At 40.9% G+C, this 288,358-nt stretch overlaps 1 protein-coding gene across 1 annotated transcript; it reads right to left on the bottom strand.

The window, feature by feature from the left end:
* Nucleotides 1-48,863: 48,863 nt before the first annotated feature.
* On the bottom strand, nucleotides 48,864-287,401 carry LOC124555282 (peroxisomal targeting signal 1 receptor). The gene is made up of 16 exons (XM_047129157.1): nucleotides 287,371-287,401; nucleotides 287,026-287,223; nucleotides 235,518-235,672; nucleotides 234,890-235,192; nucleotides 228,727-228,875; nucleotides 205,000-205,105; nucleotides 183,416-183,587; nucleotides 183,179-183,297; nucleotides 159,430-159,615; nucleotides 158,021-158,149; nucleotides 152,635-152,780; nucleotides 121,609-121,774; nucleotides 115,017-115,174; nucleotides 100,835-101,005; nucleotides 62,413-62,457; nucleotides 48,864-49,499 (listed from the first exon to the last, which is right to left on the bottom strand). Exons 3-15 carry the CDS (start codon nucleotides 235,668-235,670, stop codon nucleotides 62,418-62,420), a joined length of 1,998 nt encoding a protein of 665 aa, XP_046985113.1. The 5' UTR covers nucleotides 235,671-235,672; nucleotides 287,026-287,223; nucleotides 287,371-287,401; the 3' UTR covers nucleotides 48,864-49,499; nucleotides 62,413-62,417.
* Between the last annotated feature and the right edge of the window lie 957 nt (nucleotides 287,402-288,358).

Genomic DNA, 288,358 nt, shown 5'->3' with positions numbered 1-288,358 from the left:
CTGGCACTGAGTCTAGCGGCGCTGCCGAGAAGCCAGTTTCGCCTCATCGCAGTCGTCCGCCGGAGTAACCGGAGCCGCGCCTGCAGTTGTGGGCCACACAAACACACAGCAGCCGTCGAAGTGCCGTCTGCAGTTCAACGCGCCGCGTCGCATCAGTAATCCTGGTACGCCGCGCCGGCAATGCCATACGTCGTACAGAAGGAACTAAGTTAAGTGAAAAGCTGTTAAAATTTTTACTAACCTGCACTAAAAGACTGTCGGCGATGGAACCGCCAGAAGAAACTGAGGTTAAACTTAAATCAGAACCTATGTCCGTTGAGGGAACTGTAAATCCAGACAACGGTTCAAGTGTAAATATGCATGAAAATAGTATTGTTAAAGTGAAATCCGAACTAGTGTCTCCTGACAGTAGTGTGAAAAGGGGCAATGATTCAATAATAGAGACCCCTGTAGTAAAGCAGAAATCAGAAATTGTTAATTTATTGGATGATAGTTTATCTGATGAGTTAACAACGAAACAGTCATCAGAGGCGGTAGAGTTTAAACAGGATAAGTTAGATATGACTGATCAATCAAATGTTTCGTTTCGTTTTGATGATTCTGGTATTGGAGCTAGTTTTTCGTCACCTGAGTGTGATAAGAAGCCAGCTAGGGAGCAACCCAAAGATACTGGGGCTATTGATTTAAATGTTATATTACAAGCAATAGCTACCAGTAATGCTTGAATGACAGCTGAATTAAAGTCTGAAATAACTGAGGTCAAGAGCAGTAATGCTGAATTAAAGTATGAGATTGTGGCCAGCCAAATTAATTTTAATTAAAGGTTTGAGGCAATGGACAATAAATTAGAATCCAATAAAGCTGAATTAGAAACTTACTTCAAGACTGGCTGCAATAAGTTGAAAGAGGATCTGGACAGTTTAAATTATAAAATTGATTACAACCATGAGGATATTAAGAAAAAGGTTGCTCAACAATTTTCTGAAATGTATAAAACAGTAAAATCCAAAGTTGCTGAGGTTTGCAGAGACTTCCAAATGGAAGATGCGAAGCTGGAGCACAAGTTAACAGAAAAGAACGAGGCGGAATCTGAACTGTGCTCAGATACGTTTAAAGATGTTAATATAAAAGTAAACATATGTCAAGCAGAAGTAGACGCAATCAAAACTGATACTACTCATATTGTGCAAAGAGTAGATAATGTTGAAATGAGAGTAGAAAATATTAGTATTAACATTGCTAACATTGAGAGTAAAGTAGCTGCAGTAACTTCTGGTAATGGTAGTATGCAACAAGCTGTAGCTGCAAACGCCGCTTTTATCGGGTGTCGGCAGTTCTTGCGGTTCGATCCAGATAAAAATATCTACCCGCTAGATTTCTGGAACGATTTTGAAGATGTGATTCCACCAACTTGGTCTGAACGAGAGAAAATCGCATTTATTAGAAGCCATTTAGCAGGTGACGCCATGCGTTGGTCAGCTGATGTTATGTTGTAGTGTAAAACATTAGCGGAATTTAAAACAGCTTTCATTAATGAGTATTGGTCTAGTAATAAGCAAAATGAAGTGTTGAGAGAATTTTGGAGTGGAAAACGCTTCAATGCAGGCAAGGAATCTATTAAAGAGTTTGCTAGGTCATGGCTCTCACGTTTGTCACATTTGGCCGAAAAGCTAAAACCTGAAATGATAATACTAGGTCTTGAAGCCAAACTGCCATGGTATTGGCAAACTAGAATTATATCTGCCACCAGAGACAATCTGGATCGTTTCATTGAATATTTGGAACGTGTAGAACGTGTTGCTGCCAATGAGGAGCAAGCACGTAATAACAGAAATAGTAATAACACTAGTAGTAATTTTAAGAACGAGCAGAATGGCAATGTAAACATCAGAACAGTAGGTGTTCGCCATCCTAAGAGAGGTAGGAATTGGAGAAATAATTATCAGACCCAACAATGACATCCAAATGATAGTAATTTTGTTCTGAACAAAATTATGCAGGTAAACAACAGTGCGGAAAGCAATGCTGTGCCAGTTAACTATAATGGAAATAAAGGAAACAGTAGTACGCCGAGGCAGGAAAACTAGTTCCCGTCGAGGACACTGGCGCTCACCAGGCGGTTATTTTTCCTAAGCCAGTAATTACAGTAATTGGTAAGACAGATCAGAATACTCAGACTGAACATGTGGATGAGGGGTCGGTAGCATCTAAGGATACAGCAGAAATATTAGATCACTCACAGTATTTGATAGATACCGTGCTAGAGACGCTTTCTAAGTGGGAAGAGAAAGAGAAGGCGCAGCAGTGTAACGGTAGGGAAGAGCTACAAAATACTGAATTGTCAGGTGAAGAAGCAGAAGAAATTCATGCTTATATTTACGATGAGGATGATGTGCTCTTATCTAAAGTGCCTGTGCAGGATGTTGATACTGTACTAATAGATTTAGGACAGGAGGTAAGTGAGAATGTAGAGGATAGCCTGTTGGGGATCGATGAACCCAGTAGCTGTGACCAGTTGTCACTTGAGAAGGAACCCGACGATAATAGTGAAAGTGGTTTAGCTGTAACTAGTGTTATGCCCGGTCTGGAGGCGCAGAATCGCTCAGACTACAGTAGTTTGGGTCATGTTCAGCAAACTAAATGTAATGAAGTCGTGCGGTGTTTCGATTTGAAATTAATAGACCAACTGGAAAAGGCAGCTGAAAATGTAATTCAGGAAACCCCTACACACTTTGACCTAAATGTAATGAAGACAGATATCGATCACTTTAGTTGGAGACAAATCCAAAAGGAATTATTGGATGAGTTTGAGGAACCACCTGTAGAACCTAGAATAAGCCACCCTATAATAATAGTGAATATGTTGGGTGTCAATGTACGTTGTCTCTTAGACAGTGGAAGTGAGGTGAGTGCGATAGCTCAGTCCTTCTTTGATGCATTACCTGGTAAAGACAAGCTTACAGTAATGAGGGTATCAGGACTAAGAATAATTGGTGCTACTGGCAAGGTATCAAAAACGGTAAAGCAAGAAGCTTTACTGCCCTTTAACATTAATGGTAATTTAATTGATCATCCACGCTTAATTGTAAATAATGTCAGTATTGAGGTTTTAACTGGCATAGATTTCTTGTCAAAATATCAGAGTGTTGTTGACTTTGAAAGAGTCCAGTTAAAAATGGTCTTGCCGATAACCGGAGTAATTACGGTACCTTTTATTGATAAATATGTAGTAACTAATGATGAAACTTGGGAGCTGCCTATACGAGTTCTGAAAAATAGGAGATATTGGGACGAAGGTGTTAATCTTAGTAAAAGTAAGCTAAACACAGAAGAAGCAATTGTTTTGGACAAGTTAGAAGCTAAATTGCAGGAAATCGACAAAATTTCAGCTAATCAGAAGGAAGAACTGAGACAGGTTTTAAAAAGGCATCATAAGGTGTTTTGAAATCGACCTGGCGTGGTCAAAGGTTATGAATGTCAATTAAAGGTGAAACCTGGCCAAGTGTTTTTCAGGAAGCCATACCAAATACATGTAGCTAGGAAGGAGGCGGTTCAAAAGGAGATACAGGAATGCTAGAGTGGGGTGTGATTGAAAAAGCGGTCAGTGAGTACAATAATCCTCTTGTTGTACCAAAAGGAGACGGTTGTTTCAGATTGGTCTTGGACGCTCGTTGGTTGAATGAAATAGTGGTTAGGGAAAGTGATAGACCACAGAACATGGACGAGTTATTGCAACAGTTCCGGGGAGTAAAATTCTTAACTTCTATGGACATCACGTGTGGATATTGGAATTTGCCACTGGCGGAAAGTTCAAGGAAGTACACAGCTTTCTTGTACGAAGGAGTTTGTACCAATACCGTGTGGTACCTTTCGGACTTAAATATCTGTGTTTGTGCCTTCGTACGTGTGATGTGCCATGTTTTAGGACCAGCCTTAATTAATAAAATCACAGTCTACGTAGATGATCTGTTAATAGCGACTCCTACCTGGGAAGAACACATGGTTTTATTAGAAGAAGTGTTAGAGGCTATTGAGAGAGGTGGCATGAAACTAAAGATTGAAAAGACAGAGTGCGTTAAAGAGGAAATAGGTTTCTTGGGATATATGATAAGTGGAAAAGGTATTCTGCCTGACCCGGGCAAGCTAGCAGTCATTGAAAAATTTGAGGCTCCCAGAAACAAGAAGCAGTTGAGATCGATGTTCGGTCTTTTCGGCTTCTATAGGCGTTTTGTTAGTCATCAGACTTTTAATGCGCCCTGTCTTCACCTCCTGCTGAAAAAGAATACCCCTTGGGTTTGGACAGCAGAATGCCAACAGACGTTCGAGGTGCTTACACAATCTTTAATTAATAGTCCTATTTTACATCATCCTGGTTTTGGAAAACCATTCTGTATTTCTGTTGATGCTAGTGGCTATGGTATAGCTGTGGAGATATTCCAAGTAGAAATAGAGAACGAACAAGAAGTGCACAAGACTATAGCTTTCGCAAGTCGATCTTTACAGGCAGCAGAGAGAAATTATGGCATCTCAGAACTGGAAGCATTGGCAATTGGATTTGGGGTACAGAAATTTGAGCAGTATCTATTAGGTCACAAGATAATTGTTTACAGTGACCATAAGGCGTTGACCTTTTTAAAGACCTGTAAGTTGAGGAATGCTCGTTTGGTAATATGGTCATTGTATCTCTAGGAGTTTGACCTTGAGGTTAGATATATTCAAGGGAAAGATAATTTGGTAGCTGATGGGTTATCTAGAAGTGCGGAGCTCTGTGATGACGCGGGAATAACAGCAACAGACCTAAGTAAAGTACGAATGCTTGCGTTGCACGAAGTAAAGAAAGAAAGTGCATTAAAGAGGGTGATTAAGAACTTGAGACGTGAGCAGAATGCAGATGACCAGCTGAAATTAGTAAAGAGCTATTTTGGAGATGCGAACTATCATAAGGTTTCGCAATACTACTGTCTGCATAAAGTTATTCTGTTTAGGAGGAAAAAGGTAGGTGTTTCTGAGTGCAAGCTGTACTTTCCCTCACAACATGTAGACTTACTAACCGACTATGTACACCTGAGGTATGGGCACTATGGTGCAAAGAAGTGCATTGCAAAATTAAAAGAGAAAGTTGTGTTTGTCAACATGTACCGCCGTGTTGCCAAGCGTCTAGCATCTTGTGTAGTGTGCCAGAAAGTCCGTGCTGCTAACACCAGAATACAAGGGGATATGCATTCAGTAGAGCCAACTGAAACGTTAGAATTACTGGCTTGTGATTTGTTTGGCCCTCTTCCTGTTTCGAGAGGTGGTTGCACCCATGTCTTTGTTGTTGTGGATGGATTTAGTAAATATGTTAAGCTATACCCAATTAAAAGAGCAAATGCAAAAACGTTGGTAGAAAAGTTGGAAAAAGATTTTTTTGTGAACGTTGGCGTTCCGAAGAATTTGCTGTCAGACAATGGGCCTCAATTTACTTCTGATAGATTTAAAGAATGTCTGGATAATGCCGGAGTGAAACATCTGAAAATATCTGCGTATTTCCCCCAAGGAAATATGAGTGAACGTCTTATGAGAGAGTTGAATAGGCTTTGCAGGACTTATTGTGCTCGGAAACACTCAAGTTGGGCAGAGCACATGAAGTATTTTGAGGATATAATTAACAATTTAAGGCATGATGCAACTGGTTTTGCGCCTTGCCAATTGATGTTTGGCCAAGAACCGCACAATGTGATTGCAGATATGGTAGAATTCCCTATTCTAACGCAAATATCCACAGACGAGAAGAAGTTAAAGGCTAGGGCAAATACATGAAAAAGAGCATTGGAAAAGAAGAAGCGTCATGACGCAAAAGCTGTACCCACCAGTTTTGAAATAGGTCAGTTAGTCCTTGTCAAAACCAAGGAAAAATCAAAGAAAATAAATGCAGAAACAAAGAAATTCATGTTCGTATACCAAGGACCTTTCAGGATCATAGGAAAACCACATGCCAATGCATATAGGCTAGAGTACCCTAAGAGTAAAAAGATATTAGGTCTCAGGAACGTGATCGACCTAAAGAAATTCATAGGTAGTGAATGAATTCTGTAGGGAGGAGGTTGTTCTGTAACCTCTACACAGTGTGGCAGCTGTGCAGTCCCAGCTGTGTGAGATCTTCTTTCCTTTTCAGGTCTCACTCAATCTTCATCTTTCCTATCCACCGAAGTTTCGACTCCTTCTTTGCAATACAAAAATTTTCCGTCATGGCTATCAAGCCATGAGTTCTGTAACCATTCTATCCACCGATTAGTGAATAAAATACCTAATGTGACAAACCTAACAGTGACATAAACAACAGAGAAGTATGATGTAATTAAGATACAAATGTATTTCAGTAACAATTATGTATAGAACCCTGGTAATATTGTAAGTACAAAGTTGTTGTTTTATTGGAAATGGTCCACCAACAGTAATTTAAAAAGATATACAAATTCGTGTACAAGCAGGATCTGAAGTGGCAGTGAAACCTATTGTATGCTGTAGAGCTAACTAATTAATGGTAAAAGAGATTGCTTAGTGTTATGAAAAATACGCAGATAAGTTGTAAAAATGAACTCACCTTGTGTAGCAAGGAATGGCAGTGTAATAGAATTGAACAGTGTTTGTGGTTGAGACGTGAAGGACACGTCCTTGAAATATTTATAAGGTTGGAGCTGGCCGTTATTTGGTGTAGTGTGTGACAGAACACACCTACACGTATTGAGGTTATGAGTTGGAGGCGTGAATGCGACCATAGGTACCCTTATGTTAGATGAGACAGAGCAGCTCATGGTGTACTATAGGTTTAAGGAATTTAGCATTACGCTCGTCCATAATTACTTAATGCACTTTAGTGGTAGGTCGAGAAAGACTACCTGAGGTTTCAGCGTCCGATCGAGTGGAAATGGATTGCCACGTGAGCAAACTGATCAGCTGCAATACACTATAGATATGAAATAAATGTGCTATCCTATGCGTTAAATGTTAATAGAGTGAGTGTTAAATAAGTACATACACTAGCAACATAATTGACTAACATTATGGCAGACGTGAAACATTATTTATAGTTCAGCATAAATACATTTCAATAAAGTTAGTACATAATTGCAGATGTGAATCTGACACAGCAGCAGAGGACCAATAAGTGGGTTTAGTAGTCAACTAAACGTAGTGTGTTTTGAACACTCAGAACTGTACTATTACCACAAGTTACTCACATATACAAAGAAGCTGAGAAGACAACTACTAATCAAATATACTCATACTATCTCTAAGACTAAGGTAATCGAAGATGAGTCAGTTAAGTAAATAAAATACAAATGTATCAGGAATGTACCGAGCATTGGTTCAGTGTTCTGGCCAAGAAATAATAAATTGAAATTAAATAGGATTTATGATTGTATGCCTTGAGCATAAATTTTCTCTAGTACGTGACTAATGGCGTTTTGAGCCATTTGTTTACCGATTTTATGACAGTTATGTAACCGCGAGAGTAAAATTGAAAAAGTTCTGTTAACTTCGTTCCAGTAACATATTGAAAGATAAAATGTATACATCCCCATTTCATTGTGACCCACCCTTATATATTAAGTGAACAGAGTCTGAGGCACTCTTTTTTGTTTGTTCTACAGGACAAACCAGATAATGGCAGCCTGGTAGCTGCGTGAAAGCGTGGAGTGACTTGGACGCAACTCACAGTGACCCCTCCCCTTTCCCCATGTAATTTAGAGTGAACGTGAAGGACGCACACCATAGCAACTTCCCCTCCTCTACCCTTGTGAATGGAAGTGTAGAAAGCCAGCCAAAGCGGCTACAACCACGTGTGTAAAAATGAAATTGTCATGATTTGTGAAATTTTCTTTCAGGTTTAGAAAAGACTGCTAAGATATAATTATCTGTTTATGTATCATGAATAACTGTGTTATTTTCTTTGAATTTGTGTATGTAAAAATGTATTTAATGGATTTAAGATTTTCACAATTTTACATATTTTGTGTGTTCGTCTGTCTAAGGCAATATGTATGCCAAAGTGTTTCATTGATTTTGCTTAAATTTTGAGTGATAATGTTGCTTAAGAGGCAGTGAACATGCCAGCAATTTAAATAATTGAAGTAGGTAATAAGTTTTCTTTAAATATTTCTATATGTTTACATTTAAATTTTAAGTTTTCATAGGGAGTTAAGCTGTACTCTTGCTTCCCTTTTTGTAATTAATTTTTTTCCATTTACATTAAAAAAAATTTAAGTAGAGGGTGATGTAGGGAAGCAGCCTATTCACACCGTATAAAATTCACATCAGTCTTTCCATTGTGTGCCAGCCAGTCCGCTGTAACTAGCTCTGACGTCATAAATGTTGCGCAATACTTTAAAAATCAATTAAATAACCTGAAACGTTTCTAGCATGTCAGGAGTAATACTAAAGCAATATGTGTTGAATATCAGTTCAATAACTTTAACCATTTTCGAAATTTGGACGTTTTTCTGTAAAAATCATTGGCGCAACAGAAAAGAGCTAGAAACTTAAAAATTTATATTTAGATTCCTTTTTCATAATAATTTAGTACAAACAGTATTCTGGATCTCACAAATTAAAATTTTAGTTGAAATTCGTGATTTTCTGGTTTTTGTCTTAGAAATTAAGGAAGCAAGATAGATTAAGTAGGCGAATAAATAAGGCTAGGATGTTTAAATTTAAGTAGAAGGGTGATCCGCTATAATCATAAAAATATGAGAAGTTTCAACTGAATAACGGTAAAACTATAGCGATAGCGTATCTACAAAGGGCAATTCAGAGCTCATCTACTGCGTGTAGTGTAATTAAATTAATTCTCTCGCCCAAAATATTTGACTTAGCCACATCAGACTTTTATTATGATTACTTACCTGTGTGCTGATTGCAGATTTAAATTGGGACCTTCATCGGCCATCAGCAAAGGAAGCAATGATTTATTCGATAACTTGAAGTGGTGCATTACTAGCCCAGCGGCTAGTCGGGAGAGCGGATTTGATCAGGCGTTCCCTTAGCCGTCCGCACCGCGGCTTTATATATAAGAACGCTGCGCGAGAGAAAAAGGCCCCAGTTCCCTCCAGACGCTGGTTAGCGCACCACCTGTGCCGGGAGTCGCGTCACATCGGTATCATTGCTATAAACAGCCTCGGATGCCGTAATAAGTTACTTGTGATACGCGTAACCATGAAACCGTTTTCGAGTGAAGTGTTAATTCTGGGATGACTTTAATGATCTATCTTCAGTTTGCGTATGTCGTATTTTCACGTGCCGCCATGGGACAGACATTCTACCACTACCTAGCGTGGCGTTTGATGAACATTATCATCAAATTATGGTCAGCATTCACTTAAACATTTAATTTGAACAGTTATAGTTGCATCAGCGCATTAGACTCTGAACTGCTCTGGTAGTTGGATTGTGTGGATTCCTTTTGGTCTGTGACTTTCAGAATATAGTGAACATTTTAGAGAGAATGGTTTTTTGATTATGAATTCCATTCAATCTCCTAATTCCTCAGAGCTATAAGCTGTAACTATAAATGTATTTCTCAGATGAAGTGGGCACTAGGAATTCTAATTACAGGCTTCACGTTTTGCTAATCACTTTCTGGTTGCCAATATTGTAGTTAGAAAGCCAGTGTTGAGAACGGCAAACAATTAAATAAGTAATGGGAACATTACATAAATAACAATTTAATTCCACCCTCCACCCCACAGCATGCATCTTTCAACGTGCACAAGAACAAGTCGAACACCTAATTGATGAATACCAAGCAGGATTCAGACCACACAGATATGGCACCGAACAAATTTTCAACATGAAGTCCACACTGAAAATACAAGCCATAAGAAATCTCCCAACCGTCTGCACATCCGTCGACTTCAGGAAATCTACGAATCCATTGACCAACAATCCTGTTTTAATATACTCGAAGAAAGAAATCTCGACCCTAAAACACGACGCCGCATCCAACAAACGCTAACAGACACAACTTCCAAAGTATAATTCAATGGAGAAATCTCACAACCCTTCCCCATCAAGACTGGCATCCGGCAAGGCGATGGCCTCTCCCCATTACTCTTCAACATCGTCCTAGATAAAGTCATCAAAGAATGAGAAAAAGAAATGACACACAGAAACATCTGGAGACCCATCAGGCTAGGAAGACAACAGCATAACACCAACATGCCTAGCCTTTGCTGACGATCTTGCAATCCTTTCCAGAGTTGAACATACAGCAGTTCATGAGGTCGAAGTCCTCAAAGAATGTGCCGAGAAAGTTGTATTACAAATTTCTTTCTCAAAAACCGAATTCATGGCCACAAAACACATCAAAACACAAAACTTGATTACAAAATACGGCACAATAAACAAGGCTAATACTTTAAGTACTGGGGCGAAATTATTGAACCCACAGGTACAGAAAGATTAGCACAAAAAACAGGCGAACTCAAAATGCGGAAAGCATATTGAAAAATCGCGGGCGTCTACAACAAGAAATGCAAGAACATCAAAACCAAAAATCGTCACCACACGACTGTTGTCAAACCTGAAACACTCTATGCCAGTGAAATCCTAAGAATCATTTACAAAGGAGACCTCGAGAATATCAATAAATCTGAAAGAAAAATCATCCGAAAAATCCTTGGGCCAAAACTCACAGATGAGGGATATCGTCTGAAATCACACACACTGATAGAAAAATACTTCAACATCGAAACCGATTTCTGCAAACGACGACTGAAATTCTACGGTCACATCACGAGACTAGATGGCAGCCTACTAACAAAGGAAGTGTTGATGTGGCAAGAGAAACGAAAAACTACAAGTCTGGACCAAACAAGTCCAAATGGATCTAAATATGCCAACATCACACTCACAGATATCGACGATCGAAAAGACTTCAGACAAAATCCACCGCTGGGAAACTGTACCAGAGGATAAAACCAACATATCTAGGAGAGAATGGATAGAAAACGTCGCGCTTAACACAGCGAAATAATGAAAGAATTCTGGAAGAACAAGAAAAATATCAGCAACATATCATAATTTGCTCTATGTCGTCCCTATAGGTCTAAACAACGTAAATAAATAAATAATAATAATAATAATACTTTTTTTTAATGTCATTTTGTTCGCTTACGTTCGTTGCATCTGCTCGGGGCGGACGTAGTGAGACACCAGTTTCAGTTCGTCGTTGATCGATTAACTCAGTTTTTTTATTACAGAGGGCGGCTAACCCTCTGACCGAACACGCTTTTATTTATCTCATTTTGTTAGCTTTTATTCGTTGCTTCTGCTCGGGGCGGACGTCGTAAGACATCAGTTGAAGGTCGTTGTTTATCGATTAACTCAGTTTTTTTATTACAGAAGGCAAGTATCGCTCTGACCGAACACGCTGACCTATCGTGCCGTCATGAGTTGGTTACTAAAAGTATACTCGTCCACCAAACCCATGTGGACAATCTTATGATAACAATTAGTCAAGCTTTCCTTTGTCGCAGCTCTGTAGCATACAAGTCCAATTACTGTCAGTCTCCTACTCACAATTCTTGCTGTGCAAGGTAACTGAAAAATCTCATCCACTCGACGCCAACTGAGGAATTGATTGGCGCATGTGTTGTTCAACAGACAGCAGTCGTCACTCTCTCTGGAATCAATAACTGTGTGTGTGTGTGTGTGTGTGTGTGTTCGTGTTCACATGCAATCTGAATCAATACTTTTAACACGAGAGAGACAAGCAACAATGAATACTGCATCAAATATTACTGTAAAGTATTTTAATGTGATGGAAAGCTACGAACTGAATTTTTACCCAACCCATGTCCTGCATATTACGTTACATAAGTGATATGTATTAACTCCATAATATCTTTAGCAGAGACAGCGCTCTCTTATTGTCGCGGCCCGCGACAAGTGCGCCGATTCGCAGTGCCAAATGCCGCCGCGGTTTGTTTTGTTGGTTGAGCGTGGACACCGCCATAAACAGAAAGAAATCACCTTCGCTCTGACTGCAGTGAGCGAACTTCACTGCCTGCATGTTCTTACGGTAACCATCGTGATACTACTCACAGGCGCCACGGAGCAATTGGAACGGCTATGATGTCATTAGTCATCAGAATATTAACCAATGATGAAATATCCACTCTATTTGAATCCCATGAAAATAGGAACCTTCTCTCAAAGTAATGCGAGGTGATATAAAAATTTATCCAACACACAAAAATTAACTGCAGAGCTTTCATGCACGCATTTGTAGCACACAAGGAAATAATATGTCTTGGAAGCGTATATTTGATTTCCTCCTCTCATACCAACGCCCTTGTTTTAGTATGACGTGAGAAAAATAGTTCAAATGGCTCTGAGCACTATGGGACTTAACTTCTGAGGTCATCAGTCCTCTAGAACTTAGAACTACTTAAACTTAACTAACCTAAGGACATCACACACATCCATGCCCGAGGCAGGATTCGAACCTGCGACCGTAGCGATCGCGCGGTTCCAGACTGTAGCGCCTAGAACCGCTCGGCCACTCCAGCCGGCTGACGTGAGAAAATAAACTCTATAAAACTAAAGTTTCCGAGAAGCATATTAGTCATTTCCTCTTCTCATGTCGTAGCTTTTGTTTTAGTATGAAGTGCAAAATAAACAGTTTAGGGTTCTGAAGCATAAAATGAGAACAGATTCTTATCATAGGCCGAATGGAAACGCAAAAAGCAGGGAGCTCTCCGTTATTTTCTCCAACATTCTGTTTCCTTTCATGCATTACTATCGCTCGCAGATTCTTACTTAAGGTCTTGCGGGTATCAAGTTCCTCAGCAGAATGAGCCTTATGTTATTGTGCTAATTACGGTATGGAAAAAATGCAACCAAGACGAGTTTCTCTACAGCAGTGAAGTTACTTGCACATGTCTGTATTCAGCAATGACTGCCTGCTGCCACAACACTTTACAGAATTCACTGTGAGTGCACTTCAGACTTCATTCAGTAAGTCGTCAGGAGACGGACGGAAACGTCAAATTAACGTCGCTTTCCGAGTCATATTCAATTCAAAATGAGGTGATATTAAGGTAGTTGAGTGTTCTAGCAATTACACTTTGATAATGCCCATATGGGTATTCCGATAGCCAAAGGAACCCGTTAGTGTGAAACCATCGGGAACTACTTTACTATGAAAGTGCAAGATCTCGAGACAATACGTGGCCTCTTCCCTTCGCTGAGTAACCTCTTATTGTTATTTACGATTCTCTCTGTCCAAGGGCTGATGCAAATGGAACTAATCATAAGGCAAACATCAGCAACTTGTAATCACTGCAAGTAATAACTGTGTGATAATAATGGTACAGGTTGTCAGTGGGTGATGTGGTGTTATGCTGTCCAACTGCTCACAATAACATTAATGGCAGCGCACACAATCTAGCGCTGAATACCTAAGTAAAGTTTGTGAGGTGGTGTCGTCGCTCCTCTTTATTTGGCATCAGCTTGAGTAATCTGATTTAACGAACGTAGTACTCCATTCACGAGCTGCCAATGATACAGTATGACTACAGAGATCATCGTGCGGGTACTACATTAATTCTGCAGTGAACTGCTTGAGAAGTGTTACCGTCGGCTACGCAGCTAACATGACTCACTACACAGGTACTCTACGTTGCACTTGGATAAACCATCAGCTCGCTGCAATCCTACTTCTACTGTTCGTAAATACACTCCTGGAAATGGAAAAAAGAACACATTGACACCGGTGTGTCAGACCCACCATACTTGCTCCGGGCACTGCAAGAGGGCTGTACAAGCAATGATCACACGCATGGCACAGCGGACACACCAGGAACCGCGGTGTTGGCCGTCGAATGGCGCTAGCTGCGCAGCATTTGTGCACCGCCGTCGTCAGTGTCAGCCAGTTTGCCGTGGCATACGGAGCTCCATCGCAGTCTTTAACACTGGTAGCATGCCGCGACAGCGTGGACGTGAACCGTATGTGCAGTTGACGGACTTAGAGCGAGGGCGTATAGTGGGCATGCGGGAGGCCGGGTGGACGTACCGCCGAATTGCTCAACACGTGGGGCGTGAGGTCTCCACAGTACATCGATGTTGTCGCCAGTGGTCGGCGGAAGGTGCACGTGCCCGTCGACCTGGGACCGGACCGCAGCGACGCACGGATGCACGCCAAGACCGTAGGATCCTACGCAGTGCCGTAGGGGACCGCACCGCCACTTCCCAGCAAATTAGGGACACTGTTGCTCCTGGGGTATCGGCGTGGACCATTCGCAACCGTCTCCATGAATCTGGGCTACGGTCCCGCACACCGTTAGGCCGTCTTCCGCTCACGCCCCAACATCGTGCAGCCCGCCTCCAGTGGTGTCGCGACAGGCGTGAATGGAGGGACGAATGGAGACGTGTCGTCTTCAGCGATGAGAGTCGCTTCTGCCTTGGTGCCAATGATGGTCTTATGCGTGTTTGGCGCCGTGCAGGTGAGCGCCACAATCAGGACTGCATACGACCGAGGCACACAGGGCCAACACCCGGCATCATGGTGTGGGGAGCGATCTCCTACACTGGCCGTACACCACTGGTAATCGTCGAGGGGACACTGAATAGTGCACGGTACATCCAAACCGTCATCGAACCCATCGTTCTACCATTCCTAGGCCGGCTAGGGAACTTGCTGTTCCAACAGGACAATGCACGTCCGCATGTATCCCGTGCCACCCAACGTGCTCTAGAAGGTGTAAGTCAACTACCCTGGCCAGCAAGATCTCCGGATCTGTCCCCCATTGAGCATGTTTGGGACTGGATGAAGCGTCGTCTCACGCGGTCTGCACGTCCAGCACGAACGCTGGTCCAACTGAGGCGCCAGGTGGAAATGGCATGGCAAGCCGTTCCACAGGACTACATCCAGCATCTCTACGATCGTCTCCATGGGAGAATAGCAGCCTGCATTGCTGCGAAAGGTGGATATACACTGTACTAGTGCCGACATTGTGCATGCTCTGTTGCCTGTGTCTATGTGCCTGTGGTTCTGTCAGTGTGATCATGTGATGTATCTGACCCCAGGAATGTGTCAATAAAGTTTCCCCTTCCTGGGACAATGAATTCACGGTGTTCTTATTTCAATTTCCAGGAGTGTACTTGTATACTGACCATTCGTTATTGGACCAAATATGTGCTAGAATCTGATTCGCATGTACCTGGAGATCAAAAAGTCAGTATAAATTTGAAAACTGAGTAAATCACGGAATAATGTAGATAGAGAGGTACAAATTGACACACATGCTTGGAATGACATGGGGTTTTATTAGAACCAAAAAAATAGAAAAGTTCAAAAAATGTCCGACAGATGGCGCTTCATCCGATCAGAATAGCAATAATTAGCATAACAAAGTAAGACAAAGCAAAGATGATGTTCTTTACAGGAAATGCTCAATATGTCCACCATCATTCCTCAACAATAGCTGTAGTCGAGGAATAATGTTGTGAACAGCACTGTAAAGCATGTCTGGAGTTATGGTGAGGCATTGGCGTCGGATGTTGTCTTTCAGCATCCCCAGAGATGTCGGTCGATCACGATACACTTGCGACTTCAGGTAACCCCAAAGCCAATAATCGCACGGACTGATGTCTGGGGACGTGGGAGGCCAAATTTATTTATTTATTTATTTATTTATTTACTTTGGTTCTAATAAAATCCCATGTCAATCCAAGCATGTGTGTCAATTTTTACCTCTCCATCTACATTATTCCATGGTTTATTAAGTTTTCAAATTTATACTGACTATTTGATCACCCGGTATATTCCTTTGTGAAGTTATTGCCAGCTAATATCCTCATCATGTTTTATCTCTATGAAAGCTATAAGATTATTGAATAAAACGGTATTTCAATATTGAAGATTTGACCTGGGAGGACAAGCACGACGAAAGTGCCGGCTGAGCACACGATCATCACCAAATGACGGGCGCAAGAGATTTTTCACGCGTCTAGGAGTATGGGGTGGAGCGCCGTCCTGCATAAACATCGTACGTTCCGGCAGGTGTTTATCAACCAGGCTGGGGATGATGCTATTCTGTAACATATCGGCGTACCTCTCACCCGTCACGGCAGCAGTTACAGAACCAGTATCACGCATTTCCTCGAAGAAGAAAGGCCCGATAACGGTAGATGTGGAAAATCCAACTCGTGCAATGGAGTTTCCACGACAGTTCTAGGATTTTTGGTAGCCCAAATTCTGCAGTTGTGGGCGTTGACATACCCTCGGAGCGTGAAATGAGCTTCGTCGGTCCACAACACGTTATTCAACCAATCGTCATCTTCCGCTGTCCTTTGAAACGCCCACATCGCAAATGCCCTCCGCTTCACTAAATCGCCAGGTAACAGTTCATGATGCCGATGGATTTTGTACGAATAGCATCGGAGGGTACGCCTCAGTGCCAACCAAACAGTAGTGTATGGAATCCAGAATGAGATTTTCACTCTGCAGCGGAGTGTGCGCTGATATGAAACTTCCTGGCAGATTAAAACGGTGTGCTCGACCGAGACTCGAACTCGGTACCTTTGCCTTTCGCGGGCAAGTGCTCTACCATCTGAGCTACCGAAGCACGACTCACACCCGGTCTCACAGCTTTACTTCTGCCGAAGTTTCAGTGTATGGAATGCCGGTGAGACGTGCGACTGCACGAGCGCTGACTTCCCCGTGCATAGACGAACCCGCTACAGTCTCCATTTCTTCCTGAACTGTCTCAACAGCATTACGCCTTGTGATCGGTCGGCCACTACCAGATCTATCGTCTAAACAACCCGTGGCTTCGAACTTCGAAATCACTCTCGCCACAGCTGCATTTGTCAACGGACCTTTATCCGTTCGAATCCCCTTCCTATGGCGATAGGATCGTAACGCTGAACTAGCACATTCCCCATTCTGATAATACAGCTTCACCAAAAGCGCGTTTTCAGGTAACGTCAACATGCTGCGACTGCTGGCGCATCTGATTCTCTCTCTCATTACAGCTCCTTTTATACACGATTGTCATGGGCAGTCACTGACGTTTTGCTGTCCAGCGCCATCTGTCTGACATTTTGTGAACTTTTTTTGTTCTAATAAAACCCCATGTCATTCCAAGCATGTGTGTCAATTTTTACCTCTCTATCTACATTATTCCGTGGTTTATTAAGTTTTCAAACTTATACTGACTTTTGGATCACCCGGTATATGACATGGGTTAGCGCCATTGGTTAGCGCCATCACAAAGCAATGACTAAGGAATGGATGCCGTTGAAGTACCGTTATATTGATGGCAAGATAAATGTTCGCAAATCACACGTACTGCCTCAGGAAAGAATTGCATCCTAAATATCGAAAGACAGACCTCCACGCCGTCACAGGGCGATGAAATACAGTAACGGCGGCAGAAGAAAATTTGTGCCCGACCGGGGTTCATACCTGGACCTCCTGCTTACTAGGCGGACGCGCAGACCATTGCGCGATCGGGACACAACGGCCAGCCTAACTGCAGGACCTCTCTACACACGCTCCTAGACAATCAGCCCAGTTAAGTCATTTTAAATTATAAAACATATAGTTCACTACTGATTACTTGGTGAACAGGTGTATTAGTGTGCCTTTTAAGTGTACCATTAAAGCTTTCATTTTTCTTTATGTAATATAGCAGAAAACGCGAAAAGATCGTACAGTCGTATTTTCTGTTTTCGATTTGCCGCAGTAAATCTATAGAATTTCGTTTAGTTGTTCTTTGCTCTCTCCAGCAATTTAACTGTAGCGGCCCTCATCATTATTTAACTAGCATTTCGGGAAAGTAGCGTAAAGTTTAAGTTGTTGTGTGGTCACTGCCAGACACCACACTTGCTAGGTGGTAGTCTTTAAATCGGCCGCGGTCCGTTAGTGTACGTCGGTCCCGCGTGTCGCCACTGTCGGTGATTGCAGACCGAGCGCCGCCACACGGCAGGTCTAGTCTAGAGAGACTTCCTAGCACTCGCCCCAGTTGAACAGCCGGCTTTGCTAGCGATGGTTCATTGACTACAGACGCTCTCATTTGCAGAGACGACAGTTTAGCATAGCCTTCAGCTACGTCATTTGCTACGACCTAGCAAGGCGCCATATTCAGTTACTATGTATTCTGAACAGATAATATTGTGAATCATGAACCATCAAGAGCGACGTTCATCATTAATGGATTGAAGTTAAGTACCAAACTTATTACGTCCGCTTTCTGAATTCTAATTCCTTGTCATGTTCCAGACCTCACGTCAGTATAGTTCTTCCCTCCTCACGCCAGCCTGCGTGAGCTAAAACGCGTGGATTTTGGCCTCCTCTAGTAACACGGTGTTGGCTCTTCTGCCAACACAACATTGGTGACGATTGTAAAAACGGTGTTCTTATCTATACGGCCCTGATTTAATTGTTTAATGGCTTCGCCACGTTCTACAGATGGACTGTCCGAATTTTATCGCTTATGGAATCAGCAGACGCAGGCATTACTGGATGCCCTTGGACAGCTCGTCCAGGGTCAACGTGCAATGCAAAACAGTGCGGCAGCCGCCGCTCCACCGCTGACGCAGCCACAACACGCACTTGCACCGCCCTTTAGACCTTTTCATGCTGCACTGGAAAGCTGGACGGAGTGGTCACGCCAATTTGGATTCCATCTCGCCGGCTACAGAATGCAAGGTAACGAGCGGCAGCCTTTTCTTTTGTCGTCCGTCGGTGTGCAAACCTACCGTGTGATAGTCAAATTATTTCCCCGACGCGATGAAGCAACTCTGTCATACGAAGAAATTTTGTCTGCATTAGATGCATATTTCAAACAATCAGTCAATGTAGTTGCGAAACGGTATACCTTCTTTCGTACAAAACATACGGCAGGTCAGACTAATCGGGAGTGGGTTGCAAACTTGCAAGGCCTTACTAGGGATTGTACTTTTTAGTGTCAATGTGGACTGCCATATTCAGATACTATGGTATGTGATGCAATTGCACAGAACGTTTCTGATGTTCGTATAAGGGAACAGATTTTGAAACTAGTCAATCCCTCCCTTCAACAGGTGATGGACATATTGGATCGGCAGGGCACCCTTGACTTTGCTCAGGAATCATTTTAAACTTCGCCAGCCGTGCGTCAGGTTAACCGGCCCGCCGGGCGAACTGCACGGAGCAGTAAATGGTCCTTGCGCCCGGCCACGCCGCTGCCGCCAGGCTCTCAGCCACGTGTGCCGTGCCGGCAAGCAAATGCAGTGCTCAAATCATGCCCGCGGTGTGCTACTAAACATTTGCGTGAGAACTGCCCGTCACACCAAGCTATTTGCTTTTACTGTAATAAAAAAGGACATGTTAGAGTGTTTGCCAGAAAAAGCTCAGATCAGAAACTCCAAACCATTCCAGGCCCTTTGCTTCGCACCGGAATCGGAATCGAACGAAGGATACTCAGGCTCGCAAAACTTTGCCCATGGAAATTCTTGTCGTTCATTCCACTCTGCCCAGTGCCACTCTCTCTAACAGTGACTGTGTTCGTCCCACAAATAGTGTGCGTCGACACTGCCGGAACTCCCATTCAAGTCGCAAGTGATTTTGTACCACTGTCAGTTCACGTTGCACGAGACAGTCGCTCTTGTCGTCAGCAGGACAATAAATTTTTTGTCGACTTGGACATCAATGGCACAGTGATACCATTCCAGCTCGATGCAGGAGCTGCAGTTTCACTGATCAATCAAGACACTTACAAACAGCTGGGCACACCTCTGTTGTGTGCCGCAAATGTTCAGTTAACTAGCTATTCAGGTCAAGAGATCCCTGTGTTAGGACAGTGCAGCCTTCTTGCAACATACAAAGGACAAACAAAACTTGTGTCATTTTCTGTCCTTCGTTCTTCTTCTACAGTGAACTTGTTTGGTTTCTATTTATTTCAGTTGTTTAACTTGTCTATAGTAAATAAGGTCCTATGAGTGAACCAGACTGTGCCTTCAGGCAGTGTTTCTCGTCTATGTGAAGAATTTGCAGACATTTTTGCACCAGTCCTCGGTTGCGCTAAGAACTATAAAGCACATTCGGAACTGAAAGTAAATGCACAACCGAAATTTTTCAGAGCGCGCAATGTTCCCCACGCATTGTGTGATGATGTCGCAAAAACATTACACGATTTGGAATCACAAGGTGTAATTGAACGTGTGCAGGTTTCTCTCTGGGCACCACCCTTAGTCATTTTGCCAAAACCTTTGGGAAAATTGGGACTTTGTGTGGACTTCAAGGCAACAGTGAATGCACAACTAGTGGTTGAACTTTTCCTTTACCCCGCCCGGAAGAACTTTTTGACAAACTGTGCCCGGGCAAATATTTTTCGAAGTTGGACCTAGCAGATGCGTACTTGCAAATACTGGTGGACGAAGAATCCCAGCGCGTTTTGGTAGTTAACACGCATCTTGGTTTGTATCAATTCAAATGACTGCCATTCATGTGTGCATCCGCCCCTGCATTGTTTCAGCAATATCTACAAACTGTTTGTGAATCGGTCCCTACTGCAGCAAATTATCTGGGCGATATTGTGATCTCCGGAAAGACGGAGGAAGAACATTTAGCCAATCTCAGAACATTATTTCAGGTCTTGCGACAAAATGGTCTTCGCCTACAGAAGGACAAATGTGTGTTTTTTGCTCGTGACTTGCCATACCTGGGACATGTACTCAATGCCCAAGGCATACATCCCAGTCCCACGCACCTCCGTGCCATACAAGACTAGCCTTCGCTGCAGAATTTGAAGCAGCTACAGAGTGTGCTGGGAAAAACAAACTATTACCACAGATATATGCTGCATGCCTCTTCCATTTCAGCTCCACTTCATCGCTTACGCCGTAAAGGTGTTCCGTTCGTCTGGACAACAGAATGCGAACGCGCCTTTCTCCGGTTGAAATCGGCGTTGCTTTCCAATACTTGCTTTATGCCATTCGATCCCCAGAAGCCTCTTTTGTTGATGGTGGATGCATTGGATTTCGGGATCGGTGCTGTGCTTGCACGCAAAGATGGCTCACACGATCGCCCTATTGCCTTTGCGTCCAAATTGCTCTCGCCTGTGCAAAGAAATTATTCACAGATCGAGAAAGAAGCATTGGCTGTCGTATTTGGTGTTACAAAGTTTCATGACTTCTTGTATGGTCGTCACTTTACCATAATTCACAGACCACAAACCTTTGACATCACTTTTTCATCCGAACAAACCTGTACCTCCACGTACAGCGCAGAAATTCATTCGCTGGTCTATTTTCCTCTTACAGTACTGCTACGATATCTTGTATTGGTCCACTGCTAAGCACGGAAACGCTGATGCGTTGTCCTGTTTGCCTGTTGCTGAGGATAGGGCATTCGATTCCTCCGAACTTGCTTGCATATTCATTGATTCAGAAACTGATGACGTGGTCGAATCGTTTCCGATTGATTTTCGTCGTGTAGCTACAGCCACCACTGCCGATCCTGGCCTTGCTACCGTTCTGTGTTTTGTTGCTGTGCAATGGCCCTTGTCAAAGTTACGGGTCGGGGACCCGTTGGTTTGCTGATTTTTTGCTCACAAGGAGAGACTTTTTGTTCGATGTGGTGTTTTGCTGTTGCATTCTAATAATGGTCAGTCCAGGGTCGTGGTACCACATTCGTTACAGTCCTCTGTCTTAAAGCTTCTCCACCCTGGACATTGGGGTATAGTGCGAACGAAACAACTTGCTCGTCAGCACTGTACTTGGTTCGGAATCGATGCTGCGATTACGAATATGTGCCCTTCTTGCATGCTGTGTGCTGAACAACAATCAGCACCACCGCGGAAATTCTTTGCATGGCCAAAAACCACTTTCCCTTGGCAACGCTTACACATCGATTTTGCTGGTCCATTCTGGAATGCTCGATGGTTGGTTGTGATAGATTCATTCAGTAATTTTCCTTTTGTGGTCCGGATGTCTTCCACGACGTCATCTGCCACCATCCAAGCATTATCTGCCATCTTTAGCATTGAAGGTCTTCCCCAGACAACTGTTTCCGACAATGGCCCACAATTCGCGTCCGCAGAATTTCAGTCATTCTGCAAGGCCAATGGTATTCAACATCTGACGTCCACGCCGTTTTCGCCACAGTCAAACGGTGCCGCTGAACGATTAGTCAGGACTTTCAAGTCACAGATGTTGAAGTTGAAAGAGTCGCATTCTCGGGAGGACGCGTTATTGCTCTTTTTGTTCTCATATCGCTCTCAGCTCTGAGATGGTCGCTCGCCGACTGAATTACTCCACGGTCGCCATCATCGAACCTTGATGTCTTTGCTCCATCCGCCGCATCAGGTTCCTGTGCAGCGGCAGACACCTGCTTTTGACACAGGCAACGTTGTCTACTACCGTCACTATCGAGGTTCACGGCGTTGGCTCGAAGGGCGCATTCTTCGCTGCCTCGGACGCGCTTTGTATTTGGTTTTGGGGGCCTCTGGTGAGGTGCGCCAGCATCTCAATCAGCTGCGCCTCTGTCGTTGCACGGGATCTGCCGCTCGCCATCTGCTTTGAGCGACGGTGCCGTCCGGTCAGCGCCCCGGGGACCCATCTACTGGCTCGCCTCAGCCCCAGGTGTTACCGACGCTGCCTTCCATTTTGCCCCATGGTGACGCGCCGCCGCCGCCTGTTCTTCCACCGGCGACGCCCGCAGTGGACGCGTCGCTGCAGCCGTCGGGCGCCTCCCAGGGTCACGCGCCGCCGATCGCTTCCCATGACCCGTTGTCCTCCGACATGGAACTCTTGCCCGCTCCGGACCATATGTCGTCTTCGCCTGTCGGTTGCCCCAGCCCGATGGAGATCGACCCTTCGGCCCCTCCTGTCTCTCTACGGGCGCATACACCGCATGTTGGCGTGCACCCTGGACTAGGTTTTCAGGCGTTCGCTAGCTACCCGCGGTCCGAATGGCAGGGTGCGCGTGGCACAGCCTTGCCTGTTGTTAGGCTTCCCACCTCGTCGCATACGTCAACATGGGGTCCTCCCCACGGCGGGCGGAGGCCTTATACCACAACCGTCCGCCGATTTGCGGGGGAGGAATGTGGTGTCACCGCCACACACCACACTTGCTAGGTGGTGGCCTTTAAATCGGCCGCGGTCCGTTAGTATACGTCGGTCCTGCGTGTCGCCACTATCAGTGATTGCAAACCGAGCGCCGCCACACGGCAGGTCTAGTCTAGAGAGACTTCCTAGCACTCGCCCCAGTTGTACAGCCGACTTTGCTAGCGATGGTTCACTGACTACAGACGCTCCATTTGCAGAGACGACAGTTTAGCATAGCCTTCAGCTACGTCATTTGCTACGACCTAGCAAGGTGCCATATTCAGTTACTATGTATTCTGAACAGATAACATTGTGAATCATGTACCATCAAGAGCGAAGTTCATCATTAATGGATTAAAGTTAAGTATCAAACTTATTACGTCAGCTTTCTGAATTCTAATTCCTTGTCACGTTCCAGACCTCACGCCAGTATAGCTCTTCCCTCCTCAAGCCAGCCGGCGTGAGCTAAAACGCGTGCATTTTGGCCTCCTCTAGTAACACGGTGTTGGCTCTTCTGCCAACACAACAGGGGAGATCTTGACAGGTTAAGGAGGGAGAAGGGTAAAGAGAGGTGGGAAGTGGCAACAGGCAATAGGGGGAACAGGCCTAGAACTTTGTCTGGCAGCTTCGTGGTGAATGTGGAAAATAGATTTGACCTGTAGCTTCAGTTGGAAGCTGGTGAGCCTCAAGCAGTTGCAGGTGCAGACAGGGCACAACAAACTTTCAGCAGCAAATTGAAAAGTAAGAATGTACGGAAATCAGTACAGAGAAAGAAAGTGTTGTTGTTAGGTAGTTCCCATGGAAGAGGTGTTGGCCAACTTTTGCAGGATGAACTAGGAGCAGAATACCAGGTTGGTCTGGAGCGGGTGACAGAGTATTTAGGATCACTTTGCAAAGATTTCACTAAGGAAGACACCGTGGTTGTAGTGGGTGGGGCAGGTAATAGTATTGACAGAGATCCTGGGTACAGTATAGAGTGTGACCTGGCAAAGATTGCATCAGCATCGAAGCATACTACTGTTGAGTTTGTATCTGTTCTTGGGCGCCATGACCGACCTCATTTGAACTCTTCTGTCAAGAGAGTTAATTTATAGTTGGAATGGTTGCTTATGTCGGGTGCAGGGTCACACACTTGGTGTGGTTCCTGTTGATTCTCTCAATAGGTGGGATTATACTAGGCATGGTCTTCACCTCAACAGGAAGGGGAAGGGTAAACTGACTGGGAAAATAGCAGGAAAGTTAAAGGGGTGGCACTGTCATGAGTGATAAAATACCAGTGGTTATAGGGTTCAGAAAATACCCTTTTTTAGAGTAGCGAGGACAGAAAGAAACTAAATTTTAAGAGAGGTTAGGGCTCAGACAAACCTTCCATTTAAGAAAGAAACCAAAAAACATACTTCTAGCTTATTACATCAGCATAAACAGCTATTGATTAAGAATTTACAACCGTCAGCAGATATTTTAACTCCACCCAATTTTAACTCAGTCAATGTGAAATGTCAGCTATCTTTATTTCATCAAAATATTCGAGGACTGAGAAATAAAATTAATGAATTAATTATCTGCATAGATGAATTAGTCTTCAAACCCAGCTGACATAATCTGCCTCTCTGAACATAATGTGACCACTGGTATAGAACTTTTAAGTGTTACAGGGTTTAGGTTAGCATCTCACTTTTGTAGATCAGAAATGGAGAGAAGAGGAGTTGCCACATTCATCAGGAACTGTCATAAATTTAAGAACATAGAAATTCATAAATTTTGCCTAGAAAAGCATACGGAAGCATGTGCAACAGAAGTAGAAATTCACAAAAATCCTTCGTTATATTAAGTGTATATCGAGCACCTGCAGGCAACTTTAATCTGTTCATAAACCACCTTGAAGCTGTACTGGCCCATTTAACAACCAAAAACAAAGAAATAGTGGTTGCTGGTGATTTCAATGTAGATTTCCTTAGAGACTCTCCCAATAAGAACTTATTTGAGTTAGTAACATTATCATTCAACTTAATTCTCACTGTAAAGTTCCCCACTAGGGTAGCCAATTGCTCACAAACAGCCATTGGTAATATCTTTATAGAAAAGTCCAATGAACAAAACCATATTACAAAACCAATATTCAATGGCCTCTCAGACCATGACACGCAGTTCCTTCTGTTAAATCTTAATACTGAACAGGATATAAAATCTGTTAAATCTGAGCTCAAGAGGGTAATCAATACGCCAAAAATTGTTTATTTTAGGACACTCCTCAGAGACATTCACTGGACTGATGTTTACAGTGCTCATGGCATGAATGAAAAATGTAACACTTTTGCTAATAAAGTGCTTACCTTATTCGAACACTGTTTTCCCCCAAAACTTACCAAGGTTAGAGCAAAGTCTACAAAGAAGCCATGGATTACTCTAGGAATAGGGGTATCTTGTAAAACAGAAAGAAAACTGTATCTGTCAATCTGAAACAGTTCCGATGTTGATGCTACAGCACATTACTAGAAACACTGCAAAATATTAGAGACTGTAATATGGACACCAAAGCAAATATATTACAAGGAAAAGATAGTCATATCAGATAACAAAATAAAGACTATATGGGATCTAGTGAAGGAGGAGACCAGTAGAACCAGACATGAAGAGGGACAAATAGCATTAAGAGTAAATGATACATTGGTGACAGACGTGTATGGTGTTTGCAGAACTTTTTAACAAACATTTTATAACTGCTACTGACAAGATGTCAGGTTCTGTAGATGCTGCTATGGAATACCTCAAACTAGACAAAATGGTTCAAATGGCTCTGAGCACTATGGGACTTAACATCTGAGGTCATCAGTCCCCTATAACTTAGAACTACTTAAACCTAACTAACCTAAGGACATCATACACATCCATGCCCGAGGTAGGATTCGAACCTGCGACCGTAGCGGTCGCGCAGTTCCAGACTGAAGCGCCTAGAACTGCACGGCCACACCGGCCGGCATAAGACTAGACATTTCAAGTCACTTCCATAATATGAATTTGACCCTCATTACCCCAGCAGAAATAATATCCATCATAAAATCATTAAAATCAAAAACATCTAGTGGGTATGATGAAATATCAACAAAGTTAATTAGAGAATGTGAGTCTGAGTTAAAGAACATATTAAGTTATCTGTGTAACCAGTCATTTATCAGTGGAATATTTCCTGAATGGTTGAAATATGCTATAGTTAATCCACTGTTTAAGAAGGGAGGTAAAGAAATAGCATCAAATTTCCGTCCAATTTCACTTTTGCCAGCATTCTCAAAAATTTTAGAAAAAGTAATGTACAATCGGCTTCACAACCGTCTTATCTCAAAGTAACATGCTGCCAAAGTCACAGTTCGGATCCTTAAAGGTTCTGATATTGAGAAGGCTATCTACACTAACAGTGAAAATGTGCTTAATTCAATAGACAAAAAATTGAAGGCAACAGGTATATTTTGTGATCTGTCAAAGGCATTCTACTGTGTAAATCACAATATCCTTTTAAGTAAATTAGAATATTATAGAGTAACAGGAAAAGCTGCAAAATGGTTCAAATCTTATATCTATGGCAGTAAACAAAGGGTGCTATTAGGAAAGAGACATGTATCAAGCTATCAGGCATCATCCAACTGGGAATTAATTACATGTGGGGTCCCACGAGGTTCCATTTTAAGGCCCCTTACTATTTCTTGTGTATATCAATGACCTTTCATCAGTAACATTACCAGAAGCCAAGTTCGTTTTGTTTGCTGATGATACAAACATCTCAATAAATAGAAAATCAAGTGTAGTCTTAGAAAGGTCAGCTAATAAAATATTTGTGGACATTAATCACTGGTTCCTAGCCAATTCTTTGTCACTAAACTTTGAAAAAACACACTATATGCAGTTCAGAACTTGTAATGGGTGTCCCACAAGTATATGCCTGACATAAGATGACAAGCAAATAGGAGAAGTGGACAGTGTTAAATTCTTGGGATTACAGCTTGATAATAAATTCAACTGGGAGGAGCACACCACAGAACTGCTGAAGCGTCTTAACAAATCTCTATTTGCAGTGCGAATTGTGTCAGACATAGGGGATATAAAAATGAAAAAGCTGGCTTACTATGCTTACTTTCATTCCATAATGTCATATGGGATTATTTTTTGGGGCAATTCATCAAGCCAGGCTAAAGTTTTCTGGGCACAAAACGTGCAGTAAGAGTTGTATGTGGCGTGAACTCAAGAACATCTTGCAGAAGCCTGTTTAGGGAACTAGGGATACTAACTACTGCTTCCCAATATATTTATTCCTTAATGAAATTTGTCATTAAAATATATCACTTTTTCAAACCAACAGCTCAATTCATGGAATCAATACTAGAAATAAGAATAATCTTCACAAGGATTTAAAGTCACTTAGTCTTGTACAAAAAGATGTGCATTATTAAGGAACACACATCTTCAATAACTTGCCAGTAGCCATAACAAGCTTAACAATCAATGAAATTCAGTTTAAGAGAAGCCTAAAGGATTTATTGGTGGTCAACTCCTTCTACTCCATTGATGAATTTCTCAGTAGAACCAACTGATTTGTATATATAACTTCTGCACAATTTCAGTGCAGTAATGTGTTCATTGTAAATAAGTGTGTGTGTGTGTGTGTGTGTGTGTGTGTGTGTGTGTGTGTGTGTGAGTACAATCTAACTTCTGCACCAGTTCAGTGCAGTAATGTGTTCATTGTAAACAAGTATTTAGTAGTTGTATTACACGTTCATTACCTTATATATAAATAAAAAACTTTTTTATTTAAAATTCAATGCATTAGTATCTGTTAAATGATTCTTTCATATAGCGTTCATTAAAAAATGACGACCATGCCACTTGGGACCTGCGGAATGGTACATTAGCTTATTTGTTTGCGTTGTAAATATTTGTCATGTATTGTTGTTTCTCTGACATGTTCTACATCCTGGAGGACCTCCTCACTACGGATCAATTGGAATGAAAGTAAATCTAATCCAACCTAATCTAATCAGACGCAAATTCCCATCTTCGCCGCATACCACACACGCGGTACCCCGCCGTCGTTTATTCCATTCGCTCGCAGCCACTCTGTATTACCGTGAGGGTTTGGAGGATGACGTGCGTCTGGCACTAAAAATTTTCGATGGTCCATCAAGACCTGAATAATTGTACAGGATGTTTCAAGAGGAATATTAAATGTTGTAGGAGGTGGTAGTATAGACAAATTGCAGAAAAAATGCCATATAACATGTGTCCAATTTTTGTTGAGTACAGATAGCTGGGTTCAATGCATTTTTGTTCCGTTTGTTGGTCCTTACAATGGCTCTGTTGTCTACACATCACTGAAAATGAGCTTCCAGCATTTTTGGAAGAGGTTCCTTTGCCTACAAGAAAGTATATATTCCTCCAGTATCACGGGGTTCCTGCACATTCTAGTCGTCAGGTGACACATCATCCAAACCTAACATTTCCCGGAAGATAGATCAGTAGATATGGGTACTTTTCTTGGCCACCAAGGTCTCCGGACTTTATCCATTTGGATTTTTGCCTGTGTGGATGGTTGAAAGGCGAAGTCTACAAAGAAAAAGTACAGCCAAGAGCCGATTTGATCGTTCGGGTTATGAATAGTGCATCCCTTCTAAAAGAACTGAAAGTCGACCTCGGAAGGGCTACACGTGGTGTTAACAAGGAAAGTCAGAAGGGCATTGAAGTTGGTGGGGGAATTTTTGAAAATAAACTGTGAACGTCCTCATTTGCCCTTGCTTTTTAGGGTTACGTACTAATAGCTGTATCTCTGTACTCAATAAAAAGTGGACACATTTATATGGAATTTTTTATGCAATTCGTCTATACCACCACCTGCTAAAACATCTACTATTCTTCCTGAAACACCCTGTATATGCATGAATGTGTGGTGTCTGTTCTTTCGGACATGTCCGGAAGAAAAGACACCACGAATCCGGTTTCGAACCTGGGCAGGCACAATTTTTCATATGCCGCCGTAGCTGTAATTTTAACGCCCTGTGACAGCTTGGACATCCTTCCTCCGACATTTAATTGATTAACAAGGCAGTCTGTTTCGAATCGTAGAGTCCGAAAGAACACACACACACACACACACACACACTTACACACACACGCGCGCGCGCGCGCGCGCGCATATATACTTCTGTCTTAACTGATATTCGGAAAGTGTTTGGCAACTCAGTGACGGACTGGAGCTGCATTAACCTGCCCATTTCACTAGATATAGTTGTAATTTTCTGAACAATTCATGTTTAAAAAATGACAGCGATTTGGAAAACTTACGTTTGCGTGATGGTTGCTCTATGCGAGGGTGTGTCCCACCGTTTACTTTGTGGGAAACCTGCTTCTTTCTGCCTCAGCCTATACTACAGCAATGAGTGAATTCTCACATTCTTGACACCTCACTGGATGTACGACTGCAACCGTAGCCAAAGATTCAAATCCCGCTGAAAAAGTATATTACAAGTCAAATGGTTTTGCTCCACCTCTACTGTCATTGAAAACGGTCACAACGAAATTAAGTGTAGGAATCCTACGAAACCCTGAAGTTCATACTGCGGTGCTGCGCAGATCAAAAAAGTAGTTTTTCACAATTATCAGATTTGAGATGGAGCTCGCCAGATTTCACTAATTATGACTGCTTTGTTAATTGTTGGTTCACAGGCACTTTTCTGGCGCTTATCGTAACTATCTTTTGAATGTTAGAGCTGGAAGAATAGAAACATCAGATTTTCGCCTTATGGGATATTCGAATTCAACTTAAGTCTTCACATTTCGAGCAACGGCAGAATATGCGTCAAACTGACAGCAAGAAGCCCGGTCAAGTCTGCCTTCTGATTTTCTCTTGAGATGTGATAAAAGGACATCAGTTAATGCTTTTGAGTCCACGAACGTCGTTCCACGCTGGAAATACAACTACTCTCGTCTCTTGTGTTGCTATTTATCTGTCATAGAGGCTACTGGGCCAATAAATGAGACACATATGCCGCACCTTTCCGCTAGCTCCGAGATAGTTCCGTTTCAGCCGCGCTCGCGAGTGGCCGCTGTTAACTGTTGCGCTGCACTTCAGAGTTTACATCGCTGTACTTTGCTTCGCCGAGTGCCGTCCGTCCGTTAATCTCCGTGTTTGTTCCTGTTCCTTGTGATCTGATCGCTCTTTCTGGTCTTGCAACTGCTACTTGGAATTTCGGTTGGTTAACCGAAATTGCTTCGCTGGATTAACCATGGCTACAAACCTCAGGGAGAATACTCTGGTATTTGCGTTTGACAAAGAATCCCGTCCTGTTCAGCCGACATCCCTGGAAATAGATGACTGGATTACAAAGGTAATTGGACTAAATTCTGAAACCGTTCATACCTGGCAACTGGATCAGGAAAAATACTGTGTTTTTGTCAAGTTAATCAGTGCTTCGTCTGTTGATAAAGTGTTACGAAAGTGGGGCTATGAAGTAGATTTTGTGCATAGAAATGGTTATAAAAGTAAGGTTTCCATCTATAGAGCGGACATTCATTATAAAACCGTTCGTGTCTTGAATCTTCCCATTGAAATTGAAAATGATAAGATTAAGGAAACTCTTTCAAACTACGGAGACGTTAAATCATTTGCAAATGAAAGATGGTCGCCTCGCTTTAAACTGCAGTGTTTTAACGGGGTCCGCAGTGTAGAGATGGACGTTAAGACGAATATTCCGTCTCACATAACTGTTTGTGGGTATAAGGCACAAATTGTTTATACAGGTCAGGAAGCTACATATCATATATGTAACGAAACCGGCCACTTCAGACAGGAATGTCCGCGGCGAACTGTTGTTCTTAAAAGTAATTTGATACAGCGTCAGAAGCTTACCTTAAATGATCTGTTACCAAAGAATAGCCCGGAACAACTGGTTGAGGATGTTAACGCAGCAGGCCAAGCTGATGTGTCCCTTCACGATAACAGTCCATTTCCCCCGTTAACAACAAAAGGAAACCCTGTTGCCACTACTCGTGAAACTGAAATGCAACCGAAAAACGACCTCTGGAGATAACTGATAGTTGTTCAGAGGACGAGGTGTCTTGTCCCACTCCCTCACTTCACAAGCAAAAACAGTGCGATGAGGAGGCAGAGGAACCTGAAGGCAAAATGCGAATGGCAACTAATGAACAGAAAGATAATACACATACGGTACCAGAAAATGAAGGGGTGCAAACAGCATTAATTTGCAAGAAACAACAGGTGCAGTAGCCGACTGCAAAGATCAGAATCTATCTGACAATAAACAAATTCAGGGAGAGGTTGCAAAACTGCAGTCTCCATTTGTTTCCCTCGATCAGAAAGTGAGTGAAATTAATAAAGAACGAGGAAGTGGTGGCCAAACTGAAATCACGGTCAACACCTCAGGGCAGGCGCCGGCAACCGAAATTGCGAAAGCGTCTGCTGCTGCTCCAGATAAGCTGCGAAGTAAAATACCGACGCAACCAAATGAGAATGTAGCTCGTAACCAAGGGAAGGGAAAATCCGGTAGGGGCGACGCTAGCCCAAAGAATGTTCAGTCCGAAACGGTCGTACACGAATCACTGGAGGAAAAATCAGAAAGTTTACCAGGACATCATTCTGCTTGCGTTACAAGAGAAAACATCAGAAGTAGAAAAAAACGGGACAGTAACTAATAAACAGATGGAAGTGTTATTCCATGTTCAGCCTTCCGAGAAAACTGTTACAGCTTAGCTGAACCCTGAACCTAAGGAAACTAAATTAGTTCATCAAAACAACTACATAGTGAAACCACAATGACGCAATCTTATTCTGTCACCACTATAAACATAAATAAAATCACGACCGGTTTGAAATTATCGGCCCTTAATGAATTTTTGTACGAATCCGCGGCTGATATTGCCCTGTTACAAGAAGTTCTAATTTCGGATTTGGTAATTCCCGGCTTTGTCAGTTACATAAATGTGTCTCCCGAAACAAGTGCTGGAACAACTATTTTGGTGAGGGAAGGGATTACAGTAAGCGAGGTGGAACGACTGGAATCCGGAAGGGGAATAGGACTAAATATCTATGATGTGACTATCATCAACTTGTACGCCCCTTCAGGAAGTTCTCATCGAGCTCACAGGGCACGTTTCTTCAAAGATGACCTGATATACTTGTTAAGGAAATCGCCAAGACAGTTATTACTTGGAGGTGATTTTAATTGTGTTTTAAATCGAAAAGATCAGTTACCTAATTTTAATTTCTCAAGTGAACTAAAACAACTAGTTACTGGTTTAGAATTAAAGGATATATGGGAAATCAAATACCCCTCCACTGTTGAGTTCGCTTATGTCACGGCAACATCACGTAGCAGGATTGATAGACTATGTATTTCTAAAAATCTTGAAACTTCCGTGACAAAAGTAGAAACCATTCCTACGTACTTTTCAGACCATTCAAGTGTCTTAGCTTGCATAAATCTAACAATACAGCCGGTTCGCCGATTCAAGAATCAGTGGAATTTGAACACTTCCTTGTTGGTAAATCATGATTTAGAAGATCTGATTAAAGAAACATGGGCAGTATGCCTGCGAGCCCGTAGTAGATATGCCACTGCTATTGACTGGTGGGTTAAAATGGCAAAGCCAAAGTTGAAGAAAGTTCTTATTCAATACAGTGCCCAGAGCGCAAGGGAAATGAAATGCACTATAGAGTATTACTATTCCGTTTTGAGAGATCTATATGATCAAGTCTCAGCAGGTTCCTCACTTCGGATAGCAGACATAAAAAAAAATGGTTCAAATGGCTCTGAGCACTATGGGACTCAACTTCTGAGGTCATTAGTCCCCTAGAACTTAGAACTAGTTAAACCTAACTAACCTAAGGACATCACACACATCCATGCCCGAGGCAGGATTCGAACCTGCGACCGTAGCGGTCTCGCGGTTCCAGACTGCAGCGCCAGAACTGCGCGGCCACTTCGGCAGACATAAAAAGAGTCAGAAAGCCAAGTTACTTAATATCAAGAGAAGTCAAATGGAAGGGTTGAAAATAAAATCGAAGGCAAATTCGGTATCAGAAGATGAACTACTTCCCTATATCATTTAGTGAAGCATACGAAAAACGGGAGAAGGACTTTTATTGATGAAATTCGAACAAAACACGGTACGACTCTCAGAACCCAGCAGGATATCATGGACGAGATTTATCGCTATTATTGCGAGCTATATTCTGTACATCAAAGTAGTGATGCTTTCTTGGAAGAATTCCTTGACGTCCTAGCCCCACAGCTGACAGAAGATGACAACGAAAATTTTCTCGAGGTTGTCAGTGAAGAAGACGTGTATGAGACTCTGTGCGCCTCACCACCAAAAAAATCCCCAGGACCGGATGGTCTGCCAGCAGAATTTTACATCCGTTACTGGCCAATAGTAGGTGCGAAAATCACGGACATTGTAAATGAGGTTATTCAGGGTAAAATGATTCCGGCTGAGTTTAAGGAGAGTAAAACTGTTCTGGTGCCAAAAAATAATGGAAACAAAGATTTAAATAATTTTCGTCCAATTTCGCTGCTGAATTCTGATTATAAATTAATAGCTAGAATAATAAACAAGAGAATTTCATGGCTTACAGATAAAATTATTAGTCAACATCAGAACTGTGCGCAAGGCAGAACCATTTTTCAAAATCTAGCGGAATTCAGGGATATCATTGCAAAAACTTCGGTAGCAAACATAAAGTGTGCTTTATTGTTTTTAGATTTTTATAAAGCGTTCGATGTAGTAAGTCATGAATATCTTCTACAGACATTGAAGAAAATAGGTTTCAACGATAGGGTCATACAGTTGATAAAGAACATAGCAACTGGAATAAATGCTAAACTAGCGGTGAATTGTCAACAATCCAGGCTGATGCAAATACAACGAGGTGTTCCTCAAGGAAGTCCTCTGTCCATGTCGCTCTTCGCCATTACGCTGGAACCTTTCCTCCGACATGTCCGTGCTAGATTAAAAGGCTTAACATTATCAGGAAATAAAACAGTTATAAGAGCCTATGCTGACGATATAGGGGTCATTATAAGGAACAATGACGAGGTAACCACGCTAGCAACAGTGATTGATTCGTACTGTAGAGCATCTGGAGCCAAGGCAAACGAAAAAAAAGTAAGATGTTAAATCTCAGAGGTTTTGATAATATAAACGTCGAATGGGCAAAATTAGTCCGGCAACATAAAACACTTGGGATCATCCTGACAGCATGCCCTATGAAAATGACGGCTTTAAATTGGAAAGTTGCAGCAGATAAAGTGCAAGGAGCCATTGTAGAGAATTTAACTCGATATATGAACCAAGATCAAAGAACACAGTATATCAACTCATGCATCCTCGCTAAGGCTTATTATACTGCCCAGCTGTTTCCAATACCGAGAATGATAGCGAGGAGAATAATGTTTAAAATCACCAACTTTTTGTGGAGAGGTGAAGTGTTCAGAGTATCTGCTAAAGTAGCCACTTTAGATCCTAAAAATGGTGGACTAGGATTAACTGATGTAACGGATAAAGCCTCTGCTCTTTTTATCAAAAGGCAAGTTAATTTAATAAGAGACTCGCGAGAAAGCATAACCAGCCAACTTTTCGAGATCATTAAACCTCCAAGCCTGCTTCCCCCGATTGACGTGCAGAATATCAACAGTCGCTTACACCACGTGAGAATTTTCTATGTTGAGTTTAGTTACGTCAGTGTCGAACTCAGGCACTCCCGACACTTAACATCGAGAGCCATAATGCGGGAACGAAAGAAAAGCGAAGGAAGGAACAAAATAGAACGACAATTTCCAAACATTGAGTGGACTGAGATTTGGAAAAACATTAGTTCTAATGTGCTCACGTCTAATATAAAAACGTCATGGTACAAGACAGTTAATAACATAGTTTGCACCAATGAAAGACTGCATGCAATCGGACTCTGTGAAACAAATTTATGTCGACAATGCCATCTAGTTGACACAGTAATTCATAGATATACTTGCAGTGGTCATATGAATAGTTGGAAGTGGATCCGGGAGCAAATAGCTCTGATTACAAGAACATCCCCTGAATATATATCGCTGTCATTGATACACAGGCCTGAAGCACGCTATTTCCCAGAAGCAAGAAATAACGCTGTGTACTGGTTGCTGGGAAATTTTGTTAACTACGTCCTTAACAAATTAGGATCCGATAGCATCATAGAGTTCAAGGTACACATGCTGTGTGAGTTCCACAAAATTAGAAGCTATTCGAATCACAAGAAAAAGTTCGGAAATATGTTAAAAATTGTATTTGAAAGAATGGGCATTGGTTAATATAAAAAAGAAGGCTGTGTTGACAGTGATGTATTGTAGTTACCTTAAGGATACTATTTACGATTTTACAGTATATTTATGATGTGTGCTTTTGTACAGAACTTATGTGACATTGAGGTTGTGTGTCTAATAGTGTCAAAACACAAAACATTAAAGGTGCATTATTGGCCTATACTAGAAATTTGGAAATAGACAGTTTTTATAGAAATGTCCTTATCGATTGGTTAAAACCATAAGATTCTATCTGATATATGTAATATTCAATGGCTGGCACATTGCCCTGTTCATTTTTGCACTGTGATGTGTAAGTCAGTTTCGCAATGAAAGTCTGATTATAGGCCTATAGATCTGATCACTTCAGATACTTAAGATTAAATTAATGTCCAGAAAGTGTAGTTGGAAGGCAAGTCAACTTTATTACATATCTCCTTTCCGCCATTCTCAAGTATTTCAGAAATTGCCTAATATGATTATTAAATTGTTTTATATTTAAAGTTATCCCACGAACTTGCTGATATCCATCATAAAGAAATTATGCTTCTGTAAAGATTGCAGCTCATGTAATTCAAAGTGCAGATTTTACTTCTTCAGGTTGAAGTTGGAATGCCTTTAAAAAAATTTTCTTGATGTTTAACGTAATTCTTTTAGGTAATTTAGTCAGTAACACAATCTTCTGTTGTCTTTCCTTAACGTCAGCGTAATTGAAATGATCAAACCATTTTGTTTAAATAACTTCATGTATGTATAACTTAGTATGTATTTGGAATGTGTAACATTGTTTTTTTAATAAATGTTTTTATGAAAAAAAAGAGGTAATGTGCTTGCCTACCAGGTACAAGCTGCTTTCGTTCGCCTTTGGAGATTCGCTGAAAGCAAGGATTTTAATTCTTCTATAGCAGAGCTACAAGCAGGCATGTAGAAATTCAATAAGGCAATCGTAAGACAACGCTCAAGCAAACTTCGTCTTCCGACTTTCATTACCCCTTAGTGTCAGAGAGAAAACCTTATGGTACTGCAAATATTCATAATGACACTTTTGTTTTCTGCCGACATATGTTTTGTTGTTGTGACTACGTAATTTTATCTATGATCTGCCACATTTTCATAATATTCGAGCATGATACAGGACATGAAGTAAATATATACCTTTTCGGAGTCAAAAATTGGTAATATCCTACCAATTCGTATTAAAACAGGCACAATCGTGTTACCGGCACTTAATGCTTTATTGAGGTAGACTGCCTTTGTGATGTTTCTATAGTAAGTGAATTTTAATTTATATTACTATAGTGTTTTCCATAATTTTATTGAACGCAACGGTAATCATCAAAGAGAAATTAATCAGCAACAGTATATTCTTCCGCAATATGTAAAACAATCTGACGAAGCTAAAGTAGTTTACCAATTCTACGCCTGTAGAAACTTACTGGATCTAACGATGTCATTAAACCAGTGTAGTTTGAAGAGCATTTTCGTCTAGAAGTGAATTGCCTTAACGGTTGATCGATGAAGAGTGGGAAAGATGTGTATGTGCGGATGGATATGTGTGTGTGAGCGAGTGTATACCTGTCCTTCCCCCCCCCCCCCCCCCCCCCCCCCCCTAAGGTAAGTCTTTCCGCTCCCGGGATTGGAATGACTCCTTACCCTCTCCCTTAAAACCCACATCCTTTCGTCTTTCCCTCTCCTTCCCTCTTTCCTGATGAAGCAACCGTTTGTTGCGAAAGCTTGAATTTTGTGTGTATGTTTGTGTTTGTTTGTGTGTCTATCGACCTGCCAGCGCTTTTGTTTGGTAAGTCTCATCATCTTTGTTTTTAGATACACTTATGAAATTTGTTATTAATAACTCATCCCAGTTAAAAAATAACAGCAAAGTGCATAGCTACAACACTATAAGAAAGAATGATCTTCACTATTCTGGGTTAAATCTGACTTTGGCACAAAAAGGGGTGAATTATGCTGCCACAAAAATCTTTGGTCATCTGCCAAATAGCATTAAAAGTCTGACAGATAGCCAACCAACATTTAAAAACAAATTAAAAGAATTTCTGAATGACAACTCCTTCTACTCAATAGATGAATAGTAGATATGAAGTAGTAACTGAAAAAAAAGTTAATTACAAAAGTGTACAACTCTGTTTCCGCCATTTGCCGATAGGTGGCGACAACGGTAAGTAGCGGTTGAAAGGAACAGATTACAGACATCAGGCAGTTAGCTTGTACCTCGGTCAACATAACCTCATTCAAATATTTGTCGATTTGTGTCTGCATCATAAAGTTGTTCTTCATTGAAAATGTCAGTTTACGAACCTAATTCTCGTCATTTGCGGGAGGTGTTACTGTTTTGTTTCAATTAGAAGAAAACAGCGCCTGAGTCTCATCGAATGCTCTCAAGTATGTATGGTAAGGACGCTATTAGTGAAAAACATGTCGTGAGTGGTTTCAACACTTCAAGAATGGTGATTTTAACTATGTAGACCGGAATAGTGGCGGAAGAGAGAATGTTTTCAAAGATGCAGAACTGAAGATGTTGCTGAATGAAGACTCACATCAAACTCCAGAAGAATTGGCACAATTAGTGGGAGTGACACAGCAAGCCATTTCAAAACATCTCAAGGCTATGGGCATGATTCAGAAAGTAGGAACTTGGGGTCCTGTGTGAGCTGAAACCAAGAGACGTTGAACGGCGTTTGTGTGTTTGTGAACAGTTGCTTCCGAGGCAAAAACGGGATTTCTACATTGCATTGTGACCAGGGATGAAAAATGGGTTCATTACAATAACCCTAAACGCAAAAAATCATGGGGATATCCTAGCCATGCTTCCACGTCTACAGCAAAACCGAATATTCACGGCTCCAAGATAATGCTCTGCATTTGGTGGGACCAGCTCGGCGTTGTGTACTATGAGGTGTTAAAACCAAGTGAAACACTCACAGATGCTCATTATTGAATGCAATTAATGCGTTTGAGCAGTGTATTAAAAGACAAACAGCCGCAATACAGCGAAAGGCATGGTAAAGTGATTTTGGAGCATGAGAATGCTCAACCGCACATTGCAAAAGAGGTCAAAAAGTACTTGGAAACATTAAACGGGAAGTCCTACCTCACCCGCTGTATTCTCCAGACATTGCTCCCTCTGACTATCACCTGTTTAGATCAATGGCACGTGGCCTGGCTGACCAACACTTGCGATCTCATGAAGAAGTCACAAATTGGATTGATTCGTGAATCGCTTCAAAAGATGAAAATTTTTTTCGATGCGGGATTCATACACTGCCCGAAAGATGGGAGAAAGTACTGGCCAACATTGGAAAATACTTTGAATGATACATGTGTGACCAATTTGTTTCATTAAAGTCTCAAATGTTGGGGAAAAAACGGCGGAAGGAAAGTTGTACGCCTTGTAACCACTGCACCATCCCACTTGGTAATTGCAGAGATAATCCACCCCGGGCTACTATATTTGGTGACAGAAGTGGGTATGATGGCATCAGTCTCCACAGAGATGGGCATCTGTAGCTGGACCCAGAATCACGTTGCAGCCACAGATGTTAGCATTCAGAGTTACAGTGGGGTGAGGGGACGAAAAATTTTCTCTCCCCCCTCATACTGGCTGATTTGTTACAACTTCTTGTCAATACTAGAACCATGAGGCAAACGGGGTTATCTTCCAGGAAACTGAACATAGACCTAAACGCTGTCACCAGGACAGCAACAGAGCTGGTGGAAGTAGATACAGCAACAGGGGTGCATGATAGGCAAAGCATTTTCTTTGCCGACAGTGGGTGTTATAGATGCGGATATTTGGGTCATGTCCAGGGGCAATGTCACTAACCAGAATGCGAGAAGTGTGGTGTGTATGGGCTGCAGTAGTGGGACTGCAGAAGTAAGGAATGAAATGGGTAAGGGAAAAACTGTCACACATTAAATGCCCAGAAGCGTTCCCAGTAAATTTCGTCTTTACAAAGGTATATGCAGAGGCATTGTAAGGAGTAAGAAACATAAGAGTTTTGTTAGACACAGGAGTGCTGGTATCAGTGGCAAACCTGGACCTCATAGGTAGGAAACAGTCACTCTCACCACACTGCAGGTTGAGTGGGGTGGAGTATAGTGATATGGAATCGCTAGGTTCAGCAGTACTGAGTATACAAGTTGGGCTAGAATGATTTCAGGTATGTGTGGAAGTGGCATTGTATAAAAATTAACCTTTGGCGATGTATGGCGGAACTCAGGGGGACAATGTTCCAGCTGGGGCAAGCTATCACCAGTGAAATACTATCACAAGGTTCGTCTATCACAAAGGACAAACCAGTCAAATTACAGAAAAAATCACTAAGGCTTAATTCACAGGATATTGAAATTGGATTGGGTGAGCATGGGGCCAGAACTGCCTGTTAACATGTTATGTATGAAAGAGCCACTAGAGGAGAACAATACGCTGGATGCATCATGATGTTTTATATTGATGAGTCCTGCACACATACAAGAAAGAGATGGTGAAAGAGCAGTACACATCAGCTTAAATAATAACTTTGCATCAATGAGATAAAGATAACCAACTGATTGTTGGTTGTGAATTTATACATTCAGGAAAGATGGTCAGACACATCGTGTGGACCATACTCATATGCAAACTGACACTACTTCTGCATTATGTGTGAAGATGGAACATTCGAAGGGAATGAAGAGGGTAGGAATGGAAGGAATTATCACTGGAATTTGAGGATCTGTTTCTTCCTCAGGGCCTATTATGTTCGTTACCAGTAATCACCATAATGCAGCATAGAGTTCTGAATGAGATACGTGTATACCAGATGCCATGTAAGACACCTTGACATATGAAAGTATAGATTTTGTTGCAGCTGTCGATATATAAATAATAAAATAAGAACAGATACATACCCAATACCTGACATTACGAAAACCTTTGATAACTTGGGGCAGCACCAGTACTTCTCTATGATAAATTTAAGTAATTGATACCATCAATTGGAGATGGTTCTGGAGAATTAGCCAAAGACTACATCTTTAGTCCCATGGGATCATTACCATTTGCGACAAATCTACTTTGATTTCGAAGAAGCACCGGCCATTTTTTCGGTGATTGTTGGGTGGGGTATTAAGGGGCTTGAAACCATGACAATGTAAGCTGTACTTTGAAGATATAACTGTGTTTTCAAGGGATATGAAAGAACCTACATGGTGGTTCAGAGAAGTTTTTGAGAGGTTACGTTCAGTTCATCTTACATGAAGCACGGAGATGTGAACCCAATACCCAACATTATAGAAACCCTTGATAGCTTGTGGCAGAGCCAGAACTTCTCTATGGCAGATTCACAGAGTGGGTACCATCAGCCAAAGGTGGTTCCAAAGGATAGACTAGAGACTTCGTTTTCATTCCCTTGGGGTCATTGCCAGTGTCAACAAATCCAGTTCAGTTTGAAAAACACAACGGCCACGTGTCACTGATGTTTGGATGGGGTATTAACAAATTGAAACTATGACAATGTAATTTGTACTTTAACAAGCTCAAGAGAATTTTATCTGTACATATCATCACAAAACACCACATTCAAATACAACTTGTGTTTTCAAAGGATATGAAGCAACATATCCCATGGTTAAGAGAAATTTTTAAGTAGTTACATTCAGTGCATCTTATGTTAAGTACAGAGAATTGTCATTTTGATCTAGTAAAAGCAGACTTAGAAGTTAGGCATTGAGATAATGAGTTTGACTTTGAGGTGATTCATAAACCAGGCAAGAAGCATGGGAACACACACGATCTTAGCAGGAAGGGTATGGTAGCATGAACACTGGGTCACAGTGTTGTGGAGTGGCAGAAAATGTAAGCTTCTGATGCAGAATGCAAGCTGTTTAAGAAACAGCCATGGTTAATTGTGCATGATGGTTTGTTGTGTAGGTCAACTAGGCTGGGGTCATGCGTAGCAGTACCTCCTGATCAGAAAGAAGAGGTATTGAAGTACATAATCACGTCCTATCTGGGCATGGAGGCCATATGGTGATGGGCCGAAGGGTGTCAGAGCATTACTGGCAGAGGACAAGGAAATGGCGTGCAGACCAGTAAGTAAGGAATTGTGTAACATGTGTAGAACAGGCAAATCTAAGGCATCAGCAAGGATCACTACAGAGGTTAGTGGAGGCAACCAAATCTTTCGACATGATGGGAATGGATATTTTAGGTCCTTTTAGCCAGATGCCAGCAGGAAACTGCCATATTCTGGCTCTCATTTATTGATCATTTCTCCATGAAACATTGCAATGATTGCCATTCCAAATCAAAAAGTTACTATGGTGGTGCAGAATGTGGTGAATAACTGGTTGCTAGTTTGCTGTCCTTGAAATAATAATCACAGACCAAGGTACTAACTTCATACTGGATTTGATGAACAAACCTTAAAACTTATTATCATATCTGGAAACTAAGGAGTAGACCATTGCAGCAACAAGCTAATGGTGGAACAGATAATGTATATTGTACTACCAGTAGGATGTTGAGTTACAAGGTCAATAGTAACCATAACGACTGGGATGTTTACTTCCCGTACATAACGGCAGCATACAATTGCAGTACTGGGCTTTCTCCAGTTGAGGCAGTGCCTGGGAGGAAGACACCTTTGCCATTTGATGTAGTCAAACTAAAAATCGAGAGGAATGGAGAGCCAGTTACGAACTTTGAAAGAACATTCAAGGGGGCATGGAAACATTACAAAGGGCAAACACCAAAGCCCTGGGTATCAAGTAAAGGAAGGGAAATGCAGGCTTCACAGCATCACATTCAGACTACACTCCTGGAAATGGAAAAAAGAACACATTGACACCGGTGTGTCAGACCCACCATACTTGCTCCGGACACTGCGAGAGGGCTGTACAAGCAATGATCACACGCATGGCACAGCGGACACACCAGGAACCGCGGTGTTGGCCGTCGAATGGCGCTAGCTGCGCAGCATTTGTGCACTGCCGCCGTCAGTGTCAGCCAGTTTGCCGTGGCATACGGAGCTCCATCGCAGTCTTTAACACTGGTAGCATGCCGCGACAGCGTGGACGTGAACCGTATCTGCAGTTGACGGACTTTGAGCGAGGGGGTATAGTGGGCATGCGGGAGGCCGGGTGGACGTACCGCCGAATTGCTCAACACGTGGGGCGTGAGGTCTCCACAGTACATCGATGTTGTCGCCAGTGGTCGGCGGAAGGTGCACGTGCCCGTCGACCTGGGACCGGACCGCAGCGACGCACGGATGCACGCCAAGACCGTAGGATCCTACGCAGTGCCGTAGGGGACCGCACCGCCACTTCCCAGCAAATTAGGGACACTGTTGCTCCTGGGGTATCGGCGAGGACCATTCGCAACCGTCTCCATGAAGCTGGGCTAACTACGGTCCCGCACACCGTTAGGCCATCTTCCGCTCACGCCCCAACATCGTGCAGCCCGCCTCCAGTGGTGTCGCGACAGGCGTGAATGGAGGGACGAATGGAGACGTGTCGTCTTCAGCGATGAGAGTCGCTTCTGCCTTGGTGCCAATGGTGGTCGTATGCGTGTTTGGCGCCGTGCAGGTGAGCGCCACAATCAGGACTGCATACGACCGAGGCACACAGGGCCAACACCCGGCATCATGGTGTGGGGAGCGATCTCCTACACTGGCCGTACACCACTGGTGATCGTCGAGGGGACACTGAATAGTGCACGGTACATCCAAACCGTCATCGAACCCATCGTTCTACCATTCCTAGACCGGCAAGGGAACTTGCTGTTCCAACAGGACAATGCACGTCCGCATGTATCCCGTGCCACCCAACGTGCTCTAGAAGGTGTAAGTCAACTACCCTGGCCAGCAAGATCTCCGGATCTATCCCCCATTGAGCATGTTTGGGACTGGATGAAGCATCGTCTCACGCGGTCTGCACGTCCAGCACGAACGCTGGTCCAACTGAGGCGCCAGGTGGAAATGGCATGGCAAGCCGTTCCACAGGACTACATCCAGCATCTCTACGATCGTCTCCATGGGAGAATAGCAGCCTGCATTGCTGCGAAAGGTGGATATACACTGTACTAGTGCCGACATTGTGCATGCTCTGTTGCCTGTGTCTATGTGCCTGTGGTTCTGTCAGTGTGATCATGTGATGTATCTGACCCCAGGAATGTGTCAATAAAGTTTCCCCTTCCTGGGACAATGAATTCACGGTGTTCTTATTTCAATTTCTAGGAGTGTATTTCTCTAAATCTTTCTGTTCTGATTTCTCTCATTTTATTAAGATGATCATTCCTCCCTATGTAGGCTGGCATCAATAAAATATTTTTGCATACAGAGGAGAAAGTTTCTGATGGATATTATAAAAAACAAGCTGCCCCTCTTTGGACTTTTACAATGTCCTCCGTCAATCCTATCTGATAAGGACCCCATACAACACAGCAGTATCCTAGAAGAGGATGGGCAAGCATAGTGTAGACAGTATCTTTAGTGTTGCATCTTCTAAGTGTTCTGCCAATAAACTGTAGTCTTTGGTTTGCTTTCATTATCTATGTGACTTTCCCAGTTTAAGTTGTTTGTAATAGTAATTCCTACATAACAGTATTTAACTGAAATGACTGCGTTTAGATTTGTGTGATTTATTGTGTAGCTGAAATTTAATGGATTTTTTTTAGTACTTATGTATCCTTACTCAGAGACAGTTTTCACTTTTCACACCAGTCTAAGTCATTTTGCAATGGTTTTAATCTTCTGGTGACTTACCAGACAGTAAATAACAGCATCATCTGCAAACAATCTAAGAGGGCTGCTCATATTGTCTCTTAAATCATTTGTGTAGATTACTAACAGCAGAGGGCTCGTAACACTTCCTTTGGGGAACAACACATATCACTTCTGTTTTACTCAATGATTTCCATTGCCTACTATGAACTGTGACCTTTCTGACAAGAAATCATGAATCCTGTTGCACAACTAAGATAATAATCCATAAGCATGCAATCTGATTAGAAGTCTCTTCTTAGGAGTGGTGTCTAAAACTTCCTAGAAATATGGAATCAATTTGAGATCCCCCTATCAATAGCACTCATTATTTTGTGCAAATAAACAGCTAGTAATATTTCACAAGCATGATATTTTCTGCTATGTGTTGATACACTGTTTTCTTTTAGGTGATTCATGATGGTTTAAACAAAGTATAAGTTCCAAGATTCTGCTGCAAATTAACATCAGAGGTATGTATCTTTAATTCATCAGATTCCTCCTATTTCCCTTCTTGATTATTAGCATGACTGGTGCAACTTTCCAGTCTTTAGTTATATATCTTTCATCAAGGGGGTGGTTGTATATGATTGCTAAATGTGGAGCTGTTGTATAAGCATACTCTGAAAGGAACTTAACTGCTATACTATCTGGACCAGAAGACTCGCCTTTATTAAGTGACCTAAGCTGCTAGATACACAGTGGATATCTACTTCTAAAATAAGCTGTTCTCAATTGAAACTGTGGATTATTTGCTTTGTCTTCTTTGGTGAAGGAATTTCAGAAAACTGTTTTCAGCAAATGAGGCTACATTGGATCTATTCCATTTATGGTACGATAATAGTGGCAGTGAATTGCTATGAGCAGGGGAGGCTTACAAGTGCAATGCAACACGAGCGAAATGGGAGTGAGGTGCTGACCAGCGGGACAACTTTTGACATAACAGCGCTGACATTTCGCTTCCCAAACACTGTTACTGGGGCCACCAGGGTGAACATAACACAGCTGCTGCTGTACTGGCTTGGTAAACTACTAGGGGTGCTCCTAACAAGTAACCTGACATAGCTCAATAATACAGCATTTTAGAACCCAATTCACTCTCTCCCTGAAGCAACTTCTAGGAATCTACATTTCTATAGGATGGACTTTTCAGCATTTGCAGCAATACCAGGATAACCAATGTCTTATGGTCATGACCATGAGCATCACAATATTCAGCACCATGACTGTTCTGTGCAGCCTTCATCTACCTTACACACACAGCCACCCACCCATGTGACCCTCCAGTACTTCAATTACCAGTAGAATGGACTATCTGTTGAGCATAAAATGAAACTAAATAAGATCGTCTGCTGTGGAAAATGAGTTACTACACAGTGTTCTGAAAGGCATAGGGAAGTAGTTTGACTTGCATTTGGTACTCAAAGATCTTTACCAGTCCTGATTTGTCAGAATAAATTTCACTGTTATTCCATACAACTGCTTTTTATGTTCACTCAGTAAACTTTGTATTCCATTCAATATTTCTTCAGTGATACTTTGCAAATGGTGGTTCTCAGAACCATTAACCATGCAATTATTACAGTACTCAGTTGTGATTTGCAACAACTGATACTGCAACATATATTCTTCACTCAGTTCTTCAAATGCTACCTCAAAACCATTTTTGCCTCTTCCAAATTTCATGACTTCATTTTCGCAATCATTATTCCCCTGTTGTTTTATTACCCAACTGATTCCAAGAATGACCTCAGCTCCAAGTTTTAATAATACCAGATATTTGTGCTTCCTTTTCATATAAAATCTGTAAGTACTTGTCATGCCTAACACTTTAATCCCAGAAACTGCCATTATAACTAGTCTAGATTTGCATTGATGTATTCGAAACTCTCTTGCAAAACAATATTGATCTGCGAAACAGCATCCTATAATACATTCAGCTTTTACAGCACTTATTTCAATCAGTATGATTTTCTGTTTCAGTTTTTTGATCTTTTCATTTTCCAGATATTCCAATAATAAATTTTTCTCTGTTATTAAATAATGGGACGCAAATTTGATATTGTCAGGTTTCTTTTTCACTTTCTCAATTACTGGTTTTGAGGAACCTTCATTTGGTGTTGCACTTGCATTACTTTATTTGGTGATTTCTTTTTCTTTGGTTCAGTTTCTATTTCCAGTGCTTGTGATTGCAACCCTTCACAGCTGTTTTCATCAGACTCAGTTTGTAAGATTGTCTGAAGTATTCAACTCAGCAGATGTCAACACACAATTTAATGTATTTATTAATTTAACATTAAATCTTTTTGAGGAGGTGTTTCCAAATAAAAGAGTCAGAGAAAATCAATGTAACCCTGCATTTAAACCATGGATTACCCAGAGCATCAAAATTTCGTGTAAAACAAGAAGAGAATTGTATGCCTCAGCCAGATAGTCTAACAATACTGCAGTGATGGGGCAATATAAAGTGTACTCTAAGATATTAAGGAAGGTGATCCAGAAATCTAAAAGCATGTATCTTAAAAAGGAAATTGACAAATCAAATAATAAAATGAAAACCATATGGAAATATGTTAAAAGCGACACGGGGAAAAGCCTATCTGCCAAAGAAGTGATTAGCTTAAGAACTGGGAGCCTTTCGGTGGATGCTTCCGAAATGGTGACCAATATCTTTAACAATCATTTCCTAACAGTCACCAACCATATGGGATGCCAGGGTTCTGTAAAGAAAGCTACAGAATACTTGCATAACACCTTAACTAACAAAATAGATTAGATGCATCTTCAAAAAACTACAGTGATAGAATTAGAAAAAAATAATTATGTCTTTAAAATATAAAAATTCTGCTGGAGTTGACAACATTTCCAGCAAGTTACTGAAATACTGTTGTAAAGAAATAAGTACAGTCCTCTGCCATATTAGTAATACGTCAATGGAAGATGGTGTTTTTCCCAGACAGGCTAAAATATGGGCTGATACGACCAATTTATAAAAAGGGAGAAAAGACTGAGGCTACAAACTATCGACCAATTTCATTACTCTCAGTTTTCTCCAAGGTACTAGAGAAATTTATGCATAGCAGAATGGTTGAGCATCTTAGTAAATATAACATCCTCAGCAGTAGCCAGTTTGGCTTTCGGAAAGGGGTATCAACCGTGGGTGCTATACATGCCTTTGTTGACAATGTTATGGAAGCCATAAATAATAATATGACGACGGTTGGAATATTTTGTGACCTGTCAAAAGCTTTTGACAGTGTAAGTCACCATATTCTCTTGAGTAAAGCCAGGTCCCTAGGAATGGGTGGAACCGCAGGCACATGGCTTGAATCCTATCCGTGTGGTAGAAAGCAGAAAGTAATTGTGGAAGGACTGCATGGTGACCAGGTATCCTCAGAATGGGGCTCCATTACTGCAGGAGTACCTCAAGGCTCAGTATTGCGCCCACTGCTCTTTCTAATATTTATAAATGACTTAGCACTATGTACAGAATATAGGAAAATACTCATGTTTGCTGATGACACCACTTTATCAGTTAATAATCTGTCAGGGAAATTGCCAAATGAGGCTGCAAATAAAGCTTTTGCAGATTTGACAAACTGGTTTAAAACCAATGGCCTTACAGTCAACCTAAAAAAGACAAATTACATTCATTTCTCTTCTAACACAAATGTTACTGATGAAATGAACCTAAAAATGGGTGAGCACGAGATTTTGAAGGTTGAGTCCTCCAAATTCTTGGGTCTGCATATAGATAGCAAAATGAAGTGGCACCACCATATTCAAGATCTGTGCAAAAGGCTAAGCTCAGCAACGTTTGCCTCAAGAATAATTTCAGACACTAGGGAAATGAGCACAATAAAAACTGCATATTTTGGCTATTTTCACCAACTTATGGCCTATGGTATAATATTTTGGGGAAATCAACCAATAGCAAAAAGTGTTCCATGCACAGAAGCGAGCAATAGGAATTGTGTGTGGAGTACATCCTAGGCACTCGTGCAGGGATCTGTTCAGAGCTCTACAAATCCTTACAACACCTGCCCAATATATTTTTTCCCTGATGTGCTTTGTTTCAAAAAATAGGAACTTATTCAAAATCAATAGCTCATACCACAGTAATAACACCCGAAGGAAACTGGATATCCATTATGAGCTAAAAACGAAAAGCATGGTCCAGAAGGGGGTTTTATACAGTGGCACCAAGATTTTTAATGCCCTCCCACCGCACATTAAAGAACTGGTTGGAAACATGCCAAAGTTTAAAGAAAATCTGAAGCAGTTCCATTTAGATGAATCTTGTTATGGTATTGATGAATTTCTTAGCAAAAATGCATAGAATCTCTTGTTTGTGCTTAAACCTTACTGTGTGAACTCTACAATTGATTAATCATATTCTGTAAGTACAGTGTAACTTAATACAATACCCAAATTTATGTATGTCTGTATATGACACCTGTATAACTTAAGAACAATACCCAAATTTATGTATGACTGTATATTCTTTCAGATGTCCTGTATCTTAACTAATATGTAAGAGTACCTGCTAAACTTCACAGTGTTTTTAATCTAATGATAAGATCAATGTATCTGTGCACAAAACAATAATCTGTAAAAACCTTGACTCATTCTATATCCAGGGATATGTTCCCATATGGATCTATGGAACACAAAATAAATAAATAAAAGCTTTAATGTTAAAACCTTTATTAACTCATATTATGTGCTCACAAGCAGTTTCGACAAATATCTCATGGGTTTCCACCTTTGTTTCTTTAACATTTTCATTATTAACCAGACATATTTCACTTGCAATGCTATGAGCATCATCATCTGCTTGCATTCTTTTTGCAGCATTTACAACTCCACTACACATAGTTCCTCTTAGAATGAATGATATTCCTTTCTCATTGCTTTAACCTACAATGTACATTACTGAGTTGCTTTGTCCAGTTCTACATTTCAATATACTGTAATATGAATGATGACACAAATTTGTAACCTGAACTACAATGTTCAACTTCTCACTTGTATGTGTATGTAGTGACTGAATACTGCAATGTCTTTTTCTGGACAGCATTAACTGTATCACATAATGAACAAGCGATATACCAGTGACAAATGAACTAAATTATTAAGCATTTATTCAATCAACTTATACATCATATTTATTTACATAGCAATTATTCCCAATTATACAACTCTAGCTGTATTACACTTATTAAGACAGTAGTTTAAGGTCAAATTCATGAACATTAAGAAGCAATTGAAAACCATTATGCTGGCTGTGCAACCACTCAGCTCTCCAGCATCCACTTTACTGTACCTGAAAAACAAAAAAAATCTGTGAAGATGAAATACAAAACAAAAATGGAAGTAACAAGATTAAATCATTTGTTACCTACCAGATATAGCTTGTTTTTACTTGAAAACATTTCAATAGTTACAGTACAGTAACTACTCATTTACAACAGTGTGCATTTTGTCTACCCATACTACGAAGGGTTGAAGGTTAAAAGAACCAAAATAATATTAAGTTGAGATTTACCTGAATGTGAGCTATTTAGACTGTCCTGAGATGTGAAAACTGTGTGCCTTGATGGGCTTCAAATATTTGTATTTTGTAGGCAACACTATTTCCTGCACCATCAGAGCACACATCATTAAACAACTCAAATCTTCAATATTGAAATACCGTTTTATTCAATAATCTTATAGCTTTCATAGAGATAAAATATGATGAGGATATTAGCTGGCAATAACTTCACAAAGGAATATACCGGGTGATCAAATAGTCAGTATAAATTTAAAAAATTCAATAAACCATGGAATAACGTAGATGGAGAGGTAAAAATTGACACACATTCTTGGATTGACATGGGATTTTATTAGAACAAAAAAAAAAAAAAAAAAAAACATTTGGCCTCCCACGTCCCCAGACTTCAGTCCATGCGATTATTGGCTTTGGGGTTACCTGAAGTCGCAAGTGTATCGTGATCGACCGACATCTCTAGGGATGCTGAAAGACAACATCCGACGCCAATGCCTCACCATAACTCCAGACATGCTTTACAGTGCTGTTCACAACATTATTCCTCGACTACAGCTATTGTTGAGGAATGATGGTGGAAATATTGAGCATTTCCTGTAAAGAACATCATCTTTGCTTTGTCTTACTTTGTTATGCTGGTTATTGCTATTCTGATCAGATGAAGCACCATCTGTCGGACATTTTTTGAACTTTTGTATTTTTTTGGTTCTAATAAAACCCCACGTCATTCCAAGGATGTGTGTCAATTTGTAGCTCTCTATCTACATTATTCCAGGATTTATTCAGTTTTCAAATTTATACTGACTTTTTGATCACCCTGAACATACTTTATATGCTCCTAGTTTTATTTCTTTATCCATCCAGTTGAAATGACATTCATTTCAAAGCTCCATCTTCAGACATTACTGTGCATGAATCAATGTACATCCACAACAAATATCTTCGAAACATGACGAAATAGCCCACATGTCCTTTATCAACCAGTACAAAACATCTTTACTTACTGACCCAACCTTAAAAAAACTGAGCCGATGTGGAAATAGAAAGAAAGGAATCTAAAGTATGTATCTTCCTTCATAAAGTTATTAGCAGCACATAAGAGGTTCAGGATCAACTCCTAAAATGGCATAAAGTTTTAGTTTGCCAGGAAGGTTAATTTCAGCATATTCTACACATTTGTGTTTGATAATATTTCTCCAGTCAATAGAAGTCTCCTTCTGTGTTAGCCTCTGTGTGCAATGGACATACTCTCAAAATGGCTAGAAATCACAATTTGGTGTTGTTGAGAAGGTACCTGTATCTCTTAACACTACAACTTGTGGTACTCTTCTGAAAGTTAACCTACGGACCTGTTTAACTCATATTACCCAAACCCCATGACTAAGTCTTGTAGTGTCTGATTACTTTCAAAGCTAGTAAAGATTGTCTGTATGCAATATTGCTAATTTTTGTCCATCACTACTGTTCCTGTTATCGGTTCTCCTCTATGTAATTGAGAAGTTCCTTATCTAACCATGTTTCTAATCATTACATGGTTTGATTTCAAAGAACAGCATCATGGAAACCACCAAAAGCTGCCATAATGTGTATTTACATAACTATGTATTTGACACTACAGAAGCTTCCTTTAACCTGGTGTAATGTTCATCTGTGAGTATCTCCTATATACAAAGGTTCAACATAATTATTATTTCATGCAGGTGACTTGAAGATGACAACTTGAGCAAAACTGGTTATCTGTGAATAAATACACATTATGGCCACTTTTGTTGGTTTCCATCTACATCTACATCTACATCTATACTCCGCGAGCCACCTTACGGTGTGTGGCGGAGGGTACTTATTGTACCACTATATGATCCCCCCTTCCCTGTTCCATTCACGAATTGTGCGTGGGAAGAACGACTGCTTGTAAGTCTCCGTATTTGCTCTAATTTCTCGGATCTTTTCGTTGTGATCATTACGCGAGATATATGTGGGCGGTAGTAATATGTTGCCCATCTCTTCCCGGAATGTGCTCTCTCGTAATTTCGATAATAAACCTCTCCGTATTGCGTAACGCCTTTCTTGAAGTGTCCGCCACTGGAGCTTGTTCAGCATCTCCGTAACGCTCTCGCGCTGACTAAATGTCCCCATGACGAATCGCGCTGCTTTTCGCTGGATCATGTCTATCTCTTCTATTAATCCAACCTGGTAAGGGTCCCATACTGATGAGCAATACTCAAGAATCGGACGAACAAGCGTTTTGTAAGCTACTTCTTTCGTCGATGAGTCACATTTTCTTAGAATTCTTCCTATGAATCTCAACCTGGCGCCTGCTTTTCCCACTATTTGTTTTATGTGATCATTCCACTTCAGATCGCTCCGGATAGTAACTCCTAAGTATTTTACGGTCGTTACCGCTTCCAATGATTTACCACCTATGACATAATCGTACTGGAATGGATTTCTGCCCCTATGTATGCGCATTATATTACATTTATCTACGTTTAGGGAAAGCTGCCAGCTGTCGCACCATGCATTAATCATCTGCATTCCTTAGCTACGTTGTAGCAGTGGAGCACTATTTACAGAAAATAGTGTGTTTTACTTTCATTTGAAGATTTCTCAAAAGTTTACCTTTCATGAACACACACACAGTATTTGCAGAGTTTGAGACAGTTTTAACACTTTGACATGATTTGTGTACTTCCAAAGCACAAGAACACATCAATCAGCTATAATAACATTGTCACTGTTTATTGCTGACTCTTTAGTTGCAGATGAAGTGTTAACATGTGTCACTGCTCATGTGCCCAGATTCTGTAAACATGTTTAAACATGCCGGTGTGCCTTTCCTCAGATTATTTAGATGTGTTTACTTGTGCTGTCTGGGGGTACATAGGGGACAACTGATGTCCACATTTTTGTAGTGAGTGACAGATTTGGAGATGTGCTGGCCAGGGCAACAGCCAAACCATGTGTACTGCAGAAAGGCAAGCCAGCATGGGCAATATGCAGTTTTGCATTATCTCATTGAGAGACCTTGAAGATACAGCAGCACAGCCACCGGCCTTAACGTTTCAAAAATATATCATCAATAATACGAGGCATGTCCAGGAAGCAAGTGCATTAGATTTTTTTAGAAAAAGTATATTTGAAAAAAAATTACAGGCTATTTTAATACACCTGTTGAATATTTTTCCTCATAATTGCCATCCTGTTCAGCGCTTGTGGTGAGCCATGACAAAAGTTTCTTTGTACCCTCCTTCAAGAGCTCTCCCATCAGCTCCTTTCCCCACTTTAGAACCTCATTCCGTCCCAGTTGAAAATTTATTTCCATTCATGTGTGTCTTTTGGGAAGTGAAAAGATGATAATCTGAAGGCACCAAGTCAGGGGACTACAGAGGTTGGTTCAGAACATCCCAAATTAAATGAGTCCAAGAGTGCCTTGGTTTCTAAGGCTGTGTGAGGACAGGTTTTGTCATGCAACACACGCTAGCCTCTCATCAGAATTCCCCTACTTTCATTTTGAATGCTCCTTAAGAGTTTTTTTTTTTTTTTTAACTCACAATATCTTTGTGCATCAATGCCCTCCTGCTGAGGCAGAAATTCGACCAAAATTATGCCTTTCTGGTCCCAAAACACAGGCCATTTTTGCCCAAAATTGTCCTGAATTCTTCGGCAGGTGGAAAATAGGTGTGATGCCACTGTGATGACTGTTTCTTTGTTTCTCGCATGTAATGAGTGACACACTTTCATCTCATGTCACAATAGAGCTCAGAAACTGTCCAATTAAAGTCCCTCAAGAAACTCACTTGTGCCACTGGCCCAATTTTTCTTGTGCTGCCCTGTCAGCTGTTTTGAGATCAATCTTGTACACAGTCTCCAGTATTCAAGTGTTCCTCTAAGTGCATCATATAAGAGAATTCAAGAAAGTTGTGGAAACATTGCAAAAATTTCATCCACTGTCAAATGGCAGGTTTCACAAACAGTTTCCTCAATTTTTTGCACCAACTCATCAGTCAAAATAAATGGTCTTCCACTCCCCTGTCATGAACATTTGCTTTGCCTCCACTAAGCTCCCTACACCACTTAAATGCACTCGTTCCCTTCATAACACCTTCACCATAAACCATTTTGATTCACGAAAAAATTTTGGTAAACGTTATTCTTTCGGTGAGATGGACGCGGATCTCAGCATGTGCCTAGCACCTGGTGGGATTTCTTACTGACATCTTTCATGCAACTGGATACTACAATGTGAGTTTACATACTACCGTCTTCCCGAAATGCTTGCTCTGTCCCCCCCCCCCCCCCCCCCCCGCCATTTATTTGTTACGGTCACAGTACACTTACTTTCTGAACATGCCTTATGAGAGCTGAATGCCTGACTGAGATGCTTCTGTAGCCACTACCTGATCAGTCTACATATAGCTATACTGCCAACAATAGTGCATTCAAGTGGTTGTTTATTTCCACTGCCTGTGTATTTTCTTGCTATGTTCTTGTGACTACTTACAGAGTTGGTGTTTCTACCATTTCAGAATGGGTGTAGTTTGATTCTAATTTTAAATTTCTAGAGCAAGCTTTGAAAAATCCTCATAGGGAAATATTCAACCATGAGAAAGTAGGCAAAGATCTTTGCTATCTTCATTTCACTCAATGTGAAAAAGGCATGCCTTTGACTGGCCTGATACTGCAATAAGAAGCAAAAATGTAGGAAAAGACCTTTTTCAAGCTCTTAGATGGGTTTAAAAACAATCACGGCATTTCTCAATCGCATGTATAAGGAGAAAAGTTATCTGCAGATCCAGATATGGTTGATGTTTTCAAAACAGAGTTTGAAATCACACTCAAGACTACACTAAGGGGCAAATTTGCAATTATAAACACATGAGTGTTAATTTTAAGATCTACATCTACATCTATGTGATTACACTGCTATTCACAATTAAGTGTCTGGTACAGGGTTCAAAGGACCACCTTCAAGCTGTCTCTATTGTTCCACTCTCGAATGGCGTGTGGGAAAAATGAGCTCTTAAATTTTTCTATGCGAGCCCTGATTCCTCTCATTTTATTGTGGTGATCATTTCTACCTACTTAGGTAGGTGCCAACAGAATGTTTTTGCAATCGGAGGAGAAACTGGTGATTGAAATTGTATGAGAAGATCCCATCACAACGAAAGACGTCTTTGTTTTAATGATTGCCACTCCCATTCATGTATCATGTCTGTGGCACTATCTCCACTATTTCACAATAATAAAAAACGAGCCACCGTTCTTTGAACTTTTTTGGTGTCATCCGTTGGTCCCATCTGACACAGATCCCACACCACACCGCAATACTCCATAATAGGGCAGACAAGTGTGTTGTAAGCAGTCTCTTTAGTAGACCTGCTACACCTTCAAAGTGTTCTTCCAAAGAATCACAGTCCTTGGTTTGCTCTACCCACAACAGTATCTATGTGATTGTTCCAATTTAGGTTACTTGTAATTGTAATCCCTAAGTATTTAGTTGAATTTACAGCCTTCAGATTTGTGTGACTTATTGCGTCATCAAAATTTAAGGGATTTTTTTTTAGAACTCATGTGAATAACTTCACACTTTTCTTTATTCAGGGTCAATTTCCACTTTTTTCACCACTCAGATATCTTGTCTAAATCATTTTCCAATTTGTTTTGGTCATCTGATGACTTTATAAGATACAGCCTCATCTGCAAATATATAAGAGGGCTGCTCAAATTGTCTCCTAGGTCATTAATATAAATCAGGAACAATAGAGGGCTTACAACAATTCCTTGGGGAATGTCTGATATTACTTCTGTTTTACTCGATGACTTTCCATCTATTACTAAGAACTGTCACCTTTCTGACAGGAAATCACGAATCCACTCGCGATATCCCATAGACACGCAGTTTGGTTAGAAGATGCTTTTGAGGAACGGTGTCGAAAGCCTTCTAGAACTCTAAAAATATGGAATCAATTTGACATTCCCTGTCGATAGCACTTATTACTTCATGAGTATAAAGAGCTGTGTGTCAATAAATCATTTTCTTCGAGGTAATTCATAATGTTCGAATACAGTATACATTCCAAAACCCTACTGCAAATCAACATTAGTGATATGGGCCTGTAATTTAGTGAATTACTCCTATTTCCCTTTTTCAGTACTGGTGTGACTTCAGCAATTTTCCAGTCTTTAGGTACTGAACTTTCTGTGAGCGAGCAGTTGTATATAATTGCTAAATATGGAGCTATCGGATCATCACACTCTGTAAGGAACCTGACTGGTATACAATCTGGACCAGAGGCCTTGCCTTTATTAAGTGATTTAAGCTGCTTTGCTATACCAAGGATATCGACTTCTATGTTTCTAATCTTGGCAATTGTTCTTGATTGGAATTCAGGAATATTTACTTCATCTTCTTTGGTAAAGGAGTTTTGGAAAACCGTGTTTAGTAACTCTGCTTTAGTGGCACAGTCATCAGTGACTTCACCGTTGCTGCCTACATAAACCTTAGCTTAATCAAAAGAAACATCTGCCACAAGACACAAAATGAAGAAGTAGTAATAACTGTTCTTTTGTCATAAAACACTTCTGAAACGCATAGATTGCCTCCGATGTGTAGAGGGAAGCTGAAAAAAACCTCGAGCCTTGAAAGGTGTTGCCCAAAATGCTCTACCAGTCGTTTTTAGAGCTCAAAAAAGTTCTTGGGTGTCTTGTGAACTCTTTGTTGATTAGTTTAGCGACCAGTTTCTACGTACATTTTAAATGTTTTTAACTGAAAAAGGACTGCCTAAACACACACACACACACACACACACACACACACACACACACACACACACACACACACACACACACAAAATCTTATTAATCAACAATGCACCTACACACCCTTTTGAGTTGAAAAGTGGTGATGTCGTCGTGCGTTTCCTTCCCCCAAACATTACCAGTCTAATTCATCCGCTGGATCAGCAACATTTAAAGCACTACCATGAACTATTTTTGAGATCGACCCTGCAAGATAATGACATAAAAACCAATAACGTGAATGAAGCACTGATGGCAGTAAATATGAAACACACAATTTATTGATGTGTGCAAGTCTGGAATAATGTGGATGGTGAAACTCTTCAAAGTCAGGATAATGAGCTTGAAGGACAGAATTCAGAAATTTTTTTTTAGCTTGACAGATGTGGTAAAAAGAATTTCCAGATGCAAAGACATGAATATGTGCAAGGTGGGTAAATGGATTGTCACAGACAACTCACTAGAGATCATGAACCAAGAAACTGTAGAAACAATGTTGCAATGAAATGCTGACACGATCAAAGAACCCAAAGTAGATGATATGGGTGACAGAATGACAGCTGACAGTGGCTTCCAAGCACTTGAGGTAAGTCTAAATTGAGAATTTGTTACCATTTAAAAACCCACTGGGCTAACACAAATTACAGTACATGTGTGCTGTTTGTGTTGCCCTAAGATGTGTTGAATAACGCAACGAATCATCATTGGTCAACATCCTTCTACTGACAAGATGACAGGCCATTATTTCTCAAAAACATTTGGAGGGAGACAAAAAAAACAAACACAAATTAGTGAGATTTTTCAATGAGTAATTCATACGCTATCAACTTTTAAGCATGATATACTGTATATCGATATACTGTAATTCTAAACCTGTAATTTTAACTTTAATAAAGAAAGTAGGTGTAGCCTACAAAGAGATTTTTTGAATTTGTTTGACTTTCAAAACTACATACCATAATTGTAAAACAAAATGCTGTACTACATATCAGTTGTTCATGGCTTAAATGAGGAAACTGCTATCTGAAATGGCTTTCCCCCTTTTGGTCGGTTAACCAGGGTTATACTGTAATGGCAAACTACTGTTCACTAAATACAAATGGGTGGTTGCAATTAAACTGATGGTGTGCAGCAGTGTGAGCTGTATACATCATGGGGTACTGAAACATCATAGTTACAGTGAAACCCCACTTTTACACTTTTCAAGGGACTCCCAAAAAATGGTGTAAAATGTGGGAAATAACATTTTAAGCTGTAAAAGTTACATATAGGATACCCCCTTGCACTTTATGTATGATATACAGGGTGTTACAAAAAGCCGGCCGAAGTGGCCGTGCGGTTAAAGGCGCTGCAGTTTGGAACCGCGAGACCGCTACGGTCGCAGGTTCGAATCCTGCCTCGGGCATGGATGTTTGTGATGTCCTTAGGTTAGTTAGGTTTAACTAGTTCTAAGTTCTAGGGGACTAATGACAGCAGTTGAGTCCCATAGTGCTCAGAGCCATTTGAACCATTTTTTACAAAAAGGTACGGCCAAACTTTCAGGAAACATTCCTCACACACAAATAAAGAAAAGATGTTATGTGGACATGTGGCCGGAAACGCTTAATTTCCATGTTAGAGCTCATTTTAGTTTCGTCAGTATGTACTCCTCAATGGAGCACGTTATCATGATTTCATACGGGATATTCCACCTGTGCTGGTAGAACGTGTGCCTTTACAAGTACGACACAACATGTGGTTCATGCACGATGAAGCTCCTGCACATTTCAGTCGAATTGTTCGTACCCTTCTCAACAACAGATTAGGTGACGGATGGATTGGTAGAGGCGGACCAATTCCACGGCCTCCACGCTCTCCTGACCTCAACCCTCTTGACTTTCATTTATGGGGGCATTTGAAAGCTCTTGTCTACGCAACCCAGGTACCAAATGTAGAGACTCTTCGTGCTTGTATTGTGGACGGCTGTGATACAATACGCCATTCTCCAGGGCTGCATCAGCGCATCAGGGATTCCATGCGACGGAGGGTGGATGCATGTATCCTCGCTAACGGAGGACATTTTGAACATTTCCTGTAACAAAGTGTTTGAAGTCACGCTGGTACGTTCTGTTGCTGTGTGTTTCCATTCCATGGTTAATGTGATTTGAAGAGAAGTCATAAAATGAGCTCTAACATGGAAAGTAAGCATTTCCGTACACATGTCCACATAACATATTTTCTTTCTTTGTGTGTGAGGAATGTTTCCTGAAAGTTTGGCCGTACCTTTTTGTAACACCCTGTATGTACATAACAGGCATCAAAAAGCTTGTCAGGTACTTGTTTATTATCTAATGAAGGTTTATTATCGAATAAAAACCACTGATGTAACTGGAACTAATAACTGCCAATGAAGTAGGAACATTTGACTCAATTTCATACGTCATAATCGATGTTTCTGAAAGCCTGCAGTTGTCATTCAGGATTTAAATAATGAAAGACTGCACTAGTTACATATTTTCTCATGCTTAATATAACGCATTTCGAGACTTTTTCTCATTGTCAAGTGCAAATACGTATATAAGTATTCTGTTTGGTGTTTAAATATGCATTATTCTGCATCTTTTGTACTGTAGTCATCTTTTTGAGGTTATCAGGTAATGTGGCTCCTCGGTTATGTAGAAAACCACACACACGCAAACTATCACCCACATTGTTTGTTTGTGTAACATCACATAAAATACATACGTAAATACTGCACTTACTACGAAAATAAATTCTTGAAACACATTTTGCTGAGCATGAATAAAATACGTAACCGGCACTGTGTTTAAACTAAAAACATTTGAGCAAGTGAATGGCGTTGTCACTAGTGCTCCAAGTGGCCATATGCCGAAACAAGCTAAAAATGGTTCGACGAAGGCATCACAATGATCACAACAATCACGAAACTATGTTTGCGCAGTAGAGACAGTTTGGAAATGGTTGTGACTGGTCATGATACCTTCATTCGAACGAACCTAGTTACTCACATCAGCCACGACGCCAAGTAGAGCTTGGCAGTGGCGGAAGATACGGTACGAATTGTTCCAACTTTTACACATTTACCTATTCAGATCCACTGAGTAGAGTGCCCTGGTGTCAAGAAACTTAACCATTTAAAATTTGTAGACACTACTGGATGGCCAACATCATGCCAGTGTCATTTTTTCTCCACAAACATTTTTTCATAATGCCTAAATCACAGGAAAATTATAGATATGTTGATGCAAAATCAGGTGCAAATTAACATTTTGGGCGTACGAAATTTGACAGGACTGATAAGAAATGTCAAACGATGGGAAAAAGTAAATTGCTGGAATGTTAAAGTGGGGTTATACTGTATGTTCATTGATCAGTGAGGTCGTGGAGTATGTGAAGGAGATGGGTGGAGGTTCCATTTTCTGTGAGTCTGGACACATACCTAAAGACACAATCTCTCAGGTACCGTCCTCCCCCCCCCCCCCCCCCAACCCAACCAGAAGTCACATGGATTTAGGTCAGGGTGGTCTTAAAGGCTCCACATCTTGAAGTTGTCTAGGGATGAAGACAATGTTTTCAAAGGTTTCTTGAAGCAAATCTTTTACCTGGCAAGTAACATGATGAGTCACCCCATCTTGCAAGAGAACAGTAGTGTGGACACAGTCACACTCTTACAAAACTAGAATCATGTGTTGCAAAAGGAGGTCCTTATAATATGCAGATGTTACAGTACACCTAACAGGCCTGTGAAGTCTCATCACATTGAAGAGAAAGTGTACGTTGCTGCACAACATAAGGAGGAGTAAGGCCTCATATGCGGCAGTCCTATGCATTCATGGCAACATGCAGAGCAAAATGTGCCTCGGCATCCCAAGATAGCCACATGTCATTTATTTCTACACATGTCAGAAAATGAGGGGCAAAGTCTTGGCATTGTAGTCTATCTTGGAGCTTAATTTGGTTCACATTCTGAATCTTATAGGGATACCAGTGTAAAATACACCACAAAATCTTTTGAACCATTGACCAGTGGAGCAGGGGACAGACAATTTGTGTGACACAGCTCAACCACTGGCTGCAGAATTTGAGGCATTTGCTGCATCGTCAGATACAGCTACACCAACTTCTTCAACGACTGCTATGGGAATGGGCTGCCTCCCTCTCCCTGCTGCACGACATAATTCACCTGTTTCTTCAAATTTCTTGATCATATTCTTCGGAGCATTTGCTGACATGAGGTATCTTCACAACTCTTTCTGTCAGTAATATTCCTACAATGCAGCACTGATATTGCTGCTGATTTCATAAACAACTTTGCCATCAGTGTAAGGTCTTCCTCCTCAATAGCCATTTTACACCAACAGTCGCTTCAAAAATGAAATCAACATGCATCACCAAGCAACAAACAGCATACTGACATCAAAACAGGAAACATTTGACATTCTGAATGCTAGCAGCGCCATATTTTCAACTGGTGGCAGAAAGTGGAACTATTATTTTTTCAGTATACTCCACAAGTGCACCAATTAATGAGCATACCTACAATGTTTTTATGCCCTGCAATGTGTGCAGCGCACGCTGCAGCACTCAGAACACCATCAGTTTAACTGCAGCCATCCAGTGTCAGAGAAATATGAGTAGTATTAAGACTCATTAAAATGCTATTTTTGTACTAACCATAACATGGTGCAGTACTGTGCTAATGATATTAAATCAGTTGTTAAACCATCAATACAAAGATAAAAAGAAACTTTATGTGGGAATTTCTACTTAACTTCTTGTATCTACATCTATGTGAGTACTGATCACTACTCAACAAATGGAGGCAAAACTGAGCAGTGAACATAAAAATACAAGGACAAGGTGAATGGTTCTTGTTCTGGCAGTGAAATACTATGTATTCTGGTTTAAAACTGTAACTATATTTGTGTTCACTCTCCTGTTAGGTCAATTTTACTAGGTAACATTTAGTTAGCATAAATACACAAAGCAGTTTTGTGGTAGTTTCTTGTTAATATTGAGTATAGAGCAAGTTTCTCCGTGATTCTTTTCATATGTTTTTTATGATAACCTTGACTCATTCCACATCCCGAAAGGGTCTCCTCCTACATGGGCGCTACAGCAGCTGAATGATGGAATGAATGAATAAAGTAAATTAATAATTTTAATACAACGAAAATGTAAGTGAAGCATGGAAATTGAAATGCAAAACATTTGATTGATTCGTCATATATGTAACTAGTGTCACTTCATGTCTGTAATTAATTCAGGCTGCAGAAGTTCTTAACAAGAAATATTTTGAAACACTGTTCAATTTCTCTGATTCACTGCACATCCCAGAAGACTCTTTCCAATGGCAGAATCTTTCTGATTGTTCATATGCATGCAAAATGATGTTAAGATTGTGTTTTCTACTTGGATATGTGGTTGCCCTTTATACAGATAAAAACCTGGTCACATAGCATTAAAGTATTGATTCTGGTATACAATGCCAAAGGAAGCTTAGTAGATTTAAAATACACCATGTTTAGAAACGAATAGCTAGTGACTACCAAAATGTTAAAGAAAACCACAAAACATGACAAATGAAAGTGGAGTTAACAATACCAGAGAAGGAAAGCTGCTACTCACCATATAGCGGAGATGCTGAGTCACGATAGGCACAATAAAAAGATTCACACAATCAAAGCTTTTGGCCATTAAGGCCTTTGTCAGCAGTAGACACACATACACACACGCACTCACACAAACACAACTTGCACACACGTCTGCAGTCTGAGAGAGCTGAAACTACAAGTGGAGTTAACTGAGATAAATCTTCTCTATTCATTGCACCAGGAAGTTTGTCAGTTTTATATTTAAAAAACAGAAATGAATACTATAGAATATTTACCTGTGTTACTCGACCTCAAATGCTTTTGACAGTTTCTCAAGGTCCCTGAAAGAAAATAGTTGCAAGAGTTTTATAAAAAATATTAAATAACTTTATGAACCTTATCAAACTATTCTCAAAAGTCATCCGTCATTTACTCACTATGTAATTCTGAAAAAAATATTTTTTGTAGTATGAATGACCTGGAACCATAAATCTAAAAGGTAAAAGTTGTAAATCAATACAGAAACACTATAATACGAGTATCAGTAATTTAGTTGTGCAAGGATTTAACTAAAATGGTAATTTATTCGCACAAAGTATTAAGCAGTATACGATTCTGATATACACTTACTGTTACACCTTACTGACTACAAATACTGTGAAACAAATTTAAGCACTAAAAATTACTGTGACATAGACAGAGAAAATGTTAAGGTATAACAAGATGCACAACACTGACCCAGAAAATGTTTTGAGAAAGTTATGCAGCAATGCAAATGCCAAGAGTGATTGCAGTATATTTCGAAGTCTAAGTTCAAGCCATAAATTGGTAGTCTATGGCCTGGCAATGTGCCAGTTGTTGCCATCTTTCCTTCCAATTATGAGGAACATGCTGAAAAGTAATGCCTCTGATTTCTTTTTTTTTTCCTTTTTTACATGAAACTCTTAAAGCTTTTCAAGTAAAACATTATTAACATTCCACATCTTTATTCCTCATGCCCACATATTTGCAACCCTCTGCTACCAGAGGGATCCCAACTGTATTGTGTAACATGTTGGTGTGCAACTTAACTATGTCAGTGTGTGAGAAGCAGCATGCTGCAATAGTGTTTCAAATTCAAATAGTTCATCCACATAATGGGAAACCTTCTCCTTCAGCATGGCAGTGTCAGACCACACATGAATGCACCAATGTCTGTAACAATCCAATGCTTTGGATTCACTGTCATCTATCATTGTGCGTCCAGTCCTGACTTGGCCCCATCTGATTTTCAACTGATTCCAAAACTTAAAGAACAGCTTCAAGTATTTCACTTTAAAAATCATGAAGTGGTGTAAGCAGAGGTGAGGTAATGGCTCTGTCAACAAAGCCAAACGTTCTAGACTGACAGTATCAACAAATTGGTATCTCACTGCGAGAAATCAGTTTATTTATTTATTTATTTATTTACATGTCAAGTTCTGTAGGACCAAATTGAGGAGCAAATTTCCAAGGTCATGGAACGTGTCAGTACATGAACTTACAACATAAAAGTAATAACAGATAAAAATAAATATTCATGAACCTGAAAGAAAACCAGTCCATAAGTTTACTTAAACACTATCAGCAATACAATGAGAATCAGCTTAATTTTTCAAGGAACTCCTCGACAGAATAGAAGGAGTGACCCATGAGGAAACTCTTCAGTTTCAATTTGAAAGTGCGTGGATTACTGCTAAGATTTTTGAAGTCGAATGGGAGCTTATTGAAAATGGATGCAGCAGTATACTGCACACCTTTTTGCACAAGAGTTAAGGAAGTCCGATCCAAATGGAGGTTTAATTTCTGCCGAGTATTAACCGAGTGAAAGCTGCTTACTGTTGGAAATAAACTAATATTGGCAACAAGAAACGACAATAAGGAATATACATATTAAGAGGCCAATGTCAAAATACCCAGACTCGTGAACAGAGGTCGACAAGAGGTTCGTGAACTCACACCACTTATTGCCCGAACCGCCCGTTTCTGAACCAAAAATATCCTTCTAGAATGGGAAGAGTTACCCCAAAACATAAATTCAAACGACATAAGTGAATGAAAATAAGCAAAGTAGACTAATTTACGTGTCAAAGTATCACTCACTTTCGATACCGTTCGAATAGTGAAAATGGCAGTATTAAGTCTTTGAACAAGATCCTGAACGTCGGCTTTCCATGACAGCTTACTATCTATCTGAACACCTAGGAATTTGAACTGTTCAGTTTCACTAATCATATGCCCGTTCTGTGAGATTAAAACATCAGGTTTTGTTGAATTGTGTGTTAGGAACTGTAAAAACTGAGTCTAACATTAAATCACAGTAAGTTTATTTTCTACAAGCCATGAACTGAGGTCATGTACTGCACTACTTGAAACCAAGTCAATGTTGCACACAACATCCTTTACTACCAAGCTAGTGTTATCAGCAAACAGAAATATTTTAGAGTTACCCATAATACTAGAGGGCATGTCATTTATATAAATAAGGAACAGGAGCGGCCCCAACACTGATCCCTGGGGCACCCCCCACTTGACAGTACCCCACTCAGATCCCACATCACAGCCATTATCAACGTTGTGAATAATGACCTTTTTGCTGCCTGTTGCTAAAGTAAGAGGTGAACCAATTGTGAGCTACTCCCCTTATTCTGTAATGGTCCAACTTCTGGAGCAATATTGTGAGATCAACACAGTCAAATGCCTTTGTTAAATCAAGAAACGCGCCAAGCGTTTGAAACTTTTTGTTTAGCACATCCAGTACCTCACAGAGAAAAGAGAATATAGCATTTTCAGTTGTCAAACGACTTCTAAAGCCGAACTGTACATTTGATAGCAAATCGTGTGATATAAACTGATCAATAAACCTTACACACACAGCCTTTTCGATAACTTTTGCAAACACTGATGGCATAGAAATAGGTCTAAAATTATCTACATTATCCCTTTCTCCCTTTTTATAAAACGGCTTTACTACTGAGTACTTTAATCGCTCGGGAAACTGACCATTCCTAAAGGAAAAATTACAAATATGGCTAAATACAGGGCTAACATGTGCAGCACAGTACTTTAATATTCTACTAGACACTCAATCATAACCACGATAGTCCTTAGTCTTCAGTGATTTAATTATTGACTCAATCTCCCTCTTGTCTGTATCACAGAGGAGTATTTCAGGCGTCAATCTCGGAAAGGCATTTGCTAAGAAATTTATATGATTTCCTGTAGAAACTAAATTTTTATTTAATTCACCAGCAATGCTCAGAGAATGGTTGTTAAATACTGTACATATATCTGATTTATCAGTAACAGAAATGTTATTACTGCAAACTGACTTTATATCATCAACCTTGTGCTGCTGACCAGACACTTCCTTCACAACTGACCATATGGCTTTAATTTTATCCTGTGAATTAGCTATTCTCTTTGCATACCACATACTTTTTGCTTTGCTAATAACATTTTTAAGCACCTTACAATACTGTTTGTAATGGGCTGCTGTAGCTTGATTGTGACTACTTCTAACATTTTGATACAATTCCCGCTTTGTTCTACATAATATCCTTATCCCCAGCCAACTGGGCTGCCCATTACTGCTAGTACCCCATTTAGAACGTTCTAATGGAAAGCAACTCTCAAAGAGCATGAGAAATGTGTTATGCAAAGCATTGTATTTATCATCTATATTATCGGCACTATAAACATCTTGCCACTCTTATTCCTTCACAAGTTTTGAAAAACTCTCTATTGGTGTTGGATTAACTTTCCTACGTAGTTTGTAATTAAATATGACATTGGTTTGAGTACAAAAACCTTTTAGTGTTAAAATTTGTGCATCATGGTCTGAAAGGCCATTCACCCTTTTACTAACAGAATGCCCATCTAGTAATGAAAAATGAATAAAAATATTGTCTATGACTGTGCTACTGATGCCCTGCACCCTAGTTGGAAAAAACACAGTTTGAATCAGATCATATGAATTTAGGAGATCTACCAACATCCTTTTTCTTGCACAATCATGTACAAAATTAATATTGAAGTCACCACATATAACTACTTTCTGGTACTTTCTACAAAGTGAATCAAGAACCCCCTCTAGCTTAAGCAAAATTGCTCTGAAGTCGGAGTTAGGGGACCTATAAACAACAGCAATTAGAAGTTTAGTTTCACTAAATTCAACTAATGCTGCACAACTTTCAAATATCTGTTCAGTGCAGTGTCGTGATACGTCTATGGACTCAAATGAAATACTGTTTTTTACGTACAGAGCCACTCCCCCACTCCGCAAGGAACCCCTTGAGAAACAGCCAGCTAATCTGTAGCCTGGTAAAGGAAGCCTCTGAATTATCAAATTATTTAAGTGGTGCTCTGATATACCAATAATTTCAGAGTTAACATCTATTAGCAGTTCACTAACTTCATCTCTAATACCTCTTATATTTTGATGAAATATGCTAATTCCTTCTCTACTTGGAAACATTACATCCTCTGGAGGTGAGCCCTTAGTTAGAGGCACTTCCTTTAAGCAGGTATACCTATCAGCTGACTTCAGTCTTAAAAAGGTGCAGCTCTAACACCAACTACTACCGGAATTTTTCCATGAGTGATACCACTACCACTACCACCACCACCACCACCACCACCACCCACCACACTGTCACCTATAAGCTTCGCCAGCCTCCCCTCCCCATACCTATTGAGGTGCAGGCCATGCCCAGTGAAACCCCATCTACTGATAGACCCAACTGGCACCACTGAGATGTGATCCATGCCCTCCACCATCAGTGCCCTCCCCAGCCCCACATTAACGCGCCAACAGGCGCATTAAGGTGAGGCCGATCATGACGCTGAAACAGTTGCACGAAATGCACATTAGTGCCACCAGTTTGAGTAGTTTTCTTAACCAAGTCACCACTGACATCATATTCCCCGTCCCTATCGAGACTGTTCCCTGCTCCACCCACTATCACTACCTGATCCTCTCTCGTAAAATTCTTACATAACTCCCCTATGCTTTCAGTCACCTGAGCCAACCCTGCACTAGGCTTCACAATGCTGGTGACCTGGTACTCACTTCCCAACACTTCCTGCAACTGCTGGCCCACACCTCTACCGTGGGAACTACCTAGCAGCAGAACCTTCTTTCTGCTAGACTTTGCAACTAACCTAGGCCTCCTAATTGCTGAGGACTGCTGCAAGTTACCTACATCTACAACTACACGAGGCTCCTCTCCACTCAACTCTGACAGTTGGTCGTATCTATTGCATGTATGCAAAGTAAAACTGTCTGAATACCTCCTCTTTCTAACTACCTTCTTGCCAACTGCCAGGCACTAGGATGACTATGTTGAGAAATAAATACGTAGATATGAAGACTAAAGGTGAAGAATGTTAATGACATTTGTTTTATTTAAAAAGCCTTAAGAGTTCTCACACAAAAAAATCATTACTTTTTAGCATGCCCTCGTATTTGAGTAGAATATGATGAGCACATGTACAAAATTTAGTGGAAGACTTGAAACAGCTCCTATAGGGCTAGCAGTAAAAACTGATGATTTATGTGTAGTGAAAATATTGTCAAAATTTGCACAAACTTACAAGTAGTGTAGTCTGTACAAAAATTACACATCCCCCCCCCCCCTCCTACACACACACACACACACACACACACACACACACACACACACACACAGGTCTTGTCCATGGCAGTCAACTTACACAAATAATTGGTCACAAGCCATTCAGTATAAAATACAGGTTTAATGTTCAAGCTAAAGAATAAAAACATTTAATAATACTGAAAGTAAAATAAAAATAAAAGCACTGAAAGACTGAAGAGGTCATGGATCAGCCAATTCATGGCTAATGGGTGGCAAGCCAGCTACTTCAGTCTTTTCATAGTTTCAGCTGAGGTGTAAAAACCACAGATGATGTGAAAGCAAAAAAGGAAGTTCCACCCATCTGGCAATCCCTCATTCACTGCAGAATAGTGGTTGAATATTCACATCACAGTATTGTAAAAAAGGAGAATAGTGACGAGCACTGAATGAATGTATACATACCACTCTTCCAAATAAAACTCAAAACCATATCCTCCACTTGAATGTCATCAGCTACCATTAGAGATAAGAAGTTGTCAAGCTTCAGTGCTTGGCACAAAGCAGCCAAGTTAGTGCATTCTAACAGGACATGGGTCACCGACGGAGGGGTGTTGCAACAAAACTGAGTTGGATCCTCTCACCTGAAGATATGACCATGAGTTTGGCAGATATGGGCCAGCAAAAGATAGTAGATTCAGATTGAGAAGGGAAAAGAGAAGATTGCCACACAGTTGAGAGCCTTTTATGGTACATTGCCTAATTGTGGGAGCCACAGTGAGAAATTCCTTGTTTCAAGCCTACAAAAGCTGAAGACTTACTGTCATCCACAAGTTGGATCCTTGTATTCTCATCTCCAGGAACTCCATCTCAGTAGCTTCCTTTGCTAACTGGTCCGCAAGATTGTTTCCCAGAATTCCTACACATTTTGGGGTCCAGAGGAATGATATGGAGCTCCCAGTATCATAGAGGCAAGAAAAAAAGACTGTGTATGGTCAAAATCAATTTGTTCTGAGGATGGCATTCACTTATGGCCCGCAGGTTGCTTAGAGAGTCACAACTGGTTAGGAAATTGTCGCAGGTGTGAGTGCAAATACACTCCTGGAAATGGAAAAAAGAACACATTGACACCGGTGTGTCAGACCCACCATACTTGCTCCAGACACTGCGAGAGGGCTGTACAAGCAATGATCACACGCACGGCACAGCGGACACACCAGGAACCGCGGTGTTGGCCGTCGAATGGCGCTAGCTGCGCATCATTTGTGCACCGCTGCCGTCAGTGTCAGCCAGTTTGCCGTGGCATACGGAGCTCCATCGCAGTCTTTAACACTGGTAGCATGCCGCGACAGCGTGGACGTGAACCGTATGTGCAGTTGACGGACTTTGAGCGAGGGCGTATAGTGGGCATGCGGGAGGCCGGGTGGACGTACCGCCGAATTGCTCAACACGTGGGGCGTGAGGTCTCCACAGTACATCGATGTTGTCGCCAGTGGTCGGCGGAAGGTGCACGTGCCCGTCGACCTGGGACCGGACCGCAGCGACGCACGGATGCACGCCAAGACCGTAGGATCCTACGCAGTGCCGTAGGGGACCGCACCACCACTTCCCAGCAAATTAGGGACACTGTTGCTCCTGGGGTATCGGCGAGGACCATTCGCAACCGTCTCCATGAAGCTGGGCTACGGTCCCGCACACCGTTAGGCCGTCTTCCGCTCACGCCCCAACATCGTGCAGCCCGCCTCCAGTGGTGTCGCGACAGGCGTGAATGGAGGGACGAATGGAGACGTGTCGTCTTCAGCGATGAGAGTCGCTTCTGCCTTGGTGCCAATGATGGTCGTATGCGTGTTTGGCGCCGTGCCGGTGAGCGCCACAATCAGGACTGCACACGACCGAGGCACACAGGGCCAACACCCGGCATCATGGTGTGGGGAGCGATCTCCTACACTGGCCGTACACCACCGGTGATCGTCGAGGGGACACTGAATAGTGCACGGTACATCCAAACCGTCATCGAACCCATCGTTCTACCATTCCTAGACCGGCAAGGGAACTTGCTGTTCCAACAGGACAATGCACGTCCGCATGTATCCCGTGCCACCCAACGTGCTCTAGAAGGTGTAAGTCAACTACCCTGGCAAGCAAGATCCCCGGATCTGTCCCCCATTGAGCATGTTTGGGACTGGATGAAGCGTCGTCTCACGCGGTCTGCACGTCCAGCACGAACGCTGGTCCAACTGAGGCGCCAGGTGGAAATGGCATGGCAAGCCATTCCACAGGACTACATCCAGCATCTCTACGATCGTCTCCATGGGAGAATAGCAGCCTGCATTGCTGCGAAAGGTGGATATACACTGTACTAGTGCCGACATTGTGCATGCTCTGTTGCCTGTGTCTATGTGCCTGTGGTTCTGTCAGTGTGATCATGTGATGTATCTGACCCCAGGAATGTGTCAATAAAGTTTCCCCTTCCTGGGACAATGAATTCACGGTGTTCTTATTTCAATTTCCAGGAGTGTATAATGGAAGGCTTGGATAATGGCCATGAATTCTGCTGTAAAAACACTACTGTAGTTAGTGTTATTCATGGCCCCTGGATGTGTGAAGGCATGGCCGACATTATCATTGACATCTGGCCCATCATTCTAGATGAGTGCTTAACCAAGAAATTCGCAAAAACTGAAAGAGAGAAACATCAAAATTCAGATGGTCTATCATTTACTTTGATCCAACAGAAGGTTCGGGTGGATCTCTGGATGAGGCATGCACATGGGAGGTTTGGTGAAGGTAACGTGAAAAGAGGGTTCAGGGGAGGAAAGTGGAGGTCAGGACAAGGAGACTTCAGATGAACTACTACTGGGATACCTGACCAGAGTTACCTTTGTAAGAGTTTAATCCTCCTGCTAGAGAAAATGATATAGTTACTTGCCCTTGGGTGTTCAGGGTTTCTGTGGACCCATACTGTGTAATTTTGTAGTAATGGTGTAGTGTGAACCATACAGGAAGACAATGCTCGATTTATAAATTAAAAAAAAAAAAAAAGTAATGAGGGAGATTCCAGTACTGTGACCTTCTGGGGCAGTTCTGCTTTAAATTTGTGTCTCTTAAAATGTCATTTTAATGCCAGTTTTGTCCCAGCCTGCACAACAAGACTGGCCACAAGGTGCATCCGAAACGCCCAAGTCACAAGCCAGATACACTGTGGTAAAGCAGGTCATGAAGCCATAATGTCAGAGAGGTCACTGAGCCATCAGATAGACACTCATGGTCCTCCAGTTGAGATAGTGTAACAGAGAAACGTGGAATTATCCTACATGTGCTTATACCAATCATAATGTCAATATTATTTTTTCTTTCTTTTCCTTATCTTTTTTTCAGTAGTGGTACATACATGACAGTAACACGAAGTAGCTAATTCCTTAATGACACAATGTTTCATTAAACTTTATTATTCACTATACAACTTAATGATTGATGATGACTGTTGGAATTATGTAATACATTTATATCGGATATGAGAAAGTTCCAGAACATCGTTCTAGAATAAGTTATATCGAGTATGTTCGAGAAGTATCAATTGTGGCGACAGCTATGTTTGTGTATATATGCGTGAGTGATGAGGCGCAATAGATAGTCTTCGTGTGTCTTTTGTAAAGTGAACATACGTATATTTTAATAAAGTATTTTATAAGTAAAAGTGTGAACGTGATTCAAAACATGGTAGCAGAGCGTGGTTATTGAAAAGAAAAATAGAAGTTAAATATTATATTGTGGCCGTCGCGTGTTACTCAGAAAGTTCGACATGGCTGATATAACTATTCCTGTATTTGATGGCGAGGACTATGGGAACTGGAAGCAGCGGATAATCATGTACCTAAAAATGAAGAAATGCCATACAGTGACTACGAGGGCAAAAGTGAGCTCAGACAACGAAACGTGGGATGAAGAGGACTTGAAGGCTATCAACTATATTTATGGTGCAATCACAAATAAGCAACTAGAATTCGTGAGTGACAGAGAAAGTGCTTTCGAGATCATGAAGAAATTTGATGAATTATATTCGAAAGAGTCTACAGCCCTTCAAATATTATGCAGAAACAAGTTGGACAAATTGAGGTTAAGTGATTACAGTGATACGGGGACATTTTTCAGTGCATTTGAAAAAACTGTAAATGAGCTGAAATCTGCAGGCGCTAAGTAACGGAAAAGGAGAAGTTAAATTATATGCTGCAAACGTTACCAGAGTCAATGAGCTATATTGGGGACTTAGTGGACGTCTTGAAGGAAGAGGACCAGACAGTTGAATACGTTAAAAGTAAGATTCAATTATTGAATGCAAAAACTGGAAATGAAGAGGTAAAATCAAATGCATTTCACACAGAAAGAAAATTGAATTCAAGAAATCAGGAGCAAGTATGTTATCGATGCGGCAAAGCAGGTCACTTCAAACGTGATTGTAACCACGGAAGAACAAGTAACAGAGGCACATGGCATCGTGGAGTACATTTTCAAAGTAGCGACAGAGGTAATGGAAATATGCAGCGTGGAGGCTATAGCAATGTACAGCGTGGAAATTACGGCAACATGCAGCGTGGAGGTTATGGCAGCAGGCAACATGGTCGAGGAGAGCAGCACGGTTTTAGCAGCGGTCGGCATCACAGCAAGCAAGGTTACCATCAGAGTGATCATGGTATGAGTAGTTTTATAACAGAGGTTAATTCTATGATAGGTCAAAATAGAACAGTAGAGTCAAGTAACAACAATCAAATTCAAATCAATTGGTTATTAGACAGTGGCTGTACTGATCATGTTATTAATAATGAGGAATATTTTTCTAAGAGTATAACTTTAAAACAACCTATAAATGTAAAAATTGCTGATGGAAAAATTTTGCAAGCTACTAAAGTTGGTAATGTAACTAGTAATTTTCCTGTCTATGATCAAATGGTTCCAATTAATATGCGAGATGTTTTCTTTGTAAAAGACATAGACAAAAACTTGATCAGTTATGCCAAAATTACAGATAATCACAAAATTGTATCGGTAGGGAATAATGCTAAAATTTTTGATAAAGCTAATGGATTGATTGCGATTGCATGGAAAGAGAGTCGGCTGTATAAAATGAGTAGTACTATTAATAAAGGAGAAGTTAATGTTAATGTTATGAGTAAAGACAATAATATGACAACAAAGGAAAAATGGCACCGCATTTTGGGACATGTTAATTTCAATTATCTAAATACTTCATGTAAACATCAATTGTTAAATGGGGTTCCTTCAGAACTAGAATCAGAATTTATGAAATGTAAAATCTGTTTTGAAAACAAAATGCATAATGTTCCTTTTAAAAATAATAGAACCAAAGCAAAAGAAATCTTAGAAATTGTTCACACAGATCTAAATGGGCCTCACTCAACTACTGGAATGCATGGGGAAAGATATTTTCTTTCTTTCATTGATGATTACAGTAAGGCAGCTCATGTTTACACCATAAAATCTAAAGATCAAGTATACAATTGTTTTGTAGAGTATATTAATGAAGTTGAGAATCTCACTGGGAAAACTGTTAAAAAGATAAGATGTGACAATGGGAAGGAATATTTAAATGAAAATGTCTATGAATTTGTGAGACAAAAAGGAATTGTATTGAATGCTTGTCCACCTTATGTGCATGAGCTTAATGGTACTGCTGAAAGGTATAACAGATCCATCATGGACATGTCTCTGTGTCTGCTAGCCGAAGTGCGAGTAGACACAAGATTTTGGCCTGAAGTGGTTTGTGCAGCAGCGTACCTCAAAAACAGAACTTTAGCTAACACCATTGAAAAGAAAACTCCTTATGAGATATTACTGGGGAAAAGACCTAATGTTAATCATTTGAAGTTGTATGGGAGTAGAGTTTTTGTAAGAGTACCTGAGCAACTGAGGAAGTCGAAATGGGATAGGAAAGCCGATTTGGGGGTTTTAATGGGTTATTGTGAAGTAGGCTACAGAGTGCTAATAAATAATAAGATAGTTGTTGCTCGACATGTGGACATTGTTGAAAGTGGTGTTAAATGTACTGGGTTTAAAGATTATGATTCAGTAAGTGAATATTCTAGTGATTCTGAACACGAAAGTATAGAAAATGAAACTGAACTAATAGAAAAACAGAAGGAAATTGAGAAAAATGAGAAGTTTTCTGATAATCATGAACCAGAGAAAGTACTTGAGTTGAGGAGATCATCTAGAGAAAGAAAACCAAAACTATCAAATGATTACATTTACAGCAATTTTATTTATGTAAACTTTTGCAGTGCAAATAGTCCGGAAAGCTTTGAGGAGGCGATTAACAGCGCTGAATCAAATTATTGGGAAAAAGCGATGAATAAGGAAATTGATTGTTTGAACAAAAACAAAACATGGGAATTAGTAGATAAACCAGTTGATAAAGAAGCCATTGATGTAAAGTGGGTTTTCACAAAGAAATCAGAAAGTGTTTACAAAGCAAGATTAGTTGTCAGGGGGTTTCAACAAAAAGAAGTCGTTGAGGATATTTATTCTCCAGTAACCAATATGCAAACATTAAAGATTTTGTTGTCATACTGTTGTCAAGAAGGTTTGGTTATAGAATAAATGGACATGGAGACTGCGTTTCTAAATTGTAAAGTTTTATCTGAAGTTTATGTAAAGCAGCCAAGAGGATATGATGATGGTACGGATAGAGTCTGTAAATTGTATAAAGCATTGTATGGTTTGCGAGAAAGCTCACGAGCTTGGTACAATTGTCTTGACGAGTTTTTAAGAAGTTTAGGTTTTAAAAGGAGTAAATATGATTATTGTCTTTATGTATTGCGAGATGGAGATGTCTTGATTTATTTGATTATTTTTGTCGGCGATTTGCTCATTTGCTGTGTGAGAAAAGAAAGAATTGTTAAGATTAAGAACTTATTGTCAAAACGATTTAATATGAAAGATTTAGGTGAGGTAAAAAAATATCTTGGCATCGATATTAATTATGATTGTGAAACAAGAGTTATGAGTTTGAGTCAAGAAAAATATATTGATTCGTTAGCTGCGAAATATAAAATTGAAGATTCGATCTTGTAAAAAACTCCAATGGAAGTAAATTTAAATTTAGAACCAGCGTATGGAGATTGTAATGACGTTAGATATAGAAACTTGATAGGTGCACTCTTGTACGTAAGTTCGGGTACTAGACCAGATATTACCTATAGTGTGAATTACTTGAGCAGATTCCAAAGTTGTTACAGTAGTACTCATTTTAAATATGCTTTGAGAATTTTGAAATATTTATATTTAACTAAAGATCTGAAATTTAACTATTGTAGGAATGAAAGTGCTGTGATATTAGATTGTTTTGTGGATTCAGATTGGGCAGGTGATAGTGTGGATAGAAAGTCAACTTCTGGTTATGTAATAAGATTATTTGGTAATGTTGTATTTTGGAAGTCAAGATAACAAGTGAGTGTTACAAAGGCTTCAACTTTCGCAGAATATGTAGCATTGTCTGAAGCTGTAAGCGAGGTGAAACTTGTACATGATATTTTAGACATTTTTAATGTTAAATTTGAAAAACCTATTGTCATATATGAAGATAATTCAGGAGCATTAAATATAGCAAAGTTTGGTAATTTTACAAAGAATTCAAAATACATAGAAGTGCATTACCATTTTGTGAATGAGTATTATTTACAGGGACTCATTGATATTGTTAAAGTAGATTCAAATGAAAATGTTGCAGATATATTCACAAAGTCGTTATGTAAAGAAAAATTCATTAAAATTAGGAATATGTTAAACATCGGGATATAAATGTAAGGAGGTGTGTTGGAATTATGTAATACATTTATATCTGATATGAGAAAGTTCCAGAACATCGTTCTAGAATAAGTTATATCGAGTATGTTCGAGAAGTATCGATTGTGGTGACAGCTATGTTTGTGTATATATGCGTGAGTGATGAGGCGCAATAGATAGTCTTCGTGTGTCTTTTGTAAAGTGAACATATGTATATTTTAATAAAGTATTTTATAAGTAGAAGTGTGAACGTGATTCAAAACAATGACAACAGTATATTTAGTTTTTATAATGAAAACTTTTTATTTAAAGTAATATTCATGATTTACTAAACCTGCAAACCATGTGCACATCATATTACAAGAAGCTAAAAACTCTTTGTTTCAAGGTTGACCTAGCTCATTTAAAAGCTCTCATTATCCACTTTTCAACAATTTTTTTTTCCCAAAAACTTTAGTATTCATGAGCTACAAATATTCAAAATTTTCATGTTCAAGGATTTTCCAACCATAACACTTCATTCTTTCCTAAATCCAGTGCCATAGTCTTGTAGCCCTGATCTTAAACAATCTGTTAGTTTGTTAATTATTCCAATTCAAGACATCACTTTCTAGGAACTTTTTGGTAAACTCTGGGATCCCTGTAAACATTAAAACTGCTCTCCCTTCTCTCCCAGAAGATAGTACCTGTAATTTTTCCATTTTCTACATATACTGCTATTAGGTAAACAAATTTACTTCACTACCTATTGTATCACTGTCCCTTTTATTATTCCTGTCTTAGGTTAATTTCTAAAGTGGAGCAACTTAGTACTGTACCAGTTTGTAGTTTCTGTAATACATGCATCTATAAACAGGTGATGCACTGAAAGCCTTAACCCTTTGGGTACCAATGGTTTCTGCCTGAAACCATCATTTTCATTAATTTTTTATAAGTACCGGTGCCTTTCACATGAAAACCAATGATGCTATCGCAAGAGATAGATATCTAGTGGTACACTGAGGTACTTCTATGAATGTAGTGCATCGCAGCAGTCTCTTACAGCATTAAAGGCATCAGTCAGCATGGAGCTTGTGCTACATGATTGTAGAAGATTGAGAAATGTTCTCTTTTTAAATAGTTAACATAGTGAGGAGATCACTGACAGTGAAAGTAAGTACACCTAAAATTACTGTAATATAAATTTATGAGTGGTTTTGAAATTTAAGCACTGGGGTGGTATGTACTTTTGATATAAATTCAATTTTATGTCCATTTTTGCTTATTATTGAGGATTATAATTTGTTTTGGGCATTACAAGTTCATGGAAGTTTTGAGGTGTGAATTGTGCCTAGGAGAAATGTGAAACTGCTTTCAAATATATCTCAGGAAATGAAGGTGGGTGAAAACTGTATGTTCCAGTACTTCCAAAGTGAAAACACCTTCTTAAAACAACTGATTATTTACTTTTTGCCACCTCCTTCTTGTATTCGTTGCTTACTCTGATGGTGAAGTTGAATTTTGTGAAAGATTTCAAAATTAATTTTTTTCATATTATTGCAACTCAAAGGGTTAAGTAAGCACACCTACTAGTCAAACAGTACAGTAACTATGTTGTCAGACAGTTCCTTTCCACTAGTCGAAAGATGAACAGCTATGTAAAACTCATCTTTACACTATATATTAACTATGTATCTGGTTAAGTTGACAGTGAGTCTCAAACATATATAGTTACTTAATTGATTACTGCCACTTGCAAATTTATTGAATATGCTCAGAGTTCATGGAGCTTGCTGGCCCATTGCAAAGATACAGATGTCCTGCAGTTTTCAGATGTGTTCACCAAACTAAACCATTTGTTAATACATGTGAAGAACAATGCAAACTAAATTCTGCAGTGTACATTACATCAGTTAATAATAGTTCATTATCATCAGTAACCACAAGAAGGAGACAAAGCAGACATTCTGCAAGACTTATGAGGCAGAGGCACAAGGACTAGGCTGGTAATTTACAATAGGACTAGAGCTTTGTGCAGATGCAAGAGAGAGCAGTGCTCGACACCCCAAAAGGGGTAACTGAGGCAGCAGCACATACCAGGCAGTGGAGTGTGTTAAGTTTCAACTGGTATTTCTCTTTTAATCTGACAAATAAAAGTCCCAAAAACTGGAATTAATATGACTCTACCACATTAAGCAGTTCATCACAAAGATAAAGTTCTGGATGTGGGTGAACAGTTCTGTGTAATCAGAGGTACATAACAATGTCTTCACAGTGGAAAACTGGAAGTCATGGGAGAGAGCCCAGGCTTGCACTCTCTTGATGGCACTGTGCAACTAAAGTGCGCATCATTTATGTTGGTGGCCGAGTTTAGGTTCGTTCTGCGCATCTGATGTCACAAAACACAGTCAGCCAATGAACAGAGAACGACGTTGCCAGATCTCGACTGCAATGCAGCGCATGGACGAGTGTCTTCAGTTTTAGAAACGTTCAGTCATAAATAAAGTAATAGAACAAAAGCAATGTCTTGATAGCAGACTTTCTTTTATAGAAAGTTTGGAAAAAGCATTCTTTATACCAATTGCTTCATATTCTATTAATTAACTAAACCAAACAAGCAATAAGACTCCTAATTCAGGCGATAGCAAGGAAAGGTGTTTGTATCAATCTCACGAACTGCTTTTTCGCAATAAAGAACAGCGGTAATTGTTTATTTCCTATTGTACTTCGACGAAGCGTGAATATTCATAGTCATACCAACAGTGTGTCAGTATTTTGCGTGACGTATTATGGTTCTCATGGAGTTCTATAGACAGACGAGCTGCATTAGCGTAATGGTGAAGGTATCGGGCTTCTACGCGAAAGGTTATGAGTTCAAACCTTGTGTGGTGCTTAACATTTTCTTTATTTAAAAACAATACTGAAGTGCCATACTTCACGAATTTTATTCATTTGAATGCAATTTTTTGAAATTTCTAGTGTTTGTCTCTTCATTAACCCTTTCGCTGCTGCAGACACGTGCTCCCCGCATTCCACGCTGTGCGCGATTTTGTCATCACTGCACTGCTCGCCTGTGCAGACAGATTGTGTTCCCACTGCTTTGACACACTTATCATTCGATTTCACAAAAGCTATTTGGCCCAAAAATTAGATTTTTACACATCGTCTTGACTGATACAAAAGTGTCGTATGTAATATTGAGAAATATTCCATCTTTCGCGACTGTAACAAAAGTTTTATTTACTCCGGGCGCGTTTGGCTTTATTTTAAAGCACTTCAATCAATGAAAGGTATGGAACATACACAATGGTACTCATGTTCTCTTTCTTGTTTTTGTTCCACAGTCGCAGTTTTACCAATGGTATTGAAATATATTCCTCTTCTGCAACTATAATAAGCGACTTATTTAGACCAGACGCGTTTCTCTCTTTTGAAGCATCTTCAGTGGACAGTATTTTGTCTCCTCCATTGCCAAGTCACCTTTCGCAGTTTTGTGCTGCGGTAACACATTATTCAACGTTTGTGTTGGCTGATCAGTGTTTTAGCAAATAAATGTTGTTTGTGTGTGCCACACACAAAAATTATATTTGACATAGCTCAGAGCACTTCACTGATAGACGGTATATTCAAGTCCTAATGTTTTTGTAAGTCCACAGTTTTGTTTAATGTATTTTGTGTACTGCCTTTTGATTGATTGAAGTGCTTTAAAATAAAGCCAAACGTGCCCGGTGTAAATAAAACTCTTGTTACAGTTGCGAAAGATGGAATATTTCTCAATATTACATACGACACCTATGTTGCACTTAAATTAAATGAGATATTGTTATACAGTAAATTTTATAAGAAATTTAGGTATCTTGTCCACATTTCATTCTCAACATTGTGGCAACTAAAATCGACCATACGGAAAGTATACTCTATGGACTTTTACCTCTGCAAACTCTTCAAAATTTCGTGCAATGGTTTACTATATTTAATGCTGCATAATAACTGTGTTGAACATCGAAACAAAATTAAGTCATTTATGGGGGGAAGGTATCAGTCAAGAAGATGTGTAAAAATCTAATTTTTGGGCCAAATAGTGTTTGTGGAATCGAATGATAAGAGTGCCAAAGCAGTCGGAACACCATGTGTCTGCACAGGGGAGCAGTGCAGTGACAAAATCGTGCACAGCGCGGAAAGCAGGGAGCAAGTGTTTGTAGCAGCGAAAGGGTTAATGCGGCCGTGGTGGCTTTACTTCATGAACTGCGCGCTCCCTCCTAAACGTAAGCTTGCAAACTATGCTATACTATGGCGCTGCTTCTCTTGGCGCGTGCGTCATGTGCAACTGGCAATGCAGCAATCTCCCGCGTCTGGGCGGGCATGTGCGAGCCGCCAAGATAAAAGAATTGAACTATAGCAGTCAGCAACATTCATGGTTGAAGAACTGTATTAAATACAACACTCATTCATATACCGGGAGAGTGAGAACATCGGCTTCACAGCCTTTGCAAGCCCATTAAACATTAACAGAAAAAGGGTCACACTCAGCATGGACCCCTGTGACACTCCATTCTCCTGTATATGAAGGATATTATAGGATGTCGCAATGCATATGTGAAACAAGCAGAGAGAGAGAAAATTCTGGATAAATGTCAGGAGGTGGTCTCTAAAACCCCACTCTCATGTGGTAAAGAGTGGTAATGTCATGGGATGACATATGCCTTCCTCATGTCAAAGAAAACAAAAGTGAAGTGTTGGCAGTGGGCAAAAGGTCTCCTAATAGAATTATGTGGTCAGTTGTGGATCAGTCATCCCTAAATCTACTGTGCCTGTTGGATGAAAGCCCTTCACCTCAAGAGTGCAACATAGTTGTCGATTCACAATTATGCAGACCATTAGTGAGGCTGCTGATGGGCTTATAGCTGTCTATTTTGTAGGAGTTTTACCTTGTCTCAAAACTGCGACAATTGAGGTGCATTTTTCCGAAACTGAACAAGAGCAAAAAAGTAAATTTTGCAGGAAACACATGTTTTAAATATCATACTGAAATATTAGCTACATAAACGAGATAATTTAACACAGTTTCTTGTACGCACACTTCCAACTGAGTGGTCAACCTTTCTAAATTTTTCATTGTTTATTTTAGAATGGAGGGTCAAAGTTTCCAAGTTTTTTTGAAAGTCAATAAATGCAAAGATGGAAGTTAAAAATTTTTGTAATACACACATTCAAATTGATGTTTTCCATTCCTTTTCTCTCTATTATTACAAAGTTACTTTACTGTTCATTTTGCACAGAAACTGAATAATCTGCAACAACATAGCACTTTACTATCATACTTTTGCATAAATGTTTGATAATCAGAACTGCATGATAGCATCAAACACTACTGAAACACTGCACAAAATACTGGCAACAAAAATACTAACCTGGAAATCTACTGATTAATTTCAACAGTGTTCTTACAAAACTCTTCTACACCTTCTGGTATATTGAAACGCCTAATAAGTTTTAAGATAGACTTTTTCTTTTCCTTGCTGGTCATGTTCTTCTTTTCCAAGGTGGCAGCTTTCATCAATTCCTGGCTGCAGTTTCTAGACTTCTGTACTTCAACCTGTACATGACTTTCACTACAAGAGTCTAATACTGAAAGCAATACAATATTCTTAGAATTTTTGTACGGCATCACTCACTGAAAATACAATTTGAAAGGTATCTTACATTATAGGGGTTTAAGTGCACTGGACTTGAAATCCTGTGCATCCCAATCTTAATGTAATATCTTTATGATGCCATGTTGTTCCAGCATTTTACAGTATTCGGTCACTGAAAGAATATCTTCCTTTTACTTGTATTCTTTATCCACTCTACCAAACACTTTATCAGGATTATAACTATAACCATAAATAGGGAACTAAAGCACCTGCTTATTAAATTTTCTGTTTTTTTTTTTTCTGGCAAAGGCTATTGTGCACATCAATAATATATTTTTATTTCGACTGTTACAGGAGTCAGGAAACAAATGGATTTCATTTAGAGCATTTTGTGGCTGGGACACCTTAATAAGGTTTCTGAGAAAATCCAGTAGAGTGGAGGCTACTTGGCTGCATCCTTTCTGTAATCTTGTTTCAAGCCAAGTATAGAAATCAGTCCTTTCCTTTTCCTGTGCTCCGGAACTGTATAGCCACACCTGCCTTTAACAGAACACTTCACCTACACAGTGCTCTGGTACTGACTGTATATCAAAACATACTTTAAATACATTTGGATTTTCCTCCTCCATTATTACATAAAACTTTCTTGGATGAAGTTTGTGCAACCTATGGTTTGTTATTAACTGATTATTTTCCTTCACATCTTGTTCCTTTTGAGAGTGTCTTTGGACATCCCTGATGTTGCTTAAAATGTTCCGGCTCCTTTTTTCCCCTATGCTGTGCCTCATCGAGACAGTCTTTATGTTCCTTCTCCCTGAGAAAAGCTGGCTCAAACTGAGCAATAATCCGGACTTAATGTTGTTGTGTAAACTACTAATCTATTTCTATTGTTGGTTTTGGCAGAAAAGTCTCTCATATCATCATTAACAGTAATGTTCTGTATTTTATTCTCCCTTCAGATCCCTCAGAAGCAAAGCACAGTTTGCATTTATCGACTTTTGCTTTAACTGGCTAAGAGCAAATACAGAGTTTTGGAAAATTCAGGGTTTTCAACGCCCTACAACAGCAGCATATATCGGCTCTTGACAAAACTGTTTTAACAGGTGAAGCATGGCAACAAGATTGATTTGTAACTACAAAAATCTAAATGTTGAAAAATGGAGCATTTATCAACTTTTCAAAAAGTGTTCCTCAATTGCATTTTCCCTCCACATGATGGGAAGTGCATCATTACCCCAATACAATTGAAGACTGCAAATATGTGGAATTGTTAATCTACAGTTAGATGTTGTAGCATTTGATTATGGATTCCATCAGGCCCTGGTGCCATCTTGTGACTAAGGGCCATAGCACTGAGGAGGTCCCATGTCTCCTGGGCATGATCCTAAATAGGCATCCCCCAGGCCACATCATACAGCTCTCTGTTAAACTATCACAATCGAGCTGTAACTCACACAGATGCACAGGGGTGTCTCACACAGATCATCCCAGAGTGCTCTTAGTAAAAATGAGCATTATATGGTTCCAAAAACTCAGTAGTTAAGGTCAGTTTCTTATACTCTACCCATCTTTTGATAGAGGGAAGGCTGAGCAGTAAATGTCAGTTGCAGACAAAGTGTGCCATGAAGCACTCTGCATTAACAGTAGGATCAGAATGAATCTTGCCATCAAAGAGGATACTGAAAATACTGGTTGCTAGCTGGTGACCATACATACAACAGAACTTGACTCAGCTGTGTTTTTTAAGGTACCGTGCTGCACCAAGGAGCCTTTTGAAAGCAGTAAGGTTCTGCACTGATGGGGTGATGCTTATGTCATTGGAGTGCTCACCTGTGAACTTCGACTGCCTTAAGGATTTCCTGTTTGCATCATGGGACTGGGTTGGGATGGTAGCACAGTATTAACAGCATGCCACTCAGCTTTCTGGATGGACTATCGTCAAGAGTGCTCAGCTGGGTAACAGAGTGGGAGTGGGAAGACAGTCAAGAAATGATCACTCTCACAGAGGTCATTGTGTACCCTCCATTGAATTGAGTGGGGGATCCAGCCTGAAACCCAGGTACAGGTACTTATACAAATGAAATGACAGAATTTCAGAGACTTCACTGGTCTCATTAAGATATGGTTTTATGTTCATAGACAGAAGCGCTTCACTCACTGCTTCAGTCTATATACATAAATTCGTATCTTTATGAGACCAGTAAAGTCTCTGAAATTGTGTCATTTCATTTGTATCACATATTTAGTTCATTTTCTAATGTCCATTCAGTCCCGGCATATACCATGAAGAGAAAGGCTACCAAATTTGCTATGCATAGAATGTTGCTCTTCAGAGTCACTCATAATATTTGTAAAGCAGAACACATGGAAGCAGCCAACTCTGCTGAATGACCAGCTGGAACCTTACAAGGCAACACTGCAGGGACAGGAGTGGAACAGAGTTAGTTGTAAGGAGCTGACACATGTGAACATGAGCCATACAGTTTTGTAATGGTGGATATATGAAACTACAACTGTGCAGGTACCTGACAACACCCATATTTTAATGCACTTGCTACTGTGTTAGGTTTTGGGTGCCTAATTTGAACATTCACACAACAGGTGCTTAAGACGGAATTGCACAGAGGATGGAATGTGGGCCATGACGGGTGACTTTCCCCAAACAGCCCACACTAATATAAAATTTTGAAAAAAGTGAAGGTAATACCCAATTCTGAGGACCAAACATAGCTTAACCAAAAAATTTTGGGAAAGAAAGCTTAAATATGTAACCCTATTTACGTCCCCATGAGAAAAGTCAGATTGTCAACAAGGAAGTTGTCCTACAGACCAAGTCAGAGAGAAGGTGCAGTTGCAGAATAGGACTGCAGCATGGGAAATCAAGGGCTACATCAATGGCTTGCCCTCCACAAAAGAGTTGTGAGCCCTTGGGGACAGGATAGCCACAGAGTTAGACTTAAGGTATCGTTAAAGGAAGTAGTACCACAAGGGCTCTGGGTCCTGTGTTTGCCAATCATGTATTGACAAAAGAACTGTGAGCCTTCTGCAGAGGTTAGTGATCCTGAAATGGAAACATGTTATGAAGGAATGTAACTGAAATATCTGCTTCAGTATTGAAATATGTTAATGCTAATGATTGGCCACTGAAGAGAAATGTAACATTTTATAATAGGAACAATGATATATGAATAACCATAATAATTGACATGTGGCAGTCCTTGAATGAGAATTTCTTTATTATGGTCAAAGATCTATGATCTGTGGTAGCTGTCTGAAGTAACTGTTAATGCTTTTATACTTTTCATAATTTGTTACAGGTTTCAAAAGGTTACCCAATTAAGAAATGGGCAAAAATCCTTTGGTTACATCTTACCGGGGATTAAGGGGATAGACCAGGGTGGTTCACTATGTTCAACCTAGACACTCATGTCATGAAGCTTTTAACATCTATAAGAAACCATTTTATGGGTAACCAATACGAATGAGCTGTTCAAGCAACACCATACAGCTGGCAGTGAGTTAATATATGAAACTGCTGTGAACAGAGCTCTGTCAAGATTTAGTATGGTTCATGTGTGCTCCAAATTCTTTGAAGCCCTAGTAGGTTAGTGTACCACAGATAGAGCTGCCAACCACAGATAGAGCTGCCAAATGCCCTCTTGATACATGTGAGTTCCTCAGCAGAAGTGAAATAATATTGGGAGTAGTGAACCGAAGGAATTGGGGCAATGTATTTAGGCTATGAAGCAGTCCCATCTACTTTAGCACTCACAACTTGTAACATGATGTTTGACATCAATAACCTGAACTTTAGAAACACAATTGCTTCTGCTACCATTTTCATAAGGCCAAAACATAGCAGAACTTTAGGAACTGAAGACAGCTGGGTCAAGTTGAATGATTAATCAATTAACATCAAATGAGAGAATGCAAAGGCCCAGCATAGACTAATTGGTGGAAGGAAAATGACATCATTTCAGCCATCAATCTTTCACTTTATACTAATGAGAAACAACGTTGGATGCCCCGAAAGAATGTTTCGTAGCAGAACCTCATGGAAAATAGTTGTTGTTGTTGTTGTTGTTGTTGTTGTTGTTGCGGTCTTCAGTCCTGAGACTGGTTTGATGCAGCTCTCCATGCTACTCTATCCTGTGCAAGCTTTATCATCTCCCAGTACCTACTGCAGCCTAAATCCTTCTGAATCTGCTTAGTGTATTCATCTCTTGGTCTCCCTCTATGATTTTTACCCTCCACGCTGCCCTCCAATACTAAATTGGTGATCCCTCGATGTCTCAGAACATATCCTACCAACCGATCCCTTCTTCTAGTCAAGTTGTGCCACAAGCTCCTCTTCTCCCCAATTCTATTCAATACCTCCTCATTAGTTATGTGATCTACCCATCTAATCTTCAGTATTCTTCTGTAGCACCACATTTTGAAAGCTTCTATTCTCTTCTTGTCTAAACTATTTATCGTCCACGTTTCACTTCCATACATGGCTACATTCCATACAAATACTTCCAGAAATGACTTCCTGACATTTAAATCTATACTTGATGTTAACAAATTTCTCTTCTTCAGAAACACTTTCCTTGTCATTGCCAGTCTATATTTTATATCCTCTCTACTTCGGCCATCAGTTATTTTGCTCCCCAAATAGCAAAACTCCTTTACTACTTAAGTGTCTCATTTCCTAATCTAATTCCCTCAGCATCACTCGACTTAATTAGACTACATTCCATTATCCTCATTTTGCTTTTGTTGATGTTCATCTTATACCCTCCTTTCAAGACACTGTCCATTCCGTTCAACCGCTCTTCCAAGTCCTTTGCTGTCTCTGACAGAATTACCATGTCATCGGCGAACCTCAAAGTTTTTATTTCTTCTCCATGGATTTTAATACATACTCTGAACTTTTCTTTTGTTTCTTTTATTGCTTGCTCAATATACAGATTTAATAACATCGGGGAAAGGCTACAACCCTGTCTCACTCCTTTCCCAACCACTGCTTCCCTTTCATGCCCCTCGACTCTTATAACTGCCATCTGGTTTCTGTACAAACTGTAAATAGCCTTTCGCTCCCTGTATTTTAGCCCTGCCACCTTCAGAATCTGAAAGAGAGTATTCCAATCAACATTGTCAAAAGCTTTCTCTAAGTCTACAAATGCTAGAAACGTAGGTTTGCCTTTTCTTAATCTTTCTCCTAAGATAAGTTGTAGGGTCAGTACTGCGTCATGTGTTCCAACATTTCTACGGAATCCAAACTGATCTTCCCTGAGGTCAGCTTCTACTAGGTTTTCCATTTGTCTGTAAAGAATTCGCGTTAGTATTTTGCAACCATGATTTATTTAACTGATAGTTCGGTAATTTTCACATCTGTCAACACCTGCTTTCTTTGGGATTGGAATTATTATATTCTTCTTGAAGTCTGAGGGTATTTCGCCTGTCTCATACATCTTGCTCACCAAATGGTAAGAGTTTTGTCAGGACTGGCTCTCCCAAGGCTGTCAGTAGTTCTAATGGAATGTTGTCTACTCCGGGGGCCTTTTTTCGTCTCAGGTCTTTCAGTGCTCTGTCAAACTCTTCACACAGTATCATATCTCCCATTTCATCTTCATCTACATCTACATCCTTTTCCATTTCCATAATATTGTCCTCAAGTACATCACCCTTGTATAGACCCTCTATATACTCCTTCCACCTTTCTGCTTTCCCTTCTTTGCTTAGAAATGGGTTTCCATCAAAGCTCTTGATACTCATGCAAGTGGTTCTCCTTTCTCCAAAGGTCTCTTTAATTTTCCTGTAGGCAGTATCTATCTTACCCCTAGTGAGATAAGCCTCTACATCCTTACATTTGTCCTCTAGTCATCCCTGCTTTGCCATTTTGCACTTCCTGTTGATGTCATTTTTGAGACGTTTATATTTCTTTTTGCCTGCTTCATTTACTGCATTTTTATATTTTCTCCTTTCATCAATTAAATTCAATATTTCTTCTGTTACCCATGGGTTTCTACTAGCCCTCATCTTTTTACCTATTTGATCCTCTGCTGCCTTCACTACTTTATCCCTCAGAGCTACCCATTCTTCTTCTACTGTATTTCTTTCCCCGGTTCTTGTCAATTGTTCCCTTATGCTCTCCCTGAAACTCTGTACAACCTCTGGTTTAATCAGTTTATCCAGGTCCCATCTCCTTAAATTCCCACCTTTTTGCAGTTTCTTCAGTTTTAATCTACAGTTCGTAACCAATAGATTGTGGTTAGAGTCCCACATCTGCCCCTGGAATTGTCTTACAATTTAAAACCTGGTTCCCAAATATCTGTCTTACCATTATATAATCTATCTGGTATCTATCTGATACCTTTTAGTATCTCCAGGGTTCTTCCATGTATACAACCTTCTTTCATGATTCTTAAACTAAGTGTTAGCTACGATTAAGTTATGCTCTGCGCAAAATTCTACCAGGTGGCTTCCTCTTTCATTTCTTAGCCCCCATCCATATTCACCTACTATGTTTCCTTCTCTCCCTTTTCCTACTCTTGAATTCCAGTCACCCATGACTATTAAATTTTCATCTCCCTTCACTACCTGAATAATTTCTTTTATCTCATCATACATTTCATCAATTTCTTCGTCATCTGCAGAGCTAGTTGGCATATAAACTTGTACTACTGTAGTAGGTGTGGGCTTCGTGTCTATCTTGGCCACAATAACGCATTCACTATGCTATTTGTAGTAGCTTACCCGCACTCCTATTTTTTTTATTCATTATTAAACCTACTCCTGCATTACCCCTCTTTGATATTGTATTTATAACCCTGTACTCACCTGACCAAAAGTTTTGTTCCTCCTGCCACCGAACTTCACTAATTCCCACTATATCTAACTTTAACCTATCCATTTCCCTTTTTAAATTTTCTAACCTACCTGCCTGATTAAGGGATCTGACATTCCACGCTCCTATCCGTAGAACACCAGTTTTCTTTCTCCAACGTCCTCATGAGTAGTCCCCTCCCGGAGATCCGAATGGGGGACTATTTTATCTCCGGAATATTTTACCCAAGAGGACGCCATCATCATTTAATCATACAGTAAAGCTGCATGCCCTCGGGAAATATTACGGCTGTAGTTTCCCCTTACTTTCAGCCGTTCGCAGTACCAGAACAGCAAGGTCATTTTGGTTAGTGTTAGAAGGCCAGATCGGTCAATCACCCAGACTGTTGCCCCTGCAACTACTGAAACCAAAGGATGTAAAATCGATTACCTGACTTGGCTATGGACTGAAGAGAAGACGAAAGCTGTGCATTTTAAAAAGCAGCTATATCAAAAATTGCTTGCTTCTAACACAGAGGAAAATTTGAATGATTATCATGATGCTAGGGTTGCAGCAAAGAAGGTAGCTGTAGCACCAAAATCAGTTCACTTCAGCTACATCTGTGACAAACTTGAAACACCAACTTGAGAGTGAGAAATCTATCGACTTGTGAAGCAATATCATAGGCAAACAGTGGACATGGAAAAATTCTTTGGAATCAACAATGAAGATAGCAAACTTGTCACCAATAGGAAAAATAGCAGAGTGATGGTGACAATACTTTGAGAAAATTTGCAGTGAGGAGTTTCCACATGCTTCAATTTCAGTGTAAACACTCTAGAGGGAACCACTGCACCAGTCACAGGATGAGGTAGTTGATGCATTGCATAAAACAAAAAATGGGAAGTTAATGGGACAACACTTTGAATCTGTGTAAAACAAAGCACAAAGTACTGGGATTTAACTGAATGGTTGGCAGATTTCTTCAATGAAATTATCAAAGAGAGAAGGATTCCAGCTGATTGGACATGTAATACAACAGTTCCAATCTGGAAGCAAAAGGGTAGTCCAGCTGACGTTAGTAACTATCAATCAATACATCATCTATCATACAGAATGGAGGTCCTGGAATGCACCATAAGTGAAAGAAATTATCATTCTCACCCCCAATCAATGTGGATTTGTGAAGAGCTGTGGGATAACAGATTCTACCCACACTGCTCACCTGCTCATTGAAAAACACCATGAGATGTCAAGGCAGCTATATCTGGTCTTCCTTGACCTTGAAAAAACCTTTGAATAAGTTCTGAACTAGTTGATCTGGCTTGCTCTACAAGAGCATGGACTACCTGAAAAGCTAGTTGTATGGGTCACACTGCCTTACCATGAACACAAGAGCTGGATAAATCAGCTGCTGGAGTACTGGGCGAGTTTCCTGTTTCTGTGGGAGTGTGTCAGAGATATCTCTTAGCCTCTCCTCTTCATCAGAGCCATGGATACACTCACAGTAGACCTCCAGAAAACAACACCCCGGTCATTACTGTATGCTGGTGATGTGCTGTTGGCCTCTGAAGACAAGACTGATCTGCAATGTCAAGTCAAGACTGGAATGACCACCTTTCAGAAACAGGTCTATGACTCAACATGCAAAAAAATCCAGCCTCTCACCACTGATCTAATTGACTTGGATACCATCAGAATCAATAGTGTTGACCTCCTAATGACAAGGACTTTTAACTACCTATGTTTGACAGTTGTTGCTGATGGGAATATCACTGCAGAAATCTAATTTCATGTGGCTCAAATGGCATTGTAGTCTGTGAGTGGAAGATTTCAAACAGGTTCAAGTTGCAAGTATCCCACTCTCTCATTGGTTCAGTTGCACTGCATATTGCTGAATGCTGGCCTTCAACAAAAGAAGTGAAACAATGACTTGCTGTCCTGGAAATAGAGTTGCTCAGGTGGACATCTAGATTAACACTACATGGTCGTGTCACAAATAATGAAGTTAGTAATCTATATAGAGTATCACCAACAGTAGACAAGATGAGAGAAAGACATCTACGATGGTATGGGCATGTTCTTAGAGCAGACACATCAGGTAATACTGGTTTTAGTTTGAGACTAAATGGTGAATGCCCAGCAGAGTACCTGGGCAGTGATGGCTTGACACTCTGCTAGAAAATCATGAGATCTCAGGCCTGCATCTGGATCACACAAAAGATTGGATCAAATGGCAACAGAGAGGCAAAACAGCAGACCCCGTCAGCATTCAGGACAAATGCTGCTGAAGAAGAAGAAGAAGAAGAAGAATAAGACATAATAGACATATTAAAAAGGTGGCAAAAACCATCAAATATAATTAAAACTGGAATACATGTCTTTTCTATAGATGAATAGGCTAGGGAGCAAATGCAAGTGTAGGCTTTTCTGTACACAAGAAAATGAAAATAATATTACTATACTGAAGGAACCTCATATAGAATAGCAATTCTTGTTTTAAAAACAAACAAGTTATATTCCATAAAAATATTCAAATCACTGTAACAGCTTGCTGTCATCTGATGCAGTAGCAGACCTCTACAAAGGACTGATAGAAAACAGAAAATCCCACAAGTAGTTTACAATGGGGGACTTTCATGTGAAAGTGGGACAACATGTAACGAGAAATTAAAGAAGGTATACATTAGTTGTCCTTAACAGATGTGATCTGACTCCTATATATGCCAGACAATACAATGACAACCGCAGTCTGATTTCAACAAGCATGAGCACTTGATAATGAAGACTTTATTCCTGTTCAAGAATTTGTCTATGGTATAGAAGGAATTGTCAAGGAGATATGATTTCAATTTATTTTTGAAGCTATTACTGCTGTCTGTCAGACATTTCATTTCATCTGGTAATTTGTCAAAAAATTTTATTGCAGCATATTTTACCCCTTTCTGTGCCAAAGATAGGTTGAGTAAAGGATAGTGTAAGTCTTTCTTTTTTCTGGTATTCTAATCATGAATGTCATTGTTGTTTTTAAACTGGTCCATGTTATTGAGAGAAAATTTCATTAGTGAATAAATGTACTGTGAGGCTGTTGTAAGAATTCCCAATCTTTTAAAAATATGCCTACAATGTGTGCAACTATGAACCCCCACACATTATTCTAACCACTTTCTTTTGGGCAGTGAATACTTCTTGTCTAAATGTTGAATTACCCCAAAATATTATTCCGTATGACATCAGAGAGTGAAAGTATGCAAAGTATGTTAGCTTACTAATTTCTGTATCCTCAAAATTGGCAATTATTCTGATTGCAAAAGTTGCTGAACCTAGTTGCTTTAGAAGATCCAAAATATGAATTTTCCAATTAAGATTCTCATCTATACGAACACCCAAAAACTTAGTACGCTCTACCCTGTCTACTGACTTCTGCTGATGTGTTATATTTATTGAAGGAACTGTACTTTTTGCAGCAGAAAATTGGATGTACTATGTTTTTTCAAAGTTTAGAGCAAGCCCATTTGCAGAAAATCAATTAATGACTTTTCCAAAGTCCTTATTTGTATCATTTTCAATTGGAGTTTCTTTTACTGGATTAATAATGATGCTTATATCATCAGCGAACAGTGTCAGTTTAAATTCCTGTTTCAGATAGGAAGGGAGGTCATTCACATATATCAAGAACAGAAGGGGACCCATGATTGAACCCTGTGGAACACCTAATGTAATTTCACCCCAGTTAGATGAAGTGGCAAACTTATTTAAATCACTTGACCCATATAAGGAAACTTTTTGCTTCCTGTTCTGTAGTTATGACTTAAACCACTCATATGCTATTTCATGTATACCATAGAATTGTAATTTCTGTAACATAATGTCATGGTTCACACAATCAAATGCTTTGGACAAGTCAGAGAAAATTCCTATTGGTGACATTTTACTATTTAAAGACTCTATTATGGGGACAGTGAAATTGTATATTGCTGTGTCAGTGGAACAGCATTTTTTAAATCCGAACTATGATTTACTAATTGTAAGTATCCAATTACTGTCGAGATGGCTAACCACTCTTGAGTATATTACTTTCTCGAAGATTTTTGAAAATGCTGTAAGAAAGGATACTGGCCGATAATTATTGACATCTGTGGTGTCCCCCTTTTGTAGAGAGGCCTGACAATGACATATTTTAACCTGTCTGGGAAAATACCTTGAGTTAGTGATGCATTATGTATGTGACTCAGAACATCAGCTGTAATTGCTCCACATTGTTTTAATATCTTATTTGAGATGTCATCTACTCCAACAGAACATTTATTTTTCAAAGATTTAATAATTTTACTTATTTCACGAGAGGTTGTTAGGTGAAACTTAATCTGACTAATTTTTTTCAAAACAGACTCTTCCATGTACTGCCTGGCTTTTTCTATTGAACTGTTCTCACTTATTTTTTCTCCTACACTTAAGAAATGGTTGTTAAATACATTAGCTACTTGTATACTGTTGGTTAGAATGGTCTCGTTCTCTTTAATAGTAATACTATCTACCCCAGTAGTTACTTTTCCTGTCTCTCTTCTAACAACATTCCATATTGATTTGATTTTATTGCTGGAGTTGTTAATGTTTTCTCTAACATAAACATTTCTTGATTTCCTTACAACTTTTCTCAGTATGTTACAATAATTTTTATAGTGTAGAACTACTTCTGGATCTTTACTATTTCTTGCTGTCTCATACAGTTTTCTTTTTCTTTCTGAAGACACTTTAGTACCAGCAGTAATCCAAGGTTTCTTTGAAAAGTGTGTGGTGTTACATCTAGTAATTTTCTTAGGGAAACGATGTTCAAAAAGGGATATAAATTTATCAAGAAATATGTTGCATTTATCATTAGCATTTCGCTCATTATATACATCTCCCCAATTAACATTTCTTAAGCTTTCTCTGAAGTGCTCTATAGATACTAGGTTGAGCGACCTCACACTTTTACTTAATGGTTTCTGATCTGTACACTCTGTTAGGTTTTGTAAGTTAATCAGTTGTGCATCACAGTCCGACAATCCATTTACCACAGGGAAAGCATGTGTTTGTTTTACATCCTCTTTCTGTATAAATACATTATCTAATAGTGTGTTACTGTCTTGAGCTATGCGTATAGGGAAATTGATCACTGATTCTAAGTTATATGTTGTTAATAACACTTCTAGTTCACTTTTACGATCAGAATTAATTAGAAAGTTTACACTGAAATCACCACAGATTAATAACTTCTTCTTTTTGTCTGACAGACAGCATAATAGGGAGTCAAACTTATTTATGCACAACTCCCAGTCTCCTAATGGGGACCTGTACACTGTTGCTAATATCAATACTACACATGAAGTTCACATGCACAAACCTCAAGGTGCTGATCAACACAAAATTTGCTTACTTCTACAGTTTTGAATTTATACCCTTGTTTTATGAAAATGGCAACTCCTCCTTTATCCATCCTAGATCTACAATTGGAAGATACTACATTATGACCACTTATACTGACACTATCCATGCCCACAGTTACATGGTGTTCAGACAGAGTACATCAATCTCATTCTTATTTTTGAGATCATCTAAACACACTAATAGCTCATCTACTTTATTTTTTATTCCCCTGATTTTTTGAAGAAGTTAAGTTGATACTGCCCTTAGCTTTACCCCTATTTACTGTACATGAAGTTTCTTTTATTCTGTTTATCTTGATTGTCAGCTGTCTGGACCTATTAACCACAAGGATCACCCCTTGTGACTGTGGACCCCCTTACAGTTTCTGCTCATAGAGAACCTAACTTATTTTTCCACAAGGCAAACATCCCTGTGACACCAAAGTAAATTTTAGGAAAGCTTCCTGTTGGTTGGTTGATTTGGGGGATGGGTGGCAGGGAGTGTTTAAGGGGGCTTAACAGCAAGGTCATCAGGTCCTCATTCATCGTACAGACCATAGGTAAGTAATGAGTAGCCTGCAGGCCACACCCAGCCCGTGATTGATTTCAGTCCAACCCATGCAAAAAATTCACAAATCTACTCCTAATTGACATCTGATTCCATTGAAAACCATGTGCTCAACGACTGCAATACTAGAATTGTATTACCAAGCTGCAAGCTCAGTTCAAAATTTGTTCATCAGCTCCTATGTTCTTCTGTACTGATACCCTGTTGACGCTGTAATATATGCTTTTATAACATGAATCTTCAAGACTTTAATATCTGACCTGAAGATGGTCACACAGAGACTAAATTACATTTGTGGTACTAAATGATTTCAAACCTTGTACGACCGATAATGTCAATTTTCTTGTTTACAACACTCCTCCTGACTGGCATTCTGTATCTCATTGCCGTATTTTGCTTTTCTATTGTTTCTCGTATTAACTTTACTAAATAATTTTTGTCCATTATAGCAGGGTGTATACACGGACAAGGGATAAAAACTCCCTGATTTTTCCTGGATCTCCCGGTTAAAAATACATTTTCTCCCAGGTGAAAATACACTTTTTCCGTGTTAAGTGACAGTATACTTTCCCTCGGAACTGTAAAACGTATCCTTTGAATGGTTATGGTTTTATACAGCAGCGTAGAATTTCCCGGCACTTAAGAAAACGAAACTCAGGGCGAAAAAACACGTTTTGAAAAGATCTTTGATGTGCAGCAACATGTACGCTGCATATTTTCGTATTATAAAAGTATAAATTTGAATTCCAACAACAGGAAAATTTAATGGTTTAAATTAATATACATAGTGTTGCTACAAGAAAAGTTTTTGCATATAATATTTGTCTCTAAGATTAATAAGCTACAAGAGAAGCTAAGCTTTCACATGTAATGTTGATTTGTTTAGCGCATGTTACACTTTAAGATACATCACACAAATACACCAGTAAAATTTTTAATACCGACATAAATCTCTGATCTTGTGGGCTAGAAATTCTTCTAAATGGCTCGTCATCAAAGAGTTGATTCTTGAAAGAGAGCAAACGCTCTATGATTTAGGAAATTCATCGTACGTTCTCGCACATAATTCATCTTGCGTAAAAGCAAATTTACTTTGAAAATAACGCTTTTCGAACAACAATTCGCAATATTTTCCCGCAACCTGTTAGAAATAGATTCATTTCAGCAGTTGCCAGACAGCACCAGATAAGAGGCGTCACCGCGCTTGCGCAGCTACAGTGATGTAGAAAGCCCTTACGTTCGTACGTGTAAAACATTAAAAGATCTTACTTCTTGTCATAAAAGAAACAAGCCATGAGAGGATACTCCAAGAGCGCCGGAATTTCGTGAACCATACTGAAATGCATAGTTCGCCTTAAAGTGCACATTCGTATATCCAGATTCCCAATGACGTAGGCCACCTGATATGAAGCTTTACAGTGCAGTTTTCAGGACGTAAATTTTCTTCGAGTACCAGTACTGCATTATCTCATGTTTGGTTCTTTGTTTTGGCATAATGCAATAAGTGCTAGAAGATGAAGACGTGCACTTGAAATGCAGCGAACAGTTGAAACTAGCCAACAGTGTGGAATTAAACACTTCGTTTCAAATAAATTCAATGCCTTCAGTGCCTCAGCAGGAAATCCTAATAAATGCCAAATTTCTTTAGCAAACCAACAAAAATAACTTTATGGTTCTGCAAGGTGATTAATGCTTGATTGTCAGAAAGGGGGAAATAAAATAAAATCTGAAACTAGTACCATATTTTAGCCTTCCGTAATTATGTGAAAATATTTTAATTCACTTGATACCTCCCAGCAACAGAAATCCGTCTTGTTTTCATTTGACGTGAGAGCAGTAAACGAAGAGCAATCAGAAAAATCACTAAATGTAAACACGGGTCACCTGGAGACTACTACACCCCCCCCCCCCCCCCATAACTCAGACTGCTCTGCGCATCAAAAATAAGTTCATTTTGTAGCGCACAACTTTCTGAAGACTCTGATACATACAACATATATCTTCGAGGAAATATAAGACACATTATTTGGTCTTAAGTGTGCAGTGCAGTACAGTGCCACGCCTCTTCAAACAACGTTCTTATAGCGCACGTCACTGTATTTCGCTCTGTGGAACTCAAACGTATATATTTTGTAATGGATGCCATCAAACTATTTCAGGACGGTGGAAATTGAAATGTCCTGTAGTGCCTATCCTGCTCCCGGTCAGCCAGTTTGACATTCTGCACAACCCCTCGCAATTAATACTGGATAGGATTGTTTGTAACCAGGAGAACAAGAACTCTTCAGAAAATTTGGACTCTTTATTACCTATTAGATAATAACTTGCACTTCTGTGTAACATAAAATTAAATATAGGATACCTAAAACCAGTAAAGACAAGAGACAGGCAAGACAGTACACATTTCTTCAATCCTTAGGTCTAGCGATTTGTCTCTCTACTCTTGCTACAGCTTTACATGGCGTTCTTTCCTTTTTGCGAAAGAACTATCAAAGTTCGTCAAACGTTTTGCTACATGAAAAATGTAAATGTCTTTGTCTAATACTGAAAAAGCATTTAATACAATTAGTACCCAAGGCTGGTGTGGTTTCTCAATCTGATTACGTCTATTTTCTCACTGTGTGCCGGATAAAACAAAATAGGCCTTTCTAATATTGCAGCAATTGTAACACACACCAAATAAGCGACACTGTTTTGGCAATAATGATCATTTTTATAATACGACAATAAATTCACAAAGTACAAATACGAAATACCTATTTGGCCTACTACAAGCAAAAAGCTTTACGTTAGGAAATAGTTTCACATTTCATTCATGCGCTCCAGTTTCTCATGCATGAGACCGAAGAGTAGTAGAACAAAATTTTTGTATAAATTTGGAATCGTCATATTCTTCCATAATTTGTGTGATGTCCCCGTTTCTTCTCCTTCCTCGTTCTAACAAACAGTCTTGTCATCACTAATTCTGCAACTATTCCTACCACTATCAAAACTCATTCTCTGGTTAACTTTACTAACCCTGCCACAATCACCGGTTTAGTTATCCAGCAATTATTCTCCGGTTAGGCATTATTATGAGATCGTACAGCGTGTTTCCTGCACTACTTCCAGAATGGAACTTAAGCGGCTGCTAGCCGGGGACTGCAACTGGCCCTGTCTAGTGTAGCAATCTGGCCAAAAATTTTCTGTCAGAATTTCACTTTCTTGGATACACTGAGAAGATAATACGTAATCTTTCTTACCTGTTATTCCTGTTAGTCGTTTATTTCCACTCTGGTAGTCTGAATCTATGGATTTCGCTAGTAATTATAACAATGCTGAACATTCGCAAACCTAATCAACCACATAAACAAGCAACAGTTGGCATTCTCCGGTTCGATTTTATTCCGCTCAGCTCGTATAGCCCCGTCCCATTTTGTCTGCAGTTGGTTGAGACATCACGTACAATATGCATGCATTCAAAAATCAACTAATTCATTCAGAAATCAACTTGGAATGTGTTCAAATACCAGCAGGGGCACGTTTCAAAATCATATGAATAATCGATAGACCGCCGTGCGCTGGATGCTAGGTGCTTTGTGAAACAAGGTTGTTTTCCTCAAGAATATGAAATTGCCCCCTCCCCCCGAAATTACCACCCAGTTCAGATAGCCTGGTTTGCCCTCACTCCCCACTAGATCCGGGCCTGCTGCACATGCATGAATCTGGCAGCTTGGGCGCGCCAGTAAAATTTTTCCAGGTACCATGTGGCTGGTTGCTGCTACTGCTACTTACACAGCCAACAGCCACATTTCTGCAGCCAGAGGTGGGAGAAGGTACTAAAAAGCTTTTGACACATTCTGCTGTTGGCAGACGCTTGTACGAGCATTTTGTTATTTTATAAGGCGCATTTCCTTTGCAATTTAAGTTTCATTTTCATTTTTTTCTCTCATTCATGTTTTAATGCTGCAGAATAATACTGCGGGTAAAGTAATATCCTTCAGTCAGAGTATCGGTTCTTACCAGTCAAAATTACAAAAAATTAACTGAAAACTTAAAAAACGAAAAATTCCTGGATTTCTAAAAAATTCACGGGTTTTTCCTGGTTTCCTCCCAGATGAAAAAATTCCCGGGTTATTCCCGATCTCCCGGTTGTCCCGGGTCGGAGACACCCTGTATGGACATATTAGAACACTACAAGCAGTTGCTTTTATGTGCGCTTTTTTTTCCATGATGACATTTCAAAGTGTTTGGCAACCCTTCTTCAGCTGTTTATATTTATTTACATGATACCAACATTGGTTCTTTACTAAAGGCGTTGCTGAATTTTGCAATGGACATTTTAAGATAACTACTGTAAAATGTTGTAAGTAAATGTACACTGTAGGTGGCACATAAATAAATAAATAAAGACATCTGAAGTAAATAAAATAAAGACATCTGAAGATGGGGTGGACATAAACTGAATCCACTCTCAAAACCGTGTGTTTTGGGGCATAATTTGTTGGCATGGCATGTCAAGTAAGGGGTGTCATTCGTATCACTGTGCCCATAAACATAAATTTCAAAGACACTATAGTTTTGACTTTATCCACTAGGTGTGCTGCTGTTGCATCACATGACATGGTGGCCCATGAGTTTAAGTCAGTATTTAAACCATGTCAGTGGGTCACCACATGCCACTGATGCCTGGTATAGACCATCTGGAGTTAGTGACATCTGCCAGAAATCTTATCAAAGTGTGACAATGTGTAGAGGTGGCCAGAGATGTGAAATAATTTTATTGAAGATAAAATTGTGTGAACCTAGCCAGTCTGCAAGCCAGAGTGCCAACGATGCCCCCCCCCCCCCCCTCACCACGAGCTCATCTGTGGCAACAGTCATATCCCCCATATCTCACTCCCCCCTCCTCTCTTTCTGTTTACAGGCTTGCAGGAAACACACTGCAATTACTGTCTGCAAAGCACAAAATAGCTAAAGGCTGAACTGTAAAGATCATCATATATTTAATGTAACATATGAAAGTTTTTACAAAAATGTAGACACAGCAACCTTTTCTCCTTCGATATAGAAAATATGGAGTGCAACATGTCAGCAGAGACAATGGGCATTTTAAAACAGAATCTGAAAGCAAATAGCCAGTTTTCTGATGACGTTATGAATGAAACACTCAAGTTACTACAACAAATAAAAGAAAAAAGTGATTTCAACTTCATAATAAATTTTATTGGCAAGAAGATTTGTCATCAACTACTTGCCCACTTTCAGGTGCCTTCACAAATAATTTCATAAATCACGTTGAACACACTATTTTCATGCACATACTGACAAATAACTATAACATACTACATTCAATGTAGTACACTGATGATAGCTGAGGAATTACATGTTAAAATTAATAAAAATTTGAAAATATAAATCAACAGAATAGATGAACACATCAAGTTCACAATAGAAACACACATGATAACCAAATAAATCTTTTAGCACAAGGAAAATGTGATGATAAAAGAACAGCACAAGTTGGTACAAAATGACATATAAACACAAACTCTCACATAAAAACACAAACATTTCTAAAAGCAAGACATGAACACAGCATAGAAAACTGATGATTCAATAAAAAAATTATGTCTCAAAATTAATAAAACACAGTGGTGCAAACATACATCTCACACTCTCCTGTACACTACTACCCCTCCAACAACTCACTGGCAGCTACTCTATCCACTTAAAACATTCTGTGGACAGCCCTTCCCCTGTACCCACTCACCTCTTTTTTCCTACAAAATAAAAAACAAATAAAACAAGAAAAAACTATTTTCATAAGAATATGACAAAAATTTTCTCCGGAAAGTATAAATATGACCTTTAACCTGTGGCCACGTCCAGGAAAGCACACTAAAAATCATCACATCTTAAAATAAATGTAAGTAACATTTAGTTTCAAGCAAAAATGGGAGAAGAACAGTTTTAGAACTATAATTAATATGTATAAACTAAAATAATATTTCAGAACAACACTGACAATGTCTATCATAGAAAGAGAGACCAATGTCATACATAATAAATACTGTATCATTATTTCAGGGTGGAAAAGGAGTTTTGTTTGTAAGCAAATAGGTCTTTACATTTTTGCATAATTCAAGAGATAAATCAGGTTATTTGTTGGATTACAGAAGATAAGAAAAGATATAGAAAGTGGCCTAATGGAACATGGGTAGGTTACATAAGAAAATAAGCAGGAGCAACGTGGATGTTTTCTACTTCAGACCATACTGCATCAAGAAGTCCGGAGGTACCTTTATCCTTTATCTAGCAAGTAGTTTCTGTTGATTGTGACAATAACTAATGAAAAACAGATAATTTAATTATTTTAAGCCCAGGATAAGGATAGCAGAAGGTGGCCAAGTCCAAATCATTAATGATGTCTCAGAAAACATATGGAGAAGTAAGACCATGAAAGTGCTCAATCTTAAATTACCCACAATCTTTTTTAAGTTATTAACCAATTTCACACACATTATTGTTTGTCCAGCACTGTAACTGATAAAAAGAGGTGTTTTTGTCGTATGCTTCATATATGTCAGTCTAGCAAAATATTGTCTTTCACTAATAATATTAGTATGTTTATTTAAACAGCTTGATAATATTTTAAAGGAAAGAAATAAGGCACATTCTTCTACAACAGTGATGATTTCATATCATCAAAAGATTTCATGATAATTTTTCTCAAATTATGCAAGTGTGTGTGTGTGTGTGTGTGTGTGTGTGTGGGGGGGGGGGGGGGGGGGGGGAGGCTTTTTCAAACGAAGCCATCAATTTTAAACTATGTACCAGTATCTGCATTGAAATCTGGTATACACTACAGTATTTCACAGAACAGAAGTAAGTAAAGAAAAATAAGTATGAAAAGTGGGTTTACCTTTGCTCCACTGATTTCAGTAGCTCTTTGTCATCCATCAGAGTAAGGACAGTCCTTAATGAATTCCATATATTATCAGACATTATGGTTCCACTACCACCACGATAATTTTGTTGCTGTGATACAGAGGCTTGCTGATTTAGTGAAACAAGGAAATGCTGTGCGGCCTCCCTAAGAAACAAAACCCACATGTCTCCATTTAAATGTCTAAGAAGTGTTGACAATTCACAAATAAAACCAACAACAAAGGAGAAAATTTTTACCACTCAAAAAGTACAGAAAAGAATATAGATATTGTAGGAAAGTTCTTATAGAATGTAATAACTTTAGGATTAAAGGAGACCACTCACCTAAAAAGCAGAAGTGTTGAGTCGCCAATAAGCACAAACAAAAGAAGGAAAACTTGCTAGCTTTTGGACTTATCCTTTGATGAGCTAGAGTGTATGGACACACACACACACACACACACACACACACACACACACACACACACACAGAGCTAGACTGGCAGTGCCAATGCTACTTTGTTTTGCAGCAGGTGGGCTAGTTGTGCTGGGGTTAGTGTCAGGTTGGGTGGGGTGGGGTGGGTTGGGGGGGGGGGGGGGAAGAGAGAGAGAGAGAGAGAGAGAGAGAGAGAGAGAGAGAGAGAGAGAGAGGCCAGCAGGTAAGGAGAGGGACAGTGTACAGTGGGTGGCTAGTGGCTCAGGAGGAGGCCAGTTTGCTGGCTAGGAATGCAGGAGGGAGGGGTGGCAGGTGTAGTTGTTGCAACTGGTCGGAAGTGGCACACACTGAAGGCTACATAGAAACATGATTTGATAGAAGGTGACAGGATGGAGGAAGGTGCAGAGGCACTGGGTCACGAAGATTGAGGGCAGGATAAGTACAGGGACAGAGGCTGCATTTTAAGGATAACTCCTATCTGTGTAGTTCAGAGAAGCTGAGGTGGAGGGAAGAGTCCAGATAGCTCGGGTTGTGAAACAGCCATTGAAGCTGAGCATGTTGTGTTCAGCTGCATGTTGTGCCACTGGGTGGTCAACTTCATTCTTCACAGCAGTTTCACAGTGACCATTTGTCCTGGTGGACAGCTGGTTCATAGTCATACCAACATAAAAGACTGTGCAGTGTTTGAAGCAGAGCTGGTATATAACATGGCTGCTTTCAGAGGTGGAATGCCCTCTGATGGGATAGGATACGCCTGTGACAGGAGTGGAACAGGAGGTGCTGGCTGGATGGATTGGACAGGTCTTGCACCCAGCAAATTTACCTTCTTTAGTGTGTGCCTATTGATGACTCCATGGTTCTGCTTTTCAGTGAGTGGACACAGCAAATGCAAATGAATTCATCAATGCTCTCTATCTGTCTGTCTGTCTGTCTCTGTCTCCACGTGTGTGTGTGTGTGTGTGTGTGTGTGTGTGTGTGTGTGTGTGTGTGTGTGTGTGTGTGTGTGTGCGCGCGCGCGCTCACCACCAGGTGCAATGAACAGTGTGATGAACTATGTAAAAGAACTTTAATCACAACATGGTGTTATGAGTCCTTCCTTATCCAACAATAGTCAGTGAACCATATTTATGGATGCCACATGTGTGTGGTTCTAAACGGTATTTTAATTTTTTTGCATTCCCAAGATTATTAAAATAATTTAAAATGAAGGATGCTAACATGTTTTAGAGTATCTTAAAGATAATGGTGATTACATCCAGCACAGAAATGTGTGAGATTAGATTACCTCTAAAGTCTTAGTAAATAGGGTGCTGCATACATGTTGAACATGCTTCAAGGCAGGAGTGGGGAACATTTCTGAATGAAAATAACGCTGTCTTAAAAGAAAATTGCTCTCTTTAGACGATGGAAGATATGTTGTGGTCAAGAGCAACATGGAGAATCCTATTTTGAGCATAAAGTTGCCCATCATATGGCCAAATGCTTCATGATGGATCATACACATCTGGACTAAGTGTGAATCTTATGTTATTGAAGATGCTTATAACAACCATATTAGGTCACATTTCACAAATAATCATGTATATGTGTAAAATAAAAACATAAAGTAGAAACTATCATAATCACATGTCAATCAAAAATGTTCAAATGCGTGTGAATTCTTATGGGACTAAACTGCTGAGGCCATCGGTCCCTAGGCTTACACACTACTTAAACAAACTTACGCTAAGGACAACAAACACACACACACACACCTGCCCGAGAGAGAGAGGGGCCCATGTGTCAATCCTTTTTTCCAAACATCATATGCAAATGGGTTAAATTTATATACATTTATAGTTTCACAATTTGTAAATACTTTCTAATTTCTGTTAGTAAAAGATTCTGCCTGGATTGAAATTTATTTGTAACCATACACAGTTGTTTCACACACATTTCAGAGCAAGTCCTCATCAGAAATCAGAATGAAGAACAATAAATACAAAGTAATGTATCAATTTCAAAGTACATACGCAAATCACATGACCAAAAGACATTTAAAAAAAATGTGTTCGTTAAAAAAATAAACTACAAGCCAGGCATAATCTAGCATTAGAAGTGCTACTACAGTGATGAAAGACTTCTAATTGGATTTTATATGCTTCATTAACATATTATTTCTTATTACATATTTTTATATGTTTATTATTTCTTGTTTGTGCCCTTCCTTCTTTTACAGTTCATGGTTCTTCATTCCTCATTTTTCTGCACTCTCCCATTGCCTTTCCCATTGTTCATTCAACATATACTGCTGCCAGTTTTCATTACCTTGCCTCAGCAACACTTAAAATCCTCAGCATATGCTTCGAATAATGTTATGTACAGATTCCAAAGATGTGTGTCATGTCAGTAGTGGCAGAGATTTGAGTTTAAGTGAGCTCCTGTCATTTATTCAGCAATGATGTACAGAAGGGCTTGCCCGAAGTAGTCACAAAACCACTACCCATCATCATATCTGGTTTGCCATTGACTGTCAAATACACTAATTTTGATGTCACACTCTTGCGTTGGCCCATGTAAGTGTGGCCCAGCACTTCTCAGTCCTTCAAAAACAACTGAGAAGTGCTCAGCACTTACTCTCCGTCATTTGTGGTGGTGTATGTTTTAGTTCACTTTTTTAATTGCGTAACATAGTATCATTTACAAATACAATTTATTTTGTTTATTTCTTTGCTGTAGTGGGCTTTTGTAATGGATAGATTCATTACTCGCTTGTCAATGAAGAAAAGTGATTTGGCTATGACATATGTAGAGACTGCTTCAAATGGCTCCGATTCAACTGCCATATTGAATGAAACAAAGAAAACTGATCATATTGGTGGTAACCACTCTTTTCAAAACCAGTGAAAAGATAAATATAACTGGATGATGTATGACGAGAAGCGTGATAAAGTGTTTTGGTCTGTAAGGAAATGAGTTCCTCTAGTGGGCCTTTTTCACAGAAAACTAACAAGACAAAAATGTGATACAAACATTTGTTGAAAACTGCTAAACTCACTTCAGAGAAACATAAATATTTCATCTTTCCAAAACAAAAGACTGCAGTTATGTAACAGAATTTTAAAAGGATCACTCTGATTCATAATGATTAACTGTGCTCAGAAATACGATTTTAGATGCGTGTAAATGTAAAAATTATTTCACTGGAATTACGGAAGACTTAGTGTGTGAAGTATGGAAGATTTAGTGTGCTTCTTTTCCTCAAATATGCATGTCAGCAAATTGATTCCTGAGGCGACGAAATTGATACAGATCACTTTAACTATACCAGTATTTACATGTACAACAGATCATTCTTTCTCCACCTTTCACAGATTAGAAGCTCACCTGTGCAATATCATGACACTACAGAAATTAAACGATAACGCTGTCATGCATTTACATAAACAAGAACCAAAAAATTTTAACTTTGACACCAGTAGCAGCCATTTATTGTGTGCTAATGTGCTACAGCACATGGTCAGTAATACACTAATCTTATGCCATTTCCCTTTGAATGAGAGCCAGATATCAAACTATGATTATGCCATTTCTCTTCAAAAGCTTACTGGTATGCAAATAAAATGGACAAACCATGTGTTGTAGCGCCCCCATTTGATAACTAGAACCCAGTGTTGAGTGCTAAAATGGTGGTCAGCCGCACTATGATCAACTCAGAGAAGGGATGTAGCTGCCTGTTTTTTACTGCACATGTGCTGACTTAGCATCACCCCTTCCTGCACTACAAGTGCTACATTGCTCACAGCACCAGGTCAGTATTTTTCTTTGAAACTGTGTGTAACTTACTGTGCAAGCGTAGAGTATGACAAATTTTTCAGAAGTCATTGTCATAATGGTGCTGTAGTTGAGTGGTCTTGTGCATTGACTGACAATTCATTAACCCAGGTTTGATTCCTGCCGTTACAATTTTTTTTTCTTAATTTTATTTTCTTCCCCACTTAAATGATTATAAAAGTTGAATATATTTAAAGAGTTCAGTTTATAACTGTAAAATTAATATATTCAATGTAGTTATCAATTACTACCCTTGCAAGTCAAAAGGCTGTATGGTAGATGGTGGTAAAAAAGAAAGTGAGTATACAAGGAAATTTAGTATGGAAGTGTTTTCTGCAAATAGAACCACCTCCAGTAGATCTTTCAAGGATAAAGCAAGATTTGAAGAGTTAGGTAGATCTACTTTTTTAATTTTATTTTCATTTATTTCAAACGTAAATCAAACATCTTAATTGTCCTAACCAATCATTAAGTTTGAATACTCAAATACTAGTGAAAATCTCAAAGAGTTATCCCAGCTATCAAAGAAATTGGAAAGTTATTAAAACCTTATAATGCTAATAGAGAAGACTATTACAAGCAGAGCTTCTGAAATGGTCTCTACTAAAAATTTAAAAAAATGAGCTAAAATTAGTCTTTGAGAAAACCAGGGAAACAGAAAAACTCCCAGGAGAGTGGAACGTGGCCTTGATACATCCATTACACAAGGAAGGCAAATAACAAGATGTTAACAACTACAGATGAATTTATTTCCAACCAGCTGCCTACAACATATTCCCCAAGATTATACTAACCAGAGTAGAAACAACACTGGAGCATAATTTAGGTGAATATCAAGGTAGTTTTAGGAAGGGCAGATCACATTCTCAACAAATATTTAATCTGAAGTCAATCATTTTCCACAGGTTACTGAATTCAAAAGATGTTTGTAGATTTCGAAAAGGCCACTGATTCTGTGAACAGAAACTGCAGATCAAATAAAACTGTGTGTAGGAGCATGTTGATGCCCCTTTTAAGTTCCTAGAATATTTCACATGAGTAGGCTATCACAAAAGGTAAAATACTCTCTAAATATTTACTTGTACAGTATGAGGGATTTTTTAGTGTTAGTGCGATTGCCCAGCCATAATTTTTTTCCCCTCACAATGTTAACAATGATTGATTGTAAAACTGAAATATAGTTAAACAGTTCAATTTATTTAAGTAAAATTAATATATTCCATTTAGGTATGATTATGACTCTTGTCAGTCAAAAGGCTATGAGCCAGTATATTGCAACACACAGGTAAAACTCTGCACGAGCTGCACTGCGGTAAACATTTTCATCAAATGATCCACTGTTTGTAGGAACCCATTCTTTATTAGTGAGAATTAGAAATTACATAGAGATTTGGAAAAAAAACTCTATATGGATTGTGGATTACTTCTTGTATTAATTAATTAATTAATTAATTAATTAATTAATTAGTGTGGAAAAAGAATCCAATAAACAATTATATATTTGTCTTTATCCAATAAAACTGGATTTTCAGGAGGGTTAGTTTTCAACATTGGTGAACTGTGATTTACAGCACCCACATTGATTTCCAAAAGCCAGTACCCCTGTCTGCATCTACTCATCATATCACTGTGAAGTGCGTGGCAGAGTGCATGTCCCATTGCACCAGTTATTAGAGTCTTTTCCCCGTTCCATACAACAGGCAAGAGTATGGATGGACTCCTGGATAGCCATCACCAGATGAGAGTGAGGAAAACACTGGTCGATAGCTCATAAACCACTCAGGAAGTCACTACAGAAAACTAAGGACTCACCTGAGCAGGAGCGGATATATTTTAGGGTGCGAGAGATTGTCACCAGCTCTGCAATGAAAACACTGCAGCCATCCAGCAATGTGCATTGTTCAGAATGATCCCCAAGAGTAAAAGCATAACCAACTCGACCGGCAATCATCAAACCATCAGTATAGATTACAGCACAGCCGGGAAACGTGGCAAGGATGGGAAGAAAGCGTTGGCAGAGGGCCTCAGGAGGGACTGGGTCTTTCGGGCCTTGTGCCAAATTCAGCTGAAGGCATGGGTGGGGTACACACCATGGGAGTATACGTATATGGGCCCAGAAAAGAGGTGGGAGAGAGAAAAACTCAAGCCCAAAGAGAAGAGACCGGACGCGAACCACAATTGTATACCCTGACTGGTATCGCCGTTCTGGAAGATGGACGACTGAGTTGGGGAACAAGAGACGGTAATTTGGATGCCCGGGCAAGCTATAAACATGTGCAGCATAAGTGGCCAGTAGTAGGTGCCAGATCCACAATGGAGGGTTGGTTGGTTTGGGGAAGGAGACCAGACAGCGTGGTCATCGGTCTCATCTGATTAGGGAAGGAAGTCGGCCGTGCCCTTTCAGAGGAACCATCCCGGCATTTGCCTGGAGTGATTTAGGGAAATCACGGAAAACCTAAATCAGGATGGCCGGACGCGGGATTGAACCGTCGTCCTCCCGAATGCGAGTCCAGTGTCTAACCACTGCGCCACCCCGCTCGGTCCACAATGGAGGGACACCAGCCTCCACAAGTAGGCTGTTTACAGGGCTTGTGCGGGTAGCTTCAGTTGCGAGTCGGATCCCGCAGTGAAGTATGGGATCAAGCAACTGCAAGGCGATGCTGAACCGTAAGCAAGGCTCCCATAATAAAGACAGCACTGAATCAACACTTGATACAGTCATAGAAGCGTATACCAATCGGCACCCCAGCTGGTGTGACTCTAGCAACGAAAAGCATAAAGATGCCATCAGCACATTTGTTTAAGCTGCCGAGTACGAGGGAGCCAAGTCAAAAGGGTATCAAAAAGCAATCTCAAAAATAGATGTGTCTCCACCACAGCAAGAGGTTTGCCATCAAGATAAAGCCGTGGCTCACAGTGAACAGTGTGACGGCGGCAGAAATGCATGACGCAAGTCTTCGCGGCCGAAAACTGAAAGCCATACGTTATGGCCCAAGACTACGCCTTGTGGAAAACGCCCCGCAACTGCTGTTCCGCAACTGCAATTCCAGTTGAGCTGTAGCACAGGCAAAAGTCATCAGCATACAAAGAAGCTGATACAGATGTTCCCATAGCAGCAGCTAACCCAATGATAGCAACTAAAAAGAGGCAGACACTCAAGACAGAGCCTTGCAGGACCCATTCTCCTGGACTCGGGAGGAACTATGGGAGGAACCAACTTGCACGCAGAAGGAACAAAGCGACACCCATGAAGCATGGTGAGGATGTGATGTCGCCATATTGTATCGTTCGCCTGCCGCATACCAAAAAAGATGGAAACCAGATGCTGATGGCAGGCAAATGCTGTACGGATGGCAGACTCCAGGCAGACCAGATTATTGGTGGTAGAACAGCCCTTACGGCCTTTCCCAGCACTCCTGCTTCCGTCGGCAAATAAGGCGTCGGGCCCGGGCATGGAGCCACTTGAAGGAAATGAGGTGTTCCAATGAGGGGTGCCGCTTATGATGTTGGAGGGCCCACCTGCGATCTCTAATCGCCTCAGTGATTTCTGGTGACCACCGAGGCACAGTCCTCTGCCAAAGGGATCGGGAAGAACAGGGAATTGCAGATTCCACTGCAGAAACAATGCCGGTGGTTATCGTGTTAACCACCACATCAATGACGTCATGAGAAAGAGGCTCAGTAGTGGCAACGGAGGTGAACGAGTCCCAGTCAGCCTTATTCAAGGCCCATCAGGGAGGCACCCAGAAGAGTGTCGCTGGGGTAGTGATAGAGAGATCAGAAAGTGGTCACTACCACACAAGTCGCCATGCACACTCCATTGGGCAGATGGTAGGAGGCCAGGTGAGCCGTAGTGCCGTATACCGATCCTGCCTTGGAGGCGGTTAAGTGGGAGATGTGTCTCAGAGCTGGATAGTGACAGATGGTGATGCGAGACTGGACGCGCACATAGTTTATGTATCAGCCGATAGAGGACAATATTGGATAGGGGGACTGTGATTTTATTTTCAATTGTGCCCACTAGAGTAATAGAATGCTTTTCATAAACTGTTCTAGTATTTTCATAAAGTGTTGTTATGTCTTTTTGTGTATGTAAAATGTTATTAACGTGTGTTAGCAGTATGAATGGTGCACGAGTGTGGTTTAAGGTAATATGAAGATAATTGTTTAACGAATTATGTAGTAGGATTTAGTGTGGGAACATTTCAAAGAAGTATGGACATGGACAAAGGGGATTTTTGTAGAATAGATTTGTAAATTAAGTTTATGGTAAAGGGAAAGTTAATTCAGATATAAATAACAATAGTAAATAACTTTATGCTTAAACAAAACTTCATCATATTAGAGAATTACTTCAGTAAAAAGTGCAGTCATTAGGTTTACTATTTTGCGATTGGTTATTGATGAAAAGCGCGGACTGACGCGGGAGAATGTTGTTTTGCTATTGGCTGTTGAGTAAACCGACCAATGGTGAAGCAATATTCTATGCGCGCCGTTTCTCTGCTGGTAGAGAAGACTTAGAGTATTCTAGAGAGGAGTCAGAGCCTAGCCATGAAACAGTTCGGATGTGTGTAGTAGTAGTTCCGATCAAAATGATAAGTTGCCTGATCTAGCAGTGTTTTATACAGCAAAAGTGTTGTAAAGTGGCGGCATGATAATTCCGATGGGTGTGTAGAAATTTCGGAATTTTTAAGTGAATTTTGTTACGAGAAAAGACATATATCCCCCCGGCATATTGTGCAGGTCGGTGGCTAAAGACTGTGACTTCATTTGGTACCGATAGACCTAATATCTGGCGAGCATTATCAATCAAAAACAATCAGTATTTTTATAGCTATTACAGTTTTCATGAAATCCAACACCATAAACTTGCTAACGTGACTGAAAGGGATTGTGAGCATCTGTGTTAAGACTAGCACGGGCTTGGCAGTGATACTTGTTCACCCAAGTTTCAGAATATATTAATTGAGGACAAAATTTCCAACCTTTCATTTGTGCAAAAACTTTCTCCCGAAATGTAGATTAGTGACGTAAATTGCAGCCTGGTTCATGTCGAAGTACAGTAGGTTTCACTCGGCTTTCCTACTGATGATCTGCTGAGACAATGTTCACAGGTAGGTGCAGGTCCGTCGTAAAGGGACGGAAAGAACCGCACCGCTGCACAGGGCTGCAGACCGAAAGGTCAATGGCAGAGTACGTGCCATGCGCCACACGGAAACGTGTTGAGGTACCATTATTTAAGAGGGAAAGGTTGAGCTGTGCCAACACTTGCTCAACGACAGTGCCTTGGCCTTTTGCCACCGATCCACCCCATAAAGGGTTACAGGCATTAATGTCTCCCAGTAACAGAAAGGGAGGCAGAAATTGGGCTATCAGCGCAGTTAATACATGCTGTGGGACATCACCATCCATTGGAACATAGATACTGCAGACAGTAACAGCCTGAGGCGTCCACACCGTAACAGTGACAGCCTCTAAAGGTGTTTGAAGAAGTACACACTTGCTGTAAAAAGAGTTAAGGATGTAGACGCAGACTTCACCATATATCCTCGCATAAACTGCCCGATTATTATAATAACCCCAACAGTCATGGAGGGCGGAGGTTCGCATCACTGGAAACCAAGTTTCCTGGAGAGCATTGCAAAAGAAAAGGTGAAGGCTGATAAGTTGTCAGAGCTCAGCAACGTATTTGAAAAGACCACTGCAATTCCACTGGAGGCTAATAGGATCGTGAGGCTGGGAAGGCACTGAACTTTCAATGAGGTGGTTTACGCCTCAGGTTCACCTGCTGCCACCAACTGATTTCCTGAGGAGTCGATATCCATCGTGTCTGACAGTCCGGCAAGATCCAGGTCCTCAGTGGACACCAGAATCTGCACCTTATCCTTAGATGCAGAGCTTGTAGGTAGCGGTGGGGTGGGTGCCACCACAAGTTCCTTGGTCTCCTTCTTGGACTTTTGTCGCTGCTCCTTGGGTTTCTTTGGCTGGGAGGGCTTCACTGATTCAGTCTTTGGGACTGAGGAGGAATGTGAAGCCCTGCGACCAGCTGCTTTTGGGCACTTCAGCCACTGGTGGGTGTCATCTTTCCCACTGGTGTAAACCTGGGAAGAGAGGGATCCAAGGGACTCCTTCCGAGCAAGAGGAGCACAAGAAGTTGGATGCTTCTCTGGCTTAGAAGTGGGGATGAACGGCCCCATTGGTTGGGGGGGGGGGGGGGGGGGGGGGGTTTGCTCCCAAAGTAGGTGGTGCAGGAGCAACAGCAAGGCAATTGGCCCCACCATCAAGGGGGCAGGTGTAGTCTTCCAGCTCCGAGATGTGACTGGGGCAGGTGGAGCTGATGGGGCTAGAACAGTTGTAGCGGTGGCGTAAGAGGAGGGCATACGAACAGGGTGGAGGTGCCCAAATTTCTGCTTAACCTCAGTGTACTTCAGTAGGTCCAGGGCCTTATATTCCACAGGTTTCCTCTCTTTCTGTAAAATCCTGCAGTCTGGTGAGCAACGTGAATGATGCTCTCCGCAGTTGACATAGATGGGGGGCAGGGAACATGGAGTATTGGGAAGTGTGGGGCGTCCGCAACCTCGACATTTGAGGCTGGGAGTACAACAGGAAGAAATATGGCTGAACTTCCAGCATTTAAAGCACTGCATCGGGGGAGGGATATAGGGCTTGGCATCACAGCGGTAGACCACCACCCTCACCTCCTCAGGCAATGTATCACCCTCAAAGGCCAAGATGAAAGCACCGGTGGCAACCTGATTACCCCTTGGACCCTGATGAATGTGCCAGATGAAATGAACACCTCGCCCCTCTAAATTGGCACACAGCTCGTCATGAGACTGCAGAAGAAGGTCCCTGTGGAATATAATACCCTGGACCATATTTAAGCTTTTATGGGGCATGATCATCACCCAACTTGTCACAAGTGAGTAATGCTCATGAGTGGGCAGAGGATGCTGTTTTTATGAAAACTGCCCCAGAGTGCATTTTGGACAAGCCCTGACATCTTCCCTAGTGGGCCTGCAGCATGCACAAGGTAAAAGAGCAGTATTTTATGTTTGGTACAGGTTTCTGCTGCACAGCTGATGTATTTGCTCTTAGTGGTTACAGAGTTACACAATGAGCTTGTTTTGGCGTTTTGCCATTGTCAGGTGTACCTGTGCAGATGGTATAATATTACGTCTGTATTAGTTACTACGTCTACATATGGTACATTATGCTTACATCTTAGCTGGTGTAATGTGGTCCATATTGTATCAGTTGTCTTCCTTTTATGTTATGATCCAGTTAATTCCATATACTTTTATTTGCATGATCTTGGTAAAATTATTTTTGACAGAAATTTGACAGCTGTCTCCAGTGATGCTTTATATTTACAGTGAAAATTATATTTTACGGAAAGTCAGTGAGTACGTTAAATTTTCAGAGACAGAACTTTTTGTTTCTACATAAATAATATTCTGTTGTTTGTCATGATAATTCACCCTTTCTCTTTTACAAGGTCAATAAAATTTTTCAGGAGTTCTTATGTTTAAAACCTATTTGTTCATTATGGACGTCCTCTGGTTATTTTACATCTGACTGCAATTTCCCGTTTCCTCCAAAATGTTCATTTTACATCCTTTAGGTACTTTGTGTACAATTGTATACACAGCCCTACATATTTCTTAAGCAAAAACCTAAATAAATTGAAACCACACTCTACACAAATAACAAAAAATACACCATTAAAAAACTCCAGAACATTAACCGTTAACATATGTTTGAACTAACCAAATTATATATAAATATACCAGTATCGCAAACAATATAGACTACAAAGAAAAACTCAAACACGATAGAAAAATACCTGTCATCGAAACTTATGAAATAATAAATATATTACTACTTATTTTATCTGAGAACTATTATGAACAGGAACATAACATCTACACACAAGCAGATGAAGTAGCAATGGGAAATTGTATCACAGCAATCATAGCAAACATATTTATTTATACATTGGAAGAAAAATTCTTCAACTCAAGTTGGCCCGTTTGAAACAAAATTATCTAGTGCCACAGATATGTTGATGACACACTACTACTAATAGACAGTGACAACCAAGAGACACAAATCATCCATCAGCAACCAAACAACTCACACTCTAATACAAATTTACAATAGAAATAGAAAAAAAACTAATCCATAAACTTTTTTTGAGCCAAAAATAAGCAACAAAAACAGCCACTACCAATCTGAAATACATAGAAAACCTACCACCTCTGACAGTATCAGAAATAAAAATTCTTGTCATCCAATTTAGCACAAATACACATGTTTCAAATCAATGGTTAACAGAATTTTAAAGTCATCACCTGATAGTAATGTGATTCATAATGAAATAAAAATACTACAATATGTTCAACAAAATTACTTCAACCCCAGAATAGCACTAAAATTATATAAACAGTATACAAAAACAAAAACAAGTTGCACACATACAGAAATAGCATTAAAAAGAGAAGAAAAATCACAAATAAACCTACCTATGTCACAGCACCACACATAGGCCAAGTATCTAACAAGATAAACAACTTGTTCAAGAAAACAAAAATTGCTGCATATCACTGAAGCTGGCCAGCACACGAATAGCTCCTTTTCTACCCTCTCCCCTTTCCTAATGGCTAGCCTATTATTTTCTGGCACTGATCATCTGCAACAAATAATAGCACCCTTCCTCCATCAAAACCAGTCTTGCCCTGCGGAATGGCTGTAGAAGGCTACGTAGTTACGTACATGACAATCTTCTGAGATACTTCAAAAATCTGATTATTTAATAAATTGGGTACCTGACTGTTGGTATTGATTACTTGGTTGTTTTCTTTAATAAAAAAGTCCTCACAAGTGCTTTCACAATTTCTCGTAACTACTGTCCAGGCAGATTTAAAGTCTTTATCTGAATTATTGATTTAGAGAGATTTTTTATTTTTTGATCATTTCCCTTAAGACATCAGAGTATTTCTCGTAATTTGTCATCAATCCTATTTTCCTGTTTACCCTAACAATTTCCTTTTCCTTGCACACATTAGTTTGATTCCTTTTGCAATCCAGTGCATTCTTCATGTTTAATTAGTACCATTTTTTGTTTCCTTGGGAAAGCAGCTGCTAAAAATTGATTGAAGCCTATGTATTAATTTATTAAATTTGGGACTAATATCTGTTTCATGATACACATATCCTCAGTAAGCTTCCTGTGTGGCTGCCTAGAAACTTCCAGGAGTGTCTTCATTAATTACTCTTACCATTTTCCATGGTACCACTTCAATGCAATGATATAAGTTGTTTAGTATAGTCGGTTATGCGAGACTGTCAGATATGCCATTCACTACAGTTAGTTAACTGTTTTCTTTTCAATGCTGGTGGGTCAATTGGCAACAGAATAAATCTTAAGTAATATTTCCAAATTGTTTCTTTTATCTGAATCTTTCACAAAATTAAAATTCAAATCTCCACAGAATATCATGTGTCGCCAACAGATTTTGGACTGGCTGCCACTGATGTTAGCTGATGATGTCTCATTTCATACTTAAGGCTGGTAAACAACGGGACACCATTCAGAAACCATAAAACAGGCACATTTGCCTGGCTGAAAAAGATTATGCTCACTAACTGAATGACATGTAACATTGCACCGACAGGTTTAGGTGGTGTGTGTGTGTGTGTGTGTGTGTGTGTGTGTGTGTGTTTGTGTGTGTGTACGCGCATGTGCGCGTGCCAGAGAGAGAGAGAGAGAGAGAGAGAGAGAGAGAGAGAGAGAGAGAGAGAGAGACGGGGGAGGGGGGGGGGGGGGAGGAAGGAAGACAAAGCAAGTGTATTATTATTTCACAAGTTTCACACCAAGAACTTCAATTTCAGCTACAAAAGTCTTATTTTTCTAAGGAAGACATACCTGTAAGCCCGAAGAGTACAACACGTAATGCCAACATTGTATCTTGCTCTAACAAAGGCTGGATACAGTTCTAAAGCTCGTCGATATGCATGCACAGCTTCTTCACTCCTTCCACCATTAGCAAGAGTTGCCCCATAACTGTTCCACAACTGAAAATCCTTATCAATAAAAAAATTAAAATGTTATTAAAACCATTGCTCTTGAAAATTATAAAAATATAAAAGTTAAATAATTAGAGCCTGAGAGTATGATAGGAAGGATTTGGGTTTAATGTCCGATCAATGATGAGGACACTGGAGAGGAAGCACAAGCTTGGATTGGACAAGAATTGGGAAGGAAACAAAAAAGGTTCTTCTCATAGGAACCAACCTAGCATTTCCCTTAAATGACTTAGGGAAACCACAGAATAACTTACTATGGATAGCCAGATGAAGATTCAATTTCAATTCTTCTTACAGGGTGACAATTATTGAGCTATATGAAATAAAATTGTCATAACTTCTGAATGGTTTGCATTGCGACATTCAAACAGCATGGTTGGCCGTGGGGTACGATGGGAATTAGTATGGGCAAACGCACGCGCCTTATTGTTGTTGACCATTTCCATGTGAAAATGTCACGGTACAGCGTGCCTGAGTGTACAGTGCTTGTGAAGTCCTACAATGCGAGCAGTAACAGCCCATCTGTGGCTCAAAGGAGGATTGTGACCGAGTTCAAGCTGAAGACAATCAGTCCAAGTGTGCTAACAATCAAGAATTTGATTCACAAGTTTGAGAGAATGGGTAGTGTTCATGACGACAGCGTTGGCAATGTCGGTCATCCAAAAACGGTTAAAATGCTTGACAACATCGAGAAGACATGCACTGTGTTTCAAACCAGCCACAGGAAATCGATCACATGAGTTGCACAGCAGGTAGGAATCAACAGCCACTAAGCCCCAGGGCATGCAACAGCAGTTGTGTTTTACCAGCACTATTGTCCACGGAATTGACAAACAAGACTTTGATTTGAATATGGTATGGTTTAGTGACGGAGTCCACTTTCATTTGGATAGGTTCTTCAATAAGTAAAATTGCCTCATTTGGGGGACAGATAATCTGCATTTCATGATTGAGAAGTTCTATTGCTGCACTCAATGGGTGACTGTGTGGTGTGCATGTCCAGCCACGGAATAATCAATGCAATATTCCTAGACTGCACGGTGAATACTGAATGGTACGTGAAGGTTTTGGAACATGATTTCATCCCCATTAAACAAAGTTACCCTGATTTTGACAAGATGTGGTTCATGCAAGATGGATCTCGACCCCATCAAAGAAGCAGAGTGTTCAATATCCTGGAGGAGCACTTTGGAGACCGCATTCTGGCTCTGGGGTACCCAGAGGCCACTGGCATGGGACTCGGATTGGCCGCCGTATTCTCTGGCTCTGAACACATGCAACTCCTTTTTGTGGGAGTATATTAAAGAGAAAGTGTACAGCAATAACCCCAAAATCATTGCTGGGCTGAAAACAGCCATTCAGGAAGTCATTGACATCATCAATGATCATACACTTTGATGGGTCACACAGAATTTCGCTATTAACTGTTCCACATCATGGCCAATGATGACAGGCATATTAAGATGTTATAATCTAAATCCGAATATCTGTAGTGATGTTATTATGTTGCATAAAGTGTGTGCATGCCACAGTCTGTAACTGATTTATGTTTTTCTTTATATAGTTCAATAAGTGTTACCCTGTAAATGCAGGTCCAGTGTTTTAAACAAAATGCTTCTTTCTTAATGAAATCATGAGAAGACTAACAGGAATTCTAGTATAATGTTCGTAAATACTAATCAGCACGTTTGGAATTGAGCCTACTGCTTGGGACTTGAGGCAGAAACATAACACAAACAGTAAAGCGAATAACATCCTATTCCCCTGGTTGAGAGGAAATTAAGATGAAAACCACAGCAAACATACTGCATGTAGCTACTTAAACAATGATATATGTAAAGTGGTTAGAGGGGTAACAAATGGTGTAAATATACTGCATGATTTAGGAGTAACAAAAATATAAATGATTAGTACTACAATGATGGTACTGTGTTATAGCCTCACATAAATGACATGTTACTGCTGCAAAACATGTAGTATGTGGAAAGAAGATCAACACTAATCCGATGGCGGAAAATGCAGTAGAGATTGAATGTTACAAGTACAAGTAATGTGAGCTCAAATCTATACTTATGACCAAACCAGAACTGTTAAATAGCAACACACAGCCACTCTGCATTCGAAGTCAAAATGCAGGGCCAGAAAGGAAGGTAATAACTGTATTATAGAATCGGTACACAGAGGCTTTGGTGACGAGATAAGAACTGCTGATCCACCCACTGGGCCAGGTACTTATTTCCTGTAGAGGCCCAATAGCCATCCCTGTGTACTGTCTCTAATACCATATCACTTCAAAGAAATGGAGAAAGATTCAAAGAGTGGTGCTTATATTATGTCTGTCACATAGCTCCATTTTTGACTCCCATGACCTCTAAAGAAGCTGAAAACACAATTATGTGTCAAACAAATAATATCACAACCCTGTCATGCTAATGAAGTGGTGACTTATTACAGATGATATGTTTTACCATCAGAGGCCAGGAAATTGTAGTTATCCTGGAGCTGCTGTTCACTGTTATTTCAAGACCTCTGCTGGCTAGTAGATATGCAGAATAATGTGTACTGACTTAAATCATCCTGTGGTGAGCTGAGGTGCATTTTTCATTTAACATTTAATTGTGAACTGCATTACACCTCTACACAAAATATTCACTCAACTGTAGCACCATCTGGTGATACACGGCAGTAAAATCTACATTGTTCTACTGGAAACACTTCCTGAGTCATTGATTTTTGGTCAAATGTTTTAGTGGAGGGAAAAGAACTGCCGAAAAATTACACAATAGATTTTTTCTCAATTTTCATAGCCAAACAAAAAGTCAGAAATGGACAAATGGGGTATCAAAATGACCAGCATGAGGTCTATTTTTTAACAAGAAAGATTATTTATTTGCTTGAAAGTAATTACACTAAATAAGAAAAACTTACTTTGTGATTTGAGGGAAAATTGAAGTATTTCACAAACAGCTGTTACTATCTACGTAAATGAAGTGTCAAAAAGCTCATCTCTTCAAGACCTAGCTATTTTGTGCATAAAAAGTTACACTGATGTAGAAATTGTGGAGTTCTTGCTTTTGTATTACAGGAATAAAACAAATATCAAATTACAGTACAAACTGAAACTTCTCTGATTTCTCTTGGTCTGTATACCCTCAATAATAATAAAAAACAATACTAATAATAAAATAATAGAAGTAGTAGTAATAGTAATAATAATAATAATAATAATAATAAACTGATCAATATTTAAGTATATTATATTTAATGCTTTCTGAATAAAACTTGAACATGGAAAAACAACTGAAAAATGAGGCTAAATGTTTTGTGAAATGATTTGTATGGATGTAAAAAATAAAACAGATTAGAGAAACACTTTAATCACTTCTTTGTTCTACATGATTTTGAGCATTCTTCGAAGGGACACCAAATGTTTCTCTAATCTGCTTTATTTCTTACTTTTAGATATATCATTTCACAAAACATTTGAAATCCTTCAAATTTTTTTATATTTCTTTTGGATCACATGGTACACAATGTGGAAAGAGAAAGAGTTGTCATACTATGACAAAGCAATAGTGTATCAGTCTCATATAGCTTAATAAATGTTAAAGCCTAAAATATAACCACATGAATCATTCAAAAATAATATGTGAAGCTCAAATTACTGTCAAACTATACAATAAATGATAAAGTTTTTTATTCATCATACTACATTCACAAGCATGGGATGGATAGTCAATATTTGTCATAAACCTAGTAGTCACTTTCAGTAATATATACAATTTGTCTTATTGCTAACTTATTACTCACTGTCACTCCCTTCCCCTCACAAAAATTTTTTCCAGAAATTAATTGTGTCAGTGGAATGTGAAGGAGGAAGTATTTGAGTTACCATTACATTTTATGATGTGAGATGCTTCCACTGCAATGTTCCTTGATTCAGTTCTCCTAACCCTACAGATGAGACCTGTACACTAATCAGCCAGAACATTATGACCACCTACCTAATAGTCGGTATCTCCACCTTTGGCACTGTTAACAGTGGTGACATGTCACAGCATGAAAGCAGTGGGGGCTTGTTAGGCTGCTACAGGAAGTTGGCACTGCATCTGCACACACAAGTCACCTAGTTTCCATAACTTCCGGGGAAGGGGGTGATGACCTATGACACCACGTTCAGTCACGTCCCAGATGCATTCTATCAGATTCAGATCTGGTGAGTTGGAGCAGGAACACCATATCAATTAGAAATTACCACTGTGTCCTATGAACCACTCCCCACACTCCTGGCCTTGTGACATGGTGCATTATCTTGTTGAAAAATGCCATTGACTTTGGAAAACATTATCATCATGAAGACTTCTAAGTGGTCTGCAACCAGTGTATGATCTCCTTGGTCATCATGGTGCCTTGCCCTATCTCCACTGGACCCATGGATGCCCATGTGAAATTCCCCAGCCATCGCTAGCTTGTCTCGATCCAGCAGTATAGGTGTCAAGGAGCTATTCCTCTGGAATTTGCACCCACCAATCGGCATAATGAAGAAGGTATCAGGCTTGATCAGACCAAGTAATGCTCTGCCACTACAGCAATATCCATTGCCGATGTTCACGTGCCCGTTTCAGTCATAGTTGCTGATGATGTGAGGTTAACATTGGACATACATGGGTCATCGGCTGCGAACGCCCACTGTTTGGAGTGTCTGGTGCACTGTGTGTTCAGACACACTTGAACTCTGTCCATAGTTAAAGTCTTATGTTAGTTCTGCCACAGTCTGCTGCCTGGTTTTGTTTATCAGTCTGCCCAGCCTATGATGTCCGACACCTGTAATGAGGGGTGGCCACCAAACCCCACTACATCTGGATGTGGTTTCGCCTTGCTTTCGCCACATGTTGAAGATATTCACCACAGCACTCCTCGAAAACTGCAAGTCACGTACTTTCCGAAATGCTCATGCTGAGCCTCCAGGCCATAACACTCAGCTATCAGTCAAAATCAATTCTGCGCGCACGCGGGCGCGCGCGCACACACACACACACACACACACACACACACACACACACACACACACTGACACTATACACACACTGTGTGTGTGTGTGTGTGTGTGTGTGTGTGTGTGTGACCAGCAGGTATTCCTCATCATGCGATGGTGCTATTTGTATTGACAGTAGGTCAGTGGTCACAATGTTCTGGTTGATTAGTGTGTGTCATTTGTGATGTATATTTGAAAAACCATGCAGTCTTTCCAGTCCATTGGTTTTGCCATTAGCCTTATTGTTATGCACAGTGTTGTACTGCAAGGATGAGATGGTGGTACCTTTTTATAGCATACCTCACAACAGGAAGATTGCATTGCCATGTTAAATGAGTTTCACGCAAGCCAGATATGTAGCTTACACACTGCTCCATGTATGAATTTTTTCATCGGTTAGAATGTTTGGAGTCCTATGGCTGGCAGTGTATAAAGTAATTTCCATATAGACTATGCATCCCTGTTTAACATTCAGAATGGAGTTTTATATCCTGATGCAAAACTATGTAACAGGTTTCCAGCAGACATCAGACTGAAAAATCCTCAGAAATTCAAAAACAATATAAAAGTGTACCTAATCTAGAAGTAGTTATCAAAATTATGCATGTGAGTCACAACTGTTTGATAGTATACTTCACAGAAGTAAAGCACAGTAGCTGATTTTGCATGTTAATGTGGAACTTGAAGTATTCCACAACCCTAAAGGATGCCCTCCATAATGGGATGTACAGAATGTGTGTGAATGTATGAATGATGAAATTAATTAATGTGAATGATCCATGTGAGTTTTATGGTGGTCAGAGAGAGGTGGAGGAAGGGATGGGGGTGTTCTGCTATGATAGTACTAACACACTACATGGATGACAATGGCTGGTACGATTGAAGTACTGATTAAGGAAATACCATCGCCATGTGGCTGGATGCTGAGAGACAGCATCTATTGGCCACTGACTAAAAACTAGGTCACAAGCTGTTTATTTGACAGTTTTCTCATCCTAACTTTCAATTTGGTATTCCAGGTGAGGTAGTAGACACTATTAACATCAGGATGACGGCATTTATTGAATGAATGCTGACATTACATAACAGACCACTGATATAATGACATATTATATAAAATAGAGGCCATGCTACTGTGTACACCTACTACAGTTCATCCATTCCAGCTAATTGTAAACTCTGAGATCAGACTGTAAAGGGGAAAATATCAAAGAATATGAGAAAAAGTAAGTGTGTGTGTGTGTGTGTGTGTGTGTGTGTGTGTGTGTGTGTGTTTTCCGCGCATGCAACATTTCATTCCATAAAATGTTCAACATTGACAATATGCTTCACTACTGTCTTTTATGACTAAAATTTTATTTCATGTCACAATTGTCTGAAAACTGTAAATACTCACATCTTGCCGTACTTGCAGTGCTGCTCTGAAACAATCAACAGCTTTATCAGTTTCTTGGCTGAGGTTGAACAGAATCCCCAAACATGTCTGTACGTCAGCATCAACGTCGGTAGGATATCGTCTTGCAGCTTCAATGAACAGATTCTTCACTTTTTCAAAGTAATTGCTGAAATGGAGACAAACTTCTATAAATTATATTGGAGCACAAAATTTATTCATCACCACAGGCTAAATTCTATAATAATAATAATAATAATAATAATAATAATAATAACAAATAGACAGTAATTATGGAGAAGTAGAAACTGGAGCAGTAAAAGACTGCACATTCTAAAAGAAACATTAGGCATGCACACTTTTTTCCCTGTTTGAATAAATCCCAGCATGTATTTATCCATTGTTGGCTGTTCTTCTATAGGTGGCATAAGAAATAACACACACAGTTTAAGAGAGAGTGCTCACAATTTGGACAGCTATAATGATAAAATGAAGCACACAAAATCAATAAAATTAACCTTTCATTTAAAAGAGCAATTTTTCAGTCACTTTTGGATGTCCTACTTTAAATGGGAGATTTTCCCAGTGAGAGCTAATGATGTCTGTCACAGCAGTTGTCCCTAGGTTTGTGGGTCATTCTGAGTGAACTGACAACAAATTCCTGTCATCCTGCATCTTTAATTTTCAGAAGTTTCAGTGTGGTATGTACAAACTTTAGGTTTTTGGTATTACCAAAGAATAAAATCACACTGGATCCAATCATGTTACTGGACAGGTCCATCAATGCCACCACAGAGGAAAAAAATTAAGAGAGAATGGGCAAAGCTAAGATGCTCTTCAAATTCATTAAATTGAAACAGATTTTTTTATCTCATCATTACAGTTGTGGGGGAGCAAGTACGGGCTTCCCTACTTTACACTTTGATATTTATAATACACTCTGTGTACAGTCTGCACCACTGAATTGTTTTAATTATAAGGGCAAGTGTTCCTTCACACTGTCCCACATTCACTGTGGAATATTTTGAAAGTACTGTTTTTATTACAATTTTTTATCATTAAATTGTGGGTGAAAGGAATAATATTTGACAAAATTTCAAGAAAGTGACATTAGGATTTCTTGAGTTGTTACATGTTTCTCTATTTTAGTGACTGGCAGGGAGTTAAGACAGAAAGTTCATATTTGCAGATTTAAGTTGATTCACAATTAATTTACAGTTAATGTATTGGCATTACTTTTGAATTAACTGTAGAGATGAAATGTTACTCATATCCTAAGATATCCAGTTTCTCAAGAAAAAATTAATTTTTTATAGTTAATTTAGTTTTTATTTTATCTTTCGGGTCAAAATATTGGCATATTTATTCTTTAGGAGATAAATTGTACAGGTGTTAAGCTCTAATTTAGTAAATTCTGAATACAGCAGTAAGCTTTAGACCAGCTATCTTTCATATTACAATTTAGTTTATTGTTAATTTTGATTTTACAACTATTTTAGGTTTTTTTATTGAGATACTGATTTTTTTATTGTTTTTTATTTTCCACACACCATCAGGTGGCTTGCGGAGTATGGATGTAGATTTAGAATGATAAAATTAGTGTACTTATTTTGCTTATAACTTATTATAAGGAACTAGGCAAATCTGATTTTCACCTGTTTATCAAAAACATGTCCTCTTGGTAATATTTTGAAATCTGTCCTGCTCACTGACAAAGTTTTAAAGAGCAGCAGTATTTTGATCATGCATATCAAGTGACTCTTAATAAATTTTTGAATTTAACATTTGAGTCAAAAACTTAAATTTTTCTGAGGGTCGAAAAAACCCATAAGAGCTTGCCATTTTATTTTTATGTAGTTGTTTGATAGTCTTGCTACATTTAATCATAATATTTTATTGGTGTTATATGAAGAGTAACTAAACTCTTCATTATTAAATCAATAATTATTTATGTTTATTATCATGAGCCACAATTTGTGATCAAATGATTAAGTTACCTCACAGAAAACAGCATAATTGTTTTCAAGGGTTCATATTGACAAAGCACATTGTGAGGTTGATATTCAAGAAGAAAAGTTTTGGATCCAGGGGCCATGTAATTGGGTGTGTATGGCCCTCAAATTCTTGCATGATCTAAGTCCAGACTGGCATGAGCCATGTCGGTTTCTACCCTAAGTCATATATAACCACATTTGTAGTAAAGGACCATGGGAGTAAAATATTTTTTTTTAGTCTCTACCACTATTTTAACAAACTAATGTGCTAAATTTAGATTTCATTTATGCACATTTTTTCTGCAAACAGTATTGATACTACATGATTTATTTACATGTTTTTGAATTTTTTCTTTTAGTTATTTGTGTTTTAATTTGTGTAGCTTTTTGTAACTTCATTACAATGAAAGGTTTTGGGTTATACTGAGATTCGAAAAGGCCATAATAAGGTAGGTTTTGTTGCTATTCGTCAAACTTTTAGTGATGCAACTATAAGAGGTAGCTAAACAAAAATGAGGAAAAAGTAAGTAAACTCTTTATTATTTCAATAGGAATCACCATAACTGTTTTATACATTTTTCCCACTATGACACAAGGTGGCCATTGCCTTCGTAAAAAAAATGTTGTAGTTGCCTACGGAACCACGATTGTACCCAGGTGTGAACCCCTTCATGGAAAGAAAATTGAAGGCCACAAATGTCTTTCTTCAGGGCACCAAAAATATGGAAATCACATGGGAAGAGACTGTGACTGTACTGTGGATGTGTAAGGCCTTCCCAGAGAAACTGCTGCAGTTCTGCACTGTAATCAAAACAATCTTGGCAACAGGCGGGCCTGCACATCTGGGTGTGGCACAGCACCTATATCTGTTCAGAAACAAAGATGTGTCATTTGTTGATGCTGTGCTCTGGCACTGTCATTAAATGTTAAGAAGGATGTATGTCCTGACAGAAATTAATAATGCAGATAATAAGATTAAAGCTACATAAGATATTGTTAAACAAAAGACAGGACAGCCATATAGTCAGTGTACAAGATCCCACAACAATTAAACTTAACGACAATGCTGTGACTGATCGTTCAAAAGCTGCATGTATCTTTAACAATAATTTTTTTAATGCAGCAGCAAAACTATGAACAAATGATTCAGCTGAAGGAGCAAGAGAATATATTAAAAATATCATTCCCAAATCTTTAAGCAACTAGAAGCAGCACCAACATCATTCACTGAAATTAATAGAATTATACTAAAAGTTCATGTGGTGTTGATGAAATTTCCAACAACATAATTCTGAAAAGTTGTTCCACCTTCATAAATAATGTCCTTAGTGATATATGTAATACATCACTGGTACAGGGAATTTTTCCAGGAGGTTAACATATGCAGTTGTTAAACCATTTCATAAGAACGATGACCAGAATAACTTAAACAATTATTACCTATTTTCCCTACTGACATCTTTCTCAAAATTTTGAAAAAAGTAATGTAATCAAGGGTAGCCTCATAACGAAGTACCAATAATTTACTTTGTGTATCACAGTTTGGAGTCCAGAAGGATTGTTCAACCGAGAATGCTATTTATACATTCACTCATCACTAATGAAACAGTGCAAGCCTTAAATAATAAAATATCCCCAGTTGGTATTGTCTGTGAACTTTTCTTTAATTTATTCCAGGTGGGTGCTGTGACTGCTGATCCTACACGCGAGTTCAGTTATTTATTTACAGTATTAATGAGTTTATTTCTATCCAGAACCCTCACCAAAGTTAGTGTTTTTGTTACAGTCTCGTGCATTCATTTGACAAGGATGTGATCCCCTACGCCTGACTGGCATGACCGTCATTCATTTATGTTCCCTTAATTACATGAGTACACCACTTTCCACAACAGTAGCTTCCATTTCTGTATGTCAATTTCTCAGTACTTTTATGTTAGTAGCTGTCTTCTTGTTTGCAGTTGGTGGCACCTGGAAAATGAAGCTTGAAACTTCAAAACAAGCCATGGAATAAATTAAAGAAAATTATTGGCAACTGAAGAGGATTTTTATTCTATAAATATGTTCCTCAGTTGCGGTTGTTCACCGATCAAATATTTTGTAATTAAAATAACACTGGAAAGGTAGAAAATTTTAGTGAATGAGGATAAATCACAAATGGAGTGCCACAGGGTTCAATTTTGGGTCCACCCCTATTCCTTATACAGGGTGGTCCATTCATCATGACCAGGCCAAATATCTCACGAAATAAACATCAAACAAAAAAAACTACAAAGAACGAAACTTGTCTAGCTTGAAGGGGGCCCGCTAGATGGTGCTGCCATAGGTCAAACGGATATAAACTGCACTTTTTTAAATAGGAACCCCCTTTTTTATTACATATTCATGTAGTACGTAAAGACATATGAATGTTTTTAGTTGGACCACTTTTCGCTTGGTGATAGATGGCGCTGTAATAGTCACAAACATATGGCTCACAATTTTAGACAAACAGTTGGTAACAGGTACGTTTTTTTAAATTAAAATACAGAACGTAGGTACGCTCGAACATTTTATTTTGGTTGTTCCAATATGATACATGTACCTTTGTGAACTCATCATTTCTGAGAACGCATGCTGTTACAGCGTGATTACCTGTAAATACCACATTAATGCAATAAATGCTCAAAATGATGTTCATCAACCTCAACACATTTGGCAATATGTGTAACGACATTCCTCTCAACAGCGAGAAGTTTGCCTTCCGTAATGTTCGCACATGCATTGACAATGTGCTGACGCATGCCATCAGGCGTTGTCGGTGGATCACGATAGCAAATATCCTTCAACTTTCCCCACACAAAGAAATCCAGGGACGTCAGATCCGGTGAACATGCGGGCCATGGTATGGTGCTTCGATGACCAATCCACCTGTCATGAAATATGCTATTCAATACTGCTTCAATTGCACATGAGCTATGTGCCGGACATCCATCATGTTGGAAATAAATCTCCAGTCTTTCATGCAGTGAAACATCTTGTAGTAACATCGGTAGAGCATTATTTAGGAAATTTGCATACATTGCACCATTTAGATTGCTATCGATAAAATGAAGGTCAGTTATCCTTCCTCCCATAATGCCGCACCGTACATTAACCCACCAAGGTCGGTGATGTTCCACTTGGCGCCGTGGATTTTCTGTTGCCCAATAGTGCATATTATGCCGGTTTACGTTACCGCTGTTGGTGAGTGACGCTTCGTCGCTAAATAGAATGCATGCAAAAAATCTGTCATCGTAATTTCTCTTGTGCCCAGTGACAGAACTGTACATGACGTTCAATTCCTGGTGCATAGAAATATGGTACGGGTGGAATCTATGTTGATGTAGCATTCTCAACACCGAGGTTTTTGAGATTCCCAGTTCTCGTGCAATTTGTCTGCTACTGATGTGCGGATTAGCCACGACAGCAACTGAAACACCTACTTGGGTATCATCATTTGTTGCCGATCATGGTTGATGTTTCACATGTGGCTGAACACTTCCTGTTTCCTTAAATAACGTAACTATCCGGCAAACTGTCCGGACACTTGGATGATGTCGTCCATGATACCGAGCAGTATACATAGCACATCCCCTTTGGGCATTTTGATCACAATAGCTATACATCAACACGATATTGACCTTTTCCACAATTGATAAACGGTCCATTTTAGCACGAGTAACATAAATGTGTTCACGGAAGTGAGTTAGGTGTAAAATAACATTATAAAGTGACACCTTGACAATATCGGTTTATGACGTTATTTTACACCTACCTCACTTCAGTGAATACATTTGCACTATGTGTATTTTATATTTTCATATTACTGATAAACCAATGTCCCTACACTGTATTATGAGTGGAATGTGTTCCTGTTACGTGACTGATAAGTGTGCCCTTTTAAATTTTCAAAGATCAGATAATGACAGCAAGCTTCTGTTGAAACTAATCAAGAAATGAATAATAATCAAAGACTGCTCTCATCACACAAATGTGTGTAACCTACATCTCCCTAATTTTGGGAAAAAATGCACTATATCCACATCTGTAAAACGAATAGTCACATCAACAGGTGATGTAGCACATGAGCAGTAGTCAGTAAACAGGTAGAATGCTCCACAGTTTTGGGTGGCCCTATTGATAAAAACGAACTGGAAGAAGCGTATGACTGACCTTCTCAAATGATTAAGTTCAGTTCCTTTTGCTCTTCATATAATTGCTAATCTTGGAAACAAATAAATTAACTCCTGACATAGTTTGCATATTTCCATTCAATAATGTCTTCTCGAATAATTTTCTGGGGCAACACACCTCTTAGATAGAGATTGCACTAAACAAGCAGTAAGAATAATATGTGGTGTTCACTGATGGACATCATGTAGGTATCCGTTCAAGGAGCTAGGAATTTTAACTGCGCTGTCAGACTACATACATTTGCTAATGAAATTCATCATAAATTATCCATCACTATTTAAGAAGAACGGTTAGGTCCATACTTACAACACTAGAGGGGAGAAATAACCGTTATTAATCATCATTAAAGCTGTCAATGGCTCACAAAGGAGATCACTATGCAGAAACAAAAATCTTTGATCATTTGTCAATAACATAAAACGTTTAATCTAAGCTAAAATCATTTAGCGAGGACAACTCCTCCTGCTTCATGGATGGAGATCTATTTAAAGACTGGTAGCCTGTATAAGGAAGAAGAAGAAGAAGAAGAAGAAGAACAACAACAACAACAACTTGTTTTTAAGTGCAGATGCACGAGAAGGACTAAAAAATAATCTGTTCATGCCAGGTATCAGCTACTTCAGTGATCAACCACACCACATGTTTAGCAGTTAATTGCTTCTCAGCACTGGCCAATAAGATTTGGGTATCACTGCCCAGCAAAATTTGGGTGAAAAAAATTATAAGAATTCCTAACATGAAATCCAAGGTATTAACTGGAATTGGGTGTGACAGATTAACTTATGTGATGTTCTAAAACCATAAAAATATCTAGACCAAATAAATTTTCAGAAAATAGACTTATAAGAATGATGATTAATGGACACCTCTTTTGTACGAAGTGTCCAACAGAAATTTTTCACCAATAGCCATTGTTTACCCATTTTAAGGCAACAGACTCCAGGCTAGAGCCAATTTTGTTGAAAAACACATGGTGATAAGACTGCAGTTGGTAGTAAAACTTTGGGAGCTGATGGTTCAATGCAAGGTTTACCAACTGATGAGCAGGGTGAAACAGTTGTTACTTTCAAACTGTTATGTAGGTATTGATCTACAGTTTGCATAACTTCAAAGTTTGACCAGTGAACACGAGTTCCTTTAAGAACAGACCAGATAGGTTTCTTTGCCACAGAATTCACTTCTTTATCTGGCATTTTCAATAATTTGCCAGCAGCCATAAAAAGTTATTGGTAGTTAAAGTTCAGTTTAAGAGAAGTCTAAAGGATTTATTGGTGGCAAACTCCTTCCACTCCATTGATGAATTTCTTAGAAACAACTGGTGTGTGTGTGTGTGTGTGTGTGTGTGTGTGTGTGTGTGTGTTTAATACTAATAATATAAAATAATGTGAGTAATGGTACAATCTGACTTCTGTACAAATGCAGTGCAGTAATGCAATCATTGTAAATAAGTGTTGTAAAATAATCTTATATTCAGTGTTTGTTACCTCATAAATGAAAATACACTCCTGGAAATTGAAATAAGAACACCGTGAATTCATTGTCCCAGGAAGGGGAAACTTTATCGACACATTCCTGGGGTCAGATACATCACATGATCACACTGACAGAACCACAAGCACGTAGACACAGGCAACAGAGCATGCACAATGTCGGCACTAGTACAGTGTATATCCACCTTTCGCAGCAATGCAGGCTGCTATTCTCCCATGGAGACGATCGTAGAGATGCTGGATGTAGTCCTGTGGAACGGCTTGCCATGCCATTTCCACCTGGCGCCTCAGTTGGACCAGTGTTCGTGCTGGACGTGCAGACCGCGTGAGACGACGCTTCATCCAGTCCCAAACATGCTCAATGGGGGACAGATCCGGAGATCTTGCTGGCCAGGGTAGTTGACTTACACCTTCTAGAGCACGTTGGGTGGCACGGGATACATGCGGACGTGCATTGTCCTGTTGGAACAGCAAGTTCCCTTCCCGGTCTAGGAATGGTAGAACGATGGGTTCGATGACGGTTTGGATGTACCGTGCACTATTCAGTGTCCCCTCGACGATCACCAGTGGTGTACGGCCAGTGTAGGAGATCGCTCCCCACACCATGATGCCGGGTGTTGGCCCTGTGTGCCTCGGTCGTATGCAGTCCTGATTGTGGCGCTCACCTGCACGGCGCCAAACACGCATACGACCATCATTGGCACCAAGGCAGAAGCGACTCTCATCGCTGAAGACGACACGTCTCCATTCGTCCCTCCATTCACGCCTGTCGCGACACCACTGGAGGCGGGCTGCACGATGTTGGGGCGTGAGCGGAAGACGGCCTAACGGTGTGCGGGACCGTAGCCCAGCTTCATGGAGACGGTTGCGAATGGTCCTCGCCGATACCCCAGGAGCAACAGTGTCCCTAATTTGCTGGGAAGTGGCGATGCGGTCCCCTACGGCACTGCGTAGGATCCTACGGTCTTGGCGTGCATCCGTGCGTCGCTGCAGTCCGGTCCCAGGTCGACGGGCACGTGCACCTTCCGCCGACCACTGGCGACAACATCGATGTACTGTGGAGACCTCACGCCCCACGTGTTGAGCAATTCGGCGGTACGTCCACCCGGCCTCCCGCATGCCCACTATACGCCCTCGCTCAAAGTCCGTCAACTGCACATACGGTTCACGTCCACGCTGTCGCGGCATGCTACCAGTGTTAAAGACTGCGATGGAGCTCCGTATGCCACGGCAAACTGGCTGACACTGACGGTGGCGGTGCACAAATGCTGCGCAGCTAGCGCCATTCGACAGCCAACACCGCGGTTCCTGGTGTGTCCGCTGTGCCGTGCGTGCGATCATTGCTTGTACAGCCCTCTCGCAGTGTCCGGAGCAAGTATGGTGGGTCTGACACACCGGTGTCAATGTGTTCTTTTTTCCATTTCCAGGAGTGTATGTTTAAAACTTTTTTGACTCATTCTACATTCATGACAATCATTACACTTGGGATCTGTGGATGGTATGTTAGCATTATTCTTTTTCATTGCAAATGTTAATTGTGTATTCTTGTCCTTCTGAGATGTTCTACATACTGGAGGATCTATTCGCTATGGATCAACTGGAACACAAAGTACATCTAATCTAATCTAATCTAATCTAATATAATCAAAAACTAGTTGGTGACATATCTAATCAATGAGAGTCCTCAGAACTACCAACATTTTAGACCCTAAACAAGTAATTTATAATGGTGACCAAGCCACATAGAACAGTGATCCATGCTTGATATGACTCAGACAGTGACAGTCCAGGCAGTGATCACTCTGTTACACTACATTAACACTTGTTCCATAGATCATGATCTGTGTGTATCTTCTTGTTCTAATATCCTGAGTGCACCACAAATAGACATCTCAACCTTCCGTTATTTCACTGAATGGTGGGAACACAATAGGCAGCACACAACTGGTTGCCCTGAATTATCCTGGCATAAATGTGTCTTTTGTTGTGCTGGCTCCAGCTGATGCTACTGCTTCTGAAGAGTTGTAAAAACTCAGAATCCATTTTTATTTATTAACAACATATAGAAAAGGTAAGTCTTCTGAGCACTGAAAGACCTAAGTTTTAACAAGTTCCCTGCAGTATACGAGGGGGGACCCAAAAGAAACCGGACTCCGAGGGCGCTGCCACTCATAGACTTACTGCAGGGTTCTCACAGTAGATGGTGTTTGTACAGACCTTCATGAAACAGCTGTGCAGACGGCGTCAGTGTAGAGCTGAACGTGCAAGTGTGGTATTATGTTTCTCTGACTGTTGGCAGGTTACCTCTGCGAAGTCGTTATGGCAACTTTAAAAGAACAAAGAGCGTGTGTGAAATTTTGTTTCCTGCTTAAAAAAACTGCAACGGAGACACACCAAATGCTTCAGGAAGCTTTCCAGGAGGATGCTATGAGCCGCACACAGGTTTTCGAGTGGTTTGGGTGCTTTAAATGTGGTGGGATGTGTGTTGAAGACCAAGCTCGTTCTGGACGCCATTCAACATCACGAAATGAGGAGAACATGGAAAAGGTCCGCCAAAAGATCAAAGAGGATCATCGCCAAACGATCGACCAAATTTCAGCAGAGACAGGAATCAGTTGGAGCTTGTGCCAGCGGATTTTGAGTGAGGATTTGCACATGAGACGCGTTGCTGCTAAATTTGTTCTGCACCTTCTCACACAGGAGCAAAAAACCATCCGCATGAATGTGTGTCAAGACTTGAAAACCGAGATTGCCTGTGATCCAAACTTCTTGAACAAAGTCATTACAGGGGATGAGCGTTGGTGTTATGGGTATGACCCAGAAACCAAGCAAGCGTCAAGCCAGTGGAGGACTCCCAACTCTCCCAGACCAAAAAAAGCAAGGCACATGAGGTCGACTCCCAACTCTCCCAGACCAAAAAAAGCAAGGCACATGAGGTCATATGTGAAGACGATTATCATTGTCTTTTTTGATGTTCGTGGAATTGTGCATCGGGAATTTGTACCCCCTGGCCAGACTATTGACCAGCACTTTTACTTGGATGTTTTAATGCTAAAAGGGGAGCGCTATGACGATGTGGAGGCAGTAAAAACAGCTTCGCAAAAGGCACTGGACAATATCAAACTTGAAGAGTTCCAAACGTGCTTCCAACAGTGGGAAGAGAGACTTGGCAAGTGCATCGCGTGTAATGGAGAGTATTTTGAAGGTGACTGAAGTAATTTTGTAAAAAGGTTCATCAATAATTTTTTTTATGACAACAATCCGGTTTCTTTTGGGTCCCCCCTCGTACAATATTCCCTGAGAAATGTTAAGATCTCAGGGACAACCCACAATGGCAAAACTATTCCACCCGGTATGCAACGTATACGAGACAGATGATGAACCCTCAGACTTCAAGAAGAATATAACAACTCCAATTGCAGGCACCCACAAGTGTGAATATTACTAGACCAACTGTTTAATAAGTCATAATTCCAAAATACTGACAAATTATTTACAAAAGAATAATAGAGAAGAATAAACTGGTAGAAGCAGACCTCATAGTCCCCTAACATCAACATAAGCTGGCCCCAGTCCATTACCTGAAGCCTCTCCCCCCCCCCCCCCCTTCCACTCATTTCCTGTCGCCACTTGATTCTTCCATCTTGTCCTCACAACCCCCTCTCACTACAGCTATATACACACACACATCTTCACTCTGCAAGGCATCTTGTGATGTGTGGCAGAGAGTACTTTGTATACAACTATCACTTCACCTCTTTCCTGTTCCAATTACAAATTATGCCAATGAATAAAAACAGTTGATAAGCCTCCGTATGAGGTTGAATCCCTCTGATTTTACCTTGGTCATTTTGTGAGATATATGCAGGTGGAAGGAATGTGTTTATTGACTCTTCTAGGAATGTACACTAAATTTTAACAGTGAACCACATTGTGATGCAAAATACCCCTCTTGTATCATTTCCTATTGGATTTGGACAAACGTTTTCATAATGCTTCCACACTTAGCAAACAAATCCACAATAGAATAAACTACTCTTCTTTGGACCTTCTCTATTTTCCTCATCAATCCTACATGACAACGGTCCCAGGCTGAGGAACAACACTCGAGGAGCTGTCAAGCGAGGGTTTTGCGAACTACCTAGCAGGTATTTCCAGTTATTTATGAGGAATAAATTATATTTGTTTATGTTGAGGCAAACTGATAGTCCCTTCATCAAGCAGAGAACCTCTGCATGTTTTCCTGTGTTTCAGCACAATTTATACTACCGTTACATTTCAACAGACAATGCATCATCCATGAACAGCCTCACTGAGCTTCCAACATTATCCGTCACATCATTTATACATATTGTAAACAGTAATGGATCCCATAAAGCTAACTTGAGGGAAACATCTGAAGCAATTTTTATGGCTGAAGATTTCTCTCTGTAAAGAATGACATACTGCGTTCTACTTGCTTGAAAAACTGCACTCCAGTCACAAAACTGGTCTAACATTATATGCAACTATAATTTGTTCCTTTGGGACAATGCAGAATTGCATAAAATGTGTTTTAGAAGTTGATGAACACAGCATCAAGTTGGGGGCCAATGTTGAGATTTTAAAAGAGCTGAGTAAAGAAACTTATGAGGTCCGGTAAAATGTTATTAGCTCCAGGAGACAGGATACTTATCTCAATTCATGCTATGGACAGAACAGAACAGATTTCACTTAAATGGTTACAGCTGAATCCATACATATTCTAAAAATGAATGTCTATGAGTATGTATGTAGCAAGTATGTACGTTGATTCCAATCTCCTTTTAAACCAATGGACTGATTTCAACAAAACTTGGTACATCCATCACTTACTGTTTGGAGAGAATCGCTGTCGGGGTAAGAATTGCCTACCCATCTAAGTACTGTTGAACTTGTTCTTCAAGTCCGATTCATACTGAAAATTGACACATTCTGCCTATCAGTCCTCAGAGACTTCCTGTATGTTTGTGGAGAAAGGGGAATAAAAGCAACTGAAGCTTATCATACAAAGCAGGATTTCATGACAGGTATTTGCTTCTTGGCAGATGTTTTTTATATGGGCATTATGTAGTGGTCCAAGGTGTATTTCTCTCTCTAGCTAAAAAGTTGGAGACATGTTAGAGGTTTTAAAGACTCACATAGCAGCAACCATAGCATAGATACGTATAAACAGTTCGATTTGCTGAGACTGTTTAAGTGTGTACTGCTTCCTGCATCCTTTAAGCCTCTGAAGACATCTCCAGCAGTGGAAGACAAAACATTAGGCATGATATTTTTTGTAATAAATGAGGTCTCCCCACTTTTAGTCAATAGTCTTTAAAATAATTACAAAATCCTCTGTGCCACAATCCATAGGTACTAATAAAATTCACTACTTTAGTGATAACTTTCAAGACCACAATCTACGTCTGAGGGTTTAGCATGAACATGTGTTAGTGAATTAGCAGTGATATTGCATTTCAGAACTATTTTCCACTTTTGCTGCTGTTCTCTGCAGTAATTTAACTAATTCTTCTTGCTTTCCTGCAAATGAATTTCCATCAGTTTTTACTGCTGACACATTTGCAAGTTCAAAACCAAGCCTAGTTACGGTTCCAGCAATACCATTGATTAAATTGCTGAGTTTTTGGTGCCTTTAAAAGGGATTAGCACACTCAGTTCTTCTGCAACATTGAAATCTTTATGGATTCACTTCAAGGAAATTACTAACTGTGCAGTATTGTTCACATCACAGCTTTCACTTAGTGCCAGAGAATAAAATTCAAACTATGGGGTTTGCCATTTTAAAGTGTTTTCATCACTGGTGGATAATTTGTTAATATGGTAAGCCACAGTATGTCACAACAGACTTAATTTAGCAAACTGCACTTTCTTGTCATGCCATGAAATATCAGCAATGCTTTCAAGGCATTCCTGTAACAAATTCACCATCTGAAAACAGTTTTGATTTTTTTTGCAGTAATTTCCATGACAACATAAATTGTTTTGATGAGTGAGTTGGACTGTGGGGTATTTTCTCAGTAAGTAACAGGTGTTCCAAAAGGTTAGTTTTATGGTCAAACACACTATCTTCAGAAAAATGGCCCTCAAATTGATCATAAGGTGAAGCAAGTTTCATGTCTTAATGTCACTTGACATTTTCTTCCTTGTGAACTAAAATCAATTTTGTTACAAATTAAACACAGTACCTTGTTGTTTACTTCAGTAAAGAAATACTTATTTGTCCACCCGACCTGAAATGATCTGCCATCCTATAAAACTTTTCTTTTCTTTTTTCTAAATTTAGAAGCTATAATCACTTCACTTTGTTGATACGTATTTGAACTGCACTGGAAAACAAAACTCTCCATCGCATAACACAATTAACACTACGGCACTGCAGGTTCAAAGCTTTGTCATTATACCTAAAGATTATACAGGGTGAACATTTAAAAAACCAACAAAATGCAGTGATGGGTTCCTGCCTGGAATTGGAGGAAAAAAGGTCTTATGAGCATGTGTCCAGAAATGCAATGCAGCTACGGTAGATGGCACTGACGAATGACAGTTCCTCTGACCATGTGTTTCTTGGGTACGATTACGTCTATCCTGCAATACAATTGCTATTACACCTATTACATGCAGTCCCATGGAGGCCACTTTGAAATCTGTTCTGACGTGGATGGGATGCAGCTCTGTACTCTGTTTTGGGATGATTTGTTGGCATTGCACGCAAACTATTTCCGGACACATGTTCATAGGACTTTTTTTTCCTCCATTTCCAGTTCGAAATCTGTCCCTGCAGCTTGTCGATTATATTAATGTTCACCCTCTATAAGAGTGAGAACCCACATCACTTTATTTTCACAGGGTACCAAGCATTCAATAATGAATGTAAATATTGAACAACTAGTGACCGTTGTGGTACATGTCAGTGATTTAGAAGGTCACAGTTGGCTCCATTAAGCACCTAGTTTTTCTTTCTTCACAAGTTAAACTTCCCAACTATTTGGGTTATATACAATTTTTGGTTTAAAGAAATGTGTGTGTTATACAGGGTGTTTCAAAAATGACCGGTATATTTGAAACGGCAATAAAAACTAAACGAGCAGCGATAGAAATACACCGTTTGTTGCAATATGCTTGGGACAACAGTACATTTTCAGGCAGACAAACTTTCGAAATTACAGTAGTTACAATTTTCAACAACAGATGGCGCTGCAAGTGATGTGAAAGATATAGAAGACAACGCAGTCTGTGGGTGCGCCATTCTGTACGTCGTCTTTCTGCTGTAAGCGTGTGCTGTTCACAACGTGCAAGTGTGCTGTAGACAACAGAGGATTTTTCTGGTGATGGAATTCCACCACCTAGAACACAGTGTTGTTGCAACAAGACGAAGTTTTCAATGGAGGTTTAATGTAACCAAAGGACCGCAAAGCGATACAATACAGGATCTGTTTGAAAAATTTTAACGGACTGGGAATGTGATGGATGAACGTGCTGGAAAGGTAGGGCGACCGCGTACGGCAACCACAGAGGGCAACGCGCAGCTAGTGCAGCAAGTGATCCAACAGCGGCCTCGGGTTTCTGTTCGCCGTGTTGCAGCTGCGGTCCAAATGACGCCAACGTCCACGTATCGTCTCATGCGCCAGAGTTTACACCTCTATCCATACAAAATTCAAACGCGGTAACCCCTCAGCGCCGCTACCATTGCTGCACGAGAGACATTCGCTAACAATATAGTGCACAGGATTGATGACGGCGATATGCATGTGGGCAGCATTTGGTTTACTGACGAAGCTTATTTTTACCTGGACGGCTTCGTCAATAAACAGAACTGGCGCATATGGGGAACCGAAAAGCCCCCTGTTGCAGTCCCATCGTCCCTGCATCCTCAAAAAGTACTGGTCTGGGCCGCCACTTCTTCCAAAGGAATCATTGGCCCATTTTTCAGATCCGAAACGATTACTGCATCACGCTATCTGGACATTCTTCGTGAATTTGTGGCGGTACAAACTGCCTTAGACGACACTGCGAACACCTCGTGGTTTATGCAAGATGGTGCCCGGCCACATCGCACGGCCAACGTCTTTAATTTCCTGAATCAATATTTCGATGATCGTGTGATTGCTTTGGGCTATCCGAAACATACAGCAGGCGGCGTGGATTGGCCTCCCTATTCGCCAGACATGAACCCCTGTGACTTCTTTCTGTGTGGACACTTGAAAGACCAGGTGTACCGCCAGAATCCAGAAACAATTGAACAGCTGAAGCAGTACATCTCATCTGCTTGTGAAGCCATTCCGCCAGACACGTTGTCAAAGGTTTCGGGTAATTTCATTCAGAGACTACGCCATATTATTGCTACGCATGGTGGATATGTGGAAAATATCGTACTATAGAGTTTCCCAGACCGCAGCGCCATCTGTTGTTGAAAATTGTAACTACTGTAATTTCGAAAGTTTGTCTGCCTGAAAATTTACTGTTGTCCCAAGCATATTGCAACAAACGGTGTATTTCTATCGCTGCTCGTTTAGTTTTTATTGCCGTTTCAAATATACCGGTCATTTTTGAAACACCCTGTATGTTATGTTACCAAAAACTGTCATGGGTTGCAGACAGCCTATACCAGGGCCGTATATGGGTTGGGCACATCTGGTCTGCTGTCTTCTGGATCTTGTGGACAGATAGGGTGGGCAGGGTTTTGCATGATAGTTGATTGTGGATTCCTTGTCAATTCCTACCATGGAGACTTTAGATTCCAGGCTGGTCACAACACATGAGCATAAAATGTATTAGAAAAATTCTACGACAGACCGACATCAGTGATATGGGCCTATAAATTAGTGCACCTAATTGACAATATTTCTTGAAAATCTATGCATTTTTTCCTACCCTTAGAACTCTTAGTTCCTCCAGTAACCTATGACAGACTGTTGCTAGATGAGGAGCAAGTTCTTTTGCATACTAGACATAAGAGTCATGTACGTTTCCCATTAGGTCTGACAGCCTTCCCTATGTTAAGCAGTTTTTGTTGATTTTCCAGTGTGCAGTCACCCATCTCAATATCTATCATTTTGATGTTTGTGCAAGGACTGAAAGGAAGAACTATAGTATGATTTTCTTGGAAAAACAGTTTTGGAAAATTGAAGTTAGTGTTTTGGCCTTCTCTCTGTTATCTCTCTTTTGATGCCAGTATAGTCCCTCGGTGGCTGGATAGGTGACTTTGATCAAATTACTGACTTAATGTAAGATGATAATTAGTTAGGATTTTGGGCAGATAGTATTATACTTTTGAGTTCGAAGGATGCCTCAAGTGTGGCTTTGTTTACAGTCATTATGGTTTCTTTCAGTTTTTGTTTGATGACAAGGACTTGGACTACATTGTAACCTATGCTTAAGCTCTATTTGCTCTCCAGGAGCTTTCTAACATTGCTGTTGAAGCACAGGGGCCTTTCCCACATCTAATTTTTGCTAGGCCCATTCCTTTTGAAGGCATACTGAACTTTGCTCTTGATTAAGTCAGCCCATCAGGCCTTACTGAAGACTACTGTGTAGAACACCAATGTTACATACATTTACAACAGCAAAGCAAATCAGTGATTGCAGAATACTACATCGATAATGACTATGGAGTATAAGAACATGAATGTTTTGGTCTCTACCGAGAATGTTGTAAGAGAAACCACTGACAATAAATTAGCTCATTAATTTACAAAGGGATTGAGTGTTTTGTTTGAGTGCTGCATGGGATACAGCTCTTCCTCTAGCGAAAAATCATATTGGCAATAGGTATCCATGGCACTACTACTGATTCTGTATAGCATAAGGGGTGATCAAAAAGATCCTCTTTCATGGTGTTGCTGCAGCATATATGCAATGATGTGCGACTCCAATACTGGTATAAAAGCACAGACATGTAGGCAAGGGATTGGTGTGGTAATCGTGTCTTTCCAACCTGCATGTGGTAAATGTGGGAACATAAGCTATGGTGACATTATTACCAAATGCATCCAAACAGGACCAATGTGCTGTATTCTTATCTTGGCTGATGAAGGACAAACATTGATAGGCACCTATCGGAGACTGAAGAATGTGTACTGGGCAGGATGTCTGTCGCAAAATCCTGTTGTGGAATGGTGAGCCAAGTTCCGTGCTAGTCGTGGTTCAACATTAGGTGATGATCAATCTGGGAGGCCAGTATTATCCACTACAGACAAGTGAGACACACTCAAGTACCCTCCCCACAATACTGATCTCTCCCCATGTGCTTATCACACCTTCAGTCCCTTAAAAAAGGCCTTGTAGGGTCGATGATTCCTGTTGGATGACAGTGTGCAGCAGGCAACTACAGACTTCTTCATGCAGCAGGACATGGTGTTTTACCAAACAACTACCTTCAACCTGGTGTGTCGGTAGGATGAGTGCCTCAGCGCTCACAGCAATTTTGTCTAGTTGGCATACCGATTTGGGAATGTATGCTCTTCAAATGGAAACTTTTTGATCACCCTTTGTACATCTTTCTGCACTGTCTTCCATATAACCCACACCTACACAGCCCTTCAAACCATGTTTGTATATGGAGGAGCACCAACAAATTTGGCTGCAGTTCATGCCTTGAAAATGGCAGGGAAGTTACCTGTCAAAATACCACAGTTTTTGACACGTTTACCTGAGAGCAATACTGTGAGTTATTCAAACCTGCAAAGATTGTCTAATTGTACTACACATCTTCAGACAGGGAATAATATTTTATGTTGACTGTTCAGGTCATTTGAAATTTGTCACACTTACTAAGTAGAAAATATTCCTACCTTTATTTCTATTTGCATCTGTAATCAGTGATGCTATTGTGGACTTATGACAACTGATTCCCTGCTCTACATCAACCGAGTCGAACAGTTTGAGCCTGCTTGTAACCAGGAGATTCAAGACGATAAGTCTAATGAGTCAAATCTCTGATTAACAGCTCAAGGTAATTTTTGGATAAGGCATTTAGAATAGTCCTTTCCCACCCACTATATTCACTATCCCAGTTAAAGTTCAGTATGAAATTGAAGAGTAACATCTGACTTTTCCAAGAAATAGTCCACCATTATGACTTATGAGGCAGGGGGTCTATAAGAGAACCAGATTATCATGTTACACATCATCATATTACTCACAGCTATAAACATAAATCTTCCACCAGCATCCAATCTATCTGTACAATACAGGGTGATTATAATCAAAGTTAAGCTTTCAAAATGCTGTAGAAATAACACCAACAAATTGCAATGTAATGTTATCGAAGAAGGGGGAAAACGTATGGGAAAAAAAAGTGTGAAAATTTATCAATAGATGGCACTGTATGTGTCAGAATATGTAAATGAAACACCTGTCATACGCACAACCCACTGAAGTTGGTATAAACACACCAGGTGCACAGCTTTTCCCCTGTTGCATCTGCAATGTTCATCATGCCTGTCTCAGTGTAGGATCGTGCTCTGCTTGTAAAGCTATATTACAAGAATGATGACGTGTACACGTTGCTCTGCAGAAGTTCCAGACACTGAAGGGTTTGAAAAAAGGCATTGGTCCAATGACTGCCATGGGTTTGGAGAAAATTATTCAGATTCGAAAAGATGGGTTCTTTTGGTGCGCAACCTGGTAGAGAGAGGAAACTAATTGATTCAACATCAGTGGAAGCAGTGGCCACAGTAGGAAGAGACGAGTGGTGGTGTGCAAACGTGTAGTGCATGGAGAATTTTCCGAACACTGGACATACCCATGAGCACAGTGCGTAAAATCCTAAGAAACATCCTTCTTTACTACCCATTCAAAATTATCCATGTGCACGAGTTCGTTCCTGTTGACTTTCCAGCAAGAGAGACCTTTGCTTTAGAATTTATTGCTCACATGGAAGTGGACAGAGACAGCTCACTTCCATCTGACAGGATATGTCAATACACAGAATTGTCGAATATGTGCAACGGAAGCTTAACTTTAATTATAATCACCCTGTATAACACTCCAATCATAATCTTCAAATTTTGTTGCTATTTACTTCTGGTTTCAGCTAGCTTTCTGTTCACTACCCTTGTAACTTCTGTTACCCACCACAGTACACAAATTGTAAACTAATCTAATCTCTTTTGACTATTCTGTATCCTCCAACCCAACTTCCTTATATATGCTCCCTTTCCCCTCTCAATATCCCAAATAGTCATTGCCCATTCCATTCCTCTTCAGTGTATCCACTATTTGGTGAGTAGTCATCAATTTTCATATACATATTATCTCGATTATAGGTTTTCTGTTAATGTAATCAGGTCTTTCCAGTGTCACAAATTCTTGGCATGGGTAATTACTTCTGAGTGAAGAGATATATTGGGCAAAGAGATGGCAAAATAACACAGTATTGTGTTACAAAGAATAATATCAGTAATATGAGTATTCAGTTCTGTAGTGATGTGTGCAAAGTTGTGGAACAGATTAAAATTGTCTGCCAAACTGTGATGAACTCAAACTCATTTATTTTGCATTCAATGCCCATACTGACAGATATCCAGATTTCTTGGCATTTCTGCACCTGTTTCTCACAAGTCAAACAAGATGTTGAGCATTAATGCTGCTGCTCTTCGGACACGTTTGACATCTCTGTTAGTTCAATCTGATATGGACCTTATCCATTTACAAGTATTCCAGTACAAGTTGCACAATCGCATTTAAATAAAAAACAAATAAATAAAATAAAAAATTTGAAAAACAAAAACCTTTAAACACACTTGGCATGCAAGGCGCCAGTGTACAGCCTCTGGAAGATGCTGTGAATTACACAAGCTGTTTAAGTCTCCAGATCCTGCACTGCCATTAGGAATTTCCTTGTTTGTCTCACATAAGAGAGAAAAATACTATTTCTAACAGCTTTACTCATAATAAACTGATTGAGAAATTTCTACAAGCCTATGACCTAACCATTATTGTTCTCATGGTCCTCTTTCTTCAAAAAGTAATGATAGTAATGATGGCAATTTTAAAACAGAAAAATATGTGGTTCAAATGGCTCTGAGCACTATGTGACTTAACAGCTATGGTCTTCAGTCCCCTAGAACTTAGAACTACTTCAACCTAACTAACCGAAGGACATCACACACATCCATGCCCGAGGCAGGATTCGAACCTGCGACCGTAGCAGTCGCGCGGTTCCAGACTGAGCGCCTAGAACCGCGAGACCACCGTGGCCGGCGAAAAATATGTGGACAGTAATATTTTATTACATTAGTGACTTTGTATATTTATTTATTTTCATTCTAGTGAAACTCTGTCTAGGACATACCTTACATATCCAGAAAAGTTTTAAGGGGGGGGGGGGGGGGGGGGGGGAAGAGGAAGGAAGGAAGGAAGGAAGGAAGGAAGGAAGGAAAGAAAGAAAGAATCTGTATCTTGGCAACAGGAATTTCCAAGTCCGTCTATTGCAAAGAGCAAATGACATTCCATTAGTAAGGTATCAATACTTTTTACAGCCACCACACTGTGTTCATTTACAGGGGACACACAAAGCAGTAATTAACAACCACAATTTCTCTTTTTCCAAATTGTCCTTTCATATAATATCCAGGAACAAACATAAACACGTTTTAACATACCATTATTTTTGCACTTGTAAATTTTTATCAGAAAATCTCATTTCAAATTTGACAAATACATATAATAAAATGTTTGTTAGATGAAAACACACATTTGTAATGTGACCACATTTTATTAGGACATTCAATTAATAAGCCCTCAAAACACAATGCTTTAACAATAAATAATTCTTAAAAGTGATGGGACTTAATTTTTTCGCAGAAATGAAATGTGTCTGTAACACATACTTGAAGAAATGGCACTGTAAAGGTTATATTGACATGAAATGTGTAATTATAAAGTAAAAATGAGCAATCAATCAGCAATGTTTTCTTCACTGTTGAAAGGCATTTCAAAAATACAATAGTATTGGTGGATTTTATTGACCCAACATGTAAAAAATAAGAAACCAAAAACATTTCTCATATTTATATGAGAACCATGAATCCTCACTGTTCAGATATTGTTGCTCCAGGGGAGTAGGAATTACGTTTGTGAATGATAAATTTTTAAAAATCTGCATAAATTATGAAATTTATAACAAAAGGTGTCTCAGTACTCTTCCATATGCCCAATACATGATTTCCAAGTGTCTTTCCAGTACATGTACATCTATTCTCTCAAAGTCACCTTGCACTGTGTGGATGAAGGTACATCTGGTACCACTATGAGCCCCCTCGCTCTCCCCCTTTTCCCTGTTCCATTTGTGACTGGAACATGGGAAGAAAGACTGTCTACAAACCTCCATACGTGCTATAATTCCTCTGATTTTCTCATTGTAGTCCTTTCATGCCACTCCCCACTTATGTTGACTTAAAATAGTTACTCCTAAATATTTTGCTGTGCTTGTGCTTATTCACAGATCTCAGCTTCACTGCAATATAGCTAGTGCTGATGGGTGACTGTCCCATTATGTGTCAACTGCTGATTATTAAACACAGGTTTGCTAGCAAAACCTGTGGAAGATTTCGAATCATGTCCACCACCAATAAATAGAAATGTGTTTACCAGTGGGTTTACTGAAAGCTCTGGATGGAACTGCAGGGCCATCATCATCCCACATGGCACTACTAGTCATAGCCTACTTCCCTATGCTAGTCACATGCCTGATTGGGAAAGGGACAAATAACCCTACGCCCAGTGTGTATTTACAGTGATGCCTAGCATGTAATCAGCAGTTCTGTTTGCAGAGCCAGCTGTGGATTATCCCTACTTCAGCTTGTCTACAAGAAGTCAAGTCATCAGTAGTGTAAAGCCATCACTCACTGCTGACCATTGTCTCTCTGGACATCATCTCTACTCCAGCCAGCCACCAAGCAGTTAACGAATCGCCAATATGGAGGCATCAATCACCACTGACCACTGCCTTGTTGGACTCTGCAGTCAAGGAACGATAAATTTACTATTTGGGCATGAACTTAGTAAGATACTTCCCGTTTGTTAAATTCAGTGATTAACTAGCAGCAGGACTTCGTCAATCACTGATTATTGACTATTCCTTTGAATCTTGCCCCAACAAGTGAACTGTTTCATTCAACTGTTGAACTCTGTTCGAGGATATTAATCTCTTGAGTGAATTATCCTTAGTTGTGCAGACTTGGGTCTGGCCCTGACTGAAGAACTTGTTGCAATTGTACTCACTGAGTAACTAAAGACTTTGCTTTTCAATTAATTATGTTCCAAATGTATGCACATAAACCATAATAAAAGTATTGCTTTATCTTGCTGTCTGTAAATATCAGTTATACATTTTGTTGCACTTCAATCATGACACTTACTGATGATGAAGATATCTGAACTTTAGTGCTACCATGCGTCCCAGAATGACTATTGCATTATAATGCATTTTCTTCAACTTTTTATGATTAGTAGTGTTTTTGTCACTCATATCCAACTGTTCTAATTGGTCACTCTCTCGTTATCACTATGGTGATGCAGAACTTGGGCATCTGAGTGCAGTCACTGTTTTTGCTTACTGGATATTCAATGAGGACATGAGCTTCTTTCAGGAGCTTCTTTTGCAAGTGTTGTCAAACCTGTACACTGCCCCATCTCAGACGAGGACACTGCTATTTCTCAGTTTCAGTTAAGAATGTGGTTCAACTAATTTACGTGGCAGGAACAGCATTCTGAGTACTATGACACTCAAGATAACACCTGATGAAAGGCTTTTTTACTTGCGTACTCTGGTGCTACACTGTATTGACTTCTACAGCTATTTAACCCAGATGTACAACCCAGTGAGGTACCACAACTTCAGATGAAGGCTCACCTAACAAACTACTATGCTTCGCATAATGTTCTCAGTGGTATTCTGACCAGTAAACAATCCATAACATCACCCATGGCAATGCAGGACTTGCAGACTGGTAAATAAACTCTAAGCCCAAAGTGCTTTCACCACCACAGGGTCAGTATCTGCCCTCTGGGTGCAAAATTTCTACAAATTCAAAGTACCATATGCTCTTGCTTTCATTATCTAAAAAATTATGTTTCTACTGTGGCAAAAATTCTTACAGAAATGATCCTCTGACAACTGTAGTGATTCATTTTCTGTCCCAATTAGAAACTTGCTTCCAATGCATATAAAGGTAATAAGTGGGTTAGTGCCTGTTTTGCCAAACAAAGCAGCATTCATAGTTGATGCACTCAAAGGTTCTGTAGAATCCTCCACTCTATTAGTTATACTCTGGACTCACATTCAGGAGGACAACTGTTTAAATCTCCATACAGCCATCCAGCTTTAGGTTCTTCCACGATATCCCAAAATTGTTCCAGTCAAATTCCAGGGTGGTTTGCTTGAAAACTGTATGGCTTATGTCCTTCCCCATCCTTTTATAATTGGAGCTTGTGCTCCAATTCTAATCACCCTGCTGTTAATGGAACATTAAACTCTAATCTCCCTTCCTTCGTTTTCCATTAGCTATTAGTATTGATTCAATATTAGATGTTTTATCTGCACAGTTGTCACACATCAGTGATCGTGAGCCCCAAGAAGCTTCGACTGCAGAAACAACACCCACTGTGCCACTATCATTCTAGTCTACAGGTGAAGCTATGACTGCACCTCCAGTTTATGTAGCCACATCACTAGTTTCTCTTGGCTCCATCATTCAGGATGTGGACCAGTCACCATCTGTGTGTAGCACATCAGACTACTACATACCCACAACTGCATAGTGCCATAGAGTTGGACCCTACTCTGGACAAATCTGTAGCACTAGCCACAGATTTATTGCAGAATGGTCTGATTATACATTCACAGAAGGGACCAGTGGTATAGATTCAATTTGCAAGACAACTTTGTGCTACATCATTCAGGGACCACAGCAGGTGCTTCTCAATGTTGCAAATGTGTATGATGATTCTTCGCCAGTGTTTACAATCCTATCACTGGGTCATTAGTGCAGAGCCACATCCCTACACTCACTACTTCAGTAGATGTCCACCAAATGGACAAGGTAATCATGTTCCCGAGGAAACTGACACACAAAATATCAATTACGATCAGTACTGATCAGACAAACTTAATAGGGGACCTGTCCTCCCAGCCAGATCATTCTGCTGGCGTTACAATAAATAAATTAATGGATTGCTTCTTCATGATTCTACTCTCTCAGGCTCCACCTCTCACTGCCACTGAAAGAACAGTATTAACTGGGCAAGGATGACAAAAAAAACAGCAAGATTTCAGCCATTCCCAGATGTGTGTGACTCCGTGTTCCAATGGGAATGTCTTGGATATGCATTACAGTTCATGTTGCTGACAGCACACAATTAACTAAATGGTCTCTACTCAACTCTCCTGTACAGGGCAGTTTGCATGTCCAGTACGTAAAAGTTACAGAACAATAAACACGAATCAAGCACTGGTCAATAAACACAGGCTTCCCATTGGACCTGCAGAAGAATTCATGTCTTGAAACTTCCTGGCAGATTAAAACTGTGTGCCCGACCGAGACTCTAACTCGGGACCTTTGCCTTTCGCGGGCAAGTGCTCTCTGTGAAGTTTGGAAGGTAGGAGACGAGGTACTGGCGGAATTAGAGCTGTGAGGACGGGGCGTGAGTCGTGCTTGGGTAGCTCTGTCGGTAGACCACTTGCCCGCGAAAGGCAAAGGTCCCAAGTTTGAGTCTCGGTCTGGCACACAGTTTTAATCTGCCAGGAAGTTTCATATCAGCGCACACTCCGCTGTAGAGTGAAAATTTCATTCTAGAGACGTCATGTCTTAACCTTCACCAGTAAATAGAAATATGTTTCCCACCAGGTTTACAGAAAAGAAAGCTCCACCACATGAAACAGGGGTGCCAACATCATCCCAGGTGGTGCTACCTTTGACACAATACTACTCTATACTGGTCGTGTGTACACCTGGGAGATGGACAAATAACATTCCACCCAATGCGTACTTAAGATGCTGCCCTGCAGCTAGCCAGCAGTTCCATTCACAGAGCCAGTTGCAGATCATCACTGCTTTAGCTAGTCTACAAGTAGCCAAGTAGTCACCAGTTTGAAGCCATTGAAAGCCATCACAAACATCACATTATCTTTTATGTTGAAGTTACTATTTCCAGTAATTTGTCACCTGAAGTGAAATTAAAAAAAATCAGTGGACCTCTCTGCCTATTTGTATGCAGTACGTAACATTTATGTTCAGGGTGAACTGCCAGTCCCTACACCAATCGTCAGCCTATTGCAGCTTTTTCTGCAGTTTGTTGCAGTTTTCTGGCATCGCTACCTTCTTATAGGCACAGCATCATACCATAGAATAGCCTCATGGATCCTCCAATGGTATCCATTTCTTCATTAATAAAAATTGTGAACAGTAATGGCTGTACCATTTTCTCTGGTGTTAATCCTGACGTTACCTTTAAATATGTTTATTTTGTTTCGTTAAGAACAGTGTGTCGAGCTCTGTGTGTAATAAAGTGCTAATCTAGTTGCTTATCTCATTTGATACTCAATAACTTTTATTTTGTTCACCAAACAGCACTACAGAACTGCAGGGGTTGGAGAAAAATATGGATATCCTGTGAGAAATGCATGCCTAGACATAACTGCAGATGCTAGCCAAGCCTGCAAGCTGCACTGCTGTATTTGATCATGAACGGCATTTGTGCATTTGTCTGCCATGGTCATAACAATGTTCTGTGTAGCAGTGAGTGCATTATGTCAGAGTTAAGTGAACGTGAACATGGGCAAATTGTTGGTGCTTCTATGGTGGATGCTTCTGTAACCAAGGTAGCCGAAGTGTTTGGTGTTTCAAGAAGCACCACATCGGAGATTTATATACAGAGAAAGTTGAAAGACCTCATCTGCTAATTATGATTATCTGGCATTGCCACTATACTGGAGGCAAGCTCAAAATCTAAACACAGCTGTTCTAATACAGAAATTTATTGACCTAGACTGCATAAAAATACACAATGATTACTAGTTCCAGTGAAATTGAATCAGCATCTTTAGATCATTTGCACAGAAAAATTTTTTTACAGGGCCAATCCATTTCATCAACTGTACACCTTAGTTGGACACAACTTAGAGAGATGGCAAATAGTACTATCTCCTGTCATACAATAAGAGAGAAGCTCTCTGAACAGTGCATAAAAGACATAAATAACATACATAAGACATGTATAAAATCCCTTCATATCGTGTGAAAGGATTTATACACATCTTACATATTTTATTTGTGACTATTGTGCACTGTTCGGGCAGCTATTCTACTACAGAATATCATCTCTGTAAGTTTGTCAAATTAATGTGGACAGTTGATGAAATGGATTGGCTGTGTAAAAATTTTTCTATAAAAATGATCTGAAGATGGCGATTCAGTTTCACTGAAACTAGTGATCACTGTATATTTCTATGTGATCTGACAGAATAAACTTCTGTAATAAAAACAACTGTGTTCATCACCTGCCAAGTTACAACACAGCTGAAAATGTGTGTTGAATGAGTGCAACAGATGGTCATGGAAGAGGGTTCTGACAAAAATTTCCATAACAGAACGAGTGCTGCAAAAGTTGCTGCAGGACTGATGTCGCAGTCATGAACCTTATCCGCACCGAGACATGAAGGGAGCTCCACAAGCAGATAACTGCAGAGCAAGCTGGAATTCAAAAACCACTTATCAGTGATGCAAATCCCAGTAAGCATGGTGCCAAAGCCACAAAATGTGGACCACAGAGCAATAGAAGAATGTAATTCGATTGGGTGAGTCTGGTTTCACATTGTTTCCAACCTCTGGCCAAGTTTACATCCCAAGAGTGAAATATGGTGGGGATTCGATGATGGTATGGGCACCCATATTCTGCTATTACACGAGACCCATGGTTACTCTACAAGTTCGTTTTACCACCAAGGGTTATGTGACTGTTTCAGCTCATCAAGTCAGTATCATGGTACAAGGTTTGTTTCCCAATAGTGATGGTACATTTCAAGACAACATGGCAGTGGTTCACACAATTCACATCATTCAGAATTGGTTTTGTGAGCACGAGGATGAATTTTCACATCTCTCCCAGCCACCAGTGTCATCAGATTTCAATATTACTGAGCCTTTGTTGTCTACTTTGGAGAGAACAATGCATGATCACTAAGCACCTCCATCATCGTTACCTGAACTTGTCATCATTTTACAGGAAGAATTGTATAACATTTCCTTGAAAACCATACAGGACTTGTATTTATCCATTCTGATACAACTGAAAGCTGTTTTGAATGCCAGCAAGTTTTCTACACCATATCAGACATGCTAAAGAGTTGTGTTTTTGGTGTTTCCATATTTCTATACACGCCCTGTGTATCAAACACCTTCCAGAAGCCAAGGAATGCAGCATCAACTTTGTTGTCACTGTTTATGGCACTCTGGCTCTCATGAACAAGTAGAGAAAATTGAGTTTTGAAAGATCCCTGTCTGTGGAGTCCATGTTGATTTTTATAGAGGAATTTTCATTGTCCAACAAATGTCATAATGTTTAAGAATAACACACATTCCATAATTCTACAACAGATTGACATCTGTGGTACAGACCTATAACTATGTGCATCTGCCCAATGACCTCCCTTGAAAATGGGAATGATATGCACTTTTTCCCATCAATAGGAACCCTCCATCACTCCAACAACCTAAAATAAATTACTGCTAGGTGGAGAGCAAGTTCTTTTGAATTATCTCTGTAGAACCTCATTGGTGTTTCAGCCAGTGAAGTTGCCTACACACTATTTAGTAGTTTCTGTTCCACTATCGCTTATCTCAATATCTACCATTTTAGCACTCGTGCATTGACTGAAAGTAGGAGCTGTGTTACGATTTTATCTGGCGAAACACTTTTGGAAGACCATATTCAGTTTTCCAGATTTTTCTCTCTTTCATCTTCTGTTTTTGGTGCTAGTATGATCACTGAGTGACCAAATTTATGATTTTGATCCATTTGTTGACTATGTCAGACCTAAACTTCTTAGATCATTTGTCAAACTTTTACTTTCGGATTTATTGAAAACTTATCACATTGTTCTGCTTTGCACTTTGTTCAGCTTTTGTTCATCAACTAGGCTTTGATTTCATTTAAATAAAATGCTGATGCTCACGCTGCTTTGTTCCTAACGTAGCTCTCAGTCTCAAAGCGTCAATGCCCAAACCCAACTGACTGGATTTAAGTCTGTTGACTTTGTAAGCCATTCCAATACCAATACTTCTTTCTAGATGGGCCTTCGGTTAATTTCTTTCACGAGTGCTAGCTGCTGTTAACTTGCACAAATTAGATGATAGGAATCTTTTCTGCTAGATAGAGAGATGAAATGGCTGGTGGCATACTTTCTTCTAAAATATGAATGTATTACTCCAAGTCCATCCTGGATGAAAATTCAGCCAATTATCCCACTCAAACTGTCACATTATGCAGCAGTGACTACGTATTCTAGCGAGTAGCATATGTTATGCACTTTTCATAAAAACAGTCCACCATTCTCGTAAGAAAATGTAGGAGATCCCAGAGGTACTGGAGACAGAAAAAGTATGCATGCTTTCCAATGACAAAATGCAATGACTTCTTTCTTGCAGACCTGGAGTCACAAACCAGTTCCCAGGAGTTCAAGAAATTTTACTTCTTAGTTGTGCATAACAACATGATGCATTTTACCATGAATAAATCCTTGACCCAGTATCAAATCTGGCTAAATATCCCATAGAAACATATTGTCTTTAGATAACATCAGTCCAACACCAAAGAAAAAAGGTTTGAAAATTAAGTAGCAGCACATGCATGGTTTTCGTGACATTATGCATGAAGTGTACAATACGGTTTGATGAAGTAGACCATTATGTTGAACTCTGAACATGTTCTAGGATACTAAAAGAGAAAGATATGACTGATACAGGCTGGTAGCATTCCATGATGGTCTGCAGCCCTTTTTGTAGTTGGGTGTGACTTTTTCTCTGTTCCACTCGCTATGAACAGTTCTCTGCTAAGGAGATGCACAGTAAGTTACAACTGATGGCGTGCCAGGACTTCCAGCCATTTACAACTCCAAGGATATGGACTTAATAAAATACATAAAGCAGTAACTGTACACAACAAGTACTCACCCTGACACAGGCAGCCGGCAAATAGTGCGCGAAATGTTGGTAGTTTTATCACATCATCACACGGTAAAAAAAAAAGAACTCAGGTTGTGAAAGCCCACACACTCAATGTAACAACAGAACTATCTGAGATGCAAAATCTCAATTCTGTATACAATTTATCACAAATTTCATGAAGCCCTGGACCTTGTTATGGTCAGTGGATGAGAAATGTGATGCATTGTTAGTATATGGAGATATCAAACGATCGGAAGGATGAACATCTGCTTCAACGATAGTCTGGGTACAAGCACCACGTAGCCACGTAGTAAGGCCTAGTGGCAAAGCACTTGCCCAGAAACCCAAAGGTTGCAGTACCAAATCCGGGTCAGACCCTAGAATATTTCAGTCAGCATTTAGCCTAATCTTTGCCTCACACTGACGTCAAGGTTTTCCAGGAATGAAAAGTTGTTCGGATTCTAGGTTAAACTGTAGGTTCCCTCTCTCCTCGGTAAGATTGCTGGGGTAGGAATAAGCACAGGCAAGTCACCAAAGTGGCACTCATTCTAAGACTTCCACTAGACCATCGAACAACACCCAGAATTCTTATTAGACCACCATCATAATGACTGATAGATCTAGAGCAGCACAAGCATTGTGGGTGTTGTGACACCATGACACCAGCAGAGTGGTCATGGCCATAGTCTTGGTAGGTAAGACTGACTCACATATATATCTCTCTCTCTCTCTCTCTCTCTCTCTCTCTCTCTCTCTCTCTCTCTGTCTGTCTGTCTGTCTGTGTATCTTTTCGTAAAAAAAAAAAAAATACCACCTTAAAAATGTCCAGAATGTAACTAGAAGTACAACTTAATTTGCGATGTGATTGTAAAATGACCTGTTCCACATCATTACGATCTACAGTGCAAAATGGTCCATGGAACATTTATCTAAGTAATGGTAGCAGTGATGGTGGAGGAGGAACAGTAGTAGAAGTCTTAAGTTGAAGTAGGTGGTGGTGATGGTGGTGATGATGAGGATGATGATTATGATGATGATGATGATGATGATGATGATGAGGAGGAGGAGGAGGAGGAGGACTAGCAAATACAGCTTAGTTATGAATAACATACATGCATTCATATACACATATATGGTAACAACCTTTTTAGAAAGGATGATTTCAAGCCAGCCTTTGAAAGAACATCAGCCATCATTCTTTCTGTCTCTTCAGATTGTGCATTTCCTTCTAGTGCCTGACCCTGATCTGCAATTAAGTCTTTGTATTTAGGATTTGCAAACAGCCATCTCTGAAACAGTATAAAGGAAGCATGAGGATCAACTGTGGACACACATGCGCACACACACTTAAGCAATTAAAGCAGGTGAATTTTCAATTATAATTGTGGAACACATTCATTCCTTTTATGACAGATATTATTAACTAGACTGCATTATGTACACAAAGTTATCAGCTACAGACTGAAGGAAATCATATACCACTGCATACACAGATTAGAGGAACCTTGCTTCATAGTATATCATTCGAGCTCACCTAACTTTTGTACTTCACTGTGGTTGCTGGAGAAATCTATTGCTCCAAAAACTCTTTCTCCAGATTCCTGCACTGAAAATGCTGTAAGGTGACATAAACAAGAAACAAGACACTAATGTCTGGATATTTACTTATCAGCGAATATGTCACATTTTGTACCAGTTTTTGGTTCATTTCAAACCTCACCTTAGCCAACATTGGTTAAGCTTCCTCTGGAGTTTTCTATTATTATGACATAAATCTAGCACACCAGCAAACTCTGAAAATAAATGAGCATAAGGTGATATTTATTTTAGCTTGTGCACAATGTATGACATCAGCTTCACAATGAGTTGCCAGTCTTGAAAAGTCTTCGAGATCTTTTCGCTCAACTCTCAGGTAACGAAGCTGTTACTAAAGCAGGGAGATGATACTTTGCGTAATAGCAAATGATGAAGTGGTATCTACCCAGTTCTACTTGTTTTTTAACCATTTAGCAACTCTTGTGTTGCATCACAGAAAATTCAGTTATGAGCTCAGAAACACTATTATGTGACTTGCGCTCACATTTACTAATAACCACAGTTCTCTTGACTGTAAGAGAAGCAGTTGGTGTGCTAAGGTCTACTTAGCACTGCAACTAGACCATGTGCTAACACCTCTTCACAATTCTATGCATTGTACAAATCTTTTGGGCACTGAGGCACGAACAGTATAAAATGAATGATTTCCACACTGAAACAATATGAAAAGTGAATGGAAAATACACAAAAACCAGACTGCTGGATGGACTAAATTCAAGTTTTGTGCAAATAATCAATTTAAAAAAAAGTGACAAACAAAGTTAAAACTGGATCAGAGTTTTGCAACAGAAATTTCCTGTGTTTATAATACAATTACCGTATATGTAACTAGTTAAGATACAAATTATTTGGAAGTCAGATAATTATACTTTGGTCCTCAGCCTACTACACATATGTTATCACAAACATTAGATTTATTTAGGTGATCTAATAGCAACTTAAATCAAGCAAACCTCCTTATACTATGCTTGTATTTCTAACAAGTGATGTAATTTGTCCCAACCACATGTAATTCATTGAAATTCATTCTTTTCATAATAAAAATCTATAGTCCAATTGATCACAAGTACCTTGCTTTTCCACTGGTCTTATCTTTCTGCAAAATATATATATATATATATATATATATATATATATATATATATATATATATATTTCCTCAATATGTCAAGTAGATAGGATGTTTATCAAAGTTAGAAAACAGATGATGGAATGATCAAAGACAAACACACCCTAAATTATGGAGGCATTGGGCTGTGGATAGGTACATAAATAAGTAACTACACATTGTTGGGTCAGCTATCAGTTCCGTGTTCTGTTCTGCAGCCCATGCATGCAGGCAAAAAAAAAAAAAAAAAACACACACACACACACACACACACACACACACACACACACACACACACACACACCTGACCTTAATCATTCTATTATCTGCAATTTACCATAAGTTTTTCTTGTAATCCTGCCAGATGTATTGATGGGTGATGGCATGCTATCGACATGTCTCACTTCATCTACATCCAGCAGTCACTGCAAGTAATAAACAACACAGTATCTCCAGCTAGCAAGAGGTCACATGGGCATGTCAGACGGCCTATTTATGACCCCCACGCTGCGTGCCCAGTCTCACTTCTATTTGCTAGAGAATGTGTTGTTCTGCAGAACGAAGTATTGATGATGACTCTACATTAAATTGGTCATTCTTTGTACTGTTTCATGTTGTGATGGGTCTGCTTGGTAACTGAGTACAGTGACATCTACCTACAGCTGATAACTTCTACTTTGGCAGACTGTCATACCATTCGGGTAAGTGATTAATTTCCATCGAGTGGTTTCTACCACCATAACTGAAGTTGGCGTACTGACAATTGTTTCATTTGTACCCCGGACAATCAACACGATCAGTAATACTTCTGAACAATGTGTCATTTATTCTGTGTTTCAGTGTAATCACCAAGTGTTACTTTTGTGATAAACTGGGGACTACAAATGATTTCTATCGCAGTAAAGCTTCTAAATGAATCTTTGTATCAGTGGCAGCATAACCAATCCAAAATAGAGCATCACACAGGATGAGTGCACACTATTCAGCTCAAGAATATGAGCTAACAATCAACATCCTTCGAATGAGAGAGAGGTTTGAAGTTGAGAAAAAGACATAAAACAGGTGTGATACGAATGTAATGTATAGACTATTGAAAACAAATTATTTTAGGTATTGGTGCTATACAATATTATTCAAGGCAGTTTGGTGGAACACTGGTCTTCTTCAACCCTGAATCTGCCAGTCTCTGAATTCCATTTGAAACAGCTTATGATACAACGCAGTACGAACATTTTGCACGTTACTGAATTCTCGGAGTTAAAGGTCATGTGTTGTTCTGTTAGCCTAATCATTTGTTTATTGTGAAGTACCAAATTTGTGACAAGTGCATTTCAGCCACATGTATACTTCTTGTTGTTCCAATTTTCATGGAAATTAGTGAAAAATCCACATATGATTATACTTTTTTCATACATTCTTCTACAAGTCTCATCTACACTCTTTTTATACTGCAAGGTCATTTATGAAGTCCTCAATTTGTATATAATTCTGTTATTGTAATAGTCATTCCTATTCACAGTAATAACATTTATTATAACACATTTTATTGACTTTCTTAACACTGGCCAACAAATGTTGATACAGACGATTTTACATTTCAACTTTTACCATCACATTTAATATTTTACCATCTTATTGCTAGAAATTTTCTTAGTACTGTCAAATTGTGTGGTGCACTTGGAACTGGTAAGAAACGCTATACACTCTCTATGTTATACAACTCTGAAGTTTTTTGCATACACTTTAAAAGTTTGAGGAATACAAAATATTCAATTATTATTTTCTCTTAGCTTAATTATTATAGTAAGTATCCGTTTGAACAATGCATGGGGATAAGGAAATTTACTGTCTACAAATTTCTTAACACTGCAAACACTATCAACAACTAACAATTTATGAAGATGCTTCTAGAAAGTCTCATTTGGTAATTCTCTCATTGATGGTGGTAGCTTGTTATATAGCTTCCTTCCTGTGTGTTTAAAAGTACTTTGGATCTTGTACTGCTTTGTAAATTCTACATCGAGCTTATATTTATTTCAAGCTTCATTGGAATGGATAGCTATTTTGCTAGGTAAAGAATTTATTTGTGGAAAAAAGACATGTTTTAATATAAAGGGAAGGTACGGTCAAGATGCTGAGGTCTCTAAACTGCTTTCGACATGATGATCAGCTTTTAGATCCTGTGACTGCCCTTATAGCTTTCTTCTGCCACAGGAACACTGTTTAAGCACTGTGTGAGTTGTCCCATAGTTTTATTGCATACTGCAGATGAGACAAAGAGGGCACAGTAAGGAGGTAGTAGTTGTTGTTTACTAACCAATGTTTTCAATTTGCTTAACAGAAAAAGGCTACTTTAGATAATTTAGTATGTAACTGTTCAGTGTAGCTGTTCCAAGTCAATTTGGGATCCAGGTGGATTCTGAGAAGTGTAACCAAGTCACACTCTTGTACTTTTTCATTTAACTTGTGCAGGAAGAAGTACAGAGTTTCTGACTTGCTATTGTTTAGGACAAGATTGTTTTGTTAAGCCATATGGCTGACTTTTCAAGCATTACTTTTGTTTTTTTCCTCACCTCCACCAAGTTGTTATCCATGGTAATTGCATTATGAATTTGTGATGCAAGAAAGTACCCAGGCCTGCTGTACACCTCTAACAACTGGTACGGCATTTGATTTATGGTTATTTACCACAACTTCCTGCATTCTGTTAGTCAAGTATGATCTAATTAGTGCCTATTTGTTATCCTTGATACTATAGCACTCTAGCTTATTTATGAGTATTTTCTGGGAAATAGTGTCAAATGTTTTGCTCAGGTCTAGTAGTAAGACAAAACTGACGTAATTTTTCTAAAAATCATCAAGAATATCAGTAACAAGAGCTTCTATGGCATTTTTACTGTAGACAAACCTGCCCTAAAACAAAAGAGCAAAGTGAAAAGTAGATTTTGATCCTCAAAATAGCTCCAATGTTGTAATTTAATACAACATTCTATAACCTTAGATATTATAGGTATGAGTGATATTGGACAGTAACTTTCAGGTCTGTTTTTATCCCCTTTCTTATAAATTGGGATAATAATAGTAGCCTTCAGGCCCCAGGTATATTTTACCTGTCTTACAGAACAGAAAGGTAAGAGGTGCAACTATAATGTCAACTGTCTGTTTTAGGATGGTATTTGAGATGCCACACATATCTTCACTGTAAGAGCTTTGTATGTTTGTGGCCACTTTGTATACATTGTGGGAGGTAACCTGTTTCCATTTACAAGGTAAGTTATTTGAATCAGGGATGCTTATGGAAGTCCTTGCAGAAGTTCCAGCATCCAGTGTGGAGGTAGTTGGAGCTTCACGCTTAGTGTCACTTACAAAGAATTCATTTAGTATTTTTGTAAATATTGGAGTTACTTGTCTTTGCTACTGTGTTTATTACCTTGAAGGCATCTTTACATTTGTTGCTTTAATTTTCAACAAAATCATCACTGGCTCTCTGCTTTGCTGTCTGTATTTTGGTCCTATATCTCTTCATCGCTTCTTTGTGCCTCTGTTTTAATTCTAGGTTACCAGTTTTAGCCGTTTTATGTAGGGCAACAACAGTGTTTCTCTGGTTATGCAGTTCAGGTGTAAACCAGGTGTTCTTATGTAAGTATCTTATGAAAACTTGTAAACAGAGCATTAATGTTAAGCAAAAACATACAATTTCTAGTAATGTTTCATTGCAGTTCCGTATTATCTGTAGCAATGGTTTTACTATCACTTATGAAGCAGTATATTTTCACATATAACTATTTTAAAAACTCTGCTGTGTAATTGAAACTCATTCCTTACCTCCAGAATGTAACAGGCATGATTAGGGTAGTTCTCATTTGTCAAACTGATTGCAAGAGCTTTCAAAGCATTTAAGTTATAGGGATCCAGCTTTAATGTTTGCATCAGGCAAATAATGGCTGCAGGGTCCTGTGAAACAGTAAAGAATTTGCAAATGAAAACTATTAACTACTAAATTGTGTATTTTTGCACTTACTGTTAGTGCACCAATGAAATTACTAGCCCTTTCAATGCCAATAAAGGGATAAATCACTTAGACTCTTAAATGCACCACACAGACACTAGAGTGAAGTCCTGGTCCAGCCTTCTTGGTTCAGGTTTTCCACATTTTGCTAAAAATCATTCTCTGCGAATCAGAAAGGTTCATTTAACAAAATACCAGACTACCACAGATACTAGCACACATTATTTACAGTAACTCATATAATCCCAGAAAAAATATTGTGGAAACAGAAAAAAAGAAATGGCTATTTGTTAATGTTTTCCAACACCCCCAAAGAGACTTGAGAAAATTATACGACTGTTTAAAATTTGATACATAGGAAGATACACAACTGAGTATCTTTAGGCACCCCTGGAGTTATTGTTAATCATTTCACTGTGCACTCTACAATCAAGACACAGCACATGAAACAGAAGAAAATTCTGGAGGCCCAATCATTTAATACACCTGCACGTGCATATTCCCAAGGTGTAATTATTTTACAACCACACACTATTTGCTCTCTCTGTCACTCAAAGATCATCACAACAAATGTGCATGGCTTCTCTCTGAATACTTTATGATCTTAGAGCATGAAACAACACTGTGAGACAAGAGTCTAATGAACATTGTAATAAAAATGAAATTCAGCCTCCCCCCCTCTCCCCTTACAATAAAGACCAATGATTTTCGCACATGCACCTTAATTTTCTGCATATCTTGTTGCTTTTGCACATCACATACAATGGACTGGATCTGTTAATTTTGGTAAAATCAAAATGAAATCTGTCCAGATGTTGAAGTATTCTTTGGATACCTTGCAATTATGATTTTCATTTCACTTTATACAGTGCATCTTCACAAAGTCTCTCAAGCAATCATCTAACGTGCGATTTTATGAGGGGAATTTCAGTTACAATGACTTCGTTAAACAAATTGATGTCCAAGATTGACATATCCACTGTATGATAAAAAAAGCTCCTTATGACTTATCATCATATCAATAACTATGAAGACACTGTGTTCTGTTCTTGAGTCTAAAGCTTCACTCTGTTGGTATTTGTTCAGTGCCTTCCAAAGAACAAATTTTGGATTAAGACTATCATTAATCAAGCACAGAGTTGAGGGAGAAAGATAGTCCATACAATATCATATTTTACGGGAAAAAGAGGAATAAGTAACAAGTTAAAACAACTGCAAGTCTCACCTGTTCATTGAGTGCCTGTGAATTTCCTAAAAGCAACCATGCTTCTGCATTCTTCTCATCCTGTTGACAAGCAGCTTCAAAATAAAGAATTGCTCCAATGAGGTCCCCTGCTGCTAATCTCTCCTTTCCTTTAACAAGTGGATCCTCACATCCAGATACTGGGTTGTCCTCATCAAATTTGTATAACTGCACAAAATAAGAAATTGTTAGTCTATAAAGCTTAGTGACACGTTCCTTATTAAAATCTATAGGAAATGGCATGATCAGATTTCAGCAGTTCACTGAGAATGAGATCTTAAGATCTAGACTGTTTTATTTGCTCTGTATAATCAGGAACTGTCCTGACTCCCACATGAAATGGCAAGGGAAGTAAAAAAAAATAAAAGTAGAGAAATTAATATCAAAATTCAGATTGCAATCCCTTCAATCAGCATTTCACTACTGGTACCACACACAGTTATTATTCTCAGTCTGTTTACCTACTGTCAACTACATGCCACAGCATAACAACTAAGTCAATACGAGGTCTCTCATTTTACATTATCTGCTCTGATGGGTATTCTCTCTCTGTCTCCCCACCTCCCCCCCCCAACCCCCCTCCAACACCCCCCCTCCAACACGCCCCCTCCAAGCCCCCCCCCCCCCCCCCCACCTCCTCTCTCAATGTGAAGAGTGTGTGCATAGATCTGTGTGTAACAGGTAACGGAGGAATAAAATTAGTTTGTTTCACCTGAATACTAGGGGAGTAAAAAGCAATGTATATGAACTTCTTTTATTAGACTAACTTCATTTTAGTGTAGTGTTAACATAGGAGGAGGAGTTGTGACATATGTAAAAGTTGGAGATAAAGTCAAAAATATTGGAGCCAGCAGTTTTTGTGTAGATCACACTCTTGAAGCATGTGCTGTCAGTTGTTACTGCAGAATACTTATCTTGTAATTTTAACAGTCTATAGATCCCCTGTAGGAAACTTTCAGCTATTTATGATAAACCTAGATGTATTACTGAGTTCCCTGCCACACAAGAAAAAGCAGTTTGTAGTTTATGGAGATACCCATGTAGATGGGTTAAAAGATTCTGATAGGAAAAATGAACCCCAATAATTATTTGACACTTTAAATCTGATTTCAGTAGTGAATTTTCCAACTCTGGTGCAGCAAGATAACAAGACCCTGACTGATGCCATTTTTATTGAGAGTGCTCAGGTTGAAACAATTAATGTGTATTCAGCTGTTAATGGGCTACCTGATTAACGTAACAGAAATAAACACTGTAATATCTTACAGCACTGAGGCATGTTCATAACAAGCAGTGAGGCTTATTAATGTTACTAGGATACAATGTTTTTAAGAATAAGTTCAAACAGGTGGCTGGGATGAATTATATATTGAAAGAAATGCTAATGTGAAACTCTAGATTCCATATTTGTGTCAATTTTTGAAAGTGGCTTTCCTAAAAAGTTTTCCAGAAAGTGGATTAAAAAGCAAATTGCCATGGATAACCAAAGAGAAAATATCATTTAAGAGGAAAAGGTAAATCTGTGGTATATAAATGCCAGAACATATAAAGATCAAACATTGCTTTCACCCTACAAAAAAGACTTAAGTTTAAGGAAAACCATTGAAACACACTGAAATATGTACATCATGACAGAAATTAAAAAGTGGATAGTAAGATTAAAACTATACGGGATATTGTTAAACAGGAGACAGGACAACCAGTCAGTGCACGAGACACTATCACTATTAGGCTAAATGACAATACAGTGACTGACAATTCACATGTTGTGAGTATTTTTAACACTTGCTTTCCAAATGCAGCAGCAAGAATAGGATTACACCAATCAGTTGTGAGAGCAAGAGAATATATTACAAATGCCATTCCACACAACTTTAAGCAACTCGAAATAACAGCAACGTCCATCACTGAATGTAATAGAATTAGAAAAGGCCTCAAAACCAAAAGCCCTTATGATGTTGATAGAACTTCAAACAGAATTCTGAAGAACTGTTCTAATTTACTCAGCAATATCCTTCGTGATAAAATTAATGCATCACTTGCACAGAGGATTTTTTCTTTATAGATTAAAATATACAATTGTAAAATCTCTTTTCATATTTAAGTGAAAACAATTTACATAGTACATCAAGTTTGGATTCAAGAAAGGTTGTTCGGCTGAGAATGCTATCTGAACATCCACGCACCAAACATTACAACTCAAAAAATAAAACATTACCTGATGGTATTTTTTGTGATATTTTCATGGCATTTGATTGTATAGATCATGTTACTCTCAGAGAAACTCAAGTTTTATGGAACTGATCGCTTTACACAAAAGTAGTCTAAATCTTGCTTAAGAACCAGAATGAAATAGTGGTGCTAAATAATTCAAACAATACTGGAAGAGTAGAAAATTTTAGTGATTGGGGAGAAATCACACAGGGAGTCCCACTGGGTTCAGTTTTAGGTCCCTCCAATTCTTTGTACATGTGAATAACCTTTCACTTAGCAAATCATCAAGCAGAATTGGTACTAGAGTAAAATTTCCCTCTGGAACAAGGTGTGCATCGATTTGAAACTTACTGGCAGATTAAAACTGTGTGCTGGACCAGGACTCAGAGCTGACATCTATGTCTTTCATGGGCACAGGCTCTACTGAGTTATCCAAGCATATCTCACGACCCACCGCCCCAGCTTTACTTACACCAATACCTAATCTCCTACCTTCCAAATTACACAGTAGCTCTCCTGCATACCTACTGGGACTAGCACTCCTGGAAGGAAGCATACTGCAGAGATATGGCTTAGCCACAGCCTGGGGGATTGTTCCCAGAATTAATTTTCACTCTGCAGCAGAGTGTATGCTAATTTAAAATGTATCTCATATTATACAGGAGAATAGGAGAAGAGGTACTGTTGGAAAACAAGCTGAGTGAGCAGGTTGCCTGTCATGCTTGGCTGGCTTATTCAATACAGCACTTGCCCTTGAAAGGCAAAGGTCCCAGGTTCAGTTCCAATTCCAGCACATTTTTATTCTGCCAGGAAGTTTCAAGTCAGGGGACACACTGCTGCAGAGTGAAAATTCATTCTGGAAACATTCCCTTAGGTTGTGGCTAGTCCATTTCTCTGCAATATCCTTTTCTCCAGGAGAGCTAGTCTTGCACATTATAAAGAGTAACTTCTACAAAGTTTAGGTAAAGCTCTGAGGGCAGGTCATCAATCATGCTTGGATATCTCAGTCAGTAGAGCACTTGCCCACAAAAGGCAAAAGTCCCATGTTCAAGTTCCAGTCTGGCACACAGTTTTAATCCACCAGGTAGTTTCAGAATTGGTACATTTTGCACACAATACTAAAGTAATAATAAATCACATTAAAGAAAAAGCAGTTATCAAGATGTTTTTCAAAGAATTACTAAATGGTTCTCAGAGAACGAGCTCTCCCTAAATCATGACCGAGCGAGGTGGCGCAGTGGTTAGACACTGGACTCGCGTTCGGGAGGACGACGGTTCAATCCCGCGTCCGGCCATCCTGATTTAGGTTTTCCGCGATTTCCCTAAATCACTCCAGGCAAATGCCGGGATGGTTCCTCTGAAAGGGCACAGCCGACTTCCTTCCCCATCCTTCCCTAATTTGATGAGACCGATGACCACGCTGTCTGGTCTCCTTCCCCAAACAACCAACCAACCAACCCTAAATCATGAGAAAATAAGACTATACTCAGCTGCAATTTATATAAAAATGCTGAGAGATAACACGGCCATCTGGATGCACTTTTAGTAACTTTACTTATGTCTTGACCACACTTTTATTTTTCATCAACCTTACACATTTCGACTTTTTGCCATTTCCAAAGGCACTGCTATGTCAGTCATATAAAAAACATTGTATACATTGTATCTTGTCAACATTCTCAAGCATGAGACAAGTTCAAGACATAAGTAAAGCTCTTAAAAGACTATACTCAGTTGTGTGCAACAGAAAGTCATTACCAGTTGATCTAAGAAGTGAACAGGGTACAGTGCTCCAAATTTTTGGGTTTACTTATTGATGGAAACTTGAACTGGAAGATGTATATTACTGAGCTGCTCAAACAATTAAGTTTAGCTACTTTTGCCCTTTGTACGATTCCTGGTTTTGGAAACAGATGTATCGAGCTCCAGACATAGACTGTCTGGAGACGGGGGTGGGGGGTGGGGGTGGGTGGGGGGGCGGGGGGGGGGGGAGGGGGGGGGGAAGGGGGGGGGGCAATTCCCAGATGGCGAGGAGCAAGCAAAATGGAACTTCATGGGTTGAGAGGGTATGTGATGTTACTGCAGTGCTTACAAAACTGACTCAAATTAAAAAGAACTTGACAGTATGAGTCCACATATCAATATCACATTCCACCTCTCTCTGGCCTGGATGCATGCACTGACTTGGTTGGAAAGTGTGTCCTATGGCCATTGATCCCCCCTCCAGAGGCAACCTGTCCCACAACTGCTGCAACTGGTCTTTGAAACACTGGATACTGGCACTCGGGCAGTTCTGATGTTGAGCTGATCCCACACATGTCCTATCAGGGAGGTCCCATATATGTCCTATTGGGCATAGATGTGGTAAACTCACTGGTGACAGGAGTACCTAAACATCACACACAGACAGTTCATAGACACAGATGCTGTGTGTGGACAAGCATTGCCCTGTTGAAAAATGGCACCGCAATACTGTCGCACGACGTAACACGTGAGGATACAAGATGTCCGTGACATACCACTGTGCCATCCAACTTCCCTCAACCAATATCAGCCATGACCTGCTGTCAAACCCGATGACTCTTAACACCTGACACTAGGAGTAACACTGCTGGGTCTATACAAAACACTCTTCCCAGGTTGACACCTTTTTCAGTCACCAGTCTTCTGACTGGTTTGATGCAGCCTGCCATGAATTCCTCTCCTGTGCCAACCTCTTCATCTCAGAGCAGTGCTTGCAACTTACATCCTCAATTATTTGCTGTATGTATTCCAATCTCTGCCTTCCTCTATAGTTTTTATTCTCTACAGCTCCCTCTAGAACCACAGAGGTTATTCCATGTCTGAACATATGTCCTACCAACCTGTCCATTCTTCTTGTCAGTGTTTTCCATGTACTCCTTTCATCACTAATACTCCAGAGAACCACCTCATTCCTTATCTTATCAATCCACCTAATTTTCAAAATTCTTCTGTAGCATCAAATCTAAAAGAATTCAATTCCCTTCTTTTCTGGTTTTTCCCACAGTCCGTGTTTCACCACCATACAATCCTGTGCTCCAGATGTACATTTTTAGAAATTTCTTCCTCAAATTGCAGCCTATGTTGGATACTAGCAGACTTCTCTTGGCCCAGAATGCCCTTTTTGGCAGTACTAGTCTGGTTTTTATGTCCTCCTTGTTCAATCAATCACATGTTATTTTGCTGCCTAAGTAGCAGAATTCCTTGATTTCATCTACTTCGTGATCACCAATCCTGATATTAAGTTTCTCACTGTTGTCATTTCTGCTACTTCTCATTATTACTTTCATCTTTCTTCAATTTACTCTCAATCCATATTCTATTCATTCCATTCAGCAGATCCTGTAATTCTTCTTCACTTGCAATGAGGATAGTAGTGCCACCAGTGAATCTTATCATTGGTACCTTTTCAACTCTAATTTTAATTCCACTTTTAAACTTTTCTTTTATTTCCATCATTGCTTAGGGGGTGAAAGACTACATCCTTGCCTTACACCTTTTTTCCATCCTAGCACTTCGTTCCCTCTTGGTTCTTACACATATTGTATGTTACCTGTCTTTTCCTATGGCTTACCCCTATTTTTCCCCAGAATTTTGAACACATTGCACAATTTTATGTTGTTGAACACTTTTTCCAGGTCAAGACATCCTATAAACATTTTTTGATTTTCCTTCAGTCTTGCTTCCATTATCATTTGCCACATCAGAACTGCCTCTCTGGTGCCTTTACCTCTCCTAAATCCAAACAGACCATCATCTAACATATCCTCAATTTTCTTCTCCATTTTCTTCATATTCTTGTCAGCAACTTGGATGCATGAGCTGTTAAGCTGATTGTGTGATAATTCTTGTGCTTGTCGGCTCTTGAAATCTTGGGAATTGCGTGGATAATGTTTTTCCAAGTCTGGTGGTATACCATCAGACTCATATATTCAACACACCTAAGTCAATAGTCATTTTGTTGGCACTTCCCCCAACGATTTTAGAAATTCCAATGGAACATTATCTATGCCTTCTGCCTTGTTTGATCTTAAGTCTTAGAGTGCTCTTTTAAGTTCTGATTTTAATACTGGATCCCCTATCTCTTTTATATTGAGTCCTGTTTCTTCTTCTATCATGTCATCAGTTAAGCCTTCCCCCACAGAGGCCTTCAATGTATTCTTTCCACGTATCTACTACTCCCTCTGCATTTAACAGTACTTTCTGCACCCAAAGACTAGTAAGTTGCATAGGTCACATCAATATTCGAGAAAAGTAGTAGGAGTAATCCACTAAATTACAGACCCATGTCATTAATGTCGATATGCAGTGGGATTTTGGAACATATATTGTATTTGAACATTATGCATTACCTCAAAGAGAACCATCTATGGACACACAGTCAACACGGATTTAGAAAACTACACTCTTGTGAAACACAACTAGCTTTTTGCTCACACAAATTGTTGAGCGCTACTGACAAGGGATTTCGAAGTGATTCCATATTTCTAGATTTCCAGAAGGCTTTGACACAGTATCACGCAAGTGGCTTGTAGCGAAATTGAGTGCTTATGGAATATCATCTCAGTTATGCGACTGGATGCACGATTTCCTGTCAGAGAGGTCACAGTTTGTAGTAATTAACAGGAAGTCATCAAATAAAACTGAAGTCATTTCTAGTGTTCCCCATGGTAATGGCAGTGTTCCCCACGGTAATGGCAGTGTTCCCCACGGTAATGGCAGTGTTCCCCACGGTAATGGCAGTGTTATAGGCCCTTTGCTGTTCCTTATCTATATAAATGATTTTGGAGACAATCTGAGGAGCCGTCTTAGGTTGTTTGCAGATGATGCTGTTGTTTATTGACTTGTAAAGTCATCAGAAGACCAAAACAAATTGCAAAACAATTTCAAAAATATATCTGCATGGTGCAAAAATTGTTAATTGACCCTAAATAACGAAAAGTGTGAGGTTATCCACATGAGTGCTGAAAGAAATCCATTAAACTTTGATTACACAATAAATCACTCAAATCTAAAGGCCACAAATTTAACTAAATACCTAGGAATTACATTTACAAACAACTTAAATTGGAAGGAACACACTGAAAATGTTGTGGGGAAGGCTAATCAAAGGCTGCGTTTTATTGGCAGGACATTTAGAAAATGTAACAGATCTATTAAAGAGACTGCCTACACTATGCTTGTCCGTCCTCTTTTGAAATAATGCTGTGTGGTGTGGGATCCTTACCAGATAGGACTGATGGAGTACATCAACAAAGTTCAAAGAAGGGCAGCACATTTTGTATTATTGCGAAATAGGGGAAAGAGTGTCACTGAAATGATACAGGATTTTGGGTAGACATAATTAAAACAATGGCATTTTTCATAGCAGCAGAATCTTCTCACAAAATTTTGATCACCACCTTTCTCCTCCGAAAGCGAAAATATTTCGATGATGCTGACCTACACAGGGAGAGACGATCATCATAATAAAATAAGGGAAATCAGAGCTCACACAGAAAGATATAGTTGTTTGCTTTTTCTGTACACTGTATGAGATTGGGATAATAGTGTTACTGTGAAGGTAGTTCAATGAATCCTCTGCCAGGCACTTAAATGTGATTTGCACAGTATCCATGTAGATGTAGATTTCCCATTGCACTCTTAAGATTACCACCCATGCTCATTGACAATGGTCATCCAAGGTGGCGCTAAACACAAAGCAATGCTACTCATCAGCAGTCCATGCTTCCCAGACATGACACCACTTCACATGCAGTCATTTGTGTTATGGTGTTAAGGGCATCTTACACAAGGGACAATTATTCACTACTCTGGTTGCTGCTAGCCTCTGACAAATTTTGGAGGATGACATAGAAAGTTGCTCGCTTACTTACTCTTGAATGGCACGTACAGATGTGAAAGGGTTATTCGACCAGCTGGCCAAATAAAGATCCGCAATGAGGCCTCTTTCAAACTCTGACATGTGCTGAAAACACTGTCTCACACAAGCACCCATTATCTCCGTGTCTTTCACGATGATCACTGAATATCTGACACTGCACACATTCCTTTATACACCATACCAGGTGTGTAATAACACTAACATGGACAACACTAATCTACTCAGGTGGCCATTTTACTTGTAACAAGGAAATGCAACTCTCCAATTCCTGGTACTGCCAGGGATTTTTCCATGGTGGGAGGACTGGACCAGATGCATTCAGTCTCATGATACCAACGGAGGAGCTATTTGATTCAGAGGTAGTAGCTCCAAGGTCAGAATGTAAATAATGGCCATGAGTGCAGTGTGCTGACTCCATATACCTCAATACCCTATCTGACAATGAATGATTGAGGGTGACACAGCAGTAAGTTGGGTATAGTGTGATCTTCAGTGCCTGATCATGGGATTCCCTCCCCTTTCTCCCCCAACCTCAAGTGTATTTTGCACATTTACACTGAATGTCTTATGAAATACTTCTCTTGGGTAACTCATCACTTTAAAAGAAAGAATTTGTTACAAAAAACTAACTGACAGGTAGCAAAGCAACATTTAAATCTAACCTAAAATAATTTTTTCTGAACAACTCCTACTATTCCATTGATGAATTTTTATTTTTGTGTGTATTTGCATGAATATGACTGAAAAATAATATTCTCATTAATGTTAAAACTAATCCTGTATACATATACTGTAAACTGGTTATTCAAACCATCTATGGATAGGAAATAGCATCAGAACAGTGGGAGTGAAAGATCTGTTGAAGGAACAGCTCTCACCTATGGTTACAGGGAAAACTGACTCGTGTGCAAATCAGAGAAGCTGGTACTGAAGGGTAGGATGGGGTGAAGATTTGTTCCCCAACCTGTGCCATCTGGATTCTGTCCAACAAACATCAGGTTCTCTGATCTGTGAAGGTGGGTACTATTCATACAACACATCATTTGTTTATAGGCCTACATACACACCTCATTGCCTGCCCTGGACACCTCACATGCATTCTTTATCCACCATATTGTTTTCATGATGACTGCCATCTATCTTGGTCCCTCCTTGCAAATTCCACTTGTAATATGATAATTAAATCATCTTGTAACCTGTTACATTTCATTGTTATTTATAGTTTTTTTTCCTTACAATCTTAACACAGTTTTTTGAAAGTTGTTGGATATATCAAGTAACATACACCTGTGATTACTCATATAGTGCAAGTGCTATGGTTGTTGATTTCTTGGTTATATTTAGTTATATGTATATAGAAAACAGTTAGTACATAGTTGACAATGCTACAAATTACTAGCTAATTCATAAGAGATTGCACGGTACTCATTGTTTTATGTTTTAACATGGAAATCATGATTCAATACACATCCATTTTCTTACTGAAGATTTCTTGTGTTGCATTCAAAAATATTTTTCCAACTATCATAAAATTAAAAACAGTTTTCTGTGCAAGTCAACACTGCAGTAAAGAACTGTGCATTGCCTGAAAAGAAAAGTTACCTTTAGAACTTAAAATTAGCAGCAGCTACTTTCTCTACTGCTAATATTACCATCATCACATCCGTATTACTACTGCTGCATCTACATACATATACCTCCACCATTATCATCTCTACTGATTATCTATTTAGCAGTTTTTGCATAGATATTCTTCGTAGTCACTTAGTAGTAGCCCAGAGCACATTGTGAAGGACTCAGAATTCTTCATCCATTTAATTTTAGAAAACAGTCTTGGTCTGCACACTTTTCTCTTCTGCTTGCTGACTGCATGGCCTTTCCCTGGTCCTATGGCACATTGTGATACACAGTGTCAACAGTCCCCATACAACGACCTGTGACATTCTGGTCTCTCACATTCCTTCGGTGTGCAGAAAATAACTTCAGCAGTGTTGCTGTTCCAAAATTGCAGGAGGAGCAACCCAGTTCAAAACTATGATACGTCTGCCATGCCTTTTTGAACACTGCATCAGCAATGTTGTAGCAGTCTTGTACGTTGACTCATGACACGGAATCTCAACATCTGGTATGCCATGCTGTATCAGTTGCTGCTGCCTAACACTAGTCTTGTCTGCATGCAAAGGGCATTCTCAGACAGTGTGCAACATCGTGCCTCCTTCTCCACAGGCATATTCATTTGCTACTTTTCTTCCGATTTGATGACAGTACATCGCATATGTCAGAAAAGTAGGTCAATCACCTTGAGGGGGTTCAAGGTGTCTTAAACCGAGCCTTTGTTAGATGTTTGGAAAGAACTGAAAGTTCATCATCTTTGTCTGGTTCCATCTTAGCACTCCTACAAAAGGAGGCGGCTCCAGTTTCTTACTTGTTTTCAGTATGTGACCTGCACTCTTACAACATTCTGAACATGGTGGTAGCCATTCCTTACCAAGCAATAAACATACACTGGTGTCCAAAATTAAAGCAACAAACAGAAATTTTGCAAGGTTGAATTTTTTTGCCACAAAACAGTGTGAACAGGTGATAGTAAAGTAGAAACAATGTAAAGAATACAGAACGTAAACAACTGCAACATGCATTATGGTAGACAAAAAGGTTTTTCATTTTTTTCAATGCAACGGATTTGCACACACATTCTGACACTGGTTAATGTACTCAGTATGGGCTATGACCACCTTTGGCGCAATACAGGCCTGACAACAATGGGGCACACTGTGAATGATGTCAGTCTCATGTTGATACACTTAAAACCCATTCTTCCTGCAGAGCTGCTCACAGTCTCTGACAGTAGTTGGTGGATGCTGACATGATGCAAGCCATCTTCCTAGTGCCTCCCAGATATGGTCTTTTGTCATCAGCCTTCTGACTTTTCTGATGCACCCTGCCATGAATTCCTCTCCTGCACTAATCTCTTCATCGCAGAGTAGAACTAGCACCCTACATCCTCAATTATTTATTGGATATATTCAAATCTCTGTCTTCTCCTACAGTTTTTTTACCTCTACAGTTCCCTCCAGTACCATGGAGGTTGTTCCCGCATGCCTTAACACATGTCCTATCAATTTGTCCTCCTTTCGCCGATTCTGCAGCGAACTTCCTTATCCCTTATCTTATTAGTCCACCTATTTTCAACATTCTTCTGAAACACCACATCTCTAACAATTCAGTTCTCATCTGTTGTGGTTTTCCCACTGTCCACGATTCACTACTATACAACACTGTGTCCCCAATGTAAATTCTCAGAAATTTCTTCCTCACATTTCCCCTTTGCCTGTGCTAGTCTGCTTTTTATGCCCTCCTCACTTTGTCCACCACAGGTAATTCTGCCTCCATGGTAATAGAATTTCTCAACTTCGTCAATTTCATGACCACCAATTTTGATAAGTTTCTTTATATTCTCATTTCTGTTACATCTCATTATCTTTGTCTTTTTCCAGTTTACTCTAAGTCCATATACTGTATTTATTAGATTGCTCGTTCCGCTCAACCAACAGATCCTGTAATAATTCTTCACATTTGATGAAAATAACAATAGCAATGTCATCAGCAAACCTTATCACTGACATCCTTTCGCTCTGAATTTTAATCTCTCTTTAACTTCTCTCTTATTTCTGTCATTTCTTCTTCAACGTATAGATTTAACAGTAGGGATAAAAGACTGCCCCCCTTTCTTACACCATTTTTAATCTGAGCACTTCATTCTTTGTCCAATAGTCTTGTTAGTCTCTCTTGGTTCTTGTACATATTGTATATTACCCATCTTTCCTATAGCTTACACCCATTTTTCTCAGAATTTTGAACACTTTGCACCATTTTACATAGCTAAACACTTTTTCTAGGTTGATGAATGAGCATGTCTTGATTTCCTTCAACCTGGCTTCCATTATCAAGTGCAAGGTGACAACTGACACTCTGGTACCTTTACATGGGACAAGAAAGGGTTTGAACACATCACAGTGTGGGATTTCACTTGCCACAGCATTCTGTAGTGTGAATGACTGAATAAGGCACGTTAAACTGTCTGGTGGAGTGTGCAGGGACTAGACTCCAACAGGTGCAGCATCAGCAGCAGCATCGTGTGGGTGTGAGGTATACTTGCTTTTGTGTGTGTGTGTGTGTGTGTGTGTGTGTGAGAGAGAGAGAGAGAGAGAGAGAGAGAGAGAGAGAGAGAGAGAGAGAGAGAGAGAAGGGGGGAGATGTAGATAAAGAGAGGGGATGGGTAGAGAGAGGGGGAGAAGAGGAGGTGGACAAAGAGAGGAGATGGAAAGAGTGAGGGGGACAGAGGAGACAGGCTAATAGGAGACTGGAATACATAAATACCCAGGCAACACCAGATTTCTATGCTAGTAAACAAAGTTTTAGGAGTGAGGAGCTGGTATATCCCACATAAATTAGTCATCAGAAGCGAAGTGCTGAGGAGAACATGAACAAGGTGTCAGGTGGAATACCAAGAATTCAAGGTACAGATGCATCAGAAACTAAGGAGACCAGAGGTATAAATGACACAGAACTGCTCTCGTACAGTAAAAATGTAACAAACAGAATTTAATTCTAAGATCCCCATCAAATCTACACAAAATGTGAAGATGCCATTCAAATTCCCACACTGGAAGAGGCATTTAACCTCACAATTTCGCTCAGGCATATAATACGAAGTAAACATGCCTAAAGAGGAATGTATGCCATTATCTGAAAGCTATTGAGAGTGCCTGCAACAGGAAATGTTAAACACTCCTCCTATGAATCCAGAGTCCCTGGAAAGGCTCCTGCTTAGAATTTCGGCTGAAGAAATGTACTGTATGCCACTGAGACACTATCAACTATTTATTACGACACTTGGTTAGGTAGTCTGAGTCTTGGAATCCACTTCTGTATCCATACACGCTATCCATTAATGGACTCAGGGAACATAAAAATAGTACAGTTAAATGGTATGCATGCACCACATTTCAAAAGTTTCAGAAGAAATACAAATCAACACTGTGTGTCTGCAAGAGCCATACATGAAAGCTGGCAAGACCTTTGGAAGGCCACACACTGTCCAAGTCATCACACAGGGTCAAAACCTGATGAATGTAATTGTTATCTTCAAAAAAAGTTTCTCAGCTGTAAAAACTTCACAATACTGCAGTGCACGTGTGAGCTGCGTGCATATTCTAACCACCAAAGAAGATGGGACATTGTGATGATGTATTTTGAGTTCAGCCATGCCACAGATGAGTACATTTATAAGATTAAAGTTACTAGTCAACTTTACCACATGAAACCTCTAATTTATGCAATGGGCATGAATTCGAAGCATCCACTATGGTACAGTGTAGTGCAAGACGAAAGAAGTATACTATTGAAGAAAGTCATAATGGAGCTTAACATGGAGGTTATTTGCAGAAGCCGAAATCCACACACATAAGAAGGCAGAACTAGTGTAAAATCAAACACACAAATCACAGTAGCTAATGAAAGTGCTGGGAAATAAACAGCGGGGTGTCTCGTGTTCTGTTTTCGATATACAGGTGGCCAAACAGAACAGTCTCTTAAATGATCAGTCCAATAACAGAACACTTTATCTGAAGCAAAAAATACACTAATCTTTCACCTACATGTGGAATTAGGTATGTAATTCAGTGTCTTAAAGTCTAAATATAAGAAGCAACTTAAGACCCTGAGCTGTGTACATTACTAGTCAATAGATAATTAACTCTGAATGTCTATTTTAGTTACTGCAACTTATGTCTGTTGATGTCACTAACACTCAGTATATCAGAGGCTGATAGCTGCACAGTAGCATGAAAATATGACAATTGTCCACTGGATGCGGAAGTAGATCTTCTCACATGACAGTGGTGGAAACAGAACTGCTGCTCTCATCCCATGCACCCATATATCGAGACTGCAGTGCTGTGGCGGCGCAAGGCAACTCTCTAAATGCATGGCAATTTCCTCTTTCCAACTGGCACCCTGTGATGCAGCATGAACACGCAGCATCTTTGTGGTGGCTGAAAGGTGATGTGCCACTATCAACTGTCAATGACGTTGCAAGTTACCAAAACTTCATCGTTTTCACTCTGAACAGTGGCAGAAATGATTGTGAGGAAGAGGATACAGAGAGGAAAACATACTGTATAATAACACGAGGAAAGCCAACTGGAAGCAATTTAGAAATTCCCGTCTCTGCCCGGAACCTGTAAATATTATTGAAAATAATATTTTTTCCTTGTGCCCTGGCCCCACATTGGTGCAGTGTCAGCATGGTTATTAATGAATTTGTCATAGTTAGTTTTTAGGGATGTTACCAAACGCCCTTCCTGTCGCCATCCTGTTACCCCGTGGGGCAGAATGCATGTACCCCAACTGTCTGCATGTAGTCTTATTTGTGTGAATATGAGCAGAAGTTTCTTCTAAATGTTTGGAAATCCTGTAACTGAGGTCTGACTTGGGTACCTGCCTGGTATTCACCTTGTGGGATGTGGGAAACCACGTGAAACCCACATCCAAGGTGGCCGGCACACTGACAATCATCTGTAATTTGCCGGGCAGATTTGATCTGCGACTGGCGCAGTTCCTCATACCAAAAAAAAAGTCACTTTAACATGCACAGCTATCCAGGTGGGTGGCACCATAGCAAAATATGTAGTTATCACAGTACAAACCGCACTGCAACAAGCAACATGAGCAGTCAGGTATACTTAATTGAGTACATGAATTCCATGGAATGTGGACCTCTAAACATTAAGGTAAGAATTCCAAAAAATGTGATCTAATCAGAAAATTTGCACTGTGGAAAATAAGAGCTCAAAGACTGGAACAGCACAGGAACCTGAGGCAAAGTTTCAAGATGCAGAGAGCAGGTTTTTGCACTGAATCTAGGTCCTGATTTAGAGTTGTGCACAGTGCTGGTTTCAGCCTTCCCAGCCAGTCTCACGGCCTGGCCTGTAAGGGGCGTGGGCTGGCCCGCACGGGGCGTGGGTGGCTCGCCTAGCCGCCTGGGCTGCTGGGTTGGTGAGTTGGTGAGTTGCGTGCAGCTTCCAGGTGAGGCCAGCCAAGTTGATGCAGCTTGGTACTAAGCCAGCCAAGTGATCATAAATACATGGATATTTGAAGGATTCAGGAATTATTTCAACCAATCGCTGTTTTTTCTTCAATTTTTATTTATTCATAACCGGTTTCAAATCACTTGGCAATTCATCATCAGATGATACAATTTAGTTTGGAGTATTGTGGGGGTCGTGCATCTGCAGCAAATATAGAGACGAAAAAGTGAGCACTGTATGTGGGAAGAATATTAAGATTGTAAGATTAATTTGATGGTATTACTCACTGCTTTTATTCTGGTTGCAAGCAGTACTCTGGGAAACATAATGTATGCTTTCCAGTATCATTAAATATCAAGTGAAACAGGCATTTTCCACTGATGGCGACTCCCACATACTTTACAAAATATAAACAAACCAAAGAGTGTGGCTGTTGTTGTCTCCACAGAGTTTTGTGGAGGCAGATATTTTACTTGCTCATTTTTCGTTTTGTGTGGCATTCATAATAAAATATATATTTATTACATTACTTTCTTCATAAAAATAAGTATTATGTTTTTACATTGCATTTTTATGCTATTTAAAAATCTACAACAAAGTGTTGAGGACAATATTTCTGGTAGTGAAGTTATGTTTGGCATGTTTCTCATTGCTCAATAAGGAGGATAGTGTACCTATGGGGAGGGGAAAGGGGGGGGGAGAGGAATGAGGGAGGGAGGGAGGGAGGGAGGGAGGGAGGGAGGGAGGGAGGGAGGGAGGGAGGGAGGGAGGGAGGGGAGGGAGGGAGGGGAGGGAGGGAGGGGGGAGGGGAGGGGAGGGAGGGAGGGAGGGAGGGAGGGAGGGAGGGAGGGAGGGAGGGAGGGAGGGAGGGAGGGAGGGAGGGAGGGAGGGAGGGAGGGAGGGAGGGAGGGAGGGAGGGAGGGAGGGAGGGAGGGAGGGAGGGAGGGAGGGAGGGAGGGAGGGAGGGAGGGAGGGAGGGAGGGAGGGAGGGAGGGAGGGAGGGAGGGAGGGAGGGAGGGAGGGAGGGAGGGAGGGAGGGAGGGAGGGAGGGAGGGAGGGAGGGAGGGAGGGAGGGAGGGAGGGAGGGAGGGAGGGAGGGAGGGAGGGAGGGAGGGAGGGAGGGAGGGAGGGAGGGAGGGAGGGAGGGAGGGAGGGAGGGAGGGAGGGAGGGAGGGAGGGAGGGAGGGAGGGAGGGAGGGAGGGAGGGAGGGAGGGAGGGAGGGAGGGAGGGAGGGAGGGAGGGAGGGAGGGAGGGAGGGAGGGAGGGAGGGAGGGAGGGAGGGAGGGAGGGAGGGAGGGAGGGAGGGAGGGAGGGAGGGAGGGAGGGAGGGAGGGAGGGAGGGAGGGAGGGAGGGAGGGAGGGAGGGAGGGAGGGAGGGAGGGAGGGAGGGAGGGAGGGAGGGAGGGAGGGAGGGAGGGAGGGAGGGAGGGAGGGAGGGAGGGAGGGAGGGAGGGAGGGAGGGAGGGAGGGAGGGAGGGAGGGAGGGAGGGAGGGAGGGAGGGAGGGAGGGAGGGAGGGAGGGAGGGAGGGAGGGAGGGAGGGAGGGAGGGAGGGAGGGAGGGAGGGAGGGAGGGAGGGAGGGAGGGAGGGAGGGAGGGAGGGAGGGAGGGAGGGAGGGAGGGAGGGAGGGAGGGAGGGAGGGAGGGAGGGAGGGAGGGGGAGGGGAGAAAGAAAAAGAGAAAGAGAGAAAGAAAAAGAGAGGGGGAGGGGGAAATATACTGTGTGTGTGTGTGTGTGTGTGTGTGTGTGTGTGTGTGTGTATAAAAAAAAGCGGTAGAGAGGATGGTGTTTAGGTGCGGTATGAGCAAGGTGGGAAATGGGTATGGATGAGTACAGTATTTATTAGTTTTTCAAATTTAAGGACTCTTTAAAATTTTGGAAGAATGGGTTATTTGCAAAATAAATTTGTTCATCTAATATGGTATGGGGTGTTTTATTGTTATGCATGAAAATTTCTAGTTGTTCCAAGAGGTCCATTTTTACTCCTTTGCCTACAATGTGTAGAATGTAGAGGTTGGTTTTTATATCTGTGACTGAATGACTATTTTGGGCTAGATGGGCTGCAAAAGTGGATTTATTTAAATTATTTAAACAGAATGCATCAGTGTGCTCTTTGTATCGGATTTCAAAATTTCTTCCTGTCTGTCCTACGTAGTAGCAAGAAAGAGCTGTCACAAGTTAATTTGTATATACCTGATTTGTGACATAGTGGGCTGGTTGTTTTAATGCTGTGAATTATATTGTTTTGTATTTTGTTGTTTGTGTGGAAACTGATTTTGACTTTGTGCGGTTTGAATAGTTTTGCAAGTTGATATGATATTACCAAGGAAAGGCATACAGACATATTTTGTTTCTTCTGGTGCTGAGGAAAGGTTTGTTGCTGGTTTTTGCTTAGTTTTCATTTTTACATCTAGTTTGTCAACTATGGTTGGGTCATAAGCATTGTTGGGGGCTATTGTTTTTAAAATGTTTAGTTCTTTGGTTTTTACAGCAGGTTCAGCATGAATTTTGTTTACACGGTTGAGTGCTGATCTGAAAAATGCTACTTTATGCTGATTTGGGTGGCATGATGTATTATTTACAACAACATCTGTTGTGGTGGGTTTCCTGTAAATTTTTAATTTGTGTATGGTGTTGTGACATGTTATACTTAAGTCAAGAAAATTAATTCCCTGTTGTGTTTGGGGTTCAAAATTTTTGTGTACAGGAAAGTTCTGGTCTTAAATTGTGATTCTTTCCACAATTCACAACCATTGTTTTTTAGTCCTGATTTCTCTGATTCCAAATGTGCTCCCTTTCATTAAAATAATTTGTTATTTTGTCAATTATTCAAATTAGAAAATTATACTTTCTCCAGATTTTACTTGTGATCTTTGAGAATCCTCTTCGTTTTAATATTGCTCTTCCACAGCAGCTACTAGTTAAACAAATTAGATCACTGTATTGTGTACATGTCCCTCCTTGTTTCCTGTTTTTACGTCATTATTTAATAGATAATAAACATATATTTCTACAAGACATAATTTCAGGTATCATATGTGCCTATGAACAGGTGTCACACATGAAGTCCAAGTCCCTCAGTGCCTGGGAGAGAAAATTTAATCATCACATAGCCATTTGTGCGTTACTTCACACAAAGCTACGATAACATACATTACTAAGTCTGTGGTTAGGCATCAAAATGTAAACATCATGTAATTTGCGCTTCACATTACGCAGTAATTACATTAGTATTATGTAGATAGTCTGTATCTAGCTATCTAAATGTATGGTTTATGATCAAACTGAGTAAATTCATGTGTTAGTATACCACCAGAGAACTTTATGATGTTGAAGTTTTGAGGGTAACTTGCTAATCTGGTTTGAATCTTTGGACTCCTGCTTGTTACAAAGCTGATCATCAGACAAGGACTTTATACAAAAAAACAAAAAAAAAAAAGCATGAAGTGATGAAAATCAATTACTACAGTGTTGTGTTCATTATTTAACAAGTGTTCATCAGCTCCACTAACAGCTGGAGAATAGTCAACAACAAAAGACCTAGAGAAGACCAAAGGCTTAGTATCAGGACAGTGAAGTTACTAGTCTACTTCTGCAAGTTAAACAGTCGATAAAAGTTTTAAATTAAAACTGACACTAATCACACTTGGCTACATGTGGTTGGACCGACACAAGAACTGGAAGGAAAGGGACATGGTATCTAAGTACGAATCAACAGTAAACTATGGTAACAGTTTTGCTCTTGTTTCAGCCAGAGCCTTGAGAAAAATACACATGTCAAAACTGAATGGACTTGTAAAACAGGGAACTCAGGTAAAAAGACTACTGAATAACAACTCTGTGTCATGAGTTTACTGTCAATATACACACTTACATTTCAAAATTAAATCAGTAACAGCAACAAAAAGGAAAAAACAAAAGAATGTGGTCATAAACATTTCCTTAAAATTCCATTTATGTCATCAAGTGTTCAAAATGCCCACCATGTATTACAGTAAACTTTTGAAATAGCTAGTGCAAGGACTTCTGGACAGAAGGAAGAGATTTCTTTGGTATTATTGCACATGATGCAACAACATGATGTTTTAAGCCCTCTTGTGCCATTGGAACTTGTGCATAGACTTCATTTTTGAAATTACCCCAGAGAAAACAAGTCCACTGGCTTCAAATGAGGTGAACATGTAGGCCAATTGGTAATGTCTTCATGTATAACCAGTAACCAGGAACCAGGAAACAGATGGGTGAGCACTCTCCTAGCCAAAAGCGAGTAGTGAGCCAGGCACCCATTGTGCTTGTACCACATATCTATGTATTACCAGTGGTACTTCCCCTAGAGGATTCAGCAGAAATTGTACATATGTATTACTAGTTGAGGTTTCTTCAATGAAGTAAGGATCAATCACAAAGTCTGCAATAATCCCACACCAAACATTCATATTCCAAGTCTCTCATGTTAAATGTGCCTCAGCCAGTGTGGATTCTCAGTGGACCAATAATGCACAATTATTACATTCATACTTCCATGTTTTGTAAGAGTAGCTTCAATGGTAGAGATAAATCTTTAAAGAAAGAACCTATTGTCCTGATGTTCCATCAGAACTGAACAACTGACTACTACATGTCTTCTGCAATCCCACTAGTTAATTTGCTGGTGAAGTGACACACGATATGGAAGGAAGCTCTTAGCATGCAAAATGTGAAAACAATGAGCTGACCTATTACAGAGGCACTCACAGTTTTCCCGTTCTGCAGTCTATACAAAGTAGCAGCCTGTCTACTTTCTGCTGCTAATGAAAGGAAGAAGTCTTTATATAGTTCTGCAGCCAGCACTTACACAAAATTGTTTGTCTAGACTGCAGTTTTTCTTCATAGAGGATAATTCACTTCAGCAGACTGCCATCATCAGATTAAAAACATATGAGGGAAGAATCAGTACAATGTATCACACCAAACAGCACATAATCGAACCAAGTATAAGTGCATACTGGGGTACTGATCATCATCATTCTGTTGTATCAGGTACAATTATGTGCTATTTGATATAATACAATGTAAAGATCAATAACTTATTTTTTTTGATTTTATAAAGGCAATCTGCTGAAACATGTAACCCATATGGAGAAAAGTGTTACCCAGACAGACAATTCTCTATAATTTCTTTTCATTTGTTAACAATGTTTATTTTTCTAACTAACAAACACTCACCACATGCGAACAACACACACAGAATCAAATCTACATTTCCTCATGGTCCCTTTTATACCAGTGCAACACTCCGTTTCCTCTTTATCTGCCGTGAGGTACTTCCTTATCCAGGTATGAAATCACAAATTTCCACATAAGATAGCAATCAGTTCACATGCAAAACACACAAACCCTGAGTTATAAATACTACAACTACTCAATATTAAAGAGTGAAATGCCTTTGTATTCTTCTCTCTTATAACTACGATACTAGTAGCAGAAATTACTACAGTTCCATTTAAAAAAGTGAAGCTGATACCAATATCTCTGTAATTAATATAGCTATAAAAGGAGGCTGTGTGTAGTTTAGCGAGGACTTTTTCACAACTGATCTGAATGAAATAATATTGTAATATCTTAAACGGCTCCAGAAAAATTTGAGATGAACAGCTTAGCTGACTCATCCTGTATATTGCCATTGTCAACTTGGAAGAAACATCTTCCATTGTAAATGAAAATATCTTACTGATTTTGACAGATAAGGGCGTGGACTGGAGGGAAATAATATTAATTAAGAACATACAGATGGAGCAGTAAGTCAGAGTACACTCTGGAGACATGACGAACTAGAAGTGCATAGGGTGAGAGATAAGACAAGGATTCAGTCTCTATCCTCCACTATCACATACCTAAATAAAATAAGAATAGTGGTTTTTATAGAAATACATTAGTATGTGTCAGTGAGAAAAGTTTCATATGCATTAAATTTTCCGATGAAATTGAATGTGATCCCCCGTCCCCCCAAATGTATTCTACTGCTTTATCCCTTGAACTGTTCATTATATATTATTTGGCTCTTTTCTTTAATGACAAAATCCTCAGATTCCTTAACTTATTTACTGTTTTCTCTTCTAGCTACTGGAAATATAAATTTAATATTGTTATCTGAATTATTGATTTAATGCTTGAAATACTGGACTTTGCCATATCCCTTGAAGTACCCTGTGGGTCATTTTCGACCCACAGTAGTAAACTACCATTTTATTGGTATTTGGGCAGAGTTTTGGATGTCAGTCACTAACACATTCAGAAAGAATCAAAAGCATAATCAAAGGATAATTTGGTATCTAAAATGAACAGCACACTGCTAAAAATAGATTTTCAGAAATATATGTTTCTTTATCTTCAATTTTACAGAAGAAATTCCTCAGTATTTCATCAAACATCTTTAAAACAAATAAGTAAAACAATGCTACATTGTTTTTCCTTATAAAAAGATCAAAACAGAGTCAACACATATCGTTTATAAGAGTACTGATAGCAGTTTTACTTTTACAGACAAATAAGGTAAGTACCAAGTATTTGTAAAAGATTTTAAAATGCAGCATGTGAGTAAAATGCTCGGTGTGTTTCCTTGGTTATTGCAATCAAGGAGCAAAAGCATAAGAATAAACAATTTCACTATAGAATCATAAATATTTGGTACTATTTAGGAACAAAGGAGTGGACAGAATTGAGTAAGTTGGGATGGGCTCGCAGCTCAGACATTCAAAAAGGGTTTTGAATTGGCAGCTTTTGCACACATACTTGTTGCACTTAAACATATGCATAATTTTTTATTGTCTTTTGTTGTTTGCAGGAAAGCTGAATTTGACATAGCTTTCTATTTCCAGGTTGGCCAGAGCCAGTACCGAGTGCTTGCAGTTTGTAGAGGCTCGCATGCTCACCTGCTACTTTGAGGATAAAGTCTCATCATGAAATCATTTTACAGGTAAGTATCTTCATAGTTCTGTGAACATTGATCATAACAAGGTCACGAATGTTGTAAAAGACATGCACAGCCCATCAGTGGCAGACAGTGTGGAGTGTAGTCATTTGGTAAACTATATCGAATCCACCCGTAGTTTTATTATAAAAATTCACATCTTCTTGAAGTTTCTTCTCAATATTCTCATTGACCTGATATCCAGCATGCATTTTACTCAGATTAATGACTTTTTTTTTTCTTTTTCCCTTGATATACTGAGAGAATGTTGTCACTTGGCTTGTACAAGTCTGTTGCATACAAAACATCACCTCCACTTCATGCTGCAGGAGGAACCTCTGAGTGATTTCTGAAGAGTGTCAACTAAACCAGTCCCTTTCTGTTTCAGCTCCTCTGCCAGTTCCATGGAGGTGAAGAAGTTGTCATTTGTAATGTTATGACCACAGATGAGGAATGGCTGTGCCAATTTCATAATGACATGGTGATTAAGACCCTTGCTCAGATTATACGTTTCACGTTCGCTATGGTTTGGTGAAACCGTTCAGGAAGCAGCGCTTGTCAGCATCACACAAAAACCAATATTTTATCCCATACTTATCATGTTTACTCGACATTTACTGCATGAATGGGCACCTGCACTTTAAAGGATACAGCAGTTCGTCGAAGTCATGTTCTTGCCTGGCTTGGAGCAAGCAATGAAATTTTAAGTAAATAGATTCCACATTTCCAAAGAAATGCATAATTTATCAGTTTCTTTGTCTCCTTGATGGGACAGAATGAAACCTAAGATGACTGAATGTTGCCAGCCCATAGGGAATCAAAAGCCACACCCATATAAAGCATCATCTGACCTACGAATTATTCATATTTCAGGTTATTTTTCTCCTTAACTGTCATGATATAATCCAACATCTCAAGAATAACATCAAGGCATGTCCAGAAACTATAGTCTGAAAATCAGTGATACCGACATTAAATTGCATTAAAATGTGAATGGGTCAAAAATTGCCCAAGTGTGTACTTTATGTATAAAACGGCAAATTTTTCATACTGCTACGTAGACTAGGCAGATGAAATTTTGGTGAGTTGTACAAACCCATAAATGATTAAAAGTCACAGGATGATTCAGTCCTGTGATGACTGTAGAGAGGGCACAGGGGCCTCGCAAACCCCTGTAGGTCAAGAGTGATGCATGTGGTACTTCAAGTGTCAAGAGGTTATATAGAGGGTTTTTTATTTTTTAATTACTTTCCCTAAAACAATATAGTATTTCTTTTATTTTGTAATCCATCCTACTACTTTCTTTGTTCTAACCACATAATACAATTTTGTTTTCCTTACACATGATATTTCAATTCCTTTTGTAAATCAGGTATTTATTGATGTCTTATTAGTACCACATGTCATTGTTTTCTTCAGAAAGTAGCTGTTAAATGTGGATAGAAACCCGCCTATAAAACAAATTAATTTTGAAACTTATATCTGTCACATTGCACACATCCTTCCAATAATGTGTCACTTCTGATAAATCCTCATGTAACAATATGATATACACTAAGTAGTACACATACCTGCTCAGTATCCTGTTCACTGTTTCCTTCTTTTGCCATCGATGATGTAGCCTCTAGACTGTCCCATTGTTCTGTCATTTTGTTCCACAAAGCCTGAGCATTTACACTCCGGCCAAAATCTTGGCACAAAAAGATAAATACAAAATATTATACATGAAACTGATAACATATTGAATATATACTAAAGAGAAACTAAAAAGGTACCACAGTACTACGTGTATGAGAAAAGTTACAAACCTGTGAACTGTAATTCCAAATCACCACCTTCACCACCAAACTCCTGCATAAATTCTGCAGTCCACTTATCCACCAAATCTTTGGAGGTAATTTCCTTACTTTCATCATCAGCTGTTGATGCAGGTGGGAAAACAATATCACCATCACTCACTTGTTGCATAAATTCCATAAACTGCAAATAAAATACCAAGAAGCTTGAGACTTCAATTCACACATATACAACAAATCATCTGACGATAATTCTTAAACACTACTGTACTACAATATATGACAAAAATCCTCCATTATTGTTGATAACAGCAACATCTTCGCAGCTGGAATAGAAATTTAAGGTAAACACACAAGTACTCGCAGAATAAAATTTCCTATACAATAACATAAATGGTTCAATGTCATGTTGCGGACTTCTGTGTGCTCACAGGGGTCCTACACGATATTACGCAGGTGTTCCAGTTTCTTTGGCTCTTCAGTGTATCTCTCTTACCAAAAATTGTGCAAAAGATATGTATTTCAATGTGACCAAAAACAACCTCAACAAGGACCTCACGAGTTTAACATTGCTACTAAAATAAGTTGCACATGTACAAAAGAATCTGCCAGAACATGTTAAATGTCACATGGTTAACAGTGGACTTTAAGAATGAATAAAGAACTTGCTGATTCTTCATTTTCTGTTGATGTATTTTATGACATTTGGACCTTTCGACACCAACAGCCAGCAAGACACCAGTGGATTATTTTGTCAAAGAACTTCCTCTTAGGTAACGCACAGAAGAGTATATCAGCTACCAGTAAAATTACAGTATTAGGTTATAATACGATTAATATTAGTGCTATCATACTTTACAAACCCAAGTCATTGCATCTGAATAAAACCTACATCCTTTACTTTTTGCCTACTCCACACAACTGGTTGAGGTTTCTTTTGTTACAAGGCCTCCTGTTGGGAAACCAGTACTAAGTATAAAGAAACTTAACTATAATCAATAGCTCTCAGTAGTCTGTAGAAAATTTACTAACTACAATGGCAGCCTCTCTTCTTTGTCTACTTTCTCGATCTCTAAACCAGATACATATATTAAAAAGAAGAGGATGGCGGGAGGGGGGAGGGGGGGGGGGGGGGGGGGGGACAGTAGCTTATAAGCACACTCAAGTTGCTGACATTGCACTTATCACGTCTGGCATTTGCAGTCTGTTTACAGTAGGCATAAGATAATGAAGGGACTTAATCTGTTTAAGGACAACTTCAACAAGAAAATTTCCTTTAACAGGGACATGAATTTTATCCATTACATGCCTCACATTCACAGAAAATAATCCTAATAATATCAAATGACTATACTGGTTTTTGAAAGAAAAAATAAATTTTAGTTGATCCTTTCAGTGTGTTTCCCATTAACCAAAGCAATCATTATGGACAACTGGTTACAGCAGGAAGCTTCATTTGTCATACATTAATATTTATGCAACACAATGAAGGAACTGGTAGAAATAAATAAAATTTCATTGACACACAACCTATATTCCTTGCAAACATGTTGGTGGGCACTGGTATATTGAAACACGGCTGCAGGAATATGTTGAATGAAGAGTAACTGTTTGGGATCTGAATTTTAACTGATGTAGCAGATTACTGGCAAATTTGGATGAACAGGATTGCCACAATACAAAGTGGCATCCTAGATTATGACGAACATTGGTCTGCCATAAATCTCTATACTGTTAACGGGTAAGAACAGTGGTTAATACACTGGAATCCTACTCCTACCTCCAAATGTGTTATAGCCTCATCTCTCATAAACGTTAAACTCTAAAAATGAATACATCCTACTCTCCTTTTATATTATCAGTAATATTTGAACATTACTAGCTGAAATTGGAGAGAAGCCTATCAGAAAAAATTACTTCGTGTCAGTCAACATTCCATTGTTTTTATTGATGAGCATAGTGCAATCAGAGGTGTCTTTGGTTGTTTCTGTTACAAAACTCTATAGCATTAATAAGTAAGGCAGCAAGCTATTGTTGACCAAAAATTGAATGATAATTGTTTCACACCAACACTATTCATTGGATTTGGCCCCTGTGACACTTATGTTGCCTCGAATGAATAAAAAAAAACATAAAATGGAAGCATTTTCAAAACATGGAGGAGGTTGAACAAACATCAGTGTTGAGTGTCAGAACTTTCAGCAACTTAATTAACTGTTTTTGCTAAACCTTTGATAAACTAATCTCTGACCTCTTCTCTGAACATAAAACAAATTCATTTAAAATGGGGTATGCTGCAATCTGCACAATACAAGCAAAACATATTGGATCATACCAGGGTTAGAAGTGATGTCTCATCAAACTGTGCCCTAACCAAAGGCAACTGAGAGTGACTTCATGTCACGTCAGTTGGTACAGCATGCCGTGCTTGATTCAAACATAACCAGGCACAGTGTCTCAAGCCTCAGGTGGTGCCAAATCCATCTCCCATGTGGAAAAGGGGCAATTATAGGACTCAGAATTATAGGAAGTGCCATCCATTCAACCCCTTATCAGGTTCAGACAGCAGCAACTGGACACCAGATCCAGGCTGGAGATGGTAGAACATTCAGCAAATATCCCTGTGGATGTTATTTGAAGACACTCCTCTTTCAGTAGAGCTGCTATTGGTGGCCTATTTTGCTTTCTGGAAATCCTGATGGCTTCCCATACTTGGCCTTAGCTGGTGGAATGGTTTAATAAGTTCAGGGATTCTTGCCATGATCTCTTCTTACTCTCTTTAATAATATGGTTGTATTTGGCCCTTGCCATACAAAAAAGCTGTGAAGTTCTCAGAAGTTGGTCAGCATCTGAACTTGCACAGTGCAAGAACAGAGTGGTACTCTTCACTTCATCAAAGCACAGGCTATATTTGTAGATGGTCTGAGGACTTTGGGATGGCTGCATTAGTGGCTTGGTCAATCAGTCTCATTATGTGATTCATCTATTATTGGCTGCTGACTCAATGTACAATGCCCAGTTTGTCTTTCCAAACATCCACTTTGGCAGCCTACATTTTAGCATCCTTTGCTCTACTAGATGCATTCAAATAGGGAAGTGGTCACTGGAGTGATAATCACCAACTGCTGCCCACTGGGCAGTATCAGTGAGAGCACAGCATGAGATATATGGCAGAGGATGACAGCCTAGAGTGCTGAATAGGGTGTTGGCCCTGTTTTTAGACAACATAACACTTGTAAGGGAGAAGATTCTCAATGGTCTGATCCCGGGGACAGAGTGCATTACAAGCAATAAAATTCCTGCAAAGGAGTAATGACAGGGAACCTGTGTAATTAGATCACTAAGAGCCTCAGGAACTATATTGTCATTTAGGTACAGGTATCAGCGGTATAGTATCATCCTATATGGAACATGCACATTGCAGCAAGCACTTACAATTTGGTGTTGAGGAGGAGACAAAAGGAGTGTTACAGTCATCATTAATGAATAAAGCAACACCACCTTTAGCCCTCTCCCCACTGAGATTGTTCTTTTCATAAATGCTGTAAAACCACTAATACAGGGGCATCAGACACTATAAAATGGATCTCTTGGAGACACAGGAACAGGGGTCTATCCTGTGTTGAGAGTCTTAGTCCCTAAACCCACTCAGGTTCCATTGCAGGATGGAGCCATTTTATTGGTGAGGTTTTTCTATGTCTACCTCTTTTTCTTGCTGCTGGGATTGTAGATGTATGGCAATTAAGTGTAGGGAGGAGAGACTTGTTGGCTCCCTCTGACACACTTAATAAGTCATTACTTCCACTGATGGTCTTGATGGTCTGATGGCTTCGCACTTGCACTTTTATGTTTATGTTTGTGTGCTTGCCCCCTCTCTCTCAATGGTGATGTTCGTGGTGACAGATGCTTTGACATGCTGCTTGCTGCCTTTTTATTGCCCTCAGTACCTTATGTAACTGGTTTGCTCGATGTCGGTATAACAGTAGTGGCTGCTTTGCAACTACATTTATAGAAGCATGTATTCATGATTACACTGCTGCTCTGTGTCTTTGTGGACATGCCGACTTTGGTGAAAGGTTTCTTAAACAATGAGGCAAAGTATGTTGGAAATGTGGGCAGTTACATTGCCTTCTATGACACTTTTCGAGAATATGGTACCCACTTGTTTAGTTTAATGACTTTTCTGTTCTATATTTTGCATCTTTGATTCCATACTGCATAGTCATCACTGCAATTGACACAAAATTCTGGAAGGGAATATGTGACTTCTCCTCCATGGGCTGCTTTGCCAAATGTTGCTTGCCCACTGCATACCAGAGTTGTGTAGCTGTATCACTGACACTTAACATTGCACAGGAGGGTTTGGAATTTATGGCCATACTTTCAATTGGAGTAAACCTGTCTTTACACACTCCGGTAAGTTCAGGGAGGTTGAAGTTATAATAAATGAATCTTGTCCATAAAATCCCACCACTAATACACTTCATCATGTTGGGTAAATCAGTTATTCCCTCATCAGATCATTCCACCAGTAATTTCTGGGTGTCTACATTCATACTATCATGACAAGAGACCCCATTTTTGCTTCAGTTAAGAAAATTACACTTCTGTACCACAACACAGAATTCCCCAAACTTCTTGCATTTGAGCATTTAGTCAGCTTGTTTAGTAGTTGTTGTTTCTAATAGTTAAATGAAGACACATTTTCAGTGAGGCTGTAACTTTATGCAATACTTCTATTTGTTATTGGTCAATTTCAACCTCATAGCCATCATCAAGCATTTACCTCTTAGCACAAAATGAACAAACATTAATCAAACAAGTAACTATAATTAAAAAGAGAAAACTTAGTTATAAAGTCTCTGGTAATACAGTGACAATATCATTAACAGCATGTTACATGTAAGTTGTCATATGTCTGTTGTTTGTGGACCATGCACAAAGTCCAAAAATAAAATAATTGAAACAATGTCCAAGCATTTGAATGTTGGGCTGCATAAGGTTCCCTTTCTGTGCAGCGACCATGGAATATAAAATTATAAAGACTGTAGCAACCAGTCGTGGAAACATAATTTATTTATCTTGTTGCAATGAGATACATAAATTATGTTTCTGCAACTGGTTCCTACATTCTTTATAATTTTAATGTCCAAGCATGTTCCAGCCAGTGTTCTTGAACCTGTTTGTAATGCAGTGATGATCAGCGTCATGAATGATATGAACTACCTACATATTAAACTGTAGCACTGAATCTTGCCATTACGAGGGGCATTCAGTAAGTAATGCAGCACTTTTCTTCTGAAAGCAGGTTGGCTTTATTCAGGATTGCAATACACCATATTATTCGCCACCCTTCTAGCTACAAAACCCTATTTTTTAATGTAATCTTAATTCAATACGACAGCCTTATGCCACCTTACTGGGAGGGCCTGTATGCCTGCATGGTACCACTCTACTGGTCAACATTAAAGCCAACATCTTGCTGCATCAATATCCTTCCATCATTGTGTGCTGCTTCTCTCGAAGCGCATCCTTCAATGGGCCAAACACACAGAATTCAGTAGGTGTGAGATCTGGACCATAGGGTGGATGAGGAAGAAATGCCCAATGAAGTTTTGTGAGCTCTTCTCACGTGCACACACTTGTGAGGCCTTGAGTTGACATGGAGAAGAATGTCATTCACTTTTTCGTTGCGTCAAACTCGCTGAAGTCATTTCTTCAATTTCCTAAGGGTAGCACAATACACTTACGTGCTGATCATTGCACCATGAGGGAGGACATCAAACAAAATAACCCCTTCAGAGGCCCAGAAGACCACTGATACGACTTTACTGGCTGAGGGTGTGACTTTGAACTTTATCTTTGGAGCAGAGGTGGTGTGGTTCCACTCCACGGATTGCCGTTTTGTTTCTGGTTCAAAGTGATGACCCCATGTTTCATCATCTTAGATGATGATTGACAAAAAATTGCCACAAAATGTTCAAATGTGTGTGAAATCTTATGGGACTTAACTGCTAAGGTGATCAGTCCCTAAGCTTACACACTACTTAACCTAAATTATCCTAAGGACAAACAAACAAAAACACACACACACACACACACACACACACACACACGCACACACACACACACACACGCCCGAGGGAGGACTCGAACCTCCGCCAGGACCAGCTGCACAGTCCATGACTGCAGCGCCTTAGACCGCTCGGCTAATCCCGCGGGGAAAATTGCCACAATTAGCCTTGTAACATGCAAGCAATTCCCACAGATGGCCCTTTGTTGCTCTTTATGGTTCTCTGCCAGGTGTCGAGGAACCCAGCAGGCACACACCCTTGAGTACCACAACTGTGGATGAGTATCAGCACTATGAACAGAGACATCAAGTTGTGCAGTAAGGTGTTCGATTGTGATCCACTGAACACCTCAAATGAGAATGTCCGTACGTTCCAAGATTGCAGGCACCACAGCTACGTGTGTCCGGCCAGCACACGGGAGATCAGACAAGTTTTGTGCGACCTTGAATCGATGATGTCAGGCGGCTCACCCGATGACAAATCTTGCTTTTGTTCACTGCCAGATCTCAGCAGACATTCTGCAAGTAACTATGGATATCTGTGGTGCTATTGTTTTCTGCCAAAAGAAACGCAATGACAGCTCTCTGCATGGAACGTACCTTTGTTAAATATACCATTTTGAAGGCTATGTATAGTGTCACCAGAATCGGAACTTCACGAAACTGAAGAAGCTGAAGCAGGAATATTCCATGATGTTTCACAACAAATTCCACTATTTTTAAACTGAAATTGGCCCAGAAAAAAAGTGTTGCATTACGTACTGAATGTCTCTCGTAATATAAATCACATACCACAGCCTATGGATGGGTATTATTAAACATTTGTGCATATTAGTATAACTGGTTGGTAACGACTTGTCACTGTTAGTTTCCATGTGAGAACTGAACAAAACCTGGCCCATTCACAAATGTGTACAACGGGCATCGTAGGCCTATCGACACGTTGAGATGCACGGGCAAAGACGTGGGTAACGTACCCCGCAAATGTCACAGGGCAGAACTTATTCATAAAAATAGATGCCAGATAAACTTATAACAAATCTCATTTAAAAGCATGGAGGCATAATGCAGCCATTAGTGGTTGGACACAGGCTCTACTGATCTACACATACAGATTCATGCAAACAAGTTAGCTACAACTCCACAGCATACATAACTACAAATCACAGCAACACCACCACACCAACATGCTAAACTGGATCAAAAGCTATATTGTCATAATCTATTTTGTCATAAATTACCCAGTTACAATTATAATGTGTATGTGAACAAGCATTTTAGGATGTATTCGGATGAATTTAAACATAAATGATGGGTTGCCTTCATGAAGCAATGTACATCAACATCACGACATTTAGAGCATACTACAAACATTACAATTTGACTACAAGAATTGCTAGTCACGATACAGCACTATACTTGTGGCAAAAGGAATGATGCTCATTAACAGTTTGGCAAATCAAATTTAAATAAAACTATCAAACAATGGAAAATCCAGGATGGAATGTAATAATATTGTGAAAAGGAAAGTTGCTACTCACTATATAGCGGAGATGCTGAGTCGCAGATAGGCACAACAAAAAGACTGTCACAGATATAGTTTTTGGTCAGTAAGGCATTCGTCAAAATTAGATGACAAAACTCATAAAAATTAGACAACACACACACATATACACTCACACAAATGCAACTCTCACACACGACTGCAGTCAGCATGAGTGTATATGTGTGTGTTTGCCACCTAATTTTGACAAAGGCCTTACTGGCCAAAAGCTATATTTGTGACAGTCTTTTTGTTAAATAAAACTATCGGTGATCTGAAATAATTTCTAACATCGCAGAAGGAAATGGCTCTGTAAACTTTTCTGGCATAGTAGTTGATGATATTCATATAGGATGACATTCTGTTCCGGCTGGAGACCCGATACAAGAATCACCACACAAGGAGCATTCAAAGGCTTGACTAAGCAATAGACTGTAAAAGGATAAATGTTAGCAACACATGTACAGTATAAACAAAGTCGTGTACACAATGAATACAACCACAACCTAAAGATACGTGTTTAAAGCACAATTCTTACCAGGTTCATTTTGGAATTTCCAGTCTCCACAAGGAATGTTCAGCATTCAGGGATATGACAGAAATGATCATCTGAAGCAAAAAAGTCTATCTACATGGCTTCTAAGTGGTACACCTTAAGAGCTACAAGCACTTTTTCATCTTTGCTACTGTGAAAAATGTATGTTCTATTGAAGAAGTGTTCTTAGCTCTTAAGGTTTCCATTTTACAGACCCATGTTAACTACACAATTTTTTCTTGTTTTACTCCAGACTCTGTACTCCCAAAATATGGAAAGCAAAACGCTTGCAGTAGAAGAGATTTGTTTCACCATTCCACCAGGTAAACCCTGTATAAGCACCTGGTAAGAACTGAGGTTTAAACACGTTTTCTTCATGGTTATATTCACTCTTGTTCACAACTCTTGATATACAATACACATGACAGTAACATAGCACTGATTGAGACTTCATTATAAACAGGTCCAATAATGCTGACTGGAACATGCCCTGGCAGCCTTTCATGTATTTTATTTTTGGACTTCGTGTAAGGTCCACAAACAGTATGTATGACTATTACATGTGAGTAACACGTTCTTAACAATATTATCAATGTATTAAATGAGGCTTTATAACTAGGATTTATATTTTTATTTACAGTTACTTGTTTGATTAATGTCTGTCCATTCTGTGTTAACAAGTACATGCTTAGTAAGGACCTTGAGACAAACTGGCCATTAGTAAATAAAACTATTACATAAAGTTGCAGCCTCAGTGGAAATATGTCATCACTTAACTAGTATAGAAGGCTGGGACCCAGATATGAAGAACACAAACTAGTTTCTAGGAGTAATGTCCCGTTTCTACGGTTTTTCACAGATTTTAATGCCATAATTTTACATTTCAGTGCTTTCTAAATATAAAAAGGAGACTCCTTTTTGAATGTCCCCACTTCCCATTTAATAGTAATAAATAAATTTTAATACAGATGCATTCTGTTACTGTCCACATTTCTCACAGTCAATGCTGATTACTAAGCAGGACTAGCATTTCAAGCTCTTTTTGGTGGTTGGATGATACATACAACCAGTAGTCCCCTAATCCCCCGGAGGATATTTTTGTTTGTTAATCACAAGACAACTCGGTCCCATGAGTTGTTATGTAAATAAGGGTCAACCAAGATAGAAACTGTTTCATCTCAACACGAAACACAGGAAAATGGAATCACTCCATCTGCTATCATTCTACTTCTCTAAATAATTTTTTTCTGTCTATCTACTGATTCAACTTCTACATGTAATGCATATACAATATATACACAAAACTGTCAAATTATTATTCATGCAGCATTTTATGCAATCTTATTGGTCCCATTATAATTTACAATCCAATTATTCAAGCTGTATATTTAATTTTGCTTAAAAACTTGATAAATGAGACAAATTAATAAATGAAGTTTTATCATCTGCAGGGAATCACCAGAATGGTGTGAGCTAATAAAAATTCATTCATAAAAAGATGTAACTCAGCAGCTAGCCCTAATTTCACACTTTTACTAGTTTACTTTTTCCAAAAGCTCATTAACTAAGTATTTATCCACATTTAAAGTTTTGCCACATCCAAAAAGACTTTCATTATTGGAGCCCTTAAGCTTCTTTCTTTTCCAGGTTTTATGCGACAATTTTATTACCATAATTTTTCTGAGTCAGATAATTCATTTGTTTATCAAAATAAACCACTAATAAAGAATTTGACTAAATTAGAGAAATTAATAATCTGAAAATTTAACAAAGTCAACAAACCACTGTCTTAGTTCTATATTGTATTAGTCACACGTTACGATTGCTGTAGCCTGTTACTAGTGCGTGTGAGTGTGAAGAGAGTATTGTCACTGCACATTAACACTTAAATCAACCATCAACAGTATCAGCATGGGCCGGCCACTAGAGGGCGCCTATAGAAAGTGTGCACACGGTACAGTCTTCACCATGCCATCTACCAGTGACTTGCATCTATATATGGGCGGAGCCGTGCTAACTCACTGTCACTACATTCTCTTAGTTTGTACTGCTCACATCAGCTATTCTGTGTAACACTTACATTGCATCTTCTGTATGATTCTTTTGTCTTGTTATGTGTGGATCAGGAAAGGATTATTTCCATTATTGTTCAGAGGTTTATGAATAAAGCCATATTTGTGTTACTTGGATCAGTTTCATGTATTACTCTGTTACTACAGAACTGGTGAATGGGATGGGACAATTGTGTAGTAAGCAAGTAATACACAAAACTGATCCACGTAACACACATATCACTTTATTCAATACATAAACCTCTGAACAATAACGGGAATAAGCCTCTCGTGACTCCACCGGCAACAAGACAAAAGAATCATACATAAGGTGTAACATAAGCAATACACAGAACTGATGTGATCACTACAAACTAAAAGAACACAGTGAGAGTGAGTCAGCACTGTTCCAAGCGTATATAGGTGCAAGTCACTGGTAGACGGTGTGGCGGAGACTGTGTCATGTGCATACTTCCTACAGGCAGCCTCTAGTGGCCGGCCCACACAAATAAAGTTGGCAGTCAATTTAAATACACATGCAAGGTGACACTACACTTGGCGCACTCACACTCACATGCACTAGTAGCAGGATACAGCAACCATGAACTTCAATACTTTTACAAGTATCTAGCAGAGAGTTTAACAAAATTACTACACAATCCAATGGAATGGCATTCCTACTAATTTTGATCCTTCTTTTATTGGTTGGTTGGTTGGTTGGTTTAGAGGAGGGAGAAGGGACCAAACTACGAGGTCATCGGTCCCTTGGTCCTAATAAAACAATGCCACAAGGATGAGAATAAATCAGACGAAACATATAACAAAAAATGGAAAAAAAGGAAAATCCACAAGAACAAAGGGAAGGCAACGAACACTAAAAGGAACAAAAGAAGACAAGAAAACAATAGAGATGCTAGAAACAGAAGAGAGTAAAACATGAAAGCAGATTACAGTGGCTGGCCAACCAAGAGAATAAAAAGGGAAAGCTAGCCACTCTGCAATACATTAAAACCTCCACCCTAAAAGCACTAGGGTGGAGGACACAGAGGGACAAGGGACATGCGCTAAAACCTACATAGAAGTATAAAACCCACTCTCATAGATAAAACGTAAAACTAAAGCTGCTGTGGAGGCACTGTCGCCCAACACCGAAGGCACGGTGCTGGGAAAGTTAAAATTCAGCCGCAGAGCGGCTAAAAGTGGGCGGTCCAGCAAGAGGTGGACGATTGTCATTTGGGAGCCACAGCGACACTGAAGTGGGTCCTCGTAACAGAGTAGGTAACCATGCGTTAGCCACGTATGGCCAATGCGGAGCCAGCAGAGGACAACTGATTCCCTGCGAGAGGCCTGCATGGAAGACTTCCACACATTCATAGTCTCCTTAATGACACACTGTTTGTCGTGCATGCTGTTATGCCATTCCGTCTCCCAAAGCCGGAAAACCCTGTGGTGTCAGACAGAACACAGGTCAGCTTCGGAGATGTCTATCTCCAGAAGCTGTTTCCTCATTGCCTGTTTGGCCAGCCTGTCGGCAAGTTCGTTGCCGGGGATTCTGACATGTTCTGGGGTCCACATAAACACCACAGAATGGCGGTACTGTTCCAGGGCATAGATGGACTCCTGAATGGACGCTACCAGAGGGTGGTAAGGGTAGCACTGGTTGATAGCTTGTAGGCTGCTCAATGAGTCAGTACACAGGAGAAATGATTCTCCAAGGCATGAGCGGATGTACTCAACAGCACGACATATGGCCACCAGGTCTGCAGTGAAAACACTGCAGTCAACTGGCAAGGAGTGCTGCTCAATATGTCCTCCATGAACATAGGTGAAGCCTACGTGACCATCAGCCATCGAGCCGTCAGTGTAAACAACTTCAGAGCCCCGGAACACATCAAGAATCGAGAGGAAGCGACAGCGGAGAGCGGCGGGGTTAATGGAGTCCTTAGGGCCATGCATAAGGTCCAGACGAAGCTGGAGCCGAGGCGTACACCATGGAGGCATACGTGAACAGACCAACAGACCGCAAGTAGAGGTGGTAAAGGGAAGGACTCCAGTTCGGAGAGAAGGGACCGCACACGAACTGCAATTGTCAGCCCAGATGCGGAAGATGGACTGCTGCTGGCAGGAAAGGAGATAATAATTCAGATGCTCAGGGGAACTATGAATGCGTGCTGCATAACTGGCGAGCAGTTGCGCACATCTGATCTGCAGTGGAGGGACACCAGCCTCCACCAGTAAGCTGGTCACCAGACTAGTCCTAAAAGCTCCTGTCGCTAATCGAACCCCACAGTGGTGCACAGGGTCGAGTAAATGTAATGCTGAAGGTGTTGCCAAACCATAAACCACACTCCCATAGTCAATTCAGGATTGGACAAGGGCTCTGTAGATCTGCAGCAGCGCAGAGCGATCTGCACCCCAATTGGTGTTGCTCAGGCAACGGAGGGCATTGAGGTGCTTCCAGCACTTCTGCTTAAGCTGATGATGAGGGAGCCAAGTCAATCGAGCATTGAAAACCAGTCCTAGAAACTGATATGTCTCCACTACAGTGAGTGGATCTTCATTAAGGTAAAGTGGAGGTTCCGGATGAACGGTACGACGCCGACAGAAGTGCACGACACACGACTTTGCAGCTGAAAACTGGAAGCCGTCGGCTAGAGTCCATGACTGCACCTTGTGGATGGCTCCCTGGAGGCACTGCTCAGCAACAACAGTACTGGAGCAGCAGTACGAAATGCAGAAGTCGTCTGCATACAGAGAAAGTGAGACAGAGGGGCGAACAGCAGCTGCTAGAGCGTTAATGGCCACTAAAAATAAAGACACTCAATACAGAGCCCTGCGTGACTCCATTCTCCTGGATATGGATGGAACTATGGTAGTCACCAAATTGGACACGGAAAGTACGGATCGACAGGAAGCTTTGGATAAAAATTGGGGGAGGTCCCCGGAGACCCCACTCATACAATGTGGCAAGGACATGACGTCACCAAGTCGTGTCGTATGCTTTACGTAAATCAAAAAAGACAGCAATCAGGTGTCCCCGTCTGGAAAACGCTGTTCGGATGGAAAACTCTATGGACACAAGATTATCAGTGGTAGAGTGACCCTGGCGGAAGCCGCCCTGACATGGAGCCAGCAAGCAACGTGACTCCAGGATCCAACCCAACCGTCAACGTACCATACGTTGCAGCAGCTTACAAAGAACGTTAGTGAGACTGATGGGCCGATAGCTATCCACATCAAGCGGGTTTTTACCGGGTTTGAGCACCAGAATGCTGGTGCTCTCTCGCCATTGCAATGGGAAGACGCCATCGCACCACATCCGGTTGAAGATGACGAGGAGATGTCGCTTGTAGTCAGATGATATATGTTTAATCATCTGGTTGTGGATGCGATCAGGCCCAGGAGCTGTGTCAGGGCAATGTGCAAGGGTACTGAAGAGCTCCCACTCTGTAAATGGGGTGTTGTAGGATTCACTGCATCATGTAGTGAATGAGAGGACATTCCCTTCCAGCCACTATGAGTGTGCAAAAGGCTGGGGTATAATTCTCCATCGTAGAGGCTCGGGCAAAGCGCTCGGGCAAAGCGCTCAGCAATCGCATTTGTGTTCAAGCTGGAGGTGGGTCTGTGATGCTTTGGGAGGTGTTTTCTGTATTGCAAATTGGGAAAATTAACTGAGGTGACCACTAACATAAATGAGCATGTTTATTTAAACATTTTCAAGTGTTGCATTACAGTAAACATCTGCATGGTAAGTATGTAATTGATACCCCTATTTTTCAAGATGACAACAGTATAGTTTATCAAGCTTGAAGAATATGAGACTGGTTTTCTGAACAGTCCCCCCACTTGTTACATCTTGATTGGTCTTCAAAATCAGTTGACTTGAACCCCAATGACAATCTGTGGGACATGTTAGAACAGTGGGTAAAGCACCAACATCAGCATCCCTGCAAGTTTGTGGAACTGAACGATCAAATTCTCAACAAGTGGCTTTGCCTGGATGAGATGTACCTACAAAACATTGTGGACTCACTTCCTAACCAAAACCAGATGGTTATCAAGGACAGGAGTGGAATTACATGGTATTAAATGATGCTTGTAATGATTTACATAGGGGTAACTAATTTTTTGTCCAGCGAGTTTACTGTGTTGTGTACATTATTGAAGAACTCATCATAAATCAGATTATAGTCGAGGGAGACATTCGACGACTCGATACTGAGGGTAATCAAGAAACCAAAGATAAGGCTCATTCCAAACAGCCACCCACCCCGTCCATACATAGCCCACCTTTAGACTGACAATTTTTTTTATAGGATCTCTATCATCCTGAAGATCCAGGCAGTTATGTTTACATCCCTGTTCCCTGCAATATACAATGTTCCACCACCATGTCACATGTGGTCATTGAAGCAGGCATAGAGCTTACAGTTACAGAAGGCTGGTGACCATCACAAGTTCCTCAATTGGGACCCTGGGTTCGTCAAACCCATACCCAGCCATTGAAGATTGAGTTCCCCAAGTTGTTTGACATTTAGCATGATCTAGTTGGCATGTGTGGCTTATCTAATGCCACACATGCAGAGAGATTTCCCTCCCTCCTCCCCCGGCCCCCACCCTGTTGCCAGCTGCAATGAGAAAACAGCTTGAATATGTGGGGCAGGGGAGGGAGGGGACAAACTGACAACACCATAAAGTAAATACCATCTCTCTCTCTCTCTCTCTCTCTCTCTCTCTCTCTCTCTCTCTCTCTCTCTCTCCACAAACCCACCTTGAAATGTACATAGCAACAGTGGTAGCCTCAGTTTCTACTCTACAAAAGAAATGTACTAAAACTGCATATTTCCACAGTTTAAAACAGTCTATGGAGGAATCCCACACATGGTAATTAATCATAAAAATAAAAAGTACACTTACTACACAATGGGAGGGGAGGGGGGTGGTTGGTTGGTTGCTTGCTTGCTTGGTTTGTGGGGGTAGAGGGGACCAGAATACAAAGGCCATCGGTCCCTTATTCTGTGACTGAAACACAGCTCCCCCCCCCCCCCAAAAGAGAGAGAGAGAGAGAGAGAGAGAGAGAGAGAGAGAGAGAGAGAGGGGGGGGGGGATGGAGATGACAAGGGACGACACAGAACAAGAAAGACATGGACAAAAACCGGAAAAGAGGAATTTTAAAAAAACACACAGAGTGTTACCGTGGTTGGCCGACCATTAAGGATAAGCCAACCACCAAGAGACACACTAAAAACCTCACAAAAACCGTAGGCCAAAGGCCAGCCTCAACACAAAAAAATGACACAAACCCTCAGATCAAGCGATAAAATCCCCCTGCACGAATAAAACTCTAAACTAAGCCTGCCATCGCAGTGTCATCTGTTAAAAGTGCAGGGAGCAGATCAGGCAGTGCAAATGTCTGCCCGAGTGTAGTTAAAAGCAGAAAGTCCAACACAATGTGGACCACTGTCAACGCTGATCCACAGCGACATAGAGGCAGGCCCTCGCAGTGCAGTAAATGACCGTGCGTCAGCCAGGTATGGACAATGCGTAGCCGGCAGAGAACAACTGAGTCCTTGCAAGAGGCTCACATGGAGGAGCGCCACACACCTGTAGCTTCCTTGATAACCTGAAGTTTGTTGGGTGAAGGCAGGGTGCGCCATACATCACCCCAGGTACCAAGGACTTTCTGCCACAATACCAACTGGAGATCACATTCCGAAAAACCAATCTCCAGTGCCAGTTCACTGATAGCCTGTTTGGCCAGACTGTCAACCAGTTCATTACCCAGGATGCGAACATGACCCGGGGTCCACATAAAGACCACAGAGTGGCCGCAACAGGCAAGAGTATGGAGGAACTCTACTACAGCCATCACCAGACGATATCAAGGAAAACATTGGCCGATAGCTTGTAAACCGCTCAGGGAGTCACTACAGATAACAAAGGACTCACCTGAGCAGGAGTGGATTTACTCTAGGGCGCAAGAGACAGCGACGAGCTCTACAGTGAAAACGCTGCAGCCATCCAACAATGAGCATTGTTCAGATTGTTCCCCAAGAGTAAAAGCATACCCAACTCAACCACCAACCATCAAACTGTCAGTATAGACTACGACAGAGCAGGTAAACAAGGCAAGGATGGAAAGAAAGCGTTAGCAGAGGGCCTCAAGAGGGACTGAGTCTTTCGGGCCTTGTGCCAAATCCAGCTGAAGGCATGAGCAGGGCACACACCATGGGGGTAGACACATATGGGACCGTAAAAGAGGTGGGAGAGTGTTATGTCCACACTAACACAACAAATATCCCGTGATAACCAAATTTATTTGACCTTCATGTCACTCAAAACAAAACTTAAGTTCGACTACACAACACTTCGCTGGCTGTAGCGCCAAGAAGAAATCAGAGTCACTAGTAGAGAATACAAGTCCAAAACACTGCCAACCAGTCGATACCGAAGCGTCACAAGTTTCCAGCCAGGGAGGCCACAGTACACTTCGGTCGTCGTGAATCCAGCAGCCAGATAGTAACAAAGTCATCTGCAAAGATTGAACTGGTTAAACGGGCTCAGGGAGCTCACTTAAATCCGCAGGTCCGGCCAATCAGAGTGTTGGTACATGGCGCCCTTATACGGTTCCTCACTCTGGTGGCAAGGGCAGCGCCGCCAGGGTAATCCGTATCGATAGTGGTGTGTACGCTGCCGCTAACCCCATGACGACGCGTTCACTTGCACAGTGAACAGTGTGACAGCGGCAGAAATGCATGACCCAAGTCTTGACAGCCAAAAACTGGAAACCGCGTGATACGATCCAAGACTGTGCCTTGCGGATAGCGCCCTGCAGCTGCTGTGCGGCAACTGCAATGCCAGTGGAGCTATAGTACAGGCAAAAGTCATCAACATACAAAGAAGCCGATACGGACGTTCCCACAGCTGCAGCTAGCCCATTGATAGCAACTAAAAAGAGGCAGACACTCAAGACAGAGCCTTGCAGGACCCCATTCTCCTGAACACGGGGGGAACTTTGGAAGGGACGACCTTGCAACGCGGAAGGAAAGAAGCAACAGAAAATTTTGAATAAAAATCGGGAGCGGTCCCCTGAGGCCCCATCCATGAAGTGTGGTGAGGATGTGATGTCGCCATGTTGTATTGTACGCCTTCCACATGTCAAAAAATACGGCAACCAGATGCTGTCAGTGGGCAAATGCCGTATGGACGGCAGACTCCAGGCAGACCAGATTATCGGTGGCAGAACGGCCTTTATGGAACCCACCCTGGGACGGGGCCAGAAGGCCCCAAGGCTCAAGAAGCCAACTCAACCTTTCGCTCACCATGCGTTTGAGCGACTTGCATGGAACATTGGTGAAGCTAGTGGGGCAGTAGCTGTCCACTTCCAGTGGGTTCTTGCCAGGTTTGAACACGGGGATGACGATGCTTTCCCGCCATTGTGATTGGAACTCACCTTCAACCCAGATATGGTTGAAAAGGTCTACGAGGCATTGCTGGCAGTTCACCAAGAGGTGTTTGAGCATCTGATAGTGGATGTGATCCAGCCCGGGAGCCGTATCAGGGCAAGCAGCTAGGGCACTTTGGAATTCCCACTCACTGAATGGGGCAGTGTACGATTCGGGGTGGTGCGTATGGAATGAAAGGCTCCCACGATCCAACAGCTCTTTCTGGGAGTGGAAGGCCAACAGGTAAGTCGTAGAAGCGGAACTCTGAGCATAATGCTCTGCTAAGAGTTCTACAATCGTGTCCGAGTCAGTACAGACTGCTCCATTCAGGGAAAGCCCAGGTACACTGACAGTGGTCCAATAGCCATAGAGTTGCCTAACCATGGCCCAAACCTGTGACAGAGAGGTATGGATGCCAATGGTGGAGACATACCTTTTCCAGCACTCCTGCTTCTGTCAGCAAATAAGGCGTTGGGTTCGGGCACGGAGCCGCTTAAATTCAATGAGGTGGTCCAGTGATGGGTGCTGCTTATGACATAGGTGGGCCCGCCTGCGATCTCTAATCACCTCCACCGAGGGGACCCGGAAGAACAGGGAAATGCAGATTCCGCTGCAGAAACGATGCCTGTGGTGATTGTGTGAACCACCACATCAATGGTGTCATGAGAAAGACACTCAATAGTGGCAATGGAGGCAAACGTGTCCCAGTCAGCTGTATTAAAAGCTAATCTGGGGAGGTCAATGGCAGAGTACATGCCATGCGGCACACTGAAATGTGTGGAGGTACAATTATTTAATAGGGAAAGTTTGGGCTGTGCCAACACTTGCTCAATGACAGTGCCTTGACCTGTTGCCACCAATCCATCCCATAAAGGGTTATGGGCATTAAAGTCGCCCAGTAACAGAAAGGGAGGTGGCAGTTTGGCTGTCAGCACAGCTTACACATGCTGTGAGACATCACCATGCAGTGGAACATAGATACTGCAGACAGTAACAGCCCGAGGCGTCCACACCCTAACAGCGACAGCCTCTAAAGGTGTTTCAAGAGGTACACACTCACTGCAAAGAGAGTTAAGGACGTTGACGCAGACCCCACCAGATATCCTCACATAAACTGCCCGATTCTTACAATAACCCCAATAGCCACAGAGGACGCGGGTTCACATCGCCGGAAACCAAGATTCCTCAAGAGCAATACAGAGTAAAGGGTGAAGGCTGATAAATTGTCGGAGCTCAGCAAAGTGGTGGAAAAAACTGCTGCAATTCCACAGGAGGATAATGGGATCGTGAGGCTGGGAGGGCATTGAACATTCAATGAGGTGGTTTATGCCTCAGGGTCACCTGCTGCCACCGATTTATTGCCCGATCAGCCTATATCTATTGTCTCTGAGGGTCTGGCGAGATTTAGGTCCTCAATGGATGCCAGAATCTCCACCTCATCCTCAGACGCAGAGCTCGCAGGTAGAGGTGGTGTGGCTGTCACCATAATTTCCTTCTTCTTGGGGGTATTCGGTTTTGATTTCTCGCACTGTTTCTTGGGTTGCTCTACCTGGGAGGGCTTATTCGATTCAATCTTCAGGACATAGGAGGACTGCAAAGCCCTACGACCAGCTACCTGTGGCTGCTTTGCTTCAGCCACTGGTGGGTGTCCATTTTGCCACTGGTAGGAACCTGGGAAGGGAGTGAAACAAGGGACCCCTTCCTAGTGAGAGAAGCCGAAGAAGACTTACGCTTCTCCGGCTTAGAAGTGGGGGACTGATTTCCTTGATGGTTGGGAGGGGGAGGGGGGGGGGGGATGCTGCCCCCGAGGTAGGTGGTGCGGGAGCAACAGGGAGGGAAGTGCCCCAGCACCATCAAGGGGCCAGGTGTAGTCTTACAGTTCTCAGAGCGGACTGGAATTGGTGCAACAGATGGGACTGTAACAGTAGTGATAGCGGCGGCGTAAGATTTTGTCATGCGCACGGAATGGAGCCCTTCAAATTTCCTTTTAGCCTCAGTGTAGGTCAGTCGATCCAGGGTCTTGTATTCCATTATTTTCCTCTCCTTCTGAAGGATCCTACAGTCCGACAAGCAAGGGGAATGGTGTTCGCCACAGTTGACACAGATAGGTGGCAACGCACACGGAGTATTCGGATTGGATGGACAACCACAATCTCGACCTGTGACGTTGGAAGTACAGCGGGAAGACACATGGCCGAACTTCCAGCACTTAAAGCACCGCATCAGGGGAGGGATATATGGCTTGACATCAATGAGGTAGATCATCACCTTCACCTTCTCAGGTAATGTGTCACCCTCGAAGGCCAAGATGAAGGCACCAGTGGCAACCTGATTATCCTTCGGACCCCAGTGGACATGCAGGATGAAATGTACACCTCGCCACTCTAAATGGCGTGCAGCTCTTCGTCGGACTGCAAAAGAAGTTCTCTGTGAAATATGATACCCTGGACCATATTTAAGCTCTTATGGAGCGTGATGGTTACAGAAACGTCCCCCAGCTTGTCACAAGTGAGTAACTCCTGTGATTGGGCAGAGGATGCTGTTTTGATCAAGACTGACCCAGATCTCATTTTGGACAAGCCCTCCACCTCCCTGAACTTGTTCTCTAAACGCTCTACAAAGAACTTAGGCTTCATGGACACAAAGGATTCCCCATCAGCTCTCGTACATACCAGGAACCGGGTAGAATAAGATTCGCTGCCAACCTTAGCCCGGCATTCCTCCCATGGTGTGACCAGGGAGGGGAATGATTGAGGGTCATATTTCTTAGCATTAAAGGTAGACCTTGATCGCTTAGAGACGGCTGGTGGTTGGCCACCAGCAAGAGATGTGCCATGCTTCATGGCATGTCATGCGCCCTGATGCCACCCACTCTGACCAGGGGCCCTCCCCACAGGGGCCACCCAGCCACAGCAAGGGCCACCTGGCAGGACGGCCATTGCCGGGAGTCCCGATGCCCCAAGGATATAGGTATCTACTCCTTGGCATACATGGGGAGTTAACGGTGCAGCCATCAGCAGAGTGATCCCTTTGTTGTCAGGGGGCTACAACCAACAGGGTACATGGCGGATCCACCACAACGGACTGGCTACCATGCTGGATATCAGGCGCAAATAAGTCTATGGTCGTCGTCGGTGCAGAAAGCGACACTGCATGGTGGAAACCACACCCAGGAATGTATCCTCACCCAAGAGATGGAGAATGAGTGGGACTGCAATGCGACAACGAGAAATGGGGGCCACAGATCTCAACGCACTATGGACACAAAGGAACACGTAAGGTGCCCTTCCCCAATTGGCTCACTCTTTGGAAAATTTTGAAGTATGGAGGTCAAACCCTACAGGGAACCATCACATGAAGGCTGAAAAGTACTAGACTCTTTTTAGTCACCTCTTATGACAGGCAGGAATACCGCAGGCCTATTCTTACCCCCGGACCCATGGGGGGGTTATTAATTGTTCTACCACTGATATTAGATTCACATGCTCATATTTTAAGCAGTTAAAACATTAAATAATTTAATAATTTGCTATAAGAATTTATTGCTTTTTCATCTCGGTATGTAGCATATCACCTTCTGCACTAGCAATCACCTGTTATTAGTTCATGTAATCTTTTCCTTTACTAAAGTCTATCACTAAACAGTAAAAAAACATGCATAGAGAAAGTTGCCATACTTCTGGCATTACATTTTTTATTAGTAGCTTAAAGCATCATGCAGCATGTTTAACATATCTATAAAAATTAAGTATTTATTACAACTATAAATTTTAATTAATCCTCATGTGTCAAATACAGCAAATGGACTGAACTGTTGTGCAGTAAAAAGTATTTTAATTCACAATAAATGCATTTCTCACAAAACAAAACATGAAGCGCAAATGTTTGCAGTAAGTCATGCAAACTGGCAGTTATCAGACTTCTGTGATGTAACAAATTCCTCTTTTACCTTTGAAGTCTCAAGAGACGTTCCATTCACACTTTTGATAAGTTCGCCAGCAGTTTCCTTTAATTCATCTGATGTAGCATGTAGCTTGAATGTTGGATCATAAATGCTGAAAAAAGGAAGGTGGTACCTTACATATGACGCAAATATGATCAACAATATATATGCACAATACTGAAATGGACAGGAATACTGAACAGTATTTCAATGGAAGGCTGAGAAATGTTATGAAAAATGGAAGGGTAGCAGTAAAGTAAGAAAATGAATGAAACCGAGAAAAATAACTGTGTTCATGTGTGTAACTTAGATGAAGACAAGGGGTAGGGTGGAGGGGGATGGAACTGCAGTGCATATATCAGTTCTTAGATGGCTATTTTCCTTGACTTTTGTATAAACACACCAAGTTTCACTGCTACCATCTTCCCTTTAATACTAATAAGCTTATCCTCTCATAAATTCAGCAGTAAAAGTGGTTACTGAAAATATGTACATAAATAAACGTATTTTAAAAGGGGGTGGGGGCCACATTCACCTGTGGTGATGATTAACAAAAACTGACAAGCATTTAAAATTTTTGAAGTGGAATTACTTTCCTTGAGCTGCTCTATAACTTGAGTCTGTGCCTCTGTCTTCAAAAGTCACTGCTTTTAACACCCATGCTAACAGAGCAACAAAATGTTTCAGTCTGGCTCAAAGACTTCAACTGTGAAAAAGATTCATATCCTAACACATTCTAGGTACAAGCTACCATCCAGAAATCACTTCAGACTCCATTTCCATCATCTTTCACAGAACTCTTCTCCCCAGTATACTAGTCCTACAGTATCTCTGCAAAGCTTTTGTGGAGTCTGGAACAGAAACAGAGAAGCAGTGGTTGATTGTGAAGTTCATCAAGGTAACTCAGCTTGTATGATCACATTGTGTTGTTGTCTTCAATCTGGAGACTAGTTCAATGCAGCTCCCTATGCTAGTCCATCCCGTGCATCATATCATTTATGCAAGGCTTCTGCAAGAGACTCTACATGGATCTGTTTACTATAATCAAGGCCTGGTCCCCTCCAGAATTCCCCCCCCCCCTCCCCCCCCCCCCCCCCCCCCCCCGGCACCCAGATGTGACACATCAAACCTATTCCCCTCCTACCTACCCCCTTTTTTAGTCAAGTTGTGCCATAAATTTCTAAATTTTATATTCTTGCCAAATCGTTCAGCATCTCTTAGTTACTATATCACCAATATTAGGTAACGGAATAGCATTAATTTTATATAATTTAAACAATTTCAGCAATGCATAACAGGAAAAGTTCTCAGACGCACAAATGTTATCTGTTCCATATTTAATTGGTGTATAGAACGACATCTTGTGGCAATGATGGATGCTGTGAGCTATCACGAAGGCAGGTTTACATGACTGCAGTGCCAGTTCAGCGCGAGCTAAGACCACTTGTCAGCCACAAAACTGGAGTCCCAGCGGATAGTGGTGTGACCAACTGCAATGGAGTTCTGCGTGAGCTATGGCCACCTAAGGGCCACCTGGCTCAGCGCTAGTTTGGTGAGATATATATCTTCTGTGAGAAATTTCCGCATTTCCTAATGTAACATTTCTCCAAAGCACCCTCTGCCACGCAACAACATCGGTAAGAGGCACCCTCTGACACGCAACAACATCGGTATGAAACACGCCCCGCCACACAACATCGGTGGGAAACACGCCCTGCCACACAACATTGGTGGGAAACACACCCTGCCACACAACATTAGTACAAAATACAGTGTGTCAGTCATGCTTCTCCTCCCGTGAGCTCATCGCACTCGCACATGGCTTGTCCGAGTATGAATGCTCGAAGCAGGCCTGCTGTGGTCGAACTAGGTGCCGTGAGGAGGGCATAGTCTACCCGGACTGGTGCACTTTCCACTTTGCTGTTGCCACCATTTTAGTAACACACTGTGTGTCTGCAGGTGGGTCTCTCTCGACATATTCTCACCAGCGGATACAACTATATTCACATTGCTTTAATCACACTGTAGTCGTAAATTCCTGGATGGTAATATCTAATCGCAACATCATTGAGATCCATAAGGGAAAATAGGTTTCTTTATGAAATAATGTAAAAGGAAACAGTTTGGAGTTTCACAGGAAAAGTTTGTAACAAACAACTTTTGTCGGTGTCATAATGAAAAATTACATTGCTTGTTTTTGTAACACTATCTCCTCTATTGATTCAGATGTACATATATGAACACCACCATTTATTCTCCCTGAACTTTAATTCCTTTTCCAAATTTCTTCTTTGTTTCCTTTTCTGCTTATTCAATGTACAGATTAAATAACATGGGCAATACGCTACAAACATGACTTACTACTTTCTGAATTACTGCCCCCTCCTTTTTCACATCCTTCAACTCTTATAAATGCGGTCTGATTTCTGTGTCAGTTGTAAGTGCCGCATCGTTTCCTCTATTTTATTCCTGATAACTTTAGTATTCCAAAGAGTATATTCTATCAATATCATGAAAAGTTTTCTCCAAATCTAAAAATATGGTAAACACTGGTTTATCTTTCCTCAATCCAAGTTCTGTGATAAGCATTGCCTCACATGTTACTACATTTTTTTTCAAAATCCGAACTGATCTTCTACCAGGTTAGCTTCTAACAGTCATTCTATTTTTCTGTAGATAACCTGTTAGTATTTTCAGTTATGATGTAAGTGCTTGTTTGGAAATACATCTGTCAGAACCTGATACTGGGAATATTGCATTTTTTGTAGGTCAGGGAGTATTTCACTTGTCGCATGCCTTAAATACCACTTGTAATAGTAAGGAGGAGGAGGATATTAGTGTTTAACGTCCCGTCGACAACGAGGTCATTAGAGACGGAGCGCAAGCTCGGATGAGGGAAGGATGGGGAAGGAAATCGGCCGTGCCCTTTCAAAGGAACCATCCCGGCATTTGCCTGAAGCGATTTAGGGAAATCACGGAAAACCTAAATCAGGATGGCCGGAGACGGGATTGAACCGTCGTCCTCCCGAATGCGAGTCCAGTGTGTGTAATAGTAAAGTCATGTCATGTTTTATTCTCCCAATGATTTCAATAATTCCGATGGAATGGGGTTAATCCAGTGCTCTGTCAAATTATTCTTGCAGTATCATACTTCTCATATCATTTTCACTTACTACCTCTTCCCTTTCCACTATGTTATCATCAAGTTTCTTTTCTTCGTCTGACCTTTCCATGTATTCCTTCAACCTTATAGCCTTCCCTTCTTTGCTTGGCACTAGCTCTCGATATTTGTACAGCCAATACTTGTCTCTACAAAGTTTTCTTTAATGTTCCTGTAGGTGAAAGTCATTTCTAATTTGCCATTCTGCACCTCATGTCAACAACAGTTCTTTGACATCTGTATTCCCATTTTGTGTCCTTCATTTGTTGCAACTTTATAATTCCTCCTTTCATCAATTATATTTAACATCTCCTGTGTTATCCACATGGGTTTCTAGTGGACCTTTCCTTTTTGCTTCGTGTTTTCCTCTGTAGCCTTCATTATTTCATCTGGGCCCTTTCTCTCTGTCTTTTGTTTTCATCTTTACCCATTTATCTCTGACTGAATTTCTTTCACCCGCTTTGATCAGTTGTTGCCTAGAACTTCCTTCGTAATTATGAACAACCTCTGGTTGTTTCTTCTTTTCCTCGTCTCATCTACTTAATTTACTATATCTCTGCAGTTTCTTTAGCTTTAAACTGTATTTCATAGTTAACAGATTTTGGACTGAATCCACAGCTGCTCCTTGAAATATCTTGCAGTTTACAGTCTGGTTCTAAATCTCTACCTTATGAAATATTGGCAATGGCTATTTTCATTATCCTCCCAATCTGCACTTTCTTGTACTATTTTTCCTTCCCTTTCTTTTCCTATTAGTGAATTCAAGCCCCTCATCACCAGTAAATTTTCATCTTCCTTAATGTACTGAACAGTTTCTTTTACCTCACTGTACACTTTCCCAGTCACTTCATGATCTGCAGAGTTAGTATGTATGTATACTTTTATTACTGTGGTGGGGCATGGCTTTGTGTCTAGCTTGGCTATGACAGTCCATTCATTAAACTGTTCATAATAGTTCACATCCATTCCTATTTTCTTGTTCATTATTAGACCAACACCTGCACTAACCCTTTCGATTTTGTGTTGATAATACTGTACTCATCTGACCATAAATCCTGTTCTTCTTGCCATTGCTCTTCACTTATACCCACTTATACCCACCTAACCATTTCATTTTTCACACTGTGCTGAAGAAAGAGGTCTGAGTTTGGATACTGGCTGCACAAACAATTTTAATAAGTTATCCTCAACTGACAAATATAAATCTGAATTCAGAAATCATTTTAGACTATGTTTCAGCCATTGTCCTCCATATCCTTCTTCCCCAGCAACATACTGGTATTACTGTATTGGAGACTTGTAGTATTTGGAACTACAAGACATTTGCAAAATGAGTGCATAGTAATACTTGGTAGCACAAATAACATATATAAAATGAGCTCAGAGAAGCAGCCTGAACGCTAAAACAGACTGAAACAGATTAAAAAATGAAAAAGCAATTGTAACAGCCCTAACTCATGGCATGATCTAATGGACTTGTCATGTGTAAGTAACAAGATCCGCAAAGCAAAAAGCATCTACAAATAAATCTGGAAATCTATGAATAATGACATGTTTCTTGACATAACATAAACATAGATTGTTTGCAGATGACGATGTGATTTACCATCTAGTAAAATCATCAGACGATCAATTCCAACTACAAAATGATCTAGAGAGAATTTCTGTGTGGTGCGAAAAGTGGCAATTAGCACTAAACAAAGAAAAGTGTGAAGTCATCCACATGGGTACTAAAGGAAATCTGATAAATTTTGGGTATACGATAAATCGCACAAATCTAAGGTCTGTCAATCTGACTAAATACCTAGGAATTACAATTATAAGCAACTTAAACTGGAAAGACCATATAGATAATATTTCGGAGAGGGCGAAAAGACTGCGCTTTGTTGGCAGAGCACTTAGAAGATGCGACTAACCCACTAAAGAGACAGCCTACATTACACTTGTCCGTCCTCTGCTGGAATATTGCTGCGCGGTATGGGTTCTTTATCAGGTAGGATTGACAGAGGACATCGAAAAAGTGCAAAGAAGGGCAGCTTGTTTTGTGTTATCGCGCAATAAGGGTGAGAGTGTCACTGATACGATACGCAAGTTGGGGTGGCAGTCACTGAATCAAAGGTGGTTTTCTTTGCAGTGAGATCTATTTTCGAAATTTCAATCGCCAACTTTCTCTTCCGAATGCGTAAATATTTTGTTGACACCCACCTACATAGGGAGAAATGATCATCATAATAAAATTTAAAAAATCGGAACTCGAACGGAAAGATTTAGCTGTTCCTTTTTCCCATGTGCCAGTCGAGAGTGGAATGGTAGAGAAGTAGTATGAAAATGGTTCGATGAACCCTCTGCCAGGCACTTAAGTGTGAATTGCAGTGAGCCCTGTAGATGTAGATGTAGACAGAATGCTCTTAACAAGACAAGGGATGTACTTAAACAAGAAGTATATATCCTATTTATGTAAGAAAAAAACCTTGGTGAGTTAGTAAAAACTACATTAATAAAAAGTGAAATATATGACCTACCACCATTAGAGACACCAGAAGATCCAGACTGATGAGATAACACCCAAGAAAGCAACCAGCAACTGCCTACTGAAAATGTGCCTGCTCTCCCACTTCTAGACGTCACAAAAGTACCACTTGCAAATGGAACACCTTTGATAGCAATGGTAGAGGAGGAAGTAACAACTTCAGTAGCAGTAAAAGTATCGTACTCAGAATCATCAACAGTTATTACGACAGCAGTACCAACAAGGAATTTGAAATCAGTAGCAACATAAGATCCAGAATGAGGTGAAGTGGAAATGAGAAAAGGTTCCTTTTCTCATGTTGCTGTAGTTAGTTACAAGTTCCAGGGATCGTTTTGGACAATAGATTGTAATGATATGGAATGAGTCATTTTGCATTCACATTGCAAATTAATATGTATAATATACGGTTTGATTCTCTCTCTCTTTTTTTATACAAAAAGGAAAAAGATATACAGATCTGAGTTGTTATTGCTACCCAAAACCTTTTACACATTACAGTAATAGAGATTCTTCTGTGTACTGGAAGGAGTTATCAAGGAGAAACTTTCTCAGTTTGTTTCTACTTCACTTTCAACCTTAATGTGTAGTAATAAATGTCATTTTCCTTCTGGTAGTGTAATTACATATATCATTGATACTTTTGAGCTGTAGTGGATAATTTACAACAAACTTCATGAGGGAACAAATACATGATGAAGCAGTAGTCAAAATGTCCAACTCCCTAAACAAAAGTCTACAAAATGATCATGGGTGAGCACCACATTCTTTGCACAATGAAGACTTTCTTTATTAAAGACGAATTATCCCAGAACATTATTCCATTTGACATTAATGAATGAAAATACACAAAATATGTCAACTTACTGATTTGTCTCTCCCCAAGATTTGCAAAGATTCTAAGGGCACATGAAGCTGAACTTAGTTGTTTTAGGAGTTATAAAATTTGCTTTTTCCTATTTAAATTCTCATCAAAACGGACACCAAAGAATTTTGAAGTTTCCAGCCTATATATTATTTCATCACCATGTGTTACACTTATCATTGATGCAGTATCCGTAGATGTGCAGGACTGAACATGTTGTGTCTTTTTAAAACTAGGAGTGGTGAGAACATTCGCAGAAAACCAGCCAATGAACTTTTAAGAACTTTGTTCACCATTTATTCTTCTGTTAGGTACGCATGTTTGGACTGATTACAATACTAGTGTCATCAGCAAAAATAACTACTTCTGCATGTTGCATATCAGATGGAAGATTATTTAGATATATATGAGAAATACGGACCTACGATTGAGTCCTGGGGAATCCCATTCGTGATTTCTCCCCACTCAGAATTATACTCCCAGAACATTGACTGACTTACTAACTACAACTTTCTGCATTCTTTTGGTCAGATGTGACATTATCCATTGGTTGGCTATACTATCAGTCCTATAAAACTTCAACTTTACTAAGTGAATGCTGTGATTCACACAAATGCCTCAGAAAGGGCACAGAAAATACCAACTGGTACTATTTTATTATTTAATGCTCATAAAATCTGGTGACTAAACATGTAAATGGCATTTCAGTAGAGCAAACGTTCTGAAAAACAAACAGTGATTTTCTGAGGATACTATAGTTGCTAATATGAGATACTATTGTAGAATACATCAGCTTCTCAAAAATTTTGGAAAATCTCAGCTGTGAAACAGACTTGCAGCTATTGACGTATCTCTCATCACCTTTATTAAATAGGGATTTAACAATGGCATATTTCAGTCTCTGATAAAATGCCTTGATTTAGTGATGCATTACATATTTCAGATAAGATTGGTATTATTATATTAGAAAAAGTCTTTAGTGATCTACTGCAAACACCACCAAAACCAGATGGACTTTCATTTTTGAGAGAATGTATAATGACACAGAACTAACAGTGGTAATGGGACCAACAATATTACCATAAGCAGAGTAGGAACTGACAGCTACAGTGTCACCACCTTTCACCAGAATGTTCAACCAATAAGTAGGTACAGCAAGATTACGTGAAAATGATAAAGTGAAAAATATTGAGAAATTGGTGTTTTTTAGCGACACAATGTGAAACTGGCAGCTTTTACGAAATGTTGCAAAATTTAGCATTTTTCCATGCTCCCCTGTGCTGAAACTGGATTTTGATTTTTTTCTCAATGCTGACGATTGTGTACAATCTTAAAATGACAGCTAATTTCCGATGTAAAACACTACGGCACTATATGCAATGTCAAATTAAACTGCATACTTCCAACCATCTCCATTCCAGTAACAATGTGCTGTCGACATGACATTTCCTGTCACTTCTGCACAACCTATTGTACAGAAAGATCTTTAATGTGATTTAGCAGTGAAACTACTCCGATTGGCTGATAGAAGCAAATTGATTGAGCACCACACAGATTTACATGTTTGTGAAGCTTAAGTGCCTCATTTGGTGAGTTTGTATTTGTACTTGCATACCACAAAATACGCATTTTAACTGACGCACAACAGTATAGTGAAATCTGACGTTTCCAGATAAAACCAATACCTTTATTCCAAGATAAAATTGAAGACTGCTCCATTATTGTGGAAAAATGAGTCTTTGGTGATTAAACCAGGAAGAGTTTGAAAAATATCACTGACTGAATACTTCGGTGAGAGGTGAAGGAAATGAAAAACACTGGGTTGCCCCTTCAAATTAGGCTAACGATTATTACGGCCACAGATTCATGTATCAAGTAGCCTACATGCTCACAACTCTAGGTTCTTGTTTCAACCATGGGATAATAATGAACTCTATTAATGCTGACATGGGAAGGAGTCTTATGTGTACCTAGAATGGCAAGTCTCAGCTATGTGTAATATTATGAAGGGGTACAAATCCCTTCAAAATTTAGTGGAAAAGCAACTCTCCATGCCAGTAGCATATGTGGACACCGTCAAAGTCTGGTGTTGTGCTTCAGGCAGTTGGTTTTCCACTTTCAGATTTAGACTCTGGGCAAATGTTTCCACATTATAGGGAGGTGATTGAATGGTAGCATGTCATCTCAAAAAAGAAATTTGAAGTTGTGACAATGCTGAAACACATCTAATTACCAACTATGCAGCACATGAAATACCGTATTTACTCGAATCTAAGCCGCACTTTTTTTCCGGTTTTTGTAATCCAAAAAACCGCCTGCGGCTTACAATCAAGTACAAAGCAAGCGGAAGTTCTGAAAAATGTTGGTAGGTGCAACCACAACTAACTTCTGCCGTCGAATATATGTAGTGCTACACAGGCATGCTTTGTAGGCACAAAGCTAAATACTGGCGCCAAAACCTCTGCGTCAGTTTAAAAAAGGAAAGTGGAAGACGAGCTTTTTTTTTCTATTCCCCGAGTTTCGACCACTGCATTTTCATACATTATCCAACAAAGTAAATACAAATTCCGTATTGTTCATCTGCGAATATAGCAGAATTTCAATGTACTACGAAAATCCGACTGGCAACACTGTTTGGGATGTTTGTCAATATGGCCAACTCTACGTTCTGAATTTTTTCCTACCTGTGAGAAGAGATGGTTGCTAATAGGAACCTGATGAAATGTGAATCACATGCAGTATTCTCTTCATCATAAGAATAATACGAATATAAACATTTTGCCATGTATTCTTTCGTGTTTGCTGCTATCTCATTTAAATCCTGTCTGCCTAATAAACTACGAAACTAGAGTGAGACAACAGCAAACGCGGAAGAATATATGTATCGTGTCACGTTTATATTCGTATTATTCTTATGCCTAATAGTGATAGTGAGAAATGAAGCACGGCAACTGACTAGATTTTTAAATCTAAGATGACTAATTTCTGTGCAGAATTTGATGTACTAAAGAAGCGGCTGCAAAGATTTTCAAATGGAGAAAAATTTTCGCCTAACTCTCGTTCAGAACATGTTCTATCATACGCAGTCTATTATTTGGTTCTTGTTGATCATTATCAAAGAAAGCAGCAGCGTAAGTAACAACAAATAGCAGTCTCTTGCCATTGTTTCGCTAATGAGACGATTCCTCTCTCTCTCTCTCTCTCTCTCTCTCTCTCTCTCTCTCTTTTTGTTTTTTTAATAGTAAGCGGCGGTAACGCGCACAAAAGTAAGCCATGCCGCGAGCAGCGACAGGCCGTAAACACGCACTATCAGAATGCGACAAACAGTGCATGACACAGTACAGTAACGCATTTTCAGCTTAGAGTGACGTAAACACCTATAACAAAGAAAACGGCACTTATCAGATCAAAGCAAAATAAGCAATCGATTCAAACCAGACGAAGCACGTGGAAAAGGAAGGGTACCCGTATAAATATGGATGTAGCGCCTGACGCATAGCAATGGCTACCTGGTAAAGCTTAACTGCTAAGCTTACGACTCTAACCAAACTACTGTAGCTGTATCGTCGTCCATTCGACCTAAATTGTGTCTCATATTACAATGGACCATCTTTGTTTCGATTTGGAGGTGCGGCCTAAAACTTTTCTCTCCCCTTGGATTTAGAGTCTCATTTTTCAGGTGCGGCTTAGATTCGAGTAAATACGGTAGTCTCGAAATTCATAATTTCTGAACAAAGCCACTTGCCAGCGTGGTTGGCAATGGAAAAAAGTGTGCGATGGTAGAAAGAGCGGGCGCCAAGTGAGGTGGCAATCTCATCCCCAGGTTTCAGCAGCACAACGATATTCTGATGTGAGGTGTGGAATTAATAGTCTTCAGCAAAAGACATACCATAAAACACCATTCGCATGCTCAGCTGTGTAGTAATGGTAGAGACAATGTGGCATGGGTGTCTCATAACTTCACATTACATGTCAGCACTTGGCATATCCACTGTGGTATGACCGCAGAGCAGGAACTGATGTTGACACTGCAGTGGGAAGATGGTGACTAGTTGTGGCTAGGTTGGTGGAAGTCTCACTACAGGCCAAGATAGTGTTCTCTATTGGTAGCCAGAGACAATAGTGTGCAGGTATCCAGTCAAAGTACAATCGACAGCTTGGTGTGGAATTATCACACCAAGGGAGAAACACACTGCCTTAATAGACAGCCGTTGCAAGCTATGCGTACACTGAACTGCTCAGACAGCCATACGGTGAGATGCTGCCACACACTTCCCCCGCTCCCCCCCCTGCCCCAAGAGAGGGAAGCTCAAGTGGTGACTGAGGTGGCTATGGCGAAGGCTGGTACTGGTGGAGGGCATGGGTCAGGATCACCCTGGGCCTGTGTCCAATCCTGTGCATGCAGGGATGGGCAAAATGACAGCTGCTGGAATTGATGTGAGGAGCACTGTTTTTTGCAAGGGCAAACATTGTGAGCTTGTAGTCACTGATGACCATGAAGTGATAGGCCTCCACCAACAGCCAAGTGTATTTGATTGGCCCATAGATGGGGAGGAGCTCTCTGTCATATGTGCTCCAGCATTGTTGAGTGGCAGAGAACTTGCTGGAGAAGAAAGCAAGCAGTAGCCAGGTGTTGCCAGCATGCTGCTGCAGGACAGCGCCAATAGTGGTCTGGCTGGAGTTGACCATGATGGCAAGTGGGGCAGTGGGGTGGGGTGGGGTGGGGTGGATGAGCAGGCAGGGTGTATACGTGGACAAGGAAAAAAAATTCCCGGATTTCCCGGTTAAAAATACACTTTCTCCCGGACGAAAGTACACTTTTTCCGCGTTAAGTGACAGTATACTCTTCCTCGGCACTGTAAAAGTCATCAATCCTTTGGATGTTTATGGTTTTATATACCAATGTAGAATTTCCCGGCACTTTAGAAAAGAAAAACTCAAGGGGGAAAACACATTTTGAAAGACCTTTGATGTGCAGCAACATGTATCTGCATATTTTTGTATTACAAAGCTATAAATTCCACCAAACAATGCATGTCACTTTCCGAAGCATTGAAATCGAGATTCTTATGTGCTTTTGTAAGCGTCATAGCTCATTCACGTGATCTCGTCAGCTGATGACAGCAATAGGTCATGTCATGTAGTCAGCCAATAGCAAGATCACTCTTAAGTAGTGCGAATACACAAATAAGAAAAGTTAATGGCTCAAATTAATATACATAGCATTCACATATAATATTGGTCTCTAAGATTAATAAGTTGGAAGAGAAGCTAAGCTTCCACATATAATGTTGATCTTTTTTGCATGTGTTGCACTTCAAGATACATCACGCAAATGTGCCAGTAAAATTTTTAATAACGACGCAAATGTCTCATCTTCTGGGTTCGAAATACTTTTAAATGGTTGTCCTCAAAGAGTTGATTTTTAAATGAGAGTCAAACGCTTTGTGATTTAAGAAATTCATCGTACATTCTCGCACATAATTCATCTTGCGTAAAAGGAAATCTGCTTTGAATGTAACACTTTTCAAACCACCATTCGCAATATTTTCCCGTGACATGTTAGAAATAGGTTCGTTTCAGCAGTTGCAAGAAAGCGCCAGATAACTGGCGTCACCGCGCTTGCGTGGCTACGATGACGCAGGAAGCCCATATGTTCGTAAGTGTAAAACATTAAAAGATCTTACACTATGTCATAAAAGGAACAAGACATCAAAGGATACTTCAAGAGCGTCGGGATTTCGCGACCCATACTAAAGTGCATAAAATGCACATCTGTATGTAAATTTTCTTGGAGTACCAATACTCATGTTTGGTTCTTTATTATAGCATAATGCCATACGTGCACTTGAAATGCAGCGAACAGTTGAAACTAGCCAATAGTGTGAAATTAAACACTTCGTTTCAAATAAATTCACTGTCTCAGTAGAAATCTCTTTAGCAAACCAGCAAAAATAACTTCATTGTTCTGTAAGGCGATTAATGCTCGACTGTTAAAGGTGGAAATAAAATCTGAAACTATTAACATATTTTAGCCTGCCGTAATTATGCGAACGCATTTTAATTCATTTGGTAGCTTCCGGCCACAAAAATCCATTTTGTTATCATTTAACGTGAGAGCAATAAACGAAGAGGAAACAACAAAATCACGAAACGTAAACACAGGTCACGTGGAGACGACCCACCTCCCCACCACAACTCTGACTGCTCTGTGCATCAGCCCCGGATCTACGATATTTCCGAACCGGGGTAATGTTAAGTAGTGGCGCCCAGCCACACTTCTGTAACCAGAAGCGGGAGAAGGTACTACTCATACGCGACTCAACTGCGCATGTGCAAGAGCCCGCCCACAACTGCTCAAACGGCTAATTTAAACAGTTGTCATGTCACGCTCATTGGAGGCAATTTGTCGTTATAAAGCATTGCATAGTGTTCCTAAAGCCTTTGACACACTTTACTGTTGGCAGGCACTTGTATGAGCACTGTTTTGTTGTATATGGCGCATTTCCTTTGCAACTTAAGTTTTGTTTTCCTTTTTTTTTTTCTCCCATTCATGTTTTGTTGCTGCAGTATCATTCTGCAGTAGCGGGATACAATAATAAATAATAAATAATTCTAAACAATTCCCAGGTTTTTCCCGGTTTTCTCCCAGATAGAAAAATTCCCGGGATTTTCCCGGATCTCCCGGTTGTCCTGGGTCATATACACCCTGGCAGGGTAGCATCAGCCAAGGGAAACTGTCCAATGCACTGGCTTGTTCCCCTTTGTCTGGGAACCGAGGAGGGTGGCGGTGAACGGCTTCTGCATAGTGGTGGCATTCCTCAGGTGGCAGCACAAGAAGTTTAACATGCCGAGGAAGAGATGTAGGTACTTGAATGTCTCTGGGTGTGGGAAATCAAGGATGGCTTTATCTTGTCGGGCAGGGGACGTGAGCCAGTGGAGATGATGAGATGGCCCAAGAACACCACTTCACTACCACCGAGAATGCACTTTGCTGTGCTGAAGATGATGCTGGCATTATGGAGGCATTCAAGAATACTTTGGAGGTGAGTATGTCCTCCAAGTAGGTGAAACAGCAGAGCAAGCCTCACAGCACGCCATCCAAGAAATGTCGCCACATTTCGGCAGCATTATGGAAGCCGAAGGTCATAAAGGTGCTCCAGTAGAGTCTAAATGCCGTGATGATGGCAGTCTGCTGGATGTCCTCAGATGCAACTGGAATCCAGGTGAAAGTCTTGGTGCAGTCAATTGTGCTGAAAATTGTAGCTCCAGCCAGCACTTTGTTGTAGCTGCATAAGAATGGCACTGAGTATCGGTCACAGATGATGTGTCTGTTTAGCTTCTAGTAATCACCGCATGGGCACCAGGAGCCATCCCTCTCCTTGAGAAGGTGAAGGGCAGACGCCCACGGGCTCTTTGAAGGGTGCAGCACACCGGCGGTGAGCAGCTCAACAAACTCGACCTTGGCAATCCTGAGTGTGTGTTGTAGTAGATACTATGGATGGCAGAAGGCAGGTGGTCCAGAGGCAGTGCCAATGTAGTGGACAGTTGCATGGCAGACCTCTTGAGGCAAGCTGGATGAATATGTAAGAGCAGGAAACTGCACCAGTCAGGGGCCGGAATATGCCACCAGCTTCATGTAGAAAAGAACAGCGAAACAAGTGGTGCAATTCATTGATCTCCCAGTGTTGCTGTCAATGAGGCACTTGCCTGCAACATCAGGAAGCAGGTGGTACTGTCTAATGAAGTCTACTCTGATAATGGGGTTAGTGACATCAGGAACAGTGAAGGTCCATGGCGAGGTCGAGGATGAGGTGATGTATGCCATAGGTGGCAATGGTAGAGTTGTTTGCTGCCATCAGGAGGATGGCTGAAGCAGTGCCAGTGTCCTGCACGAGCCACTGTGGCAAGGTGGACTACTTGGAGCTGGTGTCAATGAGGAAAGGTGTTGCAGAGCGAGCATCACGGATGAACAGGTGCTGGGAGATCGGCCAACAGCCAGGTGCTTATAATCCCAGTGGCTGTTGACGTGTGTGTGTGTGTGTGTGTGAGTGTGTGTGTGTGTGTGTGTGTGTCAAGAGCTGAGCTCCCTGCAGTTCACAGTACCCAGGCTGAAAAGCTCATGATACCACCAGAGGCCGACTGTGTCATGAGAGGTGTCGGCAGGTCAGCAAGGGCTGCGGTGGTAGCCATCACTACACTGATGGCTGCAGCTGCACGGTAGGCGGCGATCGGGATCAATGAAGGCCACAGTTCCTTGTAGCATTGCCATGTCAGCAATGCGGCAGGCAAGGATGTCATATAGGCCATCTGCTGGGTGCTGTACTGCGGGGACAGGAGTGGTATGTGATACCATTAACAGCTCATGGAGCCGAGTGGCTGGCAGAGTGATGGAAAGCTAGCTGCGCTGGCTGGGGATGGGCCTGATGCTCGGCAGTGGCAGTTGCAAGCAGGGTTGCCAGAATCTTGTGGACCCAGTTGGTGAGGCTGGCGGCATCGGCAAGGGCGGGGTTAGCATATGACCCCACAGTCATCTGTATCAGGGCTGGGCAGCGAGCCAGCTACATGTTGTATAGGGAGCTGTCTGAGGCTGTGTGGCTCCATCAGGCTTCAGAGATGGCACAGGAATTGCAAAGGTTTCTGGTTCCCACACTGCTCGAGGGAAAGAAGGTCCCAGACACACTGCATTTTGGATGATGGGAGTTGTGTCAGGAGGCAGCATCGGTTAATGTTATTTTCCATAGCATGTTTCCTTGCCGAAATAAATCCTCCATTAAAAGGTGACCATGAAATGTTGGGAAATCCAGCTAATGTAGTGGTATTTGGCCTTTTCCAGTTCATGGCTCCCCTGACCAACTATGTTGTTTCTGTGACTCCCCTGCAGGATACCTTGTGAAAATTGAAATAATTTTTAAAAAGTTATTAATAAAGCACTGATCACCTCACTGGGAAATTGAGCATGTCTCTTATATTATAACTTGGCAAATCTTGGCATCGAATGAAATATAGCTACCCTCATTTCCTTCTCTAAACAAAGTCTGGATCTACACTTGGATTTAATGACAGCCACTGCCAAAAGGGCTGCAAACATGGGAAGTGGTCCATTTCTCCTCCGACATTCATTTTGGTCTTCCAGAGCAGCAGTTTTTTTAAGAGCAAAGCTTTTTCAATGCAGCTTCACTTCCTTGCAGAGACTTATTCAGTGAGTTTAACTTCTGAAATATACCACATAAATATGCAACTTTAATAGAAAGTCAGTGTCTATAAAGCACTTCTTCCAGGTAAGAACAGACTTCTCTCCAAAGTTCATAAATGTGCTTCGATAGATTTCCCATGGGAAACAACAGCTGTAAAATAAGAGAGATGTATGTTCAACCCCATATCATGACACATTTGTCTAAAAAACCTGAGGGTGAGTTCTAATACAGTTCACCACATTCATGACAGTTTGCAGTACTTGGTTAAAAAAAAAAAAAAGATCTTCCATCATTTCATTACTTTTTCCATCAACAAATCACACAAATAAAATTAAATGAGCATCTCTATTGCTCTCAATAGCTTCATCAAGCTACAAACGAAAATCTCTCAATCTGATTTATTCTATAGTATGTTCATGAAGATCCTCTCTTTAATCTTCAATTTGATGACTAATTGTAGTATCAGACAAAGGAATGGGCAAAAGCTCTTTTGCCATGGATTCTTCAAGCATAACAGTCATCATGTCAACAGCATACCGAAGAATTAATTATTATGCAATAGTATGGGTTCCCTTACATTTTGCTTCTCGGTATGCTACATTGTTGAGTGCTTGGAGTACTTTATTCACAATTTTCACCTACTTAGAAAATGATGATTTTTGTTCTTGTATTTGACTCAATATTCTACAAAAATATTTTCTTCGTTTGACCACATCATTCTTATGAACACTTTCTAAATGATTCTTTAATTTGCTAGGTAGCATACACTTAACTGAAAGTGCTTTCAAAGACAAAACACACTGTGGGCACTCTTCATTGTTAACACTAGTGCACGTGAAATCAAAATTAATTAGTTATCACCATATTTTCTATACTTGCATTTCCTATCTTCATTACCACTTTCCTTGTCGTCCTTTTTTTAAAAAACATTCATAGTTTATCAACTTTACAACCAATTCACAAAAAATCTAGTTGAAAACACAGCAGTCACTATTGGTGCTAATTAGAGTAGTGTTCAATAGTTCAGCTTCAAGGTTATGGCTACCTACACAGGCAGGCCAGTATCCTAAGCTGAATTCCAACGAGGCCACACAGGTTGACACCAGAAATTAAATTCCTCACAGTTGTCTTCGTTGCCACTAACTAAAAAACAAATGCACACTGCCCCAGGTGGTCATTCATAGTGGACCTGGGTGCCCGGCAAAAAGATCGAATAACACTAAGGTAATGGAAACTTTTTAGTGCAAGCAGAATTAACGGAAGAGTTTGATCCCATATTATGTGACTGTATAAATCATGTGGCTATACCTGGAAGATTAGTTACTTACTTACATAAGGGCATACAAAATGAAATAATTTCCATAATTTCTGATCGGATTTTATCTATCTTGAAGAATAGTACATTCAAAATGAATATTATTCAACAATACTGGCCTGTACACCAGATTTAAGTCACAAGGAGCAATTACGCATTGTTTTAAGAGTGGTAGACGTGTTTTCCAAACCGAAGAAAATCCAAGAGCTCATTACACCAACTGCCGTGTTCAAAGGAAGCATTTGGTTATTAGAGATGTAATTAAATCTTCTGTAATTGTGTTACTTTTTGACATAGATCTACCTCTGTAAAGCCCTGGAAAACACTGAAGAATCACATAAGCTGGACTTTGAAGCCGCTATGTGAGACAACATGGGAGGCTAGGACTGGAAGTGCTCAGGTTGTAAGATCTGAGCTTAATAACATAAGACTTTCTTTAGCAGAGTTAAACAACACCTCCAAAAATGATCTGATCCAATGTATATCAATGAAGCATCTTGTCCCTTTAAGGGAAAAACAAAATTTAAATATGCTTTGTGTGTTGTGATATGGCACAGTATCCTTTGCCATGTCATCAGAGTCCATAAACCAGTTCAGCAAGAAGGTATGCAATTAGACACTAAAGAAAAATTAATAAAATCAACACTTAGTGTTATTGAAGAATACAGAGCCATCAGTTTTGAAAAGGCTAAGAAAGAAGCAGAGGAATTGGATACAGCTTTCGGAAATGATGTTCAGGTAACAGAACCCACATCTGCAATTGTTAAAGGGTAGTTTTGTTATGAAAGTAAGGATGAACCCATTACAGGGAAGAGAATCACTTAGGGATAAACTACTTCTATAGTGAGATAGACATTGCTGTAATGTCTCTGAAGGAAAAATTTCAGCAGCTCATTAACTGCTGTGAAGGTTCATTGTTATTTGTGACATTAAGAACTTGACAATAAAGAAATACAATGTCAACAGAAGATACAGAAATCTTGTGAATGCTTTGAGAGACCCTAAAATGCAGTCAGGAGACATAAATTTGTAGGATCTCGTGAATGAATTTAATCTGTTGTCCCCAGTGCCTCAGCAAACTGCAAACACACGTTTTGAAGTAGTTCTCAATACTTTCCTAAATATAACAACTGTGTTAAGAATATTTTTGTACATGCCAGTGACTGTAGCCCCTGCAGAATGTAGCTTTTCCAAGTTACGGATCATTAAAAACTATCTGAGATCTTGAATGAGCAACAGCAGCTAAGACATCTTGCCATAATAGTAGTGAAAAGACAGACTGCATGTTCACTCAACATGGAGAAGTTGGTGAAGATCTTTGCTGCTCAAAAATTAAGAAATGTGAAGATTTAAATGGCTCTGAGCACTATGGGACTTAACATCTGAGGTCATCAGTCCCCCAGAACTTAGAACTACTTAAACCTAACCAACCTAAGGACATCACACTCATCCATGCCCGAGGCAGGATTCAAACCTGCAACCGTAGCAGTCGTGCGGTTCCGGACTGAAGCGCCTAGAACCGCTTGGTCACACCGTCTGGCCCAAAAGTGAAGATTTAAGTGAGTAATTATTAATATTATGTTTGTACAATTAAGTGGGCTTTTCCACGTTTCATTTATCACTAGACACAATCCATTAAACTATAAGGCTAATTTTGCATGGTTTAACTGATTCACATAAAAGTTTTTTCTACCTGGTCAGCTGAGCTTTGCTCAGAACCACTGCGAACTTTTACTAAAGCATGGTCAACGGTGATTAAGGATCACAAAAACAAAATTTACCACCACATGTAAATCAAGTTTATTTCTGCTGCAACTCTCCCTGGCTGCTTGTCTTGGCTGTCAAAACAGATCAATGTATCACATAATCAGGAAATACAGCACTGAACTAGACACTTTTTGTTTCTTGAAAAATAACAGCCACTGCAATATCTCTAGTCATCTGTGGTTCCCTCAATTTATATGAAATGTCATTATTGTAGTCTTCAGTCCGAAGAGTGGTTTGATGCAGCTCTCCATGCTATCCTATTCTGTGCGAGCCTCTTCATCTCCAAGTAACTACTGCAACACGCATCCTTCTGAATCTGCTTACTGTATTCACCTCTTGGTTTCCCTCTATGATTTTTACCCACCATATTTTCCTCCAGTATTAAATAGGTAATCCCTTGATGTCTCAGAATGTGTCCTACCAACTGATCCCTTCTTCTAGTCAGGTTGTGGCACAAATTTCTTTTCTCCCCAATTCTATTCAGTACCTCCTCATTCATAACATGATCTACCCATCTAATCCTCAAATTTCAAAAGTTTCTATTCTCTTCTTTTCTAAACTGTTTATCATCGATGCTTTACTTCCATACATGGTTACACTTCATACAAATATTTTCAGAAATGACTTCCTGACACTTAAATCAACAGTGTGTTACAGAAAGGTACGGCCAAACTTTCAGGAAACATTCCTCACACACAAAGAAAGAAAATATGTTATGTGGACATGTATCCGGAAACGCTTACTTTCCATGTTAGAGCTCATTTTATTACTTCTCTTCAAATCACATTAATCACGGAATGGAAACACACAGCAACAGAACGTACCAGCACGACTTCAAACACTTTGTTACAGGAAATGTTCAAAATGTCCACCGTTAGCGAGGATACATGCATCCACCCTCCGTCGCATGGAATCCCTGATGCGCTGATGCAGCCCTGGAGAATGGCGTATTGTATCACAGCCGTCCACAATACGAGCATGAAGAGTATCTACATTTGATACTGGGGTTGCGTAGACAAGAGCTTTCAAATGACTCCATAAATGAAAGTCAAGAGGGTTGAGGCCAGGAGAGCGTGGAGGCCATGGAATTGGTCCGCCTCTACCAATCCATCGGTCACCGAATCTGTTGTTGAGAAGCGTACGAACACTTCAACTGAAATGTGCAGGAACTCCATCGTGCATGAACCACATGTTGTGTCGTACTTGTAAAGGCACATGATCTAACAGCACAGGTAGAGTATCCCGTATGAAATCATGGCGGTGAATCGAGGAAGTACAGTACATACTGATGAAACTAAAATGAGCTCTAACATGGAAATTAAGTGTTTCTGGACAAATGTCCACGTAACATCTTTTCTTTATTTGTGTGTGAGGAATGTTTCCTGAAAGTTTGGCCGTACCTTTTTGTAACACCCTGTATATTGAATGTTAAGAAATCTCTCTTCTTCAGAAATGCTTTTCTTGCCATTGCCAGTCTACATTTTATACACTCTCTTCTTTGACCATCATAAGTTATTTTGCTGCCCAAACAGCAGAACTCATGTACTACTTTAAGTGTCTCATTTCCTAATCTAATTCTCTCAGCGTCACCAGATTTAATTAGACTACATTCCATTATCATCTTTGTTTCACTTGAGCTGATGTTCAACCTATATCCTCCTTTCAAGATACTGTCCATTCCGTTCAACTGCTCTACCAAGCCCTTTGCTGTCTGACAGAATTACAAAGTCATCAGCAGATCTAAAACTTTTTTTATTTATTTTCCCTGGACTTTAATTTCTACTCCAAAATTTTCTTTTATTTCCTTTACTGCTTGCTAAATATATAGATCGAGTAACATTGGGGATAGGCTACAACCATGTCTCATTCCCTTCTCAACCGCTGCTTCCCTTTCCTGCCACTCAATCTTATATGAAATATTGCAAGCGAATTTTTTAATACATTACAAAATCAGCATGTGCGTGATTTCTGTTAAATTTGTGATAAAATGTTTATGAGACATTACAGTTCCAGACATACTTTCAGGATTATTTTGCAAGCAGCATCACATCAATGAAATTCAACTTTGCAACATAATGTGACACAGAGGGGACTTTTCAAAATGTACAATTTATTTTGACACATGTAAGGAAGGCCTTTCCAAAAGATTTGGAACAATATTTAGTAATTTACTATTAGAAACATAACTAAAAATAAATTCAGAATTAGTTTAGTATTACTGTAATGTTAGAAATGCCCAATAAATTGTTAGATTCATACTTTTTAAGATCTATTTTGAGTTACTTTTAGGTACAGGTTCGCTCATTTTAAGTGCAAATATGTAAAGTTTTGGTTATTTAGCATATATTTCCAGTATTTTTGTGCATACTTTAATGCATAAATAGATACATTTAACCTGCACTCTTTGGCTACAAAACCCTATTTTTCAAAAAATTCTGTACATATGCCGCCTCACTGGGAGGGCCTGTATGCCTGCATGGTACCACTCTACTGACTCAACACGGAGCCTACATCTTGCTACATCAATAATCTACCCATCATCCATGTACCACTTCCTGTGGAGTACATCCTTCATTCAGCAAAGCAGATGGAAACTGGAAGGTGCGAGATCCAGACTGTAGGGTGTATGAGGAAGAACAGTCCAATGAAGTTTTGTGAGCGGCTCTTGGGTGCGTAACCTTGTGTGAGGCCTTGCTTTGTCATAGAGAAGGAAAAGTTTGTTTGCTTTTTTGTGGCAATGAACATGCTGAAGTCACTCCTTCAATTTCCTGGGGGTAGCACAATACATTTCAGAGTTGACTGTCGCACCATGAGGGGGGACATCAAACAGAATAGCCCCTTCAGAGTCCCAGAAGACCATCATCATGACTTTAACAGCTGAGGCTGTGGCTTTGAACTTTTTCTTCAGAGGAGATGTGGAGTCACGTCACTCCATAGATTGCCATTCTCTTTCTTGTTCAAAGTGAAAAACCCATGTTTCATTGCCTGTGACTATTTTTAATAAAAAAATTGTCATGATCATACTCCTAACGTGCAACCAACTCTGTATAGCTTGTCCTTCAACGCTCTTTATCATCTTCTGTTAGGTGGTGAGTAACACAGCGGGCACACATCTTTGAGTATCACAAATGGATGATGACTGTGTTAGACTACAAACCCAGTTCAGCAGTGAGGTGTGTGTTTGTCATCCATCAATCACATTGAATGATTGTGTCCCCACACTCCAACATTGTATGAGTCACAGCAGCATGTGGCTAACTGGCATGTGGGAGATTGGACAAGTTGATGTGATGATGAAAGACACCTTGACAGACTACTCTACATGCTTTTGTTCACTGCCAGGTCTCTGCAGACATTCTGCAAGTGTCTATGAATATCTGTGATGCTCTGGTTTTCTGCCAAAAGAAATTCAGTGACAGCTCTCTGTTTGAAACACACCTTTGTTACAGATGTCATTTTGAAGGCTACACACAGTGCCACCAACAATAGGAACTTTATGAAACTACAGAGGTTGAGGCAGGAATATTCCTTGATGTCCCACAACAAAATCTGTATTTTTCAACCAAAATTGGCCAAGCAAAAAATATGTTGCATTACTTATTGAATGTCACATTAATGTGACCACCTGTCTTAACTCTGAATAATCATCTTCCGCAGCACAGACTGCTATGAGACATGCAGGAAGTGGGGAAATGAGGTTCTGGAAGGTACCGACTGTGATGTGGAGCCATGCCAACTCCAGTAACATGGCCAGCTGCACTAGGTTTCTTGGTTGAGGATATATGGCGCAAACAGTCTGATCAAGGTTACCCCCACTGATTCTCAACTGGGTTTAAATCTAAGGAGTTTGGTGGCCAGGGCAGTATGGTAAACTCTTCCTGGTGCTCTCTGAACCATCCAAGTACACTGTGAGATGTGCGATATGTTTCATTGATCTGCAGGTAGATGCCACCTTGCCGAGAAAAAGCAACTGCACATAGGGGTGGACATGGGCCCCCAGGATAGATGCATACTTGCGTTGATCCTTTGTGCCTTCTAGAACTATGAGATCACCACGAAAATGCCACAAAAACATTCCCCAGGCCTTAAAACTCCCTCCTCCAGTGTGGGCCCTTCTGATGATCTGACAGCCATCTGTCCGATGGATTACAAAACCCGAATCATCTGAACAGGCCATTTGTCACCACTCAGTGGATGTCTACTTGCGGTACTGGCATGCATATTCCAGCACCAAAATAAACATCGGTATCGCATAGTTTTATAATTATCTCAAAAACAGAATTTTTGCTGCTGCTGTTCGACAGGATTACTTAAAAACACCTTTGGGCTGTATTATGCTATTTCTGGAGGATGTGCAAGCCTGAAGTGAAACTCAACCAAGTGTAAATTTTCACAGTACTTACTCTACAATCTCAGCGAAGCAAGCACATTGTCCACAAATGCTATCTGGCAGGCATCAACACATTGACTAGAGTCAACAGCATCACTGACTTACATGCTTCTCTATGCGAAGTGAGTTTTTACATGAAATTCACTCACAGAGCTGCCAGCATCACATATACACTGAACACATTCCATTGTGATGGTGGTCCACATCACCAGTCTACACAATGAGGCAAGGAATTTTAGACATTCCTACAAGAACTGTGTACAATACAGTGTTTAGTGGCCCACACACCAGGCATGTACTTGGTTCTAGTGGCAGGCATGTCACAGAAGGGCTTCAGTGATGTTCTGGTACACAAAATTACTGATGGTACCATTAAACCTCTTGTCAGGTCATTGAACATCTTGAACCAGGCAGAAAGAAATTATTCACAAATAAAAATAAAACACATTTGTTATAATTATGATATATGCACTCTGTTTATGTAACAATGAAATGTAAGTTAGCTGACTTACTTTAGATCATATTCATTGAAAAATTCATCAATCCAATTTGGGCCAAATCCAAGCTCATATTCTTCTGCATTCCTGTTGGCATTAACTGGTAATATTTTATCTAGTGTTTCTATTGTTGAGCTCCAAATTGCTTCCCCATCTGGCTCTTGCTACGAAAAACAATAAAGAAATTTAAAATACGCACTTGCTTCCTCTAAACATTGTAATTGTTCTTTTCAGAGATAAATCCTCAATCATTCTTGCCATTCACATCCAAGTACTGACTAAGAATTGTTGTCAAATGATTTTAGAACATGACACACTTTACCTGTCCTTAAGGGTAGGGGAAGGGACAGACAGCTGCGAGGGGGGAACAGGGATGGGGAATGGTGGGCTCAAGGACTGACAGAAGTAACAACGGGGGCAGAGGGAAGGCCGCGGGGGCAGAGGGAAGGCGGCGGGGGCAGAGGGAAGGCGGCGGGGGCAGAGGGAAGGCGGCGGGGGCAGAGGGAAGGCGGCGGGGGCAGAGGGAAGGCGGCGGGGGCAGAGGGAAAGGGAATGGTAGAGGGAGGGCTGTGTACAGTGTGGAGGCCGGCCGCTGTAGCCGAGCGGTTCTAGGCGCTTCAGTCCGGAACCGCGCTGTTGTTGCAGTCGCAGGTTCAAATCCTGCTTCGGGCACAGGTGTGTGTGTGTGTGTGTGTGTGTGTGTGTGTGTGTGTGTGTGTGTGTGTGTGTGTGTGTGTGACGTCCTTAGGTTAGTTAGGTTAACTAGTTCTAAGTCTAGGGGACTGATGACCTCAGATGTTAAGTCCCATAGTGCCTTTGATAGAGTTTGGCATTTGTTTACATCAATGTGGCAAATAGTGGTATGCTCTCATTTATAACTCTCTTGTCGAGAAGAGGTTTCGGAGATCATGTTACATGAAGAGCCATGGATGCATAATTCTGGCCAACACTGCCGCCACAGTGGCTCAACTCTTTAACCACTGCTAGACAATGCAATGTGTTACAATTGTAATATTATGCTTGAACCAGTTTTTGTGAGGTGTTCTCTGTGTAACTGTTTATTTAAATTGTGTGTCAGGTACACATCTTTGATCTTCGTCACATTCCATGTCAAATCAGCACAATTTTCATGTGAATTTTAACTCACCATTTTGCTGAAACTTGGCACAGAGGCCGTCTACATACAGGTTAAGGAAAATACCTAGTTCATTAATATGTTGACCCATTTTTAAATAGGGCACTATAAAACTGTCAAAAATCACCAAAAAGTGGCTCAATACCATAACTTGAGATTGCTGCAGTAACTCTCCTAATTATGCTAAAATGTTGGGAGAGGTGTCCTTTTGCAGCATTTTTCATGCGCTTCCTGTGATATTAACACAATATGGGTTTGAGATGAAAATTGTTTTTCAGATTTAAATGAAAAAGCACATCTTCAATTTTTTTTCAAAAAATTATATACAACACTTCACATTATTGTTAACTAATTCCCTAATTATGAAAGTGGAACTGTCACGGGTTAACTAGAATAAAATTTCAAAAATACATATTTCACTAAAAATGACGTTTTTGTAAGATTTACAGATTTAAGTGGATATATAAATAAATTCTTTCCATAAATTTGTGTGTAATATGTTTTAGACTATTATGAGTGATTATTTTATCAGAACTACTAAAAATATTAGTTTTGTTTATAAACTATTGTACTGTGATTGCTATAATATTAAAGTTTTGAGTGGATGTAAAAAGTACAAATTGGGATAAAAATCTCATTGTTTATTTGAACTAGTCATGATAGAAAATGCTAAGCTCAGTATGTTAACCAATGGAGAATTAGCCTCTTATAACAACTGTGTGGTAAAAGTGCTGTGCAACTCAGCATCAATTCACTGTATTATGGGAAACTGTAGTTGTTTCTCAGTAAGCAACCCAATAAAACGTATACTACAAAATGCATTTGATGATAACATAATTGAAAATATCACCTTTCGACAGTGGGTCTCAGCAGACAAATGTAACTTGGAAACAATGCAGGAGACCTCATCAGAGTTCACTGAGTATTTTCTGAAGAACTGGCCATACTCCATGATTTTCTAGCCAAGCAGTAAAGCTCTTTTGCTAATGAAATCCTGGAAAACTTGAATGAAGGTGAATATGTGACTTCTCTGGGAATTACACTTTCATGATCCAAGATGAGGCGCAGAGTTATCATTGGTCAAGTGATGATGCAACAGTGCACCACTTTGTAGTGTATTACAAAGGAGAGAAGAAAACAGAACATATGATCTCTGTTGTAATTTCTAACTGTTTGTACCATATCATCATAGCAGTCTACTGTTACGAAAAAAAGTTAATTCAATTCATAAAACCAAAACAATTTGGTAAACTTATGTTTCCACAAAGATTTTGACACCGAAACGTTTTGTTTCAGCAGTTAAAAGCATCACATCTGCACACTTCGAATCTTCAACACAGGAAGAGTACAATGAAACTGAAAGATTTCAAGAATAGTGCTTTAGTCAGTCTGTTACCATCACAAGGGGATACACTTCTATACCAACAGCATCAAATACATAAAAAATATTGGTAAATTCTTTTTCAGCTACAACAGAATTTCCTGTTGAAACAGTTAAAAAAAACTCCAGAATAAATAGCTTTGTGGGATATTAATAGCTACATTAATGCCATATAGAACAAGAAATGGTGGTTAGTTAATACTTAAACAAAAGATGAAGGCCTTTATGAAGTTAAAAGCCACCTTCCTTCACCCAGTTCACCCATCACTGTCTTTTGCAAATCTTGCAAAATTTTGTATTCTGTGAGTATTTGTGAATGATGTTCTTTGTAAATTGAACCTAGTAACACCAACAGGAAGAATATATAAAATTCATGAGCATATTGTAAAAACCAATGCAACACTTAAAAAGAAGTGAAATCTTAACACGCATACTGCATGCATCAGGTTTCATAAATGACCTGTCAAATGTATGTGGTTATCAGTAAATTTGAAAGTATGCATAGATATATTAAGAATAAAGTTTAAAACAATAAATTTTACAAAAATGTTATTCTTTAGTTAAATATGTGTTTTTAAAATTGTGTAAAGGTGTGAACTCATGACAGTCCCATTTTCACTTCATGAATTAGTTATCATTAAAGTGAAGTGTTGTATATAATTTTTGAAGAATTTTAAAGATGTGTTTTTTGATAAACTAAAAATTTTAATTTGAAAAACAATTTTCATCTCAAACCCATATTGCGTTTCTATTATAGGAAAGCTCATGCGAAATGCCACAAAATTAACCTACCCCACCATTTTATCTTGATTTAAATTTGTTGTAGCAACTCTCAAAATTAAGGCAGTAGGGCATTTTTTTGGTGATTTTTGACAACTTCACACTGCCATATGTTCGAAATGGGCCAATGTATTTTAATAAAATTGTAGGCTACCCCTGCCCTCGATTTCATCAAAATCTGTGATGGGGAGTAAAAGCACTGTGTTGACTTAACATTGAATGACACTCACCTACATTAGGATCTGATTCCTAATCCACAAATAGTTCCAAGTTTTCATCAAAGTGATTATATCCTTTGATAGCAAATTATGATGATGTAAAGAAGTAATACCGAGATTATTTTAGTTGGCACACAAATTAGGACCTGAAAAGTGTTTTGCTAAATAGGTTGTGAACCACACTAGTTTACAGGCCACTCTCATGTTTTTAGGTGTTATGTAAGTTTATATTAATCATGTTTCTTTATCATAAAAATAGTTTGTCTTTATTTCGCAGGCTGATCAATAGTAAAAGTGCCTTCCAAAGGATGTGTAGTAGTACATAACAGTTTGAGGGTCTCCCACACTTTGGACAGTGTGTACATTATTATTCAGTCTAATTTCATTAAAGAACATCATGATTAAGCTTTACTTGCTTGTACACAGAGAACATTCAACTAGAAGTGCCTTTCTGTATAACAACAGATTCAGGGCCCCCATGGGTTAGTTACTGTGTGGTTCAAAAATCAATCTATGATGATGATGGATGATGGATGATGGATGATGACGACAACTTGGTTAAAATCTACATGTTTGTACATGACTTAAGTTTGATCAAAAGTGCAGTGGCACATCATAAAAGATTACAGGTCCCCATATGCTAAAACTGTGCTAATCATTAGTCTATTATTGGTATCAAAGAACATAAAGGTCACAGTTTGTCAGCTAGTACATGATAGTGTAATGAAGTTTATTGCTTTATTCATGCCCATCAATAGATGTATACAAGGTGATAGTAAATGATTGATGGTGCTATTGTATTCTCATCTGCATTTTTAAAGTAGAGAGAATTAAGAAAGTAGTTTTCATCCTTGAATTGTAAAAGTCATTAAGATTTGTTCTAACCAACTGTACTGCTTGATTTGAAGTGGTGGCCATTTGTGTTTATATAGCCACACACAGTTACTATAATGCTCCTGGTCAGAAGCAAGAGAGGACCTTAAGGCTCTAACCTGGTCATGATAAATGATCAATAAATAAATAATCTGAAGAACATTGATTTGAATTCCATTATTGTTTCATTGCAATCTTTTAATAGAAAACTATGTCAGGGAAAGAAATCCATAAAAATACAAAGGTAAAAGTACAAAGAAGGGTGACTCGTTTTGTATCATCGTGAAATAGGGGAGACAGTGCCACAGACATGATATGTGAATTAAGAGTGGCAATCACTAAAACAAAGTCATTTTTCGTTGCGACGGGATCTTTTATCTATCCAATTAAATTATTTTGTTAAAAACTGATTGTTCTCATTGTTATATGGAATGTAAAGCTTTTCGAGTAGTGTGGTAACAGCAGTCGGTGGGAGGTGCTCATTTCACAGCATGGCTCAATAAAATCTTAGCCCTTGTGTGAAAGTACCTCGAGTGATCCATGACAGGTTAGTATTGTGTAACAACACACACAGACTTCCATTTATTTTTAAATGAGTCAGCAGTTCTTAAGATGGCTACAATAGCACATTAAATCTACTTGTGCACCAGGTACATGAGGTAGTTGGAAAATGTCAAACCAGTGGTGTGACTGGCTGAGCACTATGTATCAAATTTGTCAAAAACATTTACAATTGGTGAGGCTGCAAAGGAGTGAACATTTCATGTGGAATGAGTAGCAACTGTTGCTCAATGGCAGTCATAGTATGAACCACAAGGTGGTAATCACTGTCAGTGAGGTGAAAGTCAACAATGAAGGAGGTGAGATGAGATTCAGAAATGGACCAAATGATACAGAACTCAGATCTAGGAAATTCACTATAATGTTTCCTGTGAGACCAAGTGGTAAAATTTGTGTCAATGTATTATAATACAGAGAGGCTGAATCTCTGAACTCCAGGAAAACTCTCAACATATTTAAAAAATAATAAAATTAAAAACTGAAGAAGTAGAAAGGGGGACCATTATGTTTTCCATGACTGACATATATTTAATGTCTGCTTCTCAAAGATGAAATGATCATCAGAGAGTTTAATGTAGAAGTTTGATAAAAGTGAGATGGAAGGATGTCTTTGATTTCCTTTCAGGTAAGCCCTCACTGAGGAGATGGTAGACTGTAAAGTGTTAACCAATTATATGAACTCTGCTCCAATGTCAACTATAATATTTTGATACATTCTTTCACCCAAACTACATACAGAAATTTAAGTAGTAAACATAGACTAAATCAGTGTGCCTCATTGTTATTCAAACTCTGATTACAGTCTTTTGCACATGAATGCAACTGTTTGTATGTTGGCTTGTGTTCTGTGCCTACTCTGATATCCATTTTTCTTGCCAATAATGTGTGTGCAGTGCTGCCAATGAATCTTACTTATTTTCCATACAATTCATAAATATCTTATTCACTGCAACTTGGGTTCATTCAACAAATACTGCTGATATGACATTTATCTACTCACAAACTGAATTAGGCATAATTCACCTTAACTAAGGGATTAGCACTTTCGCATGACATGATAGAAGTGTAGCTAGTAAGTTTTGATTTTCATAACATGAACAGAAATAATAAACCATCTTCCATAGGAGAAAAGTGAGAAAAAGACACATCTCACATCACCCCCTTATGTCATACACCTTCTGTACTACCTTAAAATTCATACAAAGTGCAAACCTAGAGTTAACTACTCACATCAAATTGTTTTCCAGATTCAAGATATTGTTCAGCCCAAATAAGATCTTCACCAGGAACCCCCACAGGATCATCTGCTGCCAATTGTTTCTCAGATGCAAGAAATTCTTCAGCCCAAATAACATCTTCACCAGCAATCCCCACAGGATCAGCTGCTGCTAGAACAGCCACTCCTGGAGCTTGAATGGGAGCGTGGTGACTGACAGAAGATTCAATCTCCCGCATTTCTTCCAGCAAAGAATCCATTCTGAATGATTTTGGAGCACTGTGAGCAGCACTTTCAGCAAGAAACTGATTAACCAGCTGCAATGAAAATACAAAAATAAGGCTAAACTCAAGTGCAGAAGCAAAGCTGAACAGTAAATTCTGTTATTTTAACACACGTTTCACTTGTATTTCACAGACGATTTGGTACATTGAAAGGTCAATCTACATAAAAATATAGTTTCTTGTAACAGAGAACAGTGACCTCATATAGGCCATTATGTAAAGCCTGATGGTAAAAGTTATTTAATTAGAGCTAGAAATAATATGGTACAAATTGTCAGACATGTTTAAAAGTTTACAAATAAGCCATAAAGGCACAAACATAACTGTAAAATGTCAGTTTTGAACTGGGTGTGAGTACCTGTTCAGCGCTAGAGATATTACCACCTGCATCTTGGAAAGGGTGTTCCACACCAGCATCCCTAAATGCTTTATCATGAACAAAGTGTGATGAAAATTCTGCTGCAGCAGCTTCTCTGCTGCAGTCTGCTTCCACTAGGTCTTTCAGAGACATGCCTGAAAATTAAAATAAATATATATTTTATAACAACAACATCATTAGTGTACAGCTGAGCTGTGAAAGGTATTCAAACATACATTCAAATTACAGTAAACACAGAAAATAAAACTCATTTTTATTTTACTATAATTCACTGCAAACTCAAATGTATTCACAATCCATACATGAAATTAGCTTTCAAAGACATAGAACAACTCCGTCATTATTGCCACATTTATTCAGTTTCATATTCCATAGATTAATAATAATAACATATTTATTCAACACTGAATAATCAAATACAATCACTAGAAATAATGTAATTCCACGACATCATACAGATTAGTTTTCTGAATATGCCAGTTTACAAATTACAAACTAAAGATTTGTGTGTAACAATAAATTTTGCATTTGTTAATATACAAATAACAATTTACAGATTTTTTTTACCATTAGATCACTTGTGAATTACCTAAAACTACGAGTCTTGTGTACTTACAAATAATTTTTCATAGTGATAAAGGACTCATCAAGAAAATAAAATTGATTTTCATTCAAAACTGTTTTTAATTTGTCTTAATTTACTAGTAGGAATGGCTATGAGACTTTTTGGTAGATGACGATGTTGTGATCCTTGTAGACTACCTGTAGCCAGTATGTGCTGGTACCTCCCAGTATCTCCATAATGTAATGAAAATTGGGCCAGTGATGAATGATGATAAAATCAAGTATCTCTTAGTACCACACTGCCATGCCTCCTTTCCTTCCACTGTTGTTGAGGGGCATATTTTTGAACAAGCTCAAGAATTCTAGTACATGGGATCCATATTGACTATTAGAGGTGAAGTGGTGAAAGAAGTACATCAAAGAAATACACACCCTAGTCACATGTTTTTTAGTCTGAACAATTTATTAAGTCATGACTGATGTCACAGAAGAATTCGACCAGCTATACATGACAATAGTACAGCCTATAATTTTGTATGGTTGTGAAACCTGGGCAACATCAGCAACAACTGAAGAAGCAGTCTGTGCCTTTGAGAGGGAGGTAATTTGAAAGATCTATGGACCGGTCTACAATATCATACAAGGTAAATAGGAAAGACGACCTGTATCCGCAATTCGGAAAGCCACACATTGGCTGAATATTATGGCACAGGAGGCTACAGTTGTTTGGCTACAACCTTCGAGCTGATACATCCCTCCCATACCGTGTCCTCCATTCTCAACCTGCTGGAAAACACCCAACAGGACATTTCAGGACATAATGGAAGGATTGCGTAGTAACAGTATTTAAACAAGTGGAGCAGTGGATGCTGAAGCTGGAGACCGGCAACAATAGACTACAATCTGCAGTAGATATCTCCTCTATTGTGAATGACTGAGCAGATTTTTTATTGTGCTTTTTGTAATATGTTATTTTATAATTTTTAATGTTGTGCTGTTTTTCTCTTTGTAATGTAGTTATTTCTTTTATCTTTCTACTGCAGGTCTTAAAGGCAAGTTTTTCTGAATTGCAAGGGTGAGAACTCTCCCTGCAATATATCCTGTATTCCTGTAACCCGCCTGGCCTCAACCTTTGTTAGTCTTGTCCTTTACCCATCTATCACCTCACCTGTTCCCTTTCCAGCATTACACAACCATCTATTCCACCAATGCGCCCACATTCTTTTTACTTCTCCCCTTTTCCACTGACCCCCTCCCCCTATCCCTCCGTCTAACCGCCCAACTGCACCTAGCTACCCTATCCTCTCCCACAAGTTGCACTTTACCGTCCCCTACCCCTACCCCCACCCCTACCCCCACCCCTACCCAGCTATTCCCTCCTTGCCCCAGTGTTCTTCTTATCTCCAATACCCAGTCTGCTTCTCCCATCATGCTCTGCTGCTTGCTATGCGGCCTTGACAGCCTGAGACTCATGGTCGCTCGTGTGTGCGTGTAATTCTGATGAAGGCATTTACTTACTGACAATTCTTTTTGTTGTGCCTATCTGTGACTTAGCATCCCCGCTATATGATGAGCAGCAACTATCCTTTTCATAATATTGTCATTATCCCACATGCAAACCCTACCTGTCAACCAGGGGAATTAAGCATTACCCAGTCACCTGTTACACATCAGAGGCATAGGCTGGCCTTCAGGAGCGCACAGGGAGGGAGAAGAAAATGAGGAACCTCAAACGCCAAGGCAGATGAAGGATAGGAGAAGGGGAATGAAGAAAGAAAAAAGGAATGAAAAACTGTGGGAGAGGTTTTTCTGATATCAGCTATTGAATATGTAGAACACATTTCCATAAACATCCCAGACATGTTCCCCAAGGGAGGGGAAAAACAACAGCAAGAGGATAGAAATGCAACACAGAAGGAAAAAGATGCCGCAAAGGCTTGGACCCTGTGATAACCAAGAAAGAAGCAGCCAAAGAGCGGCGAGCCCCCTGGGGGTGATAAGTAACCATTTGCTTAGTCACATGAATGGCCACACCCAAGTTGTAGCAAAACACAAACTTAACCATTCAGTTGCCGAACATGCTGTAAAATCACAACACAAATGATTTCAACAGCTGCTTCACTATGAGGCCCATTTGGATACTTCCTCCCGGCACAAGTTTCTCTGAACTACACAGATGAAAATTGTCTCTCCGATGAAAATTGTCTCTCCAACACATTCTGTGGTCTCTCAATCTCTGTAACATAAACCTCCACTAACCTGTTCCTACTGACTCACCTTGCCTTTTCCCTTCCCTCTTCTGTCCATGTCACTCCTCCTCCGTCCAGGTCCTGCACTGCCTCCCCCCCTCCCCCCCCCCCCCTCTCTCTCTCTCTCTCTCTCTCTCTCTCTCTCTCTCTCTCTCTCTCTCTCTCTCCCCCCCCCCCCTTTTCCAACCCCTCTCCTTCCCCTTCCTCTCTCCCTCTTCCATCTTCACCTTTCTCTCCTTTTCCCCCTCTCCAACCATCCATGTCTTGTTGTGCAGCCGTAAATTCATCTGTCAAAAGACCTGCCTCTTTCCTGCTACCCCCTCTTTGCTTTCTTCCCTACCGCCTCCCTACTTCAATCAGCTCAGGCAACTCCTTTTAATAATTGAATACCAATAATTAGTCTTGCCAAGGCCATGGGAATGTGGGAATGTGCCTTTGGGTGTCAGTGTGTGAATTTGTGTACTATTGCTGGAAAAAAAGCTAGTGTGAATGCTGTGCTCCAAGCATTGATCTGCTGTAGGTGAGTGGTTGCCTTTTCCTTATTTTATGTACTGCTCCACCCTGGAATTTCCATTATTGTAACATGTTTTTGAACCTCATTTAACGACAGGTATAGGAATTCTGAATATGGATGGACATAACCTAGCACCCAGTTACAACAGGTCAGGTATGGAGAAAGGATGAGTTTTCACTTATATTAAGAAGGAACACAAATATAAAACATTTATATCCATAGATTTTGCAGTGATCAACATTTTGAAGCTTGTGCTGCAGAAGTAGATTTTCACGGAAAGCTCATAATAAAAGTCACAATATACTGAGTTTCATCTTGTAATTTTGAATTGTTCATATAACAAAATAATGCATTATTAAATTTCATGACTTAGAAGCAGAATGAGATAATATTAGGCAGAGATTGTCACTTAAAATATTCAGTGCATATCTATTCTATAGCTATACTTTACTCCCTCAGCATTTCATTTCATATAACCTAGCTCTCCTTAAACAGTTTGCTACAAAAGATATAGGAACCAGCACCACTGCTACTGACAACATTTTTATAAATGTATTGAGACTGCAAAGTCATAGAATAATGTCCACAGTTAACGGCCTCTCAGAATAGGATGGTCAACTGCGGGCATAAGGGGCAGTCAAATGGAAACAAGACAGATGGAAAAACAGTAAGTAAAATCAAATAATGGAAAATCGAGGATGGAATAGTGATGATGTTACCAAAAGGACAGATTGTTACTCATCACAAGAGGAGGCACTGAGTCGCAGACAGGCACAACAAGAGACTTTCGTTGCTCCTGTCTGCGACTCAACATCTCCTCTTATGGTGAGTAGCAACCTATCCTTTTCATAATATAATAGTAAGTAAACTGTTTATAATTTCAAAAAAACTGCTATAACTTAACACATTTATCCCACTGCGAGACAGGATGCTCAATGCCTTCATGGAGAAATGTTTGTTGCTGCATATGGAAATTTCAATCTAACCTGGCGTGCACCTCTTCATATCAAGCAAATCAATGGTGATGAATTTCTTCCTTCAGAGCTCCAAAAAATTTGGAAATTTCATAGTGAGAGATCGGGACTGTTTGGAAAATGGGTACAACTTTCCCAACTAAACTTCTGCAGTGTAGCCAATGTTGTTTCAAGTATGCTGCAGAAGTTTTGTAGGGAAGCCCTCACACATCCTCCAAATATTCCTAATATAGTCCCATGGGATTTTCATATTTTTGGAGCCCTGAAGAAAGACAGTGTAGCAGCTGCTTTGCTTCAGACAAAGAGGTGCACACTTTTACATCTACATCCATACTCCGCAAGCCACCTGACAGTGTGTGGCGAAGGGTACCTTGAGTACCTCTATCAGTTCTCCCTTCTATTCCAGTCTCGTACTGTTCGTGGAAAGAAGGATTGTCGGTATGCCTCTGTGTGGGCTCTAATCTCTCTGATTTTATCCTCATGGTCTCTTTGGGAGATATACATAGGAGGGAGCAATATACTGCTTCACTCCTCGGTGAAGGTATGTTCTCGAAACTTCAACAAAAGCCCGTACCGAGCTACTGAGCGTCTCTCCTGCAGAGTCTTCCACTGGAGTTTATCTATGATCTCCGTAATGCTTTCATGATTACTAAATGATCCTGTAATGAAGCGCGCTGCTCTCCGTTGGATCTTCTCTATTTCTTCTATCAACCCTATCTGGTACGGAACCCACACTGCTGAGCAGTACTCAAGCAGTGGGTGAACAAGCGTACTGTAACCTACTTCCTTTGTTTTCGGATTGCATTTCCTTAGGATTCTTTTGGAATAATAAACTTCTCCCCATCTGCCTCATTTTCATTTGACTGCCCCTTATACATGGTCCAGTCACATAAATGTGACCACCGCCTATCTTCAACATCGATGTGCAATAAACACTCGAAGACGGCAGATGGCAGTATTAGCAGTAAAGGATGTATGAAGTGTGTGAGGATACGGGAAACAGTGTAATCACTGTCATAATGAGGAAAAGGAGTGATTTATTTTACTTCCAAAAGAACATGATCATTGGCTTTTGAGACAAAGGTGGAAGTATTTATGAAATGTTTGTAAACTGTTGGTGAGCAGTTGTGGTTCAAGTATACCACGTGGCAAAATGGTACTATCCAAAACCAGTGCCAATATAGCTGTGGTGGACCACAGTACATAAATGACAGGGTGAACAACAGCTGCAGATGTGTGTACAAGTGAATACATGTGCAACTGTTGAACAACTGACCACCCAGATGAACCAAGAGACTACCAACAGTGTCTCCTCAATGACCGTTCAGCGAACGTTTCTGTGTATGGGCCTCCATAGTAGGCACCTGGTTCATGCACCTCTGCTTCCTACTTTTCATCACCAACGATGGTTGGGATTTGCACACCAATACTGAAACTGGACTTCCACTGAACAGTGCAGATAAATCACATTTTATGCTCCACTGGATGGATGGCCTTCCGCATGTGTGGCCCTGCAACAAGTGTTGGAAGGGTCCAGGATGGAGGAGGGAGTGTTATGGTCTGGGGTATGCTTCCGTGGCATTCCTTCATTGAGCTTGTCATTCTGTATAGCACAATAGATCAACACAAGTAGGCATCTATCTTTGGAGACCATGCGCACCCCTATAGCAAATCACACAGCTCATAGTGTATGTGTGTGGCTCGAAGACCACCATAATGAGTTTACCGTACTCCCCGACCACCAAATTCCCCAGATTTAAACCCATTTGAGAATCTGTGGGACCACACGATCATGCTGGTCACATCATGGACCTGAGCCAAGACACCTAGTGCAGCTGGCAGAGGCACAGGAGTCGGCATGGCTCCACATCCCTGTTGGTACCTTCCAGAACCTAACTGACACTCTTCCTGCTTGTCTGCACTGAAAAAGGTGGTTATTCAGGCTTCTGACAAGTGGTCACATTGAAGTGACTGGGGCATGTACATCAGAGTGCATAATATAAATAAAAACAACTGGAATGCTAGAAGGATGATACATGAAAAAGGAATTGAAATTCATGAGGAATTTTTAAAATACCAACTTGAAATATGTACACAGCACCTCTGTTGTAAATGAAAAATATGATGTATTTTGTAAAATACTCATAGGGTACTTTGAAAATTACTTTCCTAATAACTGACTGGTGGAAGCAGATTAAATGCACCTGAACTCTGGATTACAAATGAAATCAGAATATCAAGCAAGACCTATGAGATGACTCCAGTTCGCATTAAGGGATAGGGGTGATGGGAAAGCCCAATCACATTACAAACTGCAGTATAAAATTCTAAACAGAGTCATCACAGCCCCAAAAAGGATACACTTCCAAGAACAAATATTTGGAACATAATAGAAAATGATATAGAGATAAAAATGAATCACAAAAATGTAGAAATTTCTTTAAATTTAGATAATGAACTAATCAAAGATAGTGCAAAAATTGCACATTTTGATAACTACTTTTCTGACACTAGCACATCATTTGTGTTTGAACATTTCCTCCTAAAAAAGACAAGATTGATAATATTCAACTTCATCCTACATCTCCAAACGAACTTTTCAGTGTCATCAAGTCTCTACAAAATAAACATTCAACTGGTCAGGCTGAAATCAGAAGCAAAATTATTTAATATTGTTGAGTTGAACTTAGTTGTATATAAAGTTGCTTATGTAATAAATTTTTTCACAGTGGCAGTTTCCCAGAGAAATTTAAACATGTTGTTGTCAAGCCACTTCACAGAACATGCTTGGCTGTCAAGACAGCAATGCATGACAACCCTTCAAAGACCACTACAGCAGAATACTGTCAAAAGATCTTTCACAAAACTCAAAGAAGTTCTGGTCATACATAAAGACTGTTAGTGGCAACAAAATTAGTGTCCAGTCACTGACAGACAAGACAGAAACAAATTGGAAGTAGTAGAGCAAAAGCAGAAATGCTTAACTCTTTTCCTCAAATGCTTTTTTTACAAAGGAAAACCCAGGAGTACTGCCACAATCTAACGTTCACACCATTAAAAAGATTAATTAGATAGATATTAGCATCAATGGTGTTGAAAAACAACCAAAATTGTTAAAACTGAACAAAGTCCCAGGCTCCGATGGACTCCCTATCGGGTCCTGTACACTTGTGACTGAATTAACGTCTCTGTTAACTATAATCCATCACAAATCCTCCACACTAGCCGGAAGAAAGGACTGGTCACACCCATCAACAAGAAGGATAGCAGAAGTGACCCACAAAACTACCATCCAAAACATAGTGAGGTACCTTGATTGATTGAATTAATTAGTGTGTTTATGGGACCAAACAGCAAGGTCATCAGTCCATTGATTCCGAAGTTACTCACAGAAGAAAGAGGGAGTCAAATTATAAAATAATGAAGTTAAAACACACACAGTAAAAGGCATAAAAGGTGACACTAAGTCTAAAAACTGGAAAAAGAAGGGTGTGGTCTTTCCATGGGGAAATGGTCATGGGGTCCCAGCCAAGAAATGGAGAGGTCCAAACCCACAATCACCCTACCCCTGCTTCAGAAGTAAAGCAAAATCTTGTATCTGGAAATAAAAACCACTTTAATGGATGAAACTGAGGACCAAATCAGCTATCCGTGAATCATCTGCTAGTATTAAATTTAAGGAATCTGGAAGACTAAACTTAGCACAAAAGGTAAAAAGAAGGGGACATTCCACAAAGATGTGGGATACCGTCAGCCTGGCTCTACAACCACATTGTGCGGGTGTCTTATTACACAGGAGGAAACAGTGGGTGAGACTCATATGGCCAATGCGTAGATGGCATAAAATAGTGGACTCCTTCCAAGAGGAGCAGAAGGAAGAGCACCAAACTGCAGTAGACTCTTTGATTATGTAGACTTTATTACTGTGAGCAGTAGTGCACCATGTGGCATTCCACTTTCTGGCAAAGAGAGATTTAATGTAGATACACATATCCGCACCTGGAATATGGGTAAGTATCTGCTTCTCGATCCAAACGATCAGTAAGTTCATTCCCTGGTGATATCCACATGACTTGGGACCCAGAGACAGGCAACTGAGCAGGTGGCATGGCCAAGGGCAGAGAAAAGGTCATGGATAGCAGAGACCAAAGGGTGACAAGAATAGCATCTGTTGATAGCCTGCAGGCTGCTCATTGAGTCGGAACAAATTAAAACACTGCGGAGGGAGGCCTGAGAAAAAAAAAATGGTAGGGTCTGTGAATGGCTAGAAGCTCTGCTGTGAACACACTACATGATCCTGGCAATAAATGGTGATCTAAGCCAGTTGGAGATGTGAAAGCATATCCTACCTTATCGATTGTCTTAGAACCATCAGTGTAGAAGACAGCAGCACCCTAGAACTCTTCAAGGATGGCACGTACAAGATGCCGGAAAACCATTGGTGTGACAGAGAACTTAGGACCCTAGTATAGGTCAGTCCTAATCCGTGGTCTAGCCACCACCACCCAAGGGGTGGGAGGGGGGGGGGGGGGGGGGGGGGGAGAATACACGGGTTGCATTCCAGGGAGTGGATATGGAGATCCCGACAGAGGGAAGTGAGATGCATGCCAACCACCAATCCCACCCATGGGCAGCTGTCAGGTGGGAGACAACCCTCATTTGCAAAGAGGACAGGGTACATTGGATGGTCAGAGAATAGGCGAATGACGATTGCGTAAGAAACCAGGAGCTCGCTCCATTGTATTTGTAGAGGGGGAATCCCTGCTTCTGTGAAGAGACTGCCAACAGGGCTAGTGCAAAAGGCACCAACAGCCAGATGCACCCCACAATGGTGAAAAGGATCAAGTAGTTGCAGAGTGGAAGGAGCCACTGTGTCATAAACCTGACTACCATAATCTAGTCTGGACAAAACCAGGGCAGGATAAAGATGGAGAAAGTGGCACTGTCTGCACCCCAAAATGTTTGGGCCAGGAGGTGAAGAGCATTAAGCTTCCACATACATGTAGTCTTGAGATGGCGAATATGAGGCAGCCGTGACAGCTTTTTATGAAAATATGGCCCAAGAAACGGGACTGTGCTACAACATTGTTATACAAGTTGGACTTTAACAACATTGCTTCTTTTGCAGTTAATTTTAGAAAATTTCCTGGGTACAGGCTTTAATACCTACTTCAGATTTAATGACTGACCACAGAGCCTTTGTGTTATTTTTATGGTTTATAATAAGCCTGTTATTTGCCAGTTGTTTTGTTGCCCTGACAACTATTTTAAATATAATTTTATAGAGTCTAACATGCATCAATGAAATCAGTATCTTTATTATCTTTTCATTCTCTGTACAGTTACCTTTTCCTTACACTGGTAATTTTTATGCTCCCACTTTAATTTATTTGTGGCACTTTACTGCTGAGTAATTGAAAATGTTTCATTTAAGACACCAAAAAAACTATTTAGGAATTTTTCAAAGGATTCATCACTTGAGTTACGCTGATCAAAGGATCAGTTTTTTTCTTTAAGCTTATTACTACATATTAATAAAGTTTTATTTGCTGAAGTTGCTTTTTATATGGGTTTTCATAATTAAAATGTCCATGTCTTTGGCAACTCAATGAACAATGCACCACGATGTGAGAGATGCAAATCCAGACAAAATTTACACACATCTTCATACACATAATTATTTAAAACAATGTCAATACAATTATTGACTTCATATCCTCAACCTTGTGCTGTTGGCATGACACTTCTTTCATGACTGACCATATGGGTTTAATTTTATCCAGAGGGTTGGCTATTCTATTTGCGTACAACATGCTTTTTGCCTTCCTAATGACATTTTTGAGCAGCGTATAATGGATTGTTGCAGCTTGGTTATTGTTAGTCAGCCATCCAGGTTGCCTTGCTTGTTAGTGCCAGTACCCTGTTTTAAACACTGTAATGGAAAGCATCTTTGAATTGTGTTGAGGAAAGCATTATATTTATCGTCTGTTCTCTGCACTATAAACTTCATGTCACTGCCCGCTCTTTAACAAGGTTTAAAAAAGTCTCTGTTGCCACTGGATTAACATTCTAAATAGTTTATAGTTAAATTTATGGTATAATTCTTTGTAAACCCCCCCCCTTTCCCGGCCACACACACACACACACACACACACACACACACACACACACACACACACACAAAAGAGAGAGAGAGAGAGAGAGAGAGAGAGAGAGAGAGAGAGAGAGAGAGAGAGAGAGAGAGAGACTGCTTTCTTCAAGAAGTGCTGTGGACAGAATTATATTTCTGTGTGCATGCACACAAATTCCTTTTAGTGTTAAAATTTGTGCATTGTGATCTGAAAGGCCAGTTACACTTTCATTAACAGTGCGTCCCTGTAGTAATGAAGAATGAACGAAAATGATATCTATTGTTGTGCTATTACACCCATGCACTCCAGCATTATATTCATTCTGGCACTTTTTTATTATATCTTAAAATCTCATCCACATCACTTTCATGTTTTTTACATCCATGCTATTATCTCTAATTAATCATACCTGTTAAAAGCTGCTTTAATAAAAAGGCTGGTTTTATCCATAAACAACTTTGCTTCTGATGATAAATGACACAGAACATCATGTGTACAAATCAGGAATAACAAAGTGTCTAGTACATAATTTTTTATATCTCTTAACTACTTTCCTAAATGTTGAAAAGTTGTTCTTTTTCATGTTAGACTGCCCTTTACAGCCTACCCAAAAGACAAGTTATAAGATCACATAAGCAATATGTCATGGTTGATCAGAGGAAAGATTTCAGTTAATATTTACACTTATCAAGGCGTGTTACGGTTTGTAGCAAAGGGTATTTTGTACCACCATGTCTCGTTTAGTCTGTGAATGGTCTGCAGAAAGAGCAACTGTTGTGAAGCCTCTGTGTGAAACTTGTCTTTCATTAATCGGAATTTACCAGACAAATTATTCCAAACTAAGACCAGCCATACATGACCACCTACTGAATCAGGAATGAACTATCAATCTCCCCCTGCGGTTTTGGTGGTAAGAATAGGCCCGCGGTATTCCTGCCTGTTGTAAGAGGCGACTACAAGAAGTCTCAAATGTTTCGGCCTTCTGTGATGGTCCCCTCTTGGGTTTGACCTCCTTTTTTTTCCAAATTTCCGTTGTTAGTGCGTGCCATTTGGGGAAGGACGCCTTACGTGGTGTTTTTCTATTGGTCCATCATGCACCACTATCTTGCATGTTCCTTATTGTCGTGTGGCGGGATTTACACCCAACGTCTTCTGGGTTGCCTCCTTCTCGTCTTGTGCGCAATCCCCTTCTTAGCGCCCACGACAACTGTGGACCCTTTCAACACCTAAAATCCAGCACGGTAGCCAGTCCGTTGTGGTGGGGTCGTCATGTACCCTCTTGGTGGTAGCCCCCTGACCACGCAGGGATCGCACTGCAGATGCCAGAGCTGTTTCCTCCCCATGCATGCCAAGGAGTATGTGCCCATCTTGTCTGGGGCACGGGTACTCCGAGCAACGGGATATCGGCCAGGTACCCGTTGCTTTGGCTGGGTGGCGCCCTTGGGGAGAGCCCTCGTTCGGAGTAGGTGGCATCTGGGCGGATGTGGCGCAATGAAGCGCAATAAATCACACCAATCTGGTGGTCGCACGGCCACCAGCGTCTCTAAGCGAGGCAGAGTAGACTTTGATGCTGCGCAATATGACCCTCAGTCGTTCCCCTCATTGGCTGCGCCATGGGAGGGACGTAGATCTAGTGCCAAGCAGGAGCCTTATGTACCACAATACCTTGTCTGCAGCTGGACTGATGGTGACTCCTTTCTTACGACGAAGCCTCTGTTTTTTGTGGAACACCTGGAGGATAAGTTTGGGGAAGTGGCGGGGTTGTCTAAAATGAGCAATGGGTCCATCCTCCTCAAGACGTCTTCCCCAGCCCAGTCACGAGCGTTGCTCTTGTGTGATAAGCTGGGTGACGTCCCTGTTACCGTAACTCCCCACAGTCGCTTAAATATGGTCCAGGGGATTATTTACCATCGTGACCTCTTGTTACATTCCGATGACGAGCTGAGAGCCGACTTAGAACGACGTGGAGTGCATTTTGTCCGTCGTGTACATCGAGAACCCAAGACTAACAGGGTGGCCACCGGTGCCTTTATCTTGGCCTTCGAGGGTGATGTCTTGCCCGAGAAGGTCAAGGTAATGGTTTACCGTTGTGACGTCAAGCCCTACGTCCCTCCCCCGATGTGGTGCTTCCAGTGCTGGAAGTTTGGGCGCATGTCCTCCCATTGCCCATCCAGCGCCACATGTCGAGATTGCAGACGCCCCTCTCATCCCGATTCTCCATGTGCGCCTCCGCCTGTATGTGTCAACTGTGGGGAGCACCACTCTCAATGCTCGCCGGATTGCCCCGTTCTTCATAAGGAGCAGAAGATAATGGAATTTAAGACCCTGGACCGGCTTACTTATCGAGAGGCAAAACTGAAATTTGAAAGGTTGTATCCTGCTTCCCTTCAAACATCTTATGCTGCAGCCACGTCATCGTCGCCCTCGCGGGCGACGGTTGTCGCCTCCTCTGTGCTGCTTTCAGTGGGCCCTCGGGGCCGTGCCTCTCTGTCTGCCCCCCTCATGTCTGGGGACACGCCTTCCTCTGTTGCCCCCTTAGCCGTTGGGGGCAAACGCTCTTCTGTCGCTCCCCCCATGCTTACTTCGGGAGTGACATCTGCTCAAAAACCGGGGGGCTCGATCCCTCCCCCTCCTTCTCCACCGGCGTTGCCTCTGCCAGTTCCTCTCTCGTGGAAGGGGTCCCTCGGGGTTCTCCCTTCCTCCGTTTCTTCTCCTACCCAGCCGGATGTCTGCCACCTGCTGGTCGTAGGGCTTCTGCGTCGTCGTCAGCCTCCGACGCTCCTTCAGAGAAGCTCTCCCAGCCCTCTCACCCTAAGGGCAGACGCGAGAAGAAGGAACGGAATGTGTCCAAGAAGGACGTTCCGGCGGTTTCAGTGCCGCCTGCTGTACATAGTCCTGGCTCTAGGGATGAGGTGGAGATCCTCGCCTCTGCCGCGGATCTCGCCCTCACGGAACCCTCGGGGGCCTATCCTATGGCCTCAGCTGACTCTCCCCCGGTGGCAGCAGTTGGCTCTGAGGCGCCGTCTGCCTCTTAGTCGCCTTCACGCCCTCCCAGTCCCTTACTGCTTCCATTCTCCAGTGGAATAGCGGCGGTTATTTCCGCCACCTGCCTGAGCTTCGGATGCTTCTGAGTGCTTCCCCTGTTCTCTCCATTGCTCTGCAGGAAACTTTGTTTCCAGCAATGCGGACCCCCGCCCTTCGTGGTTATCAGAGATACTATAAGAACCGTGCTGCCTGTCAACAAGCATCAGGTGGAGTTTGCCTCTTTGTTCACCACTCTGTCTGTAGCTCGCCAGTACACCTTCTGATGCCTTTAGAGGCAGTCGCTGTCAGGGTTGAGCTCTCACCAGCTATTACTGTTTGCTCTGTTTACATTCCTCCGGATGGGGAGCTCCCCCGACATGTCTTGGCTGTGCTGCTGGCTCAGCTCCCGCCACCATTGCTGCTTCTGGGCGATTTCAATGCCCACAACCCTCTATGGGGTGGGACTGTCTCCGATGACCGCGGTCGTGCCGTGGAGCATGTGTTGGCTCAGCTCGACCTTAGCCTCTTGAACACCGGTGCTCCCACGCATTTCAGTGTGGGCCATGGCTCGTTCTCGGCCATCGATCTCTCTTCGCAGCCGCGGACTTGTCCCATCCCTCCACTGGAGGGTGCATCCTGACCTGTGTGGTAGTGACCACTTTCCCATCTATTTGTCACTGCCCCAGTGTCATTCCTCTGGGCGCCTGCCCCGCTGGACTCTCCACAGTGCTGACTGGCCGGCTTTTACTTCCGCTGCAACCATTGAGTCTCCCCACAGGGTGACATTGATGATGATGATGATGTTTGGTTTGTGGGGCGCTCAACTGCGTGGTTATCAGCGCCCGTACAATGATCCAATCTTTGCTCAGTCCAATTTCGCCACTTTCCTGGATGATGATGAAATGATGAGGACAACACAAACACCCAGTCATCTCGAGGCAGGTGAAAATCCCTGACCCCACTGGGAATCGAACCCGGGACCCCGGGCTCGGGAAGCGAGAACGCTACCGCGAGACCACGAGCGGCGGACCAGGGTGACATTGACGAGGTGGTCCGTGTCTTAACCACGTCAATCATTTCGGCGGCCGAGGCTGCCACCCCCCGCTCTTCTGGACTCCCTCGGAGGAAGGCTGTCCCCTGGTGGTCGCCGGAGATTGCTGAGGCTATTCGCGACCGTAGGCGGGCTCTCCAGCGTCATAGGCGGCACCCGTCTCATCGCCTTTAAGACGATCCGTGCCTTGGCCCCATCGCCTTATCGCACGGCGTAAGCAGGAGTGCTGGGAGAGGTATGTCTCATCCTTGGGCTCCCATGTCTCCCCCTAGCTCGTGTGGTCCCGGATCTGGCAGATTTATGGATACCAGACCCCTATGGGTGTCCCTGGGATCTCCTTGGACGGCGCTGTCTGCACGGACGCTGCCGCCATTGCTGAACACCTTGCTGCGCACTTTGCTCAGAGCTCTGCGACTGCCACTTATCACCCCACCTTTCGCTCTCTAAAGGAGCGAGCCGAGCAGACGCCGTTATCATTCCACACGCGTCGTTCTGAAAAATACAATGCTCCTTTCAGCGAGAGGGAATTCCTCGCTGCCCTCGCCGACTGCCCTGATACGGCACCAGGACCAGACAGCATCCACGCACAGATGCTGAAGCATCTCTCCCGGGACTGCCAGAGACACATCCTCACCATCTTTAACCGCATTTGGGGCGAGGGCGTGTTCCCGTCGCAATGGCGAGAGGGTCTTATTGTCCCCATCTTGAAGCCCGGTGCGGACCCACAGCTATCGTCCCATTACCCTCACCAACGTTTTGTGCAAATTGCTCGAACGTATGGTGGGGCGGCATTTGTGTTGGGTCCTTGAGTCACGCGGTCTCCTCGCTTCATCCCAGGGTGGCTTCCGTCGGGGCCAGTCTGCTGCGGACAATTTGGTGCGGCTGGATTCTGCTATCCGTACGGCCTTTGCCCGACGTCAGCATCTCGTTGCTGTATTTTTTGATCTGCGGAAGGCGTATGACACCACATGGAGGCATCACATCCTTGCTACGTTGCATGAGTGGGGTCTTCGTGGTCAGCTCCCAGCTTTTCTTCAAACCTTTTTATTGCGCCACTCTTTCCGGGTGCAAGTGGGTGCCGCCTCTAGTTCATCTTATATACAGGAAAATGGGGTCCCGCGTGGCTCGGTGTTGAGCGTCTCCTTATTTCTAGCGGCCATTAATGGTCTGGCTGCAGCCGTGGGATCGTCGGTCTCTCCTTCTTTGTATGCCGACGACTTCTGCATCTCATTTAGCTCCACGACTACGGGAGTCGCCGAACGCAGGCTGCAAGTAGCCGTTCGCAAGACAGCATCATGGGCTCTGACTCATGGTTTTCAGTTCTCTTGAGCCAAGACTCGAGTTATGCACTTCTGCAGGCGTCGGACGGTCCACCCTCATCCTGAACTTTACCTCGACGGCCACCTGCTTGACGTGGTGGACACTTGCCGCTTTTTAGGACTCGTCTTTGATGCCCGGATCACATGGGTTCCTCATATTACTCAGCTGAAGCAAAAGTGCTGGCGGCACCTCAGCGCACTCCGCTGCTTGAGCCACACCTCTTGGGGGGGGCGGATCGCTGCACGCTGTTGCGATTATACAGAGCCCTTGTGCAGTCCAGGCTTGATTATGGGAGCCTGGCCTATGGGTCTGCATCACCCTCAGTGTTGAAGTTGTTAGACCCCATACACCACTGTGGGGTTCGGCTTGCAACTGGCGCTTTTCGTACGAGCCCCGTGGATAGTCTACTGGTGGAGGGCGGGGTTCCCCCGCTGCGGATTCGCCGCCATCGCTTGCTCGCCGACTATGCTGTCCACGTGCATTGCTCGCTGGGCCATCCCAATCGTCACCTGCTTTTCCCTGCCATGGTCCTCCATCTGCCCGAATGGCAACCTCGGTCTGGGCTTTCCATAGCTGTCCGCGTCCAGTCCCTGCTGTCGGAACTGGGGTCATTCCCCCTTCTGCCTCCCTTCCGGGTCCGTGCACCTACGCCTCCCTGGTGTTTGCCCCGGCTGTCCGTCCATCTGGACTTTGCACAGGGACCCAAGGACTCGGTTCCGCCTGTGGCCCTCCGTCGCCGTTTTCTTGCGCTCCTCTCCTCCTTTCCGGGCTGTGAGACTGTCTACACTGATGGTTCCCTGGTTGATGGTCGCACTGCCTACGCTTTTGCTCATGCTGCCCATGTTGAACAGCACTCCTTGCCGGCTGGCTGCAGTATTTTTACTGCAGAGCTAGTGGCCATATTGCACACTCTTGAGCATATGCGTTCCTGCTCAGGTACGTCCATCGTCATCTGCAGTGGCTCCCTGAGCAGCCTCCAGGCCATCGACCGCTGCTATACCTCTTCTCCTCTGGTGTCCTCTATTCAGGAGTCTGTTTTCGCCATTACCTGCTCTGGTCGTTCGGTGGTCTTTATTTGGACGCCAGGTCACGTTGGAATCCCGGGGAACGAACGTGTCGACAGGCTGGCCAAAGGGGCGATCGACGCCCCAGCTTTGGACATCGGCCTCCCGGCTCGCGATCAGCAGCTGGTGTTGCGCCGTAAGGTGCTTGGGATGTGGACTGCTGAGTGGCGTGGCATGACATCCCCGAATAAACTGCGGGCTGTCAAGGAGACGACCGACACCCAACACTGGAGGCATTGGGCTGTTCATTCTGAGAAGTTGGAATGCGGCCCGAATAATGCCACCACTGGCTTGTGATCCTTAGTTAGAAAGAACTGCATCTCAAAAAGGTAGACATGAAATTTCTTGACGGCGAACACTACTGCCAAGGTCTCCTTTTCAATCTGGGAATAGTTGCGCTGTGTCAGCGTCAGGGTCGTGGATGTGTATGCTATAGGTTGGTCGGATCCATCTCCATTCCTGTGTGCCACGACTGCTCCAATACCATAGGCGGATGCATCGGCTGCCACATAGAACGGGCGATTAGGAGAAATGGGTGTGAGGTAGGGTTGGATGTCAGTATGATTTTTAATTTGACAAAAGCCTGGCTGCAGGCAGGGTCCCAGTTATAAACACAACTGACAGAGCTTGTGCAATGTTGTCTGCCTGGGGTAAGAATTTAGCATAATAGTTGAGCTTGCCCAAAAATGCCTGCAGTTCAATTAAGTTCGTCAACTGAGGTAAAGAAGTGATGGCAGCAATGTTCCAATTAGTAAGCTGGATTCCCTATTTATAGAGCCAGTGCCCCAAGTGCTGCAGTCCTGGCTAAAAAAATCTGCACTTCTCTAAACGACAACACAGGTCTATGTCCCATAGGGTCGCGAACAAGGTGTGGAGACTTTCCAAATGCTCCTGGCAGGAGAATCCTCTTGACAGGTCATCAAAGTAACTGACGCAACCTGGAATACGCTGTATCAACTGTTCCAGAAATCGCTGGAATACTGCAAGGGCTGAGGAAATGCCAAAGGGGAGTTGCTTGTACTTAACATAACCCAAACACCATGTTAAGGATGGCAATGGTCTGAGATGGCTCATCCAAGAGTAGCTGAAGGAATGCATCGGCGAGGTCAATCTTGGAAAAATATTCCACCTCAGCCAGTTTGGTGAGGAGGAGATCATCTTGCTGGGGAATAGGATAGGTTTCTCCCTATGATTGAGCATTGATAGTTGTCTTGAAATCCCCTCACACAAGTGAAGAGACCCATTTCGCTTCCAGATGATGACTAGGGGGCATCGCCCATTCACTAGATTTGACAGATTTGACAACCCCAGGTGCCTGCAGACAATCAAGTATCTGTTTCACAGCAGCCCGCAAGGCCACTGGAATTGGCCCAGCATGCTAAAAATGAGGTAGGTTGGTTGGTTGGTTTAAAGAGAGAGAACGGACCAAACTATGAGGTCATCAGTCCCTTGCTCCTAATAAAACAATGCCACAAGGATGAGAATAAAACGGACGAAACATATACCACAAAACAGAAAGAAAGGAAAAGCCACAAGAACAAAGGGAAGGCAACGAATACTAAAATGAACAAAAGAGGACCAGAAAACAAGAGAGAGACGCTAGAAACAGAAGGGAGTAAAACATGAAAGCAGATTACAGTGACTGGCCAACCAAGAGAATAAAAAGTGAAAGCCAGGCACTCTGCAATACATTAAAACCTCCACCCTAAAATCACTAGGGTGGAGGACACGGAAGGACAAAGGACATGCGCTAAAACCTACATAGAAGTATAAAACCCACTCTCACAGATAAAGCGTAAAACAAAAGATGCTGTGGAGGTATTGTCGCCCAACACCCAAGGCAGGGTGCTGGGAAAGTTAAAAGTCTGCCACAGAGCAGCTAAAAGTGGGCAGTCCAGCAAGAGGTCGACGACTGTCATTTGGGAGCCACAGTGACACTGAGGTGGGTCCTCGCAACGGAGTAGGTAACCATGCGTTAGCCACGTATGGCCAATGCGGAGCCAGCAGAGGACAACTGATTCCCTGCGAGAGGCCTGCATGGAAGACTTCCACACATTTATAGTCTCCTTAATGACACGCAGTTTGTTGTGCGTGCTGTTAGGTTATCCCGTCTCCCAAAGACGGAAAACCCTGCAGTGTAAGAAAGAATGCAGGTCAGCTTCGGAGATGCCTATCTCTACAAGCTGTTTCCACATCGCCAGTTTGGCCAGCCTGTCGGCAAGTTCGTTGCCGGGGATTCTGACATGTCCTGGGGTCCACACCAACACCATGGAATGGCAGGACTGTTCCAGGGCATAGATCGACCCCTGAATGGACGCTAACAGAGGGTGGTAAGGGTAGCACTGGTTGATAGCTTGTAAGCTGCTCAATGAGTCAGTACACAGGAGAAATGATTCTCCGGGGCATGAGAGGATGTACTCAACAGCACGAGATATGGCCACCAGGTCTGCAGTGAAAACATTGCAGCTAACTGGCAAGGAGTGCTCCTCAACATGCCCTCCATCAACATATGCGAAGCCTACGTGACCATCAGCCATTGAGTCGTCGGTGTAAACCACTTCAGAGCCCCGGAACACGTCAAGAATCGAAAGGACAGCGGACAGCGGACAGCAGCGGGGTTAACAGAGTCCTTAGGGCCATGGAAAAGGTCCAGACAAAGATGCGGCCGAGGCGTACACCAAGGAGGCGTACTTGAACTGACCACAAGTAGAGGTGGTGAAGGGAAGGACTCCAGTTCGGACCGCACGCAATCCGCAATTGTTAGGCCCGATCCAGGCCGCTGATGCGGGAGATGGACTGCTCCGGATGGGAAAAGGAGATAATAATTTGGATGCTCAGGGGAACTATGAATGCGTACTGCGTAACTGGCGAGCAGTTGCGCACATCTGATCTGCAGTGGAGGGACACCAGCCTCCATCAGTACGCTGGTCACCGGACTCATCCTAAAAGCTCCTGTCCCTAATCAAACCCAGTAGTGGTGCACAGGGTTGAGTAAATGCAATGCTGAAGGAGCTGCCGAACTATAAACCACACTCCCATAGTCAATTCTGGATTGGACAAGGGCTCTGTAGAGCTGCAGCAGCGTACAGCGATCTGCACTCCAATTGGTGTTGCTCAAGCATCGGAGCGCATTAAGGTGTTGTCAGCACTTCTGCTTAAGCTGATGAAGATGAGGGAGCCAAGTCAATCGAGTGTAGAAAACCAGTCCTGGGAATTGATATGTCTCCACTACAGTGAGTGGATCATCATTAAGATAAAGTGTGGGTTCCGGATGAACGGTACAACGCCGACAGAAGTGCATAACACACGACTTTGCCGCTGAAAACTGGAAGCCGTGGGCTAGAATCCATGACTGCGCCTTGTGGATGGCTCCCTGGAGGCGCCGCTCAGCAACAACAGTACTGGAGCAGCAGTACGAAATGCAGAAGTCGTCTGCATGCAGAGAAGGTGAGACGGAGGGCCCGACAGCCGCTGCTAGATCGTTAATGGCCACTAAAAAAAGAGAGACACTCAATACAGAAACCTGCGTGACTCCATTCTCCTGGATATGGATGGAACTATGGGAGTCACCAACTTGGACACAGAAAGTACGGAACAACAGGAAGTTTTGGACAAAAATCGGGAGTGGTCTACAGAGACCCCACTCATACAATGTGGCAAGGGTATGGACGTCGCCAGGTCGTGTCTTATGCTTTATGTAAGTCAAAAAAGACAGATAACAGGTGTTGCCATCTGGAGAAGCCTGTTCGGATGGCAGATTCAATGGACACAAGATTATCAGTGGTAGAGTGACCCTTGTGGAAGCCGCCCCGACATGGAGCCAGCAAGCCGCATGACTCCTGGACCTAACCCAACTGCCGACATACCATACGTTCCAGCAGCTTACAAAGAATATTGGTGAAACTGATGGGCCAATAGCTACTGGGCCATAGCCACATCAAATGGGTTTTTACTAGGTTTGAGCACCGGAATGATGGTGCTCTCCCACCACTGCAATGGAAAGACACCTTCGCACCAGATCCAGTTGAAGATGACGAGAAGATGTCACTTGTAGACAGATGAGAGACGTTTAATCATCTGGCTGTGGATCCAATCAGGCCCAGGAGCTGTGTCAGGGCAATGTGCAAGGGCACTGAGGAGCTCCCACTCTGTAAATGAGGCATTATAGGATTCACTGCAGCATGTAGTGAATGAGACGACGTTCCCTTCCAGCCGCTGTTTGAGTGTGCGAAAGGATGGGGGGTAATTCTCCAATGCAGAAGCGCTCGGCAAAGCGCTCGGCAAAGCGCTCGGCAAAGCGCTCGGCAAAGCGCTCGGCAAAGCGCTCGGCAAAGCGCTCGGCAAAGCACTCGGCAAAGCACTCGGCAAAGCACTCGGCAAAGCACTCGGCAAAGCACTCGGCAAAGCACTCGGCAAAGCACTCGGCAAAGCACTCGGCAAAGCACTCGGCAAAGCACTCGGCAAAGCACTCGGCAAAGCACTCGGCAAAGCACTCGGCAAAGCACTCGGCAAAGCACTCGGCAAAGCACTCGGCAATAGCGTTTGCATCGGTAGATAACTCGCCATTTATGGTAACACCGAGGATAGCTGTTGGGGCCTGGTACCCGAAAAGAAGTTTGATCTTTGCCCAGACTTGGGAAGGTGACTTGTGGCACCCATCCTCCTTCCTTTGCTTGATAAGGTAGAGAACACGGGCACAGAGCCATTTAAAAGCTATTAGGTACTAAAGGGAAGGGTGCCGCTTATGCCGCTGTAGAGCTCATCGACGCTGCTTAATTGCTTCAGCAACTTCTCGCAACCACCAAAGGACTGCCTTACACCTCGGGCACCCTAAAGAGCAAGGGATCACGTTTTCCACCGGAGAAACAATTGTGCTAATCACCTGCTCAAGCATCACATCGACGTTATCGTGTGTGGAGATTCAGCAGTGACAGCAAAGGTGAAAGTTCCCCAGTCTGCCTTGCTCATAGCCCATCTGGGCAGGCATCCGTGTGCCTGACACTGGGGCAGGGTGACAGGAAGATGGGGAAGTGGTCACTACCACACAGGTCGTTATGTGCTCTCCAGTGGATAGATGGAAGAAGTCCTTGGTAGCAAACTGATAAATCGATGGCCGAGTAACTACCATGAGCCATACTGAAATGTGTGGACGCCCCAGTGTTTAAGAGGCAGAAGTCGAACTGCATCAGTAAAGTTTCGACACCTCTGCCTTGGCCAGTAAGCATGGTGCCACCCCATAAGGGGTTTTGAGCATTAAAATCTCCCACAAGTAGGAAAGGTTTAGGGAGTTGATCAATCAGTGCAGCTAATACATTCAGCGGTACTGCACCATCTGAAGGAAGATATACATTGCAGACAGTTATTTTCTGGGTTGTCCTTATTCTGACAGCCACAGCTTCAAGAGGGGTTTGAAGGGGCGCATGTTCACTACAGACAGAGTTTACGACATAAACGCGAACTCCACCTGACACTCAATTACAGTTGCTACGGTTCATGTAATATCCCTTATAGACGCAGAGGGCAGGGTTCCACATTGCTGGGAACCAGGTTTCCTAGAGGGTAATGCAGATAGCAGGTGCAAAGCTTAACAGTTGCCATAGCTCAGGCAGACGGTGGAAAAAACCGCTGCAATTCCACTAGAGGATGACATCGTGAGACTGGGAAGGCATGGAACAATGAATGAGGCAGTTTACGCCTCAGTCACCTGCTGCCACCGATTAATTGCCTGAGCAGTCTATATCCATTGTGTCTGAGGGTCTGGCAAGATCTAGGTCCTTAGCGGACGCCAAAATCTCCACCCCATCGTCAGCCGTAGAGCTTGTAGGTAGTGGTGGTGTGAGTGCCACCACAATTTCCTTGGACTTAGGGGTTTTCTATTTGGATTTCTATCACTGCTCCTTGGGTTTCCCTGGCTGGGAGGACTTCAATGGCTCAGTCTCCAGGACTGAGGATGAGCGAGAAGTGCTAAGACCAGCTGCTTTGGGGCACTTCAGCCACTGGCGGGTGTCTTTTCCACAAGAAGAAACCTGGGAAAGGAGTGACCCAAGGGACCCCTTCCTAGCGAGAGAAGCTGAAGAAGACTTACGCTTCTCCGGCTTAGAAGTGGGGATGGATGTCCCTGATGGTTGGGTGGGTGTTGCTTCCAAAATAGGTGGTGCAGGAGCAACAGGGAGGGAAATGCCCCCCATCATCAAGGGGGCAGGTGTAGTCTTCTGGCTCTGAGAGGTGACCTGGTTTGGCGGAGCTGATGGTGCCAGAACTGTTGTAGTGGCAGCGTAAGATGATGTCATATGCACAGGATGCAGGCATTCAACTTTTCTCTCAGCCTCAGTGTATGTCAGTCTGTCCAGCGTACTGTACTCCATGATTTTCCTTTATTTCTGGAGAATCCTGCAGTTAGGCGAGCAAGGCGAATGGTGCTCTCCACAGTTGGCACAGATCAGAGGTGGGGCACATGGAGTATTGGGATGTGATGGGCATCCGCAATCTCGGCATGTGATGCTGGAAGTACAATGGGAAGACATATGGCCAAACTTCCAGCACTTAAAGCACCACACCAGGGGAGGGATATAGGGCTTTACATCACACCGGTAGACCATCACCTTGACCTTCTCAGGCAATGTACCACCCTCAAGGGCCAATATGAAGGCACCGGTGGCAACCTGATTATCCTCCGGATCCCGGTTGACACGCCGGACGAAATGTACACCTCACCAATCTAAATTGGCACTCAGCTCATCGTCGGACTGCAAAAGAAGGTCTCTGTGAAATATGATACCCTGGACCATATTTAAGCTCTTATGGGGTGTGATGGTTACAGAAACATCCCCCGGCTTGTCACAAGTGAGTAACTCCCGTGGCTGGGCAGAGGACGCTGTTTTGATAAAGACTGACCCAGATCTCATTTTGGACAAGCCCTTCACCTCCCCGAACTTGTCCTCTAACAACAAACTGAGGCTTCATCATCGTGAAAGCTCTCTAACATACAAGGTACCGGGGTGAATAAGATCCGCTGCCATCCTTAGCATGACGTTCCTCCCATGGTGTGGCCAGGGAGGGGAGCGATTTGGGGTCGTACTTCTATGCACTGAATTGAGCTCGTGATTGCTTAGAGACTGCTGGTGTTTCACCACCAGCAAGAGATGATGGGCTACGCTTCATCGCATGTCATCCGCCCTGATGCCACCCACTCCAACCAGGGGCCCTCCCCACGGGTGCCACCCAGCCGCAGCAAAGGCCACCTGGCAGGATGGCCATTGCCGGGAGTCCCGATGCCCCAGGGGGATGGGCATGTAATCCTTGGCATACGAGAGGAGTTAAACGGTGCTGGCATCAGCAGAGCTATCCCTGTGTGGTCAGGGGGCTACAACCAACAGGGTACATGGTGGCCCCACCACAATGGACTGGCTACCGTGCTGGATATCAGGCGCAAATAAGTCCATAGTTGTCATTGGCGCAGAAAGCGACACTGCATAGTGCATGGTGGAAAATGCACCCATGAAGGTGTCCTCGCCCAAGAGATGGAGAATGGGCAGGACTGCAATGCGCCGATGAGAAAGTGGGCTAAAGATCTCAATGCATGATGGACACGATGCACCTTGTAAGGCGCCCTTCCCCAATTGGCTCGCTCTTCAGGAAAATTTTGAAGAATGGAGGTCAAACCCTACAGGGGACGATCACAAAGACCAAAACATGTGAAACTCCTTTTAGTCACCACGTACGACAGGCAGGAATACCTTGGGCCTATTCTAACCCCCACATCTGCAGGGAGGCTAAAAATGAGGCGTGGCATCTGACCAAAGGGTTATGTGTTCCTGGAAGTCTGAAGCACACCCCAAATCCCGTTGAAAGAGAGGCGAAAACATCAAGCAGATGTCATCCCAGAAATGAGCTGCAGTGGAAACCACCTTGACTTCATCCGAGATTCAAATGCCATAAACGCGTTGAGGCCATTTTTAAGTTGCCGCAATCGAGAACTGCCTGCAAAGAAGAACCGCACCATCTCCGTAGGCCAACAAATTGCACAAGGGTGGGGACATGTCGAGTAAACCCAGTTGGACGTAAGTTGCCCAACTGATCAAAGAGACAGTGGCCCCAGTGTCCACCTGGATACAGATATCCTCGTGAGACAGGTGGGGGTGGAGGAAGGTCATGCAACTGCAACATACTGAGCTGAGTTCCCCCTCCTTGCCACAGTGTGTAGAGGACCCCAGCAATCCGGACAGTCAGTCAAGAGTGAGAGGAAAAACACTGTGGACGTGAAGGGAGCGGCCCCTATAGCCATCATCACGGGGTGACTAGAGGTTCAGAAGCCAAGAGACATCAGACAAAGACGAATCACGATGTTGCTGCAACCTGGCAGTTGTTCTATGTTTATGATGCTGGGGTGGCACACATGGTGGCAATTTCGAACAAATGAGCAATGTGCAAAATATCCTCTAACAATGGGATATCCATTTCAAATGCTGCAATCCAAACCTCTGGGTCAGGTGCCAGATGAACCACATCACGCATCAAGGAGTCGGTGTAGAACACCTTACAGCTTTAATTGGCGCAAGTAAAATCACATTTTCAGCTGAGACCTTGCTAGTCAGTGACCCACGAGCAGAATGATTGTCTCGGCTGTTTATGGTACTGACGACATTCTAGCCTGGAAGTGACCACACGGTACTGCTGGAGATGATAATTAATCAGCAGAACACACATCTCCTGAAAGAAGAGGGTGACGGGGTCAGACAGAGGTGCGAATTTTCAGAAGAGAAAAAAACACGTCCAGCAATGCCCATGATAGGAAGACAGATTGTTCAATGAATTGTTCGTGACTTGAAACACACTGAAATGTTACTTCAGTCAATGCAAATGTGTGTCCCAGCCCTCAATAGCGTCACTGAAAGGAGGAAATGATGGAGGATGGAACATTGTGTTGAGTGCAGTGGGGTGCCATTCCCTGAGGCACAGCGGCCTCCTGAACACGAAGTTTGTCCACCAAGAGCTGAAGTGACTTTTGTATCTGCTGCTGGTGCATTAGCTGCTGCCGCTGTTGCTGAAGTAGGCTAACCAATTTAGCTTCTATTCTACAACTTCCTTTTTCATTGTCATCAATTGCTATGTCTGCAAGTAGCTGGATACCGGTACACACATCAGAAAAAATAAGAGAGAAACAATGACGCAGGGTAGGAAGACTGCCTGCAGATGGGACTCAAACCCACGTCAGAGTCCAGCAACAGGGTTGACCGAATGTTGGACCCAACATAACAAGGGCAAATCAACAGCAATCAATGCAACAACAAAGTGCAATGAACTTTTGGCTCAACACTGTCAACATGCCAAGTACGAGCCACAACCAAAATCAAGACCAAAGAGAAAAACCAACACTAAAGTGAAGTCATAGACAAGTATTCAGTAGTATGGTGGAGATAGTAATGAACACTATCAGAGAAAGTACATGACTGACTGAGCAGTCAAGTTACAGCGGTGTTTATGCCAGCCACGAGGCACACTATTGGTTGGTGACGGGGAGGTGATGGTACACTCAATAGATGAGTGCAGTGCTGTGGTGGCACTGCCCTCTATCACCCACTGAGGTCCATTTGGCCCTACTTGAATCCAACTTCCATCCAGCCCGATACCAGAGTAAGACTCAGTTTTTACAGTTTCTAACACGTAACTCAACTAAACCTGACATTTTGATTACACAGATTGGGTGCATGTTTAGTGAGCCTGAACAATATAAATTTCTAGGTGTTCCAATATATAATGAACTGTCATGGAAAGCTAATGTTCAGGATCTTGTTCAAAAACTGAATGCTGCTATATTTACCATTACAGAAGTAGCTGCAATAAGTGAGGGCGAAACATGAAAATTAGTCTACTTCACTTCTTTTCATTTGATTATGGCATACAGCATTTTATTCTGCAGTAACTCTTCCCATTAACAAAGGGTACTTCTGGCTCAAACAGGCAGTTCCACCAACATGTCATGTTAAGTTCACGAACCTCTTATTGACCCCTGTTCAGGAATCTGGGAATTCTGACACTGGCCTCTCACTATATGCATTCCGTAATCCTTTAAATATCATCAGGCCTCCGAGGCCCATCTGCATTTTTTATTATCTTAGTAACAAGACATTTCATTTTAATGAAATTTTTATACATTTCCTAATTTGTCTTGTTAGTTATAATTTTGGAAAATAATTATAAAAATTTACCTATGGCTTCGTGTTAAAGTGTTGGATTTACGTTTCCTCCTTTATCAGTCTCACAAGCCTGTGAGGTTAAAAGCAATTTTTAAACAAGCAGATGCCTGTATGCAAAGCACCTGTTACGTCATTCGCTGTTGTTGATTCACATTATTATTCTTTCAGTGTTCGGAAATCCTCCGTGTAATAAGAACACGTTAATTTTGGTCTATCATGTCATAACAGTTGTCTGTCTTATAAACTGGAAATGTTATGTGGAAGAGGACAATCACATGAGGAGATATGGGAATTGTTGGAACAGCGTTCTGATTCTGTGAATTTGAATTTTCCTGTGAAGATGATAATGAGGCAGACATCACTCAAATCTCAGAACACCATGAAGATGATGGTGGTGGTGATCATCATGAAGAACCCCTTTCCGAAGGAGGAGAACACTTTAGCGCACATTCTGGTTTTGTGGATTTCTCATAACAGGAATCAAATATGGACTACAGCTGCTCAGGCTGGAATTTCTGGTTTTTGGAGCAGAAAGACATCTACAAGGTATTCAATTAGGAATTGTGATAACTGAAGAGTCTCATTTTATGTTGCTCTTTCGTGTACCCCTCATTGAGAGAGAATGCATGTGAACCAACAAGAAAGGCCGAATCATTTACAAGGACTGGGTGGATAAAGATTTACATGAAGTGAAAAAAAGTTCCTTGATGTTCTGATCCTGACTGGTGTTTACAAGTCAAAATATGAATATATCAATCAGCTTTGGAGTGCTGAGAATGGCCAAACACTGTTCAATGACATTATGTCCTGTAACTGCTTCCGCGCTACTCTGATGGTGATGCGTTTTAACAATCTAGCAGCCCGTGTTTAGTAGCACCAGATACATGAAGGGCAGCAAAACCTTCAGCTTAGAAAAGGAGAAGATGTATAGAGTAGAAAGGCAGAAAAAGTCAAATTACACGTTATAAGTGCACCAAACCTGTATGCTCAGAACATCCTCTAATTATAAGTGGATCCTGTACAAATTTGCAATAAGACCGTCAGTATAAGAATTTAAAAAATTTTAAATATACTCTTTAAATAAATGAAACTGTTTTAAGTATTTACACCTCGAATGTGGTTCATGACAGTAGTAGTAGTAGTAGTAGTAGTAATGGTGTCAATTTAAACAATATGGGCCTGAGACTGGTAGGTAATGTTCTACTGATTTTCTGGTAAGCAGTGGGTTAATATTATTTGTTGTTAACAATATGGGCTTATTCCCAAGAATTAGCAGTCTTCAGTTATCATAGGCAAAAATCCAACCTGCATTTGGATCACATCTTCCTGACTCATTCAGAAAGGCATGCAGTTTGCAATAAGCTGCCACAAGAATTAAAAAATCTTAGCAATAATCCTTGCTCATTCAATTCTAAACTGAAAAATTTCCTTATGGACCACTCCTCCCATTCTGTTGGGGAGCTCCTGGAAAAAAATTAAGCTAACTTGTGTGTTATATTTTCACCTGCATAGGATTCATCTACATTTTATTTTATCAAAGTTAATTTCATGTGCTGACTAGTTCCATGACCATGGAGATTTGCTCCTAAATTTGGTCCTATGGAACTAGACATGTAAAATAAAATTAAAATAAATAAATTATGACAATGTAGTATAAAGCAAACAATTTACATACATTTATAAGAATGTGGTTTGATGATAATTTAAAATGAGAAAACTATGTGGAACTCTTGAACAAAAAGTTTATAATGTGCTGTTATATTTTAAGGATTCTTGAACTATGTTTGAAACAGTATTATGTACTCGCTATCATAGCGCAGCACAAGTTTTTGAATACTGCTTGTGTAGAAATCCGCCACCTGCAATTCCAACTGCTGGTTTTTACAGGCATGCAGTTTGGCGTCAGTATCAAAGCATTGTGTCATGACCCCCATCTTCATCTTCATTGCTGGAAAGATGCAGCAGTCGCTTGGTGCCAAATCCAGATTGTCTGGTGGTTGATCAAACACATCCTGTCCAAACCACAGTGGAGCTCTCCAATACAATTAGCTGTGTGTGGACGTGTGTTGTCATGAAAAACAAAACTTTTGTGCTAAGATTTCCCCAACACTTGTTTCGTATTGCCCGCCTTAACTTCGTCAGTGTCTGACATTACCTCTCTGAGTTAACTGTTGTGCCAAGTTCCAGGAAATCAATGAGAATCACTCCCTTAGATTCCCACAATACATTAGCCATGATCTTCCTTGTTGGCAGCATTTGCAAACACTTCCTTGGCTTCTTGGGAGGATTTCTGCTCCCATTCCATCAACTGCCTTTTTGTTTCACAGTTGACATGCTTCACCAACATCACATCCCCAGGTATGATATGATCAATAACTCTGCTATCATTTTTCTCATAATCTTCACGGGAGGTCAATGCTGCAGCCAGTCTCTGCTTTTTGTGGTTTTCATTAGGATTTTGGGAACCTACCTAGCACAAAATTTGTGGTAACAAAGCTTCACCACCACAAGTTCATGCACCAAACTCCATGAATTTGGGGAAATTCATTGCAAAAGTTCCATTATCATGAATAAACATTTTTTTCACTAATTTTGTCATTGATTTTCATCACCAGTTCATCAGTCACAATGTTAGGCCTAACACTGTGATCCTCATCGTGAACGTTGGTATGGCTATTTTTAAAATCAATGCACTATTGCCTCATTCTACTTTCACCCTATCCCTTTCCTGTACACATCACATCGGTTATGATAAATTTCAACTAGTTTGCAGTTTTTTGCAAACAAAAACCTAATCACTGAACACCCCTCACAAATGGTGGAATTTTACATTACAGCACACATTTTAACGTGTCACAGAAAGCAAAGTAGCAGAGAGGCGTATTGAATGTAGGAACATAATGGCACCAAAATGGTGGCCGTACCCTCAACCCACCACCACAATAGACCAAAACATCTTACTTTCTGGATAGCCCTCATACATGGAGTTTCAAAAAGATTCACCTGATTTTACCAGACTGTACCCTCTATATGAATGAAGATAGAAACTTGTGTTGAATTTTAACTTAGGAATTGAAATTAAAAGTTTACATTTGTGTTGGTTGTAAGTTGTCAGTTCATGTGGTTGCCGTAAAGGTACCTGTCCCTAGTGCAACACACTCACTTGCTTGTTAATTACAGCTTCCTCCACAATTACAAGAATGCGCCACAAATTTCAATTTTCAACAGGGCAGAGCACCGTCACACTGGCACCTGCATGGCAGACCATTTCTTAACAATGAGCTGCCTCAACAATCAATCAGCTATACAGGACCTAAGGATCTCACATCGCACCTTTCGCCTCTCAAGATATCACCTGATCTCACAGTACGTGATATTTATTTATTTATTTATTTTTTCTTCTGGCGGGGCTTCCGAAAGACTGCACCTGTGTGTCTTCCCATCTAACAATTTGGGCTGAACTGTGACAACCCTTAGCAACAGTAGTGAAATTCAGAAACTCCACACATGCTTGCATAAGTATGGGATGAGTTTGATTATTGCCTGAATGTTTGTCATGTGTCTGATGCAGGACACACCGAATATCTGTGAAACATCCTAAACGTAACTGTAGACAGTACCCCAACATTGTATATGCATACATGTGGAGGATATAACTGTAAAATCAGATGGTTCTTTTAAAAGTAAAATCTTTAGTCCTTAAGTTTCCATCTTCATTGATGTGGAAGATACAGTTCTGCAAAATTGAATGAATATTTTTGAAACACCCTGTAGTAAATCTTCAGTGTTTACTAACACCTACAAAAATGCTGCCACGTTTTGCTGGATTGTTTTATTCATTAAAACATTGTGTTCCATACATCTCATTTTGAAGGAGAGCCTTCAAGAATATGGAACCAGTTAATTTACGTATTAGAATGCAGAAGCAACCACTTCAGTCTACTAATTCAAACTACACTGACAACAACCTGTGACCAGTGACTTATCTGCTCATACTAATAATTATGAGAATTATTTCTAAATGACAAAGGCAGCACTACGAGAGAAGGCCACTTCTTCCTCTCGCACTGTGTGCATCCAAACAAAGCTCGGAAACATTGCTCCTACTGCCAGTGCCAGCCAGGTTCCGGCATTCTGCCACTACTGTGCGAACACAGAGGGGAGGCAGCTGGACTTCAGATCCAACAATTCTGAGACTTACAATTGCTCTTTCTCCATGTGGAAGCCGGATTTGGCACTATCCGTGGCTCGTGATACTGCAGCCGATCACCACCAAATCCAGCACAGCGTGCATCGACATTTGCAATTGGCATCAAAGGAAATCTTCCCCAAATGTCACATTCCCAACTTGTGTAGAGAAGCAATTTTGATACCTCTCCTGAAACCAGGAAAGGACTGACGGTGTCCCAGGAGTTACAGGAGCACTGCCTGATGAGCTATGTAGGAAAGACCCTGGAATGAATGGCTAACTGTCATAATCTCCAGATGTCGGATACCAGGCAACCCCTTAGCCATTCTCAGTGTGGATTCAGGGGACTTTAATCAATTGTCGACAACCTGACCCTGCTAGAGACAGTCATCCAGCATGCTTTCCTATGTAAACACCACTCTGTCGATATATTCTTTGACATCAGTAAGGCATATAATACTACTTGGAGATGCAATATTCTAGAGCAGCTCCACCAATGGTGCTTTCGTGGCTCCTCCCTATCTTTTTATGGTACTCCTCTCTAAGCACATTTTTTAGATCCTGAGTTGGTGACATGCTGTCGGGCCATTCTGAACAGGAGAATGGTGCTCTTCAGATCAGTGTATGAAGTGTTGCTCTCTTTGCCGTAGCCATAAACAGTATCATATCTATGGTAAAGAGTACTGTACAATACTCCTTATTTGTCAACGATTTTGCAGTTTTCTGTTCCTCCTCTGGTACTGCAGCAGTGATTCATCACCCTCAACTTACAGTGCGTTGGTTAGAGCACAGGGCTCTAAAGATGTGTTTTAGTTTTCTGCAGATTTTTGTGTGTGTGTGTGTGTGTGTGTGTGTGTGTGTGTGTGTGTGTGTGTGTGGGCCCGCGCGTGCGCGCATATTAACAGTTCTCACTGAATTTTTAATTTACCTGGCTTGGGTATGAGGAAAACCATTCTGCATTTTAAAGACTTTGTGAGGTTTCTGGGCCTCTTTTTTACTCCAAACTCCCGTGTTCACTATAACTGAGGGACCTGAAAACCAGGATCCAGAAGATATTAAACATCTTCAAGTGCCTTAGGCACGGGTCTCAGAGAGCAGAGAGGATACGTCTATTCCAATTTTATAGGGCTTTCATCTGATCACAGCTAGACTATGGGTGCACAGCATATTGATCAGTGGGTTGTTCTCATCTGAAGATCACTGATGCTATCCACCATGACGGGATTAGGCTGGCCACAGGTAGTTATAGGACAAGGCCAAAACCCAGTCTCTGTGCTGAGAATGGGGAAATGTCACTCATCATCTGCAGGAGCTCCACATGGAATGTCAGGCATGCAAGTTTCTCACTGTTCCAAATTCAGCTGCACACCATACTGTTACTCGTCTGTCTCTGGAATGTCTTTTCTCCAATCATCCATGAGCAACAAGGTCATTTGGGGTCTACAAGCAGTGTGTGCTGGAGTCACTTGATGTAGGCCAACTACAGCCCAAAATCCAAGGATTCAACAGCCTATCACCCTGTTTACTGCAGAGGCCCAGAGTAATTTTACATTTAATACAGTACAGAAGAGGTTGCACTGCTGCATATTTTAATACATTATTCTATGACATTTTAGCTGATCACCACACCTCTGTAACTGTGTTTCCAGACAAGTATAAACAAGGAAATCCATTGATTGGTCTGTTGTTTTTCCTGACCATATCCTCAAGATCTGACTGTCTCAAAACTTTACCGTCTTTGACATGGAATTACACACAATCTTGCGAGCCCACTGGAGCAGATGAGATGTGTTTGGAGTGCCAAATTCCTTTTCTGTTCCAATTCTCCGACTGCCTTTCACACTTTATAATGCTTCTACCCATTGGATAAAGTAATCCAGAACAACTGAGATACTCTCTTTCAGCTACAAAGACTGGGGAAGGAGGTGACTTCAGGGGAGTCAAATGGTGGATATAGTAATGAAGGAGAAATGTCAGGATCCTCAGTTTGGTGTGCCACCCTCTGGCACACTATCATCTTGCTGCTGAGGTAGAGTGTCAAGTGTTGATGGCAAGAAGAGTGACTGGATGTGACAGACAAAATAAGCTCCGTCTGGTAAAGTCCACTACATGGCCGTAGCATACCTTCTTCCAGCCATACAGGCAGGATGAGGTCCTCCTTACTCTTCTTCGCATAGGCCACTGCCCTGTGACATATGAGGGTTGTTCAAAAAGTAAGGTGACTTTTCAAATTGCGTGGGCCACATACATTCGATTGCTGATATTTTTTACACATTTGCTGAACATACGTTCACAGTTTGAAGTGTAGAGGTGTACAGAATACTTCATTCGTTTTTGACAGATAGAAAGGTTAGAAGTGTTTCAGTGTACTCAGCGATTTTCGACTATTATATTATAAAAATGGAGCAAAGAACTGACATCAAATTTTGTGAGAAAAATGGAATCAAGTGCTCTAAAACACTTGAAATGTTGACAGTGGCATACAGTGAGTCTGCTCTAAGTAAAGAAAAAGTGTATAAGTGGTGCAAGCACTTCCAAGATGGCCGAGATGATGCCAATGACGAAACTCGCTCTGGACACCCCAGCACATCAACAACAGATGGTTATGTCAGAGCTGTGAAGAAAATTGTTTTGGAAAATCGTTGAATTACCATAAGAGAAGTTGCTGAGAATGTTGGCATATCAGTCGGCACATGTCATGCAATTTTTTCGGATGTTTTGGGCAAGAGACGTGTGTCAGTGAAGTTTACTCCAAAACTTCTCAATTTTGATCAGAAGAACCATTACATGAGCATCACTGAGGAGCTCGTGAATGATGTCAATGATGATCCTGATTTGCTCAAAAGGGTCATAACTGGTGAGAAAACATGGGTTTATGGTTATGACTTCGAAACCAAAGCCCAGTTGTCCCAATGGAAGCATCTCAGAGAGCCAAGACCAAACGAAGCACGCCAAGTTCAAATGTCAAAGTGTTTTTATTCCCCTCCCCCCCCCCTCCCCCCCCCCCCCCCCCCCTGATTACCGAAGGTGTAATGCATCATGCATTTTTGCCTCAAGGTTGTACAGTCAATAAGGAGTATTACCTTGATGTTAAGCACCATTTGCGAGAAGCAATATGCAACAAATGTCTACAATTGCGGAAAAACAATTTATGGCTTTTGCATCATGACAATGCACCTGCTCATTCACTGTTGCTTGTGAGAGATTTTTTGGCCAAAAGCAACATGACAATCATGCCTCAGCCACCATATTCACTGGATTTGGCCCCCTACAACTTTTTCCTTTTCCTAAAACTGAAGAGACCTACAAAGGACAAAGATTTTCAACGATTGATGAAATAAAAACTGCAATGCTGAAATACTCAAGGGTGTACAAAAAAGCGCTCATGAGAAGTGCTTCGAGGATTGGAAGAAGCATTGGCACAAGTGTATTGTATCTGAGGGGGATTACTTTGAAGGGGACAACACAAATATTGAAGAGTAAATAAATATTTTTTCATAAAAATATTAAGTCACCTTAGTTTTTGAACACGTGTCTTATGTCTTCTTGCTCCAGTGAGAAGACCCTCCAATGTGTGGCACTTGTGGCATACAGAACACAGTGTGCCACAATTTACTAGACTGAGTTACATTTTTGGACCAAAGCGTGGCAGCTCAATTGCAGACTCTTTTGTCCTCTATTCCAATAGACAATCAAACAAATGTGGTAGGACTTTTAAAATTTTGTGAATTGTCCAACTCATTCCCTAAAATTCCACAGTGTAAATGTGTAATCAGTGTACCTGGCTCATCCATGTTTTTGGTAAGTGATGAGCCAGTCACACATTCCTGTGAAGCTATTTTAGTTTTCCTCTTGTCTTCCTTCGTTTACTTAGGTTTACTATCTTTGGCCCAAAAAAAGCATGTTCTTTGAGAATTTTTTTCTCGGGATGTGTTACAGATATCAATGTCAAATTTGGTCAAAAGGTTTATTGATATTTCCTCTACAAACTGGAATTTTTTCGACCATAAATGTCGAAGAGCAAAGGCGGAAGTACAGACCACCACACGCGGTATGTCACAGGTCAGCCGGCTTGTCTGAAATCAAAATCGAGTTGACGTTAGCGAAGTATATAAGATTCTTTAGGAGTTTTATCTCACTTAAGTTATTTGGACAATAGGAAACAAAATGGCAGCCATTTGAAAAAAAAGAAAAAAAAAATTGGGTTTTTTTCATCGATTTTTCGACTTCGTCGGCCAAGTAAAAATATAGTTGATGGATCGGAATAAAAGTGGTACAGCTCCTAGACAATTTAGTTAGCTTCATCGGAAACAAAGAATCATGCCAATTGGTTCAGTAGATTTGAAGTTACCACACCTTGCGGTAAAAAAAAGAAAAAAAAAAAAAAGGTCATTTCGAGAAAAACGCGTTTGAAGTTTTGACTACATATAAATACAATATTATGCAACGTACGTTCAATCTGCTATTCCGGGTCCATAAACTAGTCCTTCCTCTTCCTCATAGAGGGTATTCTGCTCGATCTGGACCATCCTGCGCTGCTCCAAAGCCGCTTGAACGGCCGGTAACAAGCAGTTTTCGGCCAATTGAATGTTTGGCAAACTGCATCGAATAGAGTCCCAGGTTGACGTCTATCATTGTCATGGTCTTCAGAATTGCTGAATAGCCTTCGCTGAAGCTGCTCACTGCCAGGAAAGTCGCAACCTCCACAGTCTTCGCACCAGAATGCAAATGCTTGGGGGCTAGCTTCCAAACACACGCATTCAAACTTTCATTTGAATTTTGTGTGTTTCCTCCCAAGCACCGGTGCAATAACTTGTCCTCCGAAAGAAAAAAACCGGTGCGTGAAAAAGGCCAATTTCAGGCAAGTGCATTTTTTTGTTCAATTACGAATAACAAACATTTCCGTTCCGTATTCGGAAAAACCATTTCAGGGGTGGATTCTAAACACTTTTATGGATCAAAACATGCAATTTTTTTAAAAAATCGATTTTTTGGCCAAAAAGATAGTAAACTTCCCATTAATAGGTTTAGAACATCTGAAGACTTTTAATGCTATCTTGCCTAGTGTGATGATGCAGGTGATCATGGGTGAGAGTGAGAGTGAGTGTGATTGATCATGGGTGAGAGTGAGTGTGATACTATCTCTGATTGTTTATTGCTTTTCTCGCATTTCAACCACATTCATTTCTACTAATTAGCAAGGGTGCTGATAACCTCATCTCACTCACATGTACTCACTCACTCTCACTTCAATTCACTTCACTTCACAGAATGCCAACCATTTATGTACTGGGAAAGTTAAACAATGAACAATAGTCTTACGTTTATTACAATTGGGAATACACCAACTGCTGAAATGAACTTAATAAGGCAAAAATTAATTAAATTATGTAAGTGCTAGTAATTTATCTACAGTTTAATTACGTTTGTAAAATGTTTGTTTATACTTCTGTAAATCTTGAGACCTTGTATCATTTTCCAAAATGAGAGCAACTGAATTACAGGCAGCTGATGTGTTGCAGAAAGAGTGTTCTTATAATATGGAATAGTTCAGTGAGTCATGTTGGTTGGTTTGTTTGTTTAAAAGAGGGCGGAAGGGACCAAATTACGAGGTCATCGGTCCCTTGTTCCAAAGGAAACAGTGCCACAATGGTGAAACTAGCACAATGAGACAACACAAAACAGAAGGAAAGGAAAAACCACAACAATGACTGAAGGGCAACAAACACTTAAACGGATAAAAGGGGACAAGAAAACCACAAAGACGCAAGAAACAGGTAGAAGAGGTTAAAACAAGAAAGCAGGTTACCATGGCCAGCTGACGATGAAATGGAAAAGGCAGCCACTCTGCAACACATTAAAACCCCCACCATGAAAGCACTAGGGCGGAGGACACAAAGGACATGTGCTAAAACTTAGAGCAAATGATAACACCCACCCTCACAAATAAAACGTAAAACTAAAGCTCCTGTTGAGGCATTGTCGCCCAGCACCGAAGGTAGGGTGCCAGGAAAGTTCAAAGTCTGCCACAGAGTGGCTAAAAGTGGGCAGTCCAGCAAGAGATGGGCGACCGTCATTCGCGAGCCACAGCAACACTGAGGTGGGTCCTCGCAATGGAGGAAGTAATCATGCATCAGCCATGTATAGCCAATGCACAACTGACAAAGAACCACAGAGTCCCTGCCAGAGGCACACACGGAGGTCTTCCACACATTTGTATTTTCCTTAAGGGCACACAGCTTGTTGTGCGTACTGAGGTAATACCATTCCATCTCCCAAACCGCAAAACATTGCAGCGTAATGCTAGACACAGGTCAGTTTCAGAGAAGCCGATCTCCATAAATGGTTTCTGCGTAGCCTGTTCGGCCAGCCTGTCAGCAAGTTCGTTGCCTGGGATTCCGACGTGAACTGGGATCCAGACAAATACCGCTGAACGACTGGACCGTTCCAGGGCATAGATGGACTCCTGAATGGTCACTACCAAAGAATGACGGGGGTAGCACTGGCAATGGCTTGTAGGTTGCTCAAGGAGTCAATACACAGGAGAAATGACTCACCTGGGCATGAGCGGATGTGCTCAAGAGCACGAGATATGGCCGCCAGCTCTGCAGTGAAAACACTGCAGCCACCTGGCAAGGAGTGCTGTTTTATATGTCCTCGATGAACATAGGAAAAGTCAACGTGAGCATCAGCCATTGAGCCATCGGTGTAAACCACTGCATGGCCCCAGAACACATCGAGAATCAAGTGGCAGTAACAGCGCGGAGAGTCACAGGGTTAACTGAGTCCTTAGGTCCATGTGAAAGGTCCAGGCGAAGCCACGGCCTAGGTGTACACCATGGAGGTGTTCGTGAATGAACCTCAAGTATAGGAGGAAAAGGCGAGGACTCCAGTTCGGAGAGAAGGGATCGCACACAAACCGCAACTGAAAGTCATGACCTGGGCCGCCGATGCAGGAGATGAACCACCATGGGCGAGAAAAAGGAGACAATAATTCAAATGTGTAGGAGAACTACGAACTTGTGCAACGTAACTGGAGAGCAACTGCACATGCCTAACCTGCAATTGAGGGACTCCGGCCTCCACAAGGACGCCGGTCATCGGACTCATCCTGAAGGCTCCTGTCGCTAGGTGAACGCCACAGTGGTGCACTAGGTCAAGTAAATGCAACACATAGGGTGCCGCCAAACCATAAACCAGACTACCGTATTCAAGGCGGGATTGAACAAGTGCTCTGTAGACCAGCAGCAGCATAGAGCAATCTGCAACCCAGTTGGTGTTGCTCAGGCAGCGGAGGGCATTGATGTACTGCCAACACTTCTGCTTAAGCTGATGAAGGTGGTGAAGCCAAGCCAATCAGTCGTCGAAAACCAGTCCTAAGAATCAATATGTCTCCACTATAGTGAGTGGATCATCATCAAGGTAAAGTTATGGTTCTGGATGAACAGTACGGCGCCGACAGAAGTGCATAACACACGACTTTGTGGTCGAAAACTGGAAACAGTGGGCTAGAGCCCATCACTGCACCTTGTGGATGGCTTCCTGTTGGCACCGCTCAGCAACACCAGTACCGGTGGAGAAGTATGAAATGCAGAAGTTGTCTGCATACAGAGACGGTGAGATGGATTGCCCTACAGCTGCTGCTAGACCATTAATGGCTACTAAAAATAGAGATACACTCAATATGGAGCCCTGCAGGAGCCCATTCTCCTGGATATGGGACGAACTATGGGAGGCACCAGCTTGGACATGGAAAGTACGAAGAGGCAGGAAATTTTGGATAAAAATTGGGAACGGGCCTCCGAGACCCCACTCGTATATTGTGGCAAGGATATGTATGATGTCACCAGGTCATGTCATACACTTTTCGTAAATCAAAAAAGACGGCAACCAGGCCGACACACCATACGTACCAGCAGCTTACAAACAACGTTGATGAGGCTGATGGGCTGATAGTTATCCACATCAAGCAGGTTTTTACTGTTTTTAAGCACCGGAATGATGGTGCTCTCCCGCCACTGCGATGGAAAGACCCCATCGCATCACATCCGGTTGAAGATGACGAGGAGTTGTCGCTTGTAGTCAGATGAGAGATGTTCATTCATTTGACTGTGGATCAAATCTGGCCCAGGAGGTGTGTTGGGGCAATTTGCAAGGGCACTGAGGAACTCCCACTCTGTAAATAAGGTGTTACAGGATTCACTGTGGCATGTAGCGAACACGAGGACTTTCCTTTCCATCCGCCATTTGAGGGTGCGAAAGACTGGGGGGTAGTTCTCCGATGCAGAGGCTCAAGCATAGTGCTCAGCAAAGTGCTTAAAAGTCACGTTTGTGTAGGTAGACAACACACCATTGATGTTAATGCCAGGGACACCTGTTGGGGTCTGGTACGCAACAAGACGTCTGATCTTCGTCCAGACTTGGGAAGGTGACGTATGGCATCCAATGGTCGAGACGTATCGCTCCCAACACTCCTGCTTCCGTCTTTTGATAAGCTGGCAAAGGCGGGTCACGAAGCCCCTCAAAGGCTATGAGGTGCTCCAAGGAAGGGTGCCGCTTATGCTGCTATAGAGCTCGCCGATGCTCCTCAATTGCCTCAGCAACTTCTGGTGACCACCAAGAGACCACCTTTCATCGAGGGTACCCTAAAGAGCGAGGGATTGCGTTTTCCACCGCATTAACAATCCCACCTGCTCAACCATCATATCGATGTTACCATGTGGGGCTGTCAACAATGACCGCAGAAGTGAAAGTTTCCCAGTCTGCCTTGTTTAAAGCCCATATGGGCAAGCGCCCGTGGGCCTGATGCCAGGGAAGTGACAGGAAGATGGGGAATTGGTCACTACTATAAAGGTCGTCATGTGCTCTCCAGTGAATAGATGGGAGAAGTCCTGGGTTGCAAATTGATAAATCAATGGCCGAGTAACTGCCACAAGCCACACTGAAATGTGTGGCGGCCCCAGTATTTAAGAGGCAGAGGTCGAACTGAGACAAAGTTTCAACATTTCTGCCTTGGCCAGTAAGCATGGTGCCACCCTACAAGGGGTTATGGGCATTAAAATCTCCCAAAAGTATGAAAGGTTTAGGGAGTTGATCAATCAGTGCAGCTAATACATTCAGGGGTACTACATCATCTGGAGGAAAATATACACTGCAGACCGTTATTTCCTGCGTCGTCCTTATTCTGACAGCCACTGCTTCAAGAGGGGTTTGAAGGGGCACAGTTGCAATACAGACTGAGTTTAGGACATAAACGCAAACTCCACCTGACACTCGATTATAGTCGCTATGGTTCCTGTAATATCCCTTATAGCCGCGGAGGGCAGGGGTAAAGCTTAACAGTTGCCGTAGTTCAACCAGGTGGTGGAAAAAAAAACGCCACAATTCCGTGAGACTGGGAAGGCATGGAACATTCAATGAGGCAGTTTACACCTCAGCGTCACCTTCTACCACTGACTTATTGCCTGAGCAGTCTATATCCATAGTATCTGAGGGTCTGGCGAGATTTAAGTCCTCAGCAGACGCTAGAATCTCCACCTCATCCCCAGACAGAGAGCTTGTAGGTAGTAGTGGTGTGGGTGCCACCACAATTTCCTTGGTCTTAGGGGTCTTCTTTTCGGAATTTTCTTGCTGCTCCTTGGGTTTTTCTGGCTGTGAGGGCTTCACTGATTCAGTCTCCAGGACTGAGGAGGATCGTGAAGCCCTAAGACCAGCTGCTTTTGGGCACTTCAGCCACTGGCGGGTGTCATCTTTCCCACTAGCAGAAACCTGGGAAGGGAGTGACCCAAGGGATCCCTTCCTGGCGAGAGGAGCCGGAGAAGACTTGCGTTGTTCCGGCTGGGAAGTGGGGATTGGTGTCCCTGATGGTTGTGATGGTTGGGGGTGGAGGGTGGAGAGGTGGGGTTGCTCATGAGGTAGGTAGTGCGGGAGCAACAGGGGGGAATTCCCCCCCCCCCCCACCATAGAGGGGGAAGGTGTAGCCTTCTGGCTCAGAGCCGACTGGAATATGCGGAACTGATGAGGCTACAACTGTTGTCATCGTGGCAGCACAGGATGTAGGTGATCATATATCCTCTTAGCCTCAGTGTAGGTCAGTCGGTCCAGGGCCTTGTATTCCATGGTTCTCCTCTCTTTCTGTAAAATCGTGCAGTCTGGTGAGCAAGGTGAATGATGCTCTCTGCAGTTGACACAGACAGGAGGCGGGGCACATGGAGTATTGGGATGTGATGGACGTCCACAATCTAAACATGTGATGCTGGAAGTACAGCGGGAAGACATATGGCCGAACTTCGAATACTTAGCACCGCATCAGGGGAGGGATATATGGCTTGACATCGATAATCACCTTCACCTTCTCAGGTAATGTGTTACCCTCTAAGGCCAAGATGAAGGCACCAGTGGCAACCTGATTATCCTTCGGACCCCAGTGGACACGCCGGACGAAATTTACACCTCGCCACTCTAAATTGGCGCGCAGCTCATCGTCTGACTGTAAAAGAAAGTCTCTCTGAAATATGATACCCTAGACCACATTTAAGCTCATATGGGGTGTGATGGTTACAGAAACATTCCCCAGCTTGTTACAAGTGAGTAACTCCCATGACTGGGCAGAGGATGCTGTTTTGATCAAGACTGACCCAGAGAGCATTTTGGATAAGCCCTCCACACCTCCATCTTGTCCTCTAAATGCTATACAAAAAACTGTGGCTTCATCGAAACAAAGGCGTCCTCATCAATTCTCGTACATAAGAGGTACCGGGGCGAATAAGATTCGCTGCCATCCTTAGCCTGACGTTTCCCCCATGGTGTGGCCAGGGAGGGGGATGATTTAGGGTCATACTTTCTTGCATTGTAGAGAGACTTGAAATGCTTAGAGGCTGCTGGTGTCTGATCACCAACTGATGACGTGGTACACTTCAGCACACGTCATCCACCCTGATGCCACCCACTCCGACCAGGGGCCCTCCCCATGGGCGCCACACAGCTGCAGCAAAAGCCACCTGGCAGGATGGCCTTTTCCGAGAGTCCCAATGCCCCAGGGTGACAGGCATCTACCCCTTGGCATACATGGGGAATTAACGGCGCAGGCATCAGCAGAACGATCCTTGTGTTGTCAGGGGGCTACAATCAGGTGCAAAGAAGTCCATGGTCATTGTCAGCACAAAGTGACACTGCGTAGTGCATGGTGGAAAATGCACCCAGGAAGGTGTCCTCGCCCAAGAGATGGAGAATGAGCTGGACTGCAATGCGACGACAAAAAGGTGAGCTAAGGATCTTAAGGCACAATGGACACAATGCACCATGTAAGGCACCCTTTCCCAATTGGCTCGCTTTTCGGGAAAATTTTGAAAAATGGAGGTCAAACCCTACAGGGGACCATCACATAAAGCCCAAAATGTGAGACACTCCTTTTAGTCACTTCTTGTGACAGGCAGGAATACCTAAGGCCTATTCTAGTCCCTGGACCCTCAGGGGGGGAGGGGGGGGGGGGGGGGGGAGTTAGTCATGTAACTGGGCTGGAGGCATGACAGTTAAATTGCTGCACTGGCATGGTGTACATTTTCAGGACATTAGGTTGTGGTCAGATGGAGCATGCCCTACTCATAGGGCACTCCAAGTACGTACAGGCACTGAGCTTTTCACATGTCACCATATGAAGTAATCCTTACCACTGGATGACAGGACAGACAACATTTAAGAAGATGGAGAATGTTTACTTGTGACAAAATAGTGCCCCTGAGATCTCACTTTATCTGTCACTCGCCAACACAACCATATTAGTTCTTCATGTCCAATTTCGTGCATGTTTATTTTTTTTTTTCCACATACAGCATCCCACATGTGACCTATGCCTTCAGTAAGAAAATGTAGCGTTTATCACTACCAAACTGTGTAAGAATCATTTGAGAAGTATTCCATGAAGATACGGTTGCTTGTGTGGTCCCAAAATTACATCTCAGTCCTATTTAGCTGACCAAGGACACCATTTAGGAGCATACCGTTGACTAATCTTAATCTATCTTCATGATAAATTGGCAGCAACTGACTTATCATGGATTAGGCTGGCTCCCAAATGCTTTTGGTGTCTTGGGAATTCCATATCATGATGCGACACCACTGTAGTGATAAGAAAGGGAAGTCCTAGCTCCTGTTACTAGGTAAATGTGTAATTTAATTGTTCATGAGCATAATATGCTAAACACCACTAACATTTTCCCTTCAAATGTGTCCCCTTAAAACATTTGTGTAAACAGGTATGCGCGCGTGCGGGCCTGCGGAGTTTGGGGGCAGGGGGGGGGGGGGGGGGGGGGGGGGAGGCGCAGAGGCAAGGGCAGTGTTTGCGGCATGCAGGGAGCCTCATTCACATTTCACATGGGTTTACATCTATCTGCAAAACAGGCAACAAAGGGTGAACATGGCACTAACGAAAGAACTGTGGCACACTCAATGCACAAAAAGGTCAATTAAAAAGTTATTTTAAAGTACAGCAGGCAAATTCTGATCTACTTTCCATCTCTAGGACATCAGTGATTTGTTGCAGTGCATGTTGACATGGGAAAGGAAACAGCTGTATAGCTCTTTTCTGAACAGCAGAGGCACATGTAGTAAGGGCTTAAAAGTTCAAATGCTATGCCGTCCAACTATCTGAATGATGATTCTGCCAGCTTCATCATTTGGAGATACTGTCTTGTAATCAATGTATTAGTAAGATAAACTTCCACCATGTGCAGTTTAATTAATCCACTCTATCTCCTTAGTTGTTCTTTTTTTCTATCTGTCAAACTAATTACAAGAAATGCTAATTTTAGAATTCATGACATCTTTTTAAGAAGTTTCAAAATAGTCCATATACAACATATCACTGGGTAAATGAGCCTCCAAATCATGACATGGTAACAAACAGGACATTTCAAAGGAATAGCAGAACAAGGCACGCAAACAGAGAAATTAAGAGACCATGTAAATAACCACTGCAACCTGCAATAGAAAGTGGCCAAACTGGAGAACAGAGTAAAAAAAAAAAAAAAAAAAAGAGTGGAAAAAAAACTGGAAGTGAAGCAAGCTGTATGAGCAGCTGAACTGAACCACATTAAGTTACGAATTACTATACATGCAAACTAAGTTGACCCTCAGTGTGGTGGCTTGTCGGAGCAACCGAAAATGCATTTCCATTTACAGTCACTACAATCAGTCGCTGCACCGAGTATCAACTAAGATTGCACATCTAGTACATAGTGTCATTACTTGCTTAAAACAGAATGTGTTTTTTCACTGGTGAGGCACAAATTGACAGTTCAGAACAATACTATCCTACATACACTTAGGAAGAAAATGAAGTTACAATGCCACTGTGTGGTCCAATCTAATGTTTTGCCTGTGAAATAAAATCTTAACTGATCCACTTGCTGATCTGTCATACAAACATGATCTTCAAACATAATAACTACAAACACCTTGTATTTTCAGTGTAACACTATTGCAATTGGCATTACTATCCTTTTGCATTCACATCTTCAGCAGCTTACATGACCTTTTATTAAAACTGCTTTTATGATTTTGTTTCATCAAACAGAAAAAAAACATGTTTGAATATCACAGCACAGTTACATTAATCTCACTGAACCTTTTTGTCATTGTAATACACAGGAAAAGATGTTGATTGAAGCAGTAGGCCATGTTTCAACCTATTTATCTATTTGATGTTGTAGTTACTGTCTAATATCAAACAGTCATTACTGTCATAAGTATGATTAATGTATTTGAATGATCATATTAAAGGTATTGTAGTGATCATCATTTCCATGTCAGGCACATGCACTACATTTATAATATGTAATCAATGTCATTGCATAAAACAAAAATAAAACAACTAATTATTAATATCTATGTTTCTAATCCATTCCACTGCTGTGACATTGACATTCATAAAATCATTGCAGGTACCCTTATAGCACTGCTGGACGCACTCCTCTCTCATATGTCAGATAGATTGTTTCAGTGCATCACAGCTACAACTCCGAGAACCGGAATATCCCATTTATAGCACAAGTCAGAGTACCGAACACATCCAGTGTGGATTATATTTAAGTTGACTTGCACTTTCCTGTCAAGTTCGACATGCACAGTATCACGGTTATATTTCTCGAACCACTCCCATTCTTGGTAATTTCCAATGTGTTGAAAGTTCTGCTTACTCTCGGGTCATTTCATGTCAAGTGGCCTAATGGTCCCCACTCAACCATGTCCAATTTCGAAGTAGATTTTACAGGATGTACATATAGACCTTACATGAAGCAATGCCAAATTACAGCTTCACAAGTAGTACAGTGGGGCCCACTAGCCACCTTTTCGTAAAGGCTCTTTTTTTGACATTACGAATGAAATGACTAAATGATCAACTTTGTTTTACCATTGTTCAGGATCTGAGAGACCTGTTGTGCTGAAACTTTGTGATCCTGTTCAACTTTTTGGGTACAATAGCTTAGTTGTAGTACAAAAGGTCAAACTATGGTAAATTCATCATAGTGTTCTATCAAAGTGGCTCATAAATCTTGTCGTACCAAATTTTGGCTATACAGTAGAGCATCGATTATCCGAACGTCGGTCAACCGAACGACCGCTTAACCGAACTGTGTACTTGCTCGCACCTGTTACTCTCCCACCCTACCGTCCATCATCCCCCTCACTCCCAAACCAAGTTTCCCACAGTAGTCGCCGCACTGGGCCACCGCTGGCGGAAAATTGCTTCTAATGGGGCCTTCACAAGGCGCTGCTGACCGGCTAAGCTGCCAGTCACTGTGTTTCAACAATCAGCACACTTCTGTCGGCTTTGTACTGGCAGTAGAAGTAGCAGCAGTATCAAAGCTGTTCACAGCAACAGCTGCGCCAGCTTAGAGCTGAGGCGTGCCACTACGGGCAGTTTGAAGGATTGCGCACCCCCAAGAAGAGCTTTTCATAGTGCAAACAGTCACCTTCTGTTCTCTGTTATGATCACTTGTGTGCTGCTGCATGAAGAAGTGAACTTGACGATACAAAATGCTTAAACGTAAACGTGTTGTCCTTTCTATGAGGGACAATTACGAATTATTACTATATGTTCCTACTGAAGTTGCCTTTGTATGTTATTTTGTAATACTAAAAGAGATGCCTGTTTTTATGAATAAATTTACTGTACAGTACTTCTTTTTGACAAATAAACATGTACAGTTTGATTATCCGAACAAACCAGTTTTCCGAACACCCATGTCCCCCAATTACTTCGGATAATCGACGCTCTACTATACTTTATTGCCTTGTATCTACTGAAAGAGTAACTTTCTGAAGCTAATACTTTATTTACCTGCAACCTGCCAGCATGTCAAAGCTCTGCAAGTGGCACCCAGATTGCTCAAATAATCAAAGTTCAAAATGTGCTAAAAATTTAATCTGTCAATTTTGGCTCACTTTCAAAAGGTCACACCTCAAAAGGGATCACTCAAATTTGATTTTTCTTGGCACCATTGAAAAGAGTCCACCTTGTTTCATCAGAATAAGTTGTTTTTATTTTGGAGACAGACCAGTTTAATGTCAACAATGGAGTTTGGTAACATGCTTCAACAATCAGTCTGAAGCACACTGTTGTGTAGTGAAGAGTGTTCAGATGTTGTGTGTGTCTTTTTAAATGGTGTAAAGTGTGTTCTCATACCTGGATAAACATCTTTTTTTTGTAAGTAAAAATTATTTCAAGGTACAGGGTGACTCTCTAGAAACATTTATCAGGTTATTTAATTTTTTTTTCTGTTGTATTCTGAAGGAAGTTCCCATTATCTATCATTGTTTAATATGTTTCAGTTGGAAATATACACCATTTCTACTTTATCTAATTTTGAAACAAATGGCAACTGGAAGCATAAATTTAATTGTACTGTAATGGATATCAATTCAGTTCCATGTGTCATTGGCCTTGCAGATAATTCTGCATGTTATCTGAAAACACACACACATCAAGAAGTCTTCATTCCAATCGAAGAATTTCCAGTAGAGCAACAAGAATTAATAAAGCAAAGAAGTGAGATATGTCTTACTGAAAATGCACAAATATGCTTTCATCACAAAGCAAAACTTGGAGAAATATGACTTTCTACAGAGTTCTTGTTGTAATCGTTTTGGTGCAAAGAACCATTCTGTTAAAAAGGATTTACGGATTGTCAATGTGGAAACAGCAAAACAATTGCAAGCTATGACTAAGAGCAATGTGAAACCTGGTCAGAAGATCTGTCCAACTTGCGGAAAAATCACAGTTAACTTCAAATCAGCAAGAAGATGAAGCATATCCAGAAGTATCAATCGATTCAAGTATAACTGCTTTTGGGGTCTCCCCTCTAAAATTTCAGATAGTATCGAAAAGGGATGTGAAAGGTTACACAAAACAAAAAATAAGCGGAGCTCAAGATGCAATTGCGAATAACATTGCTGCTGCTGGAGGATTCGCCCCAAAAGATCTTCAAACACCTAGCACATGCAAGACATGTCCTGATTGTGAAGATTATAAGCAGCTGAGTAAAGAACTGAAAGAAGTTGCAATTGTCAAGGCAGCCTGAAAAATTGCAAATACTGACATTAGTACCACAAAGCTGGACTATAAAAGAGACAATGCAAGAATTCGGTGTTTCAGAGAGGATGGTAGAAGAAGCTAGGAAGTTACAGGCAGAAAATGGTGTATTAGCTCTGCCAAAGAACAAGTGTAGCAAGACGATTCCAGACGCCATAAAAGAAAGAGTGGTATCATTTTTTCAGAATGAAGAATTTAGCCAAATTTGTACAGGTAAAAAAGACTATCAATTAGAATAGAAGGCAAGGAAGTTTTGATGCAAAAATACCTTATTATGAATAATTTGAAAGAAATGTTTGCTGCATATCGACTTCAGCATGGGCCTGAAATTGGGTTTTCCAAATTTTGCGAATTGAGGCCAAAATGGTGCATCACTGTGGATGCTGCAGGAACCCATTCAGTCTGTGTTTGCACTTTACACCAAAATGTGAAACTGATGCTTGCAAGCAATCCAATTAAACAACATAATAAGAGTCTGATTGCTAAAACAGTGTGTGATTTGGAATCACAAGACTGCATGCTTCATCGCTGTGAAATCTGTCTGGTAAGAGAACTACTGGAACAGTTTTTAAAAAGTAGTTTTGAAGACAGTGATCCAGATGATACAATTGAGTTCAAACAGTAGTTGCACACTGATAGAGATACATTAGAAACCAAACCGATGCCAGAGGATTTTATTGAAGATCTGATTTCAAAAATTGACAAACTTTCCACTCATCATTACGTTGCAAAGCACCAGAGCAAGCATCTAAAACGCATAAAAGAAAGCTGTAAGCCAACTGAACTGATCATATTAATGGACTTTGCTGAAAATTATACCTTCATTGTCCAGGATGCAGCTCAAGGTTTTCACTGGAATAGCGTAACAGCCAAGCAACTTTACACCCATTTGTTGTGTACTTCAGAAATAACTTGGACATCAGCAGCATCAGCTACTGTATAGTAAGCAACAGCTTGAAACATGATGCAATTGCTGTACAGGCTTTTACAATGAAATTAATAGAAGATCTAAAGTGTCTCCTTGGAAAAATGATGCACATTTACTACTTCAGTGATGGGTCAGCAGCGCAGTACAAAAACTTCAAAAATTTTCTGAATCTCTGCCATCATCAAAATAACTTTGGAATCTCAGCTGAAAGGAACTTTTTTGCTGGAAAATCTCCATGTGATGGAATTTGATGAACTGTAAAGCGCCTGGCAGCAAGAGCAAGCCTTCAAACACCAACTGAGGACCAGGTTTTGACATCAACTGATTTGTTTAAACACTGTACAAAGAATATCCGAGGAATCCAACTCATTTTTGTTTTAAAAGAAGAAATTTAAACATTAAAAACTGAGAAGAAAGCAAGGTTCAAAAATGGCTGCACAGTATCAGGAACAAGAGAGAATCATCATTTTGTGCCATTAAATGAAAAGCAAGTTTGTATTAGAAGAGTATCCAATGATACAAATTTTTTGTGGCAAATGTTGACCAATGTCAAGCAACAGTTTCATTCAGAAATATTACAACCTTACAACTGGGCCAATACATTGCCTGTATATATGACGGAAAATGTAATGTGTCTGAAGTTTCAGAAGAAGAAAATGATGGTTTAGTCAGTTTCATGTGCCCCAATGGACCTGCACATTCACTCTATTGGCCAGCTAGGCAGGATGCTTGTTGGATTCCAAACCAACCATTATTTCTGTCATACCAGCTCCATCAACAACAAGAATGGGCTGACATTATAGCTTGTTAGTATCAACTGTAATTGCTATTAGTAACAAATTTCAACAAATGAATTAATAAGAAATGAAATATTTGGCTTGGGAACCATAAAGAGTATGACTGGTACATGTATTTTTTAATGTAATATAAATTTAAGTTTATTTGGTATAACAAGATTTATGGCCACTTTGATAGTACACTATGATGAATTTACCATAGTTTGACCTTTTGTTTTACAGCTAAGATATTGTACCCAAAAAGTTGAACAGGATCACAAAGTTTCAGCACGACAGGTCGCTTAGATCCTGAGCAATGGTAAATCAAGGTTTATCATTTATTCATTTAAGTCACAATGTCGAGAAATGTAATGCAATGAAAATATAAGTTTATTTGTTCTTAAAGGCAAAGTCTCCAAAATAAAGTGTCAACAACTTTCTTTCCCTTTCTATAACGTTCTGCAGTTCACAATGACAAGGTTGCAGTTAAAGGTCCCACAGACATCATGGGCACCCATACAATAGTTTATAAGGGTGAGGGGTGTGGGGAAGGGGGAGACCTAGGTGGAATGGAGTATTTTTAACATTTTGGAAGACGAATGCTGACTTTCAAGTAGTCATAAAAAAAGTTTCAGTTCCAACCCTGTTAACAATGTGTGTGACACTAACTTTTAAAAACATATTCTTGAAAGAAAAACATCTGACTACACTATATTTTCCCCTTTCCTTGGGAGCTGGGTGGGTGGATGGGGGGTGAAAGAAAAACACCTGACTACACCATATTTTTTTCCTTTTCCTGACAGCTGCGTGGGTGGCATGGGACACTCCACCTTTACCCCTAGGTATAGGCGCCCTTGATAGACATTATTACCAATGTCCTGTTGAAGAAATAAAGGGTACGACGTAGTTTACAGAAATCATTGACGGCATCTATCAGAATTGCCACATGGCAATTTTAACATCAGTACTGTCAAATATGAAACAAATCAGTTTCAGCTACATCAGTATCGCAAAATGTATTTTAACCATTTACAAGACATTTTATGAGTGCCTTGTGGTCATTCTTCTTTGCAGTTAAGTATTCTGCAGTATCCTAATTTGTTTCCAACTGGTTTTTGGCCTACCCGGAAACTAGGAAAATGCAAGATCAATGCACTTCTATAATAAAATTAGTTTTCCTGTGTGTTCTTCCACATTTTTAGAATGTAGCAAGTAAACTAATTTTAAATTTAAATTACTAAGAGTACGTGCGCTATAGCTACTAGTCAAATACATCAATTTTCAAAAATTTAAATACGGAAATGATACCTAACTTCTGTCATACTAAACTGCATGTTACTGTGGTATATTCCAAATTACTAGATTACAATCTGCTGCAAAGCACTACCGGATGGAACCACTTAGATGCGAAACAAGTACTTAAGTGTACAGAATAAAATATATACACGAGTCACTACTTCAAAAGACACGAGCAAGACACTGGGTGAGCCTGCAAAATTAGTAAAAGGATCCGAAAAAGAATAGTGTTCAATGTGTTTGCTCTAACACTGGGGATGCAACATACTTTGGTTCTTTTTTCTAGTTTGTGTCGGAGATCTGCATGTACATAATAATATAGAAAAACAAATTGCTGGGCAGTCGTGTAGAAGGATGTGAGCAACGACGGACGAGAAACCGTGTTATGAATTGGTGAACTGCGTAATTTCAGGGACAGAACGCTAGAAGCGAGGAACGACAATGCTCGTGTACTGAAGTGACCTAGAATGAAGTAGTTGAACGACTTGCCTCCTAATGTTATTCGTTCCCCTAAAAAAATTTCAAAACCATGGATTATACTGATGCGCGGTTCATTTCTTTATACCTTTCTCTTCGAAGTAAATACTTGTCTTCGCATAAAATCTTAACCACTGTCCTACCTGGCAAGTTAACGTGATGACGACGTCCAATAAAAATTACTTTTTTCCTCCTACGCGATAATATCCACTTTAACAACGGGGTTATGTATCGTCAACATTGCTAACAGTGTCTGCTCACCATGAAACCATGACAGATCAATGTTTATCAGAGACCAAACTGTGGAACGTGTTCAGCAAGGGGTCATAGGTCGAACAGTCCTAAAACGATAAGACAAGCGATATTAATTCTTCTTTATTTTCAGCCACTGACAAGTGATTTAAAATTAACAGCCATATTTCAATTCAGAGAGCTTTTCCGCCATACAGGTTTCAATTAATTTGCAGAGTAAACATGATACGACGTACGTAAGCGCAGCTCATTCCCTCAACTATCTCTCTGAAATAATGTCCACTGATGACAATGAACAAGAATGCGACATAAATCGATTAGCGTAAATTTACTATGGTTCCAAAATAACCGGCGATGGATGGAATTAATGCACATTTCATTTCTTTGAAATATCTAGCTGTGTTGTGACACCACGTGACTGAGTGCAAAATATGTTGTTATGAAAAAACATGACTGCCTAGTGGGATTAGGGCGTTCAGTAATTTAGAAAATGGAAGTATAGAAGCAGAAATGCTTCACAGCTTTCACACGTTAATTTTTAAAATATTCTATTGGAGCAAATTTTTTATTCGGTAAACGATTCTTTAAAAAGTGATATTAACATTCAACGTGACAAGACGTTTCAAACAACACAGGAAATGCTACGCAACAGGTACCAATCCAGGAGCAACAACTACAATGATGTCAGTATAAATGACTCCGTGTTAACAAAAAATGGTATGTGATGTGCGTAGCAAGTGCAAACGATGTTGCAGAAAACGAAACAAATAACTACCTAGCAGTACTAAGGAAATTCGTACAAAGTCATAGGCACAGAAAAGGTACTGTTATTTCCTAACGATGACTCGTTCCTCGTGCGCAAACGCAGACCCTGAAAATAAACGGGTATAGCACAAAAATTTGTCGAAAGAACGCATGTACTCATGGGCGTCTCCATGTCCATACGTTGCTTCATTGCGCAAGCAGTCTATTATGGATTTCCTTCTATGTTTGGGAACTTCGGTTGCATTTATTGTGAAGAAGAGGTGATCGTAAAACAGCGACTGTAAGTAAAGCAGTATCTAAATAATAGACATGTGAGAAGTACAAAGTGAAGACAACGTTTCGTTTGCAGATTTCTGGTGGAGGTCACACTGAGATTTTAGATTTTCTGCTTGGAAAAGTGCAGCGATAAGGCTAGCTAGTAACCGGCGACCTATATACCAGACTGAATTATTTATTCTG

Source organism: Schistocerca americana, chromosome X (genome assembly GCF_021461395.2).
Source record: "Schistocerca americana isolate TAMUIC-IGC-003095 chromosome X, iqSchAmer2.1, whole genome shotgun sequence".
NCBI lineage: Eukaryota > Metazoa > Arthropoda > Insecta > Orthoptera > Acrididae > Schistocerca > Schistocerca americana.
The sequence above is the reverse complement of the archived record's forward strand: the minus strand, read 5'-3'. Positions and strand labels throughout refer to the sequence as shown.

What these genes read in the sequence shown, in the direction of transcription:
- LOC124555282 (XM_047129157.1), bottom strand. Translation starts at nt 235,670, where the DNA reads ATGTCTCTGAAAGACCTAGTGGAAGCAGACTGCAGCAGAGAAGCTGCT. An exon ending in TTTGGAATTACAGTTCACAG is followed by an intron (nt 183,298 to 183,415) that starts GTTTGTAACTTT and finishes TTTTGTGCCAAG; the next exon opens with ATTTTGGCCGGAGTGTAAAT. An exon ending in CACTGCAAGTACGGCAAGAT is followed by an intron (nt 115,175 to 121,608) that starts GTGAGTATTTAC and finishes TTTATTGATAAG; the next exon opens with GATTTTCAGTTGTGGAACAG.